Source organism: Pavona decussata, unplaced genomic scaffold, assembly GCF_977016875.1.
Source record: "Pavona decussata unplaced genomic scaffold, jaPavDecu1.1 SCAFFOLD_232, whole genome shotgun sequence".
NCBI classification, from domain to species: Eukaryota; Metazoa; Cnidaria; class Anthozoa; order Scleractinia; family Agariciidae; genus Pavona; species Pavona decussata.
Genome location: NW_028145637.1, coordinates 1,683,183 through 1,954,594, shown reverse-complemented (window position 1 = coordinate 1,954,594; position 271,412 = coordinate 1,683,183). Strand labels below are relative to the sequence as shown.

At 38.3% G+C, this 271,412-nt stretch overlaps 11 protein-coding genes and 2 pseudogenes across 15 annotated transcripts; 3 read left to right on the top strand and 10 right to left on the bottom strand.

The window, feature by feature from the left end:
- The first annotated feature begins 6,215 nt into the window (after nucleotides 1-6,215).
- LOC146458703 (prolyl endopeptidase-like) lies at nucleotides 6,216-34,268 on the top strand. Its single transcript, XM_085090410.1, has 21 exons — nucleotides 6,216-6,457; nucleotides 8,906-9,001; nucleotides 10,224-10,392; nucleotides 12,118-12,219; nucleotides 15,782-15,841; nucleotides 17,193-17,272; nucleotides 18,278-18,393; nucleotides 18,657-18,706; nucleotides 20,259-20,354; nucleotides 21,054-21,158; nucleotides 21,464-21,565; nucleotides 22,386-22,466; nucleotides 22,776-22,889; nucleotides 23,416-23,564; nucleotides 25,702-25,818; nucleotides 26,967-27,062; nucleotides 27,669-27,716; nucleotides 32,726-32,779; nucleotides 33,292-33,448; nucleotides 33,516-33,584; nucleotides 33,677-34,268. The coding sequence occupies exons 1-21, from the start codon at nucleotides 6,243-6,245 to the stop codon at nucleotides 33,740-33,742; spliced, it is 2,142 nt and encodes a 713-aa protein (XP_084946536.1). The 5' UTR covers nucleotides 6,216-6,242; the 3' UTR covers nucleotides 33,743-34,268.
- Nucleotides 30,480-32,223, bottom strand: LOC146458704 (uncharacterized). Its single transcript, XM_085090493.1, has 2 exons — nucleotides 32,107-32,223; nucleotides 30,480-31,832 (listed from the first exon to the last, which is right to left on the bottom strand). Exons 1-2 carry the CDS (start codon nucleotides 32,218-32,220, stop codon nucleotides 31,446-31,448), a joined length of 501 nt encoding a protein of 166 aa, XP_084946619.1. The 5' UTR covers nucleotides 32,221-32,223; the 3' UTR covers nucleotides 30,480-31,445.
- Nucleotides 34,269-36,833: 2,565 nt separating the features above from the next.
- Nucleotides 36,834-89,250, bottom strand: LOC146458702 (E3 ubiquitin-protein ligase UBR5-like). 2 transcript variants are annotated; one of them, XM_085090398.1, is made up of 46 exons: nucleotides 89,049-89,250; nucleotides 88,899-88,943; nucleotides 85,722-85,803; nucleotides 83,239-83,315; nucleotides 82,324-82,382; nucleotides 81,144-81,237; nucleotides 80,175-80,343; nucleotides 79,322-79,381; nucleotides 77,679-77,769; nucleotides 76,107-76,486; nucleotides 75,742-75,972; nucleotides 74,298-74,455; nucleotides 72,889-72,994; nucleotides 71,229-71,442; nucleotides 70,422-70,540; nucleotides 68,962-69,102; nucleotides 67,742-67,853; nucleotides 65,865-66,025; nucleotides 64,182-64,271; nucleotides 63,625-63,723; nucleotides 62,350-62,431; nucleotides 61,573-61,824; nucleotides 60,743-60,967; nucleotides 60,127-60,349; nucleotides 59,475-59,807; nucleotides 58,918-59,064; nucleotides 57,512-57,778; nucleotides 57,121-57,244; nucleotides 56,198-56,361; nucleotides 55,022-55,403; nucleotides 53,861-54,001; nucleotides 53,063-53,303; nucleotides 51,707-51,969; nucleotides 50,714-51,018; nucleotides 48,924-49,307; nucleotides 47,170-47,426; nucleotides 45,539-45,795; nucleotides 44,572-44,794; nucleotides 42,088-42,302; nucleotides 41,072-41,202; nucleotides 40,670-40,840; nucleotides 40,011-40,095; nucleotides 39,058-39,327; nucleotides 37,963-38,110; nucleotides 37,768-37,853; nucleotides 36,834-37,280 (listed from the first exon to the last, which is right to left on the bottom strand). In XM_085090398.1, the coding sequence occupies exons 1-46, from the start codon at nucleotides 89,108-89,110 to the stop codon at nucleotides 37,068-37,070; spliced, it is 8,139 nt and encodes a 2,712-aa protein (XP_084946524.1). In that variant the 5' UTR covers nucleotides 89,111-89,250; the 3' UTR covers nucleotides 36,834-37,067. The 2 variants fall into 2 exon arrangements, with proteins under 2 accessions (XP_084946524.1, XP_084946525.1); XM_085090399.1 differs by having other exon boundaries at nucleotides 57,121-57,241.
- Nucleotides 89,251-97,267: 8,017 nt separating this feature from the next.
- Nucleotides 97,268-118,007, bottom strand: LOC146458701 (uncharacterized). Of its 3 annotated transcripts, XM_085090402.1 has the most exons (19): nucleotides 117,836-118,007; nucleotides 117,204-117,289; nucleotides 115,127-115,426; nucleotides 114,798-114,824; nucleotides 113,616-113,687; nucleotides 112,425-112,496; nucleotides 110,792-110,827; nucleotides 110,243-110,317; nucleotides 108,864-108,902; nucleotides 108,371-108,506; nucleotides 106,154-106,362; nucleotides 103,966-104,025; nucleotides 103,077-103,292; nucleotides 101,888-102,130; nucleotides 100,746-100,964; nucleotides 100,198-100,404; nucleotides 98,849-98,891; nucleotides 98,491-98,548; nucleotides 98,249-98,388 (listed from the first exon to the last, which is right to left on the bottom strand). In XM_085090402.1, exons 1-18 carry the CDS (start codon nucleotides 117,870-117,872, stop codon nucleotides 98,526-98,528), a joined length of 2,100 nt encoding a protein of 699 aa, XP_084946528.1. In that variant the 5' UTR covers nucleotides 117,873-118,007; the 3' UTR covers nucleotides 98,249-98,388; nucleotides 98,491-98,525. The 3 variants fall into 3 exon arrangements, with proteins under 3 accessions (XP_084946526.1, XP_084946527.1, XP_084946528.1); XM_085090400.1 differs by lacking the exon at nucleotides 98,849-98,891 and having other exon boundaries at nucleotides 97,268-98,388; nucleotides 117,836-118,005; XM_085090401.1 differs by lacking the exons at nucleotides 98,849-98,891; nucleotides 117,204-117,289 and having other exon boundaries at nucleotides 97,269-98,388; nucleotides 117,836-117,973.
- Nucleotides 118,008-118,047: 40 nt separating this feature from the next.
- On the top strand, nucleotides 118,048-137,841 carry LOC146458700 (proteasome inhibitor PI31 subunit-like). Its single transcript, XM_085090416.1, has 9 exons — nucleotides 118,048-118,207; nucleotides 120,700-120,858; nucleotides 121,986-122,089; nucleotides 123,383-123,508; nucleotides 128,895-128,972; nucleotides 131,020-131,079; nucleotides 133,549-133,650; nucleotides 136,450-136,542; nucleotides 137,637-137,841. Exons 1-9 carry the CDS (start codon nucleotides 118,079-118,081, stop codon nucleotides 137,686-137,688), a joined length of 903 nt encoding a protein of 300 aa, XP_084946542.1. The 5' UTR covers nucleotides 118,048-118,078; the 3' UTR covers nucleotides 137,689-137,841.
- Nucleotides 137,842-142,254: 4,413 nt separating this feature from the next.
- LOC146458698 (protein tyrosine phosphatase type IVA 1-like) lies at nucleotides 142,255-152,547 on the bottom strand. Its single transcript, XM_085090418.1, has 6 exons — nucleotides 152,388-152,547; nucleotides 151,794-152,129; nucleotides 151,628-151,720; nucleotides 146,898-147,028; nucleotides 145,934-146,008; nucleotides 142,255-144,370 (listed from the first exon to the last, which is right to left on the bottom strand). Exons 2-6 carry the CDS (start codon nucleotides 151,941-151,943, stop codon nucleotides 144,265-144,267), a joined length of 555 nt encoding a protein of 184 aa, XP_084946544.1. The 5' UTR covers nucleotides 151,944-152,129; nucleotides 152,388-152,547; the 3' UTR covers nucleotides 142,255-144,264.
- On the bottom strand, nucleotides 147,611-151,620 carry LOC146458699 (uncharacterized). The gene has a single exon (XM_085090417.1). The coding sequence runs from the start codon at nucleotides 148,515-148,517 to the stop codon at nucleotides 147,912-147,914; it is 606 nt and encodes a 201-aa protein (XP_084946543.1). The 5' UTR covers nucleotides 148,518-151,620; the 3' UTR covers nucleotides 147,611-147,911.
- Nucleotides 152,548-154,535: 1,988 nt separating the features above from the next.
- Nucleotides 154,536-173,576, bottom strand: LOC146458696 (2-aminomuconic semialdehyde dehydrogenase-like). The gene is made up of 12 exons (XM_085090431.1): nucleotides 173,398-173,576; nucleotides 168,696-168,902; nucleotides 167,629-167,840; nucleotides 165,026-165,192; nucleotides 161,545-161,615; nucleotides 159,369-159,473; nucleotides 158,490-158,565; nucleotides 157,862-157,960; nucleotides 157,388-157,460; nucleotides 156,177-156,217; nucleotides 155,997-156,092; nucleotides 154,536-155,583 (listed from the first exon to the last, which is right to left on the bottom strand). The coding sequence occupies exons 1-12, from the start codon at nucleotides 173,568-173,570 to the stop codon at nucleotides 155,437-155,439; spliced, it is 1,467 nt and encodes a 488-aa protein (XP_084946557.1). The 5' UTR covers nucleotides 173,571-173,576; the 3' UTR covers nucleotides 154,536-155,436.
- LOC146458697 (uncharacterized) lies at nucleotides 170,642-171,806 on the bottom strand (annotated as a pseudogene).
- Nucleotides 173,577-173,924: 348 nt separating the features above from the next.
- On the bottom strand, nucleotides 173,925-231,318 carry LOC146458695 (5'-3' DNA helicase ZGRF1-like). Of its 2 annotated transcripts, none has more exons than XM_085090505.1 (44): nucleotides 231,093-231,318; nucleotides 225,346-225,390; nucleotides 221,560-221,589; nucleotides 220,929-220,988; nucleotides 219,057-219,227; nucleotides 217,791-217,862; nucleotides 214,960-216,468; nucleotides 214,357-214,480; nucleotides 214,074-214,276; nucleotides 213,488-213,850; nucleotides 212,164-212,302; nucleotides 211,220-211,312; nucleotides 210,391-210,429; nucleotides 208,710-208,753; nucleotides 208,171-208,218; nucleotides 207,716-207,826; nucleotides 207,325-207,408; nucleotides 206,697-206,793; nucleotides 199,115-199,229; nucleotides 198,385-198,416; nucleotides 197,963-198,077; nucleotides 196,064-196,172; nucleotides 195,421-195,465; nucleotides 194,114-194,204; nucleotides 193,724-193,817; nucleotides 193,457-193,528; nucleotides 192,864-193,025; nucleotides 192,192-192,240; nucleotides 187,888-187,965; nucleotides 187,100-187,161; nucleotides 186,759-186,798; nucleotides 185,733-185,816; nucleotides 184,568-184,597; nucleotides 184,209-184,246; nucleotides 183,663-183,723; nucleotides 181,390-181,476; nucleotides 181,056-181,119; nucleotides 179,960-180,020; nucleotides 178,738-178,771; nucleotides 178,011-178,105; nucleotides 177,548-177,580; nucleotides 176,885-176,961; nucleotides 176,475-176,558; nucleotides 173,925-174,732 (listed from the first exon to the last, which is right to left on the bottom strand). In XM_085090505.1, the coding sequence occupies exons 1-44, from the start codon at nucleotides 231,099-231,101 to the stop codon at nucleotides 174,473-174,475; spliced, it is 5,313 nt and encodes a 1,770-aa protein (XP_084946631.1). In that variant the 5' UTR covers nucleotides 231,102-231,318; the 3' UTR covers nucleotides 173,925-174,472. The 2 variants fall into 2 exon arrangements, with proteins under 2 accessions (XP_084946631.1, XP_084946630.1); XM_085090504.1 differs by lacking the exon at nucleotides 231,093-231,318 and adding an exon at nucleotides 230,363-230,404.
- Nucleotides 231,319-231,348: 30 nt separating this feature from the next.
- On the top strand, nucleotides 231,349-243,550 carry LOC146458693 (steroid 17-alpha-hydroxylase/17,20 lyase-like). The gene is made up of 4 exons (XM_085090506.1): nucleotides 231,349-231,579; nucleotides 237,901-238,058; nucleotides 241,257-242,287; nucleotides 243,311-243,550. Exons 1-4 carry the CDS (start codon nucleotides 231,380-231,382, stop codon nucleotides 243,455-243,457), a joined length of 1,536 nt encoding a protein of 511 aa, XP_084946632.1. The 5' UTR covers nucleotides 231,349-231,379; the 3' UTR covers nucleotides 243,458-243,550.
- On the bottom strand, nucleotides 232,125-234,684 carry LOC146458694 (uncharacterized; annotated as a pseudogene).
- Nucleotides 243,551-250,134: 6,584 nt separating the features above from the next.
- Nucleotides 250,135-269,536, bottom strand: LOC146458692 (NADPH oxidase 2-like). The gene is made up of 22 exons (XM_085090503.1): nucleotides 269,392-269,536; nucleotides 267,146-267,270; nucleotides 264,300-264,395; nucleotides 263,877-263,984; nucleotides 263,007-263,088; nucleotides 261,075-261,217; nucleotides 260,852-260,879; nucleotides 259,826-259,872; nucleotides 259,010-259,035; nucleotides 258,835-258,915; nucleotides 258,114-258,240; nucleotides 257,823-257,915; nucleotides 256,605-256,676; nucleotides 256,437-256,499; nucleotides 254,814-254,868; nucleotides 254,672-254,735; nucleotides 254,371-254,407; nucleotides 253,589-253,671; nucleotides 252,879-252,999; nucleotides 251,815-251,886; nucleotides 251,446-251,570; nucleotides 250,135-250,767 (listed from the first exon to the last, which is right to left on the bottom strand). Exons 2-22 carry the CDS (start codon nucleotides 267,188-267,190, stop codon nucleotides 250,644-250,646), a joined length of 1,692 nt encoding a protein of 563 aa, XP_084946629.1. The 5' UTR covers nucleotides 267,191-267,270; nucleotides 269,392-269,536; the 3' UTR covers nucleotides 250,135-250,643.
- Nucleotides 269,537-271,412: the final 1,876 nt, after the last annotated feature.

Sequence of the window (271,412 nt, the reverse complement as noted above, 5' to 3'; positions counted from 1 at the left end):
AACGTATCCTCTCTTCGCGATTGAGCTAATTAAATTGTTTTGGTCAGAAAGATAGCGTGATGTTGTCTCGCTAATCTTTAGCCTCCGACGCAGTCCTTTTTAGGGGACTCGTATTACCGTCTTATACTAGTCCCCTAAAAACGACTGCGGGGGAGGCTAGCTAACCTTCCGTTACGCTGCTTGATGTCATACCGGAAATTGCCATATGATAACGTAATGACCGATCGGCTTACACATATACACCGCACAAGCCAGGTACTTTTCCCTGTAGGCGGACCATCTGCCGTACCTGCCCTCACATCACTGAGTCCACCTCAATTCCAGTACCGGGAGGACACATAAAGATCACAAGGCATTTCACGTGCATTTCAGAAAACATCGTATACTGTATCTCTTGCTGGAACACATGCCCCAAAGCAGTCTACATTGGGGAGACGGGACGCAGATTGGCTGACCGATTCAGGGAACACCGCCTAGATGTGCTACAACTATAAGGGGAATCTGCCTGTGGCGCAGCATTTGAATGGCCCCAGTCATTCACTGGAGGACATGCGTGTTGCGATAGTGAAAGGGGGACTGGCACAGAGGGATCTCAGACAGCGTTCATTTTAAAATTTAGAACACTCACCCCTCTCGGAATCAACTGCGACTTCTCATTTTTTTGATCGCGCGTGCATACATCTTGGCACGCGCCCACAGTTTGAATTATTTGCATATTACGGCAAATAACCAACTTTCAATATGCCGACCTGAAGAAGGCAGTACTGCCGAGACGTCGGTGAATATCAACCGAACTTAATAGCGTCACAATATACCAAAACCTTTTGCATCAAATGAACAAGACGCTACGCAGTTTTAATAATATTATCCACACATATACAGACCTGACTCACGTTTACTATTGAATGATTCCTTTATAGCGTGAAACCATCCAGGGTCCATGGCGCAATGGCATTTACGGCCAAACGGCTTGTCACGGTCTAAAACAACATGGAAACGAGCTCAAAACACCCTCAGACGTTTCTCAATCGTATCTTCTCCTTCCATTTCGCCCGAAATGTCTGCTAACTTGAACCATAATCTCATTCTATTCAAGCCTTTCAACAGGGCTCTTTTCTCACCAAAATAAAAACGTACGAGGTCAATACATCAAGTAACGTTCATGATATCGGATAGTGCGCTTGGGCTGACAGTGTATTACCATTACGTATTCGGTAGAAAGAGAAAAAAAAGATACTCGACCGAGACCTTGACGCGGTCTGCCTCAGGGCATCCTGCTTAATAAATCAACTTTGTTTGACGAGGGTGACACTAAAAGCAGTCTGTTGCGACCGACAAACCTGTGGCCCTCAGATTCCAAATCGAATTGGAATTTGGAAATGTTGGTTTTTGAGGAGAAAAACCTTTCGGAATAAGGACGAGAACCAACAACAAAGTCAACCGACATATGACGTCCGGGATTGACCGGGAATCTAACCCGCGTCACCCCTGCTCCCCTTATGAATTTTGATTTCTCTTCAAAGATAGTGCCCTGGCCCACTCTTCCAATTTGGCTTTTATATGTTTTTTAAATGGGGGATTTGGAAACTTTGAATAGTTGCTTAATTAGCCTTAGAGAAAAAAGTCATTCATTTTCTTTGTGTGAGCTGGAGTTGACCCTGATGGCACGATAGAGTGAGCAACTAAAACCTTTCCTAGAGTGGACATGCTTGGGACAAAGCAAACATATGAGTCTGCGCGTAAAACAGGTCAGTTACACAGTAATCAACATTCTCTCTTGGCAACATGGCGTATATACGGCGGAAAGCGATTTTCAATCACGTTCTGTGGCAGAAGGCTCGTAAGTTTTAGAAATTACTAAAAAGCCAAAGACCAGACCCGCGTTAGGTGCAAAAGATCTTCAACCAGGGACAATAATGTGCCCTGTGATCCATTTTATCAGATAAGAGGGGATGAACTGAAATTGGGTCGAGGGGACTTAGTTTGTTAGTTTGTAGTACGGTTAACTAATTTGTAATTGTCGTATTAATATTTAAGTCTGAAAGAATAATAAAACTAATTAAATTACAAAAAATATATTAGGCACTTCGTCGGCCAGAAACGACCGCAAGTACGTGTTTGTGAGATAAAGGTTTCTGTGGGTTACTGTGTTCGACGTAGGAGAACGCCATTCTAATTTGGTCGCTGGTGCTAGGATTACTACTTCCGTGTCTTCACCAAACAGGAAAATTTGAGATTTGTCGGTCGTGGACTGCCAAATGCCCCCCTCCCCACCCAGCTCTCGGTTTTTTTCAGGGACTGACCTTCTACTTTTGACAATCTCTTAGGTATAAACTGACAAACGCACACGTACTATACACGGAATGGCATAAATTAGCGTCCACATCACTGTAGAACCAACATTAAAAAGTTAACAATCCTGCAACAAGGACCTAAGGTGTAGAATTCCCTACCTCGTGACTTGAATTCATCCCCCAGCTCTTCTAGTTTTTTTATTTCGCCACTGAAAAAATTTCTCATCGATCGAGCACTAAATTAAACTCGCACATCCTCTGATTTGCTATTTCTTTTCTACAACGAGCTACAATCAATGCAATAAGGTCGCATTTCAGACTTTCGATGGTGAAAGGCCTTTACTATATTACAATAAGGTAACCTGAATGATTATGGCCTAGAAAGGTCAATGATGGAATAAGATTTATCGCTCTTCCCTTCAACTTTATACTTCCCAAAAAAGAAATGCGACACATGCGCTCACCGGCAAATTGGAGGAATTCCAAATTTGGATTGGGAGGAAATTTAAAACTCCTAAATTACCTTGAACTGTAGTTCCTTTGTCCGACATACTCCGGGCATATTGTGGCATCTCTCGACAAATTTTTCGGAGAAGTGGCTGAGCGCAATTCGCCGCAAATATTTAGGATTTCTGGACTTAGCTGATATCAAAATAAAAAATACGGTAGCAGATCTGGCGGAAACAAAATGCATAAATACATATAGAGGGTGTCTTTTTACTCCAGTTTCGTAAATATGGCAAAAGAAGTAAATTGCGTGACAACCCACTATTACTCCTAGCCCTCCAAGATGTTGTTTTGAACTGTCCTTCCTCCATCAACGAAGACGGAGGCCGTTCAATGCCTTCCACAGGTCCCCAGTCACTCGACACACCACCTACCTGGTAGCCTTAAGGAGACCGATCCGAAAGCCCATCCATCATCTGTCTAGTGGAAAGCCGTCTGTTGCCGATGCAAAAGCTGCTGAGGAATACACGTTAGGGGACCTGCCCTCACTCAGAAACTGGTGGAAATCTTCCAGTCCATGTGGGAGCAAGGTGTCATACCCACGTCTTCAAGGGCGCCTCCATCGTGAACGTGCACCTCTACTACAAAAGAAAGGGCAACCACCAAACTTGTGACAACCACCGTACCGGGGTACATCACTCCTGTCGATAGCCGGCAAGATCCTTGCTCGAGTACTCCTCAATCGCTTCACTCAGCACCTTGAACGGGGTCACCTCCCAGGGTGTCAGAGCGGCTTCCGCGCCGAAAGAGGAAAGGTGGACATGATCTTCGCGGCTAGTCAACTCCAGGAGAGATGCCAGAAACAAAATAGGGGGCTCTTTATCACTGACCCTTGACATCATTATCAGAGAGGGTCTCTGGAAGATTATAGCCAAGTTCGGTTGTCCGGACCTGAGTTGATCACCATTAGTACGTCAGTTTCATGACGACATGATGGCTTGTGTGCAGGGCAATGGAGGAACTTTCGTACCCTTCCCAGTGATCAGTGGAGTGGGGACTGTGTATTAGCGCCCACACTCTTCAGCATGATGTTCTCAACCATCGGATTCACCATTCAATGAATACGCCACTTCACTGCTGATATTTGTTGATTTAAAAGCCGCATTCAGCCGTAAAGGCGGATCCAGTCAATTAATCGCTTTGTTTTCATGCTTTATAATTCGGCTAAACAATTCTCTTGACTGCAAGCGCTTTACGTTCGGAGTCTTGAATTCCTGCACAATTTCCACAATTAAATTCCTTGTAATATAGTACTTAGTTTCCTTTTAAAACCGCGCGGAGTCTATCCGTTTTGATACCTTTTCGGTAGATTCAATACGTTCAAGTTTTGAAAGTACAGTCAGGTAGATGTTATTTACTTTTCGATGTTAGCTTTATTCAGCTGAGTCATCAGGTTTTACAGCGGTTACCAATAACACGCGACCTATCGCCTTCAAAAGACTCCCGATGAAGTTGCGTTTTGGTGGACGTCAATCATAGAAAAGCCGTTGAAATTAATTTGAATTCTTACAACATTTCAAGGGAACAGAACTAAGAAATTGGCTGTTTTATCCGCTGACAGATGGTAAACTTTATGAAAGTTGATTTCCAAGCCAGGTTATCTTAAAGAATGGGCATTGTTGAGATGAAGTATTTTTGTACTGAGGCATTTTAAATCGCTACGGTACCCGTAATAATTTTGCAAAATCAGCGACGCGTGGAAGTGAGCAAATTATCACGCGCAGTGAAAATTAAGTCAAAAATACTTTTTATTTTCCCTTGATCTGGCTCGGAAAACAATTATTTAAATAAAGTTTACCTTCTCTTAACGAGATAAAATTCTTAGTTTCTTAGCAGGTTACCCTGGAATCTTGTCAAAATTCAAAATAATTTCAACGGCTTCCCTTTGATTGACGTCCACCAAAACGCAACTTTATCCGACTCTTTTGAAGACAGTAGGTCGCGTGTTATTGGTAACCGCTGTAAGTATGAATAGTTTTGCTGATTTGCGAAATTCGAAATATGTAGCTTTTGTTAAAAGTGGAAACTCTCTAGTTAAACAGTGATAGTACGTGCTCCAACAGGTGCTCGCGGACCTTGAAATTCTATTCATTGCAGCCGTCGCTGTCTAGATCATATGTTGGGAGCCATTGTTGGTGTTGTTTCCTGTTTGCTTTTGGCTTTTGGTAGCTACTGCATCGGGACCGTGCAAAACTTGTACCGACAACGCAAGAGCACGGTTTGCATGTCCTCTCTCTGTACATAGTTACTATGCTATGTACAACCATTCGCATTTCCCGAGTACACGGTGAATCGGGTCTATTCAGATTCAGCACATTGTAAAATTGCCTAAAAAGGGTCATGCTACACTGAACATTCGTCGTCCGTAGTCAACAGATATCCTGCAATATGCGTAATTTCATGTGCCGGGGAGGGGAATGGAATGAAATGAAACAAAGCAATGAAACTGCTGTGCTGTTGTCAATGTGCTGAATAATAACGCAAATTTTATCCAGCTTAATCTTGCGGAATATCGCCTGATTTTCGCCAACTCAGCCTACAGCCTCGTCAACTAAGTATCAGGTGATATTCGTCTGTCATGCAAGGACATATTTATAAGCTTGACCACTAAACTGAAATTAGCGAAATATACACAACTTACCAGCAATGTGGTATGTCTTGGATCCGCTGGTGAGCCTTTCGATTGTGCACAACTTGAAATTTCTCTTCAGCTTATTTTATCTCAGTTAAAGTGCATATGAAGTGCAAAAATAATTTATGCCTATTGGACAGGTTTTAGCAACTGCAGCAGAAAACTAAGCTCTGTAGAGTTCTTGTGAGTGACACGTGCCCGTTAATCACGCGGGTATTTCCCTCAGAATCATAAGATTTTTCTATCATCGGATCAGATCACCAGTATTCTAAGCTTATTCAGTCAGTAATTTATATTAATGAAATCGCCAAATAAGAAGTGGCTGATATGAATGTTATTTTCAGTTATGTCTCATAAATTTTTTTTTCCATGATAAGGCATTTGTTCATTGGAAGGTCAGCCTGACTAGACAGATAAGTTACATGGATTCAGAATGAGGCAATGGTGCAACGTTAGTGTTCTTCTAGCACGAATGGAGATGTTGTATAAAAGAAAATGAGTAGATTGTTTCAATTGCATTGTGTTTTCTGAAATTCTGATAAATTCATAATATATTACCCCAGTTTTCTTATGTCTTTATCGCTCAGGTCATCAGAGCAATGCGCGGGGGCGCCTTCATCGACGGCACGTTTCCCCACTTCTATTTTTATCTGATGGATGACGTAATCGATAATCTCGTTCCCAGAGGCTGCGTTTCTTTTGGTCAGCACCAATTTTGATGACACGTGACTATTTACGCCCGCTGGGTAGGTCCTTCATGTATGGGGATTTGGGAAGTAACCACTGGTCAAAGAACCTGATCTGACAAAATGGCGACTGGCGGGGCTGGTGGTCGTTTTATATATCCAAAAGCGTGGAGGGATGAGAGTATTATAAATGACTACCATGGCACCAAGGTTCCTGATCCTTACGCTTGGTTGGAAGATCCAGAGTCAGAAGAGACGAAGGCTTTTGTAGAACAGCAAAATCTCATTACAATGCCTTACTTAGCTGACTGCGAAATTCGAGAAAAGTTTAAGACAAGGTACTTCTATAGAAGCTTTTAGTAATGTAAGCTTTTAGTCTTTAAATCTAGCATTCAGTAATTTTTTCAGAGGCATGTGGACAAAACAAACTTTCGAGCGTACAATCTTCGAACGTCAAAGACGTTCGTGAGCCACGGACGGCTACCGGAAGTGGAATATTTCCTTTTTTGGCGTGGTTTTGCTCCTTACCACGGAAAGGAAAAGCTCTTGTTGGCGACTGTGGCTTGACGTTACAAACGTGATGGCGTGAAAACGCTCCAAAAAGGGAAAAATTCAATTTCCAGTTGCCGTTCGTGGCTCAAAGACGTCTGTGCTTAGTTCTGCAAAATACTCCACAAATCATTTTCTCATGAAACACACTTGATTTTAATGTTCAGTACAATATATCCAGGATAAAATGTTATATCCATCTGGCACCCATATATGATCCCAGGAATAGAGTAGCAAAGATGAAAATCAAGTGTGTGTCCATGACAGAATACTCCATGTTTCATGGTGTATTTTGCAGTGTGTCCTTAGGTCTTTGCCACCATTTGTCTGCCATTTTGAGTATCACAAAGACCCTGGGGAAGGATTTATGAAAATAAGTGTGAAAAAATGTGAAAAAATTGGAGTGAAGTATTATGAATTTAATTAACTGTATTTTTTCACATATTTTTTTCACACTTACTATATTCATAAATACTTCACCACATATTCATAAATACTTCACTGCATTTGATAACTGACATTAAACTTGACAATGCTGTCATGAGGATGGTGAAACATTGTTCGTTCCTAACATTGCTAGTTTTCATTTTAAAATGTTTCTCAAAAACGTCCATAACTGTCATACAAGCTGGAATTACATGCTTCTCGCACGTATTTAGACTAGGCATGAGTTGCATGTGTTTTTCACCAGGTAATGTACAGGAATTTGACAATGGGTTCGGCAGTGAGAGCATTAGAGAGGAAAGGAACAATCTCATAAACTCCATGTTTCCAACTATGTGAAAATTAAGCCTGGTCTGTTTTGTAAGGAAAAGGTTTTATCCTCAAATTATTTATTGGAATAACCAAAAAACCTAAAGTAAAGCCCTCAATTCAGACATATAGGGCAAGTTGTCAGTTCGAACTCAGGTGGAAGAAACCTTCTTAAGGTGTGGATCTCAAGAAGTGACAAATTTTACTGCAAAAAGGAAGGAAATCAGTATAGGATGATTTGATAAGCTTACTGTGTAAGCCAGCACAAGGAAATTGAATTGTTACCTTGTGTTACTGCAAAAACGATCCTGCTGGGCTTCTAAGGTCCAGTAATACTGTAGTAATGACTGTTTGAAATGGTATATTTTGCTTTATGATTTACCATCACAAGCTCGAAAAAATCCGCTTGTTGTGGTGATATATTTACAATGTGTTAAATATAAAATGTCATGAGCACCTAGGCTTTCCAAATTTGACAAAACTCAGACAAATTTTTCTCTCGGAGTTGTATTAGTCTTGAAAGAGCCGTAACTGAATTGTGAGAATTCTTTATGCCTCCCACATCACTGAAAGATCTGTGTTATAGTAAATATCTACAAGAACATGCTCAGAAACCTCTTTTCCAGTAAATTATATTTTTCTGTACTTGTGAAGTGTGTAAACTCAAAAATTTGGATCATGGTCAGTTTGCCCTGTGAAGGTAGAGGTATGTTGAATTTTTTTTTATTTCGTGAGAAAAAAAATCTTTTAAGTTTTCACCGGCATCTTTGTATTAGACCTTCAAGTTACACTCTTCATAGAAAGGTCCTGATTTTTGGGATTTTCCAACAAACGATTATCAAGGGAAAAATATAAAATTATTTCCCAGTCAAATATTAAGATTTTTTTAAAAAATGAACCTGATGAATTTGTTGATCCATGTGTATGAACCAGTGGATTGTTGAACCATTTAAATGTATTTTCATCATAAAAATTAAAAAAAAAAAATGAAATTAAAATATTCGCATCTACATGTAAAAGTTGTGAGAAATTGCATAATTAGTGTTGCATACATCTGTACATTTAGCCAGTGTACATGTATTTGCATGTTTCTACAGGATTTTCTTTAAACTCTATGACAGTGTACATTTTTTGTCAAAAGTATCCCTTATTCATTTGGCACTACCTAATGACTTTTTGGATCACAGGCTGATATCTTAAATACTGATGATGCGGCACTTTGTAGCAAAGGATGATAAGACCAAGCAGTTAGCCATAAATTAACCTCAAACTAAGGTATTGTCTTTCAGCCATCCATGATTGTTTGTTTCATTTTGCAAGCTGAATAATTTTGCTATCCATCCTGTCAGAGGAGAATTAAGGAAGCTCAAGGTGATTTTGGAAGCTGGACCAATATGTAAAATTCTCCTGGAGGTATCTCCAAGTTTCTTTTTGTTGAGACAGTCTTGTGCATGTTTTGAGTCCCAAAATTTTACTTACTTCAGGTTAACAGAGCTGTGGGACTATCCAAAGTATGGCTGTCCATTCAAAAGGGGATCAAAGTACTTTTACTTCCATAACTCTGGACTACAAAACCAAAGGTACATGTACATTAGAAACTGTTATACACATAGAGTTAATATCCATTTTAGCAAGTCTCCAGAGGGCTAGTTGGCTTGCAAGCTCAGCAATTTTCCTTGGACATGCTTCCAGGCAAGTCTATTTAAAACAACACCGTTGGGTAGACAACGAGATTGCAAGTTTGCCTCATAGTCAGTTACTGGGTTGTGCTCATGTTGTTTAGATGTCTTAGAGACAGAAGGATATTGACCACCTATTCAACACCATTGTTTTACCTTACACCAGCATGGCTAGCTGCCATTCAGCACACCATTACTTTTCTTCAATTATCATACATTCTAACCATGGAGATGACTAGGATGCCTTAAACCCATGCTTGTGAAGCCAGTTGTCAAGTGATGCCTTTTTGCAGCGTTTTTGCTTAAGATTTGTAAAAGGAGGTTCTGTCCTCTTGAGTGCCCATGTGTGGATGCCATCTTGTTAATGTCTCCCAGGGAATGATGGCAAACATCTTGGACATAAATAGTTGAGTTGTAAATTGTGCACATAGATTTCAATCTCCCTTAAGAAAACATTGTTGCCAGGAGAAAAGCAAACCTTCACTTCTCCTTTCTCCTTACCCAGTGTTGCTGAGTTGTTGGTGCATCACTCTAGTGGTGACAAAAACTTTGTTAACAGTTTTGTCCAAGATTGTAGCTTTAAATCTTCATTGAGGCACACTTGAAACGTTTTTTTTTTTTTTACTTAATATTTTCTTTACAGAACACTAGCAATTGTTGACTCAACCAACCTACATTGTAGCTTGCTCTGCCCCTTTCCTTATTATCATAGTCCAGTAAACAATATTCTGCTCTATACCGCGACAGGACATCAATGTTGCAACTTTTGTTGTAGAGCAGGTTCTTTGTTTCCTGGTTCTTTGTTAAAACACTTGGCTTCTGGAAATTTACATCCTCTCTTCCAATGATAAAGTCAATCCTGGGTTCTTTCCCTCCATAATCAAGAATTCTAGAAAGTTACACAAGCAACTTCCCGGTAATTTGCAAATATAAAACAATCACATAATCCAAAAATTCAGAATGTTCTGACGGGTCATAGTTCAGTGACTACTGGTCTTACAAGAATGTTCAGGGAGTTTAGTGATAATGAAAAAACTGTTGAAAATTTCTGCAATGCTTGAATTTTTAAACAGTGATATACAGGTTTTCAACAATTTTATTTTTTTGCTGTTGTCCGTTTTAGTGTAATGTATGTCCAAGACTCGCTGGCCAGTGAGGCTGAGGTATTTCTCGATCCTAACAAGTTGTCAGAAGATGGTACCATAGCACTGGTTGGAAGATCATTCACGGAAGATGGAGAGCTCTTTGCTTACTCCTTGTCACATAAAGGCTCTGATTGGGTTACTATTAAGGTATTCAGGTCATACTAAATTAGTGGACTCAGATTTTGTCTGCTTGCTAGTACATGTAAATATTATAACTTTGCTGGCCAAAAATAACATGGTTTAGCAAAATGGATATTTAACTTAGGCCCCGTTCAGACTAGGTGCCAGTTCCTGGTTCCCGGGCACGGGCACTAGTCTGAACAAAGCTTTTTGTCGGTGCCCGAGCAAAAATCTGGGCACCGTGACCAGGCACGGCCACTGCCTCCAAAGGTAGTACTCGGGCACCGTTCGTGGGCATGGTCACTGGTCTGAACAGGATTTTGTCAGTTCCCACGTTTTTTTCTCATGCTTCCCTACGATACAGTAAACATAATGGTGGGCTCTTAATTGATGAAGGAGAACACGATTGCTCCTTGGGCACCAAGGAGTCTGAACAACCTCCTTTTTAGTGTCTGGGCACAGTGCCCTGGCACGGCACCTAGTCTGAACGGGGCCTTAAGGCGGTTTTCAATTGAGTATTGTAAAACCAAAAAAACCAATTAGTAATTTCTCGGGGCAATCACAACAGATGTAAACAGCACAATCAACCAATTAGAACTCGAAGCAAATACATGTGACCTGCGTCAAGCGCAGGAAAACACGTGCAACCGGACACAATTGGTTTTGGTTTGGCTTTCCATTGGTTGAGAAAATGGCGCGAACTTTGTAAATCAATCATAGAGTCTAGTAAAGCAAAACCAAAGCAAACACTCAATTGAAAACCGCTCTAATATCAACTGAGTAGAAAGTAATTTGGCCACTATAAAGAGATTTGAGAATTAGCAGAGCTCTTGCTCAAAACATCAGCTCATGCATAACTCAGTTAACATTTTTTTTTCTATTCGCCCACCAACAAAGCACAGTTTCCTTAGAAACTACAGTAACTCCCTTGTCTATTTGGTACAGAAAAACATGTTTGACTGTTTCAAGCGTACAGTAAAATTAATATTGTATGCTTGAAACAGTCAGACATGTTAATCTGTACCAAATAGACAAGGGGGTTATTGTAGTCTCTATTCAAAAGAAACAGTGTCATTGGGGAAATGGAAACAAAATTAATATTTGGTGTTAACTGAGTTCATTCAAGAGTTGATGTTTTGAGCAAGAACCCTTCGTTGGAGCAAATCACTCTGATGAAGCCCAGGCTAAGTCTCAATCACGTTATAATGGCCAAATTACTTTTAATTATCTACTCACTTGATAAAGCTAAATATTATTAAACAGTTGTGTGTTGTTTGTTTGACACTACACTGGTTTAAAAAAGGGAAGACTTAATTTAAAGCGTGACATTTTTTAACTTGCAGTTATTAGTTGTTGAGTGTATGAATGTTTTAAGAGCGTTATTTTTTGTGAAATACTGCAACAATGTTTGTAAACTGAAAAACGTGAAATCAGGTTTATTTTTCCCATGAGGTAAGGAATGGCAAAATTCTAAACCTAATAGTTCATTTGTTGTTATTTTGAAATAAACCTGTGGTGCTTGTGTCTCAATGTTCAACATTCTTTAACCTGAGGAATATGTACAAATGCCCTTGAGTAGGGTCCATAATATTGACATTTTGAATCATACGTAAGCTTGTACATGTAATATTTGAGAATGGTGGTAATTCCACTAATATTTCTTTAATTACCTTCTTGCCATCTGGTTTCAGGTCTAATTTTGATTTATAGTTGATTGGTTTGTGTGATTGTTTTCTGTCTGTTGAATTTAAGTTCATGAAGGTTGATGGTAAAGCGCAGTTACCAGACTCATTGGAGAATGCAAAGTTCACTAGTATGGCTTGGACCCATGACAATAAAGGATTGTTCTACAATGTAAGTTTTGTACATTTAGCTGCTTACTGTATATCTCACAATAATTTCATTCTCTTAACAGTTACTTACTTACTCACTCACTCACTCACTCACTCACTCACTCACTCACTCACTCACTCACTCACTCACTCACTCACTCACTCACTCACTCACTCACTCACTCACTCACTCACTCACTCACTCACTCACTCACTCACTCACTCACTCACTCACTCACTCACTCACTCACTCACTCACTCACTCACTCACTCACTCACTCACTCACTCACTCACTCACTCACTCACTCACTCACTCACTCACTCACTCACTCACTCACTCACTCACTCACTCACTCACTCACTCACTCACTCACTCACTCACTCACTCACTCACTCACTCACTCACTCACTCACTCACTCACTCACTCACTCACTCACTTACTTACTTACTTACTTTTTTGTAATTGCCTTCATTTTTGGTTTATATATTATGTGGCCTCTGGGAAGTTCATTCAACCATATGGTTTCACAACGAAGGTGCTCAGTTTTTCAACTGTCATCGTGTACCATAGCCATAATGCAGGTGTGCAGCTTGTACCCCAGTAACATTTGGAAAGTATGAGCACTTTGTTAAATAGTGTCTAGGATCCCTGTAGTGCTGAAGTCATTGGCAAAAATTATTTTGAGTTTTCTTTTTCATAACATAATCTGTTTCAAATGAAGGTCCGAGGGCATAACCGCCTTATGTCGAATTTTAGCGCGGCTTTCGATTTCGCACGGATTTGTCCGAATTTTGGCTCTCCCTGGCTTGGAAAACATTTCGCGGTTTTACAATCGTGGACAAAACTCCTTGAGAAAACCAAACACGAACATAACAAAAACCACTTGCTTACTTCTCCCTCCCACCCCCTCCCCCTATGCAATGAGAACCGAACACAGACAGCCAAAAAAACACTCACTTACTGTTTCTCCCTTCATAATTCTACAACTGTTACTTCTCCCTTCCCCCCTCCCCCTTATGCAATGTTGATGTGGGAAGTGATGCTTGCCAGGAAACTGTTCGTGACCCAAAAGACAACATTGAGTCAGGGGGAGGGGGAGGGGGAGGGGTATTTGGTAGTTTGCTTGTCTACAAGTGAACGCGCTTGGAAGGCAAATTTTTTATAGGTTTTGTCCACGTCAGACTCGTTTTCCAAATTATCGGTAGGCTAAAAGTTTCCACTGTCCACGAGCCGTGTTTAGTTGCACCAGTTGTTGTTTCTATAAGTAACGTTTGAGATGATATCATGGTTTGCTTTTGCGGGTTGTAACAAGCCCAAAATAGATCAAGGCAGTCGGGATAAACAACTTGCGTATCGTACTGGCTAGTTGGTTTCGCTTTTGTTTGGTGAAGTTTGTAAACGCACCGACATCTATGGATCTCTTGAAAGGTTATGAAATTGAGGAATGCAGTTCACAGGAACTGGCGGAAATGTTGTCCAAAGAATCCTTCCTTGGTAGTGATGACTGTGCCGTGATGAATTTTTCAATTCCATTATCAAATCCCGCGGGAGCATCAGAGACAAATCCCGCCATGTGCAAGGTGTTTTGCAAGCCTTAGTTGTGGTTTGCCAGGCTTGAAATTCGGTATGTAACGATTAACTTGACAATTTCAGGGCAATGATTCAATAAAAGTACGATTAACATAGATTTTCAACGGTTAACACCGACTGCCCGTAAAAAAGAATAGATAGTCTTTACCTTTTAATAGAACTGCCGTTAATCGTTGTTAATCGTTGTTAATCGTTGAAATGGCTACATGTCTTCCTGTTAATCGTGTAGAATGCTAGTATTTTGCGTTATGAAGAGTGATATGTCGACAAACGGGACAAAGCTGGATTTTACGCCAGGAAATGGACACATTTTCTCTTGGAGGATGTAACTGTTTACATTTCGGACATTCCTGTCACGTACGTAGTAGTTTGTAACAGAATCAAATAAAAGCGTGACAGCATTCTTTTCGTTCCTCCCGCGAACAACACCGCTTTCGTGTGCCGTGTTTCAAAGACAACGAGTGTATATCGAATACAAGTATTTAATCCTCAGTGCATTGTCCTTTTGGTCATCCAGTGTCTATAATGTTACCGATATATCTTTACAAGATGGTACAATTTCTCAATAGCATTAATACGAAACACAAAGCGGCGTGAAAAAATACTGGACAATGGTTTTCAATCCCATTGCAGTTGACATGCAAAAGTTTGCACAAATCCGAGCTACATCGAAAAACGGGCTGAAATTCGACATAAGGCGGTTATGCTCCCAGCCCTTCAAATGTAATATGCTCACACGCGCATTACAGGAGAAAACAGTAAAATAGAGTAATAATTGCCTATCTTACAATATGTAAATATAAATATTAAATAATTATAAATGTTACATGAACTTCCAGTATAAATATATTATATACAAATTATGTCTAAGCTATTACAATAATAAAAGAAAGAAAGACAAAAAATTGGATATGCCGTATTACATTAAAAATAAGATTGTTCTACTCTTGGCGATACGTCTCCCTGAATAGATGAGTTTTCAGGAGGCATAATTTATATTAACATTCTGCACATGTATCTCTCTTAAAAACATGATTAAATAATAGGATGTGGGAAATGTCACAAGTGATGACTATTGGTTTTTAGTGAACATTTCTAGAGAAATTAATGAGAGTGGACTGTTCCGTTGACACACATAGGATACAGGTATATAAATCTTGTGGCTCAAGTAGGTAATTATATCTGATTAAAAGACTATTAAAAACTAATTAATAAGAAGTGAAACTTTGCTACTGTGAGCACTGGAGATTCTTGGCCCCTGAATCATTTTGCTTAACATGGGTTGAGACGTTTCAAGCTGAACATAAAAATTATGCTGCTCTTATGCAAAATGTACACATAACAACATAAATGGAACTAGCTTTTCGTATAATTCATTGCAGTAAACTGCCAGTGATCCTGTATGTATTTTTTATTTTCATTTACAAAAATAAAGCATCCTTGAATATTTACAAGTTTAAGATTTAGTTGCTGGCAGAAGTTAATCCAAAACAGCTTAGCATCTGGAGTTCAAGAAAATAGAAAAGGAAAACAATCAGACCGAAACACTTTTCCAGAATTTTTTTGGCACCTTTTGAGTTTTCCTTAAACATAATATATGCATTTAAAAAAATACATAGCGTAAAAAAAAAAAAAAAAATAGCATACATGTATTTCACTTGAAGAGAACATTATAATTGCTATGCATTTGAAAGTGTATTGTATTTAAAGACCTTCAATGCAGCTCTTAAATGGGTTTAAAAGCTTTCAAAATAAATCCTGTTTTTTAGCTGCTTCCTCTGTTGGGATTTTTATAAGACTTCTAAATAAAATAATAGGCTTTTCATTGAGGGTATGTTTCTGAGTCCAAAGCCATTGAATACCTTCTGTTGCAAGTAGGTGCAGGTTGGCCAAATTTTTCCACAAAATGACTGGGCTACTTACAAGTGCATCTGTGAGGCAAGTTAAAGAGGAAAAGATTGATATCTTATTTGTTTTTTCATCCCTGACAGCGTTATCCTACTGATTCCAAAGCTGATGGAACAGAGACTGACCTGAACCTCAATCAAAAGGTTTGTTTACATAATTTACTTACAAATTGTATTGGTGTGGAGTTCACAGAACAAATTATTGGGTTACTTAGGGAGAGGGGGAGGTGCTTCAAATAGGCCACAATTTTATATCTGGAAGAAAAATACCCATTGCAGGATAAATAAGTTTTGTTCACATGACATGTGCATGTATTTATAATTTGAGTGTACGGGATGTAACTGATTAACATTCTTGGCATATTGCCCTCCATATCTGTCAATATTTTTAAAAGAATTAAGCCACTGAGTTAGATATTAAAAGTTGTTTTATAATGAAGAATACAATAATTTTGCAAACTTCCAGTGAGAATTCTAAAGATAAATGTGAACAGAACTTGCTGTATTCTAGATAATCACCTGAACCATTGTAGCACATAGCCCACAATTACAGTATTAATTTTAGCTGTGTAGGTGCAAGCCAAAAAAATAATACTCCTTGTGATCTGCATAGCTGAAATAAGATTGTAGTGGGAAAGTGAATTAGTAATGAGCTGTAGTTTCTGTAGCTGTAGTATAAATCATTCATTATGTTAATTTCTTGGTAAACTATTTCTGACATTGACTTCATTTATTTCTATCACTTCGAACTTGATAATAGGCTGATTTAGCAACAGAACGGGAACGTCATTTGAGGACGTGAGAGCGTGCGGAATAGTTTGGATGCGAGTCTATTTCGACTATATATGGGCATTCTTGATGAGCACGCCGTTGTCAACTGACGTTCCCTTTCTGTTGCTAAATCAGCCTAATGGCGTCATAACGACCCCGAAACGTTGTTCGGTTTTATCGTTTATTTTTACTTGAGCTGTAGTTTGTTGTAATATTTTTATTTTTATCTTGCTCAAGCAAGTCTTCAACTTTATGACTAAGTTTTCAATGTTTCTGCAGCTGCCTTTTACCCTGAGTCAGTTTTTCATCCAGTTGTGCCACTTTTCTGTCTATCTGTAGTGGGTTTAGCGTGGTTTCAAGTATTTGCCAATGGCTAAACATACCCCTGTTCAAAGCTAATTGCCACAACTACATTTATAGGTTCCTGTGATGATATATTTTACATTCAGTTGATATCATGGTCAAATTATAATTCTTCAAAGGGCCTTGAAGGCCACATAATTTTTTAACAAAATTGACTGCACTGGAAGGATTTTTTTTACGTTTGGCTGTTCTACCATCGTTGCAAACATTTCTGTGGACAAGCATTAGGACATCACATTTGGACTCATTTGGTAGTTATTCTGGGATCTTAATTGTCCATGGTTGTCCAGATTCTCTTCCAGACACTGACAAATTTGTGTAGTTTTAATCCTTAAAATGAAACATCATTATTTTTTGACAGCTTTATTACCATGTACTTGGAACCAGCCAATCGGAAGATGTTCTTTGTTGTGAATTTCCAGACCACCCTAAATGGTCAATGTAAGTCAAACTTGGCCATATGTAACTGAAATTATTTATTTATTTACCGGTATTTACCAATGGAGCCCATCCATCAAATTTGAGGCTTATTGGGTAGGGTCAGCATTTAGTACAAATAAAATTATTAAATAACACCAGTTAGGATTAATGAGCAGGTACGTGGTGGGAGAATGTGTGATATATAAGCCAATGACTTGAAGACAGTTTCACTCCACAATCAGCAGTCTTAAATGGACACCATTGGGACCAATGCCAAAACTGTTTTTCTTGAAGACCATTCAAATACCACCATGAAATAGAAGTGGTGTTGTCTGTCTTAGCTATGGATCAGTCCTGTTGATTGTGCAGTTTCAGAAAATATCCATATTCCTCCCATGGAAGGTTTTTTGTTTTGCACCCTATGTCCCCCCAGGAAATTCCAGTTTAGCTTCATACTTTGTCAATAAAATAATATACCTGTACTCAGGCATATTCATTGATAAAGAAGTAGAATGAGGTCAAGTTGTCAAACCCCCAGAAAGTTTTATTGAGCCTTAAAAAGTCTGACAGCCCGGACATAACCTGGGCCCAGTTGTTCAAAGCCCGATTAAGCTAATCCTGGATTAAACATGAAGTTTGATTTGAGTTTATGAACTAATCATCAAAGATTCTTCCAAATATTTTGCCCCTCAGTTTTGACTTTAGACTTGTCTTTACCATTAGCTTAAAATTAGATTTTAAAAACATTTTTAACGAGTGCGATTTTAACCTCGGTTAACTTTTAATCAGGGATTAGCGTTAATCGGCTTTCGAACAACCGGGCCCTGCAGAATGTCAGGAGTGAATTACCTCCCTCCATCAGGATCACTACTTGACATTAATTTTCATTTATTTGAAATTTTTTGTTTCTTTTTTCTATAAGGTTTACTGTATAATTTGTCTGCAAGGGTTGCATAAAAATTATGTGATGTTAGCATTCTTGATGTTCATGTGTGCAGTTTTATTGTTGCTCACAATTTCTTGCAGCGGTGCTGAGGTCAGTGATTGTGGAAGATATTTGATCTTAACTCCTCATGAAGGATGTGCTCCAGTCAACAGGCTCTTCTACTGTGATCTTGAAAACTATAAACATGAAATAAAAGGTAAACACTTGTCACATGACTATGCTTTTTTCTATGTTACAACCCAGTATATGTAACCATTATGTACATGTCTAATCTGTTTATGTTTCCTGTAAGTTATTAATAATTTTTTTTGTATCAGGGCTCCAGCTAAACTGGACACCCTGTATAAATATTGATCTAAACAACTAAATAACTATTAATAAAAATATAATTACACCACCATTAATTTTTCTTGCCTACAATGCTCACTTTATATAATTAATGTCTCTCCAATGCTGTAGGGAATCTTCCTTTTGTAAAGGTGGTGGATAATTTTGATGCTGAATATGAGGTGATGTGAATGTCATAGCCTGTTCCAGGCATTCAGAGAGTGGGGAGCAGCGCACATTAAAATTTTGGTGTGAATGAATGATAAAAGTGAGGAGACTGGGGAGAGTTCAGGCGAGAGAGTGCCTGACTGCGGCATCTTACTGCCCACTTCAGACTGCCAACAGTGGGCCCATAACATGAACCCAGATTGTGCATCTTGTGCATCTTGCGCATCTGGCAATTATAGCAGTAAACTTGAGAGACATTGCATTCACATGTTATATGCAATGGTTGATTTTGCAGAAAGTGTTAATTAAAAATCTTTCTGTAATAGAATGACTTTCATTGAAAGCAGAGAGTACAGTTTCCCAGCCATCCTTCTAATAATTCTCTCACTATTCCTTTGACAGCCAACTTTCTGGGCTTCCCCCTCCCCCAAATTTTTTTTCGTTTATATAATTTTCCTTAGACTTACAAGCACTTCTGCAGAAAAAAAAAATTGGACTTTTTGTGGGTCGGTGAAATTTTGAAAATACCGCCAAAAACAGTGCCATTTTGTTTCTCAGCCGAGTATTGGGGAGAATAGGTCCAATGCCCATTGTGGCATGCATCTACCCAGGAATGGAGGATCTTTGGCATTTGCTAATTTTTCTGAAGGTTGAGCACACTAAAATGATTTTGGCAGGTTTTTGGAAGACCCACCAACTCTGGAAAAGAAAATATATGTTTCATATAATTAGTTACATTCATTCTGACCAACATGTTTGCCACTTCTACTCTTGGTCTTTCAATCAATTTAACTTTTCATACATTTGAAATGGATTAATGGCACCAGAACACTGAGCTCAATTAAGCATTCTCTCTCCCCTCCCCAGTCTCTTTTCATTTTTTCTGCTCCTCCGTTTATTGTTTGCATTTATGGCATTTTACTTCACGCCACTCCCCAATATCTGAATGCTGGGAAATGGTGATGAATGTCTGTGATATTAATAATACTAATAATAATGATAATAATGATGTTGACCCAACAACAACCTTTGTCTGTTTACACTTTGTTTTCACTGAATTAGAATGTAACTTAGTAGTTTCCCAGAGCGGGCTTGGGAAAGAAAATGGAAATCAGGCATCCCCACGAGGCTTAACTAAAGCTATGCTTTCCTGAGTTGTAAATTTGACAATTTTATGTTACGCCAGGGTCAGGAGCATGGATGTCATTTGCATTTATTAGCGGCGTGATTAAAGTTTAATGTTTTTTAATGTAAAACATTGTTATTATGGCAGTCTAAACTGCCTGGGTGCCCAAATAAAAGTGTTAGGGGGTTAGTAAAATATTTATATGTTAAATGTGTGTATGTAAACTAATACTAAAATGGTGCTAAAGAATAAAAATGATAATAATAACATTAATATTTTTATTATTATGATAAAAAATTGTCATCATTGTTATTGATATAATAATTCTTATAATTTAATATTATAATAAAATTATTATTATTGGACATTAAATATATATTGTCGATAGAGAGTATGAAACCAATAATGTCATTGTATTTGTTGTTTGTGTTTATTTCCAGTACATTACCAATGACGGCACACTGTTTACTTTCAAGACCAACTTAAATGCCCCAAGATACAAATTGATCAATATTGACTTCTCAAGACCTGAAATGGTGGGTGTTAAAATTTTTAACTGCGTCATTCGTCTTTCATGGTACCAGTAACAAAGGTTTCAAAGCAAAACTCCATTCTTCAGCAAATTGACTTACATTGTAGAGTGTAATATCTGAATTGAACAAGTGGAAAGAACTTTCAAACTTTCAAACTATCAAACCTCCCACTTCAGTTTAATATTACGTCAGAATGGAGGGAGTTCATTTGTGTGCAATAATTGGACAACAAAATGACACCATGACATCTAAAATGGTGGTAGACAGGGAATTTAAAATCGAAAACGTGGTAACCTGTTTCGTCTAACACAAAAAATTTTAATATACGTTAATATACGTTATTTCCAGCAATTTAACGCCAATTTTTTTCAAGAATGGAGGTTCCCTTTTAATGAATACACTGCAGGTCTGATGAATGGAAGGAAATATAAATTTAGTGTATGCAAAACAGAAGTCTTTTGACAGTGAAGCTGATACCTTATGAACACAAATGAAAGAGCCTAGCAAGACCAAACTCCACATGCCAGCACTTAATTGGAGCAGATAGATCCTATACCTACTACCTTTGACTTTGTGTTGTGACATTTTCATCACACATAAGAAAGCTGATACCACAGTCTTGGAGAAAGCTTATGAAGTCACTTTTCTCTGGATATAGCTCAAAGGTATTTTTGTTAACTTAGTTTTGTATTGTCTTAAAAGGAACATTGGACGACCCTGGTTGAGGAAGACGAGAAAGATGTTTTAGAATGGGCTGCCTGTGTCAAGCAGAGTGTGTTGGTACTCTGTTATCTTCATGATGTTAAGGTATGGGAATACAATGTACAGTGTAATTGATTACTGGTCACAGGTATTGCTATAACAAAATCAGAAAGTGCTGAAATCATGGCCTTTAAAAGGCAGGGATCCCCAGGCTATAACTGTATGAGTTAGTTGCATAATCAATTGAGTTTAAAACCACAAGCAAGTGTTTGATGCTAATAACTGATGATATGTAAGGGAGTTATTAGGCTTCATTGGCAAAGGTTGCAAACAAAACTAAGGTAAACTCTTCCAAATTAACGACTTTTGTCGACAATTAAATTGTCTTTTTGTCTTTATTATTGTTGCAGAGTGTTGTTTACCTTCACAATCTGTCAGGAGAGAGACTGATGAATTTTCCTCTTGATATTGGCAGTATTGTTGGCTTTTCTGGGAGGAAAAAGGATTCAGAGGTGTGTAAAGAGAGAGGCATGGGACCAGTAATCACCTGGGGTTGCTGTAACCTAACTGCCTGTGTCAAAATTATAAATTGCAATTTTAGTTAAGTGAAAAGCTCCTCTCTCACCATCTTTGTAACACACTCCCTAAAGGCCAGAAAAGAGGCCTTTTCTTCTGTCAGTGTACTGTTCTTTTTCTTCAGAGGGTAATTTTTAACTGTATTTCGTAACACAATTGTCATTTGTTTAGCAATTTTTCACCTCCCCTTTCTTAGGTGGGGGTGTGCCAGATTTCAATTTTTATCAGAGTTTTTAATAGTTAGTCCTTGTCCTCAAGTAATCTGTTGTAAATTTCCAAAAGTGAAGACCTCTTTTAGGAGTTAATTATGAGTCATCCCGAGACTCACACGGTTTGTCTCCAAATATGGGTTACTGAGTGTCATGCTGAATAAGATGTCAGTACTACATAATTCAGTATGTCAAAGTCAAATTGAATGATGAAACATCCTGTTTTCGATTCGCAGCTTCAGTTTGTAAGTGCTAGGTTTGCATTTTAAAATAGCAAAATTGAATATTTCTACTTCTAAACCGCATGTTTGCATGTTACAATTTAACTTTGACAATACATTCTAACATGTAAAAACATCACAACTGCTAATTTAAATGTCACAATTCAACTTTAAATTTTAATGCTATTTCCATTCCATACTCCAGCCTATCCTGTATTGTAAGAAAGGATGTAGAAAGGTGTTCTGCAGCAAGTCGGAATACCTCCAGTGTTTCATGAAAGAAAGCTTTGAGTAACACTAAGTTTTCTTTTCTTTTCCGTTTTCAGATATTCTACCATTTTACCTCTTTTCTGTCTCCTGGAATTATCTATCATTGTGATTTGACTGAGGACAACTTTAAACCCAAGGTTTGATTTTAGATAAATTGTTGCCAGGCTTTGTTATTCCTATCTTTCCTGCTGTTAGAGCAATGTGTTTTGTTCTTTGCTTTATAAAGAGAGAGTGCAAATTACTAAAACTAAAAAAAGGCCCATTTCAGAGCAGCCTTGTATGTGCAGCACAAACAAACAAACAAACAAACAAAAAAACATTACTGTGAGAAGACGTTTTGAGTTGAACTGAGTGCTGGGTGCAGTGCAATCCGTCTTAAGTGCTGGCCAAATGGAGTGACATGTTATCTTGATTTGGGATGCCTTTGGCCATTTTTTAAATGACAGGTTTTCCGCGAAACGAAGGTGAAAGAATTTGACGCGAGTAGTTATCAGACTGTACAAGTGTTTTACCCCAGCAAAGATGGAACCAAGATTCCCATGTTCATTGTTCACAAAAAGGTCAGTGGTATTAGTCTGATTCTTTTTTTTTGTGGGGGGGGGGGGGGGGGGTTTAGTAGCGAACTAAACCTCCAGTCTCATAAACTACCTGAGCCCATGGGTTCTATAGTAACATGAATATGATACATGTGATATAAACTAAGAAGACCACAGTGCATGCAGTTTTCAATTTTAGCTTCAGTTTCTCTTGCTTCCTACTATCCTACTCCATTTTCACCTGCGTGTGCTTGCGTTCTGATCTCTTAATCTTGTACCTCACTACTGAAGAACACTCTTCTCTTGCCAGCTGCTGCTCGACCAAACTGTTTTCTTTTACATGTAAATGACACAAGAAGATTTCCCTCCGTCGTGTCTCTCCGTCGCTTGTTTGCTCCTCTTTCCAAAATAATAAACCAGTGAAAAGCTTGCTCAGGGATGTCATGACCTCGGCAAAAATAATTTCAAATTTTGTCTTCTGAAATTTTAAATATGTGTGTCACTGTATTAAAAACTATTAAACTATTTTTGATCGGCCTTTATTGATCAGGGTATTGTGCTGGATGGCAGCCACCCTTTGTACTTGTATGGTTATGGAGGGTTCAACATCTCCATCACTCCAGCCTTCAGTGTGTCACGGATTGTTTTTATGAGACATCTCGGAGGAATCATTGCTGTAGCAAACTTGCGGGGTGGAGGGTAAGGAGAACAAGGTTCTAGATTTAAAACAATTGTTAATTTATTATTATTATTATTATTATTATTATTATTATTATTATTATTATTATTTTATTTTAATGTTCTTTTATTGTCCACAATTACCTAGCAAGCTAAATACTTAGACACTGAAATAAAGTTCATTCATTCGTTCGCTCGTTCATTCATTCATTGATTCATTCATTTATTCACTCGTTCGTTCGTCCGTCCGTCCGTCCATCCGTCCGTTCATTCATTCATTTTGTTCGTTATTTTGTAATCTTTAGTCAAAATGGAAGGAAACTGTGCAGATCAAAATAGTCTCTGTGCGGCTCACAGTTCCCTTAGACGCCAAGTGTCACATAGTTCTTTCTATGAAACAGTTTGCAGGTGTTTTTATAGCAAACATTGCTGCAGTGTTGCGTGACCTGAGTGGCTTCCATTTCAACTAGCTAATCGTGCGTAAGGCATGAAAGATGTGTTGGACAATGTTGTCAATAGTCCTAAAGTAGTTGTGACATATGACAAATCCCCGTGTCATTATTCTTGTACAAGTTGAAAACGAAGGCCATCGGAAAATAAATTTAAACAAATGTCAAAATTAATTTTGAAAATTTTGCCAACTGACACAGAAACAACGTTTTCACTTTCCCATGTTGCCTCGCGCTCATTCAAATGCGAATAGCCTATGCCTTTGGAGGAAGACATAGAACAACACTTTCCAGTAATATTCAATATTTTACTGCAAATTACCAGAGGCAAGAGATGTAAATGGAGGTTAACTGCTAAAATAAAATATATGTCGTACTGTGCATACAGTAGATTCAAGGTGTTTCAAATTCATTTTAACCGGACATGTCAGCCAACTCTCAGAACTGGATTGATCATCAATTTGAATATTCTGTCCATGGTTGTTTGCCGGGAAACAGCGGTGCTGCTGTCCGATGCCTCATTTGTTTTGTCAGCTATGATCCTCGCGGTTTCAGCACCAACAAACTGATATCTATAAATACTGTCTGAAATAGTGAGTTGTTTATGAATGAATGTGGAGCCGCTAGCACTAAGAACACAAATGATGGATCACAGAATTGGCTCTGTAGTTTATGTTAGAGTGTTAAGGTGGCCGAATACAGTTTTTTAGTGCACAGATGTTAGAAGACGTTATTTGGAAACTATGTATTTCTGGACGCCCAAAATTGGTATGGAAAGAATGTATTTTCGTACTTCTTGTTGAGCTAAGTACCGTTTCCATGGCAACGCAGCGAACTATTAAACATCCATAAATAGTAGGTTTCCCTTATTTTTAGAAAATGTACTCATTAGATTTTTTCCTTTTTTTGTATCCAGAAAAACTCACAAAACACTGACACAGTTGCACTATTTTCATGTAATTTTAACAGAGAGATCTCCTGTAAATATTGATTTTATATTTTAATGTTTTGTGAAGATACCCTCTGTTAGATTTAGGTTTCTCCTTGTAGGCGAGTTACGCTTTTAGGGAACTATTTTCATGCCAAATTTCACGAAATTCTAATGAGCGGTTCCTTAGAAAACAGTTCATTTTCACGAAAACAACCAGTCACAATATTTTGGTCAAATGCGCATGCGTGGCTTTAATAAGGTTTCATGGCAAAGATGAAAAGCATGCAAAAGGTCTTGGTGAATGCTTTTTTTTGCCCGGAAAGAAAAGAAAAAGAGTCTAGAAACGAGAACTTAGTTATTTAGGATCAAAACTTAACTTTATTATCCATTTCATGTGAAATTGAGGGATCACTTTATCGACCGCCGTATTTGCGTACCACAACCCTAGCGCGCGCTTAATTGCATCAGTAACAGAACCTGTAAAGCACGCGCAAATTGTGTTCGGCCACCTTAAGTGAATCCATGATGTTCGATTCGATTCAGGTCCGATTCCCCCTGAGGTCAAAGAGTTTTGTTTGCTTCTCGCGGTCTCCCTTTTCCTTACCAGGGCTAACAGTTGGTAGGCAGTAGATGGGTTCACATACAGAGTCACACTACAGAGTAAATTCTCTGATCCTTCATTTGTGAGTTAATTAGCCTGATACACAGACATTGTTGAATTTCTGTATATTCTGTATTGTTCGCTAAACTTTTTCTGTTTGCTTGTTTTTCGCGGCAGTGAATATGGTGAAACATGGCATCAAGCTGGTTGCTTTGGGAAAAAACAGAATGTATTTGATGACTTTCAGCACGCAGCAATATACCTTACTCAAGAAAAGTACAGTTCACCGGAAAAGTATGTTTAATTTGTCAATTGGGTGAGATTTGTCATAATTGTTTGATATTTCGGTGGGTAGCCCAGTTTATCCAATCACATCTTTGCTTTCTTACCTATTCATTTGTTATTGAAAGTGAAACATATGGCCATAGCTTCGACTCCTGTTGGGAGATCTTGACTTGGATATCTTTTTTTCCTAATATGCTTGTGTCACTGACTGAAAAATACATCTATCGTGTATTCACCACATTTTTTACTCATCGACATTCAAATCCCTCTAACAACAGCAACAACAACAACTATTTACAAATTCAGATCATATAAGGGGCTTGTCCCGCAAATAGCCACAAAGCTAGTCGAGGCGGGACAAGACGAGCACGAGAACATAATGGAAAAATAATTACAGTAAATTACAAACATGCTGGAAAACGGAAAAACTTAACTTAAAATAATAACGCAGATTTAACATCCCACTAGGATGTTTGTAGGGTGTTCAGTTGTTCAAAGAGTACGACGCTGGATGTTTGTCCCATAAACGTAGTCCTGTAACTGGTAGAGCATCCGAATAGTTAGGTCATAGGTTCGACTCCTTTATAACACAGCCACAAGTGCACCCTTCTTGCCCTTGTACTTATGAACGCGTGGAACTCGTTTTCGTTGTGAAGTAAGGCCGCTGTACACCATTGAGTGCTCATGTACATGTAGCATTTTGTAATTTCGCGTGGTTTTGAAGGAAGCGTGTTTATAGAAAGTTACGGCCATCCTGGTTTAACTCCCCTTCCCAATTTGACTGTCTATATGTTACGACTATCGCTACGTATAAATGGTTTACTGGCAAGCAGTATAAGAGTTATTTTGTAGTTGGTATTGTTGTGCTTTGCATTTTGCTTTCTCTTCTCTTTTGCAAGAGTGAAAAGTATTCTCTTCTCGTTAGGTTTACTCCTATTGTTTGAGATCATTCAGCAATACACTGTTGTGTCTAATCATAATAAATATAATCAAAACTGAACTGCCAGAGTGCTTAGCGTCGGAAAACACATTAAAACCAACTCAACGATCGCATATGATTACTTTTGTCAGTCAATTAATATTTGCAAGAATTGTGCATCGGTTGCTTTTAGACCATTAACAACTGCTGATGTGTTTGTGTATCCTTTACTGCACAGAATAACCATTTGCGGTGGTTCGAATGGCGGTCTTTTGGTCGGTGCTTGTGTCAATCAGAGACCAGAGCTGTTTGGCTGTGCCATCTCACAAGTGCCGTAAGTCTATTTTATCATGACTATTGCTCTTTTATCTGTTCCGTAGACTTGAAACCAGTCTGTTCCAGAAATTCAGATAGTAGAGACCAGTGCAAAGAAAATTGTGATACGAACGAATAATAAAGGCGAGGAGGAGACTGGAGAGAGATTGCGAGGCCTCTTCCCAGTCTCTACTAATTTACCCCTCCTTGCCTTTATTTAATACGCGCATGCGTCGCAATTTTCTTCGCACCGATTCGCGTTGCTCCCCACTGTCTGAACTTTTGGAACAGGCTAACTTGAAACTTGAGTATTGCATGAGTCCATTGCTCTTGTGTAAAGAATAACACTGGAGAATTCAAGCAGATAAGCACTCCAAATAACGCCGTGCATCATGAAACTCAATTTGCGCAAGTTCATTCTTGTTCTCGTCCCTATATTGTGCGAACTTGCCGATAAGAGACATACCCAAGCGAGCTTGCCTCAATTCAGCAGCTGCAAATAGCTAATTTTATTTATTTATTTGTTAAAAACTTTATTAAGACTCGCACATATGTGATAAACCTAGCATAGCATCAGTACATGTTTGTATGTATTCTTTTTGAGCTGTTGTTTTCGCTAACACAGAGTCATGGACATGCTGAAGTTCCATAAATTCACCATCGGCCACGCGTGGTAAGTGTTATCCAGTCGTGATCCAATGTTTTTGATTGTGAGTCTCCGGTTTCTTTGACTGGTGATTTTACTGCTGTTAAGACAATGCAGTATTTGATCAACTATGACCTCGCACCGTTCCAAAGAGACCTCGAGTTTTAGTACCTCCATCCACGAATTGTATGTGCACTTTTTTCAGAATTCTTAAACCGTCCATATCAGTAATAATAATAATAATAATAATAATAATAATAATAATAATAATAATAATAATAATAATAATAATAATAATAATAATAATAATAATAATAATAATTTGTGCTTTTTTTCAATTTACATGTTGATTCTTACAATCTTTCAGTGGTTAAATTAATTAAATTAATTATTAGTTAGCATAATGTGCAAAGCAAGGAAGCTAAATGAACCATTTGGTTGTCTTGTTAGCTCCCTGGCTAATTTAGGTTCTAGATAGCAGGCAAAAAAGAAAGAAAAAAAATGAAAAAGCGAAAGGAAGGAAGAATTTATTAATTGTAAAAAGTTAACGTATGTTACGAGGTCAGCATAAAAGAAAATTAGTTCATTTGTTGTTCTGACAGTAAATAACGTATAATTTGTTTCGGAAAAGCAGACACACTTTGTATGAGTTTTTTTAAAGGAGTTGGAAGGTCTTTCCAAATATCGGTTGCCATTACGTTCGGCTTATAAAGATTATGCTTAGCTGCATATCTTGTATTGTAGCCATATATATTACTAGCATATTGAAACATGTTGTCGAACACTTCAGGCAGGAGGCCTTTATGCCATGAATGCAAGAATTTCAACACTTATTAACTGTCAGAAGGCCTAGTAGATTAAGCAAAGGTTTGGCTTTCTCTGTTTCGCTGCCAAATGATTTGGCAAAAAATATTAATCTTGCAATATGATTTTGTTTCACTTGAATTTTTCTTATATGTGTTTTGTATACACTTCCCCAAGCTAATATGCCATAAGAAATATAAGGATAGATTAGATTATAGTATATTTGTCTTAGTTGTTTAATTGAGAGGTAATACCTTAATTTCGATATTATTCCAGTGTTTCGAGATATACGAGAACAGACAAAAGAAATGTTGTGTTTCCAGCTTAAAGACTCGTCAATCATAACACCTAGGTATTTTATACATTGCTTTCGTTCTAACGAATAAGAGGAGCCGTCGGTATTTATTATGTTAAGATTTATTGGGATATCCTTTTTTTTTGTGGATTTGTTTATCATGAAGTTTGTTTTATCCCTATTGATAGACAGTTTGTTAATATCGCACCATCTTTTCGCTTTGGCTAGTTCAGAGTTCATTAAGTGTTCGAGTGTTTTAGGGTCCCTTGCGGATGCAAATACATTTGTATCATCCGCAAAGATTTTGAAGCTTAATTTTTGCGAGCTATTTAGCAAATCATTAATGTAGATCAAAAATAGGAGAGGTCCTAGTGTGCTTCCTTGTGGAATTCCACATAACATTGTCTGCTTGGGAGACAACCCCATCCAACTCAACATACTGTTTCCTATTTGTAAGATAGCTTTGAAACCAGTTTAAAGGAGTCCCCCTTATTCCATAGGCTTCCAGTTTTCTCAGCAAGATCGTATGGGTTACAGTATCAAAGGCTTTTGAAAAGTCTAAGAAAATACCACAAGTGTATAAATTATTATCAATGGCTTTTCTTAGTGTATTTGTGATTTCAGTTATAGCTTCGGCGGTTGAATGTCCTTTTCTAAAGCCAAATTGAAATTGAAAGAGGATTTCCTGCTTCTCAATATAGTGGTTAAGTTGCTTGTGTATAAGTTTTTCAAATATTTGTGAAAACGTTGATAACGTTGAGATAGGGCGAAAATTGGTGGGATTTGTAACCTCTCCTCCTTTGTCAATTGGTGTAACCTTAGAAATTTTCAGAATATCAGGCAGGACACCCTGTTGTAAGGATTGGTTAAAAATGTAGGTTAGACATTCACTAATATAGCTTGAAGCTAGTTTAATAAAATTTCGAGGTACTCCGATAGTTGATTTGTTGAGGTTTGTTCCCATTAATAAATCGTAAACTTCGTGGACAAGGATACTGCGGAATGCAAAACTATCTCGGAAAGAACGTTTGATATATTGGATAGGGCTATTATCATCATTATTCGGCGGTAGTTTGTCAGCAAGTTCACAACCAATATTAATAAAATGTGAATTAAGTTGATGCGCAATACTGGCTTTATCGTTGTAACACCTATTTTTATAAATCAGTTTTGTAATTGGAGGTTGCCCACAACCTTTTTTCCTGTTTATTATCATGCTGATTAAGTTTCATGTTGTTTTCAGATTTTCACTATTTAATCTAAATTGTTTTTGAAAATACTCTTTTTTGGCTGCATCCTTAATTCGGTTTAATTTGTTGTTATAAGTTTTGTAATAGGTTACTTTATTGGGATCATTACTAAGGAAGTGAGTTTTAAAAAGTTGTTGCCTTCGTTTTATAGATTTCAGAATGGCGTTAGATATCCACGGTTTAGCTGACTGTTTTCTTTTTCTGTTTGATAATTTGCGCATAGGTGCATGTTTATCAGATAAGGATTGTAGCGTGTTGATTACATTATTCATACTCTGATTAACATCTTCATCGACTAGGTTATTAAAATCTCTAGATTCAAGGTCACTTAAAAACAAAACCTTGTTAAACCGAGAAAAGTCCCTAAAATGTTTTGTTTCTTGGCGTAATGGAGGCCGGTTTCTTACTGTACAGAAAACGGGTAAATGATCTGTTATAGCATGGGGCACGTTTGTGTAGATCTGATCAATCAGCGTTGCGGTGTGATCTGTTATACGTGTGGCTTTAGTGATCAGTGGCATGTAACCCAAGCCAAATAGCATGTCTAGATAATCAGATGTTTGGTTATCTCTATCGTAGTTTAAGAAGTTTATGTTTATGTCACCTAAAACAAAAACCTCTTTACCTTTATTGTTTAGATTACATAATTGCTCTTTAAGTGTATCATGAAAATTTCCGCAGTCTTTGGATGGGTGCCTATAAATACAACCGACAACTATGTTCTTTTGTTTTTTCCGAGTAATTTCAACCCAGCACGATTCTATTCCGTCATCTGATAGTTCTAAGTCCCGCCGCCTAATGAAACTTAATTCTTCAGAAATATAAGGCCGACACCTCCTGCACTTGTTGGTGAATTAGTATTCAAAAAAGCATAACCTGGTATGCTAATGTTATAAATGTTTTTTTCTTGCAATTTTGTTTCAGATAAAGCTATAATTTCCGGTGTCCCTTTTACAGTCAAAATAATATCTTGTAATGATGTTAGATTTTTAGGTAGGCTACGCATGTTCAAGTGGATTATAGAAAATCCATGGTGTTTTTTCGTCTCATAAAAAAAATTTGCAGACTGTTTGATCGTAAAATAATTTGATTGGGTGTAATTGTTGTATAGAGACTCTTGTAGCTCACCTTCTCTTTCAGGGCTAGTAATAATATCTCCGAACAGATCTTTAGACTCAATAAGAGATTGGAGCGACGGGTGTACCCATCCTCCAGTAATCATAAGGAACTCTTGGGAATCCAAAGTGAGAAATGGAAGTTCGGAGAGCACATTATGGTTTAATTCAGAATGATTAAAAGCAATCAATAACAAGACTACGAAAAGTGAAGATAAATAGTCGGACATCAAAGGTAATTACTTGTTTGGCCATAATGTGCTCTACTTTGTGGACTTTTCGTCGGAAGTATCTAGCGATGGACGTGACTACCATGTTCTGATTTAAATTTAGCTAAATCTTCTTCGCAGTTAATCGAGAAAGATGGCTTATTCTCGTCCTGCCTAAGAAAGATCCTACCATTATATGTCCAGATATACTTCCACTTTAGTTTCTTCTTCACCTTGTTGACTTCACTAAAGAGCCTTTTCTTGAATGGAGTGAGTGACTCGGCGATGAAAACTTCGGCGGCGGATGAGAGTTTGAGGTTTGGCAAATCTTTAGCTTTCTTCCTCGCCAATTTTCGTCTGTTAGAATAGAATTTGTTTCTGACACTGCGGCGGGTAAACTTCACGATTAGTTTCGGCGGCGCGTCTTCATTAAAGGTGGAAATTGGGTGAGCAATCGAGATATCATTGTCCTGTAATGGTACTCCATGCAACGTTGCCAACTGATTTGGCAATGGCTTCCGCCGGGCAGTCCTCGTTTGCCATAACTCCCGTTATCTCTAGGCAGTCTCGCCTCAGGTATTGAGCGATGTCTTCAACCATAAAGGATGTGTCATAAGAAAGTTTCTCCACGCTCTTCATGTTCACTTTAATGTTTGCAATGTCCGATGCATGTCGAGTAACATTTTCATTGGTGTTCTTTATCTTGTTCAATAGCTCATCCTAGTTGTCCGATAGAAACTTTACCGTCGAGTCTATTTCCTTCAGTTGGTTAGCTAGTTCTTCCAATTTCGGGTTTACAGGAGCAAGCTCCTGCTTTAAAAGGTTTTTTACCTGCTCAAAAGTAATAATTGTAGCCATAGTCGGCAATTTTAGGGTCGATGGTGGGACGGTTGAAAAACGTGGCCGCCCGCCATGACAATATGCTAATCTCCTTTCAGCCTTCAACTGATGGAGTCTGGCATGGAGTAACCATGGTATAAAAGATGCTCGCGTATCATCTACAAGCGTTCTTTGTAATTCATTACTTTGCTATAATGATTTTAGGTGTATACAGGGCCCCTCAGGATAACAGCCCCGTAGCTGATTGGGCCACCCTGTCTTAAATAAAGTTCACTTACTTACTTACTTACTTACTTACTTACTTACTTACTTACTTACTTACTTACTTACTTACTTACTAATCATCGCCTTTCTTTCATAACAACTGTTTGAGGCAAAAGAGGGCTGGGTTTTTGGGTGAAAGGTAAAACGAGATAAAATTATGTCTTAAATAGATATTGGCTGTGTATTGTCGAGACAATTGAATCGTGGTGTTTAAGATTGTAAATTAACTTTTATTAATAAGTCCTTTTACTTTTCAAAGGACAACTGATTATGGTACTGCAGACAAAAAAGAAGACTTTGAGTGGCTGATTAAGTGAGTTGTTTTGTTATCTTTTGTACTCCTTATCTTCTCTCTTTGCGGACATGTATTGTACTCTGGCTACTTTAACACTACCTTGCTGGGCTTTGAAAACTAAGAAAAATTGAAACAGTTCCAGGCATTTATACAGTGACGACAAGGTAATTTGGCCTCCGTGAAGAGATTCGCCCTTGGATTTGCTCTGACGAGTCTGACGAAGGGTTAACGCTCGAAACGTCAGCAGTCCAATCTTTTGACGGTGGCCAAATTACCTTTAGTGATCAAGGCTCTGTTGATAAAACCAAACATTCGTTCCCATTCTCCCACCGATGGAGCACTACACGTACTCTCTTATCCATTTATACAGTGACCTTGGTTTAATTATGTGTATGCCCTCTAGTGACGATAGATTGCATCACTTTGACTGTCTGGATAGGTGAATGTCAGGTTGTCTGAAAATGACTTACTGTGTGGCCATGGGTGAAGGACGTACTGAGTGTGTGGCCATTGATTGATTGATTCCTCAGGTATTCCCCTCTGCATAACATAAAGATTCCCGAAAACGGAGTGCAATATCCATCGCTGCTGCTTTTAACCGCTGACCACGATGACCGTGTTGTCCCACTCCATTCCCTGAAGTACATGGCACAGCTGCATCATTGTCTTGGCAATTACGAAAAACAGGTATTGCCGTTTATCAATATATTATCTGGAACGTCAGTAGATAGTGAATTCTTTTGTTTCTTTGTAGATAAACCCATTGCTCATCAGAATTGATACAAAAGCTGGTCACGGATTCGGCAAGCCCACGGCAAAGATTGTAAGTGTAACAGTAACAACAGTTTCCGCTCGTTATCCCAGTTAATCAAAATTTCTGCTCTTAGAGTTATTACTTTTTTTTCTCTGTTTTAGATCGAGGAATATTCTGATATCTACGCCTTCATCGCTCGAAATCTAAATCTGAAATGGCAAGACTAGTTTGGTGTCTTGTTTGATCTGAAAGCAAGTGTGTTGGAGTCATCACTTACATAAGGAGGAAAACTACTGAAATCGCTCAAGAAAGCTTTTGTTCTTGTTGTTTTGTTTTAAGTTGGTAGATTGCCATTAGTAACCTGATTTCGTGCGCTTTTTGTTTGTAATTTTTTTGCTCGTTTGTTGATCTATACTCGCTCCTTTTTAGTTTATTCTTATTTATAGCCGAAACATTGTTTCGGTGTAGATTTGTTTTCGAAATTTCAAGCTGAAGGAAGAAAGAGGAGTACAAAAGACAAAAAGAATTTTGTGAAATATTCGGCACGTTCTCGGTGTTTTCCAGCCAATTCCTGGTCAGCTTTCAAAATATTCAAGACTTACGATGTAGCTCTTCTTTAGCTCCAAACCTCAACAGTGCTTGATTTTCAACCGCCTTGGTAACTATTTCTCTATTTTCAAATTTCGGAGATGATGCCGAACTCACTTGTAAGAATTTTGAGGAAAGAATGAATAAAACAAACTTTTCAACAGACTGAGTTTTGTTGGGAAAGAAATTTGGATAAAAGCACTTTAGGTAATACGCACAACGTCAAGTTTGGCTCGCAAGTTCTGTCCGTCTCCCAAGTGGGGTTTTGGCGAAGAGAAAAATCTTTCTCGTCCCCAGACCACGCTTGTCTCGATCCGCTTCGCTCTCCCTTCTCTTCGCCCAATGATATGCCCCACTTTGGGAGCCCGTCAGAGTTTGTTTACTTAGCTCATAAATGTGTATTTACTCGACACGCAACTTAATGCAACAACTGGGCGTTAGGCCTTCCTACCCTACCCCCCCTCCCTAGTCTCCGAAAAGCCTGATACTCAGCCTAGATCAGTGACCAATAAACTATCGAAAAAAAAATCGAAAATAAAAATTGAAAATGAAACTTGTCTGTCATTGAATTAATGAAAGAGTACATCAGCAAGAAAAGCGGATCAATATGGACAGAAACCGGCAAATCGAGGAACCCGGAGGTAAACTTCTTGACGAACGGGTTTCATACCAAACAAACAATGCGTGTTTGGGCCAACAGAACACAACAAGCATTCCAAATTTTTCCGGATAGAAAAATAACTGATGACCACTTCAATTTGAAAATTGTTGGCCATTCAACTTCCGGTGTGAACGAAAGCAAGCGTTTCTTGGCGAGAGGCACGCGCTCGATCTTTCTTCCTCGTCAATTGTTGTAAGGGAGAACGACACTTTCAAATGAAGAATTAGAGAGGCTATTGAAATTCATTGCCAGACTCCGACATTGAATCGCGACGTTAGATACGAGCTCCCGGCGATCTACCGGGACGTTTTGTCACGTCATATTTTATCACCTTAATCATGTGACAAAACGTCCTACACCACTTGACCGAGGCGGAGTCGAAAGCTTGTGTTTCAATATAAATTTTCCATCCTGAAAACGAAACTTTTTGTTTGACACAATATGGCAGGATCAAGGAATGACTTTTTCTCTAATATTATTATTATTATTATTATTACTATTATTATTATTATTATTATTATTATTATTATTATTATTATTATTATTATTATTATTATTATTATTATTATTATAATTATTCAAGAAACAAAGACGCATCTTTTTAGGAAAGCATATTTTAGATATTTTAGATTCATTTTTCTTTTATTAATTATACAAGTTTTATATTAATTGTAAATAATGGTAATATCAGTTAGTCCTCATTTTATCAATTTGTAAAGCGCGTTAGATCTCATATTAATGAATTTTGCGCTATAAAAATCATAAAATTATTAAAATCATTATATATTATTATTCATCATCATCATTATTATTGTATCTCAGCAAAAAGAAGTCGTAATACTCGCTAACTTTTTTACACAAAGCATGACCAGCGCTTTTCTTCCACTCGAAAAGGCCATGCACTTTTGTCCAATAAAATTATTGGACAAAAAAAAAAAAGAAATTGGAATATTCTCCCAATTTTTCGGTGACAATCACGGAAACGACTTCGAATTTCCTGAGTTTTCAAATCCTGCTGTACCGTAATTAGTTTATGTTTCCCTCACATTTTTCCGAAAGTCCCTCCAGATTCGTCGATGAATTTCCTGTGAAACAGGCCCTTGATCTTGTATCTAAGGGTTGCAATCCTCCCGGCGCGTAAATCGATTTATCGATGTTATATTTTCAAGGGAACGTGTTTAATGTGCAGAATTGGTTTAAAGGCTGGCAAGTCGCCCGAAGACAAGGTGATCATCTTGTTACTAGAATGTAGTTACTGTCTTCCACATGGCACATTTAAGACACAATGGCTGAAAAAGAGAGAGTGAGACAAAAGAAAGACAGAAAGAAAGAAAAAAAAAAAAAGCTGACAGCGGTACCTCTGGACATTTTGCCTGAGCGTTGTACCATGACGGATGCACCACGAGATTTCGGCCCGCGGATCGCTTATGCCAGCCGGAGCCAGACTCGCTGCTCAGTCCGATACCTTGTCCCATGACAAGACAGTGAGGGAGGGAAAAGTCGGCCCCTAGGCCATATGAGACAGATCCCTTTCGTACTAGCACTTCCACCTCTACAGACTTAAACTGAGATTCAGCCACATATGAACATGTAGTCATTTTGTCTTCCATGTGGTACGTCTTGAGGTTGGAGCATGCGCACGTGCTAAAACTCATATAACGACAGAAGGATGACCTGAAGTCTTAGAGATAACGCTAATGGACTCCTTTCACGTTATTTAATTCTTACAATTTTTATTGCCGTTTTCCCGAAAACAATTGCTCCCTCGATGGATTGTTGACAATGCCTCTGTATACGATAGTTAAAAATTGTTCTTTGCTGCATCTCACAAATCTAAGATTTTGATTACAAGGATGCGGGATTTAATACAGCAATATTTTGTTTATTTCAACAAAATCATCAGACAATGCTCAATTAAAGAAAAGGCTACGAAAAAAAAAAAACACTTCTGATTTGAAATTACAATTATGTTAAAACAATTGTGACAACAATAGTGTTGTTAATGCGCATCTTTCTAAGTGTGAAGGTTTTAAGTTTGAAATCCAGCTTGATTCCCCACACTCTTTAGACAAAATGTAATGTGAAGTTTATTGAATCGTGCAGCAAACGCATTTAATGTAATTACAATTCCTCAAAACTAACACAAAGAAAATACACAAGAAAACTACAAAAACTAAACAAGAATTAAACTCATTTTGACTAAAGCCTCCCCTTCCCCGAAAATCGCCCCAGTATGGATCATCAGCACTGATCCTTTATTCATTCATATTACAGGGTAAATCGAAAGAATGTTCGACGTCCTTCTACACGAAACCAAATGTTTTAGTCTTGATAGCCAGAAGAAGCTTGCTTTTAAGAATAGCGCGAGAGGAATACAGTGGGATGTACAATCGAGAAATACAAGTGTTTGCTGTTGGTAGTTGATGGTCATGGGCTGGTTTGACGGTAACTGATGGTTTTGGTTGAAAACCTTCCTCACTCGCAGGCAAGGCTGGGCTTGACGTCCAGAAGTAAACCTTGGGAGAAACATCTTCAGTTACTGGTTTAGAACAAGTCAACGTTAACTTATGAGGCACAAAAGGGTTTTAGTCACCCGCCCTGAAGTCCACACCCGTCATGGCTAAGATGCACGTCATCTAAATGAATAAAAATTCTCCGGAGAGAAAGGTCACCCAACAGAACTTCTTGTGAATGACGGAAAGCTGTTTTTTGAATAACAAGTTCTACTGGATAACATTTTCTTATACTGCCACAAAAGTTATAGAATGTAGCAAGATTCCGAAAACGTTATGGAAACGGCAGGTAACCGACTAAGGGTTCTTTTTTGTGGGCATGTTACCATGGTAATCACTATGACGTTACAATTGGTTACCTTCACAATTAGAACCGTCTGTTTGTAATCTTTCATCGGCCACATATTCGATAACGTGAAAAGCTTTCGAGCCGCCTTATATTAAAATTATATATTTGAAAGGCACTAAATATAAAGCAGAGAAATCTCACCAAGTCCTGTCTATCAGCGTTGGTCATTTTCTCTACAATAGACCAGAACCATTTCTTAAACTTGAGCAGCTTGTCGGCTCCAGCACCTGAGGAAAGGAAAGACCAGTTACGGTAAAACAACAGAGATAATATGCACCATATAGGCTTCAGAATATCACAGTAGAACGATAAGCAATTTTTGTGGGAGTTGTTTACCTCCTGTCTCATCATTGAACGAAGTGTAACTCATCAACTGCTGCACATTCACTTCACCACAACCATTCAACAAAAGGCGAAAGTCCTCAGCTGTTAGATTATCAAATGCAGATGAAGGTATAACATCTAGCACACCATTACGAAGAGCCTGGAAAGCAATGAAACAAGATCAGAAATTAGGTTGAGTTGAATCAATACAATACAATACAATACAATACAATACAATACAATATAATAGACTATTTTAAAAGGGTAGCATGTGACAGTAATAAAGCAGATGATCCTGTGGCCCTCTATAAATAAGCAAAAGAGAAATCATTCCTTTTCAAATCCATCTAAAAATAATACTTTTTCATGTTATGAAAGAAGCGGACGCAGGATTGCCAAGGCGAGCAATTGTTAGAAAAACGTAGCCAAGTCTTTTTGCTCTTCTATTTGTAATACATATCAAGATTCCAAATATCCTGCAAGCAGAGCTTCCTTGTCTGGTTACCCATCATGCACGCAAGACACGTGCGCCGGGCGCACCAGCGTAAGGCACGCCTTACTCTACTGATGGGCCTGGTATCCAAGCTGTACAGCTATCGACTAATTTGTTATTTTAATGTATAAATTGTGTTTGGCATACAAGCGATATTAAATATGTAAGTGGCAATGTTAAATGCAAGTGTTTCTCAAAGGAAAGTGGGGGTCGACTTCCTACTGAAAAAACAAAGTTTGACAGCAGCGGGGAGCAAAAATACAGAACTACTTTGTTTACTGACGGTAAGTTTAAATCGGCTCAAACGAGCAACCAAAGTAAGGGATTTTGATTACAGTACAATTTCGGCATCGAAATTGTGTTTTTGCGCAAACCATTGAATGCTACGCAACAAAATCTCACTGTCTTCCTTTTACTTGCCAATTATTTTTTAACCTCAATGAATGGTCCACGATTGTGGACGACGGTTGATCACAGATCGGGTGGACGATTGGAAGGTTAAATTACTAGGTTTGCGGGGGATAGGGCGACCAAAGAACCTCTGCTCTCAAGGTAGATTCCAAACGCCTACTTGGTTGTAAAAGGAACAAGATAAGAATTAACGTGAACATTACCTGAAGAGATTTCGTGTTGCTACCCAACATCCTCTGCTCAGCATACAAGCGCACATAATCATGGACGTTTGAAGGGCAAACTGCAACATTTTTTCCATCTTTAACCAGCTCTACTTGACTGTCGCCTTCCTCCACAGTCGTCTGGACACTGAATGTCAAGTCCAGGCCAACAAATGTGTCCTCAGCATTTGGTGACGCAGTTTCGACGATCAGTTTTCGTAAGCTTTCATATAACATGGGGTCAAAAAATGCAAGGTCATGCCATCCAATCTAAAACAAATTAGATATGGGGTTAGTTTTTAAAAAAGCGGTGGTGCTGCGTCGGTAGGGAGTGGAAACGAATGTTTGGTTTTATTTAAAACAGAGTTGATAAGGTAAATTTGCCACCGTAACGAGATTCGAGTGCTGACGTTTGGAGCGTTAGCCCTTCATCAGAGCCAATCCACTGTGTGGAGTGAGCCGCGATTCGCGGCCTGAATACAACATACCATTCCTTTATCTTTTAAAGAGGAACCAAAATGCATGGCTTGTTGCAAGGTAAATGCAAGATCCAACATAGTGGAACCCAGTTAATACGTACGCCAAATAGACACGCAAAAGTGTCCGTATTACGCGGGTTCTCGAAACAAAGCATACAATTTCAATTTAAAACAAACAGAACAATGTTTAACGTCTTGCGTTTAAGTTCGAGCAGTAGAAACTCTACTTTCATTCAAATAGTTGGCAATTCATACAGAGCGCAGATAACCAGTGTCCGTAAAGCTTTGAATGAGTGCGTGCTACTTGGGTCACAGGAAAGTGTTTGTTGTCCGTATTAACCGGGTTCCGATTGAGCGGGCTAATGTAATAAAAATATATGAGCTTTTCGTCGGGACGGAAACAAATGTCCGCAATAAGTGGTTGTCCGTATTAAGCGTTTGTCTGTTAATTTATTGACAAAGCATGTTACGTACCGTTCTGGAGAGGATGTACTTGATGACATGTCTGTTGAGGTTGATTGGGCACAACTCATTTTGGAGAAGACACAAGCCCATGATCCTTAAATGTAACAAGGAAGGAAAAATTTGAACGGAGTACAATCACCACATTTCAACGAAAAGAATTCCTGTTCAACAATATGCGCCATTTCCTACAGGCGGGGTACCCACTAAAATTATATTTCTTCAATATTTCCTCTTTTAAGGACGGTGCCTACCAATACCGAAATATTTTTACGCGGTTTATGACTGCGGAAAAAAACAGATCTAAGCAAGGGCTATTGGAATCCAAAAAGAAAATTGGGGGTAACCACGCATTTTTTAGACACAATTAAGCAACAATTGTTCTGAAAAGCAGTAAAATACAAAGCAATGTGTGGTGTTCTTTTTTCCCAAATTGAAGCCTTATTATCTCTGAAAAATACATGGTTACCCCCAATTTTCTTTTTCGATACCAACAGCACTTGCTAAGTTCTGCTTTCTCCGCATAGTTTTAAACCGGATAAAAATATTCCTGTGTCAGTAGGCACCACCCATAAGAAACCTGAGTATCTCGAGATGCGCAGAACGTATGCGTAGTAACAAAAAGTAGCACCGTACTTAAACGAATACAAAACTAATAGCCAAATATGTACCTGCCAACATTCCTGAAGCAGTTCAGCCTTTCTTCTGTGCATTTCCCTGGTCGCGGAGAGTAGAAACCAGTTTTGCCTGGTTGGTAGAATAACGGGGAACTATCATCCTCGGAATCATCAAGCTCAAGACCAGAATTAGAAATATCTTCTTCGCCATCATTGATGGCTTTCCTACAAAGCAAATCAATCTCTTATCACACTAGTTAAACTTGTCCAAAAGTAGTTGCAACTCTTTTTGGTTGTCTCCAGGGCTTTGCAATTTCTTGATGTTGCCAAAAGAAATATTCAGTCACGGCTTTTCATTTCTCAACAACATAACAACTATTAATTAATTTTACGACAAAGCTGACTTTTAAGTACTGATTACTAAAGACAGTAACAATAGAATACATCTTTACTTACTTGCCAGATACAAGAAGAAGCTCTACAGCTTCTTCCACCCTTTGCCTCAAAGTATCTTCGCTTGCTAACAGTAACAGCAACTGTGCCGGTGATAGTTCTAGCAACATACCAGTGATCTTGCTAGCAAGGGCCTAGAAATGATGGAAAGTAAGACATCAGCTGTGACTGAGAACCTCACAATTTTTGTATCAGACCCTCCATCCAAGAAGGCCTAGGTTGTGAGCAGTTTTGATGGGTAACAATCTGATTACACTGGAGATCTAGTTTTCAGTCAAGCAGTCAGCTTAGAGAAAAGTTTCTCCTGGTAAAGTGACAACTCAATGAACTTGGCGAAAAATAACTTTTATAGCGGATTTAAGCCGCGCAGACACGGTTATCGAGATGCTTTGAATTGTCTTAGAACGAACAGGGACCTGTGCTGGTGTTCTGTTCATAATAGTTTTTTTTTTCAACCGGCCGTGCTAACATTTTATACCATAACTTTTATTTATACACGATAAGCTTGTGGGGTGGTGTTACAACTTAAAAAAATATTATTCTAATACTAAAGTCACATTAATATATATATAATATTAGTGCGGGTCGCAAGTCTGCAAATGAATTCATAGCTTAATTAATCTTATTATCAAGTGAAACTGAAGAACCACTGCCTCAGCTTACAGCTTACCGACTGCACTATAGATCTTTCCAAGGTAACTATTTATTGGCAATTGGATAAAGAGATATAGACAGGGTTGTTATTAAAACCTGGATAGGATTCTTTCGTATGAGAAGGTTCGGTGAACAAAGTTAGCTGATGTGAGGCGACCCAGTTTCACATCAGTAAAAACTTTGACCTGTAGTTATATCTCTCTAAATCAACAAAATTTGAGCTTGAATTTTGCAGGAGACGCCGGTGAACCTTTTAAAAACAGCAACTGAGACGGCCAACTGGTCAGAATGAAGAAAGCGATACGTCACCAGAATACAACACAGACAGGACAAACAAAGAGCAAAGCTGTTAAGAGACTACTCACGGGCTGTAAGGCATGTACTCGTGGATACAGTCTTTCACCTAAGGACTGTCGGTGATATGGCAGTGGATCGCCATCCTCTACATCAGCACCACTGTTACTGCTGCTACTGCTCCCACTAAAATGGAAAGGTCGTGCGTCAGCAGACAGTTGTCGTCTCACATCACGATCACGCTTGTAACGATAACTCGTGGCACGTCGGATTCGCTGCACAATGCCTGTTTTGGTTTAATCAGACAGCATGATACATTAAGGCCTTATTTAATCATGTTTGACGCTAGACAAGATATCGCTGATAACCTTGTGGCCTTTATATAAATATACACACTACAAAGAGAGAATGTAATAAAAGTTCCAAAACCTGAACTGACAATGAAAGAAAAAAAATGTCTACATTCAGGGAACTGGGAATGATCCGACGGACATCAGATGACTGTGAATCTCGCGTATTCCCATATTTTAACATAATTCTGCATTTCTTTTACCAAGCAAGATTGGCCTTAACTTCATGTTCCTCTTACAACATTTGTTATGGGTAATATGACTACCGGAAGAGCTTCAGGCAGTTTGCGGCTGAAGCAGCTTAGCAAAACCAAGCAACTGAATAGGATACTGGATCGTTGGAGTTTAAGTAAGGCTGTTCGATTCAGGATTACGGTAGGGAAACTACTCGATACCACGTTGAATTTGCAGCGTCTGTGACAATTTCTTTTGAAATTTGCTGTCCAATATTTCAAAACTTGTTTTGGCCGTCTGGTACAATTCATAATATCATTATTTTATTTTATTTTGCTTCGCCTACAGGGACAAGAAAAACGAAAACTAAGAACTGGAATGTAGACAGAGAGGCCACAACAGCTTAACAAATTATAGTGGACCCAATAAGATACATAAAAAATAAATACATGCAAAAACAACAACAACAACAACAATTCAGTTGACGATCGAGGGTGCGAGCCATATTGCAATTAACGTATATGGATTTCCATGTGCGAGGATTACCGGGCTTGTATAGGTTGTAAAGGGCATTTACATAGTGTACATTAACAAAGAGTTTGTCTCTGAAGGCCTTGGGTGGAAGGGAACTGTCCGTGATGGTAGATGGCGGTAAGTTCCAAACCCTGTATACTGGCTTATCAAAGTATGAACAAAGTCTACTTTCTCATTGGTTTCCATACTACAGCTAGGGATATACCCTCTTAACTTTAAATAATACTGACCATCACAAAATATACTGCAAACGTCAAAATGAAATTTGTAGGATTTGAATATGGATGTTTTAAAGTGGTTCAAGAATCAACTAAATGAGAATCGTACATAAGCTCATAGCCAAAGATTCCTATTGATTCCATATAGAACTTCAGTGTCATGACAAATGCGGTCACAACTTGTCAACGGAATATCTGTTAAAAATGTAATTTGTGATAAGCATTGGCATAAATTAATATTTTGCCGACACGGAACAGAGAACTGGGTGCTAGTGTAGCGCGTGAGGTTTCATGGTTAGGGGATTTGAAATAGAGTCCGTTGTGTAACTTGTGACATTCTACGGTCAGCCTCCATCGGTGTTGCATCAGTTTGTTTGATTTCAGTTTGTATTTTCTGTTTTCAGTGTTTTATTGTTATTTCGCCAGACCATAATTTGTTATTCAGTTTCTTATTTGGTGTTTTATTGTAATTTCTTAACCTTAAAACCCCAAAGGTTGCGCCATAGCATTGGTCGGGGATACACGGTCCCTATTTTGCCTACGGGGTTTTCGGGTTTACGTGTCCGGCTATGGTGCTTGTTACAGCTTGTATTTTGTATATCTTATTTAATTGATGTGTCAATAAAACCATGGGCTGGCTGACCGATGCGCCCATTGCCTCACAAGTTTGTGTGTGTTCGGTTGTGTAGTGAAGGCAAAATGAAACTTTTTAGCCATCAGATCTATTTCACGCGACCGCCCCCACAAGGTTTTGGCCTCTGAGGCATCCTTGTAGTCCGGGCATAACAGTATTTAAATAATATACATGCATGAATGACTAGTCTTGTCACCCTTCATAGGATGTAAAAGCCACCTACATCATTTTCCGAAAACGGAATCTTATCCGAATCAGATCGTAGATGAGTGATTTATAACAGATAGTCTTAAACAGTATCACAGGGTCCAAAAGAGTTAAATTTGACCATAATTCCGGCAAAATTTACCGTAATTCATTCGTCTCTCTCGGTCCACACACATAACTGCACCCTTGCAAAAATGTGTAGGTAGATACCATTCACCGTGACCTTATTTATATGGCAGGTCGAAAAAGGAAATCTGGACATTCCACATTTTACAGTTAATGACAGCATCTGTCACCTTGTAAAATTCAAATTCACGTGAAATACTTTTGTGTTGATATTCAGATTCCATCCTTCCCCGTCAATCATTGGGCTAATAGCTACTGATGCTATTCTATTTTAATTGCTTGTACTTTATAGCAAACTAGAACAAAGCTTACTTCTACTTGTGTCAAGAGAAGGCAACTTTTCTCCAGATAAAAATGCCTCTCCAACAGCAGTGTAAAAGCTCCTTGCCACTCCAGTCCCTTCACCAGGTTCATCCTTGAATGTAACCTTCACACGGTGTATAGTCATGGGGCGTGATCTGGGACCACGTCGGCCAAACTGTGTATTGAGCTGTCGAATGGTTTGCTGGATCAACGTCAAACGGTCCCGCTCAACCTAAATCACAACAAATATAGAAACAGGCTCGTTAAGGTGAACTTCTGTTGTTTCACATCTGCTTTACCTACAGACAGAGTGATGCTTTGCTTAACTTTAATATGCTTCTGAATTTTTGAATGGTGAGCTAGAAATTGTGAGAGGAGACTCGACACGATCAAGAAGTTCAAGAAAATTCAAACCACACCTCAGTTTTCACTACTGAATTGGGACACAAATTTAGCTGATGTGTTTTAAAAAAGATTTTGGAAAAAAAAACCTATTTTGATTGACAATGAATCAAATACGAAGGCATGGAACTTCTAGTTTGGCAAAGGACGCTAAGAATCTGGCTCTATTTTCTCATTGGTGCATAAGTAATGATCAAAGTTATTCTAAAACATTCAAACTTGAAACCGTTTTGATTCAAGCACAATTTGCTGGGTCGAATTAACGCATTCCTGTTATATAAACTAACATTATTTAGTCACCAACTTCTGTGATAAATCATAGCGCACAGGGTTACAGCTGACCAAGCAATAAACGAAAAGCGACCAAAAAATATAAAATAGGATAACGAAATGCACCTGGCCTACTGGGATTCAAAGCTCAGGCCTTCTTGACTAACAGATTATCGGAGATTGACTGCACTGATTAAGTCAATTGACCATAATAAACCATGTTTACTTTAGTAATAGATACCGCTAAAAAGCTGGCAAACCAGAAGAGTTTGCGATCACTTAGAAGCAACCAAAAGAAAGTTACCTCGAGAGTTAAATCCCTTTGGGTGGAGTTCCTTAAACGCTCCATCTCTCTTCTAAACTTGGTCTCTTTTACATCAAACCTGCCCAACTCATTTAACACAGATGAGGGTTCGCAACCAACATCTTCAAGGAATGCTTGACCAAACATCTCCACACAAAGACGCCAACGACCCAAGAGAGAATTTGCAGAAGTTTCATTACTAATGAAGGATGTAGATAATGCAGCTTCAGGCTCCTCTAAAGATTTACTATTGGTGGCTGAAAACATAAGTGAAGAATCAGTTTCAGTTGACTGTTGCTGTGGAATTGAAAAAATGTTCTCTTGCTATGAAGTTATAAAAACCCACTTAAACGAGCCAAGTACACCAACCGGATAGTAATAAAAGTTACGGGAGCAGATAGAATGACGTCACCGTGGAGAATTTTAGATTCTAATGCTTAATAGGACCATTCGTTTCAAGAGTCCTCTTGGGTTGATTACCAGCCGGTGTTCCAGGAAACGAGCCGCGCTCCTCCCCCAAAGGGGAGGGAGTTCCGGACCCAAGAGAGCGGTGGAAATGGAGCCTAAAAGTCCTGATGACGTTGACAGATTCACTTCTTAGTTGACCTTTGGAATGGATGCTTTGTCTCCAAAGGTAAAGGAAGAGAAAAGGAGTGAACTTCAACACAATTTAACTGAAAACTTATTGCGACCAGGTGACAGCCTACAAGAACTTAACAAGCGAAAACGTTTGAGTCATGAATACACTGTATATGACAACATATTTGAACTGCAGATGGAAGATTTAAAACAAAGAAAGAAAAGAAAGCTTGAAAAATCAATCCAGGGATGAACGGGCTATGACACCGTGCCCCCCACGATACCACCAAGCCAACAGAGAGCTGGGCATCTTGGCCTCAGTCAGAAAGGTTAATGTAGTTTCACCAAGCATTTCCGTTATCTAGTTTAAGTCGCTCAGAAAATCGGCGTAACGGGAATTTTCAGCTTTAATCTTTTTAATATTTACTTATTTTCGAACTCATTTTCTCATTATTATTATTATTATTGTTATTATTATTATTATTATTATTATTGTTATTGTTATTGTTATTATTATTATTATTATTATTATTATTATTATTATTATTATTATTATTATTATTATTATTAGCTAGCGCTATTTAAGAAATCTCTTAAGACTTATCTTTTTAAGCGAGCGTTTTAGTTTCGCATTACGATCTTACCGGTGTTTTGTATTTTATTTATTTACTTTTTATTCATTCATCCATTTATTCATTATTTATTTATGATTATTATTTATTTTAGTACTGTTATTGTAATTATCTATTGTTAATATTAGTTTTCTTGGATTGTAAAGCTTGTAATTCTAATGTTAAAGGGCGCTATATAAGTAAATAAATTATTAAATTATTATTATTATTATTATTATTATTATTATTATTATTATTATTATTATTATTATTATTAACAACCTTTTAGGACAACACTTGGCGACCTGAATTGGTAAGTTCCAAAGACTATTTGTTTGCTTTTCAAGTAGAAAGAGAATCTCCTGTGACAACAACAAGTGTCACGAGTTGTCGAAAGAAAAGGCTGATCAAGAGCACAATGCACTAAACAAGCAATCTGACCTTTCATTTCCTTTGCCTCACATCCTCGTTTTCCTACTTCAGTTCTTGTAGCAGAAAACAAACCCATACTGCTTATTGTACAGCTCCTGTCACCATCGGTCTTCTCTTGTACAGTACCAAACATCTGCTCCCTCCGAGATCCAGGGTGCAACAGGTGGGGCTGGCAAGCAAGAGGAAGTGCTTCTTCTATGGGAGCCTGATATGGGTCAGGAGGGGTACAACCCAGTACTGTGGTAGAGTCAGTTCGCACAAAAAAGCTGAAGATACAACAAAATCACAGCTTAGTTCTGTTTGCGAGACTTTGGGGCGGTCCAGTGTAGATTAGCTGGTACGCTAAACTAAGCTTAACAATTCTTGAGATTTTAGGGTTCATTTCATAAGCATATTTTTCTTATCCCATGTTTTAACAACGTTAACCATATAAGAAATTTCCAAAACAGCTGCTGAAAGTAGGAAAAACAAGGTATAAACTAAAAGTGATTCCATTGCGCATAATTTTGTGCGCCATTAGCGCGTGCACCTTGGAAACGTGGCAGGTTTCCTTGATGTTACGCTCAGCAAGTTACTAAAAGGCTATTTACTCTTAAACTAAGCGGGCTTATTTTCCCGAACAGCGGCTGGTAATCGAGCCTACTCTTAAACGAGCGCCAGAACTAATCTATTCCATCTCGTTACTTTAACTTAGCTATTATCCTCTCAATGTTGAAATTTCTTTGGAAAAACTTTACGACAGAAAAATACTCATCGCCAGCAGATAAACGAGCTTAACCATCAGTCGCGGACATAAAATCGTGATACTGTGAAAACGCACTCAAGTAACGTTTTGTACCGATAGTGCTTCATATTGTGCTTCCCTATTAAAAATCATCTTTAATTGCTCCTTATACCTCATACATTCTATGAATGACGTTTTTGAAGTTCTGCCTGATCTATGTAATTCCTGTTTCCGCCAGGCATAACAAAAACAGATCAAATAGACTCATATTTGAAAGTGAATATCGAAGGCAACAAAATATTATGGTAACTTGGGTGGATCACAGCTCTTTCGCGGGAACGGTGAACTATTCTTTTTATTAAATAAATGTAATTATTAAAAACTGCATCATTGTATAATGCAATTCGAGGGATTTGATTGGCTTAGCGGCCATGGTATATGAGCAATTATACCATGGCCGAGAAATGGCGACCATTAAATTGCCTTCTGATCGTTCTTGCACAGCGAAATCAGTAAGATCTAGCAATATTTCTCGGTTGTTTTTAATAAAACAATTATTCCACTTGCGCTTGTTGGATAAGAGATGATTATAGCCAACTCGGCGCTACGCACCTCGTTGGCTATCTATCATCTCATATCCAACGCGCGCTCGTGGAATAATTGTTAAATATATGAAACATATATTTTGAACTGCGGATGAAAGATCAAATAGAAGAAAGATCCTCGCAGTTACTACGCAACTTATTGCAGTTTTCTAAATTATGAATACTAGTAAACAATCACAGAACGTTTGAGGAAATCTTTTACATCTTTTATTTTTGGGGGAATCACCTTGACCCTTTCCTATTTAAAAATCCCTTCGTGGGGAGGAAAAAAGAACTTGTAACAGGACATGACAGGCGTTGGCCATTAATGGGCGGGGCATGTTTCACAAACATTGACAGGAGGAAATGACCGCAACAAAATAATGTAGAGGCACAGGTCAAGTTAGCCAGTAGTTGGCACCAGTATTAAGCAATTCATCAATTAATTGACATACCTGTGTAAATGCCCTGCTATGTTAGGTGTAGGCATGGGCTCATCATCAACATGATCAGTGTCATCATCATATTCCTCAGCATCCCTTTTAAAACTTGCACTGTCCTCATCTTCGACATCATCACCACCTTCATCCTCATTTGTTGTACCAGCAGCTGAAGTCTTCTCAACACTGGATCTTTTAGCTTGAGAGCTGGCATTAGGGTTGTTCCGTATGTAATAGACTAGAGCATCTAGCACATAGGCCACATGAGGCAATGAAGAAACGTCCATTTGAGGTAAAGAGCCTCCATGTTCATTTGAGTGGCCTCTTAGCAGAGAAAGCACATAAACAAGGAAGTCCTGTCGGCCAGTATCCACGCTACTACTAGAAGTACCATGCCTCCTGTCAATAAATAATCCCAAGATGTGTATATTAGACACTTCAGCCATTTTAATAGACCCTCACTAGTAACAGCTTAAAGAATAACAGGAACGGAAAAGAGCATGTCAAAACTAGCAGAACGGCCAAGTTGGAGCATCCTGTCGATATTCTAAAAATTAAGGTTACCCGGGACCTTCAGAGGTGTCTCGCGTTTAAGCGATGTAGCGCGTCCAGTTTAAACTGTAGATACCTAAACCCCTATATCAAATTCAAGCTTATAGAGCTGACTATCAAACTATACCAAGAATTTTGAAATAAAATAAATTGTCGAATTTTTCACGACCTCTAATTGCGAGCGTCCGAATCACCTTTTTAAAGCTACAAGTCTAAGTGAATTTTGGTTTTTTGCTAATTTAATTTGCTCCTCAGTTTCCTGAGCCAAAGCGCTAAAAAAACGTGTCTGCGTTTTGCCATATTCAATCGCAGTGAAAAGTTATAGAACATTTTCGAAATAGGAGGAAAAAAATGTGGAGTAATCGTACAAAAATCACTCTCGGAGCAAAAATATTTCGAAAGAAAAAATTCGCAGACACGTTTTTGTTGTTTATATGTTAAACTAGCTACTGTCCAAATTTGAGGGCAAACGAACAAATTCCTTTTGAGTTTTAGCTCTTTGAAGTGGCTCCTCCAAGTGAAAAAAATTTATTCGAGAAAACAGCGCTAAAAATTCGGCAATTCATTTTATTTCACAATTTTTAGTTTAGTTGGATAGCCAGCTCTATAAACTTTAATTTGATATAAGGGTTCAGGTATCTACAGTTTAAACCGGACGCGCTACATCGCTTGGACGCGAGACACCTCTGAAGACACCTCTGAAGGTCCCGGGTAACCTTAAAGGGATTTGAACCGTAAAAGGTGCTGGAGAGCAAAACGCCAGCTCCAAAGACCTATTTGGTTTTGATAACCCAATGACGAGTTTAAAAATTTGAAGGCCGCAAACACTGGACATTTTTCAGTTTCTTCCATCAAACAAATTTGCCTTAGTTCAAGAGGCTTCATCGAGGTTACCAAAGTAATTCCCCTTTCCGCTTGTGATATATTTATTTTGTTTATCCCCAGAGATAGCATAAAAAATAAAGATGCTAGTCATCGGGGTCGGGTTGTTCGAAAGCCAATTAACGCTAATCCACGATTAAAAGTTAATCGAGGTTTTCATCGTCGCTCGTTAAAATGGGTTTAAAGTCTAATTTCAAGCTAAAGGTAAAGAAAAGTCTAAGTCAAAACTGAGGGCCGAAAATCTTTTGAAAGAATCTTTGCTGATTAGCAATTAAACTCGAGTCAAAGTTTGCGCTAATCTAGGATTAGCTTAATCGGGCTTTGAACAACTGGGGAAAACTTTGCCTACATTATTTAGCCTCTTTGCTTACCGTCTAACCACAGATCTTTTCCGTTTGTTTTCCAAAGCTCTCAGAACTGAAGGATCTTCGCGATTGCGCCGATATTTGTTGGGTTTAGGATGAGAAGGGTGGTTAGGATCAGTTGCAGCGGACAGGGATGAGCCAAACCGAAGCTGGGCTTCAGTACAATCCAACACAATAGCTAACCAGTTCCAGGCAGCCTGCAGCTGCTGGTCTACTAAAGCGCCGATCTCCACTAAAGATGGCGGAGTGGGAGTCAGGGATTCAGCAGGCAAGACTGAAGGGTTATGAGCAATGTTGAGAAGATCCGTCACCTGACAAAGAAAACACACCAAAGAATAATATTTTTAAAAACAACAGAAACATCATCCCAGCATAGCTCAGCACGTAAATGAACTGCCTCATGATCCAAGGCAAACAATGATAGATGATTGCTTCTCAAACTCATTAATAATTCATCAAGATAAAACAAGGAAAATCACTACTGTGACCGTGGTTTAGATATGTGTTCTTAATTACCATAAAATTTTGCCAACTTTAGCCTTGAATTTCTCCAAGAATTATTGATCATTTGAGAAGCCATATCAAACACTCGAAAGTGTGTTTCACCAGATATCCAAACACCTCGAACTGGAAATCGCTTAAAAAAAACTCGGCTGCACTTCGTTTTTTCAACCTACTTCTCAGTGTTTGGATATCTGATGAAACATACTCGTGTTTGATATATTACTTCTTACATAGTAGCCTGAAGTAATAAACAAATGAATTGAGAAATTTCCGTGTTCCCTCACCTCTTCCTTTATGTTTTTTGTTTTGAATTTTGCTTGTATATTTCATTTGGTACTGAGTCACTAGGCGTTGGTTCCTCTTCTCCCAGCTCATAACGGGTTACCCCTCCTCATTTTAATGTTCAAAAGTCGTTTGGTGCACTAATAGGGAATTCCATTTAAGACCTCATATATTTCAAACGGAATCTGTAAAACATAAGAAATATGGCCTCACCTCTCTAACAACAATGCCAAAGGCCCGTGCCAATGCACTAGCAGAGCTACCCATACTGTGGGAGACACTGGGCACCTCACTCGCTCCAGTACTGGCAGCAGCTGCATTACTGCCACTTCGTCTTAGTGAGGTGGAGTCAACATACATGAAACCTGATCCTGTTGTGGTTTGTGGAGCTGCTAAGCTGCTGCCCGATGGTCGCGACTGTGTGTTGGCACGGATAGCCCACTGCATGGCGTGAGGAGTAGAATTACGTTCTGCGCCTACCATATATCACAGACAAAAAGCAAATAAATTTATATAACGTTTACGACACAACGGACGAGCGAATGACATTCCCCCCACATTACGATAACTCATTCATTGCGCATGCGCGCATTCATGAGTTAAAAATGACTAACAGAGACAACATTCTATTCTACTGGGTGTTCTCTGATTTTATGGATGTCCTGTGTAACCAAGAAAAGCCATTGGGAAATTTTTATTTGTTTGGTTCGTTGGGCAAATATGGTGGATGCCATGTAGGACGATTTTGCACTTTAAGATTAGTGTAACCTCTAATTTAATTCGGAGGGAAGGAATAAAACTGAATGTCTTTTACCGACTTTAAGGCCAGTAAAATGGTCTAACATCGACCAAAAGTTATCGATTGAGGTAGATCGATAGTAGCCTGAATTCGTGGTTTATCGATATCTTGACATTGTTGAAACATACTAGCAACACACACAATGCAGCGAGTAACTTATCTTTTTTTTATTGTTTATGCCTATACTGAGGTAATGAACAAGTTAGCTCTTGTAATAATGGTGAGACAATTCTTTGGTGATCTACAAGAGCGGTAAGCGATATTTTTACATGAGCATTCGAGATTTGTGAACAGATATGGTTGGGTCGCAAACCACAAACTTTCTTGAGCCAGACTTGCACAGCTACGGAAAATTAGCAGAAAGGGCCTTTTCTTTCTCACTGTTTGTGCGTGTATTGAATTTTGAGAACAGTCAAATCAACTCAGCTATTGCATGGTGCCAACACATGGGAAAATAGGGAACTGTGAACAGGCGATAAAACAAGCCATCATGTTCCCTTTTTGGCACAGTTTTGTCCCTTGTAGCTATCTATCCCCGCTCCACAAGGGCGCTAATTTGAAAAAGCGAACACAGAAAGGCCACAGAGGTCTTCGAAAATAGACATCCTTTACAGAATGGGTTATTTCATAGTGATGGATATCGTGTTCGTTGAGATGGGCATTGAATCGCAGACGTCGGTCAGTTCAAGTAAACAGAAAGCATGCCAAACGAAACCGCACGCATGTATGACAACGCCTAGTATTCATTGTATTAGTAATGTTGTATATACCTGCTGTTGGTGGTCGGCTTTCCAAACTGTCCGCCGGCTGAACAGTGTCATTGTCACCGTGCTCTACCGCCTCTTCCTCTTCCTCCTCATCTTCTTCCTCTTCTTCTTCCCCAGTGGACGATTCCTCCTCTGAGTATAACTCTACATGTTCACCATGCATACTGGCACTCCCATCGGAACCAATGAGTGAGCCAGTAACACGATTGCGCCGAACACTTTCAACAACATGAACCTCGCCAACCTGACCAAAATGGGAAAAAAATGCTTTAACAAGAAGTGAACATTGATAAGTTAAGTGCGTTCAATTCAGTCTGGCTCTGAATGACTATTCACACGCTTAATTATTTCAATTACATCTCGAAATAGTTTCAGTTATATTTGATGGAGTATTATAAGCACTACTGAACACGTTAAGTTTTTCATGGATTGTACGCACAACTGAGTTGATTTGTCTCTTCAACAACTCAGTACGCATGACCAGCGTATATTTCACTTAAATCTCACCATCTCTACGGATATATCACTGATTCACAAAATGACCAGCTCCCAGATGACTTTGTAGCTCAGTTGGTAGAGCACTGCACCGGCATCGCAGAGGCCATGGGTTAGAATCCCCTACAAGCCTGAATTTTTTTTTTTTCAGGCTTTCTTTTCGAAACGGTTGGGACTCCAATAGCATTATATTAACTGATGAAGTTATTTCACACTAAAAAGGTAGAAAGTATTGACTGGTAGAGGTCACGATCTCAGCTAAACGATGACGCATGGCTGTTGTAAAAAATGGCCTGTTTTGATTACCTGACTTTCTTCACTGTCACTTTCACTTTCTGCCAGCAAGTCTAGATCCATATCAGATTCATTGCCAGCTGCTCCGCTTTCAACTTCTTCATCTCCTGCTTCTTCCTGGATCTCTGATTCCATTTCTCCTCCTTCAACAACCTAACAATCACATAACGTTCAGTTTTTTTAAGAACGCCAAAGGATGGTGAGCACATAACCTGTATGACTTAATTGTGGCCATGGATAAAATCTCTTAGCAGCTAACAGTCAGCCTGGCAACCAATAACTAGGACTGCAAAGCAAATTAGTAAAATTAAAATTTCCAGTCTTTTTTCGTTAACCATTTAGCAGTACTTGCTTATTAAGACGCTTTTTTTTTAATTTTTCATAGACTGTTTCTGCCACAGTGATTTTAAAGACGTCTGTCTGTTTTTGTTTCAGCATTATATTTATGCTCCTATCTTGTAAATAAGTCACTGCATGGAGAAAACCAGAGCAACGCTTAAAGACTTACTGAGTAACATTGCATGCTTACAACAGTTTACGAGCTTCTTTACCGCAATACGTCGCAGTAATCAAAATCACCCTTGTCTATACATTCCAGAAGTGAAACTTATGAAAGTCAAATCAAACTGTTAAGGATCGTGTCAAGGAAAAGCCTTAGTCTTAACGTTGCAAAAATAATTCCAACTCTGAAAATTCCCATTAAAATCCAATTACTCTTCATTGGGAGGAGCTCGCGTGGGGCTACTCCAGAACTAGGGGGCATGAGCGCAAGTACAGGCAGATAGGCGGGTCTGTGAACGCTAACAAGCATTCTTTTTTTCTAAGAACTGTGCCAATGTGGAACACTTCCTGCGACATTTGTACAAGCAGACACGCTAGCTGCTTTCAAAGCCGCAACTAGCGCAGTAGTGTAAGCACGGCTCCCCTCCATTGCAAGTAATTAGTGAAAGCTAAGATGCAATTATCCAAATTAAAGTTAAAGTTAAAGCACTGAGTGAATTCCATTATTCGTTTTAAACTTCCAACATTAAACTGATAATGTAATCATCCATTATAACTTCCTTCGACATAATGAAAGCTGACTGGACTCCAATTATACAGCTACCAATTAGGCCTCGGTTGTTCAAAGAGCGGACAACTGTTATCTAGCGATAGCGATACAAGGGCTCTTACCTCCACTTCTTCCCCTTCAGCTGCACTTCCCTCCACATGTACACTACTCTGTCCCTGCGCTTGAGGGATGGTACTAACTTGTCTCCTTCGGTGCCTCTGATTTCGTACCCTATGCACACTGGGCCTCTCTTGAGCTGACACTTCTTCAGCTCCAGATGGTGTCGAAGGTCTCATAGACAATGGCTCTACACTGAACAGATCTTCACTGGTTTGTGTGGCCTCTAGTGTTGAAGAAAGAAGACTGAAAGGTTGAGCTGGAAGGCAGATGCCCAGTCGCACTGGGGCAAGTAATGCATCAGCAACTTGAACAAGCTCAGGAATAGCCAAGGTTGACAGAGACTGAAAAATGCGGCGGCACTTCATCAACGGCTGAACAACACCTCTGTTGAAAGAAAAAAAAAACCCGCTGTCATACAACTTGCAATATTTTTCTCTAACCAGAACCTTGCTCAATACGTAAAATATCGATGCTATAAATTTAAATTTGCTTCTGTTGTAACATTGTGAAATAAGTTGTATAGCATAGTGTTACGTATTGTAACATTCTAAATAGAAAACAAACAGGATATTTTACAGTGGAAAACTTGCTAGCTTTTAACAAGCGAACAAGTAAAAGATATATATATAAAAAAAAAAATGTCCAGGAAACTTGTTCGTGTGCAGGCAGCCTTGCACTTACCCCTAGCTGTTTGTACAAACGTACTACTTACAGTTCACAGATTTCTGGTAGTTTTATTTCTGGTAGTTTTATGTGATTTTTAAGATTAAATGTCCCTAGATTTCATGAGATTATAAAATGCCCATTTTCCAAAAACTGCATACGGACTACTGAGGTAATGAGCTCTTCACAAAAAAGAAATAATGCTTCTGCACTTACAGATTTTCTAATCTTGTCAAAGTATAACAACAAACAACAAAGTGTAGCTTAGTCAATGGACCGACATGTTTGAGGAAGCTGAAGTCACTTTTTCGTGGCTAGCAGAACTTTGATCTCAACATCACAATCTTCCAAACGACATATAATCCCGTAACTGAGCAACAGAGAGTTTTTAGGCATATGGCTACGATCAGAGTAACACTTACTGATGATGCCGTTGATCGGCGAAAGCTTGGATTTTATACCTTTAATTTTAACAGTAGTTAAAGGCCTCGTTCAACTTCAATATTGTTACTTACATTTTCCGTTTGCCATTTGCAGGGGCCATTTGAGACGATAGCACAACAAAAACTCTAGCAACTGATCTTATGAAGCGGCGAGCCAGACTCTTCTCTTCAGATTTGAAAGGATCCGCAGAGTTTTCTATTGCAGTAACCAGTGTCAACAGAAGAGTATCAAGAATCTGCAAAGGATTACAAATTGCATGAAGTAGTTTATTGTATATGTATAATTCATATACAGAGAAGTTAATCTCTGGAAGCCCGTAGAGTTACGTTTCGTTCACCAACTCGTGTAAACCAATCGTAAGGAGCGTACCGTTGATTTTGGGTGTGACAGACACGATAAAAAAGTAACCTATGATACGACTAATCAAGAGCCGCCTTTGTATGTCCTTCCCATGAAGATCCATAGGGTTCATTAGGCTTACAAATGTTCACAAGGGAATTTCGCAAGCCAGAAAGAAAAAGACCTCGGTTTGACAGCATCCTTGACAGTCGGAAGAGGGGTTTGACGAAACAAATGTTTAATGTTTACTCCTTGACAAACACAAGGTTGATTTTAGATGGTCAGTTTACAAAAATACAATCGATTTTCCAGTGCTCACCTGATAAATCCACCTGATTCTGGTAGGTGATTTCTAAGAGTTTCGCACTTATTTATTCCGCTAAGTACATCCTAGCTAATAACCTAAAGACCCGGGGTGAGTTGCATAAAATTTAACGTCGGGCGTAACTGCTAACGCCAGACCTTCAGTCCAGTCATATTCCGGAGTATTTTAACGTCTGACGATAGCATTTACGCCTGCCGTCAAGTTTTATGCAACTCGTTCCCGGGGTCTTTGAGGGTACTCCACAACTACATGTGCAAGAACCAAACCATTAGGGTTATACATCTACTACAAATTAACCTCATGTAATAAGTTAATAGGTAAAATTATTACCTCGGGAGCACACTTGGCTACCAGGCAATGGGTGAAGGCGTCTAGACGCACAGTAACTGGCTGACTGGAAAGGTGATTCTCCTGCTCACTCGCATGGCTTGAATTTGCATTTCCTAAAATGCTACTAGAAGGTAAAAGCAAAACTTTAAACCGTGGAAAAAAGTCTACTTGAGCAAATTAAGGAAACTTGTCACACCAAGCAAAGGGATTGTAACCACTCTGTCTATTCTTGACTTGGGACATCTTTTCAGTGGAATACTTATTGACTCTATATAGTAATAAATACTACCAGGAGTAATCAGTGGTCATATTCAACATGCAAGTGGAGAGTACCAAACGTTTTGACCATCGATTGGTCAATTATGATTACTCTGTACAAAGCATACCATACCTTGCCTCTCCAAGTGATCGATAACCATCTCTCATCATTGCACTAACAGCTCTCCAGTCTTGTAGGACGAACTCAAGAGCCCTGCGTGCAAACTTTGGAGGGTCTAAATCATGATCAGGGAGTGGCGGAGTAGCCCCACTCGTTCCAAGCGATTTTGTCTTTGATTTTGGACGAGAATCTGCAGCACTGCGATGAGGTCGGAATTGTCGTTGTTCAATAGTTTGGCGAGCCACCGTCTGAGCCAAAAAGAGCAGTAAATGCTCCCCCCTAGAAATATAGCATTAAACGTTTCGTCAAACATTATTACATAACTAAAAGTAGCTGTGATTAAAGGATCCTAGTTAGCCACACCTTTATTGTTTATGGTCTAGAATTTGCGATAAAATTACGCATGCCACACGAGAAAAAGATCAACGGTACAATTATTAAACAAGTTGGAAATATACTTTCAGTTTCATCCTTATTTCAGCGGCAAATGAAGGCTTTTCGCTCTGTTTTAGTGAATACAACTAATGTGTATTTTTCGATCGCACCAGATTTAGAAGACGCTCTTCTGTTTGTGAGAGAGAAGGCCTTCGCGCTTACCGAATTGAAAGCAAAATGTTCGTGCCAACGCTGTAACAATATCAAATATTTGAAAGATTCCATTTTGAGCATAAACTGAAGCTTTACGGTAGCATAGAACTAGTTCCATGCTACTGGCCTATACTGCTGCGCCTTTCAATAATGTTCAAAACCTTACTACCCTGCGAGCAGCGGCCCTTCGACCTTCCTCTTCCCGACTTATTTAGGAAGATCGAAGGGCCTCTGCTCGCAGGGTAAGACTTAACCAACCGTTACCTTTAACACTATTGTCACTCATTGTAGCGGACCTCTCAGGAAACAAAGACGTTCAGCTCAACAAGGTTAAATGGTCAAGATAATTGCTGTAATTCGCAATTTGTCCTACTTGAGCTGAGGAAAGCAGGACATTATTCCCGTCTTTTATCTTAAAGGGCTTTGAATGTCTAGTGTTACCAGCTAAGCGTTTGTAAAAACACGATCATGGTTACATACACGTTGTTTCCATGGTACGGTTATCACAGGGGTAAGGAAAACTGGCATCAACAAACTAGAGAAGACAACAGTGTACCTCTTGTATGCTTAACTGGGCATAGGTAGCATTCAGAGTGGTTCAGGTTTTGATTTGGGTCCTTACTTACTACGGAAGGAAGCTGCTGATCATAGTCTACAAGGATCATCGGTTCAAATCCTTTCATGCCTTTTTTTGCAATGATCTTCCATTCATTCAAATCTTTCATACGTAGTTCAAATATGTATTTCAGGCATTCAGTCTTCGTATTAAAGAAAGTGTGTATCAACTACTGCTGGAAGTGCGTGTGTTTCGCTGTTGGTGTCTTATTTACCTTCCATTGGGCCGTGTAACCAAGTCTGTTTCTGCTATAAGTTTTTTCAGCAGTTGAATGCGGGCAGCCCGAGAGCCTGGTACTAAGGCACGGCACTTGCACTTTTCCCAGCAATCACAGTAGGCAGTAGGTGCTGTCCTCTTCAATCTGAATGGAAAATGAAAACCCTTCGCTACCAACAGTTCTATCTCAAGAAGAAACGGATTCTGCAGTATCCTACAATTATCTTTTGGTCGCTACCCATGATCCGTAACAGGAATATGAAACAAAGAATATAGGACCTTATTCAGGAATCCTAGAAGTCCTTTGGGATAACCAAAGGATTCCATGCAGATGGTTTTATTAATCCCTGTCGAGTCCGTCCACTGATCTTAAACAAAATCTGCACCTTTCAACCTTTACCACCTTCTTCTCTACGCCTTTGTATCGCCAATCGATTTTCTTCGGGCCAAACGCAAGACCGAAAAGGTAATGGGTGTTGCTTTTCAAATTTGTGCGTCAGTTATTACTCAACAACACTTAGTTCTTTAAAGAAAATCTTAATACTATGATCTTACTTGCAATCATGACCTCGGTGGCAGACTCTGGCACATTCAGTACAACAGCAAAGAGAACCAGTCAGACCACAAGTGCGGCACTCAAAGATGTCCTGATTGATGTGCTCTGTGCCAGTCCAAGTAAATGAACACGTGTCATTACAACAGAGCATGTGCATAGGAGAAGCATCCGGCTGACTGTCAGACGGATATATCATGGACATCAACACATTTCTGTCAACTTGTCCACTTTCATTAGTAGCAAGACATTGGGCTGTGGAAAATAGGGTGAGTGCGGCATGGTAAGAGCGACCACGTACTGCAGCCATAAATGGTGTGCAGCCATCTGCATCTCTGAAAACAACATAGATTTACAATTGCTTAATAACAGGGCTCAGAATACAAAATTAAACACGGTGACTCCACAGCGGACAAATTCCCAAAGTAGAGGGAGAACTACAGTATCTTTCTATTTTACTGTGGACAACAAGAAATCAAATCGAGAATGGAGCACTGTAAGACAGAAAATATTGAGTCTTGGTGTTTTTACCTCAAGGAAATTAAAGTACATTTCATTGGTAACAAGTAACTTTAGGGTACAAATTTACATAATTCAGCTTACGTTAAGTTTGAATACAATATTAAATTATAAATTTATGAAGACACTGCTTACTTTGCAGTCATTAGTTGAAGAAGGTATGGAGCCAACACTGCACTTTCACACAACAGACTGAGGCAGCTGAGAGCCTTGCCTTGCTGGGTCTGAACTGATTCTGTATCCATACTGGATACAGTCACTCCTGCCGCACTGCCTGTCGGGGGGCAGGTTGATGGGCCTGGTGCTGACATTGAAGAAGCTGGAGTTAACAAAGGGCCTGTTTCACTGCCCTGGGTATCTAACCAAATGCAAACAATATTAGGACAACAAGAAGGAAACTACCAGACACGAATGAGTAGACGGATATCAAAAATAGGTATTGCGTACATGTGGATAGTGCCGTGTACGTGCTGCGGACCTGTTTGTTTACGGACTCACTCACTCACTCACTCACTCTTACATGCTTGACGACATAGTGGGTAGAGCAGTATACAGTGCACTGCTCACAAAAATGCACGAATTACAACCTTCACATTTCATAGGATGAAACAAATCTTTCTTGCAATTACTTTGTATGTGACACTCATTTGTTTTCCATGCGCAGCAGTCTACTGACAGACAATTTAAGGGCTCATCAGGAGACGTACTGTTGATTCTTTGACTAAAGAACTGAATATAAGAGATAGATCACCTTGACCATCTGGAGGCCAGTGTAAGGTGGGAATGGGAGCATCCTCCTCGACATCAAGTCCTGCCAGTGAAGATGATGCAGATCTTGCAGCAGTAACTGCTTGTTGCATCATCTCACGCACACCCAGTCTGGATGATCCACCACTGCTTACAGGTCCATTACCACTGGCACTGCTTACAGACCCAGCTGCACCATTGCCAGTTGCTGAAGAGGTGGCAGTACCATCTGGGAAAACATTAACAATCAGGCTTAAAATAATTCTATCACAGCAATCAGGAAATCCCACCCACTTGGCTTGACATATCAGTATCTAGTGTTTGATTCATTTACATATAAGCATTCATGTCACAGACTGTAGCTTAATCAACAGAAACTGCATCTCACACAGCCATTTGCTTGCAAACCATATGTTTCGAAGTTACTTCTCGCAATTACATTGCAACACAACTGTACTTCGACAGAAGTACACTCTTTTTTTTATATAAGAACGTCTAATTTTGGGGCTGAGGCTAAACGTACTTTTTTATTTTTGGCAATTTGAGCCTGAAAAGTTCTTAGTTATCTCTTATAGTATTTCAATAAATCTACGCCGACGTGACCAAGACACCTATTATTTGGGTTAATTAGACAACATAGACTGAATTTTTACCGGTATAATTTTATCCGTATTTATACTGTTCATTTTAAAAACATTTGGTCGTAACAAAAATGTTCTTAACTGACTCTCACCCTGGGTAATGTTCTTAGTATGTTCTTGAATTTTAGTTGATCTCAGCCTCAACGTTCTTATAAAAAAAAAAAGAGTGTAGCCGCATACCAACAACCCTTACCACTTGAACGAACAGCAGCAGCTGCTGCCGCTACTGCTGCAGCAAGAGCATCTACTGCACCTTTTATGGACTCCAACTTGTTACCAAGGGCACCGTTAGTTGTACTTGATCCACTGTTAAGCTGGGATTCTGCTGTCTCACCAGGCTCATGAGCAGACACTGGGAAACTCCTCGACACACAGGCATGAATAATGTTTCTGTTGCCATCACATCTTTCTTGCAGTGCCGCCTCTAACACACTCTCCTTGTTTGCTATAAATATGCGAAGATGTGAAAAATGTTTTGTTAGCTGAGATATATATATATATATATTTTACAGTTAGGATGCATTATGACTCAAAACAATTGGGGAATTTCGAAGAAGCATACCTTAATTTCTATGGAAACAGGGCATTAGTATCAAATTAATATGAGGTACTCTCACGGCTCGCTTAAGTTTCTCAATACACGTTTTTTGAGTTCGAAATTAAAAGAAATAGCCCTAAAGAACACTCTACCGCCGAGAAGGAGGACATCGGGGATTTTGAGAATCTCAATTCGATGAACTGCACAATCTCTCAAACGATTTAACCGAAGTGCAGACTTCACATGGATTTTTAAATACTGGAATCGAGAACGCTACATTACGGTTGAGGTTGTTTTCAGTACGGTAGATACGGTAACACATCTCTGAACACCCACAGCTCATACTCTAGCTACGAAAATCAAAGAAGCAAATAACTTTAAACATAATCCGAAATATCATTTTTGACACCACTACAGTGTAATAAACCTCACCGTGATTTCCCTCCAAGGACGTAAGAAAATGGTTAATAGCATCATGGTCACACTTAAGAACATGGGTCATCAACTGCTGAGTCTATAAGGACGATATATAAACACTCAAAATATAACAGTAGTAACGAAAAAACAACAAAATCACCTAAATCGTTCAATTAACATCCTAAAATAATAATATTAGTCTAACAATAATTGTTATGCATCATCAGTCACAAAAGTGTGACCAAAAACAGATACAAGTCAAGTTGCAAACAACGTCATTCCCAGTGTTGCGTCAAGTTGTATCTCTACTGATCTACCAATAGAACTCGGATGACATACATTAACATGGCTGGAACTCTTTTACAGTTTGCCCACTAACCGTACATTTTCTATCTTTTTGTTTGTTTCTTTTTTTATGTTGCTAATGGTAAGAATGGTTTACTTGATTCCTTTGTTTGCATTACACTTTGTGGATAAAAAATAAAACAATGTTTTCCTCTCTGTTCTGATAATCACATAACTGAAAGAATTGCTACTAAACATCTGGCCCCGGTTGTTCAAAGAGTGGATAACTTTATCCAGTGGATAAGTTGCTCTCCAGCGGATTAAATGTACAACCAACGCTTGTGGCAAGTTTTCCACACAATCCCATAGTTAAATTAGACAGACTCTTCTACATGTAGTTTATACACAAATTATAGGGCTATAGGGATATTCTTGCACATATTTTATCTGCCGCATAGCGACCTATCCAGTGGATAAAATTATCCGCTGTTTGAACAACTGGGGCCTGTATGTCACCATAGGATTTCACCTCAAATAATACGAAAAAAGTGACAATGACTGGAATCCAAGCATGAAAGAAAGGAATTTTCGTATGGGTACAGCATGATTGGTTAGCCTGCTCGCAGGTAACCAGCATTGATTATTGGTCAATCAAAGGTAATGGTAATGCATTTATATACCGGTCTTACAAAGGTCTTACAAAGTTGCCCAAAAATCATTAACTGGGCCGGAAAGTGTAATGAATGTGGTTCACAGCATTGCTTCCAAGTACGATATTTTAATGTCAGGTGTACATTTTTTTAACTCGGTTTACCAATAGGTGTCAGTAATCATACACTTACACAAGCCTGTTACCATTTTGTAATGGAAAACGGCAGCTAATAAGGGAAATTGATTAATATTGATAATCAATTGAAATCAATAATAACACACTTTGTATGCAAGTGATCATTGGCTTAGTAGATTGTTTAGGCCCTGTATAAACACATAATGATAACAACATACCTCTACTGCAAGTACAACTACAAGAGCCCTGGCTTTACACTCAGTTCCAGGCCTCAGGGAAGTAACACCAACACCAAGGCTTTGCAAAGGAGGAATGTCCTAATAATAATAATAATTGTTCAGAAATAAAACAATACCACACATTGAATTAGACTACATACTGTAATTATCTCTCCTAAAGATCAAGGTTAGTGAGGTTAGTGTAAATGCGAAAGAGTCGTCTTCCAAGAAATCTTTCCTACATGCATTCAGCAATGTTACAACAGAAACCCAAGAATCACCAATAGATCACTCCAAAACAGACCACCTATGTCAAAGTGGAATAATCAAATTATGACACCTTAAGCTGGTTATCAACTCTGCCTCTCCCAAAAAAAAAAAAATCCTCTTGTACACTGCCATCTTGTATTTTCGTATGACTGTAAATTTCCTTTCAACAACTTTATAAATTTCCTTCTTGACATTAATACTCTGTAACTTTTGACAGCAAACTTAAGTTCAGTGTCAACCTTAGTATACATTAATTACGAAAGCAAATTGTACCGTTGAGCACTCACCATCCATGCAGGGTCTTTAACAGTACCAAGGAAGTTCTTTGACAGGGGAAACAGAGCTCCATTTACATCAGTCATCATAATTAACGAATTCTAAAACAAAATTGAAAGATGTATGAAGAAACTGAGTACAACAGTTACCAGTAAGAACAAATAAGTGACTTTAAAGACACCAGTTGGAACCAGTACTAAAGGGATCTTTGTCAATACACACAAACACAGTTTAATGGCCCTGACTACTTCCCATTAGTTTAAACAATCTTGCATAGGCTAAGCTTCAAGTCAAATGGACAACCTTTTTTAAAACTTCCCAATAAATTAAAACTCATGTTGTCAGACATTTCAATGCTACTTCCATCATTATCGAAGCAAAGTGACCGTTTCTTCGTAGTTTAAATATATATGAGTGAAAACAAAAAAAAAAGATGTAATAGACATTTTGTCACTTTGCCCTGATAATGATGGAAGTAACATCGAAATGTCAGACAACATTGGTTTTAATTTTTCTACTGAAGTTTTTCAGTAGACCACAAGTCCTAATTGACTGATCACATTAGTTAATATGATCCACTACCGTGGAAACATGGCTACAGTATATATAAATCCATTGTTAAGGTTACTGTATGCCAATCTTCCAAAAAATCCTTACAGTGTGCAACTATATTAACTGAGAAAGTACAAAAAATATGTCACAAAATAAAAAAAACCTTGTCAACATTTTTGTTTCATAGGGTGAACACAAGAGTTCAAATGCAAAACTCACAATGTTTGCTCAACTAAGTTAGTATTTATGTTATGCCACTTATCCATGCAAACTGCACTATTATCACTCAGCCTAAACTACTTACAGCTGTGTTAATAATAATGCCCTGACATGGAAAGTTCAACTTTTTTATATCCCCATTGGTTCTCAAGAAAATCTGCTTTTGACCAGACAATGGAAAACTGCATCAAACTTCATAAAAGCGTCCCATACTTTTGTGCATTTACGTCTGAAGAATATTTTGGCTGTTTGGTTAAAATCACAGAACAGTACCAGAGCTCAAAATGAACTTCATGTCATTAGCCATTGAAAATTTTCACACTTTTTACACTTCATCAAGCAGTTGTCAGTATGGTACAATGTATATGTTACCAACCAATGGACAACCCCTAAAAAATCTGTTCACAAAGTAGTCTATTGAAATTTACAACAAACTTTGCAATTCATATTAAGATGCAAATATCTCACTTCCTTGACAACCTGGCAGAAATGTTATTTGCTGAGTAACAAAGTAATGCTTTCATGAAAATTGAGATCAGAGATGGAATGATCGATTATCAGAAAAAGTCAAGCCACAAAGAAGCTGAAAGATGAGCTTGAACAGTTTCAATACCTTGGTGAGAAGCTCACTTGAAATCCATGATATTCCAAGGAATGAGTATATGATCACTGAAAGGTGGTTTTAAGGTTGAAAAATACCATGTTTTTGGACAAGACCCAATGAAATTTGACTGAGATCTGGAGGGTTTTGAATGCTGTTATACAGTTGATAGGAACTAGTATAGTTTAAAAAGAAAATTTTAGTGAAAAATCACTTAGTATCCAAAAATTTGGAAAACAAGCCTTCATATCCAAAGATATCCGGGATGTTGACATGGCAAGATGCCACCCTAATAACCCACATCATAATTATTGATCCTTACATCTCCGGTGGGATAAAGCTTAATGTCTCGTGCTCCAGGCTGACTGAGAAATGCTGCACAAACTTTAGGCATGGTTCCTCCCGGTTCTGGTTTGGATGATGCTAGACTGTAAAGAGCATAACGAACACCCAACGATGATGTCTTCAACATCACATGAACCCCTGCAAGATAAAAAAGATAAATTGCACATAAGAATGTTAAAACTACCTCAACGAGAAGAGTTTGTCAGATTAACATTCTAAGTGCTTCAGGTGAAGTTTTAACAATTACAAATATATAGCACATGATCCCCTCCAGTGATCAAAAAGGAGACACTGATTGATTGATTGATTGATTTAATAAAATAAGCAACTGCTAAAGCTGCAACAAAACAGCTCCTTTAAATTGTGCCCAGAAGAAGGACTGTCAGATCAAAATGAAAAATAATGTCCGTAGCCATGCAGTTGTGCAGCTTTTGCCAAAATACAACTATTAAATTACGTTTGCTAGAGCGAAGATTAAATTTCTTCGTTCTTATATTGCTAATTGACCAATAGACTCCTGATTCTAACAAGGAAACTCATTCCCAAACCTTGTGGCAATTAGATAAAAATGCAATAAATCAGTAAGAGTAATGATACTTTATTTCTCGGTCATCTGTCATAACTTTAAATTATTATGATATTGCAAACTAGTCTTTGGTAGTAGAATGTTTGCTGCACACAAACTTAGTTTGAAGTATCTTTGGCAGCCCCAAATCTCTCTTTAAATGGGCTAGCTACTTGAGCTACTTCTTTTCTAAGCTCTCGTTTTTTTACTGGCAAATTAAGAAAGGGTAAACCCCTTTCTCTATCTCTTTCAGAACTGTTATTACAGTCTGGAGCCAAACATAACGGCATTTTCAGTCTACAACAAAAAACAAAATTTGCTGCAGAAAAAGAAATACTACTGCGCTTGAGATCTGCGCCACTTCTGTTAGACAGCATGACATCACAAGTGGCCATGCTACCATACGCTATTCAAAATGGCAGGAGTCAATTTCCATTTTGAAGAGCAATTTTGTCTTGATCGGATGCACTTCAGAAGTTCAAAAAAACAGTGAGTAACTTAGCTCGAGGTTTACTTTTTATCGATGGATTAACAAAAGACATGACTTCTGGAGTTACCTTTTCCTTTAAAGATAGTTTTCTCGGCATGGGAGAACAGTATGAAGCAGTTTTGACTGATCAAAACGTTTCTTGTATGTATGTATCACTTTTAACGCCTATGACTACTGCCACTCTGTCTGATACATTAGTTAAACAAACACTGACAGAGATCTACTGACTATATTAAGTGCATGACTTGTACTAGAGACAGTGTGGACAATTCATTGCTCTTCCACTGACTTCTTTTACCAGCTAGTATAAGTCAACAAAACAGTGCTTTGTCACAGATCATTCTTTGAATTTTATATTTTTATCACTCATTTTTTAAAAAATTCAGTAATTTTAATATTTTAATGTCCAGTAAAATAACGCATGCTCTTTAAATCTGCAGCTTGATGTGTATATTGGTTATTATTCCTGAGAACACTTCAGTTAGGATGCACGAGTACTATACCATGGGGTGAATAATAGACTTTTACACATTCAACTTTTTCTTTATGTAGCACTCTTCTCCTATCTGTGATTGTGGAATACCTGTCATCTAATTTAGACGAGGTTGCCTTGTTCAGGAGTGCAGTAGGTCTGATGTCAAATATTAAGGACCACTAATTGATTGGACAGTAGAAATTCCACATTCAAACATCTCTAAACTTACAGAAAACCTCTGTACAATGCTCCGTACTTTATGGTGGACCAAATCATCCACTTGGTCTTCGGTTTTACTACTAAAAGAAAATATGGTAAGTGTACCTTTACAGTTGACAGTAACAGCCATAGGTTTGGTGCCTAGTGGAACAGATAAAAGCTTTGGTGTACGCTGAATACAGTCAGGGATCTTGTTGGCAGCAGATGACTTGACCAGCTACAAGGAGAGGATAAGTGGTTACCACACAAAATTTAATGTTGTCATACATTATACTCACAAGTCTTTTTACTCACTGGCTGAGAGCCTACAGTTTATTCTGAAAATCAGTATTGTGTGCTTAACAGAATGATAACCTAGTTCTCAGTTAGTTTCATATGCAGCATAATTTCCAATGCTTAACGTGTCAAGTGCATGCAAATGTGGCACATGTGGTGGTAAAATTAAGTTTGTCTAGGCTTTAATTATGAAGGAATGTCCAAAACTGGTCCTAGGTTTTCAAATTATTTTCTTTCAATTGCCAGACAAGTATTTTTTTGGCAAAAAATGGAAAATGGTATAAATGTAGGTAACTACTGGGCTTAAAATCCAGTTTCATGCGAAGACTAATTATTGATGTGCAGGGCATGTTTTTCCTCTCTTTCTACCAATCCAGCAGATTGCAAGATTTTTTCAACAGTGCACGTCTAACACTGAAAACAAAATACATCTCCATTTTGTATTTTAGGCCTATGGAAAAAAAATATGCTGGCATTTGGCCATTACGTTTTGCAGCTGGCAGGCATTAAGCTTTAAAGAATGAAGACACCTCCACAAGGAGGAGCACCCAGTTTTAAGCAAAACACAAGACCTTGCATTCTTCCTGTTTTTAAGTCTTCTCAAACCCCAAGTAGCCAGCTACATTATTTACCTTCCCCATAGTTCCCAGCTATTTTCAGAAAGATAACTCTCAAAATTTTTATTCATCAATTTCACATCTGAAAATTTTCACTTTCACCAATTAATAAGCTACAGTTATTGTAGTGCTATTCTACACCATCTACTTGTAAGAGCTGGGAACTGATATCTTCTGAAGGAAATGTTATTAATTTTGATCTCAGATGTTTCCCTCTTGATGAAAGTACAATATTAGAAACCTGTTATCCATTCAAGAATGGAGTACTTAAGCCTACTATTCTGTTGTATATTATCAAATTAGTTATGCATGTCCATACACACTACACACATGCTCTATGTATATGTTATATTAATTTATTTAGAAATTACAAAATATTTCATTTTTATTACATATTTAACAGCGGTACTTAACAGAACACAAACACAATACCTGCAGTTCATCCTTGCGTAGAAGGCGAACATCCTGCAAAAGGGAAGTGGTTTCTTCATTGGCAGCGACTTCCCTTGTGGCTGCTCCCTGAAGACCACTTTCTTTGGAGGGAAATTTAACAGCAGCATAGGGACCATCCACCTTTAAAAATCAAACGCTGAGATTGAAATACTGTAGTAGCAAAGAGAATTGCTATTACCCATCGATGGAATGATGGAGTGATTGGAATGACCAAACGAGTGACATTTCCCCAAATTATGATAACTTGTCCACGGTGCATGCGCACATCCACAAGTTAAATATGAGGTGAGCCACCTTGATTAAGTGTTGTTTCAGTGTAACTTGCAAATTTTACACCTTGTCTGCCCCCTCCCTTCAATTATGTTATATGTTTTCTGCAATTACATTTCAACCTACATCATGTCAAAGAGATCATTGGTCATCATGTTAGAATAAAATAACATTATTATACAATTAACAGTGTTAACTCACATTTTGATTGGTGTAGCGGAGTCTGTGATTACAGTTTAGAGGCACAAATGGTGTGTGACTGGCACATGATAATAGTCTAGAATCCAGCCAGAGTGACTGGTGAACTAAACAAAGTTTTGCCAACTTTTTTTGCAAGTAGCAGACAAACATACTGGGCAAATTTTCACAGAAAAGCAAGACTGTTTGGTGAAAAACTGGACAAGACCGTCGCAAGTGACCCCAATTAAGTTAAAAAAAGCTAGAAATTTGTTCTGATATACAACATTTTTTGACAAATTTTGTCAAAAAATGTTGTACATAGAAATCTGGTAATGGTAAAAAATCATGCATGCAATCACAAATTGCAGCAAGGTGACTGACATCTGTGCATTATCAGAGTACAGCCGCACAGCAAAGTGAAATCTTTTACATAAAATTCAAAAATTATACATGTGCAAGACCGGCCACCATCCAAACAACAGGAGACTTGAGTAACTGCAGACTGCTAAGAGTTTCTTCCAGCAGCAGTAAGGATTGAAACCAATGGACATCATCGCCCAATGAAGACTAGCAGTAAGTATGCAGTAAAAATGTTGCGATCAACAACTTCATCATCATCAACATCATGAGAAAAACAATTAAGTGCTATTTTATTTATCATCATATTGTACCACAATGAGTCTCTGTTTCATGGTATTGACCTGAAATATGGGTGCACAGCTCTAACCTAGTACGCAAGACAAAAGGAGTAGTAGGCAGGAAGGGCTGAAAATAACGGCTTCAATTGGATGCATCTGGTGTATTTTGTGGCTAACACTCTTTTTTTTATGTATATGTGGGTGAAGAAAAATAACTTACTTGGAATGATGTTTCGTGCAGTACTCAAAGCAGACAACAGTGTCAAACAACTAATGCTCTGCCAATCTGATAGAATTCCAAGAAAAGGTCCAACACACCATATTATGTAATATACTTTAAATAGCACTCACTTTAAGTACTTTTCCAACAGGTATGTTTCGTTTATCTTCAACAAAAATGACATCCTTTAGATCCCAATCTTGGATAGATTTATCCTCTGCAGCTTCTAAAGATGGATCCTTTTTACGTTCTGAAAAAAGTGATTGCTTTGACAATTTAACAAATAATAGGGAAAATGTAGTGTGGAAAAAATTGTATAATTATATGTAGTTTCCTACAATGAAAAAGTTAACTAATTCAATAGATTTTAAATGCCCAGAAGCGTTTAATGATCAGTGGATAACTTTGTCCTGTAGTCAATTACAGTGTACTTTCCAATAAATACAAATATTATATATTATCAGTTGAAGCACATTTTATCTGATGGTATAGTGACTAATCCACTGGATAAAAGCCATCTTGTCTTTTAACAGATGATCACCTTAGTAAATATTCCTTTAATTTGAGATTTGAGATTCACCATCCTAACCCAAGGGAATGGCAGTTACTAGCTGGTCACTTCATGACTTCATTTATGCTTAGTGTGCATTTGAAATTCAATTTTCATCATGCAGTAATTGGGGTGTCTGTACTAGCAAGGTGTCTGTAAGGTGAGAGTTGACTGTAGTAGAATGCAAACAAGCTAACTATTTAAAAATCAAGATCAGAGCTGAAGTCAGAACTACTGTGAAACAACTCCAGCTAACAGAAGAGAGAGTGACGTGTGAGTGACATCTAACCAATTAGCCTTGTAAACTTACCTGCTCACCAGTCTTATTAAATTTGATGCCACAAAATAATAAGATTAAAAATAAAATTCATAAAAATAGGAAACTTACTAAGTCCAAGGGAAACAGGAACATCCGTTTCTTGTTCTTCTATAGCTGGTGGGTTGCATGGAGGTTTGTCATTAGCTAATGGTAGAACTTTAAACCGACACTTCTCATCCAAATTCCATGCTGACTCCATCAACTGCCCCATAAGAGGGATGCCTGAAGAGATATTGAACCCAATAGAACCTGGATGGTACAAAGGGCAGCTGCGCAAACACACCTGACAATTAAAAAGAGCTGATAAGAAAACTAAATTACCCACAATCATAATTAATTTCAAGCGTCACAGTCATTAAGCACTCTTCTAAGCCTATAACAAGCATATAACTTAAAAGCTCATTAAGCAAATTTAATGTTCAACTCTAGACTCTGAATGATCAATGGAATAAATCATCAGAATGAAATCAAGGAACGTGTGCAGTGCATTGAAACACACTCTATTTTGATTATTAACATTATTAATCCTTGAATTGTAAATGGTCAGGAATTAATCAATGGAATAAATACATGTAATCATCAGAACAAAATCAACAAAATCAAGGAATGTGTGTAGTGCATTGCAACACACTCTATTATGATTACTAATATTATTAATCCTTGAATTGTAATCAGTCAGGAATTCAGTCATGAACTGCAAAATAATGACTAGAATAAACTATTATTATTATTATTATTATTATTATTATTATTATTATTATTATTATTATTATTATTATTATTATTATTACTCTACACCTGTTAAGATCACCAAAAGTGCTGCAAGAAAGCTAAATGACAAAAACGTGACAGGCCCATTTGATGAAAGTTGAGGATATTGGGAAAAACAATTGAACATTTGAAAGCCAAAATTTTTGAAGCACTGATAATTAATGGTTGAAATTGGCCAATCAGTGATCAACTGATAGTCAAAACAATGACAGCCAAGAGTTTTGGTTTACAAGTTAAATTGACACCTGACAAGCTTTTTATTAACACAGACCAAAAGAGGAATCATGAGGTAGGGATAGTGCAGTGATGAGAGCTTTCGTCTCCCACCAATGTGAACTGGACTTGCATGGTACATGGTTCCAGTTTATTGTTGGTTCCCTTGCTTACTTTAAGAGGTTTTAACTCTGTGTACACCTCTTTTTTCCTCTCCACAAAAACTGGTCAACATAATTCTAAATTCCAGTTCAATCTTGAGAGTTTTCCCAGTTAGTGCTCTGTGCTAAATGCATTGCCTCTTATATGGTGCATAAGCTGTTTCACGGAAGTGGAACAGGAGGTTGGTGATGTGAGTGACAGGAAGAAGATTAACATTAAAAAAGAATCTAAAATCAACTTATTTTCCAACAGTCACATGACTAAAACAACCTTGTTCTCGTTTGACTCAGTTACCATTAAGAATGCAAGACAATTTGTACCGAGTGCCTTATAAATAATGCAACATAAATTAAACATCTCTGTGCACAGCCTGGCCACTGTGCTATACAGCCTGCATTTATGAAATAAATATTTCAACACTTAATATCACTAATCATTAATAAGTCTTAAAAATCATGTATAACAGTCACCGAAACTTACATGTAAACTTCAATGCAAAATCACACTTAAGGGTTTAAGACCCTTTAATGATTTGATTTTCACTTCAACTTTCAATCAGCAAGTGTTTATAGAATTGTATTACCTGAACACCTCTTACTATACAGCTGGTAAAGGTGGTACGATTTCTGCGTGCTCTGGCTCTAGCTTTCTCTAGAAGTTTCTTTCTTTGATCAAATGGAAGGACACCCCTATGGTAATGAATAATTAAAAAATCATGTTTACTTAATAAAATGATGTTTTGTAATTCTGCAAACTTATTTCCAGAATGTGCTACTAGCAGCAATAGGTTTGGTCCAACGTTTTGGGCCAGTGACTGTCAAGCTTTGTGAGTTTGTTTTATTAATCAAGAGCCAATCACAATCTTTAGCTTTCATTAATGCAGTGACAAGAATTAAATTACATAATCAAGAATGTTGTCACTGGGAGAAGTGGATCAACTCTTTTGCCCCATTTTTAAAACATGAAATTTGGGAAGGCAATGGGCACTTTGCAAATTCCAGAAACTTTCCATGACAAATGAAAAGCTTTTTTACCATCTGGGTGAATAATCTTGTTTTTCAGTTCCAAACTTGCAATCTCATTGGTATATTAAAAATATGTATACAGTATTATGATGGTACAAGGAGACATCTTAATGGAATTATAATACATGTAATATAGTAATATAATTATTATTATTCCATTTGGAGTACAGTAGAATCCTGCTAACTCAAACTCCCAACAGAAAAAAATAGTTTGAGTTAGTGAGGTGGTGATGAATTTCAAGTATCCTCCTTCACAAAATGAAGGGACAAAACCACAACCTTTTTTAACGAAATGTGGTTTTATAATTCTTTCACAGTCAAAAGTCACTTTAGTGCAAATATCGATGTCATCAACGTTTAAACAAAAACTTGAATATCTCTTGAACAAGAGAAGATATTAAAAAAAAAGAAGAAAACTTGATTCTTGTTCTCTTTGAAATTCCTTTCAAATTATAAACGCAAGTTATTTTTTACTTCATAGGCACTTGAAAACAAGTATGAAATGAAACTAAAGTGCACTTTCCAGAGGGGTGGTGATCTCGCATAGGAGGATATGAATGTTTCCTGGAACAAACATTATCAACAGTCTTATTTGCCATTTATTCTCATTTTATTCTCATAACATTTGTGATACAAACTCATAACTGTAAAAAGTACATCTGAAGGTTTTTATCCTTGGCTAGCTAGATGATTATAATGATATTTTTCATTATAATTACTAGTTTCTGTGCACCAGTATGGTAATTATTAACAAAACTGGACCATTGCCTTGACGTTTGTGTTGACACAAAATAATGAATTTCTTGGCCATGCAAAGTGGAACCATTATAGAGTACAACAATCATAGATTTGTAAGGCTCCTTTTACATACAGTGAGCAGGACACAGTTGTAACAACCTTAAGGTCAGTTTAGAAAAAAATACTACCATATTACACATGTACATGTGTGGAGAAAAAAAACACCTACCACCAGTACAGTGCTCCTGAAGACATCTGAGCACAGGTGTAGAGTGAGCAAGTGTGAACAGAAAGAACTTTGTCTCCAGAGAATTCAGCAAAACCTTGAGCAGAATGTTCTAATTTACTGGCAATGCAGCTGAGGGTCTCATCTATCCAGGTGGCAACCTTTGAAAAATTTAACAAAAACAACTCCAATTATCTATAGAATGTTAAAGAAAGATACTAAATAAGTGCTATTTGTTGCAGGTCCTTTTTTGCTGCACAGTCTGATCTGGAAACAGAGGCATACTGAATTTAACATATGAAATAACTGCCACTTTGCATACATGTGTGCACCTGTACTGTATATAAAGTTTTGAAAACTTACAATTAAAAAAACAAGAACAAAAACAAAAAACACAACTAGACAGTGGTCTAAACGCTTAAGGTGGCCTGTTCCTATTTATTGGCATGTTGGTGACATATTTGAAAAAATAAATTGCACTTTTTGGAAAGAAAGATTCAACCAATTTCTTTGAGTTCTGGCTTAATAAGAAATGTTTGAACTTAAAGTGTTTTGCTAATTTCAACAAATACATTTGTAAGCCACAGAGCTCTCAAGTTTCATATACCGGTAATCCTCAAGCTTCCAAGAACTTTCCAGTTGCATGTATCAGGGGTCAGCTGTGTAAATGTATGTACTACAGTAACTGTAATATTTACTCAATTTCTGATTTATGCTGCCATGGACATATTCCTTTTGCAGATGACAATGGTGTTGTTGCCTTACCTTTAATTAAATTATATTTTGTGAAAATAATCTGTTAAATGAACTTGAAATCACACACACAAAGTCTACTTGTTTGGCCAAGTAAAACCCAAATGACTCAATTAACAACACTTTGGCATTGCTTTTAGACAAATATGCTCCAATCGATACCGAATGCAAAAAAGGAGATAATCAGATCTTGACTACAACCTAAGGATCTTCGAGTCAAAGATCATGAACAGGACCACCTTCCTTATGAATAAGGCAAGATGTAAATTCTACACAGAATTCATTAGTATGTAATGAATCACCATTTCATGATTTAATCACCAGTAAACTAGATTACCGTAATAGTCGATATGCTATATGGCCTTCCTAATACTCAATACTAAGTTGCAAGGGGGGGTGCAGAGCATTGTTGCTTGGCTTGTTATGGAATGTCCACGCTTTCATAACGTTACCCCTTTTTAAACTCCCACCATTGGTTACCATCATTTTATTGTGTTCAATTTATAAGATATTGCTTTTAACATTTAAATGCCTACATGGTTTAGGACCAGAATATTTATCTGATTTTTTGAAAATTACAAGCTTAGGTGAAATTGCTCTTATCGTGACCTTTTGGACAAATGTTTATAGTTTTCACGCACTAAAGCAAATTATTATAAATTATGAATTACCATAATAAATAGTACTGTCATACCTTGCCAGATTCTGTAAGGACAGATGCTCTTATGGATGACGCTGATACTGAAACTACCTTCTCATCAGCAAGCCCAAGGGCTCTGACTCTGGGGTGATAAACCCCACTATCCTGTTCTTGATATGGCAGAGGATCCTCCCATCTCCACTGATATAGCTTGCCATCAGCCCCAACACAAACCAGCTCTGAGTACATGGCAGCAATGTGTATGAAGTGTGGGAACTTGCCACTCTGTCAAAAATAACTGCTTTTAAAAATAACTCACAAACAGAAAACTTCATAATTTACAGCTACATCAACAAAGTAGAAAATGCAGTTTCATGATGGTAATACTCCGTAAGGTGCACAATAAAATTGCTTCTTACCAAATCTGGCTGCCACCACTGGAGAAGGTCTGCCACACTTACGGGATCTGCAGAGAAACTTTTAGGCAGTAGCTTATCCTGCAATGTTTGTTTGGAGGCACTGTTTGAAGACCCACACTCTAAGCTCCCTGAATGTATGTTACCCAGCCATCGATCCCTCTCCCGTCTAAGAGCCTCTCTTTCTCTGACTCTTTCCCTATCACGGTCTGCTTCTCTTTCAACAGCAGTTCTTGATGCTCGAGCACTGCTATTGGCACGGCGATGAATAGTTCCATACTGTGAGCTATAGAACATGTCCTCAGAAAATATCGCCTCTGGGTCAACTACAAATGAAGGGTCATCCACATGCACACCAGCATCCAGCAGCGACATCAGGTCATCTGAGAAACAACATTCAAGTACACACTTACTTCATGTCTTAAAAGATTCCAGAAATCGTATCTTTACTTGTGATACATGTAACTGTATACAGTAGGACTTCCCACGTAAATAAAAAATAATTATTGTTTGAGATGTTCATGTATAGCACCTGTGGTTTAAAATAAGGGGGTACGCATATTTTTTCTAGAACACTCAAGACAAAACATTAAAACAATAACTAATTATTGGGGAGTTCAAGATAACCAAGTTCAACAGAACAGGGTTATTTTTATAAACAAATGACTGAAAAATACAAACAAACCCAAGCAAACAAATTTTCACTTGAGATAGCAGGGAGTTTGAGATACATGTATTAAGGTCCAACTGTACATGTATGTGGTATCTTTTCAAACTGCACCAATTAGCCATGTATATAGTTAAAACAATAAAAGAGAAACTGTGTGGGGGTGTATAATTCTTATATCAGACAAATTGCCAAAAGGGTGGGAGTTTAAAACAGTAACTTATTTATCTCTAAATGGGAAATCTTGGGGGGTGGGGAGTCCTTTAATTCCTTCCATTGTAGGCCTAGGGCTATAGATACTTTCTGAAACTACACATTTTCAAAAAGGGATAAAAGCATTGAAAGTTCTAAGATGTACAGGATTTTTAGCAAGCAGATTGTAAATAAATGTTCACCATACAACCAAATGAAATCATGTGATTCATAAGGCACCTTCTGGTAAAAACATCACAAGGTCTGAACTCCTCAGAAAACACAGAAATAATAAAAGGGGTTGTTTAATAACATTATAGTGTTGTTTACACACAATGTTGACAAAACTATTTACATGTAAGTTTACTTCCTAAGCTTGCAATGATCGCTTACTTTACAAAGCTATCTGGTAAAAGATGTGGATGACTTGTTATGACTGCATGTACAAACAATACAAACTGTATGTAGATTGTTAAGCACAGTTGTTCCTTAGAATCAGTTCATCAGCCAGGGTGAATTTATATGCAGCTTCATGTTGTTTTACTCCAAGGGGCAATTTATTATCTTAAAATTATACTCATATGCTCCTATAATTTAAAGAATTTTTCCTTCTCTGTTGTCTCTCTCTCTTTGTTAGTACATGTACACTGTAAGTTGTGAGCATGCTATATCACAATTCCTCATGAAATCACATCATAGACTAAGGTTAGTCTTACCTCCAGGAAGATACTCAGGGTTTTCATCATCATCTCCATCATCTTCATCTCGACTGAGGAGATTATTCACAGCCAAATTTACATCAAGATTCTGAAAGAGTATAATTTATCAACATTTATGGGAAAGAAAAAGCCATCTTACTGAAAGATACAAATTTAGATGTACAGTCAACTCCCGTTATAGCAGACACCCTCAGGACTGTGAGTTAGTGTCCTTAATAAACTCCCTTTATTGCGGACACCCTCGGGACCGTGAGTTAGTGTCCTTAATAAACTCCCTTTATTGCGGACACCCTCGGGACCGTGAGTTAGTGTCCTTAATAAACTCCCTTTATTGCGGACACCCTCGGGACTGTGAGTTAGTGTCCTTAATAAACTCCCTTTATTGCGGACACCCTCGGGACCGTGAGTTAGTGTCCTTAATAAACTCCCTTTATTGCGGACACCCTCGGGACCGTGAGTTAGTGTCCTTAATAAACTCCCTTTATTGCGGACACCCTCGGGACTGTGAGTTAGTGTCCTTAATAAACTCCCTTTATTGCGGACACCCTCGGGACCGTGAGTTAGTGTCCTTAATAAACTCCCTTTATTGCGGACACCCTCGGGACTGTGAGTTAGTGTCCTTAATAAACTCCCTTTATTGCGGACACCCTCGGGACCGTGAGTTAGTGTCCTTAATAAACTCCCTTTATTGGGGACACCCTCAGGACTGTGAGTTAGTGTCCTTAATAAACTCCCTTTATTGCGGACACCCTCGGGACCGTGAGTTAGTGTCCTTAATAAACTCCCTTTATTGCGGACACCCTCGGGACCGTGAGTTAGTGTCCTTAATAAACTCCCTTTATTGCGGACACCCTCGGGACTGTGAGTTAGTGTCCTTAATAAACTCCCTTTATTGCGCACACCCTCAGGACTGTCAGTTAGTGTCCTTAATAGCGAGAGTCTGTAATAGGGGGAATTTATTTCAGTTAAATGTCTGACTCTATTTTTGCCGGGGATTTACCTGCTGTCCTTATTATCGGGGTGTTCATTATTAATAGCAAGGTGTCTGTAAGGTTAAAGTTGACTGTACAATGTATTGTTACCAAAAATAATTAAATTGACCATGCCACTTTGTCCCATTCTACTGCTGCATGCCCCTCAGAAAAGGTGCCGTGTTGATCGAGAAACAAAAAAATTCTGTGGCTCAACTTAAACCTGGCTTGCAGCCCAGTTAATTATTGTTTATGAAAAGGTTCAGAAAAAAAAGCAGTGGCCGACATGCAGGATGTACAGCCATTCATTGCATGGGACCTCAGAGACCATGCATGTTAAGCAATAGATCTTGGCGGAGAAATCTTGGCCACACTTGTCCAGTAGTCAACAGAAACTTGACAACTAAATATGGCTAGTTCTTAATTATAACCATAATATTGAGAAATTGTTTTTAATTATTTCAAAAACATCTACATTAATTAATCTAAATGACTGAAATGTTCCAAGTACATGGCTTACAAAAAACTGTTTTAAGCTTAGCATGTCTTTCTAATGCCCATTACCAATTTGAATGCAATGCAGATCACATTTTTTTAAAAAACTACATGGCTTGTGCAATTGAAAGTAACTGTTAAAAATTAAATCTACCCAATGTACACAACACTTACAGTTCTCTGCAACTCTCTTATAATGGCAGCCCTTGACTTGCCTTGAAGAACAACTTGGGCCTAAGAAAAAACAAATTTACATGTAATTTAAGAATTCTTTTTACTAATAGGTACATTTCCACCAAAGGGAGGTAATGACTGAATATTTTTCCAAAGTTTAAATGATTTACCCTTTACACTGTTGGCAGGGAGGTGAAGACAGGAGGTTATAATAATATACATGTAGCTATACAATTATTTGTGCTGTTTCACAAGCTTCACACTTAACTGCCGATCACATATGAACACTTCTACTCACAGCTTTACAAATTGTTGGATTGTAATACCAAGGTGATTTTTAAAGGCCAAAAGTGCCAAACAAAGTGCCAACTATCTTAAAATGTGAATTTTAAATCCAACAAGATGCTGTGGGTTAGCGTATACTTGGGCCTCTTTGTATTAGACGTATTTGAGCATGACAGGTAAGTCTTTGATGACAGGTAAGCAATAAAAGATTTCCTAAGAGTCTAATGCATCACTTTATATTTGTGATAAACAAGATGTTGTTCAACTGGAAATGTTATGCAAAGGATGAATAAAGCCAAACAGATTACTAAACATGTGGATTACTCCATAATATTGTTCCGAAATATTTGGAGAATGAATGCTTTTGTATTTTCTAGCTTCGAGTGCATTATGCGTCATTATGCAGAAAAGCAATTGCTGATCTTGTGTCGTGACAATGTATACTCTGAGACATTCTTGAATAAGTTTTGTTCATTTGTTCGAACCATTTTATTTTTCACATTGTAAATGAGGTTAATTGATTCAAGGTGGACTCCTCACACAACTGGAAAAAAAAGAGACCACTCACTTGATTGACTAACTCCTCTGGAACAGCTGTTGCAGGTACAACACGAGAACCTATACCCCATCCTGATGTACCCCCTCTTGCACCCCTTCTCACCACACGGCCACGCCCACGGACTGGGGCACGAGCAGAAGTTCGTAAAGACATGGCTGATGGAGCAGAGCCCCAGCGGCTTCAAGACAAAACACAATGTCATAAGAATGGAGAGAATGGGTATACATTGTATCTTCATGATCAGTTAGGTTATAGAATAACAATGGTCTAAAAAAAAGAGAAGGAAAATGTAATAGGTAAAAAGAAAATTAATTAATATAATTAATTAATATTAATAATATTATTAATATTATAATATTAATTAATTAATTGATTAATTAATATACAGTAATATGAATTAAATAAGTTCTAGTCTGTTAATGATAATAAGTTAGGAAATGAATATAGCAGCCACAATAAAATGTAACAGCATGTTCAGGTTGGCTACAAATTATACCCTTATCTAGACAGGGGGTGGGGGGATTTCGCCCACTGTGACTTTTAAACTGAATCAGAATAACTTTGTTAACATTTATGCAAGTGCCATCAGGATGAAACTTGTGACTTTTTCAGAAATTTATCTGGGAACAATTTGAAATGATCAGTGTTTATTGACTTTGATGTTACCAAGGCAACCAAATTTTGACAGGCTATTTTTCTAGAAAATGGAAATCACATTTTTAAATGAAGAAATATATCTTTAATTTGTTACTGAACAGTAACTTTTTTTGGTTTTAGGTCACATACATGCACCAGTCTTCAAAAGGTGAAGAACCCAGTATCACTTTTAATTAGAAAAGACTATCAAAACCAAAACTGTTTGCAAGCTATGTACAGGAAAAGGTTGTCAATGATACTGATGTGCACAAACTTGTGATTCAACTTCTTGAAAACAACTTTTTAAACAAACAAACAGGAAAGTCACTGGCAACCAGATACCTGATGACTGGATGCCCTGTTAAACCACTTAGAGTCTCTCCACTGTTTGAAAGGACCCATGAGCTTTCACCCTGGCCACGTGATCCACCACCCACTGGTAGACAAAACAGATTGAAATACAATTATTAGGATATCCAACTACTGCAACTAACCTCTAAAGATCTGAAACACAACTTACTGTCACATACATTTAATAATATTATAATTATTATCAATGTGACCTTCTGGACTGGAAAATGTGCATCGATGCTTATCTTAAACATGATCCAAGACTTTTTGTTGAAAAGGTTTGGGGAATTTTTGAAGATAAGATAAGATAACTATATTATATCACATTCAGGATATCTCTAATAAAAAAAACTATTCACCAAATTATTACAATCAAGTGGTAAGAAATAAAAATATATCAGTGCAAGCTTAGAAGACCTATAGGCTATAAAAAACAAGAATTTAGAAAGTGATAGAATTAAAGTTACAAGATATTTTGCTGCATGGCAACATCACAATTAGCCAAGAAGAATTAGAATTCTAATAAAAGTATTAGTCAAGATAAACTGTTAAAATTCATTCATAGTCTTTTATTTTTGTTGCGGACTTTCTAAGAAAAAAGCAGCACTTTATTGATTGGTGCTCTTTCATGTTGTGTTGTAGTGCTTTCAAGAGGCGCTACAATTTTGCTGGTCAAGGAACTTACAGAAGTTGGAATTTTGATTTGGCTTCATAATGTGAACCATCCTCAAATTATCATCCAAAAAAATATGCACACCATTCAATTAGCAATAAACAAGGATTACAAAACTGGAGTGCATTCATACATGTAGCCTGTGACAAACCCACTTTTGTAGTGAAGATCACAGATAAGTAAACAACATGATACAGCACAGGTTAAACACCTATATGCAGGTTTGTTTTTTTGTTTTTTTCTGATGTACCTGAATGTGCGCATTCTGTACAACTTTGCCTTTGCTATTTATGGCTATGAGTTTGTTTGTGTGCAAAACAAATTAGAGCAATTTTGCATAATAATAATTATTATACTGCAAAATGTCAGGCTATTCAAAGTCAACAATGAACACTACTAACACTAATGAGCTTCACAAGCAGTCACTAAACAGCATATTCATCACTATCATCATTACTGTTTTACTGTGTTTGAAGATGAAACAAGCTGAAAACTAACCTGCATGTAAAACTATGTGAGATGCAGATCGAGCAGCAGTATTTGTGTTATCTTCTTCTCTACAAAAAGCAACAATGAAAATGGTATTGTACAAACATATCTTGGGATCACAACCATATCCAAAGCATAGCATATACTAGAAATGAAGCTTTAATAGTCAAATGAACCAGAATTTGCAAGAATTTTTTATGAGCACATTGTAAGAGAAGAAAATCTGAAGGTACATGTAATATAAAAGCTTTAAGAAAAGGATCCAAACTGGTTGAATGCTTTTCAAAACTAAAGGGAGTGGAAATGAGCAGGACATTGTGACATCACTGCATACACACATACATACATACATGCAGTACATACATACATACATACATACATACATACATACATACATACATACATACATACATACATACATACATACATACATACATACATACATACATACATACATACATACATACATACATACATACATACATACATACATATGTATATATATAATTTATATATATATATATACATATATACAGCATATATAAACAAATATATTTGGGTACTATACCGTGTACATGTAGCTAAATATAATAAATTATAGCTTCAAGAATTTTGTTGCAAAGACGCTTCTACATGTAAGTACATACCCATATGCGGGAAATCCACCCACAAACCTATGTCTAGAAATTTAACTGTTTGCAAATTTCAAGATTCTCTTTTCAGTGGTGTTGATGGGTTCTATGTCCCAGCTTAAGTTCAAAATATTTCTGTCCTCTACAGTTGCATGTTGCTCGGGTGGCACATTGTTGTTGTTGCCTTCAAATCCATTGCAATGTTGTATCCTTATTCAAGAACACAGTCAATCAAATGCAACCTTCATGTAAATATATACATTAAATCTTTAACATGTCAAGTTGAACTTACGGAGTAGATGAATCTCTTGAAGACAATTCTAGCTTGTCTGGATGGAGGGTGAAAGGTACTCGGCATACTTGTCCACTCTGAAAGAAATAAACAAAACTACAGTTGACCCCTGATAACTCCAACCTTCAAGGGAAATTGAAAAAGGTTTGAGTTATCAGGAGTTCGAGTTATCGATGGTAAAATTATATAGAAAATGTCCTGAAAAGAAAGGAAAATTGGTTCGAGTTAGCGCGAGGTTAGAGTTAGTGAGGGTTCGAGTTATCGGGAGTCAACTGTAGTTGACAAGCAACTCACATACAAAAAATTGCATCACCCTTGACTCACTAACTGAAGGTGGATTAATATTAATATTAATATTATTACATGTTATTGCAACAGGGTAAAAAATGTTCAATCATCTTCACAGCTGAGACAAAATGAAACTTGAATCAGCATCACAACTGTTGCGTTATGTTGTGTATTTAAATGACTAAAACTCTTGAATGAGGAATACAAATGTAGCAAAAACCAGTCACTATCCTTTCCAAATTTCTTCAGGCCATTTCCAAATGAGTTGTGCACATTGTGAAGAATACAGCTACCCAAGAAACAAAACCATTGAAATGGGCATTAACTGCTTTGATAAAACTTTCTAGTCTCTTAAAGATGGTCACATTCACGTTAAAAGGACCACCCCTTACAAGTGTGGGAAGGTTTGCTACAAGCAATCAACAACCTTTAGTCCCTCAACACGTCCAAAGAACAAAGAAATGTTATTGGCATAAAACTACTAGACTGTTCTATCACAAATGCCATTTTCTGATTGGCTACGCTACTCGCTGTCTATTCTGTGATAGATAGTAAGTAGCGATTTTCAACAAAATGGCACCCACTTCTTCGTATTTTCAAAGTGTCTGCGATGAGGAAATAGATAATTTACTTGTTTAGTTTTGAACGACTAGTAGATTTATACTAAAACAATTAGATTATTCGCTCTCGATTTCTATGATGAGGGCAAAGCCCGAATCAACTATCACGCAATAGAAAACTCGAGCTCACACTTCATTACATATTTATGTACATGTATTGAACAGTTCCAGAAAAAATCCAAACCCACCCCATGGGAAGGTCATTGGAAATTCCTGTGAGGAGGGGGTCTTGAAAGCCAACAGAGAGGGGGGGGGGGGGTCTTAAAAACCAACAGGGAGAGGGGGTGCAAAAAAAAACCTTCCATGGGGGTATGGATATTTTATGGAACTGCACATTGGTCAGCAGCACATGCAGTACCTCAAACTGAGATCAGTTAATAAATTGCTTTAAATTTATTTGGGATGTTGATGTCTCATCAAAATGCAAACAAAATGGTGAGGTTGGATTTCTTTACATCCTCTACAACAATCTGTCGAAGTACAGAGTGACCTACACATAGCCCTTCACTAATGATATTCTGTTTGATAAACAGATTCTGCTCAGAGACAAGGATGAAGCAATTTGCCTATCTGGAAGCATTGCTCTGAATGTATCACTAAAGTGATCTACAGATTTCAAGCAGTACATGTAATATTACATGATGCCAGCCCAGCATCCTTGAAGATCATGACAGAAAAGGACCATTGGAATGGTCACTTTACTTTGCTTTGAAGCCTGGAACCAATACTCATTAATAACACTTCAAATTGCAGTGAAAATGCCTATGATGTCCTGACCTGTTTTAGTCAATGACTGTACAATGACGAAGTATCGATATAAGTACAGTGTAGATAGTAAAAATTATTTCACAAACTACCCAGTGCATGCAAAGAAGCCATCTTAGTGCACGTAAATGTACAGTTTCAAGGTCATTACAAATCAAGTCTTTTTTTTTAACAAAGAGAAATTTCACGATTAAAATAGTTCAGCTACAATGTAAAAAGAAACTGGTGCTCTCTTTTATTGAAGGAATTCAACTGCCGCCAAAAAAATCAACAATGTTCATGCAATCATGTTGTGATCCATGATCTGATGCTATTTTATGTGCACATTCAAGTTAAGAACAGTTTTTTTTTGTAAGGTGAAGCAAATTCCCTTCAAATGGAAGTAAGCTACATTATTTTAACCTGTATACACGTATCACTCTACATTTCTATTGTGCTCTCATCACTTCCTTGCATGCTCACTGAACAAGGCACAGTTAAGGCTTTTTTATTTGAACATTAAGTACATGTATCACAGGCATAATAGTCCAAATGTTGAGAAAGCTAAATGAATATATCGCAGGGTCAAATAAAATGGTAATCAAAGGTTCACCGAACATGTAGTCAAACACCTTTATTACTTAGTAAACATGTGTATGTTTTTTATTTGATTTAATTTGCATGTTTGCTTTTTAAGAGGGCCACAAGTTTGTCAGTAACTGTTGTGTGATGCCCTCTTACCATTACACTGTACCTTACCATTATCAATATGTAATCTTGCTTTTAAAACCCATTTTTACTTACACCTTGACACCATTACAAAATTCATACCTCCAAGAGGAAAGCCACATGCCTTGGTCCAACCACACATTCTTTAATGACTTCATCCTTAAGTGCCTGAAGTACTGGAGAACTGAGTAACAGAAAATTGTACAGTCTAGCACTATTCTTGTATCTAATTTCTAGTTTTAGACAAGGTATGGTGTATCATCAGTATTCCTAAATTATTCAATTTATCTGCCCCACTCTTCCCTGTTATAAATATTTATATTCATGAAGGTTGACAGTATCTTTTAAATTATAAAGGATGTCAAACAACAACAACAAAAGAGAATGAATGGCCCAAGAGTTAAAATATAAATTGTATTTAACAGAAAAGCCATAAAGACTTAATAAGCTGGGCCTCACTGGCATTTGTTTCACATTCTCCATCGCCTAGAGTTTTAGCCATTCCCCTCACCAAGACTGAGCTCCTTGAATAGTTTTGTTTCTTTTTTAAGAAAGTTTGGCAAGATTTCCGCACAGCCCCATACATTAATTATGCATACAGTCTTTGTTGAAAGGAAACAATGGGGATAACAATAGTGCGCCGTTGGGATTACTTCGCTTTGTTCCTCTTAGTTTTATATTTTCTTTCTAAGTCTATATGGGCTTTGCCGAAATCTTCGAATTTTAGGGAAAAAATACGGAAAATCTAAACAAAATTTGACAATTTTAGCAATTTTTATGCATTTTAATTTGTCCTCGTTTTAAAAATGTTTAGAATTGAGTGAGATGTTTTCGCATGGCCGTAAAAATAAAAGCAGATTAACCAGTGGTTTTGATCGCGACTGCCGTAAACTATCAAAAATAAAGTATTTCTTTACCTTTCTTTTTGTTTTACGTTCTATTTTTGCTGTTGTCATTCCTAAAATAAAGCCAGAGGTTCTTGCTAACATATACGTGCGGGCTTCATGTGTTACGGTATCTGATATTTCGTCTTCCTCCGGCGTATCTCGAAGAGCGCGTAGAGCGCTACAATGCTTTGTCAGTTCTGGTGAACTTCGTAAAGGCTGGCATCTTACAATATATGCCAATATTGCTCGTCTTTAGGGCATTCTTGCACCCAACTGGTGGACATTTCACGGACGGCGCGTTTAGATTGTGTTCCTTGTACTATTCTGTTCAGCATTCGTAATCCGCAAGGATATTGGGCGACTTTAAAAGGTGATTAAAGGCTTGGAACGATGGGCGAAGGTCAGTCAAATTACAGACGTAGTAGCATGGCATAGACGTAGGGGAAGCGATGGACGAAACAGCAAAGGACGCAAAAATAATAAGACGACGATTCGGAGCACAAGCAACAACTACACAATTTGAAGTCGGCCAAGACTCGTTAATGCTCTATAACTCACTATAACATGGTTGCATGGGGCTATGACTAGGAGAAATACACAAACCGAGACTGGCCAATCAAGGGGCGAAAATGACGCATTTTCCCGTGAAAATTACAAGGCAAGTGCAATGCACAGGAAAAAAATTACCTCTGTATTGTTATGTAGATTTTTAAAGGCTTACAAAAAATAAAATATATTTGTTGAGGGGTAATTTCCAACAAATCCCTCGTAGTCTAGTGGTAAAGCAGATGGACAGGGAATCCAACGCTAACAGTAAGGCTTCAGTTCAAGGCACAGTATGGTAGGTAGATCGAAAAAAAAAAGAAAGAAAGAAAAAGAAAAGCGTTAGGGGGCTGGGTTAGAGAAATAAAGAAAATGGGATTGGGAAAATGGAGAGAGAAGAGGAGAAAAAGTCTTGACACGACGAAACCCTCTTTTATTGACGCAGTAAGTATTATTTGCAATGTATATATGCAAAACACATGGGAATAGGTTATTGTCTTTTAAAACAATGAAGCGCATACATAATTAATACATCAGCATGCATAATTAATGTATGGGGCTGTGCGGAAATTTTTCCGAAAGTTTAATTTTGAAAATTGTGCTGAGCCTTTGGATTGGTTGGCTTTAAAAGCAGAAAAAGAAAATCTGTATACAAGTTTGAGACCTAACTGGGAGCAGCCTGCTAAAATGCAAAACTAAACCCTACTGTAATGCAATGAGACAGACCCAGTCGATAATAATGACACTCTCTTGTTCAGTTTTTTTTATCAATAGATGCAGAAAAACCCAGCAGTCATCGAGAATGGATGGAAAGAATGTGGCATCACAGATGCCCTAGCAAATGGTGTTCCTTCAGATGACCCATTCCTGCCAATCTAATGTTACTGAATTGCTTTCCACTTATGTTTTCTTTGCTTTACACATTGTTTTGTTTGTGATACAGACTACAGGATGTATCTGAACTTTGGTTGCTTTTTCCAATGGAAAATTATGTTATTGTTCTTGTTTAGGTCCAATGTATATCACCCCAGTGGCACAACTCTTTCAAAAGACATTAGTGGAGTTTTAAAATTTTTTTTCTGCGGGAACTAGTTTTTGTGGAAAAAGATCAATCCGCAAAACCCGGAAAATGTAGAACCAACAAAATTTTCATGCTACACTGTAAGTAATTCCAAGATGGTGTTGTTCCTGGTTGGAATTTGCTTACTTTCAACAGCAATTTCTTTGGGCCTGGAAACTCAATGAAAGGACTAACATTTTTGCCAGCATCTAACATTTTATGTTTACTTTGGTTATAAAAAAAGGGTGTGGTTTGGAATGACCTCCTCCTGTTTAAAATTATTTGTAGGACATCCCGCTAAGGTATGTGCACATGTGTCTTGCTGCAGTTTATTTGACTTTGTATGGCCAGCTTTTCCTGATTTGTTCATCTGAACTTTGTGACATGCGTGTATTTATTGCAATTTATGTATATATGATGAGTTCATCATTCTTAAAGTAATAAAGCAAAGGGAAAGAAATGCATCATCAAGCCCTTCAACAAACCTGACATTCATAGAGTAACATTAAGACATCAAAATAATATAACTTATTTTATGGGAGACGGTATTAAGTAGACACCAGGACATTCTCCAAAGCTATCCACTTTATACAGGTTTCATTGTATGACAAATTTAGTAAAACAATTACCTCTCTCTTGAAACAAAACCACGGTACCACGCATATGCTGAACTTTCTTTGTACAGTTATGAGCACAAGGATTGAAAATCCCACTCAAATCCTCCATTGTATAATATAAAAAGTCCATCGTCTTAATCGATCCGTTACGCTGTAAATTAGTTGGTCTTACCTTAGGTAACTTGAGTTTTCCTTCGATTCTGAAACTTCTTTTAACCTTCCGGAATAAAGAAACACGATTAATAATTTCACATAAGATCTATACCTTAAAACCTTTTAACTTACAACACGCCTATAGAGCTCGCTCAGCTGGTCGGCTTACCTTTCGTGTAATTCTTCAGCAGTTCTCGGCAAAGGATGAACAGCGATATGAATTTGTGGCATGATATCGTAGAAGAGGAAACGAAAGTTTTACATCATCTATGATATTTTAAAGTCCTTTCTAGACGTTATAAATTAGCTTCCACAAACTCTAAGTAAGTTTTCCTCGCTTTCCTACACGCTTCCCGAAAAATAAAAAGAAATGCTCCTCAATTGGTACGTCATGTATGGAGAAGCAATGTTTAACCGCTGGTCGCGAAAGAAGCGGGCTCCGGGTAATTCTCGACCCCAGAGCCTCGCCGTCAGTTGAGGAGCTGAGGAGAACAAGTGAAGAGCTACAGTGAGGTTCCAGTGAAGAAGAAATGCCTTTATTTACCATTTTTTAAAAAATAAGCTGTTACATCAATAGGCAGGAGATCCAGCAAGCTTTTTTGAGCCTTTTAAAAGATGCCCGCTTAAGTTTATTTAAATACAGTCGAACCTATATATAACGGCCCTGTATTAAGCGGCCACCCTCTATTAAGCGGCCGATTGTTTGCTCATACAAACGCTGTATTTGTTACCTGTATTAGGCGGCCACCTCTATTAAGCGGCCGCGTCCACCCTGTAGCAGTCCTATGTTTGTCTTTCTTTGTTATTTTTACCTGTATTAAGCGGCCACCCTTGAATGGAAACTAAGCCATATGTTATTTTATGCGGTATTTTATTGTGTTTAAAATGCGATCCTGTATCACTATAAAGAAATAACATGTACAAAGCTACTGTAAGCTGATACTCGGCCGTTTAATATAGTTAACGCTTTTCAGATGTCCGCAATGTGCTGAAGTACAGTACCGTATCACGAACGCTAAAAAAAGTTTGTTTTGAATATGCTTCACTCTTTAGCAAGAAATTCCTCTTTAATTAACTTGTTCTTCAGCCATGTGACATTGAAAATTGAGCGTAACAACTATGAAATGACGGAATGTGATATTTTGTTGTGAACTGTAAGTCATAGAAATACAGCACTGTATACCGTAGGAGAGTAGAGGACAATTTATTGTATGGTACTTTTACACAATGTTACGTATATTATACGGTTAAGTTACAAGTTGGCACTGAACTTTGTTTAAAGCATTGATCACTTGAAAGAGTGGTGATTGTTCTATTGTTTCCTTGCATGAAGTGTTTTTGTATAATACGCCATTAAAATCAACATTAGACCACGCCCAGTGAGTATTTTTAGTGATCCTGTATTAAGCGGCCACCTGTATTAAGCGGCCAGTTACTCAAGTCCCGTGGGTGGCCGTTATATACAGGTTCGACTGTATTTCAAATCTTATACTGTATATAAAATCTTTGAGAAGCATGGTAGAACTGAAATCGGTCGATACTTTGAAAATGATTATTTTTCAAATGAAAGATACTGAAATTGCAGTCAGGAATGGACATAATGTAAATCAAGATGTGTGGTCTACAAAATTGGGTGTTCTAATTGCAGAGCCTTGGCAACAAGGATTAAAGAACACAGAAGAGCAGGCCGTGTTGGCGATAACAACTCAAAGATAGCGCAACTCGCGAATCAGTTTTGGCCATAGTATAGATTTTGACCAAGCAAACATTGTCATCAAGACAAGTGATTACCACAACAGACTTTTCCTTGAGGCCTGGCATTCCCGGCTGCGAGACCGAAATGCGGGCAATCACGGAACATATTGACGTTCCGGGAATTTATAGTTCACTCTCGTGATTTGTTCTCTCGCGCGGTGATCGTTCGTTACGCGTCGTGATTGTAGCACGCGCAAACTGTGAACCGTTAGATAAGCGTTTGCTTCTATGTCACATCAGTTTAAACCGACCAAGGCCGAAGATTTTCCGGGCCAAAACGTCTTGCCAAGTTTTTTGTAAACGTCTAGTTTTTAACGTTTTTAAAAGCAGGGTTATACACATTTTAGATTACATTATGATTATTTAACCTTTGATTTAAATATTGGTGTAACAACTGCTTTTTCAGATTTTTAAGTTCAGAAGGGATAATGCCCGTGACTAACGACTAATTATATACGTGCGTCAAAGGTTTTACTATGTATTTTGAAACTGCTTTCACAACTTTTGGAGACATGTCATCATAACCATCTGATTTGCTCACGTCTAATTGACCTATTTCTGTCGCTACTTTGTTCTCCGTGATTGCATCCAAGAACATGGAGATGTGATTACTTAAACCTGAGCTGCATACCTCAACTGCGAGAGGTCATTAAAAATTTTGCAAACAAATTGAGCCTCCTGAAGAAATCCAAGTTTCTACCCAGTCATGTGTGGGAGTCTTTTTACGTGAAGGTTATCCAGCCATCCATTACGTACGCGATGCCCGTCTGGGGCGGGGTTGATCAGGCAGAGTTATTTAAAACACTGGAAAGACAACATTGCCGTGCTGCAAGGATCATTTTTGGCTTTCCACCGGACATGCCAACAGTTGACGTTTTAGCTACCGTTAAGTGGAACACTTTAACATATATGTATAAAAGTTCTTTAATTAAACTTTTCTTCAAGGGTTATCATGGCATGCTCCCTAGCACTTTAGCTCAGTGAAGAGTTGATTGTCCACGGTTACAGACCTTCTTCGCCACTGAAGCATGGGCTGATTGCACCCAGTTACGTTCAAAACTCCTTTTCTTATAGAGGGGCTGTCCTCTGGAACGCTATTGGGCGATCTGATAGATCGATACTTGAGTGCACAGACCTGAAATCCTTTTTAAAAAATGTTGTTTATTATCATACTTTTAAGGATTTCAATTTCAATGTTTTAGCCCCACAAATAATCAACAAGAGATCGGGGAATTTTATTTATTTTTAACTACCCATACACCAATATTGGCCAATACAGGTACCCAAAGACCCATATTGTACAATATGGGTACCCAAGCACCAATATTGGCCACTATGGGTACCCAGGGATCAATACTGGCCAATATGGGAATCCACAGACCAATTTTGGCCAATATTGGTCTGTGAGTACCCATATTAGCCAATATTGGTCTGTGGGTACCCATATTAGCCAATATTGGTCCGTTGGTAGCCATATTGGCCAACACTGGTCCCTGGGTACTCATATTGGCCAATATAGGTACCCGGGGACAAGTGTTGGCCAATATAGGTACCCACAGACCAATATTGGCCAATATGGGTACCCATGGACCAATATTGGGCAAAATGGGTACCCATGGACCAATATTGGCCAATACTGGTACCCAGGGACCAATATTGGCAAATATGGGAATCCATAGACAAATATTGGCCAATATTGGTCCATGGTACTTAAATTGCCCAATATTGGTCAATGGGTACCAACATTGGCCAATATTGGTTCGTGGGTACCCATTTTAGCCAATATTGGTCCATCAGTACCCATCGGCCAACACTGGTCCTGGCTACCTATATTGATCAATATGAGTACCCAGGGACAAATGTTGGCCAATGTAGTTACCAACGGACTAATTTTGGCCAATATGGGTACCCAAAGATTAATATTGGCCAATATGGGTACCCATGGACCAATATTGGTCAATATGGATACCCATTGATCCCGGGGCCAATATTGGGTAATTTAGGTACCCACTGACCCATATTGGGATCCATACTGGCCACTATGGCTCAGGGATCAATACAGACCAATATGGGTACCCAGGGACCACTATTGTCCAATATGGGAGGCCATAGACCAATATTGGTCCAATATTGGGATCCATATTGGCCACTATGGCCCCAGGGTCGATGGGTAGCCATATTGGCCATTATTAAACCCTGAGTAGCCATATTGGCCCGTTGGTAACTATATTGGCCAACACTGGTCCCTGGGTACTCATATTGGCCAATATAGGTACCCAGGGACCAGTGTTGGCCAATATAGGTACCCACGGACCAAAATTGGCCAATATGGGTGCCCATGGACCAATATTGGCCAATATGGGTACCCATTGACCAATATGTGGCAATTTAGGCACCCATGGCTCAATATTGGCCATTACTGGTCTATGGATTCCTATATTGGCCAGTATTGGCCCCTAGGTACCCATATTGGCCTATGTTGGTCCATGGGTACCCATTTTGGCATATATTGGCCAATATTGGTCCGCGGGTACCTATATTGGCCAACACTGGTGCCTGGGTACCCATAATGTATAATGTGGGTCTTTGGGTACCTGTATTGGCCAATATTGATGTATGGGTAGCCATACACCAATATTGGTTAATATTAGTGTCAGGGTACCCATATTGGCCAATACTTTTCCATGGTTCTTGTGTGCCCATATTGGCAAATATTGGTCTATGCGTACTCATATATGCCAATATTGGTTCATTCGTGCCTAAGTTGGCCAATATTGGTCCATGGGTACCCATATTGTAGGGTTGATACATTATGCCATTATGGGTCACCATTGAGCAATGATGGCTGCTCTTGAGTGGGTACTCAGGTATATTAGTGACGGTTGGCTTGTTACAAACGTACTAAAAGTGAATCCCCAAAACGTCCAACATCCCAGTACTTAACGGAAAAGGGTTCATAATTTCCTGCATACAGCCCTAGATTGAAGTCACTACCAAAATGGTTTGCCCAAAAAAAGTTCGCCAGAAAATTTCTAACACCAAAATAGTTCTTTATCGCCAATTTCAAACTCCCATGAAGGTCTTCGCGGCTACCCGTCACTAATATCTCCGAGTACTCTTTCTTCATTTAAGAATGAAAATCAACGATAAAAGTTTTGAATGACGTTTCGATGACTCGCTCATCATTTTCAAATTCTAAAAAGTCAGATTGTTAAAAGTTCTTTATATATAAGAATGCGTGCGAAGTCTCGTTGCACGTAATTAAAAACCTACACTGTGGAATGTAGTGAGTGTTAATTAGGTACTAAATAGTTTCGCTTTTATTGAGTCTGATTGAGTGTTCAGTTTGGGGTTTTTTTCCTGGATAAAAAGCATTTCGTAGATCAGGCATTTAAATTTCCCACGACATTTCTTCAGTATAGTGAATTGTTCAGTGAGGTGTTTGTTCTTCTGATTGTGAGAATGATGAGCGAGTCATCGAAACGTCATTCAAAACTTTTATCGTTGATTTTTATTCTTAAATGTTTATCGAAAGCGTCTGTTATTACTCTTTCTTCCCAATCTTTTTTTATTGTTATTAAAGTGATGATTTTTCCTTGTATACTAGAGTGCTTTCCATTTGCCAGAACTCAGTGACCAGCTTGGCCAATCAGTTTGAAAATAGAATGAGATATTTTGAAAAGTTAGCTCTAAAGATTCTTCATAATGCAGAATTTGGAAATGGTTTGCCCCTATTTGAAGGAGCTTGAAGGTCTATCACCGGAGCCAATTCTTGAGAATTGTGTTTTTATTCAGCGCAATAACGAGTCTTTAATTAGCCAGCCAGTTCGGACAAATGGAAAGCACACGCTAGTTTGCCATTCTTTCCTGTACATGCTCCATAGTATTACGGTTCTTCTCAACGTGATGCACAGCAGCATGTTTTAGATCTGTTTTATTTTTCTGTCTGTTTTGTTGTCGTTTTTGTATGCTACAAGGAAAACTTAGTCACTGTTCACACGAGCAAAGAACATCCAATTAAAACTATCAACAAGAATTTGGCCATGCAACTGAATCAGCACTAGATCGAACAAAAACGCACTTTTTATAGAAACTCTTAAAGGAAAACCTGCTGTTGTGCATCACGCTCGAGGCTGTCACATGAGATGTGCTAGCGATTTCTGTAGACAAACGATGAGACCTGAGGCAGCCCACGGGCTACACGTTTCCAGTACGTTTTATTATTTAGAGATCCGTGCTACGTCACTTTTCCGGTGGGGTCCTAGTTTTCGCAATAAGCGCCCATCTTATTAGATAAGTCGGGGATGAAAGTAGCAGTGTTATTTTTCCTTATTTTTGACTTTACTGCAACAAAGTCACAAAATATTCAATTACTCATTATCGCATGTAATGAGAAGATGATGTACACAACTTTGTAAAGTATACCATTCCTTGAAGAAGAAAGTCAGTTATATTGGTCTTGGTTACTGGTGACTTTCAGTCACTTTTCCGATTGGGTCTTATTTTTTGTATAATCTTGTAATTACGAAAACTATGACCCCATCTTTTTTTTTTATCCATTTTATTTAAGATGTGTCGGGGATGAAAGAAACAGTGTTACTTTTCCTCATTTTTGTACTTTTCTGAAGGTGAGTGGAAGGTGCTTTTGCAATAAACTTACCAAACGTTTAGTTGCTTGTTATCGCAAGTGAGAAGCCTTCATGAATGTTGCTAATGTGTCATCGTCAGTCATACGCAAAAGGGAAGAGCTCTAGAGTCGAAAATGGTCGACCGCAGAGACATTCACCCCACATTACGTTAACACATAACGATAACTCGGTCACTGTGTATACGCGCATTCACGAGTTAAAAGGGGACTTAGTTTTCGGGGTCTTAGTATAAACCAATTTTACAGCATAAAATACAGCATGCAGGCTGGGGCAGGTGAGGTCAGCCGAAATTTTGCTTTTACGTGAAATAAAAACAATACATCGCTGAAAATAGTCACACTGTCTTTGTGCTCCGAGGTTGTAAAGAGAAACGAGGACCTGTTTCTCATATCACGCGCAAACCATCGAGACCGGCCTCGACTATTCAAGTCAAAAACTGTTGACTACAGTGACTACAGTGTTGATATATCGCAACAACACTACTACAGCTTGAGCAGATAAATGTGACGTCATTGGTGAAATTCTACTAGCATGTTAGCGCTCAGCGGGGATACCCAAATCCAGATACCAAAATAACGGCAGCCATATTGGAAGGGTATACTCACATCACCAGGGATTTGGGTACAGGGGTGCTCAAAACTCGGGGATGCCCAAATCACTGTGACAGCGCCGCGAAAGCTAAAAGGAACGCGGCTCTTGGGGATGAGAATGGGGGAAATGTCACTCGCTCGTTTGTTCCATCGGTCACTCGATGGGCTGTAAACTTATAGCAAATATGGAGTACTCTCACGGGTCGCTTAAGTTTTTTCTCCTCCTTCAATTAAAATACACGTTTTTGGAATTCGAAATTAAAAGCAATAGCCCAAAGAGCACTCGACCGATGTATAGCTTTCCTACGTTTTTATTTTGGTGAGAAAAGCGTCGTGTTGAAAGGTTCGAAAAGGCTTAAGCAGATCGACATTGTCGTGTAAGTCAGCAGGGATTTCGCGCAAAATGGAAAAAAATACGATGGAGAAATGTCTTTAATAGGGTGTTCCGCGCTCATTCGCATATTTTTCTTAAGCGTTCCGAAGTCATTTGGCTGTTAAAATCGTTGCACCAGAAGTGCAAATAATTATTAAAAACAAAAATTAATCTCTGCGAAGGAAGACGTCCGGTAGTGCACGTGTGGGACAGCGGTATGGCGCATGCCCTTAGAGGCTTCGAGGTTATCTAGCTAGACTGTTTGTTTGTTTGTTTTTTTGCCTTTGAAAGTCAACTCTTCTTGCAACTCTTCTTGAAAACGACTGACGATGACTGTTCACTTTAACAACAAGGGAGTGTTATAATGGTTGGCGTGGTTTGCGAGTTTTGAATTGGATTTTTTAAGTTATGAAGCTCTTTTGGAGGGGGGTGAATAGGGGTAGGTAAATCCGCTGATCCGCTAAAACTAATGGCTGAATCCGTCGATCCGCTCAAAAAATCAACTAAATCCGAATCCGCAAATTGTTTGCCGCGTTAGATGATACGCGAGATACAAAGTGACTTCAGTTGTTGGAGTTGCCTTGCGTGATATTGTGTTTTAGCGTTGAGTATGACTATCAACGAAATATTTATTTAACCAACGTCTGTATCGAAACAAAATCTTGCAGATACGAGAAAAAAGAGCAAACTTGAACTTCCTAACAACCAAAATCCAAAATCCGAGACCCAAAACTGGATAAAACCGCGATCTGCTGTGATCATAGGATCCGCAGATCCGTTAAAATTTCGCTCTGAATCCAGAATCCGGGCTAAAATATTTACCAAATCCGTCGATCCGTAGATCTGTTCACCCACCTCCTTTTGTGTTCCTCCGGCTTCTAAAGGACAAACGCTTCCGTTGTTTAACTTAGTCAGTGTCCATAGCATATGCCTTATTCCTGACATGTTACTCCTTCTAGTGTTGCTGCCATGACCTTCTTTACCCTCAACAGAACAGAAAGCAGTTAACGAAGAGAAATATAACGCCTGGTTTAGACTCCCAAAGCGGGTGTGTTTTTGCTTTGTACCTGCATTATGAATTCACTGGCCTAATTATATTAGTGCACGGAGTGGTCAAGAATTGAACTTCTCCAGTTAACATTTTAATCAAAAGCCACTCACATTTCTTGCAATCTGAAATTTTTAATAAAATTTGTGATAAAAAAATGCATTTCCATCTTTTTAATGGCAAATAAAATTGACATACAGTTTACATATCACTGTCAAACACTGTCAATATAAGCTGCAGCCCTCAGACAACTGGATTCTTTCGTTTTCGATTTGTTCTCAAACGATCACTTCTTAGCAAATTTTGTATTCGGTTGATACGCTGACTGACATCCTCATCAATACTTCCGCATTCCCTTTCTCCTTCCTCTTCATCGGAGAACAGTAGCTGAGGATCCTCTTTGGTGAGTTCTTGTTCCTTTGTATCTGCCTCTAAAAGTGATGAGGTTTTGTTTCCCTCAAGACTGAACCTGACTCTCTTTTCAAGTGCGAGGTTCTCTTTGCTTAACATGTTATTTACAGCTATAAAAGGTTTCTCTTTGTCATTCCTTTTATGACTTTCCTTCATCCCAGAGAGAGCTGATGCTTTAAATGATTCTCCAACATCACCTATAGCAAGTGATGGAGCATGTTCCGTAGGAATAACATTTGCTTTGGTGGTAGTTCCACTTTCATTCTTCACTGGTGTCTCTCTAATCTCGGTTTTCTTTACGTTCGTGCGTTTGTCCAGGTCATTTGATTTCACAGTACCATTATTACTCTGTCGTTGTTTTGTTAATGCGACAATACTTACAGTTGTCGTCAATGCTACCGTATTTGTAGAAACTACTTTACTGCTTGCTGTTGAATTATTGAGTGTTTCACTCTCATTCTTGCTGTTTTGATCGTCTTTGTCATCTCTATCAGTCCTGAGTTGTGGTCGGTCATTTTCTTGGCGTCGTTTGTTCTGGTCAGAGTTTTCTGCCTCTTTGGATACCGGAATCACTGTACCCGTTATCTGACTGATAAAACCAGTGTCTATCTTGTTAACTCTGTTGTCTTCCTGCGGTTGAGTTTGGCAACTTTCCTTTCTTAATGGCTCAATCATGTGTAGATCTAATATTCAAAAGACATTATTAGGAATTGTTACTTGGTACAGTTTTATCTACCAGTAACTCGATCGTTGAAATCCTAGCCAACTATGAACCGTGTTATCACCTTTATTAACCTCTCCGTGAAAGCTGCTGGCTTCATCAACTGTTTGTTCCAAATGAATCTGCAGCAAAAACAAGATTAAAACTTAAGTGCTTTAAACTTTTGAATTAATTATTTTTTACAATTCGTAGAGACTAACTCGAGCACACGTTACTGGTGAAGAAGTCGGAAGATTTGCTTTCACGTGTGCATGCTAACACTGAAGGATCCTGAAAGGTATAAAAACATTGAAATCGTAGAGCACAACTTCTGCATTCATGTCACAAGTTCTTCAAAGATTGCGCGGCTGTAAGTTAGTCATTAGTTGTTGGCGGACCCACCCGAGAGAGGTGGAGGACACGCTTTATTTTATATTTATTACTTGGTTGTTTTCTTCGCCTTTCTTTTATTACAACGGCTTCTATCTGATAGGATAAAATGGAAAACCCACCCAATCACGAAACATTTCAATTCCTTTCTTTTGATAGACAGCCTCGTTGCTCTCTAAAGTTGAATTTTATCACGAACAAAAAAAATGCGCGGACAATTTTGGGAAGAGCACTTTTTTTCGGGGTGTTAGTAAAACGCGTAAAAGGTACAAGAATCGACGTAATTAACGGGGATTTTACACTTTTTCCTTTTCTTTCCTTTTTTTGTTCTTGTCTAAGGGCGCTTTCCATTTGTCAGGACTGGTCGGCCTTATTGTTCGTAAACGGAGTGTAACAATGCCTTGAAGGATAAGTTTTACGCTCGTCCTCTGAATTTCTTCAAATTTTTCAGAGTTTCGGAATGATTATCGTTAAAGGTCTGGCAGCACCATCCCTTCAAATTGACGCATTTGATTTACAGACTGGCCTGTCTGGCTGGCCACTCTAAGATTCCCGCCTTTGTTTAGTCATCTCACTTTTCGCTTTTCTTTCTGAGTGGAATAAAACCTTTCTACGAGGATTTGTCGACAACAACAGTGTACATGGGGTCGGGGTGTACATAATCAAGTGGCGTCCAAACTTCAAGCGAGTTCATGTTCCGTTAAATAACCAGCGGAAAGACGTGCGGTGAGGGCTATGCCCTTTGCAGATTATATAATTAGAATTAGAATTAGAGCAAAAACATGTTAAGGTCGCTGATGTGCACGCCTTAAAATGGTCTCCATAACAACTTCTGACGTGGGTTGTCTTGGTTTGCTTATCTGCCAAAAATATTCCTCAAGAGAAGACCGTGAATTTTGCCTCAAGTTTTAGGTTTATTTTATTTCCACGTCTTCAAAAAGTTAGCTATCTTGTAGTCTTGTTTTCATTCTGTTAATTAAATGAGGAAAGATAAAATTTAAGCGAAGGAACTTTTAATTAAGCAAGAAAAACAGCTGAAGATCCCTGTTCCGCCGACTTCCGTTACGCTGCTACTCGTTTTACTAACAACCTTGTTATCGCGCTTACTTGAGCGTAATTATTTGCTTATTTAATTTCTGTAATTTTTTACTCCATGTTGCATCATATTTTCTATACGTTTGTGTCATTTTTATTAGTACTGTTATCAACTAGTAAGCGTGATTTTACCGGTTCTACTGACACAAAGGCAATACTTAGATGATTATGATGTAATAGCTTGTTTAGAAAACAGTCGAATTTCAAATTAAACCCACTGGTTTCAATTACATTGTACACGGCAAAACTGAATCATAATAGCTGGACCTTCGTGGGAACTTCTGAGGTGTATGGTGAAAAAACGTACCTTTGACAAGCCATCTGTCTGGACTGCAGTGGTAATCTTTTCGGCAGGTTTAATTCCTTCTTCGTTTAACTGGGCAATTTTCTGTAAAAGGTTCTCGACCTTCACATTAAGAAAAGTACACTGTGTTTCCAGGTAATTTGCGCGTTCCGTTTGACTCCTGGATGTCTCGTTGGCTTTCAGTAGCTGTTCACTTAAAGATGAAATTTGCTGCGAGAACGAACGAATGAATGAATGAATGAATGAATGAATGAATGAATGAATGAATGAATGAATAAATGAATGAATGAATGAATGAATGAATGAATGAATGAATGAATGAATGAATGAATGAATGAATGAATGAATGAGTGAGTGAGTGAGTGAGTGAGTGAGTGAGTGAGTGAGTGAGTGAGTGAGTGAGTGAGTGAGTGAGTGAGTGAGTGAGTGAGTGAATGAATGAATGAATGGTTGACTGAAATCAGGAGCTTAAAAAGTTCTGCCACTTTACAGAAGCCGTTATTAATTAGTTCCTTTTAAACTCTTATGTTAGCACCAATCCAAATTCTTACCTCGTTGTCTTCCATTAGCCTCACTTGACAGCAAGCAGCATCCTTGGCTTCTTTACATTTCAGAGCTTCGTTCTCTTTCTCCGTCTTTTTTATCTTCTGTTCCAAGTCTTCTACCTTCTTCTTAAGAATATTTCCTTCATTTTCCAAATAATTTGCACGTTCTGTTTGGCATTTACAATCTTTCTCAGCTTGCAGAAGTTTTTCACTAAAAGATGACGTCTGCAAAAAAGTAAAACACCTTTGTTTTTTTTGTTTTTTTTTTTTTCAACCATTAATTACGAGTGAAAGACTTTGCCATGAATTTTACATCCATTATGATATTTTGTAACCATTTATCGGGTGAAGCACGTTGTCATGAATTACAGGTTCTACAAACAGGTATACAGGATTTTCTTTGTAGTATGCTAACGATCATCGATCGTTTTTCTTGAAGTTCCGGATTTAATCAACAACAAAATAAGTAACCAAATATATAATTCTTCACAAAAGTTCAGGCTTCAGGAGTTTTCATCGTTTATTGTAACACTACTGTTTCGTATGGTCCGGAGTTATCGGACCACCCTCATCAGTCAGGCAATTTTTAATGAGTATTGTCGCAATAAACGATGAAAACTCCTGAAGGCTGAACGTCTGTAAAGAATTATACAATGCTCTTCAATCAAACGAATTGAGCGCTCAACGAAACACATTGTTACCAAATATATTTATATTTATATTTATATTTATATTGAATCAGTTCGTTGTAAGAGAGGAACGATCTTAATCCTCTCTCACCATACCAGTTCGGCAAGGGATGTTAAATACGTGCCAAGATCAGCTGTTTCAGTTTTGTTCTAAATTTCTATTGGTATTTTTTATTGTTCAGAACCTTTTTCTCTCCCCTACTAATCTCAAACATCTCTTCGGAGAAACAGCTTAATATGAAAAACAGACATTCTCTGCCGTCAACCAAATCTTCTCGTAACCGTTACCCTACGAATGCCTAGGTGATGGACGTATCGGGTGAGCATTTCATTGTTTGTTTGTTGCTTAGATGAGGGAAACCTTTCTTAAACTTGGAGCAATTCTATACAGCTAATGGTTTTACACATGGATGAACCTATGTTCATGATCCAATGATCAAAACCCTGAATACTGATTACCTCATTTTCAAACGTCTTTTTTAGCCGTTCGTTGATTTCTCTTTGGGATTGAACTCTCTCTTCAGCTTGAGCCAGGCGCATTCCTAGTTGATCCACGTCTTTCAGCACCGATTCTATTTTATCCTTCAGTTCCATGTTTCTCTCTGACCAATTACTGTTCAGTTGCTCCAAAGAATTGTGTGCTTCTAACAACGAATTGTACTGTTTTTGTAGATCTCCAAGCCGACTCTCCAGAAGTTGTTTCTGATAAGATAGGGAACCGTTAAAAAGTTTTCCATTTCTGACCTATTAACTGTTTTAAAATATTCTACACAGATTTCTCTTCTTTACCTCTCTCCACTTTAGTCAATAGCTTTAACATGTTTCATTATTTAACAGTATGAACTTTTTAAGATAAGATAATGTCCTCTTTACTGTGTGGTGATCGTATCAAAAGGAAAGGAGGGTGCGGGTTTTCAACAGAAGCTTTTATCGCGTGGCCCAACTGAGTTTCTCTGAAAAGGGGTTGAATCAAACATTAACCCCTGAATCGGAAGACTTATCTCGCACCCAGAGTCTTCGAAGAAAACATCTTGCGCGTAAGGTCACGTTCTCCAATCTGATTGGTAAATGAAAATGGCCCAATGCCTGTTGGCTTTTCTCTGCTACTAAAGTTGGAGGCGACATTTTCCCCAAAGAGAAGTTTAAGATTGGGATGTTATTTACTATAATCAATTCCAAATTTCTGTGCGACTAGGGCCTTTCCAACAGCTTCTATAGTACCAATCCAACTTTTTGCAGCAAGTCACTCTTTATGAGTTCATATGGTATCAAGTGCACCCCCCCCCCCAAAAAAAAAAAAAAAAAAAGCTTCCTTGGAATATTTGTAGGTCAGCTCGCTGTTTTATCACGTGATAAAATATAAGAGTTTTCTACAACAAAAAGTCACCTAAAAGTTTCTTAGCATGAGTAATTAAATAATTTTGTTTTTGGGGGAATAGAGATGTCGTTTTATGTAAGCTAAAAGACCAGCCAAACGTCTGGTGTAGAAAAGGCAGAAACACAATTCTATGCTTTTAACTTTTCTACCCTGAATATCAATTTAAAAATCCAAATTGGAACTTATATAGAAACGTTCTAGTTACAGAGATATCCATTCCTGAGCCGGTGTGTTGCGAGTGTGACTCGCTACCCACAGGAGTCCTATTACCTGTTGCTCTGACTCCTCCTTGTAACATTTTAGAGTGTCTTCCACGCACTGCTTCTCTTGTCGCTGTTTGTATAAAGTTTCCCTAAGTGACTGACATTCTGTTTTAATCTCGTCCAACTCAAGATGGGTAACAGCCTCCAGCTCGTTGTGCTTATTGATGGACTGCACATGACGATCAAGTAACTTGTGTGAGTCCTTCAATGATTCTATTAATTTCTACCAGGAAAAAGAAAACAAAATATTCAACATTGATAAACCGAAATAGTCCAAAAAGCATACTTGGATCAATAGAATCGTTAAAATAATGATTCAGTTTTCGATTAACAATAACTCTACTAGTGCACAGAAACTAATATTTATTATGTTTGGCTGCAGATGAATAGGGTGGAAATGGATTGCAACTTAAAAGATTGGCCAAATTGTTCAAGTTTTCCTTGTATATTGTAAAGAAGTCGCTTAAAACTTATTAGAGAAACCCTTAATATTTTCTACCTAGTGCTCTAAGGGAAATTTCATGCTAACAAAAAAATTCTTTTTCGAATATTTCAGTAGTTTTAACCAAAATACAGCAAAATCGTCGTGAGAGTGCATCTTTAACCTCAATGTAACTAAACTCAATGTACTAACTTCATAAAACTAACTTCCTGACTGATTCGAGCGAACGGAACTAGAGGCTTGTCCCTGGTTAATAGAAATGACTTTAGAATGTCTAAATACGGAAGAGGAATGCGATCGATTAACAGACCCTTTAAGGACAACTCAGTAGTACGAAACTGACTAAAGTAATTTCAGTTTTAATTAACACGGAAATGTTGCTGGAGCAGATGCAGTTACTTGCTTTCCTTGTCAGTGTAGAGGAAATACCATTGTTTTCAAAAGTAATCTTTACCTCGTTTTCTTTTCTTGAATCATCAAGTTGCCTCTGCATCTGTCGGTGCACTTCAGTTTGCTACAACGGAATACATTGTATTGCTAGCCCATTGCTTTTAGATTAATGACAGTAAATAAGAATGGAAGTGTCATTGTAGCTTTTAGGAGGCAGTTGACCCACAACTGCTGGAACTTATCCCGGTTTCTGCAGCATGAAGCGGCTTGGAGCTTTGATACTACAGTCAACTCTCTCTAAGGTGGACACCCTCGGCACCAGATTAACTGTCCGCCTTAGAGAGAGTTCATGAAAACTGATACCCGAACATCAAAACTGAAACCAGTGCTTTATTACTTTAATTACAGTGTACAATGTAGTCATGACGGGCCGGCTGTGTCTCTTTTATATATTCCTTACGGAATCCAACACAGTTCATACACACTTTGAACATTTGTGAATCAACCTTAACAAAACTCGTTTGTGTCGCTTGTTATTTGACCGTACGTGGAGTCGGGGACCATAACTACGAAAAAAAACTTTGTAATGCTGCACTGTTGTTGCATTAATCTACACCCGCTATGTCAGTTGTTTCTTGGAACTTGAATCAAGTAGCGTCTCTTGTGAAGTTACAGAAAAAAAATTAAACCATGGGGGTGGCTATGGGCTTAAAGTCCCATGCAAGTACAAGTTTCAAGGTGTTCCGAAGGTCGTGGCCTGGATAGCAAAGTGTATAGGTAAAGAAAACGAGAAGTTTACAACTGCGGTTGATCTAAATCAAGAAGCGAAAAAGCGAAGGAAGAATACAAGTGACTCAACTGATTCCTGTAAACGGCAGCGCAAATGAGTTGTTGTATAAATGACGGGAAAAGTGACTTTAATATTGTATTAAGGCATATTGTAAGGTCTGGAATATTTTATTAAAACCACTGTTATCAGATTGCGCTAATTTTCCGAATTTTGGACCTGTTATAAAATTTCAAAAACATCCGGTGTCCGCTTTGAGAGGTTTTTTGAACCAACATGTTGGAAAAAAGTGTCCGCTGTCCGCCTTAAAGAGATGTCCGCCTTAGAGAGAGTTCAGTTACAGAGAAACAAGTGAAATTCGGCAGGGACTAAAATTTCTGTCCGTCTTAAAGAGGTGTCCGCCTTAGAGAGGAGTCCGCTTAGAGAGAGTTGACTGTACCCTGGATGGGAAAATAATTGATTGCAAACTACCCCAGCAATGGAAGTTTAAAAACCACGAGAAGTGTTTCATTCGATTTTCAAACACCGAGAAGTAGGCTGAGAAACAGGGTGCAGCTGAGTGTTTTAAAAACAACTTTGAGGTGTTTCGGAATCAGATCAAACACCTTCTTGAGTGTCTGATACAGCTTCTCAACCATTGCATGGATAATTAAAAATCACATTTCCAACATTTCCGACACCTCTCTAAGGCGGCCATGCTTAGCAGACCTACTTGTTTGGCTGTAACTAAACTCACTCTAATGCAAACTGCGGGGATTTTGGTTAAAACTGGATTCTTTACAAGGGGCACACTGGACATGCCAATCGTGTCTAATAAGTATATTCTAGAATGAGTATTACTTGAAATTATCTACCATAATACGAATTATCTCAAACTGGTCTAATTAAAAGACTACGGGTATAGTTTATAATCTGAGAAAAAAACGTCTGTAAAAAATGTCTGTAAATGGATCAACACCAACTGACATCAAGAGAAGATAGAATAGAATAACGTATGTAGAAAGGAGTTAAAGGGATTACATAATCGTTAATCTCCAGCTAGTCCCGGTGCTTTAGAGAGAGTTAATACTCCTCAGCCCAAGTGCGATGTAGCAACCCGCACCTGATTAATGGACAGTGATTCTCAAATGATAAGAGCTTATAATTTCAATAATTCCATATCCACTTCTTTTTAGTTCGTTACACTGACAACAAGGATCGAATAAAACTATTTAGTTAAGTTGATTAAATTGTACGTAGTAAATTGTAGTACCACGCAACCGGCTATTCAGCTTTAAAATGGACTTGAAACAAGGTGTAATAATAATAAGAAAAATAAAAATGTTAAAATCTCTCAATAACCGGGGTGGGCTGTGGAACTTAGTAGAGGAAAAGGCGGGGGGGGGGGGGGAGGGGACGATAAATAGATGCAGGATATAGAGGAAAAACAGTTTGTCACGAGGGTCTTGCCGGGTACTAAACATACCATCCGAACTTCTCTCTCCAAAGAATTCTCACGGTTAACTGCTTCCTCAGTGCTGGACATCAGTGAATCTTTGTTCTGTGGAATAGTTGCTTTCAAAGTGACAAGCTCGAACTTTTTGGACTCTAGCTCTTTTTTATACGATTCCAGTAGACATTTCTGATGTTCGTTGGTATACATTAGTTTTCTATGAAGGTGGGAGGCTGCTGAAACTGAAGTGCAAACAAAATATTAAAAAATCACACATTGGGAGCTTCGAGAGCTGGTTTCAAAAATAGCTGCACAAAAAAGCATGGCAGCTATAGAGCGTATGCATGTGACGTCATAATTTTCTAAAATCCAAAACTAAAGAGCCTCCAAAGTTTTTATCCTCATCAGGCATAAGAGGCCGTATATTTATAACTGTTGACAATTTTACAGCTCCATAGCGTCCTTCGTTTGGAAATCAGAGCAGTTTGAATTTCACGGTCATGGAGTTGCGTGACAAAGAGCTACGATCGACTTTGCCACTTCTGCCACTTTACTTACTTCCATCAATTGAATCTACAGCCGGTTACTTATTTAGTAGCAGGATGATCTCAGCAAGCTAAAAATATATGCTTATCTCATTATTTTCAGCCTTTTAGAAGTTAGAACATTAGAGAAAGTGCTTATGTAGGTGGTTTTGGTGTTCAGTACTGCTAATCAGTCGCTAGATAACCAAAGTAAGTTCCACATGTTAACACTATTTTTCGGCCGCCATATTGGTGTTCCACGGCGGTACACCAAGATGGCGGATCCACACTGGGCTCTGGAAATTTCTGCAAAATATTTCGACGGATATCTGACGTTTGGGGAGACGTACAGGCCTAACATTTGGAGAATTGTCTCCTTTAGTCATCTTATATAATATTACAACTTCTCAACTTTTCCCACTGGATGGTTTTCGATTTATTTTACAGTTTACTGCGTGGCAGTGCATACCCTCTATAGGAACAAAGTCACTGCAATAAAAATATCAATACTGCCAGAACACTTTTAAGTAGCCTAACATACTAAACACCGTACAATTTAAAGATGCCCGATTAAAACCGACTCCAAAAGAAAATATATATATATATATAAAAAAAACGTCAAGGGCGCATAAATCGCTTCTGTTCAGGCAAAGCAGCGGTCAAATAATAAAAAGAAAAACAAACAAATAAGCAAAGAAAACAAAAACAGATCAATAATGACAAACAAAGAAATCACGCGAAATGCAAGGTCGCCGAGGCTTTTAAGAGACCGACAGTTTTACTAAACGTATAAAGCCAATATGAAAATAGAATAGAAAGGATGCCATGTTTAAAGCTAATGTGGAAAATGTTTGAAACGATGCAGTGTTCGCAGGCTTCTTAAGAACAAGGTAATGGACCGTATTTTTATGAATTTCGTGACATCAAAGCACATTGCTCATTTGTCATCCCGCGCTTCAAACAAGACAATCTGATTGAGTACAGTCGAACCTCTATTAAGTGAGTACGTCCCTAAATTACTGTAGATTTGACCTCTATTAAACGGTCGCGGTCACCCTTTGCTTAGTCCTAACGAGCCGTTTCTATTGTCTTGATCTGTTTTAAAAGCTCAGTTTATAAAATGAAAGCACTCAAATACGGTAACAAATAGCGTTCCAGGCAATTGAATTTCTAACGACCTACAATACTGACTGTAGGATGTTGGCGTTAATGTTTGATTAGTATATATACCGCATGTTCTCCTTTGTCATACCATTTTATCGCTGCAGTTTTTTAACCCACTTAGTGTTTTTGTGAGCGCTTTAGTGTATAAACTGTACACTAAGTTATTAAATGTTCTATAAAATGTAGTGTTTATTGTGTTTGACCTGTGTTCTGTATCATAACCTGTATACAGGTAAAGCGGTCACTTTTCCTTTCACCGAGGCTGACCGCTTAATACAGGCTCAACTGTATTACAATTTGTTCATGCCATTTTCACATGGGACTGGAAAGTTTGACCTCGTCCATAACAGGGTTTCTTCTTAATATTTTATTTCGAAAAACGTAATTGAGTGAAATCAATTTGTTAGCTCATAGGACCGATCAGAATGCTCCTTTTCATTGTGGATCAGCTCAACCGGTCATGTACAAAAAGCTTTACTCTGCAAAACGTACGTAGTCTGTTTCCGTATTTCTTACTGACTCAGGTCATATTCCTATTTATTTTACAGGATGATATGCTTACTCTTTGATTCTGTCTTGTCCACTAGGTCGGCCAGTAGAGTGCACTGATCAAGCGCTTTTTTACTGCGTTGCTCTAAGGCAGTCATTTGCGACTCGTGGCTGTCTCTTGCCAAGATCTGTAGCTGGATAAGCCGTTCCTTCCAAAAGAAAATAGCAAGCACGCTTTAAAATGTATCTCAATAATCTTCCCACCGCAAATGCTACTGACTTTAGGATCAGTGGTAGTTAAATATAACTGAAGAAAATAGACGAGGCTCCGGGGACCAGTAAATAAGGTGTTGGCAAAATGAGTTTTGCTGATGAGTGGAAATGGTCAAGAATTCTGCATGATTAAGAGGTCGCATAAGGTACTTAAAGTAAGCGAAAATATTTCCCTTTTTTGGGGATGTTGAAACTTCCTTTCTGTGTTTCACTATATTTCACGGTCTTTATAATCTGTATTAATTTAAGTGCTTTGAAGGGAAATAAAGAGGGCATATCAAGATTTCACACACCTGCTCCTTGATCTTCTTTTCAAGGTTGTACTTCACCAGCTGAAACATTTCCACAAATTAAGGTTAGTGTTAGGGATCACGAAAACTCTATTCGTTCTCAAGCCCTGGTCCCAGGATTTGCTTTGAAAGCACGAGACTTTCATCGCGTTTTAAAACATGTTCTCGTGATGTAAAATAATATAAATAAATAAATAAATAAATAAATAACTTTATTTAAGTGCCAAAGTATTTAGCGCGGTAGCTCTAATTGGGGACACTATAAACTAGTAAAATAAATATTCAAACTGAAAATAACATTTGTTAAAAATCCCAACTGGTGGGAGGCAAATCAGTTGACTATTTACAAAGCGTGGCCTTGGAGCGGGACTTGAACCTGGGGCCTCCAGATTACACGCCCGGCGCTCCTAACCACTAGGCCACGCCGCCTCCCGAAATACTTCTTAGAACATTACAGTGTGGATTTTAAAATTAAAATGGTGATGAAATTACTGCACTCGAGGCAATAAATCTTTGTCAACGAAACTATCGCAGAAGTATTCGGCAATGAAATGTTTACTGTTGAATACTAGTTAAATCTTTCGTAAATAATTGACCGATCGCCGCACAGGAAACTTTCCATATTGCTGATCCACTCAGTATTATACAGTGTGTATAAGACGGCTGCTAAGATATATGTAACAGGCGACATGTCATATGCAATCACTTTTATTGCAAACTGGGCCATTCAGATTATACAATTCCAGATTTTTGACTGTCTTAGCAGCTATGGTTTATGAGCCATTATACCATGCCCCACAAATATAGAAAGTGTACGCGTCAGCGACAAAAGAAAATAGCCTTAAAACAGCAAGATTTAGCGATAATTCGTGGTTTTTAATAAAACGATTATTCCATTCGTGCTAGTTGGAAACAGGACGATCACAGCCAGCTCGGCTTGGTTATATATATATATCTGTCATTTCGTATCCAACAAGCGCGAATGGAATAATTGTTAATTATTATCATCATTTGGTTGAGCATCCGACCAATGATCGGATTGGTATTCGATCGCTTCAGGATTTCAGATCTTTTTCAGATTTGTTTGTCGCATGCGCGTGGCATGCTGATTACAACATCATTTGCCTGTTCGCAAATCAGTTCTCAAGTCGTCAGGGCGTTATAGTGATGTCATTTTGCTAAGCAACGTCTCTGTGATCAGGTAAAGGCTCAGGTTAGTCTCGTAGATCACGGTTTTCGACCGAAAAAAGTTTATCAGTAAAATTTATGAAAAGCTATACACCGTACTTGAAGTGTATGAAATGGCATAAAAGTCATGGACTTATTTCCTTAGAGTAGATACGTTCTGGGTGTTAGACTGACACTGAAATACATCCACTCACGTGAAGAGCTCTAATTTCGTCCTTTAACACTTTTAGTTCCTTCTGTGCGCATTCCGCTGCCAGAGTCTGTTTGGCCTAAAATACAAAATATGGCTATACAGGATCAAATCAAAGGTAGTAGGGGCACGGTGATCACTTTGGAAAAGATGACAAACTAATGATTCTTCTACTTTTTTTGCGAGTTTCTTAGCTTTTGGGAACTTGCCTGTGTATTTTAAGGTCTTTATGTTTGCTTACTCAGTATTTTTTGGTTTTAAATCTGGGAAACAAGTGGTTGCATGTAGGCCTGAGCGATAATCAGTCCGCTTGGTTTTAAGAACGCAAGGACAGCTGTACATGACTTAGAGTTGTTTCTTTGCCTGCTGAAAGGCATATTTTTATATTGAAAAATTACAAGTTATAACTGGCAATACGTTCTTTGTTATAGGAATCAGAGGGTTTAACCCAGTTGTTTCTTTAGCGTACATTTTGTTTTCTTCCGGAGTAGAACATCAAGTGGTCGGAACGAGCTGACTAAATAACCGGTCTACGAATCTTACTATTACTCACCTTCTCCTCTTCATATTGTATCAGGCGATCCTCTTGCTAAAAAAATAGATCTTTATTTTAAAATTCATATACTTCATGTTTGTATGGCCAGTTGTCCTACACAATGATAACGCACTGGTAGCGTCGCATTTCGGTCATGCAGAATAAGTGAGAAGCTCGAACACTGCAATGTATTGAGAGAAGGTACACTGAACATATTATCTGTAGACTTTTGTTGATTTGATGCATTTCATTGAACATTCCATTCAAGGCTTTGATGGGGAGTGTCAATGCATTATTAGCCTGTGCGGCAGGTGCTAGATACACGGAGCTAGAGCTACGGACCGGCCTGATTCCCCTCTTCCTCCCTCTTTCGCTACGCAAGCTTACAATTAATTAAGTTAGAGAAGACTGCAAATACGATAAATTTGGCTGAGCAAATAATATAGTTAATCAGAAGTTCCATATTAAAAAAATGAATTCGAAATGAATTTGTGACAAGTTTAAATGATGGCCAACCGTTCCGCAGACGCATATTATGCAATAGTCATCGTGGTCTAAAATAATAGCTCAAAATCAATCGTTTGCCTCACATAGGTGTGGATGGCGACGTTTCGATCTCTGTACGGCAGGTCATCATCGAGCGATGCCGCCGACTGATTGCAGTGTAACAAGTGTTGATGGTGATTGGTGGATCTCGATCCTCGTTTTGGTTGTTAGTGATTGGAGGATTTCGATCTTCGTTTTTCACGCTGTTCCCTCAGGATCCGCTGTGGTACCGATCGGCTGTTGTGTTCTTTACGAATATTTGGTTCAGTTTATCAACTGAGTTAATAAGCTAATTTTCCTACTGTATAGAGCTTCGAAAGCTGACGTTTCCGTTGAGCTTTAACCCTTCGTCGGAACGAATATTGTGTGATCGTAGGCATCCATGCTTCCGGAATTTCATCTCCCTCATCTCTAATGATGTCGTTTGCGGTCTCTTTAACCCAACGGGTGCACTAGTGTGGGTTGCAGTTAATAAACTTAACCTTGTCCCAGAGTGGATAGTGTCCATTCTCATCAGTATGTTCTGAACGAAGTACGAGCAAGTCGTATGTCGTCAGTGTATCGTGTTCCTAAATCCGTTCATGCAGGATCTCAAGAATCATTATAGCAAGAATATCCGAAACCAGTAGTTGTAAATTTGGTTAGATGTTTCTGGCTCAAGTTAGATGATATGTAAATTTAAAAAAAGTAAATTTATTTGTTTTACACGGTTAGATTTTAAGCTAGCAGCTTGTGGAGCCGTGCCGTAATCAAACAAACATTTTAAACGGAACAGAAACTCTGTAAAAATCTCAACTGGCGGGGAGGCTTACCAGTTGGCAATTTACAAAGCGTGGCTGAGGATTTTAACAGGAGACTACGACGAAACAAATCCACTAGTGGGCAGAGAGGGGACTCGAACCTGGGGTCGCCAGGTTACGAGTCCGTGCCTCTAACCACTGGACCACATTGCCTCCACCTTACGCCAATTGGACCCAATTTGTGGGAGTATCTTCCTTGCCTGGCGAAGACCAACAGTATATATAGCGGTCGAAAAGTCGTGATCCTCGTTATTGGCACAATCGTGAGACAAACGATTAATCTAATAACTAAATGCTGATATTACCCGCTTCTTTACATCGATTTCCTGCTGTGCATGTTGTTCAACTAAAGCGTTATTCCTCGAAATTTCTTCTTCCTAAAATGTAAACGAAAGAAAGACAACAAACGAGCAGACAGGCAAACAGAAAAATACCAACAGTTCTCACATACATCCAGATTACGGAATAGTAATCTGTGTCACATAACGAGTTATGTAAATAGCAAGTTGAAAGTAAAATGTTTGCTTTACAATTAAAAAGGCAAGTAAATATATATACTTCGTTGTTCTGTTACATGTAAAACGGGCCATACGTTACCACTACATGTAAAAGTCTTTATTCTACGTGCATTCTACCAACTTAAAGAACAGCTGTCACGTTTTCAAATGCGAAACAGGTACTCGCGTCTAGAAGCGTGTACCATATATCGTCTATCTTTACAGGAGCTATACAGAGGGCTCAGAACTAAGTGGTCTCGCTACCTCACATGAGCGGCGTTTGGGTGCTTGCGTTAACGAGAGTATGTCTGATTATGTTAACAGCACTACTACCGTCTAGAGAAGTTTCTTGTTACAACTTAGGAATGCTGTGAAATTTTGTCCATCCTTGTTCTAAGACCAATAGATTTGGAAGTCCGTTTATTCCTATATGAGTTGATGTTGATTATACGTGCAAATAGAACGTTCCCCTGAGACACAGCTTTACAAGTATTGAAAATTACTCGCAACTCGTTTTATGTCTGTCTGTCTGTCTGTCTGTCACCTAGACAGTATGTCTCTCAACAAATTCAGAAAACTTTCCAAATGGACTCCCTATACACAGAATAACCTTCGACGCTTATTGCAAGGATGACCCCTTCTTGACGCTAACTGGTATAGTGTAAAGCGGTTCTTCTGTTGAAAAATGAATCTGTTCCTTTCAAGAAGTAACAAGTGCCACTAAGCCCTCCTGATGTTTACAGCAAGAACCCTATTTGCCACTCACTCGAGCCTTACGCCCCAGTGAATTAGTAGAACGACAAACTAGATACACCTAAGAGACAGAACACCTCTCGCTCATCGATAGTGACAACCCCATACCACTGCACCTGCAAGCAGGGGCCTCTTCGAAAGGTATCCAAATGGCGAAAGAAGACAAAGCGGTATATTAATGCTAGAACTTGTTATAAAGGGAGGTCATATGTACATAATTGGCCTCTCGCGCATGATTCAACATACCTTTTTCCGCTCCAGTTCATGCTTTTCAGTCATCAGGCACTTGATTCGCTCTTCATTTTCCTCTTCCAGAGTCTACTTGGAATAACAATGTTAAGGCATTGCTACATTGAATAAATGGTCCATTTTTAATACGCAAAAAGTAAATTAACGCACGTGACGTCATAGGTAATGCCTTTATCTCATGAATAAAATGCGGTGACATGTCATTAAGACAGGGTCATTTCATGTTATATAATTCGAGGTGTGTATTGCGCTAGACCGTTCGGCAATTTATTTATTTTTATTCACCAAGACATACATTCATAGAAAGTTACAGTGGATAATAGACTAAGATCTTCGGAGCATTTGATCATATTCAGATCTATGTTAATTTGAGCTTAGTAAGTAATAAATTATTATTATATTTTTTTCATTATTATCTTACATAAGTTTACAGTGAATAATAATAGTAAAAGAAGAAGTAAGAAGTGGCGAGGAGACCTCAAGAAACCCCCGGCCTTATACTGAATACTGAGAGGTCCCCTCGGAGACAATTATACACGCCTTCTGATTTTCTTCGCATAAATTATTATCTACATTTTCAGAAGGCATTTTAGATTGAGTTCAGTCCCAAAGCCCGTTAATTTTTATAGCCATTGTTCTAGAACAATGAAGACAATTTTATTAACTAATTTAATTTACACTTCCTCGATGCGCATTTTGCCGAGCCTCAATGCGCTTAACACTACACGCCTTAACACAGGCTTAATGCAGTCCTATCCTTTACAGACAATACTTGTCTGTCTAGGATAATTTGTTATTCCTCCGCAAACACGGCAAAAAGTCCCACCCCTCCCCCCCAAAAAAATTCATACGTGCTATCCTACTTATGCACACCACGTTTCAGAAGAGTACTCGTTAACATAGTTGGAACTCCGTGCTCAAGTTGGGCCGCACAGCGGGATTCTTATGCATTTAATGTGTAAATGCTATACATAAATACATTACGTCCAATTGGCGTTTGGCATGTCACCTAACTTGAACTAGATCACCTAACTTGAACTAGAAATATAAAGCCAAGATTGTAACTCCTAGTCTCGGGTATTCATGATAACATTTAAATCAATGTAATAGTGACGAGGATTTTAGTAACGCTTCCAAACTATAGCGTACGCTCCAAGCAGTTATACTTTACTTACTTACCCTTTGGATTCTCAATTCCTCTATCACCTATATCAGAAAAAGGAGAAAATTGAACGAATCAAATACAGCTTAGGAATCCTAGTCACAAAACTTACTTACACATGGTCCTTCATGACACATTTGGCAGTTATCCTTAAAATTTTGGAGAACTAAATGTACTCTTTACTGGCTGAATTTCTGTGTAATGAAATATTGATTAAAGGAATTACCTCTCAATGAAATTAAGCCAACATATGGTCCCACAAAATACAACATATACTGTGACCCACCTGAGGGGAAGTAGATATGACACTGCATCCTACAAATAAGGCACTCAACGATGTAGTTACCTCAAAGAAATTGTTTCTGAACTTTACAAGGGTTGACTCATCAATAGCCATATCCATCTTGTCAGTTCCCATACGAGGTTGAAACTTCTGAGTCAGACTGGTTCTATCATTCTCTTTCAGTGAAGCTTCTTTTATGATTTGGTTGTGCTCCTGTTCCTTTTTTTCCTCTGCTGCGCTAGAGTTTACTTCCTCGCTAACTTTGTTTTCTGTAAGGTTGTTTGAATTGTATTGGTGAGCATACTCTTCTGTGATGGACAACACTTCCTCTTTATTGTTGCTGTTGGGTTTCATATTATTTTCCTGATGAAGAGTGGAAACAAAAGATAAGTTTGGAAACAATAGATTTCGAAGAGATAAAAATGTGTTTAAAATCGGCCAAACTTTTTTAAAGGGAAGTGACCCCTGCGGAAACGCTTGCGAGAGATTAAATCACAATTTTAGTTGAAGAGCTCTTTGAAAATTGTTAACATTTAAATATCAAATTTTGAGACGGTTTTTTCCGGGAACAACTCGAACCATACTATATGATTTCGTTGCTTTATTCTCTTCCGGAGTCCAGCGTACGATCACTGACTTTAATCCGCCAGTATCCTGAGTAGACGACCCCCTGTAATGGAGGTATATTATTTGTAATAGGATTGCAATAAAACTTCAATGTGCACTGAAACCCGAAGCGAAGATATCCTTCCTGAGCGAAGTGACAGCTGTTGGCACTCGCTTGGCTTTAAACAGTAGAGGCACCATTCATGATGTGATTTTCCGAAATCGAACAAAGTTTCAATAAAAAGGAATTCTTCCGAAGATTTATCATGTGTTTGTTTTTTTAATCTTCGTCCGCGGTTTCCTAGTTACTAGTAATGGCAGGAATTTCAAGTAGGCAACCGTCGTCGTTACAATTGTGCAAAGGTAGGGAAATTTTGCTTTCAGAACGAAAAATTTTGTCGACAACTTGAATTTCGAGCCCAAATTGTAAATTTGGTTTCAGATTAATATTCCGGACTAGGTACGTGGTCCGCAAGGCGGTAACCGCATCTACGCAATTCTGCGCAATTTAGCGTACGATGGTGAGCGGTAAAACTTTATTACAACTTTACCAGAAAAGAGGACCTCTTTACTTTGTAAATAAGATTCATGTAATATATTGCATTTTTTCGAAATTGAAGCATAATCATCTCTGACGGAAGAATGTGTGGCCACCCCCAATTGTTTTTTTGCATTTCAATAGCCATCGTTAAAATCGTCTTTCCCCGCATAGTCATAAACCGCACAAAAATACCTTTGAATTAGTAGGCTTGGTCCTTCATAGGGGTTTTAAACCCCCCTACCCTTTAAAGAGGTGTCTCTTTAACGGAGGTCGCTGATATAAAGATGATCGTTTTTCCGGGAGAAAGGTTTGTGTTCCCTCAAAGAAGGTGTCCCTTAAATTAGGGTGTCCCAAACTATAGGTGCCATTGTATTTTTCTCAAACTCAATCCGTTTTCATGGGAAGGGGCTAATTCAAAACTTGAGTATCAGCTGTCGCTGTTTTTATCACATTTTAATCTTGAACACATCGCTTAGATAGCGTAGCTTAACTGCTGCTATCAAAATTGTCTTTCTTCAGTAACGTTTGTTTGGCCGTCTTAGTCTTTTAAATCCTCAACGTTTTCTTGATTAATACTATCCAGGAAGGCAAGACCCTGGTTTTTCATGTTAACTTCCTTTAGCCTTCTCGCTCGCGTTATAACTTTATAAACACAAGCGTTAATTTCCTTTAAGGCTTGGTTCCCACTAGCGACATAACGATCATAATCATAACCATAGACATAATCATGAGAAAATGTTCCATCATTTTCTTATGGTTTTGATTATGGCGATAATAAGCGTCTTTATGATTATGTTTTTCGGCGTTCCCACTACGCCATAAGCGATAGTAATGGGCCTTACGATTATGATTATGATTAGGATAAGTATGTCGCTAGTTGGAACCAAGCCTAACAAGGTACCCACGTTCCTCCACCTACTCCTACAAATGATAACATACTTCTCATCATGAGCGTCTCCTGTCCCAATCCCCAAAAGATGGTAACCTACTCACTTTTTCGCTGAAAACACTTCCTCTAGCGTCCTTTAATTCATCACGGGAAGTTGAACAATCCTTTGTTATCTCTTTCAATGCTGAAACTGTATTTTAAAACATCTTTTCAGTGTTTTATCTCAGTATCAGTTTAACACAACACATAGCACTCAGCTGGATTCTCAAATCAAAGAATAAGTGAATTGTATGCTCCTGGTGAAAAAGGTTACTATAAACGTGATAGTACAAGGACAATTTTGAACGACGATTTCTAAAGGGTCGATCGAAGAGGAGTTGACTGTGGCTTTTTTTTGGGGGGGGAGGGTGGGGGGGAATTGTAGGATATCCGGTCGTTTCGCTACACCGTTTAGTAAGCTCATGAAAATGTGACTATTTTCGAGAATATGCCAATTTTAAAATGTAGCGAATCGATTAAACTGCAGTGTAGCGAAACGACTGGTAATTGATTGTTTTTTATTTGTAGTATCTACTGAAAGTCTAAAAGCTGAGTTTTTTTTTCTTTGGGAGTCGGGGGCTCGGTGAAAAACATTTTAGGTTCGAGTTAAAATCCTTAAGCTTACTACTCCTCCACCTCCAGCCTATGTACACAGATGTACATGAACGCTTCTTCACGAAGCCTCCGCGAAGCTTACCTTGACCGGAAGCAACTTGGTGCAAACAGACACTCATCCTACTGTAGACACTACATCAATTTCGTTTTGAAATAGAGGGCGTTTAACTGTAGTAAAACTTTGTAAGCTAAAGTTCGTGGTTTAGGTAAAGGAAAACAAAATAAAACGATAAGTAAAACATGGCATTTCCCGCGCTTTTCGCGGCTGCCTCACCGAGCACGTCACGACCGATAGGAGCCTGGGAAGAGTCCAAGTCGGACAAAAATGGCGGAACTGAAAGTGAGGAATCTCCTTCGTTTGTACAAGCTCAGGGACAAGTTTGACGTCGTGGTTCTTGCTGTGCATGCTTGTCTCATTGAAAGAGGATTCCGTTGCATAAATTCTGGAGAGGAGGTGGGATATTTTTTATTGTATATAGCGCTACTATGTAGCAAATCGAAGGCACGCTCCGTGCAATTTGATGCAAATGATATATTTTGACAAATGATTTACCCGTGTGTACGGATAAAAAGATTCATTGATCATTCCAAATTTGGAGAAGGTTGAGAAGGTTGCTGTCCATGGTAGCATTAAGTTAAATATAAGTAAAATTTTACCTTATTTCGTACAATGGACCCCGGTTAAAAGGAGCCCCTGAGGAAGCTCGGTGTAAGAATCTGGCAGATTTTTCTTTGTTTTGTAGGTTATTGTTTTCCTTGCCTGTATAGGTGGTTTGCATTGCCGCTATGTTGGTGGACAAAAAAAATTTGTTTACAAAGTTTGCAGAATGCGCCATCTTGGCACCAAGGGACAAGTAAAGTAAGAACTCCCAGAGGAGAAAAATCTTATTGTTCCTGTCCACCAACATGGCCGCCATGACGTCACATGCAAACCATACGTCAGCTGTGAGTTTTACATGTTACATTATTGCCAAAGTGTCCCTATCTGGGTGTCTGTATTAAGAAATTAACTGTACCGTACCTCACTGTAACTGTAACAAGTTCAAAGTACAGAAACCTTAAGGTCATTAATTTTAGTCTCAGACTAAAATTACTTTATTGCTCGTGAAACACAAGAACAGAATCAAAGTCCTATCAGTATCAGCCTCCGAGCGCAGGCTGATGTTGATAGCCGTTAGCAAAGGACGTCCATCAAAGAGAAAGAAAGCTAGAAGCAATGGCTTCAGCAAAAGGCCAAGGAAGTGCCAAAACTTAATTTTGTGTAAGCAAAGTAGGCACAAAAGTTTGTTAAGGACAACAATACAAGGATCAGACTGATCAAACATGTCAAGCTATTTTGCTACTGATTTTTTAGTAATAAAATTGTATTAACCCATGGAAATCTGTCATTATCTGAACTGGGTGCAATTAGCACATAATTGTGACAATGAAAGTAGACAATGCACAGATAACCAGTCTCCAGAAAGTGAGGTTGACGATATATGAGAGTTTGTCACTTACAGGCCTGTAGCAAGGCTAAAACAACTGGGGAGGGGGGATTAGCAAATTGGCTAAACAAAGCTTCCCCCCCTGTCACTAAGAAACCCCAAACTGATTAGGGAGGTAAGGATCAGTTTAAGATGCAACCTGAGAACGTCAAAAAAGAAGTAGATTTGGTAAGCAAAACAAAAACTTTGCACCTGCATCACACTTTTTGGTACATTTTTGCACATCACTGTACCTGGACTACCACATGAAATTTTTTCATTTCAATCCACTTTGGTTCTTATTTCCGAGTCACAAGCTAGGAGTGCCTCTGTTGCTGTTGTATAAAAACTAACTGTTAGCAGAGTAAACTGACAGGTAATAAACAGATTAGGAAAGGTTTTGAAATCAGAATTCAAGACTGATTGTTGCACAGTAATTTGTTTTTATTATCAGGAACCCATTGATGGGCTCCTGTTACTAATATTTATATATTTGTTTGGCACGTTACCTTTTAACTTCCAAAAATTCTGGGTTGAGCCCTCTGTCCCTCCCCCTGCTGCAGGCCTGACCCAGATCACAGAAAAGTGTCTGTTGTCCATAATTAAACTGGTGTCTGTATTTAGCAAGTTAATTTTAGAAAAAAAATATATGAGCTTTTCGTTGGGACAAACAAAACTGTCCATAATATCCAGGTGTCTGTATTAAGTGGGTGTCCAACTAGAGCTGGTTCCACTTATTTATGCTTATTTATTTATTAACTGCTCCAAATAAGTTCTAGTTTGGCATGTAGGTTGATTATCATTAACTATTTTACTGTACAACTGGTAAGAATCATAGATCATACTTATTTTGTCTGAAAGAAAAATGTATGTTGCTTTTTTCCTTCTGTGAGGTCCTGGCGTAGCTCTGGGGCATGGAAAGGGGGTGGGGGCAGATGGAATCTCCATAACTCTGCGACTTTAACAGCTATGAAAATGACCCTTGCAGTACAAATAGTATGTTGAAATATGTTTCCTTTGAAAACTGTGACGAGAAGTGGTGGTGTCATATTACATGGTAATTATGTCGTGATTACCAAATGGCAGCCATCTTTGATTTCTAGATTTCCCAAAAACTTCAGGAAAGTGTCAAAATTGAACAAAAAATAATCGAACCACTAAAAGAACACTAACATAGTATGAAAAGTTATTTTTGTTAATTTTACCAGCTCAGTTGGTACAGCACTCAGTTCACCAGTATAATTTGCAGACTGAGGTCATATGGGTTTCAAGTTTGGCATCTTTTCAGGCTTTCCTTTTGCAGCCACCTAAGTTGTGTGTATAAATCCATTTAGAAAACATAAATTATGTTTACTTATCAGTTACAAAATAATATCACACATGAAGCCTCTCCTGCATTAGCCAAGCTATTTCCCTACCTTGCCTGCCAGTGGCGGTAGCATGATAAACATATTTAAACTATTTTACTTTATGTGCACAGAGAAATGCACAACAGGAATGTGACTTTGGAGAGACTCTTCCCCCGGACTGGAATGGCCTTGATGATGTTTATGCTCTTCAGTACCGTAGAGGAAACTTGAGCTCAGTTTTCATTTTTAAGGCATTGAAATTGGGAAGTAAACTTATGGTGTATCTCATGGTGAGTGTACATGCATGTATGTTTTTCAGTTTAAAATAAAAAAGGTATGAAATTAAATATATTTCAGGGAGGTTCTGCAAAACTAATATCTACTGGTAGATTCCATTCTAGAAGTGAATAATTCTTTGATTACTTAATGTTTATAAATAAATATAGATAAAGTTGTCTTTTATAATATGTCATTGGAAAACAACTTACAATAAACTCGGGGATCAGTGCCAAGAAAATTTGTCAATGCTGAAATCCAGAAAAAATTACTGAATTTCTCTATGTTCTATATGTTTTGTCACATCCTGTATAAAGTATGGTTTAAAGGTTAGATATTGACTTATGCCAAAAAATTTGCAGTTGATGAGTGTTAATTAAGTGTAGAGCCTTGACTGGTTTCCTTTTACTGACTTTTGACTTAAGTTAGAGGTTCCACATGGTAAGATGCCCACAACGCTTGGAGCAAGGACATTGTCTTCTGCTGCTACAAATGTTTGGAACAACCTGCCTAGAGACATTAATGGCCTCAATTCTCTTGTCTAGTTTTAAGCGCAATCTGAAGACATACCTTTCTGGATGTGCTTTTTATTTGTAATCTCATTGTGTTAGTTAATTTTTACTATGCCTGTAAATTTTGTATATATTTATTAAGTACCATTTCAATTTTTTAAATCCTCTTTATCATTGTAAAGTGCAATTGATCGATTGTTGAACAATTGATTAAAATTTGCTCTATACAAATTGTAATGGTTATCATTGATTGTCATTTTGTGTATGAGACTGTACAAAGTTGAGGGAAGCATTTGTGGCTCCATGTGAGCAAAAGAAATCAGTCAAGCATCAGAGTATCACTTTAGTGTCAGTTGCTTCCATTTTCAAGAAAAGTAATAATTATAATAATTAATAAGGTATTTCTTGTTTAGCATTTTGCTCCAAAACTGAATACCAAGTTGAACTTAGTTTTTTTTTACATGATAACTAGTCTCTGTGCCCAAATAGTGCTTATCTGGGGCAATTATTTAGTTTTCAAACCGAAAAAGGCAGTTAAGCTGGTCTTGCTGAAAACTCTTTCATTTTATTTATCAGTATTGATTGCAGTCTGTCATAATATCTGTATAACAATATTATTTTTTTAACAGGAGGAAGATGAATCTAAAATGCATGATACAACCCTTGATGTTGATAATTTCACCTTTGGATCACTTGACTATAGCACTGTTGGTAGTATTCAGCAGATTGAGAGGTTAGTTTTATTAACAGACTGCACCTTTTATGTGCATGGAAAATTAAAACTTGATAACTAGGTGTGAAAGAGTTGGTTGAAACAAAAACTTTCAGCCAAAACTACATGTACATACAATAAATAAAAAAAAAAAGAGACAGTCTAACACTTTTCAAGAAGAAGAAGTAAAATAAACCTCACAGTCTCTAAGTTTCTCGAAACAGTGGCTGTCTGAATTTTCTCTGCTTTATTTCCTCAGCCCAAGTTTCTGGCATGTTGTGTCTGCACTCCTGTGTTGCAGTAATACTCTATGGAACTTCAGAACTGTCACTCAGTCTTTCAACAAGCATATTTTTTTTTAACAAATGAATAGTGAGCAGTACTGTCAACAAATAAATCTTGTTGACCAGTTTTGTCTGACAACTACAGACTTCATCAGGGAGTTTGAACTCGATTACATATTACATACAGGACTAGTTTATATAATATAACTTTTACAGTGACAATCACTTTCCCGTAAGGGTGTGAACAGTCACAAAAATTATGTGCAGAGTATGACTAGTAAGAATCCTGCAAAATAAGAAACACCAAGAAGAACAACACAGAAAGTACAATGGCACAGATTTTCAACCAAACAAAATTATTTAACACATGGTTGCTCGTGAAGTTCATAAAGAAATATCCAGACTTCAACCTGTGTGTAATCCAGGAACACCAAACAGTAAAAGTCAAGACAAGGCTGAACAGTCCTAACAGATCCACCTCAGCAACATGGATTACCCAAGATCCGCAAAGCAGACAGAATCATGTACTTAATAAGAAACACCAAGAAGCAATTACACCAAATTTGTGGGCCATGTTCCATGGTACCCACCTCCAGCAGTCAAAAAATACAAAAAAAGTCGCCAAATGGCACCGTAAAGTAGACCTTCAGGGACAATTTGATGATATGTGGTAGGGAGTGAAAATGGGTACTAGGAACTCTGCCATGTGCCCCACAAGAAATTTTGTAATGGTGGTGGTCTAAGGCTTTTTTTGCAACTCCTTATGCCTGGAGACTCTTCAATACTTATGCAAGTCTGGTTTATTGGTTAGGGTAAAGTACTCTTTCCCTTCAAGTGCTGAATTCCACAGAAATGCTTGCTGTTATAAAAAGATCATCAGCAGCTAGACCTAAAAGAAATCACACCTGTGTCTAACCCTAGCTATACCATCTGATTAGTGTTAATACTGTAAGTTATATAATAATTAGTATAATTTTAGTGTTTAGGCCTTACTAAAACTAACTTTTCAATTGTCATTATGTTGCTGTAGGGTCTTCAGACAATTTGATCAGTTGAAGTCAAAGGTGTTTAAAGATGTGGTGGACAAATTTACATTAAGTTCAAGTACAACATGGTCTCAGGAGGAAAGAAGGGAAAGCAGGACAGATAATCAAAGGTAGGAAGATAACATATAAGCTGCAGCTTTAGAACTGAACGTTCAGTATTCTATTTTTTTAGAAGCCTGGACTCCCCAGAGTTCAGTCAGTTGAAGCCATGACAGCACACCGTGCAGTAAGAAGGATCCTATAACCACTTGAGGAAGATTTGTGGCCATCAGCTACCTTATTCTCCTTTATTTTCGCGGGACTTAAATTTTGCGAAAATTTTCTCCCCACATTCCAGGTCTTTAATTTCGCGATCGCAGTGAAAAATTGTGTTTGCAGGGAATTTAATTTTGCGAAATTGATGATTTAAAGTGACTGGTATTTTTCTTTTTTACAAAAATCGTACATTAATCAGCAAGCGAAACAAAACCAATATGCTGTCCCTTAGCGGCAGCTGTATTCCTCTAAAAGTCTAAAGGATGGTCAATTTAACGACTGTACAAAGGATGTATTGGAGGAATTATGCGAAGACAATTACTCAGATGCTGAAGAGGAACTTGAGGCAAATCTTGACACTGATTAACATCTAAAGTTGATAGATGATAGCTCCTTGTACTAACACCTTGTCTTTAAAATTGTTTAGGACCCTTGAAAACACAAATACATGATTTTTCTATGTCCATTAAATTTCGCGAGGTCAAAGTTCGCGGTCGTTATTTTTTGCGGGTCTTTAAGTTCACAAATTTTTTAAAATCATGAAAATTGCGAAATTAAGAACCCGCGAAAATTGAAGGAGAATAAGGTAGTAGGTCACTGACTATAATGTTCATGCCGATGATGTACATTATATATACTGGCTGCTAGGATCTGCAGCTTGTTAAGTAAAGTGTCAATAACCACCAGGATGTCATTGATGAACATCTATATTAAGTTATCGTTAAAACAACGACCATTACATTTAGGTTAAAAATGTCCATAACAGACGGTAGTATTGAAAACGAAGACCCTGAAAACGAAGACCGAAGACCGAAGACCGAAGACCGAAGACCCACTTAAAAACAAAGACCCGCTCAAATGTCCAAACAACAGTTGTATAGACCTAAACATCATTTGTGCAAAATAAAACGTCAGAAATTTCTGGGTTTTTATTTTTTTGAGTAAATTAAGAGTTTAAGCATTTATGCGGCTTATCCCATCCCTAAATTGGGCGATTGCTTGCAGTGACTAGCACAATACCGGTGTTTTGAGTTTATTTGTTCATTGCATTTACAGCTCTCTGTAGGGACTTTAAGAAACGAGGACGGTAACAAGAACGTCATTTAAAAATACAACTTCTCGTTTTTGTAACCCTTTCGCAATCATTAAAATTTGATTAACTTGGACAATGCTGGAGAACTCTCCAGGAATTAAATTTAGTATAAATGACGTCAAAGTAAGGAAAAAGAAAAAAGTATTTGCGACATATGCTCCCGTTCTCGAGAAAACCCTAAAATTTGGTCATTTCACGTTGTTTTGTAGAGAATGGTAAAGAAATGTACCAAAATGTAAAACGCATATGCAGAGCAATTGTTTTTGCTCATTAAGCCCATTGTTTTGTGGCCTTCTCGTTGCCAGTGCTGTCCTCGTTTCTTAAACTCCCTTATGTTATTGGATTATACAACGACAAAACAAAGAAACAATATAAACAATAACATTTATTAACCGAAATGATGAAAACAGGTTACGAGTAACAAAAACAGATGAAGTTGAGCTTACCCTGCACTGGTTGGGATATGTTGGTATGCCGTGATTGTTACGCAGACATATTGGAAATCAGTTAAGGTGCGAAAATGGCCCACCTTTAAAAACAGTGCCAAAAATAACAAAGGCCTTTTATTCCCAGTCCATCTCCAGTACAAATAACAGTGGATTTATGCTGAATCAAAACAAACCAAACAACCATAATGAGTTATAACTGATCTGAGGTCAGAGGGGCTGTTTCTAGAAAGTCCCAAAAAATTTTCAGGCCCAAAACTGTGATTCAAATAGCTTGTCTTTTACTATGATTTCAAGATACGAAACGGCAAATTTACTGCAAAATTTCGTACCTGGAAACGGGCACCCAAAATAGGCCCAAAACATTTTGAGAGTTTTGAGAAACGCATGCAATTTAGGACTTTCAATCGATGGGTTTTCAGGAATATATTTCACACCAGATGTATGAGGTGATCAGTTGAGGTTTGTTGGTTTCCAGGGTACTCCTGTTAATTATGAAAGCTAAGTGTGAAAGTAAACAAAAAGTAGAAAAAAGAAAGGCAAAATTAATTGCATCTATTTCTAAAAAAAAAAAAAAAATAGAAAAAAAATAGGTAGACAGAGTGAAATGTTCAGTAGTATCCCGGAAACTCACTCGCCTTTAGAAATCAAAGAACCAGGCAGTGCATCTTACGTACAATGGAAGACATCATTGGGAGGGAACTTCGAAAATCATGTATTTGCATCTATGTCTTCTTCTTTTTTTTTCTTTACAATCATTGGTGTAGGGTTTTAGTTACGAAAATTAAGACACAAACATTGACAAGAAAGTGGAATTCATCTATTTGCATCTTTTTCTTCTTTTGTTTGGGCGGGTCCTTGTTTTCGAGTGGATCTTCAGTCTTCGTTTTCGGGGTCTCCATTTTCAACACCACCATAACAGACTCTGCCTGAACTGTCTCTATTACTAGTAAGTGTTTTTTACTGTGGAGTTCATGCTTGGGGAATTGAAGGTGTGGTCTTGTATAAATGTATTTTAGTTGGTGGAAATACCAGGCTTGAAATAATTTCTGTATAGATTCCGGTCAAACAAATTAAAGTTCAGTCATGTTGCATTTTTGGCTGTTAAAGCTTGATAGATGTATTTTTCAGTCTCTGACACTGGCATACAGTGACTTGGGAAAAGAAAATCTGAGTTCTCTCAGAGTTTTCACAGTCAAAATTCTCTTGTCCTTTAGCACATGTAGTAAGTTTACCTTTCAGGATGTTTTTATTTCAAAATGTGGAATTTCATAAAACAAGTTCCAACTTTTTGGTAAATAAAGGTCTCATGAGACTGAAACAGACATGTGTAAGTTAGATGACATGTGTGTATTAGATTTACATTTATTACAATATACTCCTGATCGTCTTTTTGCTTTTAAACAAAACATTTGAAAAGATTTGGATCTTTTCGGTGAAATATTTACTGTAGAAAAAGGCAAGGTAGGTAGCTTTTGTTAGAAGGTGTTTTTATAGTCCTTTTCTGTGAAAAAAGTAGGTAATTTTTTTTCTGGCTTTTAAGTAGCTAGTAAACTCTCCTCATTGCAGACTGTGGTTGCAGGCATCACCGTGTGCACCTGTTATATATTATTTGATGAAACTGTTTGCAACCGCTGAGAACAACGTATGCGATCGAATAAAAGACTTATATTCTTTGGCTTTTGTATTGACCAAGTCAGCTTCTTGTACATTTGCAGCAGGCTTTCTTTGGTTTTGAGTTTTGACGGTGACTATAACTGGTGCCATTTTCACGTCTTGACCTCAAAGGTCATACATTTCTGTGTGATGGAAATTAAATGCCAGTCTGTTTACTTTGAATTTTACCTTTTGTTGTGTCTGTTAAGTGACTGTGGATTTTACAGTCAATCCAGGTCACGCGTGAACAGTATTTCCAAGAATGAAATGGACATTCGAATTTCTCTTGTAATGTCCGATGTGTGAATGGAATGTTGGACATTTCTCTGGAAATCGTTCCGAAAAAGACGCATTAACTGAAAAAAAGATTCAAAATACTTGGGAAACAATAATATTGCTATTCTTGAATTATTCAATTTTGCAATGTAAAGAAAAATTCATAGCTTTATACCGCCAATAAGCTAGGGAAGTTTATACTGGAACTCTGAAATCTCATTGGCGATTTTCAAAACTGACATGTAAATTTCAAAACTCCGTTCAAATTTCAAAAATATCGTTCACGCTTGACCTGGGTTGACTGTAATAAATGAAATTGGGCATTTGCATTTAGCCAGTTTGGCTTGGTGTAAGTACGTGATAGCCTTCACAACCTTAATAGAAAAACCATGAAAATCGAGGATTATTGTGCAGCGTTTGTAACTGCCAGGCCTGCTAATTGTTTTTGTTTGTTTCATGCCATGGCTATTTAGCCTTTGATCCTTTTGTACTGTAAATGCTGACACTTGACTTATGGAGCAAATTTATCACTTTACATAGCATTTACTAAAGGCATATTAAGTAAGTCACGGCTATCACTATTTGCTGTTGATTTTTCTTTCATATGTTAACCTGTGCAAAAATTTTGTTAGGCATGAGTTTCTGTTGTGTAACCGGTTGCCCAATAAGCACGGATCATGCTTTTCTCACTTGTACTAGTTAACAATTATTCTACGAGTGCCCGTTGGATATATAAACAATAGCCACCATTTGGAGCGAAAATATGCTCAGATATTTGTCCGTGGACATTATCTGTTCCGAGAAGCGAACGCTCGAGGAAAACTGTGAGCTTTAAGGAGCAGATAATGTCCAAGGACAAATATCTGAGCATATTTTTAAAGCCAAACGGAGGCTATTGTGGTTATTATCCTTCAAATATTTTTCGCAACATGTAGCAACGAGCTTGGGTATTTGAACATTTCGTTTAAGAACAGTTTACCGTCAAAAACGTTTAGAGTGTATGTCGTTTTCTTATACTGCTTTATCGACCAGCAGGTTTATCTCTCCTTCTGTTACAAAAGCAAACCGTTCCCCCATCTTGACAAGATGCGCCTTGAAGTTTTTGAAATTGGGGAATATCACTTGGGGAATATCATTGGATATTCCCCAGTTCTAGCTGGGGTATATTCGGTCACGTGAGGCGTTTAGACAAATGGCGCGCAAGCGAAAATATTAAAATATAATTTGATGGATTATAAGAGATGATAGATAGCCAATGAGGTGCGTAGCGTCGAGCTGGCTGTAATCATCTCATATCCAACATTAGCGCAAGTGGAAGAATTGTTTTATTAAAAACAATCAAGGAATATTGCTATATCTTACTGATTTCGCTGTGAGAGAAGAACTAGCAGACAATTTAATGGCCGCCATTTCTTGGCCATGGTATAATGGCTTATATACCATGGCCGCTAAGCCAATCAAATCGCTCCAATTGCATTATACAATGATCCAGTTTTTAATAATTAAGATAATCCTATTCTAGATATCACTAACTGCAATTGGTTATAAGGAACAAAACAACAGGTTTGGTTTCATGAAACAGTTGCAGATCTTGCATGGGTTCATGGCTGTTCATTATTGCGACAGGTGAAATAAAATTTGGAAAACACGTCTGTTCTGACAGGCTTGATATCTGTCAAGGTCCAGACATTATTTCAAGCCCTGGGGTAATCTAAAGAGAATTAATATGCATTTTAAGGGTGTACTGAGGATAAAATCTTTCTGGTACAGGGAACAACCAAGCAGGTTGATAGATGATGATCCACTGAGAATTCCTCCTCGAAGACCTCCAGATTTTCATGGAGAATGGTAGGAAAGCACACATTATGGTGTTTCTGCTAAGCGTTTAATATGCTGGTTGTTCAGATAGTTTTATCTTGTATATAATAGAATGATATATGATATAATATTATATTATATTGTAAGACATTCTCCTTCAATCTATGGATTGTAAGCTGAGCTGGTTCGTGGAAGTATCAAAAGGCATTAAATTACCTTGAGGGAATGTACTCACCAGTGACAAGTTGGGCTATGTTTAAGAGATCAGTAGACAGGATGTCATTCATGAATACAAAACTATAGCTAGAATCAACGACAAAATTTTTTGGGAAGGTTAGTCAACGAGGCAACAGAAAGTGGGTATGAAATAAAGACATCGGGACACTTATTACTTTCGTATGTTGAGGCCTTTGTTTGTCGGTTCCCCTTCCCCCCTGCCCCCCTGTTCAATGTTGGATTCCCCACAATTCATATACGCGTAAAGATTCACTTTTGAAGCTCAACATTGAAACAGGGGAGGGGAGGAGGGTCGAATCGAAGTAGAACTTTGGAATCTTCCCAAGGTTTTTTCGTTGATTGTAGTACAAATGAGGTCAGTCATATGCAAGATGAATAGACCACACTGTGCACAACCATTATGGATCCTTGAGGCTTGCAATTTTTAAAAAAATAGTATTGTTGGAATACAAAAGCTTGGTAGTTTTCAGAAATGATCTTTAGGATTAACATGACTACATTTTTTCTTTGGAAAAAGGCTTTAAATTTGGAGCTTGCGCTTCTATTGCAGAAGCCTCGTCAGCAAATGAAGTGTAAAAAGACATAATTTTTTTTCTTTCTAATTTAGAAAGAAACAACCTGAACTGAACAGAGACGAAGGCTATGATCTACCAGCAGTCTTCAATCACCTTTTGTCATGTGATCCGGAAGGATTACATGATAAAAAGATAAGGTGAAAAGCCATGTTTTTTCACTTTATTTCGCTAATGAAGCTTCTGTGGTAGAAGTGAAAGCTCAAAAAACAAACAAACAAACAAACAAAAAAAGAATTTATACAGTCACATTAATTTACATCCTGGAAGTAAGTACAAATGAGGTCAGTCATATGGAAGATGAATAGACCACACTGTGCACAACCATTATGGATCCTTGAGGCTTGCAGTTTTAAATAAATAGAGTATTGTTGGAATACAAAAGCTTGGTTGTTTTCAGAAATTATCTTAGGATTAACGTGACTGTGTAAATTTTTTCTTTGGAAAAAGGTTTCAAATGTGGAGCTTGTGCTTCTATTGCAGAAGCTTCATCAGCAAATGAAGTGTAAAAACACATTAGAAAGAAACAACCTGAACTGAACAGAGACGAAGGCTGTGATCTATCAGCAGTCTTCAATCAACTTTTGTCATGTGATCCAAAAGGATTACATGATAAAAAGATGAGCTGAAAAGCCATATTGTTTTTCACTTTATTTTGCTGATGAAGCTAATCTGTGAAGTGAAAGCTCCAACAAACAAACAAACAAACAAACAAACAAACAAACAAGAAAAAGAATTTTTACAGTCACATTAATTTACATCCTGGAAGTAAGAATGAATTTTGCTGCTAAGATCTTAGGATATTATATTCATTTTAACTGATGCCAGCTCTCATTAAAAAAAAGGAGATCATGTAGCCTGGCTTGCACCCCGAGTCAATAACTCCTGCCAGTATTAAATAAATATATTTTGCAGTTCCAGAAAAAAAATCCATACCCACCCTATGGAAGTCCATCGGAAATTCCTAGGGGGAGGGGGGTCAAAATTTTAGAAGCAAAGTATGAAGCTAAACTGAAATACCCTGGGGGATAGGGGGTGCAAAACAAAAAAACCTTCTGTGGGGGAAGTAAGGATATTTTCTGGAACTGCATATATGGTAATCAGGGCTGTTTATAAGTTTTAAGTATTGCTATTGGCTCTTATGACTGACAATTTCTATGTACAGCAAACATGAACACTACTCAGAGGTCAATGAAAATCCCAGAAAGGGAAGCAGCTTCTTTAATTAAAGTTTCAAGATGTAAAACGTTTGTTGGTAATTTCCTTAGGGCACCCCCAGCTGGACCATTTGGATATGGTGATGGAGACAGGATGCCAGGACACCCTGGGTAGGCATTGTGTTTGTCTGGTGCAAGTACTGTTCAGATAGTTTAATTCCTAGTTTAATTCCTTTGTCATTCTTTTGTTTTAATTGCAATATTAATAATTTTTAGAATGATATTTAAAAAAGTAAATTTATTCCACATGATCAAGTTAAATGTGAATAGGGTGTGCAGCACCAAATTGAGTATTAGTTCATTTGTGACTTGATAGTTGTTTTATAAAATAATAATATTATACTCAAATACAAGATAAAAATTAATGATTAACCCAAAGGAAATGACTGAAATCAATAAAAGGAAAGTCCCAATTTAATTTTCCTTAACTTATGTATTTACTGGTAGTATCTCTTTGAAAACATGGAATGTCCAAGTAAAATTTTATCATAAGGAACCAGTCAGTTTGTGTGGTTCCAGAAAAGATTCATATCCACCCAAGGGAGGGTTAATTACCAGTAATTCTGAGGGGTGGCCTAGGGTCTTAAAAGCCTGAAGAGTGGAGGAATTCCTGATATATCCATAAGGATCTTCACTTCTAATCCTCAAAGACATCTTCAAAGATTTCCTATAACCTAGAAAATATTTATTGAAAAAAATTGCTGCTCATACATGTATGCCAAACTTCATTGAAAATACTGCAAAAGCTTTGCTAGCTAAGAAATTCGTTCAAGTTAACCATTGTCACCTGTTCTTTTATTCATTATACCAACCCATATGTTACAGGGATGTGACACCAACAAATTGGCAAAAGATAACCAACATAAAACAGTGACCAACTATCTGCTAACTGTCAGCCGACACTTTACTTAGGATATGGTTAAACTGCTGGCCTTACTGTCAGCCAGTGTCAGCTGTTTTTTGGTCAACTTTTGGTCTTTTGTCAGCTATTGTTTGTTTAGTGGAGTCAGTTGTTCTTCAATCATTTTACTCATAAGTACCTTACAATACACATTGAAATGGGACCTTGTCTGAACACAAGACTGAATGACAAAGTCAAATGGTACAATAAATTGTCACTGGCAGTGTTTTTGCTTTGTTGATAAATATTGATTTGGATCTTTTTTTACAAAACATAAGAAGTTAGTATGCTGCAGTAACACTGCATACTGGCACTCCACTTCACACCAAATGAATTGCCACGGTTTCCAAAATATTCTGGGTTGTGAATTGTTTTTTCTAAACTGTCAAAATACCATGCATAGTTCTTGAATCCTCTTCTGTTTCCTGTATACTAATGCAAACAAAATAGTGTATTTGCGCGATGGGAAACCTTTGAAAATTATGATATATAAACAAATAAATAGTGATTCATGGTAATGTGGGAAAAAGTGTTTTGTTCAGTGTAAATTTGAACAATCAATGTGTAGCCAGTCATCTTCTAAATAACAGATGCATGCAGTTAAATGTTATTACAGCACTAAAGAGATACAAAAAGCCATTAGGTATTTTTATCATGGTTATGGAATTTAAAGGAAGGGCTAAATGGAATAATCATGGGTCCAGGGGTCAGGGGATTGGAGCATTCTGAAAATCCCAGAAAATGGAAAATTGCAGGGGATTAGAGAGTGGAGGGGGAGGGGGGGGGGTCAAAAGGCTCCTCATTGGGGGTATGGATATTTTCTGGAAGCACACATTGCTTTATAAAAACCAATTACAGTCAACTCTCTCGTAAGCGACCACCCTTGGTGCACGAAAAAGTGGTCGCTTACGGGAGGTGGTCGCTTACGGGAAAGATAAACAAACTAATCCTAATACTGGATTGATTAATTAATTACATAAAAATATCACCTTAGCAGCTAAAATAAGGCAAATACACTGTAGAAACTTATCTATTTATTTTTTTCACATCTATTCATTCTTCTGATGAAACTTTGTATAACATCGTTCATGGTTCATTTTGGAACAAATCACTGTACCAATTCCCGTTTACCTACAGATCTAATTATAGCCATCTTCTCTGTCTGTGAACTGTCGTTATCTGTCAGCAGTCCGGGGAAGCGTCATCAAAATTGAACTTTGTCACTTCTGAGTAATGATTTACAAGCGATCATACGTGATTATGTTGGGTGGTCGCTTACCGGAAACAGAAAACAAAAGAATATGTGTAATTTCTGGCCTAAAAAGTGGTCGCGGTCCCTTAAGAAATTTGAGTGGTGGTCGCTTACGAGAGAGCTCCTAAAACAGTATTTAACTGAGAAACAAAACGGTTGTTTACGAGGTGGTCGCTTACGGGAGGTGGTTGCTTACGAGAAGTGGTCGCTATGAGAGAGTTGACTGTACTAAAAGATCTGCCAGCTAATTACTAAAAGTTAATACGTATATGAGGCCCTTGGCTTTTGTCTCTAAAAGCAAAACATACATTTATTTTTTTCAGTTAAGTATTTTGTCTATAATTCCAAGACCATGACTGTGAGCAATGGCTTACAAATGAGTTTTATAAGTATGAAGGAATAAATTATCGAACAATTTTTTTTCCAGCACTAGTGGAGGAATGCTTATGGATCCATTTCGTCCAGGAGGCATGGGCTCTACAGGGGGTGGCATGTTTGGACCTCCACCCCATCCTGGACAGTTACCAAGGTTATTCCATCAGCCTTATATCATAATACTCTTTTTATATTTAAAGTGATGTGAAGGTTGACATAAAGTGCAAGGCTGCTGCTTAACAGGCCTGGGGCATACACAAAAATGCTCTGGACACCTAAATTTTTGTAGCAGCACCAAACACTTCACATTTTGGTCTCGTAACTTCTCGGCTTTTGGCCTTGTGGCTTTTAGAAATTTTCATCCTTGAAGCCTAACATACTGATGTCAATTCATCAAAGACAAAGTACACTTACTGGACTAGTAAAATTTACCATGTGCAAATTTATGGTAATGATGATGATGATGTTGTTTAATATTATTATTCATGTTACATAAATTCAACATTACTGTTCTCAATAATTGCCCCTTTATAATGTTGAAAATTATAATAAAATTTGTAAATGCATGATTCACGAGTTTGCTGGAATAGTAGACCTTAATTTGTAAACCATTTTTATTACTAGTTTCTCATGCATTTTGTTTATAGCAACAGTCAAATTTAGCCATCAGTTTTACACCCTTACTTTTATCACAATTACCATCCCATGGAAAGGCAAAAAAAATTCAAATTTGAGCTGCAAAATTGAAGGCATCATGAGCTCATCTGGAGCAATTTTGATTTCAATTAACTGCTACAAGGCAAACAGTTCATTAGGATAGTTTTGCCAATACCGCTTCAATTCAAATTGATACACTGTTACTGTAATAATATTTGGTAAAATACATACTTTATTAGCTGTGCTCCAAGAAATTTTTCAGCAACCAATGACATAATTAAATTATTTTAAGAGTTTTTAACTGTGCCACAAAATTGTGAGTAGATATACATCATGGCATGCTTGAATACCCAAAACCTCCTGCAACCTCTGCTGTTTTGCTGTCTTTAACTGACTGATACTTCAGTCTCCTATAGCAAAATCAAGTTTTTGTAGCTACTGCGCATGCGCGAGTAGCTACAAATGTTATCGTTTTGATGGATAGAGTCGATTTTACCACAGGCAGACCACCCTCCGTTTGTGTGGTGTAATGACTGTTTGCAACTTGAGAGGCCGGTACTACAGCCGCCAACACTGTGGAACAGTAAACGCGCCAGAGAAGGGTTTCTACGGCTCGGAATGGCAGAAAAAAAACACCACGCGTGACTCAATCAACATTTCCTTGAACCTTTTTTTCAACATAAAGTTAAAAGGCATCTTTAAATATCTCTACTCAGTAAAAATTTCAACCGATCGTGTCGCGTGAATATAAAGTCTCAAGTTGCAAAAGTCATTACATGACACAAACAGAGGGTGGTCCGCCTGTGATTTTACAAGCATTCCGAAGCAGCTTTCAGAGACCTTGGGATCACGATCGATTTTCTTGGCGCACGATAATGCCGATAGTAAATAAAATTTGATAAGCATCCAATTTCAATAGACTTTACAGGTTATACAAACAAACTTATTGTTTAGAGCTTTTCTTACTTTGAATCTGGTAGTGCGTCTTTTTGTCTCAAATACAAATACTACAAATACATAAATACTAAACAGACTCAGCAGATGGGGTAAACGGATGTTTATTCAAATGTGATACTACTAAAGAGACAACACCCTAAACCCGGGTGAGGTGGGTGGGTTGCTCTTGCTTTCACAAAGGATAACACAGGAATGAATGATCTTTGACACGCATGACATGTAAAGGTCTTATCTGAATACACGCCTTACAGAGATATCCATTACGGAAACTAATGTTAAGTAGTAATTAACCCTTTTAACATATCTACAATAAAAACACTCAATTTCTACCACAAACAGACTCAGCAGATGGGGTAAACGGATGTTTATTCAAATGTGATACTACTGAAGAGACAACACGCTCTATGAGTACCTGGAGGGGGGGGGTACTTCCTTATAAAAGGCTAATGGGGATGTGCCGCAGGATGGGGTCGCATTTTCACGACTGGATTGACTAGAATGGGGTTGCATTTTCAATAGAGTTACTTGAATGGGGTCGCACATTTTCGGATTTTTGGGGTAAGGAAATTCTATTAAGTAGGGATTCAAAATGGTCTCGGTTAAAAAGTTTAGAAAGTTGTGTATTAAATGTAACAATCACCTCGCATTACATGCCGTTCTTGAAACCACAACTTCAATATTAACCAGTTACACAAAAGCACAAAACCACCTCTCCAGAACTAATTCCATTCAGTTTAGGATGACCTATTTAAAGGATTGCTAAAGTAGATGCATAAATAGAAAGTGACCTAGTTGGGATCGCGAAAATTACATTTTTCCAAAAGTGACTAAGATGGGGTCTATTACTGGCCACAAAATAGACTATAATGGGGCAGGGGTTCTGAGAGGCCAGCGGCACATACCCAGCAAAACTGAACCCGAGTACCCCCCCCCCCCCCCTAACCCCCCCTGGGTGAGTACCCAAGCGTACGCGTCAACAACCTTTTTTAAAATAGCTCTACATACCAAACAGCACCGTATTCACATAACAATGGAAACAAGAATGCAGTAGCTACACGCACGCATTGCTGGCCCTTTTGTTATCTGTATGTGAACTTTTCTCCATATTGCAAAGCTGAGTGCAATATTGTATTTATTTACTAACTGTAAGCTTGGTTCTTCCTTTGGTTGTTCTACTACTGTAGGTAAATAATAATAACAATAATAATAATAATAATAATAATAATAATAATAATAATGATGATGATGATGATGATGTTAGAGGTTTGATCTACATGTATACTGTGTTTATATAGCAGTAACTGTTGTGATGGGATCAACTGTTTTTCTGTTGTCACAGGGGTGCTGTTCCACCAGGAGCAAGGTTTGACCCATTTGGTCCTACACCTCCTGGAGGGTCCCGCACTGATTCTAGATCTGGACAATTTTCTGGGTATGTTTTGCATCATCTACTTTAAATTATCATGACATTTTTTTATATACATAATTTGTGATTCCTAAGTCAGTCAGATGTTTGTCATGAGTATGATTTTCAGCTGTATCACTGTGTTTTGTGACTTGAAGGAGGGCCAGCATTAGCCCTGTCAAGCCTTGTGTGGGCTTTTTTTATAACAGATTTTATTTGCAAAAAACACAACTATATACTCTTACTTTACATTGCACTACTAAACTTACAATTTTTTTTATCTAACGGTAAATATCATCAATAATTATTATAGTGCATCCTTTTTGCTTTCTTCTTTAATTCGTTATTGTAAATGATTATTGTAAGTATAATTGTAGCGCGTTCCAATAGTTAACGTATTGTAGTTATCGTGAGTATTGTAATGTATTAGTAAGAGTAAGGTATTGTAAACAAAGCATCATATTGTAGGTTATTAATTAGTAGTGTATTGTCATGTTAGTAGTGTATTAACAGTTAGTATTGTATTGTAAGTGATGCTTGACCAGTGTGTTAAAAAAAAAGCCTTGTGTGGGCTTAACGACTTTTAAAAGCTGCCATAATTATGTGAATATTGAAAACAAAGATTGCCAAGTTGCAAAATGTAACAATTAAATTTACTTTTTTTGTATAATTTCGCTTTCTATTTTGGCTGTGTCTGCAGCTTGTTCTTTTTCCTCATTGTAAAAATAATAATATTGTTATATCTATTAGAATCCGTTAAAAAAAACATGTGCAAGATGTAAATTGCAAGACATTTCAAAAACCTGTGGCCATAAAATAATGATCATGATGGTAAGATCATGTTGAACATGTGGTCCATCTAAAAGAATGAATAATTTGTCGGAAAATTATTTTTTGTTGCTGTTATGATCACCGCTATCTAGCCTCCTCTGGTTACTCAAAGGTGAAGGAGAAAAGGAATGAAGAGAACCAAAAGAGCCAGGCCTCTTATAACACTGGCTGCTCTTTCAGGCAGTTTCTTCTTAGTCAGAGTTGGCTTCAGAGGATGCTAGATGTCACTATGTTCCAGGAATTAATGAAGGTTATTGGTTAATATTTGACTTTGTATGATTTTGCTACAGACCAGATCCAGATCACATGCCCCCTCCTGGATATGATGACATGTTCATGTAACATGCAGCAGCCACAGATGTTGATCAAATCTTCGACTGTGGATCATACAAAGTACATGATGACAACTCAACTAACGTAAAAGACCTGTTAACTACATGATTGTATCTTCCTTGAGCAAGAACTCAATATAGGCAGTAAAGCAACTTTTTCGTGTCTGGGCTACTCACTAATTATTTGGTACTTGCTGAATTTAAGAATTTCTCATCAATATTAACGTTTGCCATAATACGTAATTCCAATGATGGAGAAAACTGGTTTCTGCCACAGCCAGTCAGAGAATGCTGTTGAAAACTGATGTAACTCATCATTGCTTACTTTGCATTTTCTAGTTAAATATCATTAGTGTGGTTCCAGAAAATATCCATACCCCCACCACGGAGGGAATTGGAAATTCCAGAGGGGTGGGGGGGTCAATGGCCCAGGAAATTCCAGAGGGGAGGAGGGGTGAATGGTTGGATAAGTTTCCAGAGGGTCAACTTCACGTTCATGTCAGACATAAATGTTCAAAATTGTAACTTACAAACTTTGCAACTTAATAGATCTTTCTTGAAGACATTACTTTATTTAACTGTTTTAAAGAAACCCTTGTTACATTAAAAACATGTTTCCCTTCTCCGAAAAGCCTTTGTAAGCGAAGTAGTCCAACTGAGACAAGAAATCTATGTCTGCGTTGCGTGACTCAGTTATTAGAAAACTGTTGTTTTGTGAAACTTTCTTGCGTAGAAAATATTGTTTACTGGCAAAAATTGAATTTATATCAATGTTTAAAAGAGAAAATTTTGTATGGCTATAAAGTGAAAGCCCCAATTATACATAAAACATTGAAATATTTGTTTGTTATTTTTGTATGCTGTGTAGAGTTACGGGCAAAGGTCAATTCACGGGGTCAATTATAACTGGTTTGTCAAAACTGACCCGTGTTAAAACTTATTTTGTCCAAAGTATTTCAACTTAAAGTCCAAAACTATTCACTTAATTTCTATGCCGAAATTCAACAAAATAAAGCCAATTCAACATTCTTTTAATGCGTTGTTGATCTCATACAAAATTTGCATAAGAACGTGAACATGCTAATTTCGTTTTGCGGCTCCATTTCGTCTGCGGTTTCAAGTTACGATCTGAAAGCTCTATTTGTCTCCCTGCCCTGCTAATGCTTATTTTGTCCATGCTATTCGATTCAATAGGAAAACTATTGACTAAAATAACTAGACTGAATGATTACCAGGAGAAAAATCATCAATTGAGTAGAACTAAAGCGATAATCTTTTTGATCTCCAAAAATTTGCATAGGAACGTAAACATGACATATGCAAATTAAATGAAAACACATTTTTGCATTGCCGGACTTATTCCAACAATTTAGATTTTAAATCTTCAGCGAAGCTAATGGTAAAGTTTGATGTCAATGACCACAGGTAAATATAAAACACAACAATTATTTCGGTATCAAGAGCTTTTTGGCAAACTCTACCGTTGAAATTGAACGGCGCGCGCGCTCTTCGATAACGCATATTTTCAACTCGTGTAGGCGCGCAGTTCTTGATATTTCTGAAATGTTCACATCAAACTGATTTTTGAGGCGTTCTTTTAAAATAAAATTTTTCCAGAGGGGGGTGGAGGTGTATTCTGCATTTAAGGAATTTCCGAAGGGGTGGGGGAGTTAAAAAAATACCTCGAAAATGGAAAATCCTGGGGGGTGGGGGGGTCCTATGTGAAATTCCCTCCGTGGTGGGGGTATGGATATTTTCTGGAACCACACAAATTTGTCCTTTAGACTACTTTGCATTTTGCATTTGTATTCTCCATGCACATATTGGTTCTTGTTGGTTTCTGCAATGCAGGTAATAAACTTGGTAACCACTTTTCAACTTTCCCATTTTAATAAGATAATTGCTTAAGTAATAACAATTAATATGAACTGGCCATCGCTTTTGTTTCTTCATGCCAATTAGCTCAATCTTTTGGTGAGGAGGAGATTTGCTAAAAAAATCCAAGTGGCGTAAAATGGGGCATAAATAAGCCCTCTAAGAAGCCCTCATGACTTTCTTGTTCCTTTTCGAAAGCTAAGCACTCCAAAGGCTCCAAACTATTAAAATGATATAATAATAATGTTAAAATCTCATGGCAAATTCAACAGCACAAAGAAAGCTAGGCATAAGGGTTAAGTTTGAAAAGCATATCTCAGGGAAAAGGGGAAAAAAATTGGTCACAACTCAGCGAATTTCGATGTACTGGCGATATTTTTCCAGAATCCCAGGACTGCTAATTAAAACTAATCAATTTGCTCAATCTCAGGGGAGAAGATTTTAAAAAATCTGAGAGACATAGAGTGGGGCAAAAAGTCTGCGCTTAATAAGCCCTTACAGGTTTTTTGTTCAAGTTACGAGTTGTTTCTAATCCTTTGAGAAAATCACTAAATTCCCAATATTGGAGTTCGATTGAGTGTCAAAAGTAATTAGCATTTGTCCTTCACTTTCGCTCTGGTTGGTTAGGAAAACTCATGCTCCTTTTTCAACCAGTAAGGAGTAAAACCGAAACTAATTATGACTTGTTTGTATGAGTTTTGCTGCACTTGGCACTGGTTGCGTGTTAACCTGCTTTGAACTGTGATTGGTCCATTGTGGCCCCTAACTATGAAACATTTTGCCAAACATCATTAGAAAGAGTAGAACTCTTGACAGTTTTAATGCTTTATGGAAGCTGCGTTTATTTAAGGAGGCTTTTATAAATATTTTAAACCTATTGTTTTAATCATTGTTAGTTTGCTTTTATTAACTACTTTTAGGATCTTATCTTAAATTAGCCTATCTTGTAATAATTAGTTTATTTTTTTAACTTATGGTAATGGAAATCATACACCTGTATATCCATGAAGCCTGCACAATATTAATACATAAATTATTATTATTTGTAGTAGTATTTTAACTGTTGTGATTGGCCAATTTAATTTGGTTTAATTATTACCAGAAAGTTAAACATAATTTAAGGAGTACTTTCATCACATTTTAATTAGCAGGCCCAAAGGACTTGGCATTCAGTTGGAAGTACCTGTATTTGGAAAACAATAAGACAACTACTTTATAATAATATTACTTTATAATTTTCAATTATGAATTGACAATGGTAAGTACTCTAAAGAGGGGTTTTCAATAAATTGCCAGTCACAAAATCAAAACAAATGAAAGTAAACAATAACATTTGCAAGTGCAAATAAAAACATCACAATTTAACTGGCACCAAGTGCAGCACAATGCATGCATGCACGCCTGTTGAAAAAATCCATGGTATAAGCTTAAATTTGTTAACGGGAAAAAAAAAACTAGAGAAAGAAGCAAGCTGACAACAAATTGCAAACAGAGAACGATTTTTTGGTATATAAAACGTTTTGGCATGTCAGTTACAATGAGTACAGTTAATCTCAGGGAGAGTGAGAGGTTAATATTTACCATTTAATACTTGAGCTTACATAACAATGACAATATGTAAATTACTGTGTCCAAGTGCTCGTGGACGTAAATTATGCTCTTATCTATGTAGCTGATATAATATTACAGCCGGCAAAAGTAAATTTGTAATTGACAGGCAAGCAGGGTCCTTGTGGTAAAGTCTTTTCACTAACTACCGTAGATTGCTTATCATAAGAGACAAAAAGACTAACTTGATGTTGACAGAAGTGAGCACCTGCACTCTAACCCCACATTTTGAAACATGGTGAAAATTCAGTGGCTTGTCACGTACACGCTGTGTGCTCTGCCTGTTGGACTAGGCCTGCACTTATTTCCAACTCAAACTGAAGGAAGCAATACATACTAATTAAGTGAGAAAAACCTGTTCCCAATCAAAAAGTTAAACATTTTAATCTGTTGTTGTCCGTGTAACACTTCTTTTCGTATGTATCACAACTGTTAGATAGTAATTTTACATACCGGTAAATTATTTTTAATAAATATTGTCATGTAAGCCTTAAATGCTAATTAAACCATCACTTTCCGAGATAAGTGCAGTTTTACTGTACTTGTCATTATAACTGACAAGGCATTTGAACACATTTGATACACTAAAAAATTGACTCCAACCTGTCCAAAAAGACACGGTAATGGGAAAAAAGGACAGGGTTTGCACTTTCTCAGGACTTTAAAAATTCAAAAAAGTTCAAAATCCTTCCCATCCTCCCAAAAAGAGGGAAAACAAGATTCTGTGACACATGGACAATAAATTGTACATTTCAATTGATTCAGTACCAGCATTTACAGATAATTTCAGAACAAATTTTCCAGGCTTGATGTCAAGCATACATATGAACCCTGAGGGCTATCATGGTTTCCACATTCAGCGAAGGCTGTTGTTGGCAAGCTAAGGTCATGTCTGAATAGGCTCCATTAATGGGGGAAGGATGCCAGACAGATTGATGAGCACAGGAATTGGCTCTGTTACTATGGCAGAGTTATTCATGCATCCTACTCCTGTTCACTGGCTTTGAATAAACTGATTTTGTGGCTTTACCCCCAAGGGATTTATCATGCATGGAAAATAACTGGAAAGCTTGCATCTATCATCAGACTTGAGTTGAACTAAAGTTCAGAATCTTTATTTCTCCCCAGCTATTGTGCTCTTACATGTACTTCAACTAAAATAATATAATTATTTATTACAATTACCTTTTATAGAAAAATACACGGTACAAATTGAGCAGTAAGTTATCTACATACAAGTTCATTCTATTCATACAAGAAATAACTATTGGATTAATACACTTAAGGCCGAGTCCCACGACAGATGTAGCAGAGCTACTGTTTTGATGGGCAATTTAGTTTATTGAGAGACAGTAAAACTGTTTAAACTGCATAGTTTAAGATTTTGGTGAAAATAACAAGGGAAATTCGCAAATCACTGAAACAAGCTACAAGCCACGCCAAGATGACTGAGGTACGTATGAGGGAACTAATAATACATTAGTGGGCACAGTCTTTGAATGATAAATCTGGAGAGAGCATGATCTAGTAACACTCGGAGAAAACTGATTTTTTTCACTGAATATAATAAATCTTTTTTTTTTTGTCTGAGTACCAAACAAAAAATAAATTGCCATTTGTACAGCATTTCAGTGTAATGTTGCTGTTATTTCCTATCTAAATACGTCAACTTAAAAAGCACAGATGTAATTTTCAATACTACCCCCCCTCAAAAAAAAAAAAAAAAAAAAAAAGAACCATACATTTATTTCATAATGTGAAATAGTTACCATGAATAATAATATCATTGCAAACTGAGATCAATAACTAATGAATGAAAGACTCACAAGTTTGTTTCTTATTTCACTTAGAGCAGTTACGAGGTTCTTCTTAAGACCTTGTAACTGGATCATCTAGAGTAGCATTTTGCCTTTATGTATAAGAACAAGAATCAGTTGCCACAACACCTTAAGCAGTTTAGCCATTATGAAGTAATGCTGGATAAAGTCCTGACAGGTTTAACCCCCTTTAGTTGATGTTTCACTGACAATCTTAAACTTACATGCAAAGAAAACTGTGTGCCCCCGGTTGGGAAAATCACATGGACAGGCACAAAATTTGACAATTCTATAATATTAAATTATTACTATCTTGAATTTTCTATTTCAAATAATAAATTATGGCATTGTCAAATCTCCATTGTACCAGCACAAAAGGAAAAAAGTTCAAATTGACTGAGCTACATGTATAAACTAAGCAAGCTATGTACAGGAAGAGAATATTAATCAAAATATAATTTATAATATTGTAAGACAGTAGTGGGATATCATGAAAGAAAGATGCTATCTATACAAGTTACAGCTGTATTTTAGTGTATTTAAATTTATATCACTTTCCAGGTTGATAAAAATAAAATAACCAAAAGTCAATCCACAAAACCAAAGATGGTACCTTAACTACAGACATTAACACAGGCCACATTTTTGCATTATGGGCTTTGAATGAAAAGTCTGCAAAGGAACTAGAAAGCGAGACTGGGAAGACAAGCTAAAAAATCCTTGCAAGTTCGCACTTTTGCCAATCTGTAAAAAAAAATCTGTTTTGCAGTCTATACCATAAGTTGAACATGACAAAATGAAAGCAGTTTGGACATTAATGGAACTAATTTGTGCCCATTGTCCAGTTATCCAGGAAATTCCAGAAAACATTGCCAAAAATGAGAAACAAACAAAAAGGTCATTTTTAATGCTTTAATTTGAATGGTCAGAGAGGATTTGATCCAGATACAAGAGTTTTCAGTATATAAGAGGACAAAAAAACAAGGAATGAATACTTGACCTTGAAAGGCTATAATCATACAGAATTTTTTTTTGCTCTTAAAATAGAGCTGCTAAGACTGACTTAACTAATTATTATTATACATTCAAATCTGGATGGTTGACAGAGTTCCCAGCATTAATAAAATATAAAATCAGAAAAAAATATCAGCGGTAATATCATTTTGCTTGAGACATTTCTCATTCAAGTTGCATTTAATTCTAATATTATCCATGTATCTGCCGTCCCAGTATGAAGTACTTAACTATTTATCACTGCACCGAGTAAAGATACTCAGCCCGTCCCTTTACTGAATGCAACAATTGGCTGCTCCTTTCTCTTTTAGTAGCTTTGATGGTTTGTACTGCTCCAGATAATTTAGCTGCTTTGCATTAATTGCTCCTCTTCTCCTCCTGACACAAAAAAAATGGATTTAAAAAATTAACAGGAAGAACAAACTTAGCCACTTGTAAGGATAAACTAGATTTAAGCTCCTGAGTGTATTCAAATAGGATGAACAGCAACACTGTTCAAACAGGAGGATTATAGCTTTAAAACAAGCCTCTTTTACGCACCAGTGTATACTGTGATTTTTTAAAAAAAAAAAAAAAGATATTACACACAATACTACAATGTACTAGTGATTATTGGAAGAGAAGGCAATGTATATTTATCCAAACAATCTAAAATATGTGAAACTCCCCAAAGATGATTGAGGTACAAGAACACTGACTGTCTTGGCACGTGTTTTACAGGTGGCAAAGGAGTATGCTTCAAATCAAGACTGTTGTTGAAAAATACTTCTTGTACTGCATCAATGATTTATAATAAGGTGTGTTTTGGGAAATGACAAATAGTCATCTTGTTACAAGTATCAAACAACAAAATCTTAGTTGCTGATGGGACTTTTTTATACCCCTTGCCAAGATATTCTTTTCCCGCATTGCCATAAACCATGCAAAAATACCCAAAACCAAAGCTCTGACCCGGAAACTGTTTTCAATTTTAGAATATTATTTTGAAGTTTTGAGACAAATATCTGGTAATAAGATTGACAATTTACAACTTTGAAGGCTCATAAAAGCAACTTAAAAAAAAAAAAAAAGAAATAAAAATGAGAGAGAAAACAGAAAAAAGAGAGCGGTCTTTAATAGACTAAATGCCTGGCAGACAGAAAATTGACAGAATTTCAATAAAGGAAGTTTATCATTCAAACCATTTGAGAATAATTATTCTATTTTTAATCATCTGAATTGTGGTTTTGTAGAATTTCTTTTGACAAAGTAACTGCAAAAGATATTAATAATTTTTTGTGACAATAATTCTTCAATACAGTAGGAGTGCCGAAAAACTACTGGTGTGAAATATTTGCCACTTGATGAACTTGTTCTTTGTTTCCCAAACATATTTTGAATATTTTGAATGTTGACTTTTGAATATCTATCTATTTTAGTTACATGTATCATTATTTATTTATCCGTTGTTATTTAATATTTAGGTGTGTATTAATTGATCATTTAAGATAGTGCAGGTCCACATCAGGACTTAATGTCTTGCCAATTCCCCAACCTGCTTTACCAAATAAACTATGTATGTATGTAAGCTTGTAACCCATCACCGCTTGTTACATTGGGAGTATTTCCTGTCAGTTTTTACAGCACTGAAAACTTTCTTAAACTCTATGGATACACCAACAAAATACTGTGTTTCCATAGCTTTCAAGCAATCAGACCAACCATTCACTAAAGGTTATTTAAATGGAAGTGGTGGTGAGAGGGTGGTACAAGATTTTGGTCAATGGGGCACACTGTAAGAACCCATCATCAATAAAACAAAAGTTTTTTTCCCTGCTTCTCTTCAACCTACAATAACCAAAGACAATAGCAAGCCTTTACTCAATGCAAGTTACATAAAATGAACAGCGGCCAGATGAACTACCTGTCCCACTGGATTAACTACAAGCATATGACACTTGCCTTCTGATAAACTCTACAGCGTCTTCATACTTCATTCCACTTTCAATAAGAGCCAGTGCTACCAGGACTGGTGCTCTGTCATAAATGAAACCAATATTACCATTGTTACCAAGGAGAACTCTTTCAGCTGTTGGCCAACAATGCCTTCTACTTTTGGACGGGGTTACCCCTGTAGGTGTTTGCTAGTTTCAGCTCTATATACACTTAATTTTCCAAGGCTTAATTTTTGTAAAGTTTATGATGATATGGGGGCAAGATGGCTGCTAGCCACATTTATCCCACTCTGTGATGTTTTAACCTATATATTCATATATGTATCGATACAATCTTAAAAGGAAATGTGAAAATAAAGTTGTTGTTGTTGGTAGTTCTTCTTCCTAATCCATACTGTAATCCATAAATATTACATGTATGTCTTTTGCCCTGAAGAAATAATCATTATTTTTATTTCTTCAAGGCAAAAGACATACAATTACATACAATTAAGGCTGATGAAGCAAGTCTGTAATCAGCTTTTCACAATTTAATTTTATAAACGAAGATGCAATTCTCTTTATTGTGCTAAAATCATTGTTTACTGCTTTGAGTTGCATTGTAATGTACTGTTATATAATGTTGCAATAAAAAATTCTCTAAATAAAAAAATAAATGCATGTAAAGTCCACAAGTTTTCGAAGACATTTTAAGGTTATGGATCCTTGTTTTCTATGACCTTGTAAAAATGAATCATTGCCAAATAATGGTCTACCATTAGGGAATAACCCAAGTTTTGTCATTATAATGCTAAAAGGCACAAAACTCATCACAGCATGTTCATCAGCCAAAACAGATTTTAAGAACAGTTTGTTCTTCTCCCATATAAAGAAAAGTTCTTTAAAAAAAGGTCCACACCATATCAGATTCACCATTGCATGTACACGTACACAAACAGAAGGAAAGAGCATCAAACAAGATGACAGCCTACCTGCCCAATCCTGCCACACAGTGGACAGCAATGCACGATCCTGGCTTCTCTTTAAACTTCTTTTTTATCAGCTGGAGCCAGCCTTCAACTACTTCTTTTGGTGGTGCTGCACCATCATCAAAGGGCCAGTCCTAACGAAAAGAATTTCTCAATACATTAATTTGTCAAGAAAGAACAACATCAGGAAAACTGATTCCAGTTACAGTGATAGCAGGTCAGTAGGCAACTCAGTACTGAGATTACTACTGCCTGCTCCTTCATGTAGCCCCATGGGTCTGTGACTCAACAGGATTACACTTTTGTGAAAACAATAATTTACTTAACAAATCTAATCAGAAAAAAATCACAGAAATAAATTTATTCCTGTGATTTTTCATGCTGGGAATTTCATTTTGCATCTGATCTTACTGGATTAACAAAAAAACTTTTGATACAGTCCACACTAAGCTGGGCAGTGTTGGAATTGATTGATATAATAATAATAATAATAATAATAATAATAATAATAATAATAATAATAATAATAATAATAATAATAATAATAATAATAATAATAATAATAATAATAATAATCATAATCATCATCATCATCATTACTAACATATTCCAAGCTATTTACAAGTAATGGAAAAAACAAAAGTCATAAACTTACAAAAAGCTATTCTCATTTGTAATAAAAACTCATATGATCACATTTTGAATAATAATATATATAATAATGAGAACTCTTTATTAACATATTTCAAGCAAATTGCTATTCACAAGTTAAGAGTAGAAAAAAGAACTATTAAAAGCTATTTACAATTCATTTCGATGAAAAAAGAGAACTTTCAAGCCGATTTTTTTTAAGAGAAAAAAAAATGTCATAAAGTTACATAAAGTTACAATGCTATTCTTATTAAAAGAAAATCAATAATATATACAAAGTTAAAAATCTTAGAAAAGAATAAAAACCAACTTCAAATGGAAGGCTACCAAGAAAAACTAAGAAATAACATTATGTTCTCAATGTTTTTAACGAATGTTTGCATGTCCTTTCTCGATGTCAAAGTCAATGTCCGTCAATTCTAGATGGATCCTCCTTGTAGCTCGCGACCCTCTTAAGTATAGTAATGCTGATCTCAGCAACGCAAAGGACACCCTTGCCCTGATCCATGACGTAGTAGTCACATAGCTTTTGCCCTTCTTTGTAGCAACTAACTCAGCCAGCCTACTATGGTATCGCTTGCATTCCATCGCCATTCCACCTGTCGTGCTAAAAACTAATGGCGTGAATGTGGCTCGCTCCACTTCCAAAATTCGGCTAGCATACTGGCGCTTCTTTTCCGTTTCATGTTGCCCGTAAATCTGGTTAAGATCCATATCCCTGTAGGAGTCAGCATTTGGGTGGCAAATTCTAACATCAAAGAAAGCCGACCTCTGTCTCTCCCAGAACCCCCTCGCCACAATATCGAACCGCGCATCAGGAGCGGTGTTGAGCCTATTGAGCTCTTCTCCTGTGATGTCTTGTAAAACTGGTTCAGTTTCAACGCCATTACACACCATGCGAAGCATTTCCGCCTCAAGATCCCTCAATTCATTATGGCGTTGGATGACAAAACCACCACTTTTGCATATCATAGCGTGATCCACATTGAAGCGGATTAATAATAATAATAATAATAATAATAATAATAATAATAATAATAATAATTTATATAATTATTACATTCAATTATTATAATTTACAAAGTATTCGATAAACCATTAAACTATATTATATAAAAAAGAAACTAGAAAAAAATAAATAATAGTAATAATAATAATAATAATGATAATAATAATAGTAATAATAATAATAATAATAATAATAATAATAATAATCTTTATTAAAGCCACTCCAAGCAACAAATGTGTTTGGATTACAATGATCAAACAAATGGAAATGAATAAAAAAACCAACTAATTAACCCCAAGAAATAAGCACCTATTACCTCCGGGCATTCACTCTATCCCAGTAGCACAGAGACTGCACTTGAAAGTAATCATTTACTGCAAGTGCAACTTGCTAGAGATCTGTGATCATACACAAGGATGATACTTTTCATGCACATGCTCAGAAAATACAAAAGAAACTGTAACAGTGTCTAAAGCTAATTTATTTAGACTTGTTCAGGTAACTCTGCATTGCAGTATGAATACAACAGGATCAGGAAACAAGTACAGTTTCTTCCATTTTTTACCAAATTTATTTGCCTCCGTCAATAAGTTGATTCTTGCGAATTGTCAACGGTCAAAAAGGCTGTACCAAAGGCATTTGCTAAAACCTAAACTCTGGTCAGAATAAAACCATCAGAACAGAATCACTGAAACAAAAGCAATGGAATAAGCAGAACCACCAAAGCAACTAAAATAAAATGACTGGAACCACTGAAATACATTATGTAACTAAAACAAAACAAAGGAGACGACAAAAACCAATTGATGTGCTAAACATGATACAGTACTTAGTCTTAATTTCAGGCAGTTTTCCTCCCCAAACTAAATTCCCCATAATTCATTAGCTTCAACATGTTTTGTTCATTTTGATAATGATTTTGATGGTTTCAGGGTTGTTTAGTAAATCAGTAATGGTCATTTCAATTTCTAATTAACTCTTCTAACAAGTAGCCTATAAGGATTTGCAGTATGTTTCTCCAGTGTGTGTCTGTGTGTTGCGGGGGGGGGGGGGGGGGGGGTGGAGGGGGGTAGTGGTTGGGCATGACAGAAAATTCGTCAATTCACATTTGCTTCAGAAAGCCATTACTGCAAAAAGGTCATTTCAGGTTTGAATGTATGAAGAAAATCAAGTAGTGTCCAAACTGCTTAGTAACAAGTGCACGTTCCCTCAAATAACTACTATAGCTAAAACTGAAGACTCATAACGTGCAAAAAAGCTTGCTTATGTAAAATTTTGTTATACATATGTCAGTGCAAATTGTTTCCAAGGCAGTTTCAAGATGTGTTGAAAGTCCCTACTAGATGGGAAATGGCGACAGCACAGAGCCATCAATTCTTGACTATTCCTGTAACAAAAGTTAATAAACTCTAAAACCACAGAGAAAAGTCGCTTTTTATCATAGCAAATCAGTAGTTATCTATCTTGCAGGCTTGTATAAGCAGAGAGTGGAAAATGAAAGAGAAAGAAGACAAATAAGAGGCCAAAAATAAAAATCCTCGTTGAGACGACTCTCATTCTGCCATCGACAACACTGATAATGTCTCTGATGGTTTAAGTGGTTATTGTGGTGGTTCTGGCCATTCCGGTGTTTTTGTTTTGGTTGTTTCAGTGGTTCTGTTCTGGTGGTTTCGTTTCAGTATTTCTGGTTTTAGCACATGTCATTTCCATACTGCTGTTTTCAAGGTATGTTTGTTCAATCAAAAATTAAAATAACTTTATATTTAATTTGGGGATCAAAATTTAGCTAACGGATCCTTCAGAGCACAGATCTGCACACCAACATGTAGAGGAGCTGAATTTTTCATTTCAGTGAATGCCAGAATGATTGTTAATGAGAGAGTTTAGGTCCCACCTCACTCTTCACAGAATTGGGTAGAAGTGAATTTAGGGTGCAAAAATTCATCTTGGCCAAGTAGGATGATCAGAAAGGACATTAATCATACCCATTGCACTCAAAGAATCCTGAAATCATGAAAAATCAATATAACTGTTTTCATTTTCTACACCCTAAGGATCTGCAATTTTGGAAGCACTAAGGTAACACTTGCAAAAATGATCAAAGCTTGTTCTTTCAATCATACATGTTTGTTTGATCAAAGGTGTTACCACACTGCACTCATGTGGTGTAACAAACATTGGACTGTTTGGCAATAACAGTTTAAAAGGTGCTCCCTTTGATTTGCTTTAAAGAGTTTAAATCGGCTTGGTGATAAAATAATGTAAAATTTCAAAAACAATTTGAAACAAGTTAAATGTACCGTGGCTGCAGAGAAAAGCCCAAAGAATGTCGCCACAGCTACTAATATTATTTGTGCATTTCATATATAAACAACTGACAATGCCTTCAAACGAGTGAAAGCACTGGCCTAGAGAAAATCGAGAGAAAAAAAGTGGTAGTAACGTACAAAGCTGGCATCTATTCTCTGGTTCAATTGCTCTTGTCCCAGCCGGTAAAGCAGGTTTACGAGCTGGCCAACGAGTTTTCGTTGTGAAAGAACCGCCGATACGACATTTTCAATAGCAAAATTCCGGAGGGAAAAAATCTACAAACAAGAAGCTTAAGGTGCAAAAATGAAGAAACAAGGCAGTCAACGAACAGCAGAATAATTTATAACATCAGAAGAATGCAGCTTGGTTTAGGCAAACCGATTCCAAAATATGCTTAAGTATTCACTTTCGGTTTCCACTTTAGCGGTTGTTGGTTTCACTTGAAATGTTTATTTCAACAAGGAAGAATGAAATGGACGAATTTGTAAAAATGACAGAGAACAGCACAAGCCATGAAAGATCAGAATTATTAAGTAGGCTTTTTTACCGCCAACATTAAACAAACTCTGTAAATTAAAGTTTCAACGACAACACTACTAGAAATCAAAATGGACACACCGACTATAACATTTCGTCCCTTTCAATGTACTACATGTGGAACCAATACGGCCCTCTTGTACCGAAAATAATCACGTTGAAATGTCAGGTTTATATTGTAACGAGAAATTAAAACAGTAACGAATCGATTTTAACGTAAGCTTACCAAAACATCTATTCCTTGTTTCTCCAACAAATCGACGTTATAAGTCGGCTCACACACCCTCACAACAATATGAGCGTCGTATTTCTTGAGATCCTGGGCAAAGAAAGACAAGCTTTGGTCAATTTCCGCCACAACCAAAAAAAGTTAATCACCTGAAGAAATTTACCTCTATATACCGGGGCAAGGTCGCATCGGTGGGACGATCCGTGATCAAAAACTTCATGTTCTTATGCTCTACCACAACTGGGCCAGGGCCATGTAAGCTTCTTCCTTGGTTAGGTACTCGGGTTCCAGAAGGCATTTTCATGTCTGTCATTAATTCTATTTCTTACAAATGTGATTTCTGCCAAAGTAAAAGTCACCGTTCCTTGCTATGCTTAAAAGCGAATTGAGTTAGCCCATCCGCTAAGAATCGAAAAGCGCCTCACTCGTGTTGTGCCTGACACCAATCTCCACTGTCGATGATGAACTCCATAAAAGTGTGTGAACGGCTGCCGAAGGCCTGCAAAATGAAACTACATTTCAGTGTTCAAAACGACAAAAACACCCCTTGGTGAGCCGTTTAAGCAATGGTATGATGCTAGGGAGTGCCGGCAAAAAGTATCTCGCCAAAGAGAGACGTCATTAAAACGATGAATAAGTCTCAAAATTCGTTTAGCGAAGAATGGGTTGCTATCGAACAGGCAAGCGAAACTCGTTTGCCCGCGCGAATCGCCAAGGCGCTCGGTCACAAACCACATATTTCAAGGCTTGAACTTACTAGACTGAATCTCCACATTGAAATCTTGCTATCCTTTTCAACTCTTCTCTTCCCACACGGAAGGCAAACAGAAGTAAAGGGACTGCACGCCGCGGCACAGAAGATATTTTAAGCAGTTGCACAATTTGAGTGATTCGTGACGTAATGCTAATTTGCACGCATGCGTCGCATATCGCGCGCGCTTGTTTCAACTGGTTCGCGGAACCTACGATCATTTGGTAAGCAGTTGGATCCCGCCCACTACCAGGATATCTACGTGGTGTATGGGGACATATAGTGTACCATAGACTAATCCTCCTGACTATCTGCCCCTGGGCCTCCGAGGATGAGAACTAAGTAAGCGATAGCTACTTGTTATTATTTTTTTTAGAAGATTGTTTAGAAGATTAGGTATATTAAATATTTATCAAATCAATAAATTACAAATGGGTGAACTTGTGTGCGAACACCATAATAATTTGCTCCGTAGAAGATACGATTCTTGCTTTTCAAATATTAATGGCATTCACCATTGCCACACACTTTCGAGAACGAATCAAAATGCGTTTATGCGGAGACCTAGAACTAATCAGAACGGCAAATTCAGTGTTAGATTTGCTGCTACTGTCTTTTGGAACAGTAGAACATAGAATATAGAATACAGAATGTAGAATCATTGTCGCTATTTTGTTATGATTTGGAGGACTGCTTGATCGAGATTGATAAAGCCCTGTAGTTTACCGGGAGTTTACCCCAGCATGTTTTTTCTGTGTTATGAGATCTTGTTAAGTTTATCAGGTTTATATCCATTTAGATCATTTTGGCTAAGCTCGTTTTTAAGTGTGATAACTTTCACAACCTCATTTGTTGAGATCTATGTAATGATAAATTTGTGAACCATTGTTTGGACCATATAATTAGTTTTGTCTTCCTATGTTTGCAACGTCGTGGAAATGCTGAAGTGTTGGACAATTAAGTTTAAAAGCTGCCAAACAAATCAATGTCCGAAAACCTCCTCTGGGATAACTTTCGGAACTCCCAAGGAATCAGAGTAAAAAAAATAGGCCAAAGAAGATAAAGTGAGAGTTAGGGTAAGGGTAAAAACGCCAATTGTTTGTCAGCTTATTATTTGTGCATAAAAATCAGCCCCAAGGAAGTTTTTCGACACGCCATGATCCCTGGGGGCATAAACGAATGAAAAATGACGACTTCGTTATTTTTATCATTTTTGGCCCTATCCCGAATGCCCCCCCCCCCCCCCCCCACGGAGAGAATTCTATTTTTTGTCTCCCGACTAATATTCATAGAAAAGATGCCAAACGAATCAGTCCGAAAACCTCCTCTGGGACAACATTCGGAACTCCTAAGCAGCCAGAGTCAAAGAAATAGCCTAAAGGAGTTTTTCGACAGGCAGAGTTCCCGGGGACATAAACGAGTGTGGAAAATGCCGACTTCGTAATTTTTGGCCCTATGCCCAATGCGCCCCTCCCCACTCCAAAACATGCTCTGCGGGCCCTGAATTCAAATTCAAACCTGTATTTTTTGGGTGAGGTGAATTCCCAGAAGCTCTCAAACACTGAATATCCACGAACATTACCGAGAAAGCCTGCTGCTTTGAGTTATCCGCTTGCTCGTCGCTTTGATAAAAACAACAATCTGCGGAAACACTTACATAAACAGCAATACGCTTGAATAAAACCCCAAATGTATCGCATTCTCTTGGTCCTCCTTGCAAAACAACGGTGAAGTGTGCATCACCTCGTACCGATGTAACGCGTCCATGCACAAAAGGGCCGCGAAATCAACAAAAGGAGAAAAATCAGACCCGAAATGTTGACCGTTCCTGCATGAGTGGGAAGTACAACATATAACATATCATATCAAGGTCTCGCTGTTTTGGACAACCTCCACAAATCACCTCGGGACATTTAGAGCGTTTTCCATTGATAAGAACCGATTCACCGCCCAGTCTAAATCGAAAGAGTCATTTTCCAAATCTTGAAAAATAGACGCCCCGAAAAATGGCACATGCTATTTTGAATAAATTCAAAGGGAAAGGATAAAACGTATTCTTCATCGGTGTATTCCGTCTACGAACTGACCGGCCAGTTCTAGAAAATGGAAAGTGTCCTAAGCCACTCTCACTTTTGAAGTAAGCTCTCAAGAATGTAGTTTTTACCTAAACTTTATTGTTTTTCTATTATAAACTCGTACATTTTTTATCCTGTAACTTTCAGCCTTTTTATGCCTTTGGCGCTACCTTGTTTTCATGGATAATAATACACGCACACATACATCTAACCGAATTTTTGACCTGCACTAACCATTCTTAAAAACACGACAGTCTGGCATTACTTTACATCATCGTAAGACAGAGCCGCAAAAGTATAGAGCGAAAATTCATCTTACAAACAGGCACTCTTTATCCCCACGGAATCAAAGAACGCTTTTCATTCGACTAATTTATTCTTGTTTTTCACACCGTAGCTCTAATATTCAATACACAGAACTCATCAAACATAACCTGCATAACCCACGAGTTAATAAAGTTTTAATAAAGCATCTACCGATCTATCTTTCGATTAGCTTTGACGAACTCAACTCAGTTGACAAAACAAAATATTCGTTTCAAAAAGGTAGCCGATGTAAATTTGAGCACATTTTTGTGAAAGGAAACCGAAAAGCGTTTTTTTTTTTTTTGGCCACAAGAAGGTTCACAATGAAGAGAGAAGAAAAGGGGTTGAAGAGAGAGGGAAGGGAAAAAGACTACACGACTTTGTGTTTTTGTACTGGCGACTGTTTTTGAACAACAAAAATCCATTCGCACCATGCTCTCAAAGAAGCATGACTTGACTGGGCCCGTTTTTCAAAAATCCAGTTATACTGTATTATCAGGTTTCAGGGTAGTCATCAGTACTTGTGCTATTGTATGATTCGACACTTCGGTTTCTTCCACAAATTGACCAGAACTCCACCTGTTTCCTGTAGAGATGTTGTTTGTGCTACCTGAAAACTATACCACCTTGTTTGTTTTTCTTTGTGGTTAAGTGTTAAAAAATGCGAATAAGGCCTATATCTTAACACAGATTGTTTTAGCTTCTGTGTAGAACTCGTAAGACTCCTTAGCTCCTTCCCGGCCAATACCCGAGGCCTTGACACCACCGAACGGCATGTTGAGGTCACGGACGAGCCAACAGTTACACCACACAGTACCAGCCTGAAACAACAACAGTTCTCAGATGTTGTTTGGTCACGCAATATAAAATGTAGGGGATGCAACAAATGTTGCGTAACGATACAAACACTGCAACAGGAGAATATTTTTTCACACACACTACTAGTCAAGAAACTGGCGGAAAGGTTTGCGAGCCACATAATATAAGCAGAAACAAACATACAAACCAACTTTTACTTAAATGCACATACAATGCTAACAATGATTACTTTTGCTAAAATTATTTATTTTATCTTTTTTATTGTATATTTCCAAGAGTTTTCTCCCACTTCATTTTTTTTTTGCGGGGGGAGGGGGGGAGAGGGGGAGAGGGGGGTTGCAGTTATCCTTGTGTATTAGAGTGGGATACTAAGGATCTAGGAGGGGGGGAGAGTTCAATCCGCTCCTGATTGTACCTGTAACCGTCGCGATACGCGATGTGTTCGAGAGAGATTTTCTGACCACACAACCGCAGCTAATCCGTATTGCACCCCATTAGCTCGCTTGATAACCTGAAACAAGAAGAAAGCAGATTAAGAGCCATCCAGAAACAAAGGACACACCAAAAAGGTAATGGCTTCTACTTTGTAACACACCTCTTCCTCCGAATCAAAAGGTACAATGGACACCACAGGACCTGTTAACAAAATGCATTATTAAAAACAGAAAACAATGAGAACCACCAACTTATAGATACAACTGTAGTAGGCTAAGGAACGGAGAGTAACACTCCGGCGTAGACACGAAACGGCACGAAGCGTCGCTCGATGGAGCCGGCCGAACACGGATATCTCGGTAAGGAGTTCGGTCGCGAAGTTTGGATGACTAGCTTTGACTTATCATACTGCGTGCGAGATGTGACAGTTGGAGCGGCAGAGGTTTAAATAGCAATGCTAAACCAACCAGGGTGTAGCTTGGGGAAAGAATTCCCATTTGCACGTGAGTGCATGCATAATAAAGTACATTCAAATGACATTGAATAGTTCAAGAAAATCCGGAATGAGCAAAGGTGGAAATTACATCAGAACAGGGCACTTCTTCAAGACACTTATAAGGCGAATGTAGTTTAAAACCAAATTACTCAACCCAAAGTATTTAACGAAGTCATTTCAGGAAACGAGAGCCTCGCTTATAAAAAAACAAGCAATTCCAATGATACCCTACTACAAGCGAATTACAGTCAAAAAGACAAACATAGTTATACTCCACAGTGGGGAAACTCAACAAAGTAAAACGCTGTGCAACATCAAAGATCGCTCTAGTTAGGGGACGTGAAAGCGGCTTAGCCTGGGTGAATTCCTGCAGGCTACACTATTCCAAAATGAAAACTGGTCCGGTAGAGCCGGAACTGAGGTTCGCAAACTTTGCGGAGGTGCCCACTGGATTCAAAAGCTCCTTAACTTTAATAGAATTTTAATGTAATGCATGACCTTGCTTATTTCGTTCAGAAGCACCTCCGTTACCGCAAGAGATACCGCTGCTCCCTCTCGAAAACTGTGTAACGTAAACTGTTTGGTCAACCACTGGGGTCCAAAAGCCTGGCCATATTCACCAAAGTGAGCCTGGGCCGCGCCGGCCTGGGGCCAAAGTGTGTGGGGTCAATACTAAACCAATCATGGTGTAGCTAGGGGAAAGCATTCCCATTTGTACGTGCATTCACAATAAAGCACATTCAAATGAATTTGAACAGTTCTGTTGTAGTAAGGAGAACTGCCCAGGTTACGCAATCATTGTCACGAGTTCTTGAACATCAGTGATCCCCAAGATATAAACAAAGTCTTTCTTACGAAAAATAATTGATACTGACCAAATATCTCTTCTTGCATGCAGCGAGTGGTGTCGGCCAAGCCACTGATGACTGTGGGTCGCATGAAATATCCCTAAAAATGAGAGAAACCATAGTCAGGTTTAGCAATAGACTCCACTACGTTTGACGCCAGAATTGCTAGCCCTTATTTATTTAAACAAATATACTCTTCGTCTTACAACAAGTGTTGGAAGCATGACAGTGTGGACTACTTGTAAATGGATTGATTGCAAAATAATGCACCAGTCAATTCCATCACTGCTAAGAAATGTGCAACTAGAACTTGTAGCTGGTTGGGGCAAAGTTCGGTTGGCATGATGCTATTATTGCTGGCACCTACAGATCCCTACAGACCCCCTAAACCATTTGGTGAAGAACTTAATGACATCAGCACATTTACTTTTCTTCTTAAGCTTTTGATCATCTTCATCGGAAATCTAAATCTGGACAAAGAGTACTATTGTATACATGTACCTCTGTATGAGGGCTTGAAAGCTTCAGTGGTGCGTCTTTTCCTTCACCACACACAATTTCTCCACCTTCCTCCACGGCAAGCTTTACATATCCCAGCACCTTTAAAGTAAAAAAAAGGTCTCGTCTTAAAGCTTCCTGGACTTTTAATTTTAATTGTCAACAGTAATGAACAACTCTTGGGCTGAATAACAAAGCCTTTGTTTGTAAAAATTTTCTTCAAGACAGCTTTCCTCCAACATGTAAATTCACAGCACAATGAAGGTGTCTTACATACAAAAGTACAACACTCCCCCCGACACAATACCTTATCGCTATACAACGATTACGAAAGTTTTTTCACTACCACTGTCGATTCGAACTTTAAATTTTAACTTTCATTCAATAAAAATAATGACTAAAACTGACTCAACTCTGGCGTATTCTTATGCGTTTAGGGGTTACTTAGAATAACCATTTTGGGCATTCTTTGAAATTTCAAAGACTTGGTATGTGAAAGGACGAGGGGTTGAACCCCAGGGTTGAACAACATGAACTGAGTACCCCTCCCCCTCAGGAACTGAACTGTCACTTTTTTCTGTCTTTTTGATGTGCATAACAAAAATGTATTGTTATATAGTTCAGATAATACCTTAGCCAAGTGCTCCTTGCTAATTAATGCTCCAAGATTTGTTGCTGCATCCTTGGGGGAACCAACTTTAAGTTGTCTGAACAATCAAATAACAGAAAACAATGTTTTGTAGAAATTGAAACAACCAGTCAACAAAAAAAAAATCTAATATTGTACTTTAATTTTTAGGATATTTGTCCAGTTCCACTTTGTAGTGGTTAAATAATGTACAAAACAAGTACAAAGGTTTCCTGGAAATAAGTGGATTTGGCCTTTGAATCCAAATTTGCTCTACTTTGGCACATGGACTCATTGTTGTCAGTTATGCAAGATAGTTCTTTCTGCTGAATTGTGTTGTAAGCTTTTTTCTCAGTAACACATTATTCTGCCGTACCCTGTTTCAAGAAAGCTGGACTACTGGCATGGGTGTGCACCTGTGGCCCCTTATCCCACTGTTACAATCTCAGGTGTGGCTTGTGCCACACTTTGCAGGCTCATCCTCAGCACTTGTCACCTTTAGCTGCATGTCACAGGGTTTGTCAGGGCATATCACTCCCACTCTCATTTATTGCTTTGTGGGGTATGTTGTTGCCACCTTTCCTTGTGCTAGGGTGCATTTCCAATAACCTTAGTCCCACTGCCAAAGATCGTGCAGTGGTGTTGTCAAGTTGTCTTTTTTACATAATATTATATAAAAGCCATGAAGTTGTTAACTATTTGCTTCAATTACTGCAAAATAAAATTGATGGTGTTTTCCGTTTTTTCAACCTCAACATCATTCTTATGCAAAGCCAACATGTAGTAATGTTGGGGCCATGGGTTTCTGCTTAGGGGAGGTTAAATTGCAGCTGGGCAAAAGGTTATGAGACTCACATTGTAAAGAGTTACGTAATTCAGTACCTGGTTTTTTCCACAAACTTCTCTAAAAACGTTTCATAAATTCCTTTTTGAACATATACTCTACTTGTACACAGACAGATCTCTCCTTGATTTGCAAAACTGGATCTGCATTAAGAGTCAAATGAAAGAAAAATAAGAATACAATATTAGTGATAATTCATTTCTTTTCTGAGTCAAAAATTATAGACCCCATTATAGAACGCATGATGCAGTTTCTCCATGATTTCACAGATCTGCTATGTGGAAAAACAAGGATGACTTAGCAAACAACCACCTTTATTAAGACAGCTTAGTGATGTACGAAATTAAGGAAATAGAGTAATAAGAAGAAAAACAAGGTTACGTTATAAGACATTACATTTATTTATTTATTTATTTATTTATTTATAAACTTCGCCAGAGGAGAACCTCTGACAGGAGAGAACTCACAGAACGATAAGTTCCAATAACGAGACTCCTCCTACTAGTAATCATGAAAATAGCACAAAGACCACACCAGCACACCAGGAACTCCATGCCCTACTCTTTTCGATTAGTGTGTGGGTTCTTTAACGTCCCACAGGGTTATGAACATTGAAGTGGTGTGAGACGGGGCCTACGGTTTATCGTCCTTATCTGAGAAGACTAGAAAGTCTAACCATTCGCAGATGTCATTACAAAGGCAGCACTTTCTCCTCAGTTATTTTAAGACTCTGAGTGTTGGTCTGGCCGGGGTTTGAACCTACGACCTCCCCCACGGTAGTCCGATGCTCAACCAACTGAGCCAACCGGTCGGCAGTTGGCTCATTCATTGTATATGAGGTGTTGTCTGGTACAATCCCACAGAATGATTACTGTGGGCAGTTTGCAAGTAATTCAAGCAAGCAACCACGTGGTATGTGGCTGTAATCTCTAAATGAGCTCAGTAGACATTCAGGAGCCTACAGCAAGTTATGCTACAACTTCTTCAAGCAGTTTACTGTAAGTTAACTTCAAAAATTAGTTTTGTTTAGTTTAATGCATTTACCACATAAGCATCCTTTCCCCTAGCCCTGAAAACAGTTTCCTTGAAAACCTGCACGATTGGAGATTTTGTTGGTAATAATCACCTTTTTTATCCATTGCAATGAAACTGTATTCAAAGCCATTTTAAAGTTTACAATGTTTAAATGCCTGATGAATTATGGGGCTAAATTTAATTTAGCCGAGGTTAAACTCGAGACAAGCTGGCCAGCGGTCTTCCCCTTTAATTTATGCAGGGTGGTCCAAGGATTTTGCAGGGCCTCAGTAAATTGACAGCTCCCTTGTTGATGTCAACCATTTTGCTCGCATTGTGCTGCGTGTACAGTTGTAGTAAAATGCTTTGCTCATCCCTTGGATAAGATACATGTGCTGAAAATTTAATGTTTATTCTAGACAGAAATTCAAAATTGCTCCTTGCATGTCCACAAGTGGCCCCTTTTGTTAGAATTATTTTATCCTTTCATCACATTACAGAAATGCTCTGAAATTTTCACTTTCTGCCTCAAAATGTTGAAATAAGCGTATGGTAATGTCAAGCAAAGCTGGCAAAAGATATGTTGAGTGCAGTATACATTAAAGAATTTGCAGAATGAATGGAGCCACAATTCGATTTAAAATTCGATCTAAAATTCACATCATTTTGCACACATTCAAGTCGCACATTTAGCACACATGTATGTGCTTTTCAATGTGGGAAAGTCAGCCTCTAGTCTCCTATGTGACTGTGAAAAACTAACAGGAACTTATTAATATTTTTTATTTTACAGATGTAACTTGTTCCTTTCATGTTTCAATGTTGTGACAAAAGGGTGGATAAAAATAGAGAAATGGGAGAATTTCACAATCTTGTTTATACACACCAAATTATTATAACTACAAATACTAGACTAAGTAGAGTTTCAGTAAATAAAGAGATTTGTTAACAAAAAGACAAGAACACCAACCCCTAGATTCAATGTGTAAGTCATACGGTTCAGAGGAAAACACATGTACAGACCCCTTGACTACCTACATAATGTACAGCAAAACAGGCCATATCAAAACATTGACCCAAGACGAATTTATAGGTACACAAGCCAAACCAGAATGTTCACCAATCAGTGGATTGAATGAACAGGTAAAAAGGCCAAGACAAAACACTGATCAAGCCTTAGACTTTTGTTTTGATACAAACCTGATAGTTGTTGCTATACACTTTTCCAGATCAGCATCATCAAAGATTATAGCAGCATTCTTCCCTCCAAGCTACAAAACAACAACAACAACAAAAATCAAATACATGTATGTGTGGTATTAGGCCAAATCCACTTACAGCAAAAGAAAAAAATATATATAAATTACAATAATGATGGTGATGATGATGATGATGATGATGATGATGATGATGATAATAATAATAATATTACAATATTATAATAATGTACAGGAACCTGTAATTTGAGAAGAAGAGTATGCCAAACAAAAAAAAAAGATTTTTTTTTATCCAGGAGTTCTGTTGATTGTGTACTTAATATGATTTGCAATGAGTTGCATTAAACAGCTTGACTATACTCAAGTTTGCAGGCAATTAGTTGAAACTACATTTCACCATTTGGCCAGCAAATGCAAGTTGGTCTATTGATTGTTTTGCTAGGTATTGGTAAGCATGTTATTGGAATGACTTTTGAAAACCTATATCTAATGGCAAGTCCCCTTACCACCCACTGCAAGTTTGTGTACACAAGTAGGCAAAAATTTTACAAACTTACAACTTACGACTCCATTTTTGAAAGAGTTTTAAGCAATTTGTCATCCTTCTACATTGATGTTTGTTGCAAGAAGTATGATTGTTAAATTTGAAAGAGAATTATTATGATTTACAAATCAAAAACTGAATCATTGGCTCTCAAGAGATCTCACGGTATATGGTACATTGTAAGTCTTTGCTTGTGAGGGTATTATAGGTATATAGCAATGTATGCAGCTTCTGTACTGACTGTCCCTTAACTGCTTATTAAAACTGTTTAGAGATACCTTTTTACCTTATACTTTCAATATAAAAAATAAGAAGAACAACATTAGGAGAATGGTCATGTATCAGTCATTAGACGGAGGAATCAACTTTGTGCACTTCCAGGCATTAGTGAAATCTTGACCAATCTTAACATTTAAATGTACAGCTGTACAGCTTGGTTTGGCAGACTACTGGATAACTTGGATCATAAATGGAAGTGGATTCTGGATTTCTATTTCTAGAGCTATAGTGGTGTACCCTTTCTTCTCAAATGCAATTGTAATTATTACAATGTCGCACTCTGTTATCGAGAATTTCTCCAATATTTCCAAGATTCAACAAGCCATGGACAATTTTGTCTTTTGAATAATAAGTCGTCAATAACTGTCCAGGAAACATCACTTTATTCTGGAGATCCCGGTTTAAAGGCAGAGTTTTTTTTAACGTTTTTCAGCTTTGCCTTCGCATGTATCAGATCCCGATCATGCCAATATCAAAAGTAGAATGTACAAAAAAAAAAAAGAAAAATAGAATGTACAGTCCATCGGAAGTGGAAATGTGGCATAAAATGGAAACACAACCAATAAGTCATTAAGTGACTTCAAATACAAACGTTTAACAGCAAGTTATCCTTTAGAATTTTCTGTCGGTGAAAAAATGCCTTTTTTCATATACATGTAACAAGATCTACTGGATAACTTTCTGTCATATTGCAAGAGGAGTTTATACAACTTCTTTGACTGGCCTGCCCTAAAGGATCATAGACTAGAGAATTTGCTCATCATGCTTGATAAACATTACATTAATTTTATGCTTGCAAGTATATTCTGTAAAGGAACCCACTCTAAATGAACTTAAGAAAGTAAATGTCCAAAGGAAAATAGAAAACTGTACACTCCCTTGAAATAGTTTTAGTATTGTGGACTGCAGGTCATTGTAGGTTAATCAGGGCTGTCAACTCTCACGGATAATGCGGGAGTCTCCAGATTTTGAACCGTATCTCCCGGTCTCCAGATTTATGTCTGTAATCTCCAGATTTCGAGCCGTATCTTCTGGTCTCCAGATTTATGTCTGTAATCTCCTGGATAATTGACGAAGTTTGTTATTAGTCGTAGACTCGACTTTCTGACAGGAAAATCTGAAATGTTTAGCATTGTTTCTGGTAATGTCGCCTCTGTAGAGGGTCCCCAATAGGTTTTTTGGGATCCGGGAGTTGGCTTTTTTAAAGGTCGGGATTCGGGATTTTAGCGGAAAAGAGCGATGATATTCGGGATTAGAATAAGGGACGGGACGCCGGATTTGACGATTTTTAGAAGCGGGATGCGGGAAATGTTATTATAAAGAAACGAGATCCGGGAAGTCTGGTGTCGAAAATGTACAATGAAAATCTAGTGCTCACCGTACTGGACGAGAAAATAAATTCACGGGTCCATGTCTTTACAGACAAAATTTCTTTGTGCTCCTTGAGATCTTGCAGTTAACTTGAGCCAATAAGCCTAAACAAATGCCACAGCCGAGCGCTGGCGTACACACAGCATTAAGGAACTAATTCAAATGGCACCGAATGATAAGAAAACCTCCATTAGGTAAATTTGAGTAGTTTCCTTCATGATCAAAATCAAAAGGTCATCAGAGAGATCTCACCACATTTTGATCGAAAAGGAAAATCTCAGAAATGTTCTCAGGAAAGCACTTAATCCAGAAGTCTAATGTACATTAAGCAACCGACGAGAGTCGTGTTTGGCCTGTCACCTTTTTAAATACATGTATATCTGTTGCAGTCCCACGTTGTGGTACGTGAGTAGCAATGCTCTTTAGACTTTAATGAATGAAAAGTTTTCCAAGGATCAACGTAATAAGAAAGGCAGCCCTCACAATTCAATTGAGAGAAAAAATAAAAAAATAAAAAAAGGAAAAAGAACAAGCTCTAAAAAGAAATTGCTAACGACTTATTGACTGACGTGATTTGCAGGAAACTTTGAAAACGTCTTAAATGAACGATGCTGTCGTTATGGTGGAAAGAAATAGAAGAAATAATCGTACAGCTAATTTTTTTGCGTGACCAAAGATCAGTTCAAAGATCAGTGCTCAGATTTGCAGTCGGAATTTACACCAACTGGAGATACCTTTTTCGTCGAGTTAAAGGGCTCGAAAAAAATTTGGAGCTAACCGGGATCGGGATTGGGCTAAAACAGCGATCGGGATTACGGGATTGAGGGGAAATTTTGTCCGGGATGGCGGGATTGAAGAACCCTATTGGGGACCCTCTCTGTAAGGTGCTTTGTTGTTGCTGGCCGGGGAAGTCATATTTTCCATGTTTGAAGACGTGTGAGGTTGACAGCCCGGTTAATGTAATATGCCATGCCCTACTTTATGAAAATACTTGGGAATCATGGGGGTGAGTTTATCATGAATCTCTGGTTTTCCATGTGAATTTAAAGGGGGAGGGTGGGGCAGCTGTTAAAATAATGTGCACTTATCTTCTCATATCACCTCATGGGTATATTTAAAGTCCAGTAATAATTATTATAATTATTATTGACTTCAGTCGGGTTTGTTCTACCTTCATTCCAATGACATTCTGTCATTTAGAAATACTTGGATTGTAATATTAATAAGTAGCAACAGGAGTGTTCCAATTGATAGGAACATTTTCACTCACTTCCAGTGACAGCTTCTTGTAGAATGGAGCACTCATTTGTGTGATGGCCTGACCTGTAGCAGTTGAGCCAGTGAATGAAATAACTGGTATGTCAGGATGCTTCACAATAGCAGCTCCAGCCTTTGGTCCAGTGCCGAACACAAAGTTACAAACTCCAGGAGGTAGTCCTGTTTCAAGAAAAGAGATGCTGCAGTGAATTAAGAGTTAATTAAGAGTAAGATTTCACTGTGGATTGGCCTTCAAAACAGCATGGTGTATATTATCCATGAAAGGAAAGCTGACTGCTTATGGTGACATGGTTCAGCACTCCTTTAACTGTACAGAATGTTACTACATATTTTGAAGAAAGTGACACACTTGCAAAATTAATGGAACATAACCTTTGTTAAAATGCACAGCTGGTGGGAGGCTGATCAGTTGGCTATTTAAACAGTGTGGCACTTGATTTGGGCAGGAAACTACTGTGAATCAAATTCAAGTGGTAAGAGAGGTGGACTTGAAACAGCTGGCATGTGGGTGACAAGTCTGGTACCCAGTAACCACTAGGACACACTGCCTCCAATTCAGTTACATGTACTGTACTTTTAAATACTTTGCTACTCTTTTTTTTTTTTGCTTCAAAGGTTGTATTGGAATGGATCCACTAGCACTTGAAATTGTTGTTATTAAGTGACAATGTTGTTTTTACAAAATTCAAATTCCTCCTTACCACATTTAAACAATGACAGAGCAAATTTTTATTCCACTGACAGATAAAGGCTTTGGCAAAAAAAAAATCTCACTGTGATAAAAAAAAATATATTAAATGGATGATTCCAGAAAGAATCCAATTGCCTCCAAATGGATGACAAGACTTTTTAACCCTTAATCCCATCACCCATCACTCCCCCATCCCTAGATTTCCAACATTTAAGATGTGAATACAGTTGATCAGTTTTGTCTGAAATGTTCATATAACTGGCTTTCATGCTTTTGGTTTTCATCAATTGCAAAGAAAAACAATGATTGAAGTAAATGTATTCAACATTGCAAATTACCTCAGAACAATAATATTCATAATCAGAAAATGTAAAAACTATGAATCAAAACTATTTTTTTAACAAATGTGTGGACTGTTATAATTCTTAAAAAAAGTTCAGTATGTATGGTGTGAACTGCAGGGCTTCACGCCACTCATCCCCAGGTTCGTGCAACGACAGCACATTCATTGATTGCACCAGGTACAGCAGTATTCATAGTTTGTTTTTGTTTATTCAAGACGTTTTTTTGTTTGTAGTGGTTTTTGTTTGCCATCCTTGAACCGGTTTTGACGAAGACTGCAAATTTGAATTTAGAAATGAGTGAAGTACATTTAAGAAATGTATCGTGTGAAAGACAAATACTGCATTTTTTCAAAGTTTGTTTTAAAAGGTGAAGTTGTTAAGAATGACCTTTGTGAAAGAACTTTCAGTTCACTACCTCTGAACCCTTGGCTCCCCCACCCCCCAAAAATTTCCAATCTGTCATCCATCAGCTCAGGGAGGTGTGGATTTTTTCTGGAATAAACCCCTCAGTGGAGACGAATCAGCATGAGATTGAAAACAGTGTTGAAATCCAAGTCAAACGGATGCCATATGAAACCAAAAATGCATTGCATTATTATACACTACAATATTGCATTTATAAACCCTACATATCCACTTGCTGTTCAAATTAAAGCCATTTTTTATAGTGATTATTCTTCACTGCTTCCCAGTCCACTAAAAATGTGAAAATGAGGGAAACCAACAGGGAAACTGGGAAATTAAGCTTCCCACTTGCGGTCAGTCCCCTTTGCATAGTTTTTGATGTGGGAGGGACCAGAAGTAAAATTTCACACTTTTAGTTGACTGAAATGCAGTGAAGAAAAATCACTACCAAAAATTGCTTTTGGCATCCATAACAGGATTCTATCTAGATTCAATTGATAATATTTGATAATGATAATTATTATAAATTATAATCACGATACAATTGTTCTGACTGATTATTAGGGTAACATTAAAGTGTATAGGACAGATTTTTTTTATTTGCTTGATCAAATCTTCTTGTTGTTCTCGTATGAAAATCGAAAAAATAAATTCGCTAACGATTTTTCTTTCCCTCGTTTGAGGCGGTCAAAGACGTGAAATTTTACTTCCCGGTGTGTACAAAACCGCGCAAGGCGATAGACTAGGGATAGTGGACCTGTGACGTCAATACAAGAATGCTACTTTCGCGGATTCTCTGTTTCACTTTTTTTACGTCTTTCGTCATGCTGCAGCCCTAAACAACGCACCGCAACACCATCTTTCTTCCTTTGCATAAAGAAAAACACTGAAACAGAGAATCCGCGAAAGCAGCGTTCTTGTATTGACGTCACAGGTCAACTATCCCTAGTCTCCCGCCTTGCGCGGTTTTGTACACACCCGGAAGCGAAATTTCACGTCTTTGACCGCCTCAAACAAGGGGAAGAAAAATCGACAGCGAATTTACTTTTTCGATTTTCATACAAGAACAACATGAAGATTCGATCAAGCAAATAAAAAAAAATCTGTCATATACACTTTAAAGGTATCAAAGACATCTTCTGATGAAAGATTTACCTGCCTCATTCATCAACTTTGCCATCATCCATGCTGTAACTGATGTCATCTCACTTGGTTTGCACACAACAGTGTTTCCAGCAGCGATAGCAGGAGCAATCTTAAATGTTAAGAGGTACAAAGGCAGGTTCCACGGGGAGATGAGACCAGCTATGCCTATTGGACATCTGATACAATAGTTCACTGCACCTACTTTGTCAAGAACACTGGCGCTACAAGGGAAATTGATTGTCCACTAGTTAAAAATTAAAGTGCATACGAAGTGAAAAATAATTTAAAATTAATACTCAAAGAGCAGAAGAATGGTGTTTTCTGTTTTTGCATAATTATCTTCTCTCGTTCCAGAGATATTGATTGAAGGTTTTGTTCAAACATTGATGACATAACAAATCATCTCATAATGAGGACAAATCACAAAACAAGAATATCTCTGGAAATATTGAACTGATCTCATTCAAAGGCCAAAAGTTATTCAGGTTCAAAGTTCCAGCGAAAAGAATCTGGTCCCCACCCTAGACAGTCTAGACATGGTTATTAACATAACAGTCTCTGTACATGTAGTTGTTTACATGTAATATTCGATAAGTGAAAGCCTGCTAGGATGACAATATTTCTTTATTTATTCCTTTTTGCACTGTTTGCTTACTGTTTTGCATATGAAAACCCATTCTAAGATTATGTAGTTGAAGATTTCACCTCAACTCATTTTAGGTCAGAAATTCACAAGACAAGAAACCAAACTGATGTTTTTATATTAACAACCTTCACTGTCCTGAGCTCAACACTGATGTTTATGAGAAAGAACTTTCACATTTAGATGTCAGAATTTTTTTATTTGCTTGGTCAAATCTTCATGTTCTTCTTATATGACCCATTGACCCTCCAGTCTTCTGACCAAACCCATTAAATTGAAAGCCCTACATGCTACACACCATGCCTCCACGATGGAAAAATTATGGCTGCCACAGAAACATTTTGGAATCCTGTAACACCATAACATAACAAATTGTACTGTCTCACTAAAACCAAGAACATTCTCCACTTTCCATGCAGAAAATAGTACTCACTGGTTTGAAGATGAAGCACTTATAATTGTTGAGGCAAAGAATCTGAAGTTAAGACAAGCACGTGGGATATCCACTGTTTTAGCCAGCAATACTGGTTTACCCTGATCTCTGGATTCTGCCTCAGCAAACTCATCCAGCTTGGACTCAATAAGGTCTGCAATCTTCCTCATAATTCCTGCCCGAAACTCTGGTGAGGAGACTGACCAGCTAATGATTATTGAAAGAAAGGAGTAATTATAAGTATAAACTTAAAGTTCAGATCAGTCTGTACAATAAATTCTTGTTTCTTTTAATGCTCTAGTGGGCCATGTAAGTCATGACTGTATTGAAGGGCTGAAGATATCACGTGCAATTACCAGTGCTACAATTTAACTTACTGTTGTGAATCAGATCATTGGTCACCCTGATAGAATAAATGATACTGTACAAGAAAACTTTAAATAAAGCTTATTATGCAGCCTTTATACTGCATTCTACGTAGCTTAGACTTTTTAGCTGTTCCCTTCAGCATGATTGCACTAGGGTCATGCCCTTAGGTAGTCCCTAACCTGAGATAGTTTGGATGCTCTACCATTGAGCTACAACTAGGTTCATGGGACAAACATCCAGACTAGTAATCAGCAGCCACACATTGACATTCCAATTCCAGAAGTATGCAGGATGTTTGTCCCATGAACCTAGTTTAATGGCCTTAGCTCTGTCGAGTCTACTGTAGCTCAGTGGTAGAGCATCCAAACTAGTAATCAGAAGGTCTTAGGTTTGACTCCTGATAGGAGCACTCTGATTTTTTTTTCCGAGTATGCCTGTGTCATTTACTGATTGATACATCATTCTCAAAACTAGATATGCGAGTATCAGAATAGATAAGAGTCTAAAATATGAAATGTATAATTAATTAAAAAGTACAATCAATCAAAAATAATAAAACTCTACAAATATGCATTGTTGCTACAGGATCTTATAATGAAGTTATTCTCAAGATGTTTTGTCTTATGTGTAGGAATAACAAAGTGCCTGTTGTGCTTCAGTGCATAAAGGGAGGGCCCACAGAACGGTAGTAAACTGTGCAGATGGTGTTCAGGGTCCCTTACTATAGAATCGAAAGTTTCATTACATATCGCAGTGTTAAAGTCTGTTATTAGTACAATGTTCAGCAGCTCAATGTCGGGCAAATTAGTGGACAGTCCCGGGCAAATAATGGACAAGGCCCGCTCCTCTACACATTCCAGTTCATTTATTAAATACTTTGGCAATGCGTGGAAAAAGACAGGTGAGGCACATACACTGTACGTTAAAACTGACCGTATACATGCCGTGTAAAACAATACCCCGTCTTGCTCCTTTGAGCTCTGCTAGAAAATACAAACGCCTGGCCGCTTTCTTAGTGATTTCGCTGACATTACCGTTCTACTTGAGATTGTAGGATTATGGTTACACCAAGCAATTTAATGCTATTTACCATCTCTAGTTCTTGATTGTCAACCACTATAGGAGCAAATTGAGGCTCACCTGTTGCAAAGGATATTTAGAGCTCCATGCACTTATCACTATTTAGTTTAACTCTGTTCTGTGAAAACCACTGCGCTACACTATCTGCGATGTGTTGGGCACAACTTTTGTTGCCTTTAGCAACGACCTCAGATGCGGTGGTGTCATTGACGTACTTCCATATCTGAGCAACATTATTAACTGCTAAGTCATTTATAAGTACAAGAAACAACCATGGGCCCAGGTTAGTTCCCTGAGGGACCCCGGAGGGGACTGAGCCCCACTCAGAGTAGCAGCCCTCGGAGAGTTTGATTCTCTGAAAACGGTCAGATAGAAAATCTGTGATCCAATTAGTAATTCTTGTAGACAAATTCAATTTGCATAGCTTCTCTTACTTCAAGAATCCTATGATCTATAAGGTCAAAAGCTTTCTTATAATCAAAAAGTATGACTCTTACTGTAGCACCATTTCCATCAGTTTCTTTGGTCCAGCTATGAACCAAGTGTATCAGCGCCTGGGTGAGAACAGCTCCATATTGTCTTGGGACAACGACCTTGAGGACAGCAGGTTTGACCTAATCAGATACAATGCACTCTTCAGCAACCTTAGAAAGACATGGAGCAAGAGAGATGGGCCTGAGATGCTTTTTCAGGTCTTCAACTGGCTTCACGTTTGGTAAAGGAGAGAAGTACATGTACGCAAACTTCCAGATCATCGGTAGAGACTGCTCTTTAAGAGAGGAGTTGATAATCTTGCTGACAGGAAAAGCAAAAAACTTGGCATACTTCTTGAGCAGCCAATTTGGTATCTCATCTGGACCACATGTCTTGGAAGAGTTTAATGCAGTCAATAACTTCAGGATGTGTAGCTCAGATACCTCTGGGAACTCTGGCAAATCCTCAATGATGGGAAATTTGGTCAGCAGTTGGGGCAAGCAGTATTCCTCCAGAGGCTCAAGAAAAGCCTCATTGATGGTATTTGCAAGTTCCTGATAGCTAAGGTCTTTGACACCTTTAATATGAATGTGACTGGTAACGTTGCCAGGGCTTGAGTGGAATTCACTCAAGCGTTTGAGCTCTTTCCACCACAACTTGGGGTTTTCATCCTTCATGTGCTCAACATTGGACTTGTAGAATGAAGCCTTGCATGCTTTCCTCTCACAATTTACAGCAATTCCTGTAGAATTTGTACAGCGGCGACTCCGAGCCACTCTCGCGGAAGGCTTTCTGTCGTTTGAGAATGAGCGCCTCGAGGTGATCGGTCCACCAAGGAGCATCAGACATATTAACTCTCTTGATGGGCAACTAGAAGGTAAAGATGATTGTGCAGCACATTGTTGATAATGTCGAGCATATCCTGACAGCACTTTGCGGGGGAGAACACCACTGACCAATCCATTTCGCACAGGTATCTTCCCAGTTCTACAATAAGAGCGCATTTAGGGAAGTGCGACTTGACAAATAACAGAGACTGGAACAAGTGCTCTTGCATAGAAACATTTTCGGCAGCAGTCCAGTGAGAATGGTAGATGACAGCTACTATCAGGGAAGAAAAACCCTGCGGGTGGCATTTAGGGCGTAGCCGGACCCACAAGATCTCATGGTTGAGGCAGTACGACAGATTGTCAAGTCATTTACAAATAGTGTCCTCCTTAACATAGAGACAGACACCACCGTGGTCGGATGAACGGTCCCTTTATAGAACTGAGTAACCCAGGATGTCAATACAGTCGAACCTGTATTAAGCGGCACCGTATTAAGCGGTCACCCTCTGTTCATGTCTATTAAGCGGTCAGTTGTCAAAGTCCCGAAAATTACTTCCCTTAATTACTGTAATCCTGACCTGTATTAAACGGTCACCTCTATTAAGCGGTCGCGGTCACCCTATACTAAGTCCCAGTGAGCTATTTCTTTTGTCTTGACCTGTTTTAAATGGTCACTTTGTAAAAGGAAACCACTTAAATATGGTAACAAGTAACGTGCCAGGCAATTGAGTTTCTAATAAGCTGCACAATCGTGGCGTTAATGTTTTACTGATCCGTTTCAATGCCATGCTCTTCTTTGTCATACCATTTTATCGCCGAACTTTCTTAAACAAGTAAGTGATGTATTCTGTGCAACCTCTATTAAGCGGTCAACCTGTATTAAGCGGTCACTTAGCCATTCCCTGAGGGTGACCGCTTAATACAGGTTCGACCGTAATTGAGTCGGCAATGGAAGACTTGAGCCATGTTTCAGTGACAAAAGCAAGACTGACTTGACAAACTCACTCATTTCTCACATCTTTGGTACAAGCGACATGATGTTTGTAACCATGATTCTAGGTGCATAATACAATCTTCTAACGTAGGCACTAATTCATCTTGGGATCCCATATCCCTCACCAACCAGCACAGAGTCAGCCAAAGAGCATACCCAGGTTGACTGATTCCTGACAAAAGCACTGTTCGCAGAAGCGTCAAATTGAATATTTAATTTACCCCGCAAAATGTCTTGTTTGTCTTGTACTTGTGTATTTGCATTTCCTTCCAGTTGGACAGAGCTTGTTGTTGCAATAGCCCTCAGTTTCAGACGTCCTGCCCTGCACTCACGGCGAGTTGGCATGGAGTTTGCAATTCCGTGATCGACAAGACATCGCCAAAGACCGTGAGAAAGTGGTTTAGGCGTAATCGATGAAGAAATTGCTTTCAGAAACGAGTACATAATCTTGCCATTCTGGTCTTTGCAAAACCCAGAAAGACAAAAAGGTTAAAAAAAATCAAAGATAGGACGAAAAAATCTCAAAATTTGTCAAGAGCCTTTAAAGGCTCTTGACAAATTATGAGATTTTTTCGTCAAGAGACGTGTGCTGCCAGGTAGGCGCTCGTCCCCAGTCTGATCGTTGGTTATCAGGCATCTGGAATATTTATTTCGTTATCCCTGTTTTTACAAGCATAATTTATCCAAGCCTAATACTCGTAAGATCCGTTACTTTCGCGGGTCATAATCCGATTTCGATCTCGTGAGCTTGGTTACCTGCATGTGATTAAAAGCACAGCCAATGTCTGGTTGGTTGTGTCATAAAATTCGATTCAAACGTATACCTTAGGGTTTCAATAGAAAATAAAGGTATCTAGCGGTGCTCTACTCAAAGCGAAATACGTACAGTGCAAGCACATGTATACCCCCTATTTAATTAATTTAGAACTGCCTGCACACACGTTGTTCATTTTACCTTTCAAATGCCTCTTTTGCAGCTTTTACTGCCATATCAACTTCTTGTTGGTCGCTATCAGGAACCTTGCAATACACCTTTCCCGTTGACGGATCATAACTGTCGATGTGATTCCCGTAAGGCACGAACTTTCCATTGATGAAATTCTCAAGTACAAGCATCTCACCCGCCATCTTTGATGCTCACAGCAGTTTGCAAAGGCTTATGGGATAGGTAATCTGCTCCCGCCCTTGACACACCCCCAGGAATCCCCCCATTCCCCCCAGGACTGGATCATCCTCGGAGACCCAGGGGCAGATATTGGGGCCGAGGACGAAGTCAAAACGGGCGGGAAAAATTCAACAAGCAAGAGTACCAAAAAAAACAAACAAAAAAAAAAAAAATCGTCTTCGGCCCCACTATTTGCCCCCATGGGTCTCCGAGGATGAGTAGAGTTACATACATCTCTGCTTAGTAATTGAAATGTAATTGAGGCCTGACTGGTAAACAAAAAGAAACAGCTGCTCATCCCAGAAAACGAAAAAAAAAATTTTGACCACACAAGGAAACGGAAGCCGTTCTTAAATTTTATTACAACAGAGAAAGACAAGTTAAAAAAGAAAAAAGGAAAAGGAAACAACACAAACAACAACAACAAACAAAACAAAACGCAAATTTGCGTGAACACTGAGTCACAAGGGCTCAGTCAATAAGAATAAACAACAAAGCGTGGGGCCCCATTTCTCAAAACTTTCAAACAGTTTTCGGGCCCGAGAAGTATTTTCAAATCCATTTCCTGTCGATTGGTGGTAGCTTTTTGTTCAAACCGTCTCAATGCTATAAAGTTTTCAACGTTTCATGGGTGGAAATAACGGCACGTAAAATCGTTTTTCTTGAGTTTGTGACCTGTCTTCGTACTTCCGATCTCTTTTCAATATTTCAATAAAAGCTTTTAGGTTTACCTGGCCTTTTGCAATGTTTTCTATACGTATATGACCATTTTAGCTGATTTTCAGATCTGAACTTGACAACAACGCAAGTAATAGTCAGATGCTTCAGTAAGCAAATGAGTAACTGAGCTTCTGCACAAGACTGGTTAAAATCTTAAAGAGGAGACTAAGTCGAAAGTCGGAAGCTCGACATCGCTATCATGATCCACGAATGGCTCGCTTATGTCCATAGTGTCTAAACAAAGGGCGTTTTCCACCGAAGAAAGCGATTCTCGTTGTTCTGTTCCTTTACTTGTGGAAGGGGCGCTGAAAGACGTGCAAAGTGAATGCGATGAAACCTCCGAAACGTGTTCACGATCCTTTGCCTCGCTCGTTTGGTAAACTTGCTCTGTTGTTTCTACCAGGCCTGCAGTTGTACAAAATACAGGAAAAAAGTTTTCGCATCAACAGTTGATTGCACTTTCTTTCACTTTCGACAAGTTCAGATGTTTTAAGAGGGAGGTGAAAGCTAATTGTTTTGTTATGCATGACAAAGCAAACGCACCATAAGTTTAAGGACGGAGCTTCCTAGTACACAGGTATTATGACAAGGTTTATGACTATGCGGCAGAAGCAGATCTTAGCAAGCGATTATGTTATCCACAAAGAAAACTGGCGGTAACCAGGCATTTTTCAGAGATAATTAACTAACAATAGTTCTAAAGGCCCGGTCAAACGATTGCAACATTGCAACATTGTTGGACGATGTTGCACAGTGTTGAACGAGGTGGTCCAACGAATGCAACACTTGGACTCAAAGGTCTGGGACCAAAATCTGCCCAGAATCGTTACAAAACAAACCCGCACCACGCTGATTTGCTCAAAAAATGGCAGTATTTTCGATCGACCTCCGCGTTGGAGCATCTTCTCACTTTTTCCTGGTCTTCGAGTTTTTTGAAGACAGATGACTTGTCTTTGAGAGATTCCAAACTTTGTTCGTTCACCATACTGCAGCTTTCAACAGTGTTAAACACGGTGGCCAAACACCAAGGAACAAAAGGAATGTTGGACGATGTTGAAGACGATGTTTGATAGGAATCAAACTTCGTTCAACATCATCCAACATCATGCAACATCGTGCAACATGGTGGCCAAACGAGTGCATGCATCAACATGTTGCATCCATTTGGCAGGGCCTCTAAAAGCTTTAAAATACAAACCAATGCAAAGCATTATTTTTTCCAAATTAGACTGAGCTTTTAAGGTGATTCCATCGAAAGAACGTTTGTAATCAGAATTTTTTGAAAATCTCTACAGATGTTAAGTACATCTAGTACATCAGAAAAATAAAATAAAAAGAGGGGGTCACCGTACTTGTTTTCATCCTAGAGGGCTGTAGTATCTCACTATTTTCTAGGCATTTGACTTCAATATTAAAAGAGCTAGTCTTCAGCGAGAAGTGCCCACTACTTCCAGAAAGTTAGTACTGACAATGAAATACTAGCATTTTTCTTATAACAGTACTGTAACTTTGTAGTAAAACGCCATAAAATGGCTAAATAAATTAATCCCATGGCATAATAGGGGACATTCGAGCGGTTGTACGCTTCCCGTGAAACGTTCAAAATTGATCGTAGTAGTGATTCCACAATAAGTTTTCGAAATTGAATAATGAAAAATTATTGAAACTGGGATATAACAGAGAGTCGTATTTTCTTTAATTTCGTTAAATAAAAAATGGGGATCACCATGCTCGTTTAGAAGAAAAGGGCCATTTATTTTCCTGCCGAGCTTAACCTCAAGGAAATCCCGCAATGTTGTGCGTGCGCGCGCTCGTGCGCGCGCTAAATGACGCGAAAAAATTATGCACAGCGAGGGTGCGCAATGCAATTCAGTGGAATCACCTTAATATTATCTCTTAAAAATATTTCAGTTCTTTTTGGATTACAGAATCTATTTGATCGCACGGTTTAGGCGATTTTACGTCTCTCTTCATGGCTTTCCCAAGCAAAAGAAGGAAGAACCAAAGCCCGAGTTGACAGAAGTGCAGTTCATGCACTACATGCGCTAGCGTAGATCACACTATTACCCATCTAGCCCTATGCTCAGAGTATTTATACAAAACAAAACAGAGAGTGAATCTAAGGAGTGATACGTTTCTATACCAACCCTCTTTTAAGGCAATGCCGTATTCTCGTCGCCGCTGCCATTTCTTCATGAAGTCTTGTGAGTTACAAAGCCCACCAGCCGATTCTGATGTGTAACAATAGAAATAACATAATAATAAACCTGAGCAGGTCCTTCGTGAAAACGTGCAATCTGATTGGTTCCTTGAGAAAGGACAGTTTCATTTCCAAACGATTCTTCAAATCGCTAGGAATTGTAAGGGTCGGTCACTGCTAATAGGAGCCTCTGATAAAAACAAACCTTAGACGAGGCCGACCAAGAAAGTTAAAGTTCTTTGAACATTTTCCTGACTCCCTACGGATAAGAAACGTCCGTTTATATAGATTGAAACAGCAAAAAAGCAACTATTACAGTTTTGAACAACTTTCAGTTTTAACAACAGTGTATCTTACTTCGACAATGTTCGATGATCTGGCCCCACAAGGGGTTACAAGAGAGCATCTTAAGATTGCCAATAATAAGAAGGTGCCTAAAACCAAACAAAATATACTGGTAATTAATAAAAACTGGATCACTGTATAACGCAATTCCAGGGATTTGATTGGTTTAGCGGTCAAGGTATATGAGCTATTATACCATGCCCGAGAAATAGAGACCGTTGAATTGTCTTTTGGTTGTTTTTGCAAAGCGTAATCAGGACGATCTAGCAATATTTCTTGGCATGATTGGAAATGAGATGATTATAGCCACGCCTCGTTAGCTACGTATCCATTATCTCATTATCCAACGCACGCTTAATTATAAAGCCGCAGCAGCTTTGTGAAGCCACTGGCTTCGGAAAAACAACAGGCTGTCCCTCTTTCCACTGAGGGAGTGCGAGAAAAATGCCTCCCGCGTGGGTGGGAGACCTCCAACTGACAGCGAGTGGCATTCCCGCGTGACGCGAAAGAAGTGTTGTTACAGTTAGTCTCCTATGCGGACTCTCTTTGGGCTCGTCACGCACAGGGCGCAGAAAAAAATGGGTTCTTTTCTGCGCCCTGTCACGCCTGGAGTGTCTGCGTAGGACGTCTATTCTAAAGTGACATTGGAAAGATCACAAACAAGCTGTTACAAACCTCTTTGCTCTAGTGAGCGCCACATTGGTTCGTCTGGAAAAAAGAAGTAGGATATTCATCGCCTATATCTAAAGAACCACATGATCACCACCAGAAAATAATAATAATAATAATAATAATAATAATAATAATAATAATAATAATAATAATAATAGTAATAATAATAATAATAATAATAATAATAAATTAAACTGCAACAGTTTCAAGGCTCTATCCTTCATACTGACGGCTACCAATACGACGCGTTGAGTCATAAAGGTATATGATACCTACTATTTCATCTGAAGTCTAAGGTAACAACTCTTATGTAAATTATGAACTGAAAAGGATCCACAAAGTTGCGCTACTCCGCTGATAGCTTTCATTTGCTAGGCACACTTAAGAATTTATCTCGAAGATTAAAACACCCTGTTCAGCAAAATGAACATTACTTCTCAGTGGCTTGTGAAAACGAAAATCTCACCTGCTACAGTCAATAAATCCTATGTGATCGGTGCGCACGCATGACAAAATTATAATGTCTTTTTCGCCCCCTTGAAATGCGTCTACTGTTGATATCTGGTGAAACCAAAAGTACATCAATTCGACCAAACTTACGGTTAAATACTCAAATGATGGAGAATATAAGCAATGTTTGTCTGCGAATTCTCCTTTATGCTCTATCGGTAAACAAATCATACATAATTTACTGGGAAGGCCGCATGCTTCTCATAGCCGGGTGATTATTTGAGTCACTTTAAAACCAGTTTGTCTTACAAGTTGTAGTGAAAGGAAGTTCGATCTATGTATTATTACTCGGAGGAACAAGCACACGATCACGTGCCTTGGTGGAGCAGGGCAGTCTGATATTCAGGTCTGGTATGGCTATGTACACAAGGTTTCTACAAAGAACAAGACCAATGTCGAGAACGGTTTTGTTTTCACACAGTCATACAAGTATACAAGGTAACACAGGTGTAAAATCCTATGGATGGCGAATGGTTCCTCGTTATTTTTTTAATTTTTTTTTTTTTGGAGTCTGTCAAAATTACACGAGTATAGCCACGCCTTTATGAAAACAAAGACAGCATATTTCCTATTTCTGTCATGAAATAAACTCTAAAAACAATTTTTCATGTATCCATATATGAATTTTAACCAGTCCGTACACTGCGCGTACCGCATTGTATAAATCAATTCAATTCATTTACCTGAATTGTCTTGAGCTCGGCATGCGAAGAAGCCCTGAATAAACAAAGGATGATAAAATGCAAGGTTAAGAGTTGCCAAAGTGCCAGTTTGTTTATTGTATGAGGTGCAATGGGAAGCGAGCGCGTCAGGTGGTGAGTTTGTCTCCGCAAGGCATTCACTCTCTCTTAAGCCAATGTTGAGGGCTACGTAGTTTAAAATGTCAACCTCGACCCTATCTTTGTCACGGGAGTTTGGGCGAGGAGACCGACGATATTTTAGACTGAGGGCTGCGTTAAAACCGTATATACGTATGCGTGGCGTCAAAGGGTACGCTTTTTTAGATTAGTCAGTGACACAGCGATACTCGGAAAAAAAGAAAATCCGAGCGCTCCTAACAGGAGTCGAACTTATGACCCACCGACTACTAGTTGGGATGCTCTACCACTGAGATACCGAGGAGCTAGAGACTCAAGGAAGCTAGGCCATTTTAATAACTAGGTTCATGTGGCAAACGTTCTGCATACTGCTAGCATTTAAATGTCGATTCGTTAAATGTATTTAAGAAATGTAATGTTATGTTTTAACCCTGTCCGCTAAACAGTGTGTTAATTAAGAAGACATTACATTTCGATCATTATGCACTGCTGTAGGAAATGATCTGTAAAGCGGCTAAGGTAGCTATACAATTGTCCCGGGGGAGGTACCCATTGCAATTTTTAGTTAGGGCGTGCGGCTTGGTTCTTCAAACCCTTACCCTATTGCAGACCAAAATATGTAATTGTCCGGCACTTTTTTCGTACCCACTTTCAGACCAGGTTTCTAAAATCCACACACGTTTTCAGACTTTCACTGGCCAAAATATATATCCTATTTCAGACCAAACTGGCCCCAAAACCAAAACCTTTGGGTCGCAGATACCTTTATGATCCTATAGGTGGGGAGTACCCCCCTCCTGTGGACGCAAGTGTACTGTTCAAGATTAACAAAAGCAGTATTGTGAAATACAGATTAGTAATGACTTTTACCATACAACTCTCGAGGTAAAAACAACAATAACAAACGACCAAACAAAACCGTCACGTAGTCTAAAAGGTTTGAATAAACATTCACAATACAATACTCTAATCAAGACTCCCCTTACAGTACTTTTAAGCGTTTAAAAATACAATATAAAGTACAGACGAACAAAGAAATAGATGCCTTGAGGGAGAGGGGATGGGAGGGAAGGGATGTTTGACATACCTGGAATCTGTTAAACTGTTGGCTATTGTATGCAGCTGTGACTTGTACAATGTTATTACTCCTAAAAACAGTAAGAAAGCGTTCAAGGGTATAATTGGAATGGCTGAATCATATTCTTCACGATTAGGGATCTTAAGCAGCCACAAGTTCTCAGTGTACATTCATTTTCAAGATGGCGGCTGGGGTGACTGCTCGCTGAGGCTATGTGTAGTTATCACGCTTTGTGATCCTGTGACAAGTCCTGCCCTGACTTTAAAGACAAATAGTAAAAGAAGCCTTCCTTGGAAGGATGTAGTTTTAACCGTCGGATTGGCCACTGGTGAGTAAAAATCTTTGTAGGAATTTGCATTTCAAGTTTTGTAATACTTTTTGAATAACTTTTCATATCCGATGTACTACTGTTGCTCAGTTTACAATCTCGAACCCCTGATCTCGAATTTCAGAATATTACTCCTCATCTTCGGTAATTTTGGCGCAAAAATTCCATGAGACTGCGCCTGCGTATGTAGGTACGGTACTGCAGGTGTAAAATCGGCCCGATTGATGGAAACCTGTGACAGTGCTACAGATTTGTCGAATCCGGCCGATTTTTACCCCGCGCTACACCAACAGAATTAGAAATCGGCCGACAAATTGTAACATGTAAATAGACCCATGCGATAGAACCTATTAATCGGGTAAATAAATCGGAGCGTGTAATTTAGCCTTAATAGGACACTGAGGACTTTACGCAACCACGAGAGCAACACCAAGGAAAACGCCACTTAGCAATACATCTTTACGTCTACTTTGTGATTATTTCAACCCTTTCAACTGGTCCAATGTCCAGTTACCCTGGAACAGAATTAGTAGCAACAGCGTTCAAGTTCAGAAAAGGAAAGAAAAATTTTTGGTCATTTTACGCTGTTGTTATGTAGGCCTATGTAGAGGACGTCGAGGAAATGTAGTAATTTTTTAACACACGTGCACAGCCATTGTTTTGTTTATTAAACCTCTTGTTTCTGATGTAATCGTTGCCGTTGCCGTCGTGATTGCGTAAGGTCCCTGCTGTGGACTGTTGTGTAGGGCAGCGCCGCTCAAACATTTCATTACTTACCCATCTGAGAAGGTTCCACGCCAGATTCAAGCAAGCATTCGATCAGTAACACAACGAATTTGGCCTTAAATAATAACGAAATAACGCTATCAGACACAATTAGGAGAAAGAAAAAACGAATATTATTAACAAGCGAAAGACACCAGACGTCCAAAAGGGGTAGCAAAGAGTAAGACCAAGAAGTTGAACACTATTTCAGTGCATGTTGTTTTGTCTCCCAACCCAAAGCAGGTTTTGCGCGGCTGAAAATGTGACGGAAAGCTTACTTATTGTTGAAAGAAGCTAAACAAATTACTGTTACGAACAATGGACCAATTCAGAATCCTCAGTTCACCTCAGCCTCGTTGTAGTAGCTGCCATCACTGCCACATTTCTCCTTTCCGCTCGCCACGTTATAAAAACACAGAGTGGGCACAAGATCCTGTGAAATAAAATGTTTGGAGAATAATCACAAACGAATCAAGGATTAGTAAATGCTCTAGCAACTGAGATACTAGGAGACTCGTGCCGTGATAGTTGAAAGTGGCAAGATATATTACAGCGCATGGTCAAGTAAGCGAACAATATATAATAATAATAATAATAATAATAATAATAATAATAATAATAATAATAAAATAATAATAATAATAATAATAATAATAATAATAATATTCTTTCGTAAAAGGGTTATCAATTTGCTAGATGGCTTAACCACTTGCACACATTTGATCTGTCTGTTATTCTCGGAAAATGAGTTAACGCACTAATACCAACACACTAATACCGCACTAATACCAGTTTTGTTTCCCTGGACTTCGTATCGGGAAACAAAATTAACTGTTTTCCTCGAGACCAGTCATTAAAGCTCGGTTTCCATATAATCGCTACGACCGCCGAAAAAAAAAAAAATTTAGCGATCGTAGCGATCATATGGACACCCTTCTCCAGCGATCACAGCGACAGCAAAAATACCAGGATGCACTGCGCACGTCCACTCATTTCAAGATGGCTGCCACTACGAACGCTGAGAAAGCGTGCGATTTGCCCCCCCCCCCTTTTTTTTTTCTGAAGAAATGCAAAGATACGGCTGTCTTTATAGAAACATTTCGAAGCGATTGCAGAATACCCAGCCCACTAAATATCTTAGTTACTTGAGAGAGGAGTGCTCCCGTAGTCCCAGAGTCGATAAATATTTAAATGATGTGGGTAAAACGAGTGCTCCCGCAGTCCTGCCGTCCCAGAGTCGATGGATTCTTAAATCTAAGTGAGTAAAGCGACTGCTCCCGCAGTCCCGCAGTCCCAGAGTCGATGGATACTTAAATCTAAGTGAGTAAAACGAGTGCTCCCGCAGTCCCGCAGTCCCAGAGTCCTATTTAAATGAAGTGAGTAAAACGAGTGCTCCTGAAGTCCCGCAGTCCTAGAGTCGATGGGTACTTAAATTTTGGTTCATGGAGTAAAGAACTAGTCATATTCATGTGTAGCGTGCTTGTTTCGGTTCATGGATTAAAGAACGAGGTATATTCATGTAAGTAGCGTGGCGACTGCGGGAGCAGTTTTTTAATTTCAAAGGAATATAGACGAGAGCCAAAAAAAAAAAGAAAGAAAAATACAAACAAACAAACAAAAAACAAACAAGCTTCAAGCGGGAGTCAACGATTCACAGCCCGCCATGTTGAATTTGACGAATGGCGCTAACGATGTTGTCCGAGCCAGGTCCCCTTGAATCTTCATTCACTTTCTCAGCGATCGTAGCGATCGCAGCGATCATATGGAAACCATCAATTACTACGATCGCTGAACTATTTTTTTTTCAGCGATCGCAACAATAGTAGCGATCATATGGAAACCAGCCTCATTTACTGCCTGCCCAAGTAGGGTCCAACCTCGTTGGAGGGACCCTGGGAACGAGGTTGAGTAGGGTCGCCCTCCTAGGAGGGTCAAGTTTCGTGGAATCAAGTTACTCCCCACCAGAGTGGCTTCGCGCGCGTATAAGCCAGGAGAGCATTTTCGTCATCGTTTACCAGGAAGATCCGTTCAGTCCAACTTGGGAAGGGCCAGAAGACGGCAAGGGAAATGTATCGGAAGCGGACGTAAAAAATTATGGATTAGTTTCAGAAAATCATCAGGAAAGCGAGTCGACAAGCACATAGTCTCCTTCGCAGCCGCTCGGGCCGGAGTCACGCAACGTTGCGTGACTCCGGCCCGAGCGGCTGCGAAGGAGACTAACAAGCACAATCACTGAGAGAGTTGTCGTGCACGATTTGGCACATCAAAAAGCTAGTTAACATGGCAAAAGAAAAGCGCTTGCCCCACCAGAATCAGGAAATAAAAGGCCAAAGAAGTGGTCGTGGTCGGCCGAAGCTGTGTAGCTGCTACTAAATACATTAAAGAATATAAAACGAAGTGCGACTTTAACGGCGTGAACTTCGAAACTGATCTGTCCAGCATGTACACCATAGTCCTGGGGACTGCTCTTTCCATGTAAAAAAGATAGCCCCCCTTTACTAAAGGAGGGCTATCTTTTGACCCTCCCAACAGGGTAGCCCTCCAAGGAAGGTTACCTTCCCTCTATGTAAACAGCCGGGCTCTTAATAGCGTTCATTTACATTTCTCCACTTTACTTACCACCACTGGTGAGCGTTCTTCCGCTGTTATGCCGTCCAGAAGCTTGTTTTCATAAAACAGTCTGTAAAAACGAGCATCAGAACATTATGTCCATTACACGGACTACTAATGGCTCTAACTACAACTGTATGTCTCCACCAGCACAAGATCACACAAATACTTAACAAATGTGGTCAGATATATATCTCTCCTCGGATTGTGTGCTTATCGCTAAATTCCCAGTATCTTATTGGCAATTGTTTATTGTAGGACACCAAAATTTTGTGTTTCACGGCAAATTATGTGATTCCAGCGAGTCGTGCAAGCGAAAAACGTACTGAACGAAAAATTCCGACATTATGCAGTACTGACAGTACCGTAATACAGTCAGCATAAGAAACCATGACAACGAGTTTAACATACTCTGGCCTCTAAAAAGCAATTTCTCGACAAGTGCTTCACAATGCTCATACTGTTATCTTAGAAGAGCATTTTTTAAGGAAATATTTTTACAGGATCGTGTTTTTTTTGTACAAGAATATTAAAGCGAGTAGTAAAACAGAATACCTGTTGGATATAGCACTGATAGCTGGATGGCAACGGTACTGAAATCAAACACAGGATAAACGGTTAATGAAGAATAAGCACTACCCCAAACTCCCACTGCATTCAATGCAGGAACAGTGCGAGCGCTCCAAGGAATTTTCAGCGAGCGGGTACGCGCCGTCATGTTTCATGGCAACTTCACCAAGAGCGAGTTTTAACATTTAAAAGAAGACGAACCCGAAAAGTTCGCCTTTTGGATTTTAATTTGCTTTCAATAAGGTCACAAAAAAATTAGATATAAAGACATAAATCTTTTCTCATAGGGAGAAGTCCCTGTACTAGAACTCACTGAAGTTTACATGACAAACAACAAATGGTACCTGTGTTCTCAACAGCGTTGGCTCATATCCCTGAAAAAAACAAAACATAACAACATCCGTGATACCACGAGAACGCAAACAAGTTTCTCTAGTCCATCCCGCATGTTACAAAAGCACCAGGAAACCTGCTTCTTAGAATCAAACGTTGTTTATAGTAAAAACAACCAAAAAGGCACCCCTACGGTTTTTCTATCACGACTATTTTTTTCAAATTTATGGTCGCTATGGCATTAAAACAGATATCGTTTTAAAACTGTAATACGTGTGATTTGGTGATTCTTGTTATTCAGTTTTGACTCAAATCACCAATGAACTGAGGGCATTTGCCGTTTCCGTTCCTTTACCTTTTGCAAAGTGTTTTGACTTGCTGACAGTTAAGGGGGCAATTCACCTAAACGCCATTTTTCTGCCACATGGCTTTAATGGCAATTTCTCATTCACGTTTCAAGCAATCCAAAAACCCTATCATTATCCCGTGAAACTGTGTTGTGGGGTATTTTGTAAATTTTTGGGTGGTTTTTGGATATATTTGGGAGGAGTAGTTTTTTTAGAAGGATTGGTTAAATTAAGAGAAATAAGAAATATTGAAGATTTAGTGAAGTTTTAAAATTAGAATTTGTATTTAATAATTAATAGACGGATACCAAGTTAGTCCACTAACAACCCGTGGTGCTCTTGCGTGGGTATCAACTGTCTGTTGGTGTTCCAAAAATCATTTTCTTTCTTCTATCCCTTCTTAAAACCTCTTTAAATTTCATTCAAATTTAGGTAAATTGCCCCCTTAAACAGACATGAATCGCGTTCAACTCTGAACTTAAATTTCAGCCTTTCTTTTCGCAGCTACTTACATGACTGCGGTGGTCTCTCATTTATTAATTCTTTCACCCCCTGTTCAAATATTTTAAATTTGATACATTTTACTTACATCACTTTACATTTACGGGTATTCAAAAAATGACCAGCTCCCAGTTGGCTTGATAACTCAGTTGGAAGGGCACTGCACCGGTATCGCGGAGGTCATGGGTTTAAATCCCGTTTAAGCCTGAATTTTTTTTCAGTCTTTCTTTTCACAGCGCGGTTAAAATATAAGAAATTTCATATATTTAACTTGGTGACAGTTTAACAGACTGCCAAAGTTTTGCTGTGCAAAGTTCTCAATACTTACCATCTTCATAAGTCGATCAAACAAAGTCTGTTCAAGACCAGCCTCATGTTCAGGCTCTGAACCTTGAATAGTGGGACTCAGTTGCTATAAACAAACACATCAGTTAACGCTGACATCATTCCTGTTTTACGCAAACTTGCTTGCTCTCGTCTCTGCACTTGCTGGCTTCACTTTGAAAAATGTGCCGTAAAAACAACAACAACAACAACAACAACAAAAAAAAGATAAAAAAAAGAAAAAGAGGCACGAAACAAACAAGCAAACAAACCAAAAAGTACAATGCAACACCGTTGCGCCGCCCCCTAACGGTGTGATATCCTATAAACGTTACACCCGTTGGTTTAGATCTGGATACAGAAGGTAACGGTAAAAAGACGATGTTTGATAAATTAACAAATTGGCGTCAGTCATGGCGAGCCAAAATGCCCACGTGGAGAACAAAGGACCCTGCATTGTACTAAACACACACGATTGGGTATTAACTGAACGTTTTTAACTGAGCAAGATTTTCCTCAAGTCACAATGATACCGTTCGTTTCGAATTCTTTAACATCACTATCAATAGTGAGGATACGTTTCTTCACTTCTGACAATTTAGATTGTCTGCGTGTCTGACAAATGGACCCGCCATGCTCTGTCGTTTCTACAATGGAATCGACCAGTAATATTTAATTCCATGCCTTCGCGGGTGAATTATTGGCAATTGCCAACAAACTTTAAAAGTTTAGGATTTTTTCAAGTGAAGCCTACAAAAGCAAGTACAAAATCTCACTCTAAATCTCATTTTTTGGGCGCCATGTTATGATTTGATTTACTCGTTAAACCGATACACTAGTTTTAAATTCCATCGTAAATCCCTAGTAATTATATAATAGCCAGAAAAACAAAGGATATCGAGTCAGTGACTTAATATCGTAGGAAAATAGCACTACACCACACATTTCACCAGGGCGATAGCAAAAGGCTGCTAAAAGAGAGAGTGAAAGTTCAAACGTTACGGTAATTCGTGTGACACTGACTACTTACTTTTGGGTCACCGACCAGAACAAGCTTCTGACATTCAAATCTAGAAACAAAACAGCAATCGACTCTTCAAAACTTGGGTATTTTAACCAGTCTTGAGACTGGGCCTAAGACCTAATAACCAATCAGGCAATGCAATCAAACTTCAACACCGTTCCGGTCGAGGTGCCGTTGTGTGGCGCGTCCAAATTTCTGTTGGAAGTACTTGTAGGCTCGGTTGGTCCCCGTCCATTGTGTTGTCTCCAAAATGCCACGGAAACCCGTCAAAATTGTAAACATGCTACAAAAACCCGGGAGCGCGGGCACTTGTAAAGTGCGCCAAGTGTCTGCTATTATCTGCATACCTGGCCATGGGTAGGAGAGAGACAGGCTCAGTCATTTGACTGCATTCATCCAGGAGTACCACCTGTCAACAAGATAGTTCTCATTAATTCTAACAATGATTTGAACATACGAGAAAAACGAAAACTTTCTGGAGACGATCACCCCAAAAGAATGTTTTACCTTTTGGGTTTTGTTTTGTTTTCATGTGAAACCGTGACCTATCAATTCAACGGTCTTACGTATACGTCAGATAGGCCTAGTATATTTTAGAGAAAGCATCCCTTTTTAAATTTTCATTTATAATTGGAGTTCATCACAAGAAAGATCACATTAAAATTTGTCAGTTTATCAAGTTTGAGGTTCTGTCGTTTGATTGCAACTACGTAGAAAGCTTTCAAAAGTCGGAAAAATTAGAGACTTTGCATTAATTTGGGAGACACCATCTCAGAATTAGAGAGATTTGTATGGAATTTGGCCGACCTTCGGGTCACAACCTGGCTGCTACGCAATGAAACATAACCAAACTTCTCAATGTACCAGATAAATATGAGATATTATATTTGAAATACCCTCACCCCCCCCCCCCCCACCCCTTCACAAGAATGATGTATTTTACTTGATGCCCTCCCCCTTTAGTTTCCCAGCTCCATCCCTGGTAATCATTGCGCGAGCATACTTGGTTTGAAGTCGTTTAATAATCACATGAGCACATGCTTTAACAGGTCAAATGAGTTCTGCACGTTTATTGAACAATGAGATTAGAGGAATCATGGCATATGATACAAGTGGATCAAGGCAATGAACTTACTGGGAACTTTAGTTTGTCCAGGTATGGAAACACACATGCGGCACACGTGACTCCAACCACTCGAACATGCGACAGTTTCTGAGGAAGAACAGCAATTAAAAGACAGTAGCGTCTACAGAAGAAATCACAAGTGATCACGAGACAAATCATGATCCGGCTAAGCTTATACTCTAATCCCAGACGTCGTCGTGTGGATTTAGACTGAGATTCCGCGTAATGATCAAGAAGTGCACACAAAGACTTACACAATTTTGGTATCTGCAGTGAACGATTCCAAAACTCAAACCAGAAAATCTATATTGATTTGTCTGAACGACGAAAAACCAAGATGATTCTTGGCTCCTGATAGGAGCACTCGGATTTCGTTTTTCCGAGTATGCCTGTGTCACTTTCTGGAATAATACATCTTTCTCATTCATTCACCAGGCTGGAAATATACCATCACATTTATTTCATAAGTGAAGACTTATTGTGGTTTGGTATGAACTGTGTACAGGGAAAAGAAAGAAATACAAACCCGGAGAAATACTTCCATGTATAGTGAGAATCTTTGAACCCCGCTTTCAAGGGAATGTTATAAATTGACATGTCGCCTTCTAATGGCTTTAGCCGGGTGTAATTGAATGAAAGTCTTTTAATAAATAAGATCTTTCAACAGGGAGCCCACGTCACAAAATGTGGTTTTCAGTGAGGCCCTGCTTAAATCTAACGTAAGAATACAAAAAAAGAAATTACAAATATAGCTAGTATCTAAAAATAAAGAGTAAAAAGGGTAAGATCGATAAGAGAGTCTACATGTTTCTAATAAGACGTCTAAAAACTAAAAAATTGGAAATGTTCCTAATGTCGTCTGGGAGAGCGTTCCAGTCATCTACCGCATGACAAATAAAGCAATGCTGACCCCATGAGCGCTGTGATTGTGGTTTACAAATGTTATTACTAAAACGAGTGTTGTAATCATGAATGTCTTTAAAATGATTAAAATTAAAATTTCAATCAATCAGACTATTCAAGGACTTAAAAACTAAAAATTGTTTTGGCGGGTAACTTGATGACTTTAAGACTTTGGTAAATGATTAAAAACATTTACCAAAGCTGTTGACTTGTCAAAAAAATAATGAGAACTTCATATGCGTACGTTACTACGTTTTACCTGACTCCATAACTAATTTCTAATTTATGAAAACCTTCTCTCACAAATAACTAAAATAAAAGGGCAATTTTATCAGGAAACACATTTTAAATAAATACTGCTAGCTTTTCTTCAAAGAAAAGTTATAAAAAATGTATAAAAAAGCGAGTAATTTTGATAGATTATAAGAGTTCATATACGACTCGGCAAAATTCTTGCAATAACTGTTTCTTATTGGCAATGGAGGCGCTATGGGACTTTCGGTAAGAAGATCAGAGGGTTGGTGTTTTGAGGGTTAGTTGGTGTCAGCATTTTGTTACAAGTTTGGGTAGACAGTTTAATAACAAGCTATTTATTTCTATCAAACTCCTAGAAACGTTTTAGGCTTTATAGTTAATTTTAGTTTAAAAAAATCAATTATGATATAAAATATTCTTGTTTAGGCAACAATGCATTGTCAAACAAACAGAAAGTGTTTCAATCATCTCTTTTAACGACAAAGGTTTTGTGACAAAAATTTCCACAACGTTTATAGAAGGAAACTAGGAATGGAAACCAACACACTGACGTGAAGGGTTTAAGCTGAGCGTAACTGCTCAATGCATGGTAGCTTAATTTATTTTGAATATGGAATCTCAGTCTAATTTTTTCTGTGTAAGGATCAAAACAAAGCTGTAAAAACACAGCTGGTGGAGTTTTCACTCAACCTGTCATAAATTTTGTTTTCTACCGAAATGCGAGGCGACGAAACCAGGTTTGAAAGTAAAAATCATGATATTTGCCCCCATGTCATATCAATAATTATTCAGTTTCTTGTTGGACGGAAGAACAGACAGAGATAAGGATTGAACACCATGCTTTTCAGCTTCCGAAAATCCACAACTGTTTACACAGTGATGAACTTTGAGGAAAATATCTCTAGTATCACATTTCATTAACTGCGAGGACTTGGTAAAGAAAATAAATGGTCGAATCTAGAGTTAGGCTTAAAGCACAGAGCAAATGAGCAGCAATAGGAGAGATGATAGTGAGAGAGTAAGTAACCTATCCGGCTGTGGAAATTACTCAATTTTTCACAATTTACCTACTGTTTGCTTTGCTGTGTTTAATGGCAACCATCGGTCAAACACGTACAGCGTATGGGTTATTAACTTGTACGATAAACGGTTAACAACTTTTTCTTTTCGTAAAATTTTGCCTCCAAAGTTTAAATCATGTTCTGTTTCCGTCTTGTCATGTTTTAGAAAATACTGTTGACAAAAAAACTGCAAATCAAGCCGAATGTCAACTTACAGCAACATCTGAGCTAATAAACAAGTGAAACGAAACTGTAACGCCTACATACTAGCCGACCGCACCAGTGAGGTGTAAAAGTGATTTTTACAGGTTTTTAAAGCAATCGACACCATTCGGCACAAGTGACAAATGAGCATGAAAATGGCTGTTCACCATAATGGCACTGAATCACACAATTGCTGTCCAGCGACCAGAAGGGAGTTAGAAATTGCCTTAGCGGTTTACTACAGCATCATAGCAATGACCGGAATAGCCGGCAACTCACTGGTGATTAACGTGGTGCGTCGAAACCCACACATGAAGACCATCACTAACATCATGCTGATGAACCTGGCGGCAGCCGATATTCTGTCTCTGATCGGCTCGCTTCCCAAGCGATACTTTGATGTAATTGACCTATATCCAACCGGAGAGCAGGGGAAATGGTTGTGCAAGTTCTTCGCTGCTAATAACATGGCGGCGATAACGTTGACGGTATCCGTGTACACACTAATTCTACTGGCGGTTGAACGCTATCACGCACTCGTAAAGCCGTTTACACTGCCACGAATACATGAAAACAACGTAGTTTACACGCTGAGTGGAACGTGGATCGTGGCGAAGGTTGTGCAGATTCCAGCGTTTATTGAAACGACTTTTAACAAAGAAAGCGGCAGCTGCGAGAGCCCGTGGACAAGCAAGGCGGTGGCGCACTCCATGAAGAACGCCGTGATCGTCATCATCACGTTGAACGTCTTCTTGCCGATTGTTGTCATCAGTATTAGCTATGGGTTCGTCATCACTGCAATCAAGACCACCAACGCACGTACGTTTGATCCAAGAGATCTTCAATCCAAGAAGAAAATCGTTAAACTTCTGCTAGTGGTGACAATGGTTTTCTATGCCTGTTTCCTGCCGTTCGGCCTTTACATGATGATTATTCCGTCACGTTATACGGATGGACTCAGTACTGAAAAAAAGATGGCGTTTTGGAGAGGTTTTGAAGCGGTCAAATGTCTTATGTACACGAGTTCGTCCGTGAACCCTTTTCTGTACGCGTTTCAAAGTTCCAACTACAGGAATGGCTTCAAACGATCTTTGCCATGCCAGTTCAGAAGAAGTCGCATTAACGACAAAACTATTGCAGATAAAAAAAAGCCCGCGAATTGCAAGCAATATGACGGTGTAAATTGATTCAACGCCTTAGATATTATGCTATTTTACTTAAACTATCGAGGATAGGATAACTCAGCGTATAACAAGCTTTGCACGTTAAGAGGTTATTGGAGTATATTACCACTGTTTATACCCACTTTTTTTGGTTGCAAACGCACAAGTACAGTCAAACCTCTTTATTACGGACACCAAGGGGACAGGAATAAGTGTCCGTATTATAGAGGTGTCCGTTTTAGAGAAGTAGGCTTTATATGGATTTCGGTCTCTCAGGGACCAAGTTAACTGTCCGTAATAGAGAGGTGTCCGTAACGAGAGGTTCCACTGTAGAAAGTTAAAGTTAAGTAATTTTAATGACTGTAGTGAAAAGGAAGCTGCCTTGGCTGATTACACTTGGCATTCATAACTTCTAAATTCAGATGTCGGTAATACAGAATTCTGCTCTTAACTCTTGAACTGACTAGTCTGAAACTGAGATTAAAATGCAAGATTAATAAGTCTTTAAAATTAGGAAAGGCCGTAAAAATACTGGATTAGCTTAAACCGCCTTTTACGCAAACGGGTGCTTCACATTTGTGAGCGCTGTGGCAGTTCATTAAATTCGCAAACTTGAGTCGAAATTGTGGTTCATAATATTACCTTAGAATGACATGCCTTTTGAGGTATAATACCAAATTACTGCAATGGTTATTTAATTTTTCCTGTTTGCATATGATATACTCACCTTTTTATTTTCTCCTAACTTGTGCCGTTCGATGCTTTTCCGAACATGGCTAAAAAGGCAAAAAACAATTATAGCTAAAATAGGCCCCGGTAGATCTCTGTACGTATAGCAGAAGTGAAAAATGGAAAGTGATTATTCAGGAGAATTTAGACCGTATTGATGATGGTGAGCCATCAGCCAGGAAGCAGGGAATACAAGGTAGCCGTGCCAAACAGGCAAGCTTATTTGCAAAGATATTATTGGCTCGCGTGTACAAAACAACTTGAAATCACATGATAATCACATGATAATCACACGGTGTCGACAAGACTATTTTAAGAAAGCAGAATATTGAGCTAGCATAAAAAGTAGCTTACTGTTCGTCTTTACCATAAGTTTTCAACTTGAGCCCTCGCATTAACTAACTAATTAACTAGTACACTATTCCTTTTCAGGAAATTTTGTTGCATGCTAACGTTTTCCTACGGTAGATATATATTTTGTCTTTTCTTGTAATTATCATGCATGGCTATAATTGGTTATTCAGTTATTTAATTTTTATTATTATTCAAATGTCATTACCAGAGATACTTTTACCCATTGTCTTTATTCTTTTATGTAACTGTTCTACAAATACAAATTTAACCAACACTGTATAAACTAATGACAAAAGTGCGTGTGCATTTTACTCACGTTCGTTCGGCTGGTGTGAGTTCAGCCTTGAGCAGAGCTTGCAGTTCTTTTAACTCCTGGCTGTTATTCCCTGTACTGTGCACACTGTATGGTAACACTGGTTTGGCGATTTTACGAATACTTCCAACTCGAACAAACTCCTCAAACCCTAGCTCCAGCAATCTGTACAATAAACAAATCAGTCAAGTCCACTTTACCCAACAATTATTATAAACTTGTTTCAATTTCTAGCTTTCATGAACCCTCCCTCCTTCCCTTCACGTATATGCGGGTTATAATCCACACAGCCGAACTAAATAAAAATTGTCGGGTTTGAGAGAACACTTTATGAAATGTATTTGAGCAATCATTCAAACAGGCTATTGTAGCCAACCATCTTAATAAATCCTGTTTGATTTGTTTCTCAAACGAACACTATATTTAGCATTCTGGTAATTGACAAGTTTTCCTTAGATATTTAACTCAGTCTAAAAGACAAGGCACTCAAGGGTGAGGATTAGCTTACTACAGTGTTCGATTAACAACTGATTCAAAAGGTATATAATATCAAATATATATGATTGATAGCTGGTCTTCAGTTAGAAACGTCTTACCCCTGCAAAATACGATCAACGGCCACATTTGTTGTAGAGGACACCAGGATCTTCTTCTGTGGAGAAGGATCGCTACAGAGGGGAAAAAAGCTCAGATTAACGACAATTACTTGGAAGACAAATACACTAAAAGCTTTTCTTATTTACCGGGTCAATCGGTTTCTTAACTTTCTTAAACTCTTAAGCCGGCTAATCTACAAGCAAAGTTTAGCGACAAAATAATGAATTTGTTGAAAGGATTGCTTCAAAAGTTAAAATTCATCCCACCTTTGCTGACTGAGGGAATCGCTGACTTTAAACAACTCAACCAGATATATAACAACGACAGCGAGAAGATAGCTCTTTCCTGCTCCAAAAACACCTGTTGTGGAAGAAAAACGGGAAAACGGGATAAGTGATGGAGGTTTTCTATCAGTTTTCACTTGAGCTGGAGGTTCTTAATTTACAATTGCTTAAAAGAAATAAAGAAAATTACAGATAGGATAACGGAGAACTGCATGGAAGAAATGTAAATTTGGTTACTTGATTTTATCGGCACGCACAAAGCAAGTTCCTTTGTAAGAACAAGCGGTTTGCACGAGCATGTGGTGAATAATGTTTCTCTAGTGACTACTTGCTAAATGACTGTAAATAAAAAGCATGACAACAGGAACTCACCGTGAATCAAACACAGTGGTAAAGAAGCACAGTCACTCTCAACAGCAGAACTGAACATCCTTGCACAAGAGTGCAGAGCAGCCGCTTGATCCTAATCAAAATCACAACCACTGATGATTGATCAACTCAAGGAAATAGGGGCAACTATCTAATCAAGAGTAGGGGGGGGGGGGGGGCGACCTGGTAAATTCAGTGCTACTCATTAGTGTTCCAGGACCAAGTAAGCACCCTTCAGAGATTTAACAACGTCAAATTTGAAATCTTTGAAATAATCTTTAGTTCTTAACCAATGGTTCAGTTCTTTCTGCTTCAAATGTTGAACTCCATGTTCATTTAAACAAACAGTGTTCCATTAGATAGAACCTGTATACGCAAGCGCGTTCTTCATGTACCTAATATCGAATGTAGATACAAATAGACAATCTTCTCCCGTAAGGAATAACCGTTACTACGTTTAGTGTAAATACCCTTAGATAACAGTTCAGATAGGCTGTCATTATACCAGGATTATAGTACAAAACCATGGTAGGCCATTGATCATATCTAGGCCTAAGAACACGACGCCATGTTCTTAGGTAAACTGACAATGATACTAGATGCTCTACAGTGGGGTCGCTCTATAGAATGGAATAAATCCAAGTTGCAACATGCACCCCACAAGACTAAACCGTACTTTAACGAAGGCAAAATCACTTTAAATATCCCGCAAAACGTTTTTCGGTAGGAAACAAGTCTAGTTTAGTAACAAAGCTCTTCTTGATGTCCAGTACTTGTGGTATATGCGGCGGTATTCAGCTGAGCTTGTGGTCTACAGTCATGCACAATAGTAACGAATTGATACCTACAAACGGATATCGGGTAGAATGATGACGTTTCTCGTTAACATCGATAGCACAAATTTCGAGATGAAGTAAGACTATATCAGATACCTTCGCAACTGGCGCCGTTTAAAAACAGCCATTTTTCATACATAAACTCCCACATACCAAGGTCACATAAAGCTTTCAGCTTTTTCCGCCTGTCGGGTGCAGACTGAAGGTCTGCTTTGTAACGATTGAGAACTCTGCCATTCTTAAATTAGAATAAACAAGCTTAAAAAGGCAGAACAAACAAGTTTGGTTTGGATTGTTTTAATTGAGGAATGTTTTTACAAAATAATTGCTGTTTTCTGCATTTAGCTGAGAGCCACACGAAGTCTCTGTTACATGAAACTGAAGAAACATCTCGTACACCCATGAACTGACCATTTAATCTCCATAAAATCTGTCGAGACAAACTAGAGATGACAAAGTAAGCTCCAAACTTACCTTGTTTAAATTAAACCGAGCAATCATTTCCTCTGCTAAGCTTTCCTGCATCAAATAAAACAAAGCAAACGTTAATAGCAATGCTACTGGAAAGAATTGACAATCAAAAGTGGGAAAAAGTCGCACTTCGAGCAAAGTAAAAAAAAACAGATATGCAGTTTTTACTGAAAAAAGAGATTTATCCGCGACGACGAGAGTGAGTGGAATAATTGATTTAGGATGTGCTAAGACAGTGTTTCTTAACCGAAAGAAAATAAAGGGAAATTATGAGAAAATAAGTGCCGCATATTTCTCATTTCTTTGAAAACACGGGCTTTCAAAATGCAGTAATATACAGCTGTAAACGGTATATAATAATATTAATAGATACACGACGATAAAGAAACATAAGTCATAAAACTCGTTTTCAGTTGCGTGCATTCGTTGGCAAAATCAAACTACTTATATCCTGTATCCTTTTACCGTAATTAACGCTCCTTTTAATTTTCTATAATTTTTTGCCGGTTTACTTCTACTAAATAATTGCTATTGAAGGAGAACCAAATTTTTGCTTCACCTGGACGATATCCGCATTACCTAACGTTTGCAAAGAATTTAAGGCATTGATGGTTATAACTGAGTTCTCCGAGAGGTAGCAGCTTACCGTTAGCTCTAATGGCAGATCCAGTTGACTACCGGAAGTCCTTAGCGTCGGTGGAACAAAGGACGAGGCTCGCGATCTGCTTATAATGTTCGGCTCCATTGTCTGTCCTCTGTTATGTAACAATAGACCGTGTTCATATTCACGGTATTGAACTTGAACTGCACCGTAACAAGCGGTCACCCTCTAATAAGCGGTCAGTTGGCAAAGTCCCGAAAGTTATCAAATGTTATATAAAATGGCGTGTTGTTGTGTTACGTGTATTCTGTGGAACTTGTATTAAGCGGTCATTTGGCCATTCTTTGAGGGTGACCGCTTTAAAACAGGTTCGACTGTAGTTTACACACGAGGTGTAAGCAGGGGAATCTATTCACATGCAAATATGTTTGTAACATATTCTCCCGCAAGAGCCTCCATTGCAAGCTACACATCCAGTTCAATACCGAGAATACGAATATTGAAAGACACTGTGATTACATTTGAAACATATTTCAAAAATAATAAGCTGCCTTTCTTGCGTGATACAATAATAATGAGACATAAAAGACGCTCTAATGCATGGCAGCTGACAAGAACGACTAGCAAACTGGAGGATGTGTACTTGTTTTCTAACTATAAACTTAGTAATTAGGTTTATTATTATTTGTTCCAATTTGTTACATTAATTTCATGTAATAGTTGTGTTAGGCACAGACATCAGCAGTTCATCATTGGATTTAAGACTATACAGATCGTTTGTTTTTTAACCTTGGTAAGATCAGAAATAAAGATATGGGAGTCGCCTTAAGGTGGCCGAACACAGTTTGCGCGCGCTTTACACATTCTGTTGATGATGCTATTAAGCGCGCGCTAGGGTTGTGGTAAGCAAATTACTATCGATCCCTCGATTTTATACCAAATGGATCACAAAGGTAATTTTTGCTCTTAAAATAACTTAGTTTCTCGTTTGTGAATCCTTCTTCATTTATCGCCGAACAAAGAAAGTGAGCTCACAATGAGCTAAGCCTTTTTGTACGCTTTTCATCTTTGCTGAGAAAACGTAATTAAAAGCCACGCATGCGCATTTGAGCAAAAAATTGTGACTGGTTGTTTTCATGGAAATGAACTGTTTTCTAATTAACCGCTCGTTAGAATTTCGTGAAATTTGACAAAACAGTAGTTTTCTAAAAGCGCAACTTGCCTACAAACCAAAAACAAAATCTAACAGAGGGTATCTTCAAAAAAACATTAAAGTGCAAAACAGGAGACCTGTCTGTTAAAATTACATGGAAGCAGCGCCACTATGTCAGTATTTTATAAGTTTTTCTGGATACAAAAAATGGAAAAAATCTAACGAGTGCATTTTCTACAAATTAAGAAAAATCATTATTTGTGGACAGGTAAAAGCTTGCTGTGTTGCCATGGCAACGGCACCTTGCTCAACAAGAAGTATAAAAATTTATTCCTTCTTAGTCAATCTTGCACCATACTAATTTCGGGTACTCAGAAGTACGTAGTTTTCAAATAACGTTTACTAACACCTGTGTACTGAAAAACTGTGTTCGGCCACCTTAAATAGCCTTAAAACTTAAAATTGGTAATTTAAATTCAATCCTATACGTAATAGAAAGGCAGAGCAGGAGGAGGAGGAGGATGAGGAGTAACGTGCGTGTAATGAGGAACTCTACAGACAACCCTAGCTGCTGGTTTTTGAACTCTTTGTGTTTTAGCAATCTGATAAGCAGGAAGATCATTGTATAGACAAGGTGTAACATGCACCTCCCAAAGAACTTTCACGACACATAAGCCTAGCACCACCCAGCACAGTTAAAAAATAGAACAATCTTTGGAAGGTTGATAATCATGTTACATTCAGTCTGCTTGTCGAAAAGGTTCAAATTGGGGTCCAAGAAATTTACTAACCTGTGTAGGATATGCGGAAGAACCGGCATATTCTGCACATTAACATGCTCCTCGATGTTATTAATACAGCTAAGTTCTGTACCAGCATTGCAAGCCATCAAGGCATGCACGGTTTCTGTGCAACAAAAAAAGGAAATTGGCAAGGTTAATATTAATCTATTCAGTTAGTTGTCATTTTGAGTATTAGTGAAATTTGTGAGTAAAATGTACAATAAAATAGGCCTTGAGTAGTGAGAAATAAAAGATAATGGCCTGAACTCAAATTTCGGATCCCCAGACGATGCAAAGAAACCAGTTGGCCAACGTATCTTTCACTGCTTTGCGCTGTGGTCATTCGCTGTGGTCATTCATCCCCCCCCCCCCCCCCCAAGCATGCAAACAGACAAACGAACGCACTCGTAACTTGTAGGATCCAAACTTACCTCCACTTTGCCAGATGGAAGGCGAATACCCACTGCAACAACAGAGGAATAAGAAAAGTAAAACAAGTGACTCCATTACAAAATGTTACAATTGATATGGAAAAACATTCATTTTGTTGAAAAGGTAAATCATCAAATTAGAATGAAGATACGAGTGGCAAAGTCAAGTCAGCCTTCTTAGAAAAGATGGATTCCACGAGATTATTTCAGTTATTATTTGGTGACACGGTTTGTAACTGTAGTTAAGAGGATTACTGAATCCAGTCATAACGCACTTAATTTGAGTAGCGGACGGATCTTCATGAGCAACAAACCCTTTTTGGGGGGGTTTCTTCACTTGAGAAATGAACTAAAAGCAATCGTTCCGTTTTTTCCTTTTCTGCCTTATTTTGTTGTTTCAAGGTTGTTTACCCACGAAATCAACAAGCAGCCCCAAGATCAGCACTCTTTCCTCGTTTATGTATTTGTAAATCGTGGTATGTCTGACTAAAAAGCTGCCCTGTTGAGTCATCTACCACATAAAAGAAATTGATTCCCAGGGTGCGAGATGTTGAACACAGAAGTCAACAAATTACGCGCATAGGCCAGTACCCTGGGAAATCTGTGCTTCAGGGCTCGGCTATCAACCTTGTGCGTTCTCAGCTTGGCAATGTAGCAAAAGGAAATCTCTTACAATACACTACACTAAGTGTTAAATCACACTTGTTACTGTGAGAGACTCGTATCTAACCTGACTGGTTGGATTTCCAGCTCCCCACTGGAGGACGGCCCATAATAAGCACTGCTCGCTACGAATGTTGATTCCTTGTTGAACGACAAGTTCTTTGAAATGATCCATATATCATCTTAAAAGTATAAAAACAACAGAAAGGTTATTGTCATCTGTCGCGTGTAATACAACGTTTCTCACATGCCTAGGAATGTCGAAAGAGTCATTTTAATATTATCTGGAAAATCCTTCTAATTATTGAATGTGCTCGCTCTGCTCATTGCCAATCAGAGAAGATAAAAGAGACCCTAAATAGAGAAGTCACTGGCCCTTTTGTCTCACAGATAAGCAGCGTACGCAAGCCGGACAGAAGAGCATGTGGCCTTATTATAATACAAAGGCCAAAGTGGTATATTTTCAGGAAAAGCTCGATGAAGTGAAAATCTCTGAGCAGATTGGAATTTAATCTCGAGAGCAACAACGCCCAAAGGTCAGGAAAGCAATCGGACCTCTGCACCGCGACTGAGCCGAAAGCCTTGCAGTGGAGGATAAAGAGAAACGAAGCCAATCTTATGAATTAATTCTTTTCTACCATTGGAGAGAAATTAGCTGGCACTGTGCAATCACAGTCCCATTCCAGTAACCTAGAGAAACTGGGTCCCTGCATCTTGTTTACAGGATATGTTTAATTTCTAGCCTTTCGCACATATATGTTATTGAACTAGCGTGAGGTCCGTGTTGGGAATATATTGGTTGAATTTTTTTTGCACGTCCATAAACTTGCAAAATAAAGGATATTTTCCCAATACAGACTGAACAAGCTGGTTCAATAAGGTTTTTATTGCAAAGACTTTCCTGTCTGTTGCATTTTTATTGTCTTCTAGACCGTATAAGTATTATTAGTATTAGTGCTATCGGTAAATAGCATTGATCAATATCACTTTAGTATTAGAATCGTATTTTCAAAGTTGTAACACGACCCCACACGCTATTGCTCATAAGTAATAGGTAATCGTATAAGTAATAGTTATGGTATGGTATGGTATGGTATGGTATGGTATGGTGTGGTATGGTATGGTATGGTATGGTATGGTATGGTATGGTATGGTATGGTATGGTATGGTGTGGTATGGTATGGTACGGTACGGTATGGTATGGTATGGTATGGTACGGTATGGTACGGTATGGTATGGTATGGTATGGTATGGTACAGTATGGTATGGTATGGTATGGTATGGTATGGTACAGTATGGTATGGTACGGTATGGTATGGTATGGTATGGTATGGTACAGTATGGTATGGTATGGTATGGTATGGTATGGTATGGTATGGTATGGTATGGTACGGTATGGTATGGTATGGTACAGTATGGTATGGTATGGTATGTTACGGTATGGTATGGTATGGTATGGTATGGTACAGTATGGTATGGTATGGTATGGTATGGTATTTTTTTTTTTTTTTTTTTTTTTTTTTATTCATAGCAACGACACGTACAAACAATACTACGTTACATGACTATTTGAGTTACACTACTATTACTACATTACATTACATTGCTTGACCTACTTACAGAAATTGTACTTACATTGCTTGTATTCTTTTTAACTAATTACGAAATAAATACACGTGCTACGTCATCCTGCATACGATGCTAACACAACACACACACACATACACACACACGCACCCTACCCACACATACAAGAGATAATAAAAGATTCCCCTTACTCAACTTTCATACTTAAAGTGCTTCACGCATCGTAGTTGCTGAGAGTGGTCCACTTAGCTCTATATTTTTCGTAATTGGAATTTCTAATGGCTATTTGTCTTTCACATTTGATCTTGCTGTCTAGTAAGGCAAGAAAGATCTTTAAATTTGGAGTCTCAGACTGGTTTCTTGCAAGAAAAACATGATATTTAGCAATAAGAAGATAATGGTTTAACGCGTAGAAGGTGGTCGTTTCAGGTTTGTAACCGTACAGGATTTCAGTATTCCTAGGACTAATGTTGTCAGAGCGCTTAGCATTCCACCACATCATTATGTCTTTCCAAAAGATTTTAACGTCGGGGCATTCGCAAAGCATGTGAATAAGCGTTTCGTTCGGAAAGAGGCAGCGTTCACATTCTGGAGAAGCCTTTATATTCATTTTGTAAAGAGAGTGATTAGTGGGTATGATGTTATGAATTAGTTTGAATTGGAAGCTCCTCAGTTTGTTTTCGACTGTGACTTTAAAAGGAAGCTCGTATACTGCCTTTACATTCAACCCTTGTTTTCTAAGATTGATTTCAACGATGGGGGGAGAAAAGGATCTTTCTGCAAGCATCACACGGGCTTTTTTTGTAGAGGAGATGTCAAGGGATGGAACTGATTCGTTATCGCCGTTCGTGAGATTACCTACGATTTCGCTTTTCCAAATTTTAGGGATTGCCGCAAGAACACCAGCATAATCGAGAAAAGTAGAGCGAACGCTATATTTGCATTTGAAGTTTTCGAACGAAAGGAACTGGCCATGGATGTTTAGGAGGTCGCTTATTTTCAAAATGCCTTTATTAGCCCATGATCTATAATAAAACGATTTTCCGTTTATCTTTATGAACCGATTGTTCCAAATGATTTCTTGTTTGTATTCATTTGCGTTACGTGGATCTTTGGAATTGAGCTCTTGCCATACAGCTAAAACGTCTTTATAAAAAACAGAGAGATTTTTGAGGTCGAGTAATTTAAGATCGTAGTTACATTGAAATAAGAGAGTTCCACCGACCTTACCTAAAAGCGAATCAAGGAGGGCACACCAATGGCGGTCATTTGCTAGACAGTAACGATTAACCCACGAAGTCTTGAGCGATTTAACAACGTCAGCAAAATTGAGCATATTAAGACCGCCGTGGCTTATTGGGCCGGTCAGAGTTTTTCTTTTGACTTTATCTGGCTTAAATTTCCAAATAAAAGAGAAGATATTGCTGTTGACTTCTTTTACAAATTCTTTGGGAACATTTAATACGGAACAACTATAAACAAGTTTGGCGAGAGCTAAGTTTTTGACGATGGCAATTCTGCCTAAGATCGTTAAATGTCTACTTGACCAAGTATTTAGAACTTTTTTGAGTTTGGCAAGCCTCTCGTCGAAATTGATTTTATTCCCAACCTGAACATGATAAGGAAAAGCGATTCCAAGCGCAATGACGTATGGCTTCGGCCATGAAATGCCAAAAGGTTCTTCTTTGCCTAATCGGCTTTTCAAAGGACCAAGCCAAAGACCCTCGGTTTTAGACTTATTGATTTTCAAGCCGGAAAGGTCACCGAACTGATCGAGAAGAGTTAGTAGGGACACCGCGGATGAATCGTTGCGAATGAAAGCGGTGGTGTCGTCAGCGTACATACTGAGTTTAGTGATCTTATTTCCGTTTTCAAGTCCTTTGATTGATTCATCGATTCTTATTTGGTGGGCGAGTGGCTCCACAGCTAGAACAAAGAGTAAACCTGAAAGAGGACAACCCTGTCTAACACCCCTTTGGAGAGAAAAAAATTCCGACGAGTAGCCATTATTTACAACACAGCTGGAAATGTTGGTGTAAAACGTTTTGATCCAGTTGAGGAAACTTGGACCGAAATTCATAGTGTTAAGCACTTTAAAGAGAAAGTCCCATTCTAAAGAATCAAAGGCCTTTTCAAAGTCAAGGAAAAGTATCATTCCGTCCTTGTTTTCATATTGTTCAATTATATCCGAAATTAAGCGAATATTTTCACCAATAAATCTACCTTTGATGTACCCAGTTTGATCACCGTTTATCAAGTACGGAAGTACTTTCTCTAAACGTTTCGCAATACATTTGGTTGCTAATTTGTAGTCTGTGTTTAGAAGAGAAATAGGGCGCCAATTTTTTAACAGAAGAGGATCTTTATTCTTTTTTGGGATCAGGGAGATGATTCCTTGACTCTGAGAGATAGAAAGTTCTCCTAGTGAGGCACTGTGATTGAAGCAGTCTATCAAAGGACCAGAAACATCGGGCCAGAAACAAAGGTAAAATTCTGCTGTTAACCCATCTGTGCCAGGAGTCTTGTTAGGTTGAAACGTTTTCAACGCGGCAAGGCATTCCTCTGCGGTTATCAGACCTTCGCAAAGGTCTTGCTTTGTACTGTCGAGTTTTGGTAAGGATTCACAATCGAAAAAGGTAGAAAAGCGTTCAGCTGAAAGCTGGTTTTGAGAGGTGTAAAGCTGATTGTAAAAATTTTTCATGGCGGTTAATATAGTTTTTGGATCCTCTACAGTACTACCGTCAGGTGTCTTCAGCTTTGTTATATGTTTCTTTACATAACTTCTTTTTTCTAAGTTAAAAAAGTATTTGTTGCATTTTTCTCCTGATTCATACCATCTAGCCCTAGTCCGGATAATAGACCCTTTAGTTTTTTGCACGGCAATTTCATCTAATTCGATCTTGAGTTTTCTAGCCTTGTTTACAAGGGAGCTATTTTCTGGGGTTTCGTCGATACGTGAGTTGATTTTCTCTAGCTTTTGGAGGAGGTTCAATTCCGTACTTCTTTCAGCGTTGGCTTTCTTTTTCGAAAAACGAATTGCAAATATCCGGATCTCCATTTTCAACATTTCCCAAAATAACCTTTTATCAGCAACATCCTTGTGTTTTTGGGTGGCGTGTTTGATGATGAAGCTCATTTTTGTGACGAAATCTTCATTTTCTAAGAGTGAATTATTAAATTTCCAGTAGCCTGGGCCTCTTTCTTCTTGTTTGTCTTCAGGCTTGATCGAGATGGTGACAGGGGAGTGATCTGAATCATGATAGGCGGAAATGTCGGTTTTCGAAACGCGGCATAATAAATGCTTCGAGATGAGCCAGAAATCCAGTCTACATTTGATTTTCCCGGAGCTATTTCTCCACGTAAACTGTGTATCATGTGGATGTTGTTCTCGCCAGGGATCGACTAGGTCATAGTTGCAACGGAGTTCGTCGATCGAATGTATTACACTTTTTTTGAATTGAATGTCTTTACCTCCAAATTTATCGGAAGCGGACAGTGGGCAGTTAAAATCTCCACCAATAAGAATTTTGTCAGTTTGCTGGCCACGAATAGAATCGGTTATCTTCTGAAAAAAAGAAATTTGCTGGTTTTGGTCGTTTGGGGCATAAATATTAACGAGGCACAATTCGTCTTCGTTGACGGTGCTGTTTACAATAATAAATCTGCCGTTTTTATCCGCAGTAACATTCGTCACCTCTTTACTGAGTGAGGGACTGAAAAGAATCATAACACCTCTACTGTGTTTTGAGCCGTGCGCAAAGAAGATGTCGCCTCCCCATTCTGCTCGCCAAAAATTTTCCAAGCTAGCATCGCTGTACGTCTCTTGCAGAAAAATTACATCAAATTTTCTAATATGAAGCCACCGGAAAAGTTTTCTTCTTTTGATAGATTTGTTGAGGCCTCTTGCATTAAGAGAAACAGCATTTAAGGTCATATACACACTAGATTTGTGAATTTCTTTCTAACGCAATTCATGAACCACAGCTTGCAACGTTCGATAGCGTTTAGCCTTGCGATGTAAATGTTTTGTGCAGATGGTGCGCTGACAACAATTTACAATACGTTGAGTAAGGCGGGTACAAATCACGATGAGTACAACAAGTGTACTATGGCAACTAACACTTAACATAATAGAAACACTAATTAAACTGCGAAGCAGCTTAATGTATAGAAGGGAATAAGTGCCATTTTTTAAAGGCATGTTGAAAAGAGACAAAACCCTCCTACAAAACTCTCCGCCAAAATTTAAATAATTAATTGATGAAGCGAAAGGGAAGCGAGGGTTTTGAAAGGGAACGTTTGAATAATGTTATGTTACATGTGGGAGAGGGTGGGAAAGAAAAATATTTGATTATAACCTAACGAATATTGTCCAAATCTTCAACTTCATGTACTCTATGTACTTGATCGCTTTGGGACTTTCTGACGAAAATTTTGCCGTCAATGGTCCAGGCGCTATGCCAGTTGTTGATCTTTTTAACTTTTCTTACTTTAGCGAACAGTTCACGCCTATAGTTAGTTAAGTTCTCATTAATATAAACAGCTCCTGCATTATGAAAATAGTTGTTTAAACTTACTGACTTCAGGTACTTCTTGGATTTATAGAGTTCATTTTTGGCTCTGTATGATCTGAATCGTACAATGATTGGTCTTGGACCGCCGTTAGATCTTCTCGTGGCCATTCTATGACAGATGTCGATGTCATTGTTGACAATATGTACATTGAGAACCTTTCCAAGCTTGATGATCTTGTCAGACAGATTTTCTTCTGAAGACTCAGGAATGCCGTGAATTTCGAGATTATGTTTTCTAGTGTATTGTTCTAAATCGTCTATTTGGCATATAGCGGTGTCCAGATCGCTTTTAAGACCATCTAGATCGTCGTTTAAGTCGGCAACTTCATCTTCTGCTTTGCGAACTTCTTTCTTGAGCGAGCTCACATCTTGTTTCAGCTTGTTATTCTCCGCCTCTAATTTTTCCAGTTTGTCGATGTGGAACTCTAGCGACTTCTGCAGTTCTTCGTGTTGCTTGCGCAAAGCTCTGTTCTCTTTAAGAAGCTCGTCAGTGTTCCGTTGTATCTTGTTCAGTGCGATCCAGATACTCGACAGATCGGCATGCTCGACCATGTGCTCTGTAGTCTTTGCAGTCTTATTTGGAGGAATTTCGGGCGAGCTGCTGCTACTAGACCTTTCAACTCTCTTCCCTCCAGTGATGGGCGGACTTTCGTCGCGTTCGCTTACCTTTTCAGCCATTTATTACAAAGCGGAGAGCTACACAGGACGGACTACTCAAAAACGCTGCCGTCCATCTTGGCTCTCCCTCGGGACCATCGTATGGTATGGTATGGTATGGTATGGTGTGGTATGGTATGGTACGGTATGGTACAGTATGGTATGGTACGGTACGGTACGGTAGGGTCTGGTTGTGGTGTGGTATGGTATGGTATGGTATGGTATGGTAAGTGTGGTATGGTGTGGTATGGTATGGTATGGTGTGGTATGGTATGGTATGGTATGGTGTGGTATGGTATGGTACGGTACGGTACAGTATGGTATGGTACGGTACGGTACGGTAGGGTCTGGTTGTGGTGTGGTATGGTATGGTATGGTATGGTATGGTAAGTGTGGTATGGTGTGGTATGGTATGGTATGGTGTGGTATGGTATGGTATGGTACGGTATGGTATGGTACAGTATGGTATGGTATGGTATGGTATGGTGTGGTGTGGTATGGTATGGTATGGTATGGTACGGTATGGTATGGTATGGTATGGTATGGTATGGTATGGTACAGTATGGTGCGGTACGGTACGGTATGGTATGGTACGGTACGGTACGGTATGGTATGGTATGGTATGGTGTGTTATGGTATGGTATGGTATGGTATGGTATTGTATGGTACAGTATGGTATGGTATTGGGTGGTATGGTGTGGTATGGTGTGGTATGTGGTGTGGTATGGTATGGTATGGTATGGTATGGTACGGTATGGTATGGTATGGTGTTACAATCTTTGGCGTTGTTAATGTCATTCATTATAAACAGTCATCGTGTATGTATCTCACCCTTTGAGTACGCTGAAGAATGTTCTTTTCGAGGAAGTTCCAAGAAGAGTCTTTTCTTGTTTCCTTCCACCTCGTCACTTCTTTGTCTTCTCCATTTCTAAGAAAAAAAAGTAAGTTAAATAAAAAGACAACAAAAAGAAACTTTCGTGTACAATTGCAACATCGATCAATACTTTTGGCACACAGATATGTATGTGGAATTAATTGAGCATTGTGTGGACAACTTGTTTCTCAACTTTGAACACCTTCTCCCAATATTGATTTATTCTGCAAATGATGCAGTTGACTTTTGTGTCCTATTAATCACTGAGGGTATCCCGCAAGTAAGTTTCCCACATGGTACTGCCGCATCAACCAGTGTAAGAGTCAAGGAAAAAAAGAAAGAAAGAAAGAAAGAAAGAAATGCCGTTTTCCCTCAATTAAATTGGAAGTAAACTTAACCGCTAAACGACGACGAAAATGACAAGGAACAGTCAGTAACCTCTTTACTCCTCCATCCAGAATCAGAACTGAATAAAATACACCAAACAGGAAACAACACATGATCATAAGCGGACTGGTCGCACTCAAGGCTTCAACCTCGCTCTTTTTTTGTGCAAATATAGCTCAGCTAGTATGGTGCTGTTACCTTAGTTTTTGCCTCAAAAATCCCTCCTTTGCCAGTATCCCTATGTTTCCTGATCAGATGACACTCGCAGTAAAACGCAACATTCTAACGTGAAAGAAAATGGGAAACTTCACTTCCGTCAGATATTCAGTTACAGTCCTGTAAAACAAACGAGCTTGTGACAAGGCATCATAACCCTGCTCAATATGTGAAATGAAAAAGACTACAGCGGAAAGAAAATGATAAATGAAACGAAAGAAGTGGTTAAAAAAACGCGCGGGACAAGAAACTGTCCTTTTTTCTCAGGATGGGTGGGGAGAAATCGCGTGTGACGGTGTAAAAAGTCAACGAGGAAATTTAAAAGCGGTCACAACAACGGTTTTCAACTCATCGCTCTGTTGTTTCAACTTACATGGCTTCTAAGGAAAGCCATTAGGCTTTCTGGAGACGATAACGTCAGTTTACTTGCAGTTTGTTTTAATCCAGTCTTGTTGGCCTGGTACTCATCAACCCATTTGAAGAACTGAAACAAAGAAAAACAATCAGTTTGCGAACACTGAGATTTCCTGTTAATAATAAAAGCTTAAAAGCAGTAGTAAGTGTTATTTATAGGCCTCAAAATCAAAATCTGCATCTAAACTTTAATACACTAATTGACTGCTAGCGTTAAGCAAGCGTGAGTAGATTATTTTTGTTTGGTACTCAGTGGAGTTTCTCAAACTGAAAATTTTTTATTACAATTACAGGAAAAATTGGACAATGTTTGATGCTTTAATTCGGTACGTGCCTTCGTATTTCTTAAACCTCCTTTACAATCTAAAATTTTCTAAAAGAAAAATAAATTAAAAGATAACACAATTTGTTAACCTTGCATTGAGCTTGTCCTGTTCCAGGGCAGGTGTAGAACAACCTTCCCTGTAACAAAAGAGTCTCGGTAAATACAAAGCAATCATCACCTGCTAATGTCTACAATTCGGCCTTTAAATCTTTCAGTTCGGTCGATCTTTATCCAACATAACAAGTGTCTTTCTTTTTCTCTTTTTCTTCCGTTTCCTTTTATTTCTATCCTTTCCTTGGTTTTCTGATAATCCCTGCAGCGTTTAAATGATGATGGGAGTCTTGAGATTGTAGTAAGGTAAATAGCTTAGTCGCACTCGAGCCTAAGTGGCCTACAAAGCCGGAGATTAACCCGTTTTCGGTAGCATGAAGCAACTAGCACAAGCAACGCACAAACCACTACACTTACCGCCCCTCTTGAGATTGTAGTATGGGTACGAAACTGAGTACAAGTACAAATTAGACCAAGAGAGGTTAGACCTCAAGGAAGAAGATTGGTGTGACATGAGTACTAAAGGTTTCTCACAATGTATTAAATCAAGTTTGGCACTAAATTAAATGTTACTAACCTTGTTGGGCCCGTCTTTTTTTACAGCTCTCAGACGCGCCTGACCTGCACAACAGAATTCAATTACTTAATGCATTACAAGCAACAACATGCTTTATTTAAACACAGATTTGTTTTGATGGTCAAAAAATAGCAAAAAGAAGGAAACACACAACGCTTTTATTTTGGAAGACGTGTTGTGGCGGTTACAACAGCCAAAAAAGAGTGTTGTGTGCTTCCTTTAAATGTTAACTTGTCTCTTAAGAAAGAAATTATCGCGTAAGAAAGTGGTGTAAAAGCTTTTCCTGGATAATAATATCGTTCTAGAAAAAGTATTTATTAAGCAGGGATAAAAGGCCATAATAGCAGGCTGTTCTATAATCTGAAAAGTCCTTTTTTCTTCACTCTCCACATAGCTTCGTCAGTGTAAAAGTAGCCAGACAACTCAAGGACAAGACTGACTAAGCATACTGCCTTGAGGCACACCGTGCTTCACACAAGCCATCATTTGTGTCATAAGTGCTAAGCAGCACAACATTCATTGTACCCTTCATATTCACATTGCCAATTACCACCATACTCCCCCACGACTTGCTCCCGTCTGCCCTCGTAGCAACGGACGATCAAATCCGACACTTCCGAGTTCGATTTTCGCCAAGGTCAAACATTTTCTTTCCTCATAACATGCCTTAATGTAATCTATAGTACGAGTCCACTCACATTTTAGCATCAGACACGCCCGTTGTATGACTATCGTGCGTTAAGGCCGAATAAAGAAAACATTGCAGTTTATTAGAACTTAGCAACTTGGGTGTACTAAAAAGTAACGTATTTACATTCGGCGGAACTAAGCTGTCGGTGGCAGTGACAAAGAATGTAAATATTTCCCTGTTGGTATGACAATCGCGTATTGGAATGGTGTTAACGGAATCTTTTGTTGTAAGTGTATATGTTGTGGTTCAATTTTATCCTTGGTTTAATTTTTATTTCCCATTGTCTTAAACTCATTATCATACATTACCATACCCCAAAACAAAGGGAAATAAAAATTAAACCAAGGATAAAATTGAACCACAACATATATAAGGGTTAGTCGGTTGTAATTTATTCATCTCAGCTCTCGAACTATCAAACTTTAGTTTTCAGAAGTTGGGATTTTGACACTGGAGCCTTGCTAAATATCGATCTTTTTCCTATATCTGTATTGGAAATTTTTCCAGGCTGTTAGTTACCTCTAACCCACGGGGGTTTGTGCGGCTGCATTTGGTCGGGAAATACGTTCCCATTTTCCCCACTGGGTTTTGGGATTTTCGTATCAGGCAGACGTACATGTTTAGCCCGAGATGTACGCTTTTGATCTTAATTTGTTATATATTTGTTATTTATTTGTATTTATGCACGAGGACGGCATTAAACACTCGGGCTCACAGTTCGAGCTGCACACCCACTCCTGTGATTGAGTCGTGATTATAAATAGGAATTGTACCTGTCTACAACAATTTGTCATAAGTTCCTTAAATAGAACAATACAGAATTTGCTCTAGACATTCTCGATTTATTGAATTTTGACGCCAGTTGAAACCACCAAGCATTCTTTTACTCTGATGTTGATAAAAAAAACCTAATAGGGCAAGACATCATGAAATGCCCGCTACTGAAAGTTTGTCGTGGAAGTTACTAGTAAGATTAGTGTAACATGTTACCATGAGAACAGCTAGGGCCATCCAATCTCCGGTGACTTCCTGCAAGGGACAAATGAACTGCACTTAGTTTCACACCAACAAAAACTGCATTCATAGCTTATGATGGCACAATAGCTGGTAAGGCGCCACATAAAATTATTCCTCTGACACCTTGACTTTACACTAGCTGAGTAAATTTGAGGAAAGCTCAAGCCAATTACTAATTTCTTACTTAACCAATCGGACGAAGGCAAGCGTTGAAATCGATGTGACAAAGTAACACGAATAACTCAGTCAATCAGTGAAAAAGTGTAAACCTGACATTGCATATGATTAAAGTTGGTATATTAAAAGGGTTCAAGTAAGATTCAAGCAAGCTAAACACCAACCTTGGGGAAACCTTGGGTTTGCTTTTTTGTTTCCCTTTGTTGGCAATAAACAAAGCCGTACAAGCAACGCTCAAACTATAAAAATAATATTTCTTTTTCGGTGTAAATTTTAATGATTTGTTAAGTCATATGTCCGCGTTTAAGTTTCACACACGTTTTCTTTGCTGAGCAAAACTTAGTAGCTCCCTAGGGATGTTAAGTCGTCCAATAATTAGTGATGACATCGACCCACATGACTTCACCTGCTTGTGTACAACAATATAGAACGAATTTAGTGCTGTTAGTATGCAGACCGCAATTCAAACTTTCTTTCCACTAATAGAATCGGATAAAGTCTATTCTGCCAATACAGCCATCTTTCGTCGCTCCTATCCACTCAGAGCGCTACCACAAACGCCCAGAGAAACTGGGGGCGAAGAAAGACGGCTGTGTTGGCAGCCGCTAGAGAACGTCTTGCACACCTTGTTCATCGCTGCCAAACTCAGATACATCCACTTTATGAAGAGCGGCGTGGTACGTGCGAGCCAGTTCAAACAAAACTATATTCAGGTGCTCTAGAAAGTAAAACGAGTTTAAAAAAATCATTTTTGTACAAATTAATTCATCACAAATGTGATTCCAGTTCCAACCCTTACTCCTTCTCAGTAGATGGTGTTTAAATACCACCAGTGACATTTTTTACTCCGTAAAAACAACTCCTGATCTCCAGCTACACTAGCCATCGCAATTAAGACATCACAGGAAGTGAGGCCCCAAAGCCAAAGTAGCGACGTCAAAAGTGTGTCTATATTTTACGAAAAACAACGAGGAATAATACCAAAAACCAAACGTGGTATGCCAAAATACCTGATATGAAGGCCCGAGAGATACCTGTATAACCACCTCCCAATCTCATACTGTTATTACACTCTATAGACTGCTAACAACAAGACTGATAAACTTTACAAACATCTGAAAAAAATCAAACTACATTCTCTATTTTTGTACCTTTTTTTACTGAAGTGACTTGGTCAGTAAACAGATGAAGGGGAACAATTTGTTAAATAACTGCAGTGCTGCGTCGTTTGGTGGGGGGGGGGGGGGGGGGGAGAGTAAAAACGAATGCGGTTGAGTTTTATCAACTGAGTTGATAAAGTAAATTGGATATCATCAAGAGATGCAAAAGTTCACGTTTCGAGCGCCGCCCGGCTTTGTATCTGTTTATGGTGACCAATTTCCATACCTTGTCAAACCAGTTGATGTACCAAACATTTGTATATATTTAAGACACAATTCTGCCACCCAAAAGTAACTGGTTCCCGAGAGTAATGACTCCCGTCTTCAACGATGTATTTTATGACATAATTAAGAGAACTTAGTTTCCCTGACTTGGTAATCTGGAATTGGAGCGGTGCTCTATACCTACCTCTCAAAGCGGCCTTAAACACCTGTCTATATTGCATGACATTTTCAAATGCCACGGGGACAGTGACAAGACGAGTTGGCGTGACACTTCTCTCACATTCCTCTGCAGATGGAAAAGACAACTCACCAGCCATGTTACGCTGTTTAACAGAGAGAAAAATGACATATAAAAAGGAGCTGACAAATAACGGAGGGATCGGGTAACAGAGGTTCAGAAGTTTGCTTACGAAATAAAAGGTACATAGGATATATGCATTTAGGGCAATTTTTTTTTTCAAACACCATTCACAGACGTACAAAATTACTATTAGACAAGACCATTACGTACTATAACCCAATTGTGACTCCATGTGAACCTACAAAACAAATGACATTACAGACTTCACCCTTACATTGTCTTATTGCTCGTCTCAGTGTCTGTTATATCAGTCACAAAGCGTTAGAAGCGGTTACATAGCGTTATTGACAAGTAAAGCTTGTTAAGTACACATCCATTAAATAAATACAATTTCAAGAGAAACAAGTCATCAACAAAAGGAGTTGAAAGTTTTAGACAGCTCACACCGTCAGGAGCCATGTAATACAATTTGTTACAGTAGTTATACTATAAAAAGAAAAAACAATTGTTTCACGTTGTTTCCATGATCAGAGGGCAGTACAAGACTGAGAGGTCGAGGGTTGTAAAGTCACAGTATTGTCTGGCGTTGCCTTGTACGGTTGAGAGACTAAGACGATAAAATATGTAACCTTTGTATTAGATATTATTTAGTCGGGGTTTGTCTTGGATTCAAGTCTGTTATTAATATGGAGGAAATCGAGAAAAAGAGGTTCTCAGCATTTTCTTGAGGAATCTTGTGACAAGGTTTGTAATTGGAATCAATTTGGCAACTGGATAGGACACAACAATTGTAGAGAAGAGAAGCTATTACTGCTAATGTGAACTTGCGACGTAGTGTCTCTAAGTCAAAATGTGCCCAGTTGATTTGACCAAACAGAGCGGAGGGATCCGTTTGTCAAACATTTTTAAAACTCTTCGGACCCGAGAACTATTTTTCAAATCCATGTTCCGTCAAATAGTGGTAGTTTTTCGTGCCAACTAACTGTGTTTCAAAATTTTGTAAAGTTGTCAACCACTTTTTGTCTTGAAAAGACATAAAAAATAGAATTTCTGGTAATGAACATTGTACACGTAAAATAGTTTTGCAAGCCCAAAAAGTTTCCGAAAGTTTTAAGGAAACCACACCAGGACAGGCACTTAATGGTTGGACGTGGTGAATACTTTCCTATATATTCATAGGCACAACACTACACCTGTAATTACTCACGTCTCCCGAAATGAAGCCCATCATAAACCCGGGTGCAGTAGGTGGTCTGTAACCATGCGACTTCTGGCAAACGTGAGCCGACGCAGTGTTGTTCTTGGGCAGGTCACGTGAACTTCCTTTCCCCACCTTCCTTAGTCCAATGCGTCGGCACGAACCAAGCGGCATTGAATGGACTATTGAATGGTCTGAATGCTTCTCTTCAATAGCAACATTTGTAACATCACTGCCTCCTCTTAGTACAGCTCCAGTTTCGGTTGCTGCAGCAGCTGCTGCTGTTTCGTGGCATACAGTGAAAGATATTTTAGTAGAAGGATCTTCCTGGTCATCAGGTGGTGCAGTAAGTATTGGAGCTCTCCGTCTGGACTGCAAACAAGGAGGCGCAAGCCATTTTGAGTGTTCTTTTGCAAATTTAAAACATTTTAAATGTTTTCTTCCTTATGATAAATTATAGATTGTTAATTGTCATTACACACCTTCAAAAATCGTATTTTCTGGTTACCGTAACTTGTAACTTGCGATAAAGCCCACACTAACTGCTTCCAAATTTGGATAACGTTTTCATTTTCTATAAGCAACAAATGCTCACCATTTGAGGAACTCTTTGTACAAACTCAGTCTGAATCTCTGTGCATCCTTGCCCTGCCACCTGGCTTTTACTAGTGAATCCTTCAGTGGATGACAAAGCTATGCTTTCCCTGGTAGCAAATTCCTTTGCAGACAGCAGGTACGGTGAATCTTCTATTAAGTCTATCCAGTCAGTGACCTCAGACGAAGGAGCTTTGTGATCACCTTAGGTCAGAACAAATCGGTGTTTACAGCTCTGTGGTATTGCAACCAGGGCGTTACATCATATAATTAATTTATCTTACCACGATGAGGCTGATTATGCAGTTGCCGCCTTTGTACTGACATCATTGGCACAGTAGGACCTTCCCTCTTCACTGTGTCACTAACAACTGAGCCTTTCCATGAATGACCATCTCCTGCTTTCACCTGAGGAAGCAACGACATATTATTTCTTTTTTTAGATAAAGGTGTATAAAGAATATTCTTGTTATTGTTTCCGTTGCTGTTGTAAGCACATAAAGAGAGCGAACAAGAGTTTAACTGGCTCGATCGCCCTCGTAGTTTTGTTATAGATCATCTTGTTTCCAGTGTTAGTTACTTGCCCATTCTGGTTCTTTGCTTAGCTTGCACTCGCATCATCCCTTGTAAAAAGAGCGTGTTCAGTCAGCTACTAGACATAGCATCATTTTAGGAGCTCATTACTCGAACCCTCCAAGAAATTTACTTGTTGTTTCTGTTTCTTATAACAATCGCCCTGTCGCTTGAATTGAGTGTGAATTTGTACGGACCCAAGAGAAATCTGATGGAAGTGTCGTATTATGTAAAGCACGCAGAAATTACGCGAATAAGAGCACATAATGAAGAACGGCTTGGAGTAAAGTGTCTGTTGTGAAACATGTACTAACCGTTCGACTGTCTGAAGGAATCACTTTAGTTGTGCCCACAGCAGCAGCTCTCCACTGAGCCGTTTTGTCCCTCGTTGGTGGGTAGAATTCTGGTGACACCCCACTCTGTAGCAAGCTATCTTCCATGTCCTCAACGCACTTAAACTCAAACGACGGAGTGTTGCACAGTTTCAAATTACTCAGCCTGTCATTATTTATTCTTGCATCTTTAGGCCCCTCCAAGTACTTGGTTTGCTCGAACTGTCTTTGCAGTGCACCGTATGCAAACAAAGAACCTGGGTGACTGGACAGCCCTTTTGTTTCGATATTAAAATCACTGTTACTCGAATGGGTAACAACCTCTCTTGCTGCAACTGTTACACATGTCGAATTCAATTCCGATCTGTGAGCCATCAGGTGCGGTTTTGGTAGAGGACTGGCTTGCATCAAGTCTGGATCACTGAATATCATTATTGATTCTTGAAAGCAGTGTGGGGATTGGGTAGTTGAGCACAGATCAAGGGATGGTAGCATTACTGAGGAAGCTTCTTTGACAGCAGCTGAATCGGGGCTCTCAAATTTGCAGGGGTCCCGTTTACTACAATCCATTGTTCCTTTTTTGCAGGGCCAATCTCCTTCCTCACTCAAATCAACACAAACTTGAGCACGACCGTTGCCCACACAAGATAGTTTTCTCATCAAAGGAGAGACTGATTCAGAATCATTCTGTGACCAAAGATCGTTTTGCCTTTGGCTGTTATACGGTGACTTGCTAACTGCTGACTCCTGTCCCTCAACCTCCCTGGAAACATCACAAATGTGGCTTCCCTGAAGACTGTCATCATCGAACAAGGTACAGTTAGTGTCACTAGAGCAAGCAGCAAATGAATCCGGCGACAAATTTATTGAATTGCACAAATCTTCACTAATCATTTGGTTTGACTCCAGGGAATTATTCTCTCCAGGTTTTGGCTCCGATGTTGATATGGCAATGTCTTTTGTACAGGAACGCAATTTAACCACATCATTTGTTGAGGATTTATTATCCAACGGTTCATCGAGACGAGAATGTTGCATGTTCATTTCTCCATTTTCTGCAGTATTTGTATGCTTATTACTTTCTGTATTTTCTCTCCTATCTACCGTTTCAAGTTGTGAAGCATTCTTAGAGGATGTGAACAGTGCAAGAATTTGGGCATTGCTGCGTTTGTTTTCGTTTACATCCTTATTAATTAAGCAATCCTTTTTCGATGAATAGCTGGAAATTATGGGTTCCAGCTTTGTTGACATTTGATTCTCTTTTCCTGCAGCTGTGGGAGTCCCAGTCATATTGAATGGAACTCTTTGATCATGCTGTTGCCATGTTGGGCATACAGTAAATCGCCTGTCTGAAGTTTGAAGAGATGACCGCCTACTTTCTGGCTTACTGGAATGATCACTGTACATATTAAAAAAGTCAGTTTTGCTTGGAGGTCTGTTTACTGTAACAAGACGTGGACTTTTTTCTGGAATAATATTGTTCTCTCTTGGCTGAAAAAAAGAAAGTAGTGACTGTACTTAATCACTAATAAGCATTTAACGTCGCAACAAAATAATTAAGGTATTCTGATACAGTTTATAACACCCAATGTGTTACTTTTTCAACTGTAATTTACGTCAGATTGACGTAACTTGCCACTACCTATTTGTTTTACATTGAACTTGTTCATGATTAACAGTCTTCTTATTGCGATATGTTTTGATTAAGAAATATCAGTTCAGTGTTAATTCTACATATTTGTTCCCTGCAAATATGAGCGAAATTTTAAATGCTAAAAAAATGCGGAAAATGTCAATCTAAAACATTTGAAAAGGTTTCCAAATACAATTTGGCCACCGTAAAGAGATTTCCCAACAAAATCAACTAAGCTTTTTATTCGACTGATTTATTCGTGTTTCCACGTTACCATGCATGCTCCCACCAATAGCGTAGCTCCACCGCTTACTGTATAAACCATATACAACCCATACTTTCTTCATTCTCTTTAAAGAAGGGCTAACGCTCCAAACATAACCTCTCAGTTTACTGTGGCCAAATTACCTCATGAACTCTGTTGATAAAACCAAATATTCGTTTCCACTCCCCACCGACTCAGCACCACAGTTCCTTTAGAAACTAACTCCCCCATCCAGATATTGGTTTGGTTGAGTGAGGTCTGACATGTGTGACTGGCATGAAAAATGATAAACGATAAGGGGAAAAAATGGGTATTACTAGGGCCAGAAGATTTTCATAATGCTAACTGCGAGCTAAAAAATTGGCTATAATTTAGTAGAACCAGCGATTGCAATAGCAACTTGAACGGGATTTGAACCCATGACCTCTGCGATACTGCTGCAGTGTTCTACCAACTGAGCTGTTAAACAACAACTGGGAGCTGCCCATTTTCTTGTGTGTGTTTATAAAACATGTACGCCAGTGAAAGATTGAATATAGGAGATATATACATAAAATGCAGGAGAACGGTTGGATAGATGCAAAACCATCACACAGTCGAACTTGTATTAAGGGAAACCGTATCAAGCAGTCATCCTCTAATAAAAGCATATGTGTGATCTGTGTTCCTAATTACCATACAATTCTGCCAACTTTGGCTCCAAGAATTATTGATCATTTGAGAAGCCATATCAAACACTCGAAAGTGTGTTTCATCAGATATCCAAACGCTTCGAAGTCGTTTAAAAAACTCGGCTGCGCCTGGTTTTTTTAACCTACTTCTCAGTGCTTGGATATCTGATGAAAAACGTTCTCTCGTGTTTGATATATTACTTCACATATATGACATGTCATATATTTCACTTTCGACTGTTACCTTCTTGGCTTCTGGTTCACTGGACTGGATCATTACAGACTTGTTCTGGTTAATCTTTGGTGGCTGAAAACACTAAGATATCAAAAAGATCTGATATTATGGTAAATGATTTACAAATGATGGATCAGTGAAGTAACTTTGTAGTGTATCTTAAAGTGTAAAGTGAGCCCATTTCTACTGAGTGTTAGCCCTATTAAGGAAAATGGTAAAGAAAAATACTTTGATCTCAGCGGGAATCGGATTTGATCGACCGTTGCTCTACCGACTGCAGATCATGACTTGTTTCTGATCATGACACCAGATCATGATTTGTTTTCGATTGGTAAAATATTTGCAAGTGCATAGGCTACACTAGAAAAATTAAGGGAAACTCCGACGAAGACTTCTCTTTGGACTCACTGGCTTTCAGGTTAAAAATTCCAACCACCTGTTGAATGCTTGGCAAAATATTGTGTGTTGTGTGTTGGAGATGTTTGCCTCGTCTGAACAGTGCCTGAACCCCTGATTAGTTTTGGAGGTAGGACAAAAGTAAATATTTAAGATTATTGCATACCTTCAGACAAAAAGCAGCATAGCAAATTGTATTGTTACTGTAGTCTGGTTCCTTTAAGCTCTGGTCATGTAAATGTTTTCGAACCGCATCAACGGCCACTTGATCTTTAAATTGGAGACTAATTCTGACTGTTGTACTTTGACTGTTTCTTAGTCATAAGATTAGCCCTTCATTGCAGCCAGTTTGAGAAAGAAATTATAACGAGATTTTAAACCTAAAGAAATCAAGCCGACAATTGTGAATCAGCTGTGCGTTGTTTACCTTTTTCATGTGATCTACATATAGCTGTGCGATGCAGATTATGCACAGCCCGACACCTTCATCAACGCATTGCTGAGCACAAAAATTTGGCAATCGGTAGGCATTTCTTAGAAGCTCACTTTTGAAAGAAAGCCAATTTATGATTTTGAGAAAGTGCAAGGGAACATTTGATTGTTTAGTCTTTGAAATGGTGTTTATCAGGAATTTCAAGCCCAATTCAAACATCCAGACGTACCCCATACATGCTAAACTGTTTGATAAACTTTTTCTTACGTTACAGCTTTTTTAATAATGTATTGTTCTTTTCAGTATTTACAGATTAAAACTTATAAACACTTTTGACTTGATAATGACGTTAAGCTAGCGTCGAAACGTCGTCGTTTTTTAGCAATTTTTTTATCTTAAAATGACATGAACTGTTTTTTTTTTGCAATACAAAACAATGCACATACTTGTCTTTTCCTCTTGCCTGATTGATAAATCAGTCCTGTGCCTTTATTTACTTCTTTATCCTGCACTGTGTTTGAAGTGACCACCTGGGTGTGGTCAGATGAAGGGTGAGTGAGTCTTTCCTCAATAGTTATTAAGTATCGATCACTTTCTATCTCTTCACCTGGGGATACCTGTCAAGGCAAGTAAGTTATGGACATGGCTAAAAGGGAAACATGATACCTAGATATTGATAAACATGAACAGTAAGTATTCTCGTCTTTAGCAACACCTTGTGCCTCAAACCATCAGCTCCTCTTTCACTGGAAAGTTACAGCTACTAGGTGGACTAAGCTAATGATGTTTCAGGAGTGAGTGAAATATTTAGCTCTGTTGGAAGGTGATTCTTGTACATCAAATACAATCATCATTCACATGTATGTTAATTAAAATGGAACACAGAACTAATACATGGTGCCATGATGCCAACTAATACATTAACCCGTATAGAGGGATGTGGCAAAAACCCAAGAACAACTTGCCGACAAGTCACCGACAGATACCTGACAGGGTGGAACTGTTGGCTATCTGTCAGCCAACATGTTGACTGTTGGCCATCTTTTGGCCAACAATTTATCAATCGACCAAAAGCTTTATGGGGTACTTTTCCTTCAGTTTTTCCATAAATTTAATTTGTGCTAATTGTATACAACATTGGAGTAAAACTTTCCAGCTGAGAACCTGCTCAGAAAAAGGAAGAAAAAGCCGGGAAGATGAAGGGCTATTAAGGTGATTCCTTAAAATAAACCCTGTCGTAAAATTGTCCTCAAATTTTTACTGATTGCTTACTAAACAATGTTATAAAATGTTAGGTTACTGTGTCCGCAAAACAGCTGCGATCTACTCAAATTGCCGCACAATTGGTGTGGTGTTCACTTTCAAATATGAGTCCATTTCACCAGTTCTTACCATGTCTAGAGGAAGTAGTAAATGCATAAAAAAAGCAGAACAAAAAAATAACGTTATACCTAGAATGTATGAAGCACAAGAAAGAGACTAAAGATGATTTTCAGTTCTTGCAGGCATGCATAATATGAATCAGTATTGCCATTTGTACACTTGACTCTTAATTAGTCATGTACCGTATGCTTGTTGAGGACGACTCCCTCAAGAAGGAGAGTGTGTGACCAAGTTCACAATATTATTCTGTGAAATTCAAGCTAATTTATCAGCACACATTTTCTCATGAACTAACAAAGTTGTACGTACTAGAATTTGTGCTTTCATGTCATACGCTGTGACCACCTGTCACGTATTTCAGCTCTTATCAGTTAGCTGTGGTTTGGAACTATTCCACCGAAGTAAAGATTACGTTGGGATGACTGAACTCTCACTCATTCTCCTACAATTATTTAGGAGCATGGGAGTATTCAGTCTTGTATGTCGTGCAGCCTGATTGAAGCCTATAGTTAACTCAAGTTACATCAAATTATATCAGTAGAACTGGTAAAAGACTGGCATCAACATTTGAACTGGTTTTTCTCAGTTGTCCTCTAGGTGTCACAAAAACTGCATCTCTCTGACGCCAAAGGGCAGATTTGTTGTTTGCACCTTTTTTACCTTGTGTTCCCTTCCAGGCCATTGGCTTAATTAATTGTTTTTCTTTTGGCTGGGCTTGTTTGGCGATTGTTTCCATAACCACACAAATTTCCAACCTGATAACAAATTCATTTTTTGGAAATGCTTGTAGGGGACGTTAATCATCTTTACCAGTTTTTCCTTAGACCGCATTCCTGAGCCAAAACATAAAACATGCATGTAACTATGTATGTAGTTCTATATTCGTTTCAATTATTTATAACACATTTCACTGTGTTAACACCAAAATTACTTACCTGATCTTTCTGTATGAAGAGTGAATCCAGATTCCTACACTGTTCATCACAAAGCACTGCCTGGAATAAACTCACATTTTGTTCAGTGCAATGACACTCATTGTTAACATGACATTATTTAAGGAGTGTATTATAAATTTGTCATAAACACATATGTAAGATCAAAGGGAAATGTTAAAGTGTACATGACACGAAATTTTTTCTTCAGTTTTCTGTAGTTCAAAGTCTATAAAAAACGAATTGAAGCTTTAAAAAGTACTGGAAATTTCTAGGGCGCCTTGTCGATTGTTTGCGCTGAAAATGCATGATTGTTGTTACGTGTTGGCCAAAATATCAAGTCCGTAAAAGGAAAGGAAAGCAAGGAAAAAAGCGGAAGAACACACGTTTTGCAGCAAAAATTACAGAGTGATCTTTTTGATTAACCAAAAAAGTCACATGTAAAAATTCTGGCGCTCTTGAGTGAAATGAAAAATTGACCTTAATTCAACACTGATAACGGTTATGCTCTAAGCCTTTAATTATTTTTCTCAACGACCGATGTATGCAGCACAAAGTCTAAATGAAGGATAAAAAAAGTTTTGATGAGCTCTTTATTAGTAACTGTAGACATTTATGATCTAGTAATTCATACCTTGGATCCACTGACCTTCAAAATACCATCCTAAAGAAACAATAACACATTAAAAAATTGCATGTAAATTGTTGTGTCGTTACAGAAACTACATTCCATGCGTTCAGGGAATATTGTACCTTAAAGTTCTGAAAACCAGCCCTCAAATCACAGACACTAAATCCTTCAGATAATGAGCATTTCCAAACATCTAAGGGAAGTATAACGTTATGTAAATTAATATATATTATGTAATTAACAGCACGCAATTACTGACTGTTGATCGCTCTGACGTGGTCAGGACATGAGCTGACAGTTCAGTTGTTGGACAATCTGATGCCTTGAAAGCCCTCTCCATCCAAACTCCATCCAGTAGCCTCCTCTTTCCTGTTGAAGACGCTTCTACTCAGTCTAACTTCAAACTCCACGTTATAATCACAGTTCCCAAATTTGATGCGTTTTCTTGAACTCCTCATCACTCTTTCGCAGCAACTTCTCCTGGTATACTCGAATATTTGAAGCCATTGTCGTCGATCTGTAAGCATTGGCGGCCACCCGCCACCCGCGCACTTCTCTTTCCTGTTGAAGGCGCTTCTACTCAGTCTAACTTGAAACTCCACAATATAATCATAGTTCTCAAATTTGATGCGTTTTCTTGAACTCCTCATCATTCTTTCGCAGCAACTTCTCCTGGTATACTCGAATACTTGAAGCCATTGTCGTCGATCTGTAAGCATTGACGGCCACCCGCTCGAAAAGGTCTGTCCAGCCACTTTTCAATTCAGATTTTCAGTATCAATTTCCTGCTATGGCTTTTCCAGCCGAATCAGCCGCAGCAGAACGTGATGAAACGCATTCAAATGCTATGGAGACTCAGATACCGGAAGCGACGCCAACCGTAACCAAAGAAAAGCAAGCTACTCTTCTGTTACTGTAAGAGTTGTAAGTTGTACTTCAAGAATAATATGTGCGGCACGTTTCTGCATACAGAGAACTCTCTCAAGTGCCTCTTTGTGGTATAACGTCCATACTGTACTTGCGTACATAATGATTAGTTTGATTACTGCATTACAGTAGATCATAAGTTGGGCTCCATTTAAACTAGCCTTGCAAAACTAGACACCCTGTATAAATATTGATTAAATAAATAAAAATCTTCGGAGTCTTTTTCTAGTAGGGGCTAATATGCCGCAAAAGGCCGAATCGCTTAGAAAGTTTATTACATAGGTTAGAGACACTTAAAAGGGATTAGCCCAACCATCCTTGTGTAATAAGTTTACGACAAGAAGCCAGGTGCATACAAGAATACTAGGAATAAAGATAAGCTTAATATACCATTTTTTTTAGATCAGCAACAGGTCAGCGATCTTTCTCATATAGGGCTGCTCAGCTCTGGAATGACCTTCCAGAAAGTTTAGCAAACATAGAGTCATTTGATGTTTTTAAGAAAGCGATTAAAGGACGTGCCCTTGACGAATTTTTAAGCCATTGACACTCAATAAATGTAATTATGCGTATTTTAAGTTTTTAAATAATATGGTAATGTTTTATCACTTTTAAATGTTTTTTTTTTTTTAGATTTCAATTGTTTATATTAGATTTTATTGTAATTGGTATGTGAAAACCCATTTTGATTGGATGTACCAGCTATTACTATTACCACTACTACTACTATTACTATTACTATTACTATTACTATTACTATTACTATTACTATTACTATTACTATTACTATTACTATTACTATTACTACTATTAGTTACTATTTGTGTAATTGCGCGGTGTTTCTTTATACCATGGTGTGACTTTTGCTACTTTCCAATGGTTAAGGAAGCCGTTTGTCTTTATTGAAACGTTTAACAATTTGCATAACAGATAAGCAAACTGCGTTGCAATTTTCTTGAGTACATGTATCCAGAAGTCAATGGTTTGCTTTGGCGTAATCAGAGGGGTGTTGAACATTTAATCGAGAGAAAAAAATGTGTCACCCTAGTGTTATCAAACTCTACGTCAGTACCATTGTCGTGACCACTTCTTCACCTGTTAAGCTCGTTTGCAACAGAGGCTTCGTCATTAGTCATTTTCTGTAATTAGTTGTTCGATATTAATTCAAGGTTTACTTGTCCCGTTCGTTTTTTTAGTGCTTTCCAAACTCCTTTTAGATTTCCTTTACTCTTGTCAATGTTCATACGAAAATAGCTTCCCCTTACCTTCTTTGACATTTCAGAATTTGTTAATTTCCTTTAGTTTATTCAACACCAGCCACAAACACAACATGAAAATCTGCACTAGTACCTACAATTGCTAATGGAAAAAGTCACGAGCTGTTCAAGGACAAGTGTTGAGCATTTAATTTATCCATTTACCACGCATTGGCACAATGCAGACTTCACAAGCTAAATCCAATAATTTCTTTCGTCATGGAGATCTTCGTTCCAATCAGAACACCACATCTAGATTTCTAAATACACGCCAGACGAGTGACTAGCTTCCGCGGAACATTATGCTCAAGGCTGCACACATTCCTGGACGTGAAAACACATTAGCTGATTGTCTGAGCAGGTTCCATGATCAAACAGTTTCTCGTATTTTACAACCATGCAGTTTCAGTTAACCCACAGTTGGTTTTCTTTCATTGATATTGAGTTCAATGGCAAGTAATAAAGTCGTTTGCAGAGTCCATGATCAGTTATCTTTGGCCTGCGCAAGACGTCAGCTATCACTAGAGGAGCTTTGCGTACACCCGGAGAACAACTTCGATCCTACTTCCTTTTCTCCAAGTCTTGTAATCTAGTAGCCTTTCCTGGTGTACTGGATTTATTTAGCTTTTCTTGTAGGTTCATTTACATCAGTTTTAAAACTCAGTCAATAATTATATTAGTTGCTTTAAACAAGTTAATCTATCCCTAGAACCTGATGTCACTTTTTTCATGGCACCAGAGATCATATCCCTCAAACAGCCTGCAAAACTTATGCCAGCTAGAGCACCTGCACGTAAATTGCCTATCACTGTTAATATTGTTTTTATTCTTAGCATCTTTGACCATGCTTGCATGTAGGCCATTTTTCTTGTGCCCTTTTTCTCATATATATAAGTCCAATTCGGTCCCTACTACATTACTAGAGGCTGCAAGTGATTCAGGTTATCATCTCAGAACATGCAATGTCAATTTTCAACAGGACCATTTTACCCTCCAGGTATATCAAACGAAAATTGTTCAGTTTAAGAGGAGAGGCCTTGAAATTGTTTTGCCACCTTAAGCTCTCAATTCAAGATACCCAGGCACCTTTATTCACTGTTGCTACACTAGGAAGGATCAAAACTGTTCCAGGGCACCGCTTTGCCAAATTTCTTTAGTCTTGAATAACTTATATTTGGTTTTTGTTATCTTATTATGGGCTAAGGAGGTGTTACTTTTGCATTTAATGCTGGTGCATCACCTCTGCTCATTAAATTCTTAGGGGACTGGTCATCAGATGCATATAATTTATGGTCAATTTAGTTCTTGACACAACTCACGAGTTTAGCCTTGCCAAAACCTTAGCTCAACGTAGCCTTACCACTAACCCATTGGTTCATTAAATTTCTCTAATTCATTTTACTTCACGCCTCTCGGGTTTGGGGTTACTAATCAGTTAGTGACAATAGTCATAACATTCATCAACATCAATGACACACTCGCCTAATGGCCGCCTTAATGACTTGTGTACATGATATACATACCACTTTTTGACATCATCTATGATGTATCACTGAACAGAAGCATGGTAAAATGAAATCTTTTTGTTTCACAGAAAATAACATACCTGCCAGGTCTTGGCTTTCTTTGCCTTCTGGTGAGTATAAAGCACCTACAGTGTAATTGCAAATGGAAGAAAATGAATATGTTCAGTTGTGGCTCAATTCTTTTTTTTTTTTGGGGGGGGGGGGGGGAGAGGGATTTAACAATTTTCAAAAAAGTCTGATTTATAATTTCCTTTGTCTCAAATTATGTATGAATATATTTGCACAAAGGAAAATAAAACTTAAACTGGTGTGAAAAATTTTAAAACCAAAAAAAAAAAAATTAAACTACAACAAATTCACCATGTGTAAGTCTCAATGTATTGAAGCAGGGCAGTGCTATCTGGGGACCAAACAAATGAGAAAAGTTTTAAGTAACATCACAAATGCAAAAAAAAAAAAAAAAAAAAATTAAACAGTGCAACTGGTAGAGACCTTGTGTCTGCTGTCCTCTCCTCTACTTTGAGGATAACCACATTACTGTAAAGAACAACTTTTTTGGTTGTACTACACTTTAAATGCCTTTTATCAACACGTCCAAAAAGTATTGTTAAAGACTTTGAGTAGGGTTGTTTTACTGTGCTGTGGAAAAGTTTATATGAGGACAGGAAAAATTCAAGCATGCACATACAGTGTATTGCTAAGGTACAGACTACATGAGTTAGTTCAGTGTAGCAACAGCTTCTTCAGTCAAAAAATTTCTTAGAAATGAACAAGTTTCATGTTAGCGACTGGACAGAAGTTACAAGGTTTCATTTTTTGTGTAATATTGTGAGCTGTGTATGTTGGCTCCATTGCATGTAAAGAGACTTGCTCGTAAAGAGCAGATGCACACACTCCAGAAGTCAAAGAAATTTCTGAAGTCCCCCTATACTCCTGGTCCCCTATGAAAGTAAGAGGAAGCTAACCTTGACATGCGATGAATCACAATATGGTTAAAGGGCCGTTCTTTGTCATCAAATGGATGATGGCCTCACAGAGCATCCAATCACTTATACTTCCAGGACCCTTCCACTGCAGAAAGAAGTCAATTCAACATGGAAAGACAACCACTAGCCCTGGTATTTGGCGTGAAGAAATTTCGCCAGGACATTTTAAGGCATACATTTTAGTTTGGTCACTGACCACAAACCATTGGAAACATTGTTTAATGAGAAGGCCATACCCACAATGGCAGCAGCGAGAATTCAGCGTTGGGCCTTGACACTGGCTGCCTATCACTACTCCACTGATTACAAACCAGGACCTGACCACAGCAATGCTGATGCCCTCAGCCAACTACACCATTGCCTGCAGAAACTGTATTTGCAATGGAACTTTTCAAAACAACTATGGTGAGGGTGAATGAAATTAGAACCGGAACCAGATGTGATCCAATACTGTCTCAAGTTATCAGGTATATATGGCAAGGTTGGCCTAATCACAACTCAGATCACAAGGAAAGATGAATTGAGTGTTCAAGATGGGGGTTGCTGTGGGGCAATCAAGTGGTGGTACCCCCTAACGAAAGAGGAACAGTGGTGGAGGAGTTACACAAGACACACCCTGGAATTTGCCGTATGAAGGCGTTGGCAAGAAGTTACATGTGGCGGCCGAAAATGGATGCAGATTTGAAGCAGAAAGTGTTTCAGTGCAGTCCCTGCCAGAAAAACAGGAAGTCACCGCTAGAAGCTCCTTAAAACACCCCTGGGAATGGCCTCATAAACTCTGGGGTCGACTTCACCTAGACTATGCAAGTCTATTCCTTGGAAAAATGTTCCTCCTCATGATAGATGCCCACTCCAAGTGGATGGAGGTGTTTCCAATGAAGAAATTGAGAATCATTAATGCACCACATGGCCGGGTTTTGCTAAAAGGTCACCCGCAGCCCACTTCCCAGTTCATGACCCCACTGTGGAAAGAGCAATACTTTTTAACGCCCACTTCAAGATTGTAGCCTTCCTAGCAAAGGAACCAAAATAAGAGTCGAACTCGGGTCATCAGATTCCCAAGCAGGAGCCTTACCACTAGACTACAGATGACAGGCTGCCACAATCAGCATCTTTTTGGCTCAATATCCAAGCCCCAAATATTAAGGCTAATGTAAGACGGGAGAACGGTCGACGCAACAGATTTGAGTAAAAGATTCACGAGTTTATTAATCACGCGGTAGAAACGAATGAAAACGGGAACAAGTAACACAAGGGTTATTGATAAATTATAAACATCTGAATTATCTGAATTACGACTTGGGGACTTCAGTCCTGCTTGGTGACTTGCTCTTGTGAAACTAATGAACTAAACTAACTGAGCCAAAAGGAGGCTAACTTATAGTAGTCTAAAGTACAAAATCTACACCAAAAAAGGCAAGGGTGATCTGTAACCTACTAAAACAGGATACGTGGGAGTAGCTATTACACAACAAACTAAGGTGTGTGATGAAACCAGAAAATTCAGGAATAACTAAATAATGATTAATTCAGAATAATTAAACAATGCAAAAATAATTTGGACTTGAAACTAAAATAGACGTAATGTGACCCGGTCACACTAACCGCAAACTACCTAAGCTAAATAAGGCTAAGCAGAGTGTTAGTTACCATTTTAAGTATTTGCCATCTTGAAGTGGGCGTAAAAGAAAATTGCACAGACTGTCTACTGGGAAGTGGGCTGTGAGCCGTTGGGCCATGGGCCATGGGCCACCTTTTAGCAAAACCCACACATGTCCTACCAGAAATTGTTGTCACAGACAATGGCAACACCGTCACAAGTGAAGAGTTTGAAGATTTCCTCAAACTAGATGGAATCAGTCATACTGCACCCTATCACCCTGCATCAAATGGACTGACTGTGAGAGCCATGCAAACATTCAAGGAGGGATTGAAGAAATTGAATGAAGTGTGGAGATGTGAGTTTTGCGATTTCTAGCTCATTACAGAATCACACCCCAGACTTCATCAGGGGTGTTGCCATCTATATTATATACTCCTAGGAAGGAAACCAAGATCGAGATTAGGCACCGAGTCGACTCAAAAATTTTAAGAAAAGTACTGTACATCAAAGCCAGGCTTCTCAGTAACAGGCACATAACTGGCATGCTAAGAAACACACCATGCTGACAGGATCAAGAAACAGTTTATGCAAGCAACTTCAATTAGGAGGACCAAAGTGGATACCTGGAGTTTTGAAACAGTTGACTAGTGCAACCTCATCTGTAGTTCAACTGGAAGATGGACAACTGTTGAGACCACCCCAAGACCATCTTTCTCATCCATCGGTGGAAGCTAAAAAGCCAAGATTGCAGGTGGAAGAAACCCTGACCACTAGACAAGACACCCCAACACCACCAATGGAGCTTGTACAGTCTGCTCTCCAGGGCTTCCCAAAAAACTGCTACCCTACTGGGAATAGACACGTCCCTTGATACTTGGCTGATTTTGTTACTAAGTGACTCATTAGGTTATTAGGACTGAGGCACTTAAGGTGGCCGAACACAGTTTGCGCATGCTTTACAGATTCTGTTAGTGATGCTATAAAGTGCGTGCTAGGGTTGTTGTAAGCAAATACTATTGATCCCTCGATTTTATACCAAATGGATCACAAAGGTTAGTTTCTCTTTATTTTGTGAATCCTTTTCACTTACCACCAAACAAAAGAAGTCAGTTCACGAAGAACTAAGGCCCTTTTTTAGCATGCTTTTCATCTTTCCTGAGAAAACCTAATTAAAAGCCATGCATGCGCATTTGACCAAAAATTTGTGACTGGTTGTTTTACTGGAAATGAACTGTTTTCTAAGGAACCGCTCATTAAAATTTCGGGAAATTTGACAAAACAGTAGTTCTCTAAAAGCTTAACTCGTCTACAAACAAAACCCAGAATCTAACAGAGGGTATCTTCAAAAAACGTTACAGTGCAAAACCAACATTTACAGGAGATCTCTCTGTTAAAATTACATGAAAGTAGCATCACTATGTCAGTATTTTGTAAGTTTTACTGGAAACAAAAAAATAGAAAAAATCTAACGAGTGCATTCTCTAAAAATTAAGGAAAACCATTATTTGTGGGCCGTTAATAGCTTGCTGCATTGTTATGGCAACGGCACCTTGCTCAACAAGAAGGATCAAAATTTATTCGTTCTTAGTTAATCTTGCACCGTGCTAATTTCGGGTACTCAGAAGTGGGTAGTTTTCAAATAATGTTTACTTACAACTGTATACTGGAAAACTGTGTTCGGTCACCTTAAGAACTGCATGCTAAGTTTGATGTTGATTTATCGTATTATTATGTAATAGTTTTCATGACTTAGTGGGAGAGTGTGGAATGTGGAAAATGTGAGCTGTGTAACTACTCCAACAGATCAGTTCAGGTGGAACATGCTGTCCACAATTAGAATTAAAAGCAGTTGCACTCTCAACCTTTAGCTGGTTTAAGGACAGTGCCTACTAATACCGAAGTATTTTTGCACGGTTTATGACTATTGAATTCATCCAATTCAATTCAATTCATTTATTTTTGCCATTAACCAAACAATACAACATAAATACATTAAAGATGATACATCTGTTTGCTGGGTATGTATGCATGTATGTACATGTATGTACGTATGTACTGACCAGCCAACGTTTTTTGTTGCTGTAATTGTTGCGAGGTTGGGGTGTATTATATAGGAATGTTACGGTGGGCAATAAACTAGGTTTGTCTTGCAACTAATTATAATTGCGTCGACGAAGGAGACGCTTCCTAATCGAGACGTTGTGCCAATGCTGTCCATCATGCCCAGCGCACGCTTTCATTAGCGCGAGAAATCGAGAAAATAGGTTGTATGTAGGTGCCATATTGCAACGTCACAATAGCATTATGACGGTCCATCATGCCCAGCGCGTTTCGTACCCAGTACCTATTTCTACGCGCGAGAAATAAAAAAAAAAGTTCGTTTATCCAATAGGATTGATGTAAAAAAATTAATAAATATCAAAAAGTGTCAAAAATGGTTTTGAAAAAAAAAACAGACGTTTCAGGTATATAACCCTTCTTCAGTGTGGAGAAAACCGTGTTTCGTACCTTGTTCCTACCTCTGTGGACATGCATGTTCCTAAGTGCGAGAAATCGAGAAAAGACGTTGTATATCGGATACGATTGATATGAAAAGTAAATATCAAACAGTGTCAAAAATGGTTTAAAAAAGAAAGGTCCGATTTGAAAACGGTTGTATTAAACACACAAACAAAGAAGAATAAAACACACCTGCATGGGTAATAACCTGCACTGGGAAAACAAAGAAGTAACTGGAACTACAGAACCCCGCCACACCATTGGTAAGATGCCCTGTAAACACCTGGGACTGGTTGCATAAAACATGATAAAACGTTTTTATGATAACACGTACGGATGTTAACAATAATATTATTGTCCTTAGACAATAACCTATTGTTTTGCAACTATACTTGCATGTTCCTGTAATCTTAACATGATTTATGCCACCCAGTTAGGTGCCTAACGTACTAAGTCGACGCACTATAATCTTTGATAACTGCTAGTTCTAATTATATAATCTGCAAAGGGCATAGCTTATCACTGCAGATGTGTAAATGTGCAGGTCAGGGGCAGGTGCAAGTGTTTAAGTATATACAACGTGCCAATGTTAAAAAGTGTCCAGCGTTATTCAGACATATAAGGCCTCTACTGATTGCTCTTCAATGATGCAACTTGCATCGCAACAAAATTATAAGGCAAGTTGCAAGAAAAATTCCTTTTGCAACATCGTCTTAATACTTAACGTTTTGCAACTCACCGAAAACATGGCAAGACCGCGTCAATAAACAAGGGTGTTCACCTCATCTGTTTGTGGGAATAACTACCACACGGCTTGGGTCGGAAGAGTAAAGTCTAAGAGACTTTCTTTGCCAGTTTAGGGTAGAGGACCTTACATCGATAAATCGACTGTAGGTAAAGACTATTTATATCTACGCTTTGAAAGACTAGCTTAGTCGGCGCCATATTTGTATTTACGCGGGCTTGCGAGACCTAGTCTTTTAGCAACCCTTTCCATGGGAACGAGGTTGTTTAGATTGCTGCAAGATGTCGCTGTGTGAGTACTTTACTTTTGGCAATATCTTTCTCGCTTTAGTGTTCTTGTTGATCCTTAATCAACTGTTTGAGCTGTATCAGTTTAGAAACATGCCGCCGGGACCTCGTCTGACGAGTTTACCTTTTATTGGAAATTTGCTGAGCTTAAATACTTCAGGCCCTGGTGACAGCTTTCTTGACATCACGGCAAGGTTTGTTAGAAGATGAATCATATCATTTACATCGTAGCTTTTATACCTCCTGGTTTCTAAATTCGGGTAGATTTATTGTGGTCAAAGTTTTGAAATGTACTTAATATAAACGATGTCAGAACAATTGATCAAAGGTTGACATCGAATATGCGATTGCACTTGAGCAACTATCTTTCAAAACATTCCTTTAATCAACCCACGTTACCAAGACGACACACTAGTTTGGGCAAAAATAAGTTTATTGAGCCAAGCGGAAACTGCTGATCGATAGCTTGACAATAAACCTAAACGCAACGAAACTGAAAAACGCTAAGACTACAATATGATTATTAACTTCACGAAGATCATAAGAGATTAGGGAGGGAGAGGTGGGTAAGAGCCGGGGGTAAGAGCTTACGCCTCGTCTCCGGATCTTACAAAAGATGTCCTTGCGGTCTGCACAGTCGATTATTAACCTCTTACTAACCGAGCGCGAGGGCCGTACTGGGGAATATTGGCCCGAGGTCGTGGCAGTATGGACTGAGTGCAGCGAGGTCCGTATAAAAATGACCGAGGGCAAATATTCCCCAGTACGGCTCGAGCAAGCTAGGTTAGTAAGGAGTTTATTATATGGCACTCGGAGCAAACTTGTTTACCGAAAACGCACTTCCGGTCACTTGATTCAAAGGGTTTCCATCGTGAAGTGTTTTTGATGACGCGAGCAACCCAGAAAGAACAAGCTACGGTACCACGAGTTTGCCGGAAAACAAATTTACTGAACGTTTACATGTAATCATGTTGATTGTAGAAAAGACTTCAAGAACGATTTGTAGCGGAATTGGACGAAAATCTTAACAGCTGCGGTTTGTTTTTGAAACTCACAAAACTGGTTTCGTCGAAACTTTACTAGCCCATCACAAAGTATGGATCAAGAAAAGGTTGCTGTGAAAATCACATTCAACTTTAAAAGAAGCAGCGTTAAGTCAATCGTCCTCATCGCTCTCATCTCTGGCTTGGAAACCCAAGTGTAGGGATAAAAACCACCACACAGTTCTTTGAAGTGCAACTGGATTGGAGTCGCCGAATTCTCCTGCCTCAAAAAGAGCATCTTCTTCATTTTCGTCAATCGCCTGAGCGGCTTGCAGCTTGTTTCTTCGGTCGTGCTTGTGAACTAGTGACTTGGGCTTTGCAGGTAGAATTCTTCTCGATTTCTCAAACTAGTTGTCCTTGAGTATGTTGAATGGATACTTCTTCTCAGAAAAGTATCGCTGTATATTGCGCTGAAAACTGGAAAATGTTGCTGGCTCGTATTCACCTTTTCCTGCGTACGTTCATAAAAAAAATTGACAAAAGGTGGTCAAACTCGGACGCAGGTAGGCTTTCCATTGCTTGACTATTCAAGCTATTAGCTTCAATAAAACTGAGTAGCGTGTTCTACGTGCTCATATCAGTAGACGTCTTCCTTTTGTGTTTTCCCTTCTCTGTTTGTTTGCAAAATTATCAATGGCTTCGTGGCTTTCGCTGATGCCTGTTTCAGAGGTTTCTAGATCTTTGGGATAGTAAAATTTGCTTTGTAAATGATATTCTTCTTCGTCCATGTTGGAATCAGTCTTTTGGGTAGTTTCTTTGCAAAGAATGAAAGTATTTTCAGATTTTTCTTCGCAGTTTTAGCTGCAAATTTTTGTCGTAGACAAAAATACACGGCTTATGACCGTTTCCACAGAAACGGTCCGTATGGTAAAATCCTGACCAGGAAAGAACCAATCAGAACGCGCAGATTTTCCTTAAGACTACCTTGCCATATAATAAAAGAGACATTCGATACCTCTATAACCGGTAATAAAATTTAATGATTTCTCAATCAACCCACGTTACCACGACGACACACGAGTTTGGGCAAAAATAAGTTTACTGAGCCAAGCGGAAACTGCTGATCGATAGCTTGACAATAAACCTAAACGCCAAAGTGCCCAAACTGGGGTGATGAAAGTGGTAGTGGGTTGAAAGAAATAAATAAAAGACTACATACATGATAGAAAACTAATGTGATATAGATGATACAACTTACGCAGAAAACATAGACTGAAGCTTACTTGCCATAGCGTGAACCGCGCATTGTTTTTGTTGCTGTGACAATTCTAAATAAACGAGATAAGCGTCGCTTTTCCAATCTCCCTGCAATTTGATGATTTCGGAAGGTACATGACAATTAAATGCGAAGGTCGCCCCGCCCCGGCGGAAACTATGTGGGGAATAAAGCGCGGGATCTAAATGGAGCTTAGACAAGACCCTAGAAAGAAAAACGCATAATTGCTTGTAAGTGATGGGTGCTAAACCCGAACCCGAGAAAACTGAAAAAAAGAGGAGCAGACACAGGGTCCGGGTTGATAGCTAAATGGCGATGTAGAGCTAAAATTGGACAAAGACGAGACCCAGGGATGGCGGGAATAGGCAGGATAAGAGATCGTTGCTGACACTGAATAGTCTGTGTTAGGAAACATGAATATTAGCGCCCGCAGATGTAAAAACCAAATTTGCCCGTGTAATAACCTTGGAGGAAATTTGCCGCGTGTTGTCGGGTACGAGATTAGATTTGCGCAAAAAAGTAAAAAATGCGATTAAAAACAAAGCCCACATAGCCACATGTAAGGGGATACGAAAATTAAAAAGATCAAATGCAGCATGCAAGATTGAAGGGGTCATAGGAGATTTGCGAGAAACGGCTTGTCCTAAAAAACGCTTAACACCCCGCAGCAAAAGCTGAAAGTGATAATCGGAACTCCAAGTGAGTTCATAGCCCGCAAGGCGATGACCATGTTTAAGGCTACTAATATGATTAAGTACAGTACCGTATGCTTGTTTCTGAGCAACTAAATATGCGATATATAAGCTGATGGATTCAACAGCAATAGGAAAAGGCTGAATAACCCTCAGTTCACAAAAAGTCTGGTAACTACGAATATGAGCTGCTATGTTCTTCTGTGTAGACGTTGCGTGAGCCAAGTTGATGAGACGTGCGACTAAGGACTGCAAATTGATGAGAGAAACATCTGTAGAAAGATGTTGGCCTGATCCCGGTGGCAGCTCTAGAAATGAAAAACAAAAAAACAAAACTAAATAAAAACAATGTCAGGCAAAAGTCAGGGCGTACATGTACATGTACATGTAACATGTCGATATTTCGAAAGTCGATAAAAATCGACGATCGTTGTCGATCAAATTCGATACTAATCAATCTACAAATATCAGAAAACAATAGAAATCGATCACTAGATTTCTTGCGATTATCAATCTTGATCGATTTTTATTGTTAAAATTTGATTTGATTGATTTTAATCGACAAGTATCAAAATATGAAAAAACGTATGGCGGGAGATGAGACTGCAGTCGAACACAGACTAACAAACTGCGAGCCAATCAGCTATATCAAGATTTCATTAAACCCGGATTCAGTACACTGTATTAGAAGCTCAAGCAAACGTGAGGAGAAGCAAAAGCAGCAAACTAGCTCTATTCACATCAAATATCTGAAAAACTCTCGGACCACTTTGTGGCTCACTGGATGTCAGTATTCTACATTGAATAACAACAGCACTTATGACAAACCACTTGGTTGCTCAGTTTTTATTAAACTAAATTGCCATACAGATTTACTTTAGAGCACTTCTGTGGTATTTATATTATTACTCTGTTACTCGATAAATGTGTTGTTTAATGTTAAAGATCTGTAATTCCTGTACCATTCATAATTGCTAACAAACTGTTACTGTTATGTCAATTTAATTGTTGTATTGCACTGTTACATGAAGGTTATTGTAACTTTAATCATTGTTTATTGTTGTAAAGCAAGTATGGTGGAATATAGTACTGAACATGTGTTTAATAAAAGTTGTATTAAAAAAAAATAATGTGCAGTGGTTTTAAAACCCGATAAAACCCCCTCCTTATTAGTATGCAATGTTTTTCTCATATGCTAATTTCCAACTTTCACAAAAGCATCACTGTTATGAACTCTCTTGACATACGCTTTTCCAGGAATGTTTTTGAGGCTGTTCAAAAACTCGCAGCACATGTTTTATTGGATCTAGAACCACTTGGCTGCACCTTGTGGTTTTAAATCTCTATAAAATACTGCTGCTCGTGTTTTAAACATTACATAAATTGCGGTTCAAGCTATCGGGCTATTGGTTTGGTTAATTTCGCAGTCGATTGATGATTATCAGCAAATATCGAGTACTATCCACTTATCTACTACGTTTTCAATGATCCATTTCGATCGACATGTTACACCCTGCAAAAGTTGATCTTGAAAATACATGTATGTTATTCTCACATTAATTTTAAAATCCACTCTGGTCACTTGAACTGATAGAAAGTTAGCAAATACATGTACATGTATGTCTGTTTATTAAAGGGAGAGTTTCACGGTTCGGTGCATTTGCGAGCGATGTCATAAGCGCTGTCAAGCTAATTGTTTTTGCCAATTAGAAGCGAGTACACAACACCGGCGGGATACGGGGGGCAAGTCTTATAACTTGCTGGCATAAAATAAAACTGATCCCCATGTAAAACACATGGGGATTTTTCCAACGCTTCGTGCAAATGTCTCATGACATCCAGGAAATGCCAGAACATTCCGATTTATCTTATTTCCATTTAGAATGAACTTATGCGAATGCATACGGTTTTATTTTTGTACAATGTCGATATCTCGATATCATTGACCTTTTCGATTACCCGTGGTTTGAAAAGCCGAGAAGCTCCCTCAAACTTACCTACTTAGGACCAGCATTCAGTGATAAACTTACTATAGTGTGTTCGTTCGATGGCCTTATTTAATTAGACCAGCGAGAAGGTAAAGAAGGAGATATCCGCAAGCTTACACACTTTACACACTTCACTACACAACCGTTTAGTAACCACAACACCGAGTGTCCTGCCAAGATGCTGGAATGCATTTGAGAAAACGCAGCAGTGGTGGCAAATCAAAACTACATTTGCCGTTTTATTTGCAATAACCTTAATTTTATTTTTAATTTTAATCTTGAGTAATTACTGAAGAGGCAATATGGAAATACATGTATTTCTGGAATCCTGACGTGTCAGGAACACTTTGATCCTTGATTTGCTTTCAGTTGTATTTCTGACCTCTTTAAAAGAGAAGCATGGGTATAATACTCATATAGATTCTTAGTAAAATGTTCAAATGTTTAATGTTTCATGTTAAAGGCCCACATTCACCCAAGATGTATTGCGCGCCGAGGAACAGTTTTCATATATGAAAACTACCCCATTTTATTTGAGTGGGAGTCGAGTGAGAAAGCAATAAGCGATCACGAATATTTTTTCCCTCCAGCATGAGTCGTAGAGGAAACCCGCATGAACCGCTTGAGTTTATACAGCCAATAAGATCACGCGCTTGGACAATACAGCATTTCAAAACAAAAACAAACGACCGCAATGACTCTTGGGTGAAGGTGGGCCTTTAATGTATATATATGATTAGTACCCTGACCACTCTTGTAATTTAGCTGTTAAGCTACAAAAAGAGTAATTTTAAAAACTAATTATTATTATCATTATTATTATTATTATTATTATTATTATTATTATTATTATTATTATTATTAATGGCAACAATTTCCATTTCCCCACTGTTAATAAAACTAACTAGGGTAAACAGCACTTAGTTTTTCATGCTGTTAACGACTGGAACAATATTAAAGTAATGATATTAGGAACTGTAAGTCTATCGTGTTTAATTATTATTATTGCTATGTAAGGATTGAGCGGGGAGCTGTTTTAGTTTCTGTGACAAAAGGTCGTGTTTCACACAGTCAAAATCCTTACTAAAGTCTAATGCAAATAAACATACTGCGTTGCACTCTGGGGTATCAAGATACTGATTAACCTTATGCTGGATTGAGAGGAGTGCGTTCGTACAGACTATTATTTATTATTATAATATCATTATTAGATTTTATGAGTTACTTTATCAACTGTCTATATTGTATAGATTATTTTCATCATTTCTCAGTTATTGTTATTGTTGTGAATTTGCCTTGTTGCATTGTTGTTATTGTAATTAATGTTCAACCCAGAACCTCCTTGAAAACCACTTTTTGAAGGAGCTTTCTGGTAAAATATTGAATAATAATAATAATAATAATAATAGTAATAATAATAATAATAATAATAATAATAATAATAATAATAATATATTAAATAATAATAAAGCACATTCCTGGACTTTTGGCTCAAAATATGCCCCCTCCACCATTCCTATGACATTCCACCATAAGTAACATTGCTTTAAATTATTTTTTATTTCATATCATAAAGCTTGCGAAAGAAGTATGGCACAGTTTATTCAATGAAACTTGGTAGTTTTAAATTTGTTGTTGCTGAAGATGCTGATTCTGTGAAGGAAGTCCTGGTGAAGAAATCTGCTGATTATGCTGGGAGACCACCATTTTACAGCTTTGTGATGACCACATTGGGTATGTACAATTTCGCTAGAAAATGTTTGTGGTTTTGTGTCAGGAATTAGTTTTTCTCAAATGTTAAGAGCAAAAATTAATTATACTAATCCTCTTCTTTTGTCCTCTGTAGCTTATCTAAGGCTCCATGTACTATACACTCAGCCTTTACAACAATAACTTCCCACCAACGTTTTTCCAGTCTGCACATGCATTGCGTAAAACTTTTCAAAGCAATGGTGCTTAATTTCATAATGGTTCCAAATTATGTTTACTTAAATGAATATCATGTCATGAAGGTGTAAATTTAAAATATAAGTAACTATAATAATCTACTCAGTGTACTCATGGAAATTTTGTGCTTCACATTGAGATGAGCTCAAGCAGTAAACTGAGCAGCTCTGAGAAAAGTTCCAAATGAAACAACTTTAAACCACAACACATAACACATTACACATTACACATTACACATAATTTTTTATGACATACTCTTTCATATTAAATTATTCCTCAATGCAGTTCATTAGTTAAGAAGCTAGTCCGGTTATATTTTTTGGCAGACTGGGTTTTAAATCAACTGAAATGTCAAAGTATATTGTAATTACCATGCAGTGTCTATTAGCAGTAAAGTATTTCTCATACAAATATGTCTGTTTATATTAGACTGCTTTTCACCCTTCAAGTGGCAACTAAAAATAACTGTAGTGGGAAAGAATTAGTTGATACGGTGTCCATTTTCTTATAGTCTCCCTCGCAGCCGTTTTTTGGGCTGTCACGCAACGCTCCCCCCAAAAGAAGCGGCTGCTGACATCCGAACTGCATTCCTTTCTCATTGTCCTTGCGGTTTGTTTGCGGTCTTTAGAACAGACCAATCACATGCCAGAAAATCTAAATGACGTAAGATTTCGACAGCCCAAAAAACGGCTGCGAGGGAGACTAATTTTCTTACGACTTGATTGTGAATGATGAAATCTATCAGTAAACAACACAGACTGCAACTTCCTTTGAAGATCCTGGTTTATATCCATCGACAAAAATGAGATTGTTAAAGGAGAAGTCGGTGCCACAACCTCAAGGAAACAAACAACTGATGGGAACAACTATAGTAATGGGCAGGACCCAAATCGCACTGTACCTCACGACTGTAGCTTAATAGCTCGTATACATGTACAGTTAGGACATTTGCAACCCACACTGAACCCATGAAAATGCTACTGGGCTGACAGCAGCAGACCATCAAATCCGCAGGTCGTGGGTTCGATTTCCCTCCGAGATCTTTCTTTGCCTCCTCTGGTTTCCCATTTCCTTACTAGGGTTAACGCTCAGTAGTATTTTCATGCGTTCGTTAAAGAGTTGATTCTCTGATCCATCATTTATGACCTTTGTGCTAGTGACACAACAGTCATTGTTATATGGCTAGACTTTAAGGTTACCGTATACCTTCAGAGGTATCTCGCGTTTAAGCGATGTAGCGCGTCCAGTTTAAACTTTAGATACCTAAACCCCTATATCAAATTAAAGCTGGCTATCAAACTACATACCAAGAATTTTGAAATAAAATGAATTGTTGAATTTTTCACGACCTCTAAATACGAGCGTCCGAATTACCTTTTTAAAGCTACAAGTCAAAGCGAATTTTGTTTTTTCGCTAATTTAATTTGCTCCTCAGTTTCCGGACCCAAAGCGCTAAAAAAACGTGTCTGCATTTTGCCATATTCAATCGCAATGAAAAATTATAGAGCATTTTCGAAATAGGATGAAAAAAATGTTAAGTGATAGTACAAAAATCGCTCTCGGAGAAAAAATATTTCTAAAGAAAAAATTCGCAGAGACCTTTTTGTTGTTTATTTGTTAAACTAGCTACTGTCCAAATTTGAAGGCAAACGAACAAATTCCTTTTCAGTTTTAGCTCTTTGAAGTGGCTCCTCCAAGTGAAAAAAATTGATTCGAGAAACAACGCTAAAAATTCGGCAATTCATTTTATTTCAAAATTCTTGGTATAGCTTGCTAGCCAGCCCTATAAGCTTTAATTTGATATAAGGGTTTAGGTATCTGCAGTTTCAACCGGACGCGCCTGCATCGCTTGGACGCGAGACACCTCTGAAGGTATAGGGTAACCTCAGTGGGGTCACTGGGGTAAAACGAGTTCTGTGGTTAGTTGATTGTCGGTTACGTGCCCCCGACCGGGATACAATTCCGCAGTTGTTGCCCTCTCAGTTGCTTGCTTGTTTGTTTTGCTGTGATTGTTGATGGGAGAGTCTGAATATATAACAAAGCACTTAATATATGATCCCTCGGGAAACTAGTTAGTTTTGTTTTCCCTCGAGTCAGAAACATCAGGACTCTCGGAAAACAAAACTAGCTGTTTCCCTCAGGACCATACATTAAGTGTATAGTTTACCCTTCTAATTTTTCAGAAAGTTTTTAACATCGTAAAACCTAGTGAGTGGAGCGTGATGCTCTAGAGTTCTTGTTTTTTCCGTGACTATAAACTAGCATTCTGTGATGCAAATGGGACATGAATGTACAATCTCTCCTATCTCCAATTATAGCAATTCTCCTATTGGAATAGTCTCTACTCCATTTCTTATATTATTGCTGTGGCATGACTAAAACGCACTGATAACTTTCCCTGCAATCACAAGCACAGCGAAATTCCAAATCTACACTATTGCATTGCTCCTAAATTTAATTCTTATTTCACAATAACACGTTTCTGTTCCTAATTTAGGTTAATTAATAGATACGTGCAGTTAAATCATTTTCATGCATTACATTAACTTCGGACTTTGCCAATTTACAATTTACAATCTTATTCGCGTTACATTTTGATATATTTCGTGACATATTCGTTCAATTAATTTTCCAGTTAATATTAATTTATCATGCAATATTAAATTATTTTTAGTCACGCACGTTTAATAGTTCTTCTTTTCCGAAAGGAAATCCATTCTTTCCATGGATCTTGACTAATTCTTTTTGATGCAAACTTACTAAGGTTAGACTGTGTGGTTGTGAGGAGGCTCTTGTGTTTAACTTTCATTGTAATATAATAAAAAATTTAATGGACATGTCTGTTGCCCGTTCGTCCAGACCATCATCATCGTCCTCATCATCATCAGTCTTCATAGTAATATCATACAAGTAACTGGTGGTTGATTATAGTATATGTCATTATTTTATCACGTTTTGACAAATATTTATATTCCTGCCTGTAAGGTGGAAAGGATATTGCTTTGGGAAACTATGGACCTGGATGGAGATTCCATCGTAAGCTGTTCATGACAGCTGTCCGGCAGTACCTCTCTGATCAGCAACTTGTGCAGGAGAGGATCTCTGAACAGGCCACCAGTCTGATACAGTATTTTGAGGAGCAAAATGGAAAAGACTTTGACCCTGGAAAGATTCTCATGGAAAGTGTTGCAAATGTCATCTGCCGCATCACATTTGGAGAACGCTTTAATTCATCACATCCGGATTTTGAGGAGCTCTTGCATCTGAATAACCTTGCCTTTGTAGATACTGAACTAAATACCGAGGTCTTTGTTTTAGATCTATTTCCACTGGCGAAATACTTCCCGTTTAAAGGTTACAAAACAGAAAAGAAACTAAGTGATCGAATTTTTGAAATTATTTCCCAGCAGTTGAAGCTGCAGTTGGAAGAGTTTGATCTTACAACAGAAGTTCAGAGCCTTATTCAAAGCCTTATAAAAGAGAGGATTACTGCTGAAAGTGAGCTTGGAGAAGAGGACAAAACATCTCTTCTATCAGATGACTACATTGTCAACACTTTGGAGGACATGTTTAGTGCTGGTTATGAGACCACCAGTACCACTCTGCGTTGGGTGATTGCATTCCTGGTAAACAACCCCGAATACCAAACAGAAATACACGACAAGTTGGATGAAGTAGTCGGAAGAGACCGAATGCCGGAATTGGATGATCGTCCAAATCTGGTACTTATTCAGGCCACAATCATGGAAGCACTGCGCCTTGGAAATGTTGCTGAAACCGCTATTCCCCATTACACACTGAAAGACACCTCACTTGCTGGATACCGTGTTCCTAAGGACACTGTGGTGATGGCCAATCTGAGTTACGTTCATCTAGATCCAAACTGCTGGGAGAATCCAAATTCATTCAACCCGCATCGTCACATGGATGCCAATGGCCAGCTCATTACCAACTCTGGCAATTTTCTGCCTTTCTCAGCTGGACGCCGAGTTTGTGCTGGTGAAGCCTTGGCGAAGGTAAGATTAAAAACAAAAATGCTTATGAACGTTAACACTACGTAGTAGTTAAATTGATTGTACTGTCAGCACAACTTTAAATATCAGTTGAACAAGAACTTACATGTACGAGATCTATACCAAACAAACACCACAGTTATTTTATCACACCGTTTATAAGCATTGAGCTTGAATCAAGCCAACAGCAAGACTTTAATGACACTACTATCGAACTGAATGATCAAACAATCAAAAATAGCGCAACTTCAAATTAAATTCCTTTTTAGAGAAGGGAGGCAGTGATTTTCAATCAAACCAAGGCGACTGTAACATAGGAGCCATCGAAATTGTCACTTAAGAAAGAAACCTTGCGAGCAATTATCAGCGGGTTTTGAGTCACAAATTTGTTTCTTTATTGTTGATTTCACTCAGCAATATCCAATATTCTGTGGCAAAAGTAAGAGAAATCGCGTTTGTTTACTGTAACGTGCTGCTTTAAATAGAAAAGTTTTGTTTTGTTGCTGTTTTTAAGGATTGTGTCTCGTAATCTCGTAATACAGATGCTTTTGTTTTGTTTGTTTGTTTTTTGTTTTGTTTTTTTTTTTTTGCCCAGTTTATGGCTATACGGGAAAAGCAGGTCTTAGCAAGGGATTTTGAAGTCCAAAACAAAAATTGGGGTAACCATGTTGCTTTAAAGCAACAACAGTTCTAAAAAGCTTCTGATTACATAACAATGTATGGTTTTTTCCCAAATTGAAACTTAGTTATCTCTGAGAAATGCCCAATTTTCTTTTTAGATTTAAATAGCAGTTACTCGGTAAGATCTTCTTTTCCCGCGCAGCTATAAACCTTGCTAAAATACGTTTGAATCAGTAGGTGCCGTCCTAAAAAAATCATCTCGAGATACACAGAACGTATACGCAGAAGCAAAAGGAGGCACGGTCTTAGTTATCTGACCATTTGCGTTATAGCGTGTTTTAGAATTAGCTTGATGTAACGCATGGAACTTTTTACAAAACAACACAACAACATTTGTTTTTGTAGGTGGAGCTGTTCCTGTTTTTGTCTTGGATGCTGCACAAGTTTACATTTTTGCCAGCGGAAGATGGAGGCCTCCCAGATCTTAAAGGAGTTTCTGGATTTACTCGCTTTCCAGCTCCTTACAAGATTCGAGTTCTAAAACGCCACTGAATTCTGGGATGTTTAACCCACAGCAGTTCGTGGGGGAATAAATTATTTAGACTTACTTTGTATAAACAATAAAGCTTTTAGGTAGCCAACGCAGTTGGATGAGTTGCACTACATTACCGATTGGAAGCAGTTGGCATGTGGTATCACCTAGCATTATGTTCATGTTTTCTAAATGTGGCTGTTGATCGCCAGGAAAACTTACCTCACGCACACCATCCAACGGTAATCAATCGTACAGTCCTAGGTACAGTGAAAGGTTTTAGCTTGTCAGTTCTGGGATACAGTTTTTGAAAGACTTGCTTGTCTTCTGGTGTTTTAGGAGCTGCTCATGTACAAGAAAAGGTGCTTAGGTTTAATTACAATTTTGACCCAAAAAACTAAAAATCCCCATTCCGTAGCCTTTTAATTTGTAGTTTCCATCTCAGATGCTTGTTAATCTTTTGCAAAGGGGCAGTGTCATATACTTAATTAAAGTCATATATTTACAATCCAATGGACACATCTTCTTTAATGGCAGGCAGTCCAGGGGCGTTCGTAGGGATTTTCTGATTGTAAGACGATGGCTGTGAGGGCCAAAGGGTCCTCATCTTGGGAGTCGGGACATGCGTAATTTGAAGCTAAGGTAAAAAGCACTTCCCTACTTATTTTGTTTACATAATTTAAAAACAAACTGACCTACATGAGTGGGCCGTTTTAGGGAGAACAAATGGACAGTGACAGCTCTGACTAGCGACACGTACTTTGCAAATGTATCTGAAGTCTTGATGGAGCTCAAAGAAATTTGGAGCCTAGTCGTCTGCTCTTTTTGGCGCAGAATACTGGAATCATGGCCTCTTCATCAATAAAGCTGAGCACTGTTAATCGCCAATACAATTGTCGAGAACGCTTTGTGTAACCGCGACTGGAAAAGTGCCTCCACCGCTGCTGACGCGCCGCTTGCAAGGACTTCTGAACCATCCACAAGATTCCATAATCCTTTCGCCATAAGCAAATGTTTCATCTGAAATTTCCAAGTGTTCCAGTTACTCCCGTCAAGTTTCTCGATCGACCACTTCTCCTCCATGACTCACCCAAACAGCAAACTTGAAATCGAACTCGTCATAAATTCAAAATCCTACTTGCAAATCCAAAAACCACAGGCGTTGTTCAGCTCAAGCACGACTCAACTAAACCAGTTGACAACATCAACAACAACGTGCTGGGCCCATAACCTGAAAATATTCGCAACGCTAAACTATACTCTTCGTTTATTACCGAGGGTTACAGTTACACACAAAAAGAATACAACAGCATAAGCTATTTAAACTTAAATTCAAACGAAAATACAATAGTTTCAATAACAAAAGAAAATTCACTATCACCAATGGGAAGCTTAATTAAATATTCCTGTGAAGTAATGTCAGTGTGCATACATTAAAGTTCGAATTAGCAACCGTCAAATCACGTTCTTTTTCACAATAACAACAGTCTCTGTTACGCATGCTTCAGGGAAAGTGCTAAGAGTCGCTCTGTTTTCATCGTTGAACGTGCGTACGTCCTCAATATGCGTATGCGTATCGAGGAGGATGGTAATATTTGAGACCACGCTGGGATAAAGGGCCAGATTAGCCTGCTGGATCAGAGTGTCTTTGTAAATGTTCCCAGTTTTTCATCAGTTGAATGATACAACTTTGTTAGCCACCGCAAAATTTCATGGTCAAGGTCTTTCTTCTCTGAAAGATCAGTTTTGTACGTTTCTGTGGAATGTTGTGAGCTGTGTAACTGCTCCTCCAGTAGTTTTCCAACAAATCAGTTTGGATGGAACACGTTGTCCACGGTAAGAATTAAAAGCAGTCGCGTTCTCGATTTTTGGCTGGTATAATTGACCCAGAATATTACAATGGAGACGAGGAATGGATGAAAACATGGCATTGATCGGCAAAATTGAGGAATACAATGAGAACGACAGCTGGATGTAGTACAACAAACGACTCGAGCATTATTTTGTGGCCAATGAAATAACGGACAACAACAAGAAGCGAGCGGCAATGTTAAGCGCATGAGGAGCGAAAACTGACAAGTTAATCAGGAACTTGGTAAATCAAGGAAGCCTACCAACAAGTCGTTCGCAGAGTTAGTCAACGTAGTGAAGAATCATTTTAATCTAAGAACCCCTTCAATCGTTTATCAGTTCAAATTTAAGTCATTTTCGCCAGCTGGGAAAAACAATACAACAATATGTTGCCGAACTGAGGAAATTATAGGAGCATTGCGAATTTAGCGACCAACTGGAGAAAATACTTCGTGATCAACCGCTTTGCAGTATGAATGATGAATGCGTACAGCGGAGATTGCTTGCGGAAAGTCAACTGGAATTCAAGAAGGCAATGGAATTAGCCACCGCGATGGAAATTGCCAACAGGAATACACGTGATCTGAAGCACGTGAATCCAAACGAAAATCCGTAAGAACCACAAGTTAACTGCATGAGCGAGGAGCCACCAAAATAGCACCAAGGAACCCGAAGCAATCAAAAGAATGCTATCGTTGCGGAGGCCAGTTTCATGATGCCCATAAGTGCAGGTATAAGGAACAAGAGTGCTATAGATGCCATAGGAAAGGTCACAAAGCAAACAAATATCGCAATAAACGAAAAACGAGTGTTCAAAACAGGAACAGGTCTGGAAACACACATCGCCTGAAGACACCAGAAGACGCGGAAGAAGAATGCAAAGAGTACGCAATGTTTCACATAGCTGCAAAAGGGAGAGAATCGTATCGAATTACCTACAACTGAACGGAGTTCAGACAAGCATGAAAGTGGGCACCTGTGCTACAGCTACATCAGTGACGAAACCTACAAGAGAATCATTGATGGAAATTCTGCGAAGAATCGATCGCACATCAACTGCTAAAGTGAGGTGCCAAACGCACGCAGGTGAATTAGTCAAGGTCTTAGGAACTGGGAACGTTGTTGTGAAGTATGAGTTGCAAGAAGTGGAACTACAAACACTCGTAGTGGAAGGATCGGGGCCTAACTTACTTTGAAACAACTGGTTGAGAGTTCTGAGCGTAATTAGAAGGCGAAATTTAAATTGGAAGTTGACGAAAACAACCAAGTCTTCAGTTGGACGATTGATCGACCAGTACTCAGAAGTGTTTCGAGAAGGACTCGGAACATTCACTGGCCCGACGGCAAAGATCCATGTGCAAACAGAGGCAAAACTGAAGTTCTTGAAGGCGAAACCAGTGCCGTACGCTATGACAGGGAAGATTAAGACTGAACTCGAGAGGCTACAAGATTAGGGAACAATCGAACCTGTTCAGTTCTCCGAATGAGCAGCTCCCACTGTAACTATCCCGAAACCAGACGGCTCTATTCGCATCTGTGGAGACTACAAACAACTGTGAACCAAGTGTCTAAGCTGGACAGCTATCCTATCCCGAAGGTTGAAGACCTCTTAGCCACTTTAGGAGGTGGTGAAAAATTCACCAAACTGGAAAGGCCTATCCGCAGTTACTTCTTGATGAAGAATCTAAACACAACACCACCATCAACATACACAAAGGATTGTTCCAGTACAACCATCTGCCCTACGGAATATCGTCATCACCGGAATCTACTGCACAACATTCCTTATGTAATCGTCCGAGTTGATGACATCCTAGTGTCCAGAACTAGTGACAAAGATCATTTAAACAACGTGGAAGAAGTCTACAAACCACTAGCAAGCGCAGGCTTACGAAAATCAGGAAAACGAGTGTGTGTTCATGGAACCTCGAGTAACCTACCTGGGTCACAAGGTCAGCAAGGAAGGCATTCAACCTTTGCAAGACAAGGTCGATGCTTTTACCAATGCACCAGCTGTCTCAAGTAATCAAGTTCGTACAGCAAAGTTGGCCCAATCACAACTCAGATGAAGTATTCAAGTCCTACTTCACAAGGAAACACGAATTAAGTTTTGAAGATGGGTGTTTGCTATGGGGCAATCGAGTGGTGGTACCCCCTAAAGCAAGAGGAAGAGTAGTAGAGGAGTTACGAGACACACCCTAGAATTTTCCGTATGAAGGCGTTGGTGAGAAGTTGTGGTGGCCGAAAATGGATGCAGAATTGCAGCAGAAAGTGCGTCAGTGCAGTCCCTGCAAACAAAACAGGGAGTCACCGCCAGAATCTCCTTTACATCCCTGGGATGGCCTCATTAACCCTGAGTTCGACTTCACCTAGAGAAATCGAGAACTGCTTATGCAACACATGGTCTGCCGGAAATCGTCGTCACAGATAATGAAAGCAACTTCACAAGTGAAGAGTTTGAAGCTTTCCTCAAACAAAACAGAATCCGTCACATCAGAACCGCGACCTATCACCGTGCGTCAATTGGACTGGCTGAGAGGGCCGTGCAATTATTTAGGGAGGGATTGAAGAAAATGAATGGAGGAAGTGTGGTGACACAAGGTTCGCGATTTCTAGCTCGTTACAGAATCATCCCTCAGGCTTGAACAGGAGTGTCGCCAGCAGAATTATTCCTAGTAAGGAAACCCAGTTGAGACTACACCTAGTCTAAACAGAAATAGGGAGGAAAGCACGTCAAAGCCAGGCTTCTCAGAAACAGGCAAATGACTGGCATGCTTAGAGACGTACTATGCTGGAAGGAGAAACAGTTTATGCGAGCAACTTCAAAAAAGGTCCAAAGTGAATACCTGGAGTTTTGAAACAGCCGACTAGTGCAACTTCATTTGTAGTTCAACTGAAAGATGGACGACTGTTGAGACGACATCAAGACCATCTTATACAGCGATCCAGTGTTCCCCAAGCATCTATTGCTGACCTAATTCGAGCATCGGTGGAAGCTGAAAAGCCAGAATTGCAGGTGGAAGAAACCCCGACCAGTAGTCAAGACACCCAAGTCTACTAGGAACGGATACGTCCCTCGATACTTGCCTGATTTTGTGACTTGTGAGGTTATTTAGATGGAAACACTGCAAATTAAGTTTGATGTGAATTTGTAGTAGTTTTCATGACTTAGTGACGGAGAGTGGAATGTTGTGAGCTGTGTAACCGCTCCTCCACTAGTTTTCCGATAGATCAGTGCGGATGGAACACGTTGTCCACGGTTAGAATTGAAAGCAGTTGCGTTCTCGAACTTTGGCTTGTTTGATTGACCCAGAACACTACAGTTTTGTAAAGCTTATCTTGTACTCCGCTGTTGGTGAAAACGTTCAGTTTTGCCGGAACAAAAATATATTGTCTCAAAAAAAACCCGATCCTCTTATGAGAGGAGCCTGTCATTTAGTTCTTGTAAGAGGTGATCGACCAATGTCTAATGAACGGTTCTTTGTCAGTGCATCTCTGGTGTGCAACGAGAACGCCACAAAAGAATACGTTAAATAAGCAAAAACAATTGCTCTGCACGTACGTTGTGTGTTTTTGTACATTTCTCTGCCGGCATCAGCAAAACGACAACGCGAAATGACCGAATTCAAGGTTTTGTGGAGAACTAGAACACACGACGGTGATTTCTTCATTCTCCCTCCTTCATTGAACGCCTTTCCTATTAATTTAGTTCCCGGATACTTCGCCCACATTGTACAAGTTGAACAAATTGGAATAATCGCGAACTAAGTAGAAGTAACGCGAAGTTATATTTTCAAGTGGCGTTTTCGTTGCCGTCGTCGTTGCTTAAGTTCCCTATTGATAGTCTCCAGCGACTGTACTTCCTTGGGACAAATTTGAATTGAGCCAGTTGTGACCCGAAAACCTTGTATAGACGTCATGACACTGCCCCTTTAACCCCAAGTAGGTTTTCCCAGTTTCTTTTTGGACTATAACACTCGGACTAGACGGCATTCATGTTCATTTGGGATCTATTCTGTTTTCCGTTTATTCTGCCCCTGATAACAGAGTGAATGGAATACAGTCTGCTCAGAATAAGATGAATTGCGTTCTTTTGGGAACAAATATTCTGTATATTCTGAATAGTCAGAATTGACCCAAATCACTTCACATGCACATGATGTGCGAATGAATCCATTACGTTTAAACCAACCGTTAGTGTCATTATCAGCATTAGCGTTGGCATTGTTATGAACGTTTGTTTTTGTATTAGCATTATTCAACGTTGCAACATTATAAGCATAAGCTAACAATTTATATAAAAACAATATATAAAATAATGTTAAAATGCTAGAGAGTTATGTTTACGGCAAACGGGGAAATGACCACGTGACCATGTTTATTTTACATTTGCCGCTCGCTTTTTTCTGTTCCTCAGTAAATTGAGTAGTTTTTTGTTAGCACCAAAGGCCAGAATTAGTTTGCACTGATCTCATCAAAAAAAATTTTCCAAGAAAACATAAACGCGAATCTCGCGTTTCCCGTTTGACATGGACGCGATTCATAATCTCGCTTTTTTCACCAGCATAATTTAGAAACATAGTCGGAAGTAGCGTTAGTATCATTATAAGCATAAGACAGTATTAGCAATTATTATTAGTATTATTTTTAACATAATTATATAAGTAGGACCGTAACTGGCAGTATAATTATAATTTCTTAAATGTTAATTCCTTGAAAAAATACTCATGTGGAATTGTTGTGTACAATTCGGGCCATAACAAGCATTACTTATTAAAGTATTTACTTCTTGGAAAGGACGTCTGGGGCAATGTTAATTAAAATAGCTGTAAACCGCCCGTCTAAAACGTATTAAACAGTTTGTTTATTATCAACTCCAGTTAGAAAAATGATTAAAAAATGCAAACAAGCTCCCTAGGGTGGAAAGAGGTGAAGGGGTTTGCGTATCGGGACGGAGACCATGAGTGTTTAAGAGGGTCCAGCAAACTTTGAAACTTGCAGCTTCAGAAAGTTGCTATTTGCAGCGTTCTACGATGAAAAAAATAAATTATATAATACAATGCATCTTAAATAGTTTTTCTTAGATCAAGCCACTAGTATTTCAGACATTTCAATCACAATGCTGAGAGGGACTTTTACAAAACAAAATTTTAACAAAATGCGAAAACGCTTAATTTAACAAGTTATTTAGTAATCCTAAAGATCACCCGCTGCCACTCTCCCCAAGAGGGAGCACAGAGAAATACGGTATTTCTACGGAAAACTAAAAAAAATCTTAACTATTGGTATTTAGTTTTGCCACAGCGTTTTTTTTTCCCTCGAATGAAAAGCAGTAAAAGCGTGTGCGTTTTCAGTTCAGAAGTTTTCTTTGTTGTAGAAAAACTTGACGCCCTCGACATCGCTGCTGTGTTCATTCGCTGCCTTGTGGAGTTGATGGGACAGGACGGCGGGTCCACAGAAAAATACACCAATGTTCGTTCTGCAATTAAAACAAAGAAATCCAACATTGCCGTGAAGTAGACTTGGTAACGAAGTATTTTACGTTTACGTGTTTTTCTGTTTTTCCAACACTCGGAAAACTTGCCAACCCGCCCACATGCTGGCAATGAAAACGTTGTCAGAGCTAGTTACGCCCTCAGTGGTTCTTTAACGTCTCCAAATAAGTGAGAGAGACCCCTGTTTCATTGTTAAAATAACTTTTTGGGTGAGTGACTATTTTAATCAGACCTAACGGAACAAACTTCAAAAATTCGTCATAACGCTAATTGGCTTATAACTCCCAAGTTGAGGATAAGCCACTACAAATCCTATGTAAAACATTTAATTCAATTCCACTTCATTTCGTCTGCACATTTGTGTTCTTAGCACATTCCGGGCATCTAGCGGAAAACAAAAACTAATAGGAAAACTAAAGCACGGCTTTAGGAGCTACAAAATTCACCAGGAGCCTTGCTATGTGTTCAAAATTTCCATTTTACCCTTACTCCACCCTTCCTCCTCCTGCGACTTTTTACGCTTCCTGAATTATACCGTGACGACATTTCTTTCACCCGACCATTACGTACATCTGCTATACAGAACAAATGACCCTATACGCACTGGAAGTACACATGGTCTCTTTCCCACGACTACAACTTGCAAATCTGATGTTACTAACCTGGGATGGGATCTAGCGATGCTGCTGAAAATGTTATTCCACTCAGGTCTCCCATAGCGAGTCTTTTGCCTGCAGCCCGTAATTATGTCTTCTTCCTCATCTTCGTGCAGTACAATAGCGCGTGCCTGTTGAAGCAACGCATAAGAGACGAATGAAACAAAATAACATACAAGAAATACTCGGAGAGTACAAAGGAGAGTGTATTTTGAAAAACTGATCAGCAAAGTCAAGAGAAGATAAATTCGCATTCAAACAAACTATGTGATAAGTCAGGGAGCTGTTCGTTTGCACTGTCACTGTTTAGTTTATTTACAGATCCTTAGAATTTGTAACGCCGTCTGGTGCATAAGCTACCCTTATTAAACGTACCATATTGGGGCCCCATCCTCTGGTAAGGTAAATGTTGTACTCCAAAAAGTCTCCATTTCCTGTAGCCACCATCTATGACCAAACAAACAGAATTTGGAATGAAGATCAGGTGCAAGAACTTTCTTTCTTAACAGTACACCTAATCTTTTTTGAATAATTTTCCCGGAAGGCTTAGATCCGGGAACCTCAGCCCATATTAAAAGTGCAAAGAGCTTTACACGAGTACCGATCGCCCATGTGTAACCTGAAAGTATTTTGACGGCTAAACTCTGGCATTCATAGGCTCTCTTGAAGACCTTGTTTTCAAGGTGTATATTCTTATTTATTGTTTCTGTATAGTTAGCAACATCTGGCATCGTATTGTATCCTTTGTACAGTGAACTCTATACCGCCAATATAATTTTCCGTATTTATTCGATTAACCGCCCACCTTCGAACAAGCGCCCACCGTGAAAGCCCAAAAAGTTAATAAGCGCCCACCCTCGAATAAGCGCCCAACCCTCCCCCCCCCCCCCCCTTTCCCAACAAAAAGCATCTGTACTAGTCCAGCGTGAAGTAAGAGGAGCGTCAGTTGTGTTCTAAAATTGGTTTTATATACGGTAGTCAATGAACTGTTATATTATTTATGTTAGATTTTGCACTTTGTCTTGTCTTGTTGGAGCGAAATGATAGTGGTATCCCTTGTTTTGTTATTCTCTAAAAAATGTTGGGAAAATAGTAAGCGCCCACCCTTATGGGCCCAAAATTAAGTGAGCGCCCAGGGCGGTTAATCGAACAAAAACGGTAATAGACTAAAGCTCCTTAATTTATCAAGTATATATCCTTGGATGAAATTTCAAGTCGAGCAAAAAAATATATCCAACTGAAACTTCCTCTTTCCGATTTGCACAGAGGTAGAATGGAAAATGAAAAAAATTCATTCATTAGCTGTAGTTTGTTTTTAGTGTCGTTCTTTTAACTCTTTTGGATGGAATTGATATTGCCTGCTGTAGACAGCTTTAGTTCTCAAATAAAAACCGCGCTGTGCTCATGAAAGAATGCATTTTATAGCAACAAAAACTGACCCTGTCCTCTAGGTACTGCAGCAGGTCTGTAAACCACTCAAACGCATTAGTGTCAGGACAGATCCAAAAGAAATACACTTTTTTCACCACCGGGTTGACATTGTTCTGGTTATGCTGATACCTAGAAAAAAAGTCCACACAAGCAAATAACACAAACCCGCAGATATTCACTCTAAAATGATTTAGAAAAATCGACAGACAATGTGCGAAGGGTGCACATAAATCTGTGGCTGATCTTACATTATCTATCACTGTACTCTACAGCGTCCAGACGTTGTGTACATCCTGAAGTATGGGTTGTAGCCGACAAATCACCTTAAACTGTTAGTTTTTAATCAATTCGGGAAAATGGACTCACTTAAAGCAGTTTTAAATAGAAGAAAGATCCTCGCAGTTATTTGCGCTACTGAAGCAGTTGCGAAAGGAAAGCCTGAAAGAAATTCAGATTTGAACGGGTTTCGAACCCATGACCTGTGTGATGCCGGTGCAGTGCTCTACCAACTGAGCTATCAAGCCAACTGGGAGCTGGTCATATTGTGAGTTCGTAATATACCCGTGAGCGATGAATAAATGAATATAATCATATTCATTTAGAAGCAGTTTTCATATTGAAAATTAAATCTCTTGAGAATGGACAGTTCGCATAAGTATTGACTCATAGGAGTCTTTCATTCTGATTTAAATTGAAGTTGTGCAGACATGGGCCTTACCATATGGACTTCAGTACTGACGCAAAAGGCGTCACACCAATACCTGCTCCGATGCACATACATACAGGATACTTGAAAACGTCCTATGCACAGATCAAACAATACGTTATATATATGTCTCCCTAATGTCGTATGGTGACAATGTTCCAACTAAATAAATTTGACAACTAGATAAATTATGCATAGTCTTACAAAGACCTTAGGAAACAATGTTTTAAACCTTCTTAAAATAGCATTTCTCTTAGTTCTTACAAGTTTAATAATCGGTAACGCACATTACTGTCAAACGGTTTGAGCGGTGAAGGCACCAGAAGATGGTTTCAACATACCCAACAGCTATGCAACCTAGTAGTGAAAGTATATAACGGGCAGACTAAACAATATGAGACAGAGAAGTCTTTTTCTTTGATAGACAAAAGCCACGTTTGTCTCGTACTTGACGCTTAAGCAACCCTTGGCAATGTAGACACTTTTCTTTTAGTTTAGCGCTGGGTTTATAATTGCTCGTTCATGTGTAGGCAGCAACTTCTTAGCGTATTCCAGGCAAAGAAATATTATGTTGCCCAAGGAGTACTGTTGAGAGAGGCCAACACGCAAATGAGGTTTTTGTTTTGTTTTGAACATAGAAACCTTAAATCTTTACTTTTGTTTTGTTTTGTTTTGTTTTGTTTTTTGTTTTTTTTTGCTAAAAACCACAAAGGAAGCTTATACAGACAAGGAAATGTCCAGGAGTGTTAAACAATAAATACGCCTGCATGACGTACAAGCTACATAAAACTTACCGAGCTTGCCGTTCCGAAGGGTCCGTCGACAGCAAGCCTACCGATCAAAAAGTAACATTAGCCACCCTTATTATGGTATAGTACAGCAGCATAGACGAGAATATACACGCCTTCCTACACCTGCCTGGATCGTTTGCTTCAAACGGGTGATTACAATCATGATGTAGTTGTGACAGATCGTATCGCCGTTAGACATATCATACAAACTTAATTGTTTTTAGGGGACTCGTATAATCTCCTCCAATACGAGTCCCCTAAAAACAAATGCGTGGGAAGCTATGGCAGACTGAATATGACCAACCTCGGCATATCAGCAAGGCTTCTGGTTTCTTTTCCATCTCCGCTACAAAGCTTGGCGAGTCCGCCTGGCGATACAAACAAAACAAAAACACTGACATTGGTTTGGTGTTGCAAGAAGAGTGTTGGTCATTAAACAATCTCACCTGTCCAATCTCCAGCGATACGAATATGGACAGAAAAAAAGTCGTCCTCAGGAGCCTGAAATATACATGAAAATAATTGTCGGTATTCATTTCAAGAATAAATTTAAGTACAATGGCTTCTTCAAAGAGCCTCTTAAAGAAGACGTTTTTCATCTCACTAGTTTTCGCCGGTAAATTAGGGAAATCAAATTTCGTGGCTGTTTATTTAAGCAATTTCGACAACAAATAAAGCCTCCAAACCTTAAAATAAGACTCAACAAATAAGTAGCAGTAAGTTATTGCTTCATCTTACAAGAACAGTGACAGCTTTACAATCTTCATTACAACACGGCCCTAACCATAATTTTTATGTTCGATGCCCTGCAACAACTTGGAACAATCTGGAACACGGTCAGTCCCCTTTTTCCATTTCACTGGTATATTAGTTTCTTAATTTATATACGAACAAAATTGGAGTTTTCTTTATTCATGAAAATTTTTTCATGTTAAATAATGCAACACACTTCTCTTAATGAGGTGCTGCAGCGTTGAAATGGATAGCAATGATCCAACAGAAAAACTTATTAGTCGGTGAAATTACTCAAACAGGGACATGAACACTTGGCGTTTGTTGGTAATAAATAATAATCAATGTTTAGACAGGGTAATGGGACTACTATCAATGGAGGCCCAAATGAAAAACTACAAAAACTAAAAATAACGACTACTGTAACGAAACTAACAGACCAAGCGGAAATGCTAAAAGGGGGAGGCGGAAGGAAAGTTCTATTAATAAAACGTTCTAATGTTTCTAACGTTCTGTCCTTGGGAAGAAAATCCTCGACGTTAACAGTTAAGCTGCTAAAAATGGACGCACCGCAATAGTAAAATATCATTTTACAATGCCCATCTAATTTTCTAGAGAATAATATTTTGAAATATAAAGATCTTGGGCTCTTTCCATTCGGCTAAATTTTCGTTCGTTTGAATGGAATGGCCATGGAGTAGGAATGCCCAAATACAACGCAATTTTCCGGTTGTTCCGATTTTCTGGAACGTTAGGACAACCTCGCGATATATACCCAAAAACCAAAAACAAAACTCACAGTAAAACTCACGTTCCCTTTTGGGTTTGAACAGCAAAAACACCACAAGAAATACGCTTAGGACGTAAAACCTCGAGTCCCAAAACTTCACTACACACCAATTTAAGCAGATTAATCAGAACAATCCTGTGCGTATTTCTTTTGGGGCTCACAGTTTTACGTCCTGTGCGTATTTCTTGTGGCGTCTATGCTGTTCACATCCAAAAAGGAACGTGTGTTTTACTGTGAACGTTAGGTATAAATACGTTTCCTCGTTTATCTTGTTTAATTCCCAGGAGAAGTCTTAGTAACTAGAAGAAACCAGTCGGATAATAGAAACAAATTGACCCGCATATCAGTTGCTGTTAGTGCTTCTCACTGATCTTATCTAAAAAATTAAGAAAGTTTTCAAAACTTTTAAAAACTGATCAAACTAACAGTTGTTAACCATCACCATACAATGCAGTTCCAGCATGATTACCTGTGATTTAAACTCAAATTATATATTTACTGTATACATATAGTATATACTAATAGTGGCTTGCCAGTATCTTCTTACCGATGTTAAGGTAAATGGGTGCCACTCTAAATGTGACAGCTTGGGGCACTTGAGAAATATATACTGAAGTTAAGAAATAGGAAAAGGTTAGAGATTGAGAACAAAAAGAAAACCAAAAAGGAAAACCAGATAAATAAGTTGGGAATCTGAAATCAATGGATATCATACCTGTCCAGCGTCGTGATGGAAACCAGCTTTTTTCATTTGGATTTCCATAACTTTTGAAGGATGATTAACAACCTGCGCAGGCAACAGGCAATGTATCAGTCACCACCTTAATGAGGGTCTCAATGGGGCGCTGGTTAAATTTTACCGTGTTTGACGGCTGACGGTTAACTCCCTTGAGACCCTCTGGCTTAGCAGAGGTTTTTTGCCCAAAAACTAGTTCTTTATGTACGCGTGTTTGCTCATTGATATATAAATCCAAATCGAACATCACTAAAGGTGATCGCGGCTACTTATATAGCGTGCGAATTGTGGTAGAAGTTTAGGAGGGTAGTCACTTAAATCCACTTTAAACGGCATGGCATATCAACGGCGTCTAGTGTAATATGCCATTTTACAATTGTGTGCTTAGTGACTTGGCCTTGGATTGGAAGCGAGGCTGCGGTTGACCTTGTTTTGATACAGACCTCACTGCTTTTCACATTTTCATGCAACTAGTTAGCATAAGAACAGCATGATCTACATATGAAAAGCAAAGAGGTTTGTATCAAGACAAGGTCACCCCCAGCCTCGCTTACAATCCAAGGCCAGGTCACTTAGCACACAACTGTAAAATGGCCTATTGTGGTCCCAGAAAAACTAGCAAAATCCGCAGCAAATCAGCTGAAAAACCACACAAATAATTTCCTTCATTTGGAAATGTAGGGTCCTCGTTCGCGTTAAATTCCTATATTACAAACTAAAGATTTCCCCTCAGTTCGCATGCATTTAAGTCGACTTGATATCAAAATAGCTTAATCAACACAAGTGCTACATGTAATTTTTCATTGTAAAAAATTGGACTTTGAGAGTTGATGGTCTAAAAGTTGTCAAAACTCAAACGGAGAAAAAAATTCGATTTTTTTCTGTTTTTTCTGTAACTTCGGCAAATGTTATTAGTGAAGTTTATTTTCCCTTTAAGAATCAATCAGCTAGTGTCAATTTAATTGCTGGTGATAACGAAAGACGATCAACATATTGCATAATAAAAATATAAAAGAGAGACAACATGCCGCCAAAAGGGATTCAACCTGTAAGATAACTTTGTCCATATAATAACGAAGCAGTTCAAAATGGGCCGTATTCGCTAAAAAATTCAAAGTTCATTAATTATTTTCTACTTATTTTCTCAAACAAAGGACTGAGTAATGTAATCAATTTCGTCTCACAACAAAATCTCACCTTTAAGATTTTAACTTGCTGGAATGAACGATAAACCCTGATAAGTCTTTCAATGATGTACAAGATGACAGGTCCAATAACCCATTTCCAGGTCTGTAAGGAAAACAAAACATGATTTGACACCCAAGAAGAGAGTTGAATGTGTTGCTGATTTCATAACTTGAACTTGTAATATGAATGGTTGTAGGAGAACATTTATTACAATGAGAATGATTAATAATATACTAACACTAATTAAAACGCCAAATACACACTTGTTCTACAGCTATGCAAGTATGAGGCTGGACTTACATTCATTCCAAAAGGAACAAACTTAGGCTGGACTTTGCATGAACCTTCTTGTCCCCATGAGGTTACGTTTTTAGAGCATACTTCAGGATCATGTTCATCCACATTCGACTGTTTTCGGACCACACCCCTGCAAACATAAAGGGAATAAACGTATTGATTGATCACATGAATTACTAGGTAAAAAGCGCTTCATCATATTAAGCTGGTTTAAGACGGTCAAAGAAACCATTTGCAGATTTCTAGTTCCTCGTAATATCCAACTGTTTCCGTGCTTATGTTTTTTTGTCTGGACATTGAAAGAGCGGGACGACAAAATAAAAATTATGAAACACGTGCATTGCCTGTCTACCTATTGGTAAAAAAGGCTCGCGACAGTGTTCGGCATTCGCTTAATTCACTGAGGCGAACAATATCTTAAACAACCGGACGACGCTCTCGCAGGCTATAAAAGTATTTTTAAAACGGGCGGATTTCGGCATCGAGCACTGAACCGTTAACAACACCTTTTCGTTCCGAAAATTCGTTAGTCATTATTTTGGGGTTGTGTGGAAACAATTTACTCTTGGGGTCGATATCAGTTCGGGTGCTGTACACTGAAAACTGCGCCCATAAAAGCAATACCAAAACTATTCTTTCACCTTGCAAAGAAACTTTTAAACGGTTCCACAGTTCTCGAAAAATAGTCAAAGGAATAGGTAAAAAAAATTGTTTGCCAACTTACTGTATTCCGTGAATAATAAGACCAGCGAAAAAAATGACAAACAGATGATGGTTATACCAGAAAACCTCAAAGTATGACCTCCTAGAGAAGAAAAACAAACAAACAAACAAGAGAGAATACGTCATTCTTGTGAGGTGAAAGCAAGCTGAAGATGAAACTAACAGGAATGGCGTACCTTATGAGTTCCGTGGAGGAAGAAAGCTGACGAAAGAGCAAAATATTTCTACGTTAGTTTCCGTGTATAATAAAAATTATTACGTTGAATGCCTATAAAAAGGATCTCACGTTTCCAAAATGTTTCAAAGAATTTTATTTTTACTCTAATCAAAATCGCTTAGCTATGATTCACACTAGTTTTCACGCGGCCGGTTTAATTAATTACCTCCATCATAAATGCATGAATCCATCCATTCTTAGACTTCACGATGTGTAATAACAATAATAATAAATTATGCTGTATAACTTGCTAGTCCGAGGTATCCTGACACGCATATGCCATGATTACAATATTTAAAGCCCTTTACTGGGAAGGAAGGAAGGAAGGAAGGAAGGAAGGAAGGAAGGAAGGAAGGAAGGAAGGAAGGAAGGAAGGAAGGAAGGAAGAAAGGAAGGAAGGAAGGAAGGAAAGAAGGAAGGAAGGAAGGAAGGAAAGAAGGAAAGAAAGAAGGAAGGAAGGAAGGAAGGAAGGAAGGAAGGAAGGAAGGAAGGAAGGAAGGAAGAAAGGAAGGAAGGAAGGAAGGAAGGAAGGAAGGAAGGAAGGAAGGAAGGAAGGAAGGAAGGAAGGAAGGAAGGAAGGAAGGAAGGAAGGAAGGAAGGAAAAACGGAAGTAATTGGTTTCTTTTACTTTATGCGGCTCACCCAGCTAACATATTTATTAAAAATCGATTTTGTTTATTGGTCCAGTTAAGTAGGTAAGCAAAATGTAATGGCTGGATGGATGGAACGACGGACTAAGGGAAGAATAAATACCATGAGCTCCTTTTATACATACCATCAAAATAAGGCTAAGAGTGATCACGGCTCCTGTTATACCAGCAGCTGAAAGCATATCACATTACATCAAAATCGGACTCGGTGATTCATTACATAGCGACTCGTTGTTTCTAGTTTTGACGAGCCCTCGCATCACAGCTAGTCGTGAAAATATACAGCGATACTACACACCAAAACGTCTAAGAGGTATATAGACTATCTGGAAAAATATATAATTAGATGAAAGCTACCACGCTGCAATTATTTAAAAGTGGAACAAAAACAGTTTTATGGAGTTCTACTATTAACAGACGGCCTAGAACAATATGCCTCATTTATGTTTCATTTTTTATTTAAACAATTCTTACATTTCAACTAAGCTTTTGAGTTAGATTTACAATCTTATACAAAACTGTTGAGAAACTTCTCGTGGACCTACAAATTTCACCCCTTCATTAATACATCAACAACTCAGTACCACTTCCCTCCCCTTTATCAGTATTGTTCCGCCGCGAGAAAAAAAGTTTGGGTAATCGTCCCAACGTCAGACAAACATTGAATGAGGTGGAGGGGAGAGTTTTTTTTTTTACTGATTGGAACATTTTATTTCATTTCATTTCACATTAAAAGGCCAGCATTAATCACTTACGGTACATGTACAAAACCTAGTTAATTATTTTGACAAAAAAATACTCTCCGGTTGGTGTTTTCTAGGGAGATGAAAATGTCCGCGCACAATTCGCTTTTTTCTCAGCAAGCTGGTTTTGTCCAAGGTTTGAGTTTGTGGCATTTTAATTCTTCTTTGGCAAGTGTGTTATTGAATTAGATGTCATTTTAATTATTTGCTCATTAATTTATTTCCGTTTCTCTTCGTTCTTTTTCCTTCTTTCTTAAAAAGTTACTTAGCAAGATTGCGCCTTAAGGGATTATGAATGTTTTTCTACCCAGACTATATCGTCCTAAAAATACTTTTTTTTTAATCTTTGTGCTAATTAAAGGTTAGTTGTAACGCGTAAGTATTTGATACTATTTTAAAAACACTTACCTAATTTCCACAGCTCGACCACTGCCACCTACCATAGTAAAGACAATTATCTCAATTATCAATTGACATTACGCTCAAACCTCCATTTTCCATCATAAAAATGGGGGGAGGGGCTGTCTTAATTTTTCATTTCAACTGTTCAAGATTGTAGCTGTGATCCACTTCCAGCAGCACCTATTAGACGATCGAATTCACAAATGGGTTTGTTTTTAATTCTACTTACAGTATTGCCATTCCGTATGGGGTTGAGATATGCATCGTTGCCCATGTCTTCGAAAGCGTTCAGTCTTTGGATTAGCTCATCTTTGCTCTTGTGTGAATCAACAAAAAACTCCACATTAAAAATATGAGCCACTATGTGGATGACTGTGGAGAGAAAAAAATTCAGAAATAAACAAGTGATTTAATTTTCTTTTACTCGCTCAATGCATTGAATTATCATGTATAATGACGGTAAAGTAAGTCATGACAATTATTGACAACCCATAGCTGAAATGAAAGTTTTGACTGGTTCCCCATTCATAATATCAGCGTAGAATGATTGCGTTAAAGATTTGGTGACTGACGAACTGACACATTGGCTGCCTGACCTACTGACAGACTGATCCCTTGAGCCTCTGGCTGACCAATCGACTGGCCAGCCAACTAAATCACAGATTGAATGGCCGACTGACTGATCACCATTTAAAAATAGTGCATGCCTGGAAATGCCCTTAATGTCCATTTCCTAAGGAAAAATAAAGCGGCTTAGTCAAGGGGAAAATTGCCCGTGAGGAATGTCTCAACAAGCTAGAAATCTTCCATATATTTTCCAGCATTAAGGTTTTTATTGCAGTTGAAAAGCGGATGGCTACAGTTACTTGATTTAGCGGCCTTCTTTCCCCTCAGCAAACGAACATGCGATGCTGAAAGCTGACAAGGCGTTTCCATATATGCATTATCAGTTTGTAATTTGGCAAAGTTCGTTTGGAAAATAAAGGCACAAATATGCGATAGATAATACAAAATATTTAATTTTATGTCGTATGCAGCACAAAGGTCTCCTTCTAGTAACGCTGACCGTGTTTGCTGTAGGTTCCCGATTTATTAAGTTTCTTTCGAGAATGCTTTGGGTGGCGTTTAGCTTTGGATAGGACTATGGTGAAATTTAAGTCTTTCGCTTAGCATTTTGTGAGTAAATGTAAACAACATTTTGTGTAACAAGTTGAGTGGTCACGACTTTTCCGAAACCTACAGCTATAAAAAAAGAGCATTGTGAATCATTTGAAAAAAATCTGTCGTCGGGTTTCAAAATTATTGGCATTGGTTTACAAAAAAAGGTTCAAAAATAATCTGACATCTCAAATACTTTTACACTGACAACAAACAAATAGCATTTTCGTAAAATTCAGACAGTTTCCATTAAGGAAACAAATCGGTTAAATCTTTCTTACGAATAACCGCTACTTTAATATGTTACCAACGCGCCAATAAATAGGTTCGAGCCACCTTAAAGCTTTCTGATCGATCTGTAATGGCATGACAATGGAAACCTAATCAAGAGTTTGCCAAGATTTCCTTCCCTCGCAAACAAGCAACACTTCACTTTCGGTCACTGACTAGCCTGTAAAACAGGTGTTTATTTAGGCGAGAAGAGAAAGAAAAAATGTTTTGCGTTAGGCTAGTCACTGGCTGACTGACCGAACGATCCGTCCGTCTGACAGACTGTTGATTGACAAACATGGAGACTGACCGACCGACCAACCGAAAAGGTCTTAAACAAGCAAGTTTCCTTGGCAAGACCTGGCTAGGTTTTTGATAATTTTGACTTGATCGCGTGAAAAGCGTAAACAAGTTTCTGTGCACTTGTTCGAAAACTGAAACGTAAAACAATTACATATATTACAAGGCTAATTTGAATTTAAATACTAAACGGTTGATAAAAGTATTTATCTTTGGCTTATGACAAGTCTGTTTTCTTGGATAATAACAGGACAACAACGTGGCAACAAAGGCAAGGGTAGGTTCCAGATTGACTTTGAAACATTTATAAAGAACAAAGAGATTTGTGAAATAAAAACTTGACATATTTTGTGGCGCACATGAGTATATAAAACTTTTCATATGCAGAATCGCTCGCATACAACCAGCCCAAGTATTTACGTTTTTCATGTACCTGTTTGAAGACAGATCATGTAAGCAATGTATTTATGGAATGTCTTATGATGGTCAAGGAGACGAAGGATGTTATGGCCACACTGCAAGAAATGTACGAACACAGTGTTAGCGGTCACGTCAAAGACAGTAACATGAAGTCAAGCAGTTAGTGGCCCTGAACTTGGCATAAAAACATTGGTTCGTGAAATACCCATGGAATAAAGACTTATTAATTCATATTTCATTGTGTACGTCCAAACTAAAGGTGGCCAAACAAGCTTGCAACCCTTTTAGAAAACAATAGAACAAACAACAAAACAATATCCCAACCCACTGAGTTGCTACACATTTAAAACAATTACAAGCTTACGAGAGCTGCTACACTACTGGAACACGAGAGGGCATGTTGCAGGGACACGTGGCAGCGACAAAAGTCACGTGATGTACACACTGAGGGGATATGTAGCTGGGACAAAACCGCAGCGTTGACACAAAATAAACTGCTGTGAGGACATGTTGCAGCGAGACATCCCCTCCCCCCCCCATGCGGGCTCATACAATAAGTCTCGTGCAACACGAATCTGAGGGAAATTTTGTCCCTGCGACATGTCACTTCGTGGCCCATATTGCGTGGACAAAACTTTGCAGGAATGGCGATGTCCCTTTGTGTGTGCGGTTGTGTAACATGATAAACGTTTTAGACAATCACAGACAACGACCAGAATTCTTTGTGTTCATGCATTGGGAAAAACAAGAAAGCAGCGATCGGTAGCGGAGCTCGAGTTGATACTCTTACCTACTTACTTGTTACCTACTTAGTGTCTTTTCCCTACTTATTTATTTACTGACTTTTTGTGCTGTTGTTATGAACGGAAGAAGATGTACTTACCCCCAGACCTCGGATGGATGACAGTAAATTTCTACACATTGTCAACAAAATCAGCATACAGTTGAAGTTTAGAACAGCTGCTGAGGCACGAGCGAAAGCCAGTCCGTCCTGTCATAACCAAATTAAAGAAAACAAAAATAAAACAATTATTTTGTACCTTACGTGCCTTGAAATCTACACAGGATATCAGAGCTTTCTCGTACAAACAAGTTGGCACGCAAGAGATAAACACAGTTACCACTTCCGTCCCGCATTGAAGAAGTAATCGCCATCTTGAAAGTGGGGCAACTAGGCGGCGCAAAGTCATTTGCTCACAGTCAAATAGATTCCAATACCAACTCATCTGACAGCACTATAAGTTGTGCTGTCACCCACTGATGAACGGAGTTAATGATAACCGACTGGAAGAGTGTCGTAATTTACCTTGACAATCATCCGTAGGTAGAAGTTTGGTTTGGTCGTATTCAGGGTTATGAAAGCACTGACAAACAAGTAAATATTGATTCCCATCCATGCTATCTACAAAGCAAAATACACAATCAGTAGGAAAAAACCCACACTGCTCATTCTGTCACTACAATTCTATCATCCCCCCTCCCTAAAAATAAGCACAAAAATAACATAACAAAATATTAATTGTATGCACGTATGTGCGCCTAGAGAAATCGGGCAAAATCGACAAAATTTATTTGATTAATATCAATTAATATCGATTGCTGTGATCAATCCGTAGAAATCAAGGACACACCAAAAACGTACAACTTCAATGATTGCTGACAATTTTTTTCATTTATAAACGGTTTTCAACTTTTGTCTCTAACTTGCCTGTGTTTGTCCCGAGAAAACAACGCAATTAGTTTAAACTGAGTATATGTCCAGTTAAACGTCATCGACGTCGTCTACTCAATCTAGATAACTTGTAGGCGAAATTAGAAAAAAATCTGTAAAAGCATTTTCAAATAAATAATGAATCAATTTTTATGGTTTTTTTTTTTTTTTCATTCCCGCATTTTTCACCAATGTCTCTGGCAAAATAAAACTCGTCACTTTGTTTTTTCTCTTAAAAGGTCACTCCTCATAGCAAAACATTCTAAATGTATATTGAGCTTACCTGGGTGTCTCCGACTTTAAGATATTTATGTTTGAAAACAGTGAAAATAAAGCGCAGATGAATGAAAAAGTTCCATAGAAGATAATCTTCGATCTCCTTCATACTACATTATAATTTCAACATATGATCAAAGTTAATTTTCTTATCAGTTTCCAAGCAACAGCTATTACCATGGCAACGGAAGCGCATAACCCCTCCATTTTTTTGTACTGTGCGATAAACTACTGACTTTTCTTGTTAACTGACACATCAAAAAGGAGAGCTTTCATCGATTTCTATGAACAATTGATAAAAAAGACACAAGACCGGCGCGGTAAGTCGTTTTCAGAATTTTCACACTTACGCTAATTTCGAGTGGCTGTAATTAGTCATTTCAGATGAAAGAAGTGTTTCAGGCGTTCAACTTGTTCCGCATAGTACCTGTAGGCTCTTTCTTGAAACATTCGAAAATAGAGAGAGTACGATCACTCAAACTTCTACTGAAATAAGTATTACAGAAGTGACACAGGACTAACAGTTTGGAGGAGCGACGTCGTCACAGAATGCTAACTACACTCAAATTATTTTATAAGAATATCGAGGCTGAAATTCGCGAAATTTTAAGAATATTTTAAGAATAAACCTGAGGCTGAGATTTTGAAAAGAATACAATTTTGTGTGTTGAAAATTTGTAAAAACAATATAGAATTATATGTTTTTAACTAAACTGTATAAAATTCTTTGTAGCCAAATGATCGGTGCTAATGACAGTTCGATGAACGGTACATGTAATACATATGTATGGTATACAGCAGTATATATACAGCACAAAAGACATGACTATACATTATAATTTAAGAACATTCACGAGAATATTTTCAGCCTAACATCGGCAGAAAAATAAGAATATCCAGCCTGGGCCGGAAAAACAATATTCTTATAAAAAAAAAAAGAGTGTAATTGAATAAAAAATTTAAAATGGCAATTTATCTTTAATGTCAATAACACCGCCGGGAGTGCTGGAGCAATCTCCCGAGTTAATAGAGCCTCATGATAATAAAGTGCTTTACAATAATCCAAATCGAATTGGAAATGTTGGGTTTTTAAGGAAAGGGGGAAACCGGAGTACACTGTACCAGGAGAAAAGCCTCTCAGAGCAAAAACGAGAACCAACAACAAACTCAACCCACATATGATGCAGAGTCCGGGAATCGAACTCAGGCCATATTGGTGGCAAGCGAGTGCTCGCACCAGTGCGTGTTCTTACCCAAACATTGGGCCATGTTTTCGAAGCCTCCCAAGTATCATGAACATTGTTTCAATAGTCTATCAATTTGCTGTTGAGAAATAACTCTTAAGGTACATCCCAAGCTGGCCGGGGGACGTCACGAATCCTGGTTCTCACTGGCGATATTTTATAAGCTCGAGCACGAGTGTAAACGACTTAACGAGACAAAGCATAACAACGCTTATGTGTCAAAAAGCAGAATCAGACCAGTTTGCTTTATGAGCCAAGGCAACGCGTCAAAAAAAATTCAATTGTGAACTGTCTTGCAGGGATACCATGTAATTTCGTTTTCTTCAAAGTGAAAACGTTTATAACTCAAACATAACAACAAACTTAAAGGTAAGTGAAGGGAAGAATAAAAACAACTGAAAAAAATTCAGTTGCTTATTTAGTGATCAACTCTCGATCAATATAATGTTTGGATAAAAGCGCTTTCAACTGACAAAATTCATTAACCAAATAACAAATGGATTCAAAGACTGAAAACGAGCAGCATTGAAATGATACGGAAAGCAATGGAGAGAAAGCCATACGAACGAACATTGAAAAATCAAGTTCTGACGGTTTGACAGTTTCTTTGTTTGCATACACTATACCAGAATCACATCACATACCAGAATCTGCATAATTGTACAAATAACAAAAGATGGCATCCACTTCGAATATAATCTGTAATAACTCAAACGTAGCTAGCACTCAGTTTTCGGAGTGTGCTTGGAGAAGGATAGCCTTAAGGACAACGATTAAGAACAACCTGAATTATTATTTAGTTGTCTTCATGCGTGAAGTGAACTACGGAATTTATAGGCAGGAGTCGATCGGTTTCTGTACACGAGAAACGAAAATATCCTCAGATACCTTGACTGGATCGCAGAGTAAAGTTCTACTTACTATGACCACGTATCTTCCCAGCTCGTTTATCGCGAATCTTGTCATTGAAGATCGGTCTGAGGTAAATGCTTCCTTTAGTCTTCCTTGAAGTGTTCAGTTCACCAAATCCCCTGGGAGCCTCTGACCTAATAAATAATCCCAGCAAAGTTAATGAACAGGAAATGTTTATAATAGCACACCCGTCACGCTCGTTAGTAAACTCGTCACGGAGTGTACAAAAAACAGGTTTGCTGATACATATTATTCACCACGTAAACATTTTTTTCGATGGCACGAGTTCTCCCGGGAGAACTGCTTGTAGGGAGACAACACGTGAGAGATTGCTTCGTGCTTCATGCACTTAAGCTTCATGCACTAATAAAATGCAAGGAACCGCAAACAAAACTGCTGCAGGTATTAGATCTAATATTTTCATGCACATATGTCTAGGAAACTTTGTTCCTGCATTTACTGAAAAGAATAATCGCAATCATTGAAAAGGACGCAAAAAACCGCCGCAAATTCGGAAGATTTACAGGTGATAGTTCTGAAGGGCTCGCAGCAGTTTTTCTGCACTTAGGGTACAATCTCGCGAGTTTTCGGGATTTTCTTTTTGAAGCGCGGTTATAGACTGATACTAGTTACATGTACTTACGAGAAAATAAGTGAATATATGGTTTTGTCTTTTTCTTGTTGTTGTTCTTTTTTTTTTGTTTTTGCTTTTGTTTGTTTGCTTTTTCTGTATTTGAGGCTTTATTATCTCTGAACAACGCGAGGCTGGCCCCAGTTTTCTTTATCGATTTCTAAAGCCCATGCTAAGATCTTCTTTTACCATATGGTGATGTAAGAAATCAGAGTTTCTCGGACAATTATCGGACAATCGCGTGATGCGCACGACGCATGCGCAGTAGAGAAAGAAGGCACCGTTCTTAAATGCGATCTTACACTTGTAGAGAATCGATTTTGTGAAGCTTTCTAGCCTTCTACCTGTTTCGCAATTCCAGTACTAAATTAATCAGCTTTCCCTCCTTGCACTTGTTCAGTATTTTGAATCCTAACTTGTGATACCTTAATGTGCAGTGCAGTTCTGAAAAGTCCTTTACTCACCGGCAAGATCGACGAAGAAGCTCACGTTTTCAATTTACAACCTTACACCTTAATTGTCGTACTTGAAAAATCTTCCCAAAGTTTCACCTATTGTTGATCATTTATGACACTGTGCTACCAGTAGAAATGGCGCAAATCTTCGCGCATTTGTAACCAAAATATAAACTTTTGCGTTTCGTTTACATCCATTAAGCAGTTGTAAAACTGTACTAGTTAACTTAGGACGTGTAGTTTTCCACGATTATATCGGCTAATCTAATCCACTGATGAATAGTCTTACATCGGCTGCAAAGAATTTTGTCCAAACAAAACAATTGCATGTCTCGTATCATGGATATATATGTCTCAAGTCATATAATGAATCTTTTATTGACCTGGCATGAATTTGTTTTTGCCAAACACCGAATAATAATTTGAATTAACATACAAAAATATTGGTGCGTCAGAAAGTATAACACACATGAAGTTTCGTAATTTTAAAATTATTTAGTGATATGCCAACACGTCAAAGCCCGCGCCACTTGACTGGTTCAAAACTCCTCAGTTACCTCTTTCATTTGCATGCTTTGATGTTGATTCCCTGTTTAGCCTTTCTAAGGGAAGCAGGGAATCAGCTTTATAAAGATAAACGCAGCTGACGACAGAAATTCTTGATAATGAGTTGAATGTGTGAGTAAACTCATTCTGGCACCATGCTGACGTAACACGCTTCAGGAAAAACTTTTACTCGTCTAGGCAAATCAGTGAATGTGATTTCTCTCAAACAACCGATGCGTGAAAGTGCGACTCGACGTTTTCGTCTTCTTGTGTTTCGATTTTGCAAATTTATCAAATAATTGCTCATACGCATTATGTATTGCGGAATATCGTCTATGACGATGAGTACTTACACTAAAGGGCTGTCAGATTTGTACGATATCATGAATACTTAGTCGGTTCTAATTGCGAAAGTACGCCAGAGTCTAAACTGTCATCGGCGATTGGAAAGACTAGAAAACAAAGGTAAACAGGCTTTTTAAGCGTTTATTTTGCCTCTCCCTTTTTTTGGGGAAGCAAGGAACCTATTCTATGAAGGAGAAAAGGCTGTGATGGCGTTAGGTGGCGTTTTTAGAGTGATATCTTGTCCTAGCCTTTGATGAACATGAAGTTTTTAAACTCACCTGTAGACCGCCCTTAACTGATCCTTATACTTCTTCAATTGCACAGTCAACGTTCCAGTTTGAGTTATCACAAACTGTCCAAAGGTTTTGTATTTCAGTTCAAAGTATCGCTTTAGTGCCCTTAGCCGATCACTGTGTGGGTGTTAAACACCGTTTGCGTGCCATTTGCAGATTTAAACGCCAATATCAGACGATTGTTATGTTAATTCACCTTTCAATATCATATACGCAAGTGTCCCTTTTTATTCGGAGTTTCGTAAGAGATTGTTTGTTTGTTTTGTCTTAATTTTTATTTTTTCAATTACTCCTGTTGAAGAAATTACTGTAAGCACAGTTTAATAAAGATTCCAGAAAACAGCTATCAATAAATCAATTCAAATGACGTAAGACCTGACCACCTATCGTGTTTTTAAATAAACTGCAATATCTTTATAACCGTTTCATTCCTCATGCAGTACCTGTTAATCATTCAAAGCATTAGAGCTAGCTGTGTCAACTCTGTTTTGTTTTGACATTAATATTTGAGGGATCGTTTGCTCAAGAACGGTGCCTGTTATAACAGTGTATAATGTATATTTAGATTGTTATCGGTTTTGGTTGAACGAGCATCCTATTGATAAAATCCTGCGTCATTAGGTTTGGTTCGCGATCTCACACGTCATAGGAACTCGAAGGTCTGAAATATATTTGACGTTCCTGTTCCCGTATACTGAAGTGTGCAACAAGAGATGGCATTTTGTCTGTTTCAATAACACTTGCTAAGATCTGCTATTCCTGCATAGTCATAAGCCTCTTATCCTGCCCCGCCTAGATTAACTTTGCTATCAGCGGCGCCAGGAAATTGTACATGTGATATATTTAAACACCTAATAAATTCCAGTTCAGTTCAGTTCAAGTTCGGTTCCTCTCAAAAAATACCTGTGCGTTTTTACTGATATGTATTTTTTATGTGTTAATTTTTTTCATTTTTTTACAGCCGGGCATTTATAATACAAGAACATACAGAAAGATACGAATAGACATTACAATGCTTACACAAATCATCTTAATCACAAACTACAGGGAAGTTACACTGTATTTCACAGACAACAACCAAGAATTATATAACTAATTTGAGTATAATAAACGGGAATACCGGAAAAGAGAAGAAGGTTAGGATAACGGCTACTGTTGTATTAAAGGGAACAAGGGTTTCCATTTTTTGTGGAAATTGAGTTTGTTATTTTTTCTCGCAACAAAATGTTCGGTTTGAAACGTTCTTCTAAATTTATCGACCAACAGTGTTATGGATAGAACTTACAACCGTGAACGGTAAACAAAAGTATTTACTTTCAAGAACAACATAGTTGACCAGGATGTTTATATTGCTTGTATCTAAACTCCCAAAAAGAACATCCTCGATATCAAGGCTAACGGAGATATCAGCTAAAGAATTAAGTACAGCTTCTTAATCGTCCCAAAAAGTACGGGCTTTTGTGCAGAAGAAGAAGAGATGTTCTATGGTCTGCAACTCTTTTAAAAAAAAAAAACGCATAAGGGGGAAATCGACCTTTTTAAATCTAAACAGCATCTCGTTTGTGTACAAGATCCTTCTCAGTATTTTGTATTGAAATTCTCTTAATTTAGTATCCAATGTTGTTTTTAAAAAGGGTAGTAAGTATATCTTTTCCGAAGTGTAATTGGGATGTGTGCGTGTTGAAAGCTTCGTTATATTCTTCTGCGCTGTTGGCGTACTAGATATCTTACAAACGGAACTTTCATATACGGTAATAGCCCGCGTATAAGAACCTGAATTTTCCAATTTAGCCTAAATAGGTTCTTATATAAATGGTGCTTAAAGCAAATTTAGGCTACCAAGGTTCTTAAAATAGGTTCTTATATTTTCATACGAATTTTATCTGAATATACTATACATATTATAAATATCATCTCATAATACAGTATAATGGCAAACGCAATAGACATACAACATGGTACTTAAGCTTGAAAGAAAAAATAGTTATGTCAAGTTACTTTTAAAT

Bases quoted from the DNA above. Each gene is read 5' to 3' on its own strand.
- LOC146458704 (XM_085090493.1), bottom strand. From the start codon at position 32,220: ATGGCTACAATTATTACTTTTGAGCAGGTAAAAAACCTTTTAAAGCAG. The intron at 31,833-32,106 runs GTAAAGTTTCTA...GTACCATTACAG, and splicing joins TGAAGGAAATAGACTCGACG to GACAATGATATCTCGATTGC.
- LOC146458695 (XM_085090504.1), bottom strand. From the start codon at position 230,389: ATGCATGTCCACAGAGGTAGGAACAAG. The intron at 207,409-207,715 runs GTAAGTTGAAAC...CTTTCACGTTAG, and splicing joins TGGCTTTCCTTAGAAGCCAT to AATGTTGCGTTTTACTGCGA. The intron at 180,021-181,055 runs GTAAGTAATGAA...TACTGTTTTTAG, and splicing joins CGTGGAACCTTCTCAGATGG to GAGTAATAACATTGTACAAG.
- LOC146458692 (XM_085090503.1), bottom strand. From the start codon at position 267,190: ATGACAAGATTCGCGATAAACGAGCTGGGAAGATACGTGGTCATA. The intron at 254,736-254,813 runs GTGAGATTGTTT...TTGTATCGCCAG, and splicing joins TATCGCTGGAGATTGGACAG to GCGGACTCGCCAAGCTTTGT. The intron at 251,571-251,814 runs GTACGTTTAATA...TTGCTTCAACAG, and splicing joins GAGGATGGGGCCCCAATATG to GCACGCGCTATTGTACTGCA.
- LOC146458700 (XM_085090416.1), top strand. From the start codon at position 118,079: ATGGCGGAACTGAAAGTGAGGAATCTCCTTCGTTTGTACAAGCTCAGG. The intron at 123,509-128,894 runs GTAGGAAGATAA...TTTCTGGTACAG, and splicing joins AGCAGGACAGATAATCAAAG to GGAACAACCAAGCAGGTTGA. The intron at 128,973-131,019 runs GTAGGAAAGCAC...TAATTTCCTTAG, and splicing joins CCAGATTTTCATGGAGAATG to GGCACCCCCAGCTGGACCAT.
- LOC146458698 (XM_085090418.1), bottom strand. From the start codon at position 151,943: ATGACAGACATGAAAATGCCTTCTGGAACCCGAGTACCTAACCAAGGA. The intron at 147,029-151,627 runs GTAAGCTTACGT...TCTTTTCGTTAG, and splicing joins AACAAGGAATAGATGTTTTG to GACTGGCCCTTTGATGATGG. The intron at 146,009-146,897 runs GTAGGCTGTCAT...CATTTATGACAG, and splicing joins TGTGTGGCAGGATTGGGCAG to AGCACCAGTCCTGGTAGCAC.
- LOC146458699 (XM_085090417.1), bottom strand. From the start codon at position 148,517: ATGATATGCAAAAGTGGTGGTTTTGTCATCCAACGCCATAATGAATTG.
- LOC146458701 (XM_085090400.1), bottom strand. From the start codon at position 117,872: ATGAGTGTCTGTTTGCACCAAGTTGCTTCCGGTCAAG. The intron at 108,903-110,242 runs GTGAGTGGATGT...GAAATGTTTCAG, and splicing joins ACGAAATTAGAGCTCTTCAC to CTGGTGAAGTACAACCTTGA. The intron at 100,965-101,887 runs GTAATCAGTATT...ACTTTTTTGCAG, and splicing joins AAAAGACGTTTGAAAATGAG to ACGTCATCTTTTAGTGAAAA.
- LOC146458696 (XM_085090431.1), bottom strand. From the start codon at position 173,570: ATGGCGGGTGAGATGCTTGTACTTGAGAATTTCATCAATGGAAAGTTC. The intron at 168,903-173,397 runs GTAAAATGAACA...AATAATCATTAG, and splicing joins GCAAAAGAGGCATTTGAAAG to CTGGTCAGTCTCCTCACCAG. The intron at 167,841-168,695 runs GTGAGTACTATT...TTTCCCTTGTAG, and splicing joins AGTGCTTCATCTTCAAACCA to CGCCAGTGTTCTTGACAAAG.
- LOC146458702 (XM_085090398.1), bottom strand. From the start codon at position 89,110: ATGCCACAAATTCATATCGCTGTTCATCCTTTGCCGAGAACTGCTGAA. The intron at 64,272-65,864 runs GTAAGGATCAAT...ATTTTGTTTTAG, and splicing joins AGCTTTATCCCACCGGAGAT to AATTCGTTAATTATGATGAC. The intron at 56,362-57,120 runs GTAATAATTTTA...AATCCTTTGCAG, and splicing joins TAGCCAAGTGTGCTCCCGAG to ATTCTTGATACTCTTCTGTT.
- LOC146458693 (XM_085090506.1), top strand. From the start codon at position 231,380: ATGTCGCTGTGTGAGTACTTTACTTTTGGCAATATCTTTCTCGCTTTA. The intron at 238,059-241,256 runs GTATGTACAATT...CCTGCCTGTAAG, and splicing joins CTTTGTGATGACCACATTGG to GTGGAAAGGATATTGCTTTG. The intron at 242,288-243,310 runs GTAAGATTAAAA...TTGTTTTTGTAG, and splicing joins CTGGTGAAGCCTTGGCGAAG to GTGGAGCTGTTCCTGTTTTT.
- LOC146458703 (XM_085090410.1), top strand. From the start codon at position 6,243: ATGGCGACTGGCGGGGCTGGTGGTCGTTTTATATATCCAAAAGCGTGG. The intron at 27,717-32,725 runs GTAAGTGTTATC...TACTTTTCAAAG, and splicing joins TTCACCATCGGCCACGCGTG to GACAACTGATTATGGTACTG. The intron at 33,449-33,515 runs GTATTGCCGTTT...GTTTCTTTGTAG, and splicing joins TTGGCAATTACGAAAAACAG to ATAAACCCATTGCTCATCAG.